Source organism: Pleurodeles waltl, chromosome 4_2 (assembly GCF_031143425.1).
Source record: "Pleurodeles waltl isolate 20211129_DDA chromosome 4_2, aPleWal1.hap1.20221129, whole genome shotgun sequence".
In the NCBI taxonomy this organism is placed as follows: Eukaryota; Metazoa; Chordata; class Amphibia; order Caudata; family Salamandridae; genus Pleurodeles; species Pleurodeles waltl.
In genome coordinates, this window is record NC_090443.1 from 863,288,472 (window position 1) to 863,576,829 (window position 288,358).

The 288,358-nt window shown below is 45.3% G+C and overlaps 1 protein-coding gene across 1 annotated transcript; it reads right to left on the bottom strand.

Annotated features, from left to right (window-relative positions):
• Positions 1-52,823: 52,823 nt before the first annotated feature.
• Positions 52,824-207,317, bottom strand: BSND (barttin CLCNK type accessory subunit beta). The gene is made up of 4 exons (XM_069232607.1): positions 206,966-207,317; positions 179,963-180,054; positions 175,477-175,740; positions 52,824-53,470 (listed from the first exon to the last, which is right to left on the bottom strand). Exons 1-4 carry the CDS (start codon positions 207,140-207,142, stop codon positions 53,053-53,055), a joined length of 951 nt encoding a protein of 316 aa, XP_069088708.1. The 5' UTR covers positions 207,143-207,317; the 3' UTR covers positions 52,824-53,052.
• Between the last annotated feature and the right edge of the window lie 81,041 nt (positions 207,318-288,358).

Genomic DNA, 288,358 nt, shown 5'->3' on the forward strand with positions numbered 1-288,358 from the left:
GAACTTGTAAATGCTCAGATTTTTGCATGAGCAAATCTACACATGCATATTTGCTGGTGCTAAAATACAGTTCACAAATAATTTCCAGAAGTACAATTTGCTGGTCTACTTGTGTAAATTCTTGTAAAGTAATGAAATACATACATCTGCACTCATTGAAAGACATCTACTCTGGTTGCAACTTTTGTGACTTTCTTTTAGAACTGGGCCTCTAATTAGTTCTGGTGTTAACCAAGACCTTTTGTTTTTAGTAAAATTCTGTCTCTCTCTAGTAATCTGTTGGCTGGCTTTTCTGTGAGTGACACCATTCTGCCCTTTCACAAGGACCATATAGGGACAGAAAGTAGTTTTGTTCAGTGGCAGGAATTACTGTGGCAATGTGTACTTTTTGAGACAAAAAAATATTTTTGCTTTTTGCCACTGTTTGTGACAATGGTGAGGGCCTGGCAGGTCCCACAGCAATAAAGTTTTACAAAAACTATCTCACAACAAGAGATGCACTGACAAAACCAAAAGGCTGACTACCGATGTCAGACCTATTTGCTTTGTCAATGCTAGTTTATTTTTATGTTTTCTATATTGTGTTGCAACTGGTTACTCCGATTTTCCATTATGAATATTTTTGGGAAACACTAGCATGCATCAACCATTTTACTAAATGATGCTTTAAAGAAATGGCATCTAAAAAGTCACAGTAATTTAGCAAAAACATTTTCCTGGTTGCATTTTTTGTGAACATTTTATTTTGAAAGCAAAGAATCGTCAATCTTGTTTTCAAGCTCCTGCAAATATTTGCATCTAATCAGAGAGCACTCTGGGAACATTATACATAGCCTCATAGTGTTAGACTTTGCAAATGTGTGTACACTTTTTTTTAAAACTAAAACCACTATTAGTAGCGCACTCTGAGCTTACATTTATTTAGAGCACTCACCCTAATATTAAAGGCTTGGCATTAATGAACCTTTAATACAAGTTTAAACAGTGTTAACAAATGGATAGAACTATTACCCCAACTGCCTTCCCTGTTTCATTATGTGGTACTATAAACTGACAGCCAAAGAGTTTGTGTCCGAGGGAGTTTGGCCTACCTGTTGCAAATACAAAATAATTGTGAACACTTGTTGTCCTTGATCCCAAACAATATGTCCTGTGTATAAGGCTATAGGAATTCCACACCTCTGCCCCATAGAACAACAGACACATCCCAAGGCAGATTTTTCTTTCTGAATAGAAGGTCTTTGCAACCTGAAACTCTTGAGTAACCTGAATACCAGGGGGGGGAGGGTGGAGCAGTCATCTAAAAAGATACAAAAAGCCTTTATTGCAGCCCACTGAATGGAAAGAGTACTAGGTCCCTTAAAGAAATCTACACTTTAAAGGAATCAATCACAGTTGGATCCCTGCTGATAGAGGAGCACCATTTGGAAAAGAGTTCTAGTGTTTCTGATATGATCTCAAAGTAGATTGTTTACGAGAAGATGTCAGACACAACTAACAACTCAGGGAGACAACACTGAAGAATGAGGACGAGATTGACCGTGAAGGAGATGAAAAACCTGATCCCTGGACACAGTGAGGGGAGGAAACCAATGACATCTGGGCCAATAAAGCACAATCAGGATCACATGGGCCTGCCCGTTCTGATTTTCTGGAGAACATTTGGAAGGAGATGAATTGGGGGAAAGCATACAGCAACCCTAGAGGGCAAGGTATGTCACTGCATCTGCCACCCACACCTGAGGAAAATGTTGCCTCTATGTAAAAAAGAGACACAGTACATTGTCCAGGGAGACAAACAGATCCAATCAAAGGATCCGAAATGTCTGACAGACAAGGTGAAACTGAGGAAGGGACAAGCGGTACCTCACTGAAGCAGCATGTTCCTGTTGAGACTGTCTGTCCATATGTTAAACTCCTCCATGAATGTAAATGGCTCTGAGTCCTACGACATGAACCTCTGCCCAGACACAAATCAGGGATGCAATCTGATTAAGGGATAAGCTCCTTCTATCCCCCTGCCTGTTTAAATATGTCCTCGCCACCTGGTTGTCCATCCTTACCAACACATTCTTCCCTTTCAAGTGTTGCTGAAATGCCACCAAAGCCAGCCTGATTGTCATCAACTCCCTCTAGCTCAAGGGGTGGAGACTCTCCTAACTGGTTTAATATGCCCTCCTCTATTGGTAATTCAACACTGATCCCCAGCCCCACAACCTGGCATTCATAGCCAGAAGCACTGGAGATGGTAGCTGGATTGGGACTCCCTTCAAGAGATGTTCCTGTTCCAATCACCATGATAGATTCTGTGTGAACTGAGATGTAAGAGGTATCATCAGGTCGTAATTCTGTGAAGTTTTATAGGGTCTTTTGGAGAAGGAGTAACTCGGAAGTGAGGGTTGGCTGGCTTATTTTGAATTTTATCTGTTAGCCATGATCCACTATTGAAAGGGCCCATGAGTCTGTAACCTCCTTCTTCCAATGGTGGAGAAAAAACGTTCTTCTGTTGCCCTATAGTCATTTGGACTGCTGTACGTCATGAGTGCAGGAGGATGTGGGTTGGGATTTGTTATAGAAGGCAGTCTACTGACCACGGCACCCCCCTTCGAAAGGGACACTTACCTGTGGTTTGAAAAACATCCTTCCTGTAGCCAAATTGCTTCTTGTCAGGTACATGTTTGAATGGCTTCAGATCTAATTTCTATTCTTCTGCTTCTTTTTCCACCATTTCATTCAATTCAGGACCAAACAATTTTGGACCTAAGAAGGGCAGTTTATAAATCAGGGACCTCTGGCTACCCTCTAATTTCCATAAATTTAATCACAGAGTTTTATGTCCTGCAATAGGGGCACCTGCTGCAGCAGTAGAAGTCCATAAACTGTCACACACTGAATCTGGCAAGAATTGAGACCCCGGTGCCATATTGGCTGAAAAAGCAGTAGGATACTCTTTAGCCTGGAGACAATCAAACAGGGCATTAGAATGCTTAAGAAGAGTCTGAGTAGCATATGCTGCCTAGGTGTTTGCCCGTATACAATAGTTTGAAGCTGCATATCCTTTTTAAGGCTGTTTCCCCTTATTATCCAAAGGATCACTCAATAACTCATCCTCTAATACCCAAGAGGGCGAAGATGACACAGAAGCCAATATAGTGTTAATCTTAGGATTCTGTGGAAACTGAACCTCAAACCCTTCAAGTCCATAATGTTTGTTGAAGGAGTGGGGTATAGCAGTCTTACCAATGTCCTTCGATTCTTTTGGATCAGCGATTGGATGACATCATGCAAAGGTAAGGTGTCTCTGTTCATAGAATTAAGTTGTGCCAGGAACTCTTCCTTGTAAAAAAAATTGAGTTGCAAAGCCTAATACGTTTTTTTATATGAGTCAGAGCCTCTTTTGGATGATATTAGGGTGACCACCCGTCCGTAAATTTCACGGACTGTCCGTAATTTCGCCCTGCTGTCCGTTGTCCGTGATGAAAGCTTTAACGGACGGCATTTGTCCGTAATTTTAGCCTTTCACCTAAAGGGCAACGGAGGGCAGGGCGAAATTAGGGGCAGATCAGTTTCCCCAGCTGGGCTGGAAGGCAGGGGGTCTCCTGTGCTCTGAGGGAGGGAGGGGCAGACAGATAAGAAAAGGCCTTCTTGCCAGGGGTCTCCTTCCCTAAAGACATGCAAATGTGTGTAACTGGTAAATCTGCAAATACAAAGCGGCTTGAAAACCTGCATTGACTTTACTAAAAGGAGCCACTTGAAGTTTTCTGGTGGCAAAGATATTTCTTTCAGAGAGGTAGTGTAATGGTGTTCCAAGGTGAGCTGTGGAGTGTGTGGTTTTAATGGAGTGTTATAACATTTTTTTAGCACTAGGTATAAACTGTATATTATTCAAATCTGTATTTGAGAAGCGTTTATTTTTTATTTTTATTTAACCGAAATGTATTTGCGCATTTTGTAGCAGCCTTTATTATGATGTCATTGTATTTTTTACAGTTCTTTCAGGTACTTCGGTACCTCATAGTACTAACAAACATTGGCAAAGCAATAGGTCTCATCTACGAAAGAGTTATTGGCTTTGCTAGTGTGTTTTAGCCATTAGCCATGTTATACACCAGAGTAGCTGCTGTTCAGCATGGCTTAAAGCTAGTGGCATAGTGGTGTGGAGTAGAGTAGAGTAGCATAGGAGCAGTGGCGTAGAGCCCAGTCGTGCAAAGTACAGTGTAGTGGGGTACAGTGCAGTTGTTTAGAGTGCGTTAGCGTAGAGTGCAGTGGTTTAGAGTGGAGTGGCGTGGGACAGAGTAGAGTGGCATAGAGTGCAGTGAAGTAGAGTGGCATACAATAGAGTGGCAGAGAGAGCAGTAGTGTAGAGTGGTGCAGTGGCATAGATTGCAGAGTAGACTCACGTTGCAGGGAGTGCAGTGGTGTAGTGTAGAGTGGTGCAGAGTAGGGCAAAGTGCTGTAGAGTGGAGTGATGCAGAGTAGAGTGGCATAGAGTGCAGTGGCATAGAATGCAGTAGTACATAGTACATTGGTGTATAGTACGGTGGTGGAGAGTGCAACACTGCAGAGTAGAGTGTCAGTGCAGTGATGTTTTGTGGAGTAGAGTGGCACAGAGCAGTGGCGTAGAGTACAGTGGTACAGAGTAGAGGGCAGTGGCGTGCAGTTGTTTAGAGTGCATTGGCGCAGAGTGCAGTGGAGTAGAGTGGCATACAATAGAGTAGCAGAGAGTGCAGTAATGCAGAGGGGATCAGTGTCATAGAGTGCAGAGTAGACTCATGTGGCATAGAGTGTAGTGGTGTAGAGTGGTGCAGAGTGAAGTATTGTAGAGTGGTGTAGAGTATAGTGCCTAGAGTGCAGTGGCATAGAGTAGAGTGGTGTAGAGTGCAGAGTAGAGTGTCAGTGAAGTGGTGTAGAGTGGTACAGAGAACAGTGGCATAGAGTACAGTGGTGCAGAGTAAAGGGCAGTGCAGTTGTTTAGAGTACACTGGTGTAGAGTGCAGTTGCATAGAGTGGCATTGGGCAGATTAGAGTGGCATAGAATGCAGTGGAATAGAGTATATTGGTGCAAAATGCAGTAGTACAGAGCAGAGTGGTGTAGAGTATAGTGGCGGCCAGAGCAGTGTTGCAGAGTGTCAGCTTGCAGTGGTGTAGAGTGCATTGAACTACAGTGCAGTGGTCAGAGTGGTATAGAGTACAGTGGCGTAGAATAGATTGTTTCAGAGTAGAGTGCAGTTGCATAGAGTGGAGAGGTGCAGGGTAGGGTGCAGTGGCATAGAATGCAGTGGCACAGAGTGCAGTGGCATAAAGTAGATTATTTCACAGTAGAGTGAGGTGGCTTAGAGTGGAGAAGTGCAGGTTAGAGTGGAGTTGCATAAAGTGGCATAGAGTGTGATGGCATAGAGTAAAGTAGTGTAGAGTGCCGTGGCATAGAGTGCAGAGGTGCAGAGTAGATTAGAATGATGTACAGTGTATTGATGTAGAGTGCAGGGGCATAGAGTTGAGTGTTAAAGAGTAAAGTGCATTAGCATAGAATGTATTAGCTTAGAGTGCAGTGGCGTACAGTGCAGCGTTGCAGAGTGGCAGAGAGTGGAGTTGTGCAGATTAGATTTGTGTTGCCTAGACTGCAGTGGTATGGCGTGCAGACGAGCAGAGCGCATTGGTGTAGAGAGGCGTAAAGTGCAGTGGCTTAGAGTAGAGTAGTACAGAGTAGAGTAGAGAGGCATTGTGTGAAGTAGCATAGAGAGCAGTGGCATAATGTGGAGTGGTTCCGAATGGAGAAGAGTGCAGTGGCATGGAGTGGCGTAAAGTGGAGTGATACAGAGTAGGGTGCAGTGGTGTGGAGTGGTGCAGAGCAGAGTGGAGTGGAGCATGCATGGTGTGGTAACACACTGCCATTACAGACAAAACATTTTTGATTGAAATGACCATTACATTTGCACAGATATACAGTTTTTCAAATCAAACTACATTGTGCAGAGACAATGATGTGTGGAAATTGCATCACCTAATTCAATGATTTGTTTTAAGCATGTAAAGGTATTTGTTTCCAGCACAGTTCAGAATTAACAAAAATGTGCTTGATTTGTACTTCTAATTCTGATATATTCTGAAGTCTATTTAAATGTTGTCATGTGATAGAAAAAACTCTTTCCTAACCCCAGTATCCAGCAAGATTGTCGCATAAATCCTCTCACTTTGAAGTCAGAGAAAGGAAAATAAACACTAAGGGCCTCATTCCGACCCTGGCGGTCTATGACCGCCAGGGTGGAGGCCGGCTGAAGCACCGCCAACAGGCTGGCGGTGCTTCATTCAGTATTCCGACCGCGGCTTTGAAGCCGCGGTCACCCAGCCGGGTCCGGCGGTTTTTCGCCGGATTTCCCCCGGCTGGGGGAATCCTCCATGGCGGCGCTGCTTGCAGCGCCGCCATGGGGATTCTGACCCCCCTTCCCGCCGGCCTGTTTCTGGCGGTTTTCACCGCCAGAAACAGGATGGCGGGAACGGGTGTCGTGGGGCCCCTGGGGGCCCCTGCACTGCCCATGCCACTGGCATGGGCAGTGCAGGGGCCCCCTAACAGGGCCCCACAAGGATTTTCACTGTCTGCATTGTAGACAGTGAAAATCGTGACGGGTGCAACTGCACCCGTCCGTCGCACCCCTGAAACTCCGCCGGCTCCATTCGGAGCCGGCTTCATTGTTGCAGGGCCTTTCCCGCTGGGCCGGCGGGCGATCTTTTGGCGGTCGCCTGCCGGCCCAGCGGGAAAGCCAGAATGGCCTCCGCGGTCTTTTGACCGCGGAGCGGCCAAGTGGCGGTTCCCGTTTGGCTGGCGGCGCCCGCCGCCAGCCAAACTTGGAATGAGGCCCTAAGTTCCCCACGAAGACAGAGCCTGACATTTGACTTTGTTCTTTGAATGCACAGCAAATATGATAAGATAAGAACAAGATTTACAGGCCTGTTTACAGAAAGGGAGCACTCTGCAGGATACTGTAAATAAGGTTTTGGCAAGGGAAGGGAGGAATTCAAGCTGCATAGCCTAAAACAAATAAAGCCAGCAAATTGAAAGCAACAAATTGTGAGTTACAAACCACAAGGCCAATGGCAAGCAACGGGCAGAATGCATTCACAAGGAAGCACTATGAATTTACTTAAAGTGACAGCTGTGGGATACTTTGTGGGGAAAGTCCAGTATTTTAGTCCATATCTTGCAGAGGTTTGGTACATCAATCACCCAGGTAGTATGACAAGAAGACCTGGAGTGGTTTCCATGTTGCAGGATAGGTCTGTACACCCATTCCATCAGTTTGCCACCATTTCCTATGGTGCAGAGCTTCTGGCACACCTCTTGTAGGGTTAGTGCTAGGTAGCAGACATGAAATAGGGCATTTAATGATTATTTAAGGTGGTTGTAAGTAAGGAGTTGACCGGGGTGAAGATGGTAGTCTGCCACAAGGGTTTGGAAATTTAGTAGCTCACTGTTCAGAAACAAAGTCCCCAATTTTAAGACACCTGCAACATGCCACTGATGGAGTTGCTCTGAGCACAGCCATCCTGTGCGAGTGGGAAGGCTTAGCAAAGGTAGTGCAAGAGCATAGGGTTTCTTTGTGTCAGTGAGTTTACAGGTTCTGACAAGGCAAGAGAAAGCCATGCATGATAACCCCGGATGGTGATCCATAGAATAGTCAGTAGGAAACGATGAGCAATTCATTAAGCCTTCCTTAAAAGTCTTTACTGGTAAACCCCATCTCATGCAGGGAGGTGGGCAGAAAGCCAGTGAGCCACCCATTGGACATCTGCAGCTGAATAAAAGCATTCTAAGTCCAGAAGATCTAATCCACCCGCAGTCACAGTTAGCTTTAGAGTGGAAAGAGCTCCCGATGGCGCCGCAGCGACCAAATCAGATGTGTGGCCTGTCTGAAGAAGGAATAAAGGACGAGCAGGGGAAGGTTTGCAAAATAATACTATCATTGGGGTAGCACACCATCTTCGCTAGTGCCACATGGCCTCTACAGAAAGCAGAAGAGAAGACCAAAAAGCAAACTGGGCTTGGAGGGAACGTTCGCTCTGCCGAGATTTTCATCCTGGAAATCAGTGTAAGAATGGTAGATATTAATCATTAGGTATTGAAAGGTAACTGGTTCCCAGTTCAATCTGAGATCTAATTGTGTATGAAGGCGAAAACAGTGCCATATGTTAAAGAAACACTAATTAAATTTTAAAATTTGTAAATTTTGTTTGTGCAATTTACATCCCAAATATTTTGAAGGTTCTATGTGTTCTTGACACTTAGGGATAACCCAGATCTCTAGTTTGGCTTTTGCTCAATTTCAAAACCATATAAAGACATGGACTAAGCGGGCAATTGCCTTGCACAACCTTGCAAGGGGTCTGGCCCCTGCTCACCCTTCACAAGCACTAACAGCGAACCATTGCACCAGAAGAGTTTGCCAAGGTGGATGGGTGTTGATTGTTCAACCACTTGACAGTGCCCCTTCTGTTTCGCTCCTGTGTGCAGACAACTCTCCAGGTACCCAATACCTTCAAATAGTCTTGTCTGATTTTAGGAATTGTCCCACCTTGTTCTTCTCTTCTTTATTTATCCAGTTGTTAGCAACAACCCTTTGAATTACTTGCTGTGGATCTCCCATTTGATCTCGATTTCATCCTACTCTTTTATTATCTTTGATTGGTAGTCCGGGCTCCCATTTCTGAGATAAATGTAGAGTCCCAAACATACACTCTAGTGCAGTGAGACTACAGACAAGTTATGGCTACATCACATCCTGTCATTAGGTGTGAGACTGTCACCCACACCATCTGCCCTGCCTCTTTAAAAGAAATTAGGTTGAAAGTCCATGGGCGGTTGGGGTAAGCCAGATGTTTTTGTTCAATTTGTTTAAACTAGCATAAGGTTAATTACCTTAATGTTTCCCAAACTGTTTGCCAGGGATTTTGAAATGTTCAGAAACATAATCAAAATGTTGCTGTTACTTTCTCTTCAGGAAAGATCGGGTAGATTTGGGTAGGGGTGATGGCCTTGCCGTGAAGGGCATTATTTACTACTGAACAAGGACGTAATCTGACACCTGTATGTAGCACACCAGGAGGCAATCACAAAAGGTCCACTGTGAATAAATAGTGCTATGTTAAAAAAGAGTAAATAAATGCACTGACAACATAGTGAGGCTTGGCCTCTCTTGCGTGTGTCTGTAAAACTGACGTTTGTTCTTGAATTTTTGTCCTGAATTTTGACCCTTTGTCCTGAATTTTTGTCCTGATTTTTGACCCTTTGTCCTGAATTTTTTACAGTCCTGTCCAGAATTTGCCTCAGTGCCAGGTGGTCACCCTAGATGATATGGGTGAATATATCTGCCTCTAGGCTCTTCCTGTTCCGCAGAATCCTCATCTAATCTTATCCTCTTGGCAGGGAGCCCCTTCTCCCTCATGGTTGTATCCACAACCTCCTTAATAAGGGATTGCAGGTCCCCTCTATATATATGCAACATCTTATCAGACTCCCCTTGTTCAGGGGTCCGAAGATTCTTCTGTTATTCCACATGCTTTGCTATTACTCCATACATGAAAAGCACAATGTGCTAGATGCATTTCTTGTTTAAATGATAATACCAGGCAACCAGATCACATTCCGCAAAATCTGGTCACCCAATAACACCTGCTACCATCCTCTGTCCGACGTGCCCATTATCCACACCAGAAGGAGTGCTGGCTACCGTTTACTTGGCTCTCGAGCGGCCTGGCCAAAGAGGCTGCGTGCCTCTCTGTTCCAGCTCCACAAATGACCAGGGAGCACAACAGAGGCCAGTTGCATCACTGCAAGATCCGCCTGCTCTGCAAAGTGGTTCTTCTACAAAGCCAACGCGAAGCGTCGCGATAAAAGAAAGAGTATTTATAATTAGCATTTAAAAAAAGAGAGAAATGTGCTTAGCGCTACTCTCTCAGGACAGGAACAAAAACAGGGGGAGGTGACGAGGGAAGAGATATTTATGAACAAATAGTAGAAATAAAAGAAATACGTATGTGCTGCAACTGTCAGGGGAGGGACAACCCTCAAGTGAAAGGACTGGGACGAGGAGCACCCCAGGAGGGGTAATGTTCCTCTGAGGCTGAGTTGAGTCAGTGGCTTTTCCTGTGTGATTCCCTCCTGAGATCTATGCCTTTTTCAGTTCTAATTCTTATCCTTATTCATAAATACAATGTTGGCCTTCAGTTTTACGTTAGATTAATAATCTAAGGTTACATGACATGCTGCAGGGTTTGGTCTTTTAGAGACATTTGTAAGGCTTCAATGCAAAAACATTTGACAATTTGATTTTGATCTTTCAGTGAACTTTGAGTCGCTCTTCAGTTTGTGGGTGCTTCCAGATGTAAGATCAACACACATTGGTCTGAACTTCTCTTGCACCTATGTGCTTAGCTGTCATATACCCTGTGAATGGGAAGCAATAAGAAAGCCAGGTTACATCGGTTTAGGCTCGTTCTGAGGACAGCGTGGAGGACAGAGGTACTGTAACATTTCCCCTTTACTTCAAACGTCGGTTCTTCTTGGCCTGCTTCCGGTTTTGGATGAGTGACAGAGGGTTGATGAACATCACTGCCTTAAGGCTGCTGGCCATTGCGAAACTGTTAAGCCTCAAGGCTAATTATTGCCTGCTTCCCACTCATCCTGCACTGAGCCAACAACTATTACTGCTGCTGTTTCCCTGCTTTTTCCATGTGGGCTACTCAGTCCACCATCTCCTTTATACACTACAAGGTAGTACTAATATGCAATGCTTATTCACTGGGGAACCTCTTCCTCAGGCAGCATTTGCAACAAAGTACAATTTATTCACGCAACAGAGCCCTGACATTGGGCAGGAATGCTCTTCTGGCTGGAGAAGGTAAAGGGCTGCTGTTTGGAATGTGCACATGTTTAGGCCAGGGTTGGGACTTGGAAGCTGTTTATATATGTCTTATTAGCATAGTTCACATTGTTGTTCCGTGTACGCGGAATACACCTGTGCTTGTGTAGTATAACCTTTCAGAATTGCTTTATTGGAACAATGCTTACCTTGATTGTTGTCAGTGTACTGTGAAAGGGCCAGATGTTATGTTCCCTTCAAGCAGGTGTCCTGCCAGGTTAAGCTGTTGCTGTCTACTTACTTTCCCCTGAATCATTCAAAACACAGGTGATGCTTACTCACTGACATTTACATGCACCAAGCTTTGATGCCTGTAACAAAATCCCAGAAAGGCACAATCCCCTGACAGAAACAAAGGGGTTCTCTAGGGGTAATGTGCCTACATCACCCCTCTTGAAGATAGCTAAGAGGACTCCTTTTCACAAAAACTACTAATAGAACGACAACCACCTGCTACAAATATGATTTATGTTTTAATGTGAAATGTTAGTGGGGATGGGAGAGATTAGTTATTCCAAATGTATATGCAGATTTTACAACCGTTTAGCTCCGCATATTGTATTTGAGTGGCCAAAAAGAACCAGAGGCAAGTATAATGGTTCAATATGAGGCCAGGCAAGAAAATTGGGAATCAAGGTAAAGGAGAATGATCTTAAGGATAGCTGTGTATTTGCTGAAGATAGAGCTAAGCGAGTGCAGGAGAGAATGTTTAACAGTTGTTCTTTTTGGTTAAAACATAATTTGACCATTGGTCTACATCTGACCATTTGTCAAGGTGACCATCAGCTTTGAGATTCTTTAGACTTATATAACATCCACTTGAATTCTCATGCCTAGTGACACTCTATTAAGCTTATTCTTCAGAAAGAATACAACTGGATTAATGCAGAAAATGGAAACCGTCTATGACAAAGGGCCTCATTATGAGTTTGGCGGTCTGATGGTAAGACCGCTGCGGTAGCGGCCACCAAAAGCCAAGCCTGCCAAAAGCCAGCCAGAATCCCGACACCACCAGGACTCTGGAGGGCGGGAAAGAGGTGGTCCCACCGCCAGCCAGCCCAAAAATCGCTGAACCTATTACAACCCACAAATCACAATAGTGGTTCTTCCTGGATGAAGACCATGGGCGGTGTAAACCACGGCAGTCACCACGGTAATACACCACACCACATTGGATAGTTTGAAAACCCCACACCAGTCACACATCCAACACACCTACACCCTGCACTATAAAACACACCCCTTTACACCCCACAATCCTTTGCAACCAGAACACCATACACAGCTCACAAAGGCCACACACGAATATCAGTATCCTCTTCACATAGCAAACATTACACACCTGCACAACACACCCAACACAACAATAAGTACCCTACACCTTAGACACCACCGGTCATCCACTCACATCATAGCACCCATACTTCATCACCAAATCAATTTCCGTTTATTTTTACATCCTTACCGTCTCGTCCACCACTACCATGTTCCCACAAAAACACCCCTGTTTCACAGATGATGAATTGAGGGTCATGGAGGATGAAATCATCAGAGTAGAACCACACCTGTTTGGAGCACAAGTCCAGCAAACATCCATTACCAGGAAAATAGAGATGTGTCAAAGAATAGTCAACAGGGTCATTTCTGTAGGCAACTATCCACTCACAAGGGAGGACCTCAGGAAGAGGTGGAATGGCCATAGGGGGAAGGCGCGTTTCATGGCTGCCAGGCACCGGCTGGCGGTCAGCAAGACTGGCGGTGGGCTCCCACCTCCTTCCACACAGTTCACATCATGGGAAGAAAAGGTCTTGGACATCCTGCATCCTGAGGGCTTGACGGATACCTGGGAAATTGGAGTCTGGTAAGTCACAAAACCCATGATGTCACCCTAAACTTTTGTCTTGTATGATCACTGATCATCTTTTGACATCTCAACTGCCAAACCACTTACCACCCCTGTGTCCAATTGTCCAAATACCCCTCTCTGTCATCCCACATATCAACTAAACTCACCTGGGGTCCCAGTGTCTGTGGATGGCATGAGTAGTACAGGTACTGATAGCACTACAACTCCCAGCAGCCACTGTTCCATCATAAAGAAAATCAGAACTGTGTACAACAAATAAAATTGTCTTCCATGTTAAACTAACAAACAGTTCAAAACACCTGAAAGCTCCACAATTGCACAGTCTAGGGCAATGACAGCAATGCTGTAAGCAGCTGCCAGTACAATACCATCCAACACACAGCTGTGTTTCATGCTAAACTGGCCTTTACATCTCCATTCAAACAATGTAATGTACTCATCAGGGGGGCCTACACAAATAGGAAGCTAGATGTACTTGGAGTATAAGCAGAGGCCGAGGTATAATGCGTACTCCTATACTGTTGGCCAGCTCTGTTTCCATTGTACATTGTGCAGCTGTTAGTTGACTCAGTGATGCTATACACCTAACTTGGAGACAACTTTAAAATGTAACTTCATTTAGCAGGCAAGATATGAGTCTATGAACAGACATCTAACCACCAAGATACTCCAGCATCTTGTAGCAAGGTGTATGATATATTAAACCTTTGTTTCCTATATAGCTTGAACCCAGATTTGGAAGCAGGTGTCAATGTCATATGAAGGAATCAAGTAAAGGATTTGTGTGCATGTCTACCGGTCAAAGTTTGGTGTCACTTGTTGCATAATTTTAATTAACTGTGTGTTCCACTTCTCCTACAGGTAACCTAGTCATTGTGACAATGGAAAAGACCCCAGAGACAGCCACTTCCCCTCTGGATGAAGCCCTCAGTGAGGAAATCACCCCTGGATGTGTGGACATTGAGGACGACTCTGGCCTATCGGGGACACCTAGTCAGTCAACAACTGTTAGCCTCACCCTGCCTTCATCAACACTTCCCAGCCCTGTTGCTACAATATCTCAGGCAACCATTCACCCCTAATCCAGTGTTCTAAGGACAGTGTCAACCATCATGTGCCCCTCAGTACAGATACCTGAGTCACCAGTGGTTAACCAGACAATGATGGACCTGACACCAGTGGGAGTGGGCAAGCAATACCAGGGGCACAGGCACGTGGGGGTAGGGTGCGTGGGAGGAATGGTATTGGGCCGAGGATAGAGGCTGCTAGGAATACAACTGGCCAGGACACCATCTCCCAAGTCTTGGGAGCTTACCAATAATCCCAAGGTGTGAAGGGCCAGGTACTTACCATGATGGGGGAGATCAAGCAGCCGCAGAGGGTCAACCACCAGGAAGTGATGCAGCAGTGAGAGGCACAAAATGTCCATCTGACTGCCATTGCAGGGGTGCTGAGAGAGATTAATACAACCCTGTGTAGGTTATGTCCACAACAGCTGGCCCCTTCCACTAGCAATGTGACATCTGCCCCTACAACATCTGTGGCAGCCAGTGGGATGGAGGCCCTGCAAGGGGTAGGACATGCCTCAGACACTCCTGCCTCTGTAGCTGACGACACCCCCTCCTCACAAACGTGAACGTCCACCTAAACATCCAGGAGGAGCAGGTGCCAAGACTTCAACCACTGCCAGGAAGTGAACCTCTACAGAGTGGTTCCGCTTGTTTGCCACTGATAGACCCTGTTGACTGTCCTACAACCAATCTCCATTTTCCAATTGTACAAGAACACTGGACCTGGGACTCCAAATGTTGTTGCTACTACCCTGGTGATTTCATCCACCATGACTGAGCCCTTCACTGCTTATAAGCATTTGATTTGATCCAATTCCCACATATGAATGTGCACCACTTATTAAACATGTGTGAGAGTCATTTCTCAGCTATATATAACTGTTAACTGTAATACCTCTTGCACACACAAGATATGCACAAATGTACCAACTTTTTAAAGTCCCATCTCACATGTACTGTTTAATCAGGGTACATTTTACATTTGATGATACTGATGGACAAACGTGTCATCACTTTCAGCGCACTTTCATACATATAGGTTGGGAAAATGCAAATGATCACACTGTAAAGTACTGTTGCTCACTTTAATGACTCAGCATACGTGTGAATAACTATTACCCCACAGACCACAGAAGTTAGAGACATGCCAGTCTTTCCCTACCTGAATGGGCAAACTGATTGGTTCACTGTATCATCAGCTAAAGCCTTATCAAATACCCATACCATACCTCCCCAATTACCATATCCCATAAATACAGAGATCAGTACAAATACCCCCAGTCATGGACCCTTCCACATACCATGGAAGGGTAGGCATGCTACTCACCTATGTCAGTCCTGATACGCATGCACAGTGGCCTGAAATGAGGAAACACAGTGACAGCTACATACAAATAAGGTATTACCAAAATCAAGCCATTACAATGGTTGGGGTATGGACTGCACTGGATGACATGTATCAGAGACACAACACCACACACAATGCGCCATTGGGCCTATCTACTATGGCAAACATGTCCATAGTGTGGAATAGGACACTACCATCCCACTGTCCTGACAGTCTGGACATAGAACTCACACACCACAAATCTCATGCCTGACAGTACCTGGTTCAATCCATTTTCACTTCACATGTCAGTCTGCAAAACCCACCTGCCTGTGACACTGTCAGAAATTGCAAAATGAGGATGACCGTGTGATGTAATCTGCAAAATAAAAAAGTAATACATAAGGTATAGGCAGGAATTGATTGTAAAACATCATACAGCTATGTCCTATATATGATGGTAACTCTGATTGTGCATTGTGACAAACGTTGACTATGGAGATCAAAAAGCTGCACACTACTCAATCTAGTATTCTGCATGCACATCTGAGTAATGTGCTTTGAAGAATCCCTAACCCCCTCAATATCCCACTGAGTTAGTAAAATTACTGGACACGACATACCTACAGTCAGGTGAAGTACTGATTGATGAGATCTGCCCGGATGTCTCCAGCTTCATCCTCATCATAGTCATCCTCACTTGGCACATCTGCATTCTCACCCGCAGGAACTGCTGGCTCCCCCTCATCTGGTATACATGAGATTTGACATATCAGGACGATGTTTTGGAGCACGCAGCAGGCAACACTAATTTGACATAGTTTGGTGAGTGAGTAGAGGAGGGCTCCACCAGATTTATCAATGCCACAGAATCTTGCCTTCAGGAGCCCAAAAGTCCGCTCCACTACACACCTTGTCCTTCCGTGGGCTTCATTGAAGCAGACTTCCCCTAGTGAAGTTGGGTACCTCACAGGTGTCAGCAACCAAAGACGATTTGGGTATCCAGAGTCCCCTGTAAGAAATAGTTAAAAAGAGACCAACTTAAATCTTGGGCATACACACATTTGGTAGCAGATAAAAGCTGCAGACACACATGACATATATGACTTACCAACCAACCAGGCCCTCTCTGTATACTGTTGTGTCATCAGCAGTGGGATATTGCTGTTCTGCATGATGAAGGCATCATGGACTGACCCCGGGTACCTTGCACAAAGTTGTGAAATGTAAAGGTCAGCCAAACAGACTACATGAACATTAATGGAATGGAAGTTTTTCCTGTTCCTATACATATGTTCATTGGCTTTTGGGGGAACCAGAGCTACATGGGTGCCATTAATGATATCCAGATATCCAACCCAGTCACCACACCCCCAGGCACCACAACCACAGACATTCCTACATGCAGCATAGCCACCATACCTGCAGTCACCACCCCAACAGACAGCCATCCACCCACCCACCACATCATCCCCAGCTCCTCCACCCCCCTCAGCCCAAGAAACACAAACACCCTCACTCACCCACCCACCATACACCCACCACCCTCAAGCATACCTCCCACAAACACGCACACAAGACATCCACACCAACACTTCTTAAAACCACTCCTTCTACTCCATACCCAAACCTTTTTGTTATGACTGTCCCTGTGTGTCTAAGAAAGCTTTCCTCTCAGGTTTTAACCTTTCCCCTACTGTTCTCCCCCCATGACAACCCTAAAACATCTGTCTCCCTCCCCAAGGACATCCCTTCCACCTCGAAAGCTTTCCCTACCGCCCCTGCCAGTACCCATGCCCCTCCCCCACCAAGAAGTCAACCCCTCCCAGGAAGACCCAACCCTCCCCAAGTCAAAATCAAACACCCACCTCCCCAGCCTAAGCCCAAACCCCCCTCTCCACTACCCCCTAAACGTCCCTGAGGTGCTTGCCTGCCCCCCTGATGCCCCTACCTGTGGAGGTTAGATGGCTGTCAGGAGTCAAGTTGGGGCACTACTTTGTGCCTTTGGAGCAATAGACATTTGTTTATATCGACTGGCCAATGGCTTGCACTTTTATCTGTTTGAAAAAATATATATATATTCTGACCAACCAGTGGTTGTTTTTCTGGTTAGATCTTTGTCCTGCATTTCCTTTCGTAGGTTTGAGTTGTTCCTGGCTGACATTGGTTGTGTCCCAGTGTTTGGGTGTGTGTGGTGCTCGTGCCTCCTGTGTTGTTTGAGCAGTATGTGAGGGTGTGTGCAATGCTTTTGTCTCCCAGGGATAGGGTGTGTGCTGTGTGATGGGCATGTGTATGTTGCTGACATGTTGTTGTCATGGTGTTATGTCGTGTTTGTGTTGACATGTATTTGTTGTTGTAGTGTGTGGCTTTGTGTGCTTTGATTGTGTGAGTGTGCATGTATTGTGCATGTTATGATAGGTACGATGTGATGTGTGTGTCAATTGCTAAGTTGCACGAGGGTGTAATTGTGTGTGTTTGTTCCCAGCTGGATTTTCATTGTGTTGTATGTGTGATGAGTCCCTGGCCAGTGTCAGTTGTGATTGCTTGACAATGTGATTATGATTGTGTAGCTGTAGTGTAGTTGTGATGTGTTGGTATGTTGTATGGGATTGTGTGAGACTAGACCTGTGCTGTGTTGCTGGGTGTAACTGTGTGTTCTTGACGTGTATGTGTGTGTGCTGGCTGCAGTGTGTGTGCTGTGTATGCTTGGGTGTATCTGTTGCTGTAGGTGAGTGTGCATGTCACTGTACTGTTACGTCTGAGCATAGCCCTCGCACTCCTCTCCCTATGGTACGTTATGTGTCTATAAGAAATTTGCCAATACACAAATGTAACAGGTGAGTGTGTGTGCTTACGGTTGCTGTTGTCCGCGTCTGCGATGATTCTGTTGTCTTTCAGCAAACAGGAATAGCAGTATGAGGTCTAGTTGTGGTTCCACAGTGGCTCCTGATGAGTATGGCTTCCGGAGGTGAGTGTCTTCTTTTATCCAGTTCGTTTCTGCCTGGGTTTCCGTGGTGGTACAACTGCAGCGTAAGTGTTGACAGTGTGCAACGTCGTAATGAGTCGGATTGAAACATGGTCTCTGCTGGACTGTTAGTCACTCCAATCGTCCGCTGTGGTCTGACTGCACAGACGGTGCTGGCGGTGCTTTGGCTGTATTCTGTTGGCATCAGCGCCCAATTCATAATTTGGCGGTCCTCTCCATTAGCCTGTTGGCGGTCTGACTGCCACCACCAACATGGCAATCCTCGGAACGCCAAACTTGCAATGAGGCCCAAAGTGTGTTAGACGTGGATGATAGTGCTTGAAACTGTAGACTAGTGAAACAATCGGCCAAGAACATGACAGGAGTGGACAGATCACCAGCACCTAACATGAAGGACTTTTTTTGTGTTAAAATGTAGGAAGGGGATGTGTACTTTTAGGTATTGATAGCAGAGCAGGAAAGAAAACAAGCATTGGCAAAGCCAATAGGTCTCTCTTGTTCAAGAGCTATTGGCTTTGGAAATGTGTTTTAGCCATGTTGTGCACCAGTGTGGCTGCTTTTCAACATGGCTAAAAAATAGTGGCATAGAGTGTCGTAGAGAAGAGTAGAGTGAAGTAGAATAGAGTGTCATAGAGTGGTGTAGAGTGTTGTACAGTAGAGTGGCACAGAGTTGCATAGAGTTTTGAAAAGTTGAGTGTCAGAGTGAAGAAGAGTGTTGTGGAGTGGTGTTTGTACCTCATCTCCATGAAACCTGACTTTTGTTTCGGTGTGTACATATACTTACAGTAGACACTGTTTATACTTCCCCTTATGTTGCAGGGATACTCACATTTCAGTATTTCAGCCCAGTCACAACACAAAAGTGAGTCTCTGGAAAACTTTACGAAATGGCTACAAGCCTACCTAAATTGTGAGGTTAAGGCAACTGCAACAAAATCCAAGGATGTCCAGAACCTTGATCTTACTTTCCCATAAGGTGCTAAGACAAAAAGCATCTACAAAAGGGCTACTAAATAGGGACAGGGATGGTTTCACCTACATCAATTGCAGATCTGTTTGAAATTGTGATCTCAAATAACCACACTTATCTAAAATGGGAATTGATTGACCTACAATCTAAGGTGCCAGAGATCTGTACTTGCATTCTTTTTTACTGAGAAAATTTAGTCTGTTCAGCTTCACTTTATGATGTGTGAAATGGTGTTTTTTGTATAAATTAATTCACTCTACTGACAAAGGAGAATCATAATCCGGCATAGAGTTTCTACTGTGCGCGGGGGATCTCTTTATAGTACTAAAAAATAAGGATTTGCTGAACTCTGAGGGCGATGTTGCCCTGATTAGAAATTACTTTAGGGCTCTGATCTTGAGAAAGAGTGAAGACTGCCAGGATTTACTATACTCTATGACACTAGGGACTGTCAGAAACAATGATCACCTGTTCTTCTGGATAACTATAACCAACTCCCTTTGGGCTGTGTCCATAAAGTTCATCTTCCCAAGGGCTAACAAAAGTTTAGCACGCTATGAGGATCCAGTTACCATTTTTATTGAGTCTTTAATAAAAGTGGTTCTCAAGTAATTGGAGTAAGACCTGAACCAATAATATTTACACTGGAGGAAGTAAAGGAGGCTTTCATGAACCACAAATTGGGTAAAGTTGCAGGTTTAGATAAATTTCCCTTGGATGTTAATAACAATACTGTAGAAATATGGGGCTCTTTTCTCTTACCGTCAATGCCACAGCAAGGGTTGAACCTTTCCTGCCTTGTTGGTTGGCTGCAGAGATAGTGATGGTTAAAAAAAAGTTCACTATAAGCTGGTGAATTGCAGGCCTATTACCCTTATTCATTCTGCACAAACCCATTCTGGAAAATTACTGAAATCCAAGCTTTCTCACACCACCAAGATGACTTATGCAAAAAGTTAGGCAGTACTGATTAAACATTCAGGAAAGAGTTCCCTTACATGTTGTGTTCATATAGCCGGTAAGAGCATTTTACAGAAGGCACCCCATCCCCAAGCTTCCGTTCAGTACTTTTGAGTTCTCTTAGCCCGATGAGGCTCGAGGTTGAAAATTACAAAAGTATTTTCAGTTATTTTGGGGCATATGTATGACTTGGTTTGTGTTGCATATGCACCACGCAACATGGTTTACGCACCATGTAAACCTTAAGTGAGATGTATGAAGCCACGCAAGGCCACACTGCATGACCGTGAGTGGCTCTATAAATTTGGAGTAAGGAAATGCAGCACAAATCACTTCTTTGTCTTACTGTGCCCTGGGAAGGCATTCCATGGGCGTTGTGTGGATATTCCCACACAACTCCCTTAGATTTTGAGGCGTTCTCAGATTTATCAAAACTGGTAGATTGCATGTAAATGCAAATGTGTCAAATAGATACTCCTTCTGAGGGGAGGCGTAATGAGGAGAATATCTTCATTTCTCTTTATTACTTCCTCTTTCTCACTTACTTCCTCTTTCTATGTGTGCTGCATCCTGCACTACACATATAAAGAGGAACATGCCACTCAGAATAGTTTTTTATGCAGGAAGATGTCCCATCTTGCAAAAACACAATCCTGCATTCAATGAAGGTGCCCTTGCACCATGATGCAAGGGTTCCTGCTTTGGTGCTAGGCTGCCAAAATGGTGCCGGGCCAGAGGAAAAGGCAGAAATGCACGGTATTGCCTCAAATACGGCACATTTTTGCCCTTTCCCTGTCACACAGTGCGGTGCAGCAAGGTAACTTATTGCAGTGCCCTGCGCCACAAAGATCATACATATGCCCCCTAGTTCTCTATTGTATGGGGGCCTTATTGTTACTAGATGCTTTAAGGGTTTTCTTCACTGGCAGTGTACACACACCATAAACGATTTTCAAAGAAGCTTAACCCTTCCTATTATCAGGTTTTAATTATATATTTTGAACAAAATATATTTATGAAATGCTAATTACATTGTTTTTCTGTGCTAAGTATGACAGCCCTTCGGACCCAAAATAATCTTCAGAGTCTGATGTTCTGCATCAGTGGTTCTTTATTATAGTAAACTACTGAAATTAATTCAGACATCCCCGCAGCGGCCGCCATTAAGAGGGGGAGGAGAGAGGGAGGAGCATCTGGGAGGCGGGAGGGAAGCGCAAATGGGTGCAGGAGGGGGGCGGGGACGCAGGGGACGCAGCGGCGGGAAACCACGGGGGAGAGGCTGAAACAGGCAGGAGAACACAGCGAACAGAGAAAAAGCTGACAAAAAGGCACAAAAATGCACAGAGAACAACAGAGAACAGAAAAAGAAAACACTAAAAACAGACACAAAGGCATACAGACAGACAATACTTACAGCTCACCACTGACCACCAGGGATGAGGCGCAGGTGGGAGCCTGTGGGTGGAGGAGGGCCTCGAACTCGCAGCAGGAGCTGCGAGGGCGGGGAGAAGGACACGGGCACAATAGGTGGAGCTGTGTGGCATGGGGAGCTTCTCCTGACCTCAATAGCAGGTCAAGGGTTGCCGAATGCGTTTCACTCTTGTACTTCATGATGTCTTGCACATTCGCCACAACCTCTTCTATCTCAAATACATCCTCTTGCATAGAATCAACACTGACATCTTAGAAAGGCATTTGGTTATGTTGTTTTTCCACCAAGGAATATATTCAACTAAATAGTAATAAACCTGTAACTTGGCAGCCTACCTTGCTAATCTAGTTTAATCATTCATTACCCCTCCTGGAATCAATACTCTCATTAGAGGTTTCTGAGCCATCCTCAGAATCACTTTTGCACCCCAAATGTACGTTCAAAGGTATTCTATACCAATTGTGTCCATAATGCCTCCTACTCGATGACCGAACCATTAATTTTAGATTGGGTCAAAGATTGCTACATGAAAGCCACTGTCTTCTCTTTATCACATTGGTCATGCGACAGACTGGCACTAGTATCTACTGTAACTGCAATGGTTTTCCTAATATGGAAGGAGGCTTAGTTTCAGCATTAACAATGGCTCCTTAATGTCTTTGAAAGCCCTCTCTTGAACCCTCAATCAAACAATTCAGCTTTTCGAAACTTGCTGCACAAAACTTTGGTCTTGTCTGCAAAGTCCTCAACAAATTTAGTGCATATTCAACAACAGATCATTGTATGCTGGTGTTTGGACTTCCATGATGATACTGTAGGAAGCTGGCCTGATGTGTGGTGGGTACCTATGGTAATTACACCCTATACCAGGTCAAGGTATCCCCTCTCAGTGAAGTGTAGGAAGTGTCTAGAAGCCAGGCTCTCTAGAGGTAGCTGTGGATGAGAAGCCAAGGCCTATCTAGGAGACATGCAAAGCTCATGCAATACACTACAGCCACACAGTACTTACACACAAGAAAGAAAACACTTGGTTGTACAAAAATAAAGGTACTTTATTTTTGGAACACAGTATGAGAAAATACTAGGGAGGCAACCCTCCAATAGGAGGTAAGTAAATACAATATATATATATATATATAGTTATAGATATATAAATATATATATATGCATATATGTATATATATATATATATATATATATATATATATGTATATATATATATATATATATATATATATATATATATATATATATATATATATATATATATATATATACGGATACACAGTAAGAGCCATTAAAAGGTTAGAAAACAGTGTAAAATAGCAATAAGCAATAGTAGCCATATACTAAGAGATGACCCCCACCTAGGTAAGTAAATCGTGTAGAGGGGAGTTGGAAATGCTAGGAAACCTCACAAGTAAGTAATGTACTCCCCCCAAGCAACCAGGAAAACATTGGATTTCCCCAAAACCACCCCAAAGAATGAAAAAAGAACAAGGAGTCACCCAGAACAGCCTGCAAGGAACCAGCAGTGGAATACTGAAGATAGGGACCTGTGGAGAGAGGGGACCAAGTCCAGAAGTGTCTGTGGAGTCCAGGGGGAGTAGAAGATACTACCCACCAGAGGTACCTTTGGAGTTGGTCGACGAAGAAGGAAGACAGGTCAGCACCCACGGTGTCCCACAGGACAGGACACTGAAGTCACTGAAGCAGCCCATGCAGCACCAAAGAAGTTGTTCCCATGTCGCCGGAGGATGACGCAGGGACCCAGGAGTTGCAGAAGGGAGTGCTGGGGGCTGGAGCTGCACGTTGCCTGAAGTTCCCCTTGGAGATGAAGCAAACAAGCCTTGGCAGCTGCAAAAGATGCTGTGCATGGGGGTACTGCTGTGCGTGGAGTGGAAAGGGCTTCCCTTCACCAAAGTACGACAGCTGTTAGAGAGGACCAAGGGCAATTCTCCGGACCACCACCTGTGATGCAGGACCCACCCCACTCAGGATGATGGGAGAGCCATGCAGCCGGTCTTTGTTGCAGCCAGGTACCTGTAGTTACAGGGGAGTGATGCCTTCACCCCAAGGGAGATTCCTTCTCCTTCTTGTCCAGGCTGAAGAGTTGCAGTCTTCTGAGGATGCACAGCTGGGGAAATGCTGCAAAGCTGGCAGGAATTCTGGACATAATGTTGCAGAAGAGTCTTCCTCGTGGATCTGCAGCTTGTAGGTTCTTGGAGGGTACAGTTGCGGTTCCGGAGGCCAGAAGTCAAAGCAGAGGTTGCAGAGGAATCCTGCTGGAGTCTTGCAAGCCAAATCTGAAGACTCACCCCCAGAGGAGGACCCTATATAGCTCAAAGTGGGGGTTTAGTCACCTAACCAGGTAACTACCTATGAGAGGGTGCTTCTGACGTCACCTTCCTGGCCTGACCACTCAGATGCTCGCAGGGTTCCCTGCCAACCTTGGAATCAAGATTGCAGAACCCAGGGAACCTCTGGGTGAGCTCTGGGCACCACCCCTGGGGTGGTGATGGGGAGGGAAGTGGTCACTCCCCTTTCCACTGTCCAGTTTCACGCCAGAGCAGGGGCTGGGTGTCCCTAAACCGGTGTGGACTGGTTTATGCACGGAGGGCACCAAATGTGCCCTTCAAAGCAAAACCAGTGGCGTGGGGAGGCTACCCTCCCAAGCTAGTCACACCTTTTACCAAAGGGAGAGGGTGTTACCTCCCTCTCCCAATGGAAATCCCTTGTTCTGCCTTCCTGGGCTTGATCAGACCAAGCAGCAGGAGGGCAGAAGCTTGTCTGAGGGGTGGCTGCAGCGGGGCTGCCCGAAGAACCCTGTAAGACTGGTGGTAGCAATGCTGGGGGTCCTCTAAGGAGCCCCCAGAGTGCATGGAATCATACTTCCAATACTTGCAGCAGTATTGGTGTATGATTCCGACATGTTTGATACCAAACATGCCCAGGTTACCATTATGTAGCTGGACATAGGTAGTGACCTATGTCCGGTACACATATAAAATGGCGTCCCCGCACTTACAAAGTCCAGTAAAATGGGGCTGGAGTTCGTAGGGGCACCTCTGCTAGTGCAGGGGTGCCTTCACACACAGGTAACTGCACCCTGCACTCTGGGGCCTACCATAGGGGTGACTTATAGTGACCTGGTGCAGTGACCTGTAGTGAAACCGGGTATGTGCACCCAGTTCACGCAGACTGCAATGGCAGGCCTGCAGAACCCTTTACACGGGTTCCTTCTGGGTGGCCGAATAACTGTTGTAGCCCATAGGGATCCCCTGGAATCCAAATGCCCTGGGTACCTAGATACCATATACTAGCATCTTACATGGGGGCACCAGTATGCCAATTGTAGGGAGAAGAGGTTAGTAACAACCAAATTTGAAGGACAGAGCATAATCACTGGGTCCTGGTAAGCAGGATCCTAGTGAACACAGTAAAACACACTGACAACAGGCAGAAAATGGGGGTAACCATGCCAAGAAAGAGGGCACTTTCCTACACCCTCCCACCCCCAAACTTAGGACAAGAAGGCTAACCTTGCCCAGATGAATATTCATTGTCTAAGTGGAAATATCTGGAGAGTCCATCTGCATTGGAGTGGTTTCTCCCAGGTCTATGTTCCACTGTACAGTCGATTCACTGTAGGGATATGGGCCACCTCAACATTTTGGGGATTTCTCCTTTCATCTGTTTGAGCCATAGAAGGGGCTTGTGGTCTGCCTGAACAGTGACGTGAGTGCCAAACAGGTATGGCCTCAGCTTCTTCAAGGCCCAGATCACAGCAAAGGCCTCCATTTCTATAGCTGACCAACGCTTCTCTCCAGGGGTCAACCTTCTGCTGATAAAAACTGGTTGATCCTGGCCCTCAGTGTTGAGCTGAGAAAGAACTGCCCCCACCCCTGCTTCCGAAGCAGCAGTTTGGACAATGAATGTCTTGGAGTAATCAGGGCTTTTTAACACTGGTGCAGAGCATATGGCCTGTTCCAGTTCCTCAAAGGCTTTTTGGCAGCTAGTGGTCCATAAAATGTTCTTGGTCATTGTTTTGGATGTGAGGTCATTAAGAGGGGCTAAGATAGAGCCATAATTCTCAATGAACCTCCTGTAGTACCCAGTGAGGCCGAAGAAGGCTCTTACCTAGGTTTGTGTTGTAGGGGGAGCCCAGTCTAAGACAGTCTAGATCTTCCCCTGCGATGGTTGAATCTGGCCTCCTCCTACCAGGTGGCCCAGATATACAACCTTCCCCTGCCCTATCTGGCACTTAGAGGCCTTGATAGTGAGGTCTGCCTTTTGCAGGGCCTCTAAAACACTCCACAGGTGGACCAGGTGGTCATCCCAGGTGGAGATAAAAACAGCTATGCGGTCAAGATAAGCTGCACGATAGGCTTCTAAACCTTAGAGGACTGTATTCTCCAGCCTCTGGAAAGTGGCAGGTACATTCTTTAAACCAAAGGGCATAACAGTAAATTGGTAATGCCCTCCAATGGTTGGGAATGCTGTTTTTGGTTTTGCATCCTGTGACAATCTGATCTTCCAATATCCTGCAGTCAAGTCAAAGGTGCTTAGATACTTGGCAGATGCCAGTGTATCTATCAGCTCATCTGCCCTAGAGATAGGATGAACATTAGTCTTTGTGACTGTGTTGAGCCCTCTGTAATCTACACAGAATCTCATCTCTTTTTTACCATTTTGTGAGTGAGGTTTTGGCTCCGGCACTACTGGGCTAGCCCTGGGGCTGTCAGAGTGCTCAGACACTCCTAGATCAAGCATCCTTTGCATTTCATCTTTGATGCAATCCCTAACATGATCAGGTTGCCTGTCAATCTTACTTTTAACAGGCAAACCTTCCCATGGTGTGTTCATACCATGTAGTCTGACCAGCTGTAAGGGAAAACAGTTCAGAGAACTGGCCTGAGAGGTTCCTACAGTACTCCTCCTGAGATTCAGACAGGCAATCTGCTAAGACCTCTCCATCCACTGAGCCATCATCTGCAGTGGCGAAGAAGAGATCAGGGAGAGGGTCAGTCTTTTCTTCCTGTCCGTCATCAGTTGCCATGAGTAGGGTCAAATCAGCCCTGTCATAGTTTGGCTTAAGGCGATTCACATGAAGCACCCTGAGTGGGCTTCTGGGAGTGTCAAGGTCCGCCAAATAGGTGACCCTTTTTCTCCACTATAGTTTGGGGACCACTCCATTTGTCTTAGAGTGCTCTGGGAGCCACAGGCTCCCGGACCAACACTTTCTGTCCTGGCTGGTACACAGTTAGGACAGCCTTCTGATCATGCCATTGCTTTTGCAGTTCTTGGCTGGCCTGAAGGTTTTAGTGGCCTTTTTCATGTACTCAGCCATCTGGGATCTGAGACCAAGTACAAAGTTAACAATGTGTTGTTTAGGTGGCTTAAGAAGATGCTCCCATCCTTCCCTTACAAGTGCAAGTGGATCCCTAACAGGGTGACCAATCAGAAGTTCCAAGGGACTGTAGCCCACTCCCTTCTGAGGAACCTCCCTGTAGGCAAACAGGAGGCATGGTAATAGGACATCCCATCTCCTCTAAAGCTTTTCAGAGAGTCCTATAATCATACCTTTGAGAGTTTTATCAAATCTCTCAACCAAACCATTAGTTTGGGGGTGGTAAGTGGTGCTGAACTTGTAAGTAACACCACATTCCTTCCACATGGCTTTGAGGTATGCAGATATGAAGTCTGATACCACCTCCTTTGGAAGGCCCACCCTGGAGAAGATTCCTTGGAGTGCTTTTGCTACTGCAGGAGCTGCAGTGGTCCTTAGAAGTATGGCCTCTCGATACCTGGTGGCATGGTTCACCACCACCAGTATAAATCTGTTTCCAGAGGCAATGGGCAGGCCTGGGGGGGCAACAATATCCACCCCAACATTCACAAAGGGAATACCAACCACTGGTAGTGGAATTAGGGGGGGCCTTTGGACTACCACCTGTTTTGCCACTGGCTTGACTGGTGACACAGGTGCGACAAAACTCCTTTGTATCTTCAGAGATGTGGGGCCAGAGAAAGTGTGGAACATGCCTGTCCCAGTCTTACTTTGCACCAGGTGACCTGCCAGAAGTATGTCATGTGCCATTGTCATCAAAAACTCTCTATCCTGCAGAGGTACTACCAACCTCCTGGTGGCACCAGTTTTAGGTTCCCTTGCTTCTGAGTATAGGAGATTGTCCTCTCAGTACACCTTGTGTGTGCCACTGACATCCCCTACTTCCTGAAGGACAGCCTTTTGTCTTAACCCTTCCAGTGTGGGACAGGTATGCTGTGCCCTACTGAATTCCTCCCTGGCAGGCCCCCTGCACCTTTAAGTTCAGCTGTATCAGCTTTCAACTCTTCAGATGTAGGCTCTAACAAAGGAGTGGATTCCTCCTCCTGAGAGGTGGAATCCTCATAGGAGGGTGGGTTAGGGGGCAACATTTTGCCTTTCCTACCCTTGGCTTTGAGAGCCTCTTGGGCCATTGTTCCAGACTCCAAGATTCATTTTTCTTTTTGCTTTTTGGGGGCTGAGCCCTTGACAAAGCAAAAATATGCCCTGTGATGCCCAGCATTGATGCATGGGCCTCCAACTCCACTTCAGCCCAATCTGAAGTCTCCAAGTCGTTCCTCAAGAGACACTCTACAGGTAAGTCTGTTGACACTACAACCTTGTTTGGACCTGTAACTGCCCCAAGCTGAAATAAACAACTTCCTTTGGGTGGCATACAGTGTTGCTGTGGGTGTCAGTCACTTGGTACTGTTGACCAATTAGATGTTGCTCTAGGACAGCAGTTTTTCAGTCACCGTGGTGACACTGGCACCTGTGTCCCTGTAGGCTTCTGCCTGAACACCATTTATCAAAGGCAGCTGCCTGTACTTAACCATATTCAGGGGACAGGCAGCAAGGGTGGCACAATCAATGTCCCATCTGAGACTAAAACAGCCTCAGTAGTTTTCCTAATAAAGCCAGCCCCCATCACACTTCCAAAAGTGAGCTCAGCTACACCCTTGGAAATGCTATTGCTGCCTGACCTACCACTACTGTTGTTACTAGGGGCACTAGTGGTAGAGGTGGGGGCTGTAGTGGTGAGTGTTGTGGTGCTTTTCTTGGGGCAGAAGCTGTCTCCTGGCTCATGGCCCTTGTTCCTATAGACATAGCTCCAAGGCTTTTTGTTGTGGGAAGAGGAAGGTGATTTGGACCCACCCCCAGAGGAATTTTGTGGGCCTGATGAAGACTCTTTAGTTATAGTTGTGTCCCCACCCTTGTCCTGAGACTTACCTGTTTCCTTGTTCTTGTCCTTGTCACCCCCAGTGTGAGCTTTTCTGCTCACCCTTGTTCTGACCCATTTGTATGCCTTCTTTCCCAGTTCTTAGGGAGAGGTCAGATCTGAGTCCACCAAGTACTGGTGCAACAAATCAGACACACAGTTGTTCAGTATATGCTCTATCAAATTAGATTATACAAGCCCTCAAAGTCACTGACTAAACTACCATGTAACCTGCCTTCCAAAGCTTTTACAGAGCAGTCTACGAAATCAATCCAATCTTGGGAGGACTCTTTCCTGGTCTCCCTGAACTTAATCCTCTACTGTTCAGTGGTAAGACCAAATCCTTGTAACAGAGCAGACATTAAAACTGTGTAGTTATCAGCATTCTCCTCTCTGACAGTAAGAAGCCTATCTCTACCCTTGTCAGAGAAGTAGAGCCAAAAGAAAGCAGCCCACTGTCTCTGGGGGACCTTCAGAACTTTTCAGGCCCTCTCCAGAGCAGTAAACCACTTCTGGATGTCATCCCCCACCTTGTATGGGGGAAAAAGCTTACTAAGATTTCTGGAATAAAAAGAGTCCTCCTTGACCCTAGGTTCCCTGAAGCCAAAGTTACTGCTGCCATCACGGGGTGCTAGCCCAATCCCTGCCTCTTTTTCTCCACTGCCAAGGCCAACCTGTCTAGGGCTATAGCCTAAAAAGGGTGCTTGGTCACCTAACCAGGTAACTACCTATCATGTAATGTCACCTGACTGGCCTGGCCACAAAGATGCTCCCAGAGTTCCCTGCCAACCTTGGACTCTCTGGAGGAGCTCTTGTCACCACCCATGGGTTGGCGATGGGCAGAGGAGTGGTCACTTCCCTTTTCCTTGTCCAGTTTTGCACCAGAGCAGGGACTGGGGGTCCCTGAACCAATGTGGACTGGTTTATACATGGAGGGCACCAAATGTGCCCTTCAAAGAACAGCCAGTGGCTTGGGGAGGCTACCTCTCCCAAGCCAGTCACACCTACCTCCCTCTCCCAAAGGAAATCCTTTGTTCTGCCTTCCTGGGCTTGATCAGATCAAGCAGCACAAGAGCAGAAACCTATCTGAGGGGTGGCAGCAGCTGGGCTGCCTGGAAAACCCTGAAGGACTGGTGGTAGCAATGCTAGGGGTCCTTTAAGGAGCCCCCAGAGTGCATTGAATCATACTTCCAATATTTGCAACAGTATTGGGGTATGATCTTGACATGTTTGATATGAAACATGCCCAGGTTCGGAGCTACTGTTATGGAGCTGGACATAGGTACACATGTATAAAATGACGTCCCCACACTCACGAAGTCCAGTAAAATGGGCTGGAGTTCATGGGGGCACCTCTGCTAGTGCCGGGGTGCCTTTGCACACAGGTACCTTCACCCTGCCTTCTGGGCTGAGAAGGCCTACCATAGGGGGGACTTACAGTGACCTGGTGCAGTGACCTGTAGTAAAACTGGGTGCGTGCACCCGGTTCACACAGACTGCAATGACAGGCCTGCAGAACCCTTTGCATTGGCTCCCTATGGGTGGCAGAATAACTGCTGCAGCCCATAGGGATCCCCTGGGACCCCAATACCCCATGTGACTTACATAGGGGCACCTGTATGGCAATTGTGGGGAGAAGAGGTTAGTAGCAACCACATTTGTAGGAGAGAGCATAATCACTGGGGTCCTGGTTAGCAGGATCCCAATGAACACAGCCAAACACACTGACAACAGGCAGAAAATGGGGTAACCATGCAAAGAAAAAGGGCACTTTCTACAGCTATCCATCAAATTAGACTTTGGCCATACTCTCTTAGGTGTGACAGTGTATCTAAGATACTATACTACACCTCTTCCACCAAGAATCTGCATTTCTCTTTGTTTAAAAGTAATGCCTGCTTTCCCACTCTGTCTAGCGCCTTCTTTAAAGTCATATTGACTTCCTCTACGGTCTTCCATAAAACTAAAATGTCCAGAAGAAATATAACCCTATCCAGGCTGCAAAATATTTGGGACATCAAATGTTGGAAGGCACTGGCTGTGGAGGCAAGACCAAAAGGCAGACAAGTGAATTGGGTTAACCTTTCCATGGTAATAGAGGCCACTGAAACCCTTGAGTCTTGATGCAACTTATTTTGGTGGTATGTACTCAACAAATCTAACTTTGAGAAGTATCTGACATCTTTTAATACCTGTGATGTTGGAAGAACACATAAACTGCAACTCTATTCCAAAGAAAACTAACCCAAGGCAAGAAACACGACCGGTAAGTCTAAGAGCAGTTCAGCAACTGAAGAGATCAGAATGAGAACATGCTTCACAATCCCCAGCTGCATTCTAAGAATAACATTCTTATAAAGGTAAGTAAAATGGTTAACAGTAAAGCATGAATATATTGTGAAAGATTCTGTGCATTTACATTTCAACCTGCCACATAACTAGATGTGTTCATGCTATCTTGTTTTAGTGTTTCCTAGAGTTTATATGAGTGGAGAGAATGATGCTGAATGATGTTGTTGATTTGAAAAGAGCGAGACGTGGACAGATAGTATTAGTCATATGAATGATGTAAAGATCAGGGGGCAATATACCTTGCTGTGCTGGGTGTAAGGAAGAGGGCAGGAGTGCACTATATTCAACATTCTAACATTATATGGCGCATTCCTGTCCGCTCCTTGCACTCTTTTAGCTGTCTAGCGCCAGCGCAGGCACCCATGCGTCATGACACAAAGGGGCCTGTGTTACAGGCAGGATTATGGTTGTGCAGGAAGGGAAACCTTATTGCACAACAACAATCATCTGAGGCGTTTTCCTCTTTCTGTGGGTCCTGCAGAATTCAGCACTTGTAGAAAGATATTTCTCCCGGTTAAGCCTCCCCTGGGAAGGTATAGCATTTTGATGCATTCCCAGGTCTACCACTCATGGTGAATCTGGGAATGCACCAAAATCAATAGGGGATGTGTCGGAACACCCACGCTCCACCCATGGAATGCCTTACTGGGGCAGAACAAGGCAACAACTTGCGTTGACTTGCGAAACGCCAGATTTACCAAGCACCGCAGGGCCATGCAAGGTGGCATTGTGCAGCTTGATAAATCTGACTTTAGTGTTTCGTTGCCTTTGCATTTCCTTGCGTAATACAGCCCTAGATGTTTGTATTTGCTTGTGGACTGGCTTACTTCAAACACTGCTGATATCTAGCACAAATTAATTGTGAGTTAATTGCTACAAGTGCAATGACATTTGAAAACTGCTTAATGCCAGACATCCTTCTTGCAAAGTGAAGTTGTGTTTGCAGGTTAAAGAAGGTAAGGAAATGCTTCACCTTCATACCAGATAACAGCAGGGATTATTAATATATATGTCTAAGACATAACTTACATTTATCATTAAGTCTGAGCTCTAGAAGAGCAAGGCTTGTGGGAAGTTGTGGGTTCCTGTGCTGGTGAGATAGGAAACAGTTTTAGCAAGGTTGGTGAATGGTTCAATAGTTTGGGAGGCATTATGTTTAGGTTAATCTCAAACCTGGTAATAATTGCATTGAAATTTGCAATTGTCCTGTTTCTCTTTTTTAGTTTTTCTGCACAATTTTTCTAAAATGTAGTGTAAGTATAATCATTAAAGAAAAAGAGAGAAGAATTCAAAATGGAGCATGCCAAGATTAACATTTACAATCAGCTTAAATTGAGGGAAGAAATCACTGATAGAGGCAAAAGTGATGCAGACTATGTTACAACTTTTGACTGATTTGATTGTGTTTTTTAGTGATTAAAGAATATTCAGGGGGAAGGTGTGAAAGATTTTGTGCATTTTATTTTTGTGCATCATTAACAACATGGAAAATACAATTTCAGACTCAATTACACATATATATAATGATTTCGTACTGTTGCCTTTGTAACTAAGGGGCCTATTTATGAGGATTGTTATGCAGTGCAGTGGGCCAACTTGGTCCTGTACCCAGCCTATCCTATATCGTGGTCGGCTTGAACCTGTGATTTTGTCCCGTCTGGCATGACCAGATAACTACTTTGGGTGCTTTGTGTTTTTGGGCGCTATTTTTATCTAGAACTATCTCCAGTTCTGCTGATTACATTTTTGTTCTTGTGGTATCATTTTATTAATCAAAGATTATGCAATTTTTCTAGATTGCTGTTAGAGTTTACTGCTTTTGTGCTAAGCTACCAGAGGGTTAAGCACTGGTTTAAATTAATGACTCTTTGTGGGACACCCTGACCAATCAATCAATCAATCAAGGAATTTATATCGCGCACTGCTCACCCGGAAGGGTCTCAAGGCGCTTGGGGGAGGGGGTCTGCTACTGCTCGAACAGCCAGGTCTTGAGCTGTTTCCTGAAGGCGAGGTGGTCCTGGGTCAGCCGTAGGTGGGCGGGCAGGGAGTTCCATGTCTTAGCCACCAGGTAGGAGAAGGATCTTCCTCCGGCGGTGGCTCTTTTGATGCGAGGGACGACGGCGAGGGCGAGGTTCGCGGAATGTAGCTGGCGGGTGGGCGAGTAGAAGGTCAGGCGGTCGTTGAGGTACCTTGGGCCCAGGTCGTGGAGGGATTTGTGTGCGTGGGTGAGGAGTCTGAACGTGATCCTCTTGTTGACAGGGAGCCAGTGCAGGTCTCTCAGGTGGCTTGAGATGTGGCTGCGTCGGGGGACGTCCAGGACGAGTCGGGCGGAGGCGTTCTGGATACGCTGAAGTCTTTTCTGAAGCTTGGCTGTTGTACCGGCGTAGAGGGTGTTTCCGTAGTCTAGTCTGCTGGTGACGAGGGCCTGGGTGACCGTCTTCCTGGTCTCGGTCGGGATCCATCGGAAGATCTTACGGAGCATGCGGAGGATGTGGAAGCAAGCTGAGGAGACGGCGTTGACTTGTCTGGTCATCAAGAGGGAGGAGTCCAGGATGACGCCCAAGTTGCGTGCGTGGTCCGTTGGCTTGGGAGCGGTGCCTAGGGCCGGGGGGCACCAAGAGTCGTCCCATGCGGAGGGCGACGGTCCCAGGATGAGAACTTCTGTCTTGTCCGTGTTCAATTTCAGGCGGCTGATGTCCATCCATTTGGCGACGTCTTTCATCCCTTCGTGTAGGCTGGTTTTGGCGGTGTCGGGGTCTCTGGTGAGGGAGAGGATCAGCTGGGTGTCATCGGCGTAGGAGATGATGTTGAGGTTGTGTTGGCGTGCGATGGCAGCGAGGGGTTTCATGTAGATGTTGAAGAGAGTGGGGCTGAGCGATGATCCTTGCGGGACGCCGCAGATGACTTCGGTGGCCTCCGAGAGGAATGGAGGGAGGCGTACTCTCTGTGTTCTGCCGGAGAGGTATGAGATGATCCATTCCAGGGCCTTCCCTTGGATGCCGGTGTCGTTGAGGCGTTGGACTAGGGTGCGGTGGCAGACAGTGTCAAATGCTGCGGAGAGGTCTAGGAGGATGAGTGCCGCTGTTTCACCGTTGTCGAGCAGGGCTCGGATGTCGTCGGTGGCTGCGATGAGGGCGGTCTCGGTGCTGTGGTTGGCTCTGAATCCGGACTGCGATGGGTCGAGGGATCCGTTCGTCTCGAGGAAGGCGGACAGTTGCTTGTTGACGACCTTCTCGATGACTTTGGCAGGGAAGGGAAGGAGCGAGATGGGGCAGAAGTTCTTGAGGTCGGTCGGGTCCGCTGTTGGTTTCTTCAGCAGTGCGCTGAGCTCGGCGTGCTTCCAGCTCTTCGGGAAGGTGGCTGTGTCGAAGGAGGTGTTGATGATGTCTCGGAGGTGGGGTGCGATGGTAGAGGCGGCCTTGTTGAAGACATGGTGGGGGCACGGGTCTGTCGGCGATCCGGAGTGGATGGTGTTCATCATGCGTGTTGTGTCTTCGGGGGTCACCTCGGTCCATGTCTGGAGGATGGTGGCGAGGTGCGTGGGTTCGACCGATGGGTGCGGGGATGGAACGCCGAAGCTGTTGTGGATGTTGGCGATCTTGCAGTGGAAGTACGAGGCGAGGGAGTCGCAGAGGTCCTGTGAGGGAGTGATGTCGTTGTTGCCGGTGCTGGGGTTGGAGAACTCCTTGACGATGTTGAAGAGCTCCTTGCTGTCATGGGCGTTCTTGTCCAGTCGTTCCTTCAGAGATTTCTTCTTGGTTGTGCGGATGAGCTGATGATGTCTGCTGGTGGCGAGTTTGAGGGCGGTCATGTTGTCGGCGGTCTTGTCAAGGAGCCAGGCCTTCTCGAGGGTGCGGCAGGCCTTCTTGGAGTTTTTGAGTTCGTCGGTGAACCAGGGGGCCTTCTTGCTTCTGGGCCTGGTGAGTGGGTTCTTCAGTGGGGCGTGGTCGTCGGCACAGGAGGTCAGCCACTGCGTGAGGTCGAGGGCTGCTGTGTTAGGGTCCGTTGTCCTGACAGGTGGGTTCTGGCTGAGGGAGGTGGCGAGCTGGTCGACGGTGATCTTGCTCCAGTTTCTGTGGGGAACCTGCTTCGGGTGGTGGTGGACCGTGTTCTTTTTGAAGCTGAAGTGGACGCAGCTGTGGTCAGTCCAGTGAAGTCCGGTGGAGTGGCTGAAGGTGACGTGCTTGCTGGATGAGAAGAGGGGGTCGAGCGTGTGGCCGGCGTAGTGGGTGGGGGTGTTGACCAGTTGCTTTAGTCCGAGGTTGGCGAGGTTGTCCAACAGGGCGGTGGTGTTGCGGTCGTTGTTGTTCTCCAGGTGGAAGTTGAGGTCCCCGATGAGGATGTAGTCGGCGGAGGGGAGGGCGTGGGGGCTGATGAAGTCCGTGATGTCTTCGCAGAACTGTGCCCGTGGTCCCGGGGGTCTGTAGATGAGGGTGCCTCTGAGGGTGGTCTTGGGGTCGGTGTGGATCTGGAAGTGCAGGTATTCGGCGGCGTTGAAAGCGTCGATGGAGTCAGTCGAGATGCGAATGGTGCTTTTGTGAACGATGGCGATGCCCCCTCCGGTCTGGTTGACGCGATCTTTCCTGATGATCTTGTAGCCGTCCGGGATGGCTATGGCGATGTCGGGGGCTGAGGAGGCGTTCATCCAGGTTTCCGTGAGGAAGGCGACGTCTGGAGATGTGGTGTCGAGGAAGTTCCAGAGTTCCACGGCGTGTCTGTGGACGGAGCGGGTGTTGATCAGGATGCACTTGAGGTGGTTGCTGTTGCCCGTCTTGATGGGTGCGGTGCCGCTTCGGAGGCAGGAGAAGTTGCAGGATCGGCAGGCGAAGGGTCCATGGGTGCGTCGCGGGGATGCTCGGTAGCACCTGGGGGCTCGGGTGGTGTTGAGTGCGATGAGTGTGGCGCCATCGTAGGTCCTGCGGGGGGGTTGGCGGACGCGGGGGCCAGGGGTTCTGGCGCTGGGCGCGGTCCAGGCGCGGACGGGCGCAGACGGGCTTACCTTTGGCGCACCTTCGGCACTCAATCGGTGCTCCTGCTGCGCGCGTCCGCTGCGCGGTCGCTGGGTGGGCGTCATAAGTAAGGAGCCGGGAGGGAGGGTCAGCTGGGAGGCGGGAGGCTGGGTGGCCAATGGGCAGGGGGGAGAGGCGGGACTGCGGGGTCAGCGGCGGGAAACCAGGAAGGAGAGTGACCGGGGCAGCGGCGGCGGAGAGAAGGCGAGGAGAGTGGACAGCAGCAGCAGGTAGAGAGCAGCGAGCGGAGGGCGGTACTTCCGAGATGCAGAGGTCAGCGCTGGTGAGGAGGAAGCGGCGTCAGCGGGATCAGCAGCGGCAGGCAGGCGTCAGGCAGCAGCAGTGAGAGAGGAGCGACCGCCTGTGGGGGCACTGGGGGTCACACTGACCAGCCCGCCGCGGTCCCCTTATGTAAGGAGCCGGGAGGGAGGGTCAGCTGGGAGGCGGGAGGCTGGGTGGCCAATGGGCAGGGGGGAGAGGCGGGACTGCGGGGTCAGCGGCGGGAAACCAGGAAGGAGAGTGACCGGGGCAGCGGCGGTGGAGAGAAGGCGAGGAGAGTGGACAGCAGCAGCAGGTAGAGAGCAGCGAGTGGAGGGCGGTACCTCCGAGATGCAGAGGTCAGCGCTGGTGAGGAGGAAGCGGCATCAGCGGGATCAGCAGCGTCAGGCAGGCGTCAGGCAGCAGCAGTGAGAGAGGAGCGACCGCCTGTGGGCGAGGATTGTGGTTGTTGCTTGAAAAAAGTTTCACTCTTCTCAAATAATAACCCAGTATCTCAAAATGTTGATGTAGGAACTTCTTTAGATATTAAACTATTTTGAGAATTATTGGATCATGAACACTTCAACTATATACTGCTGAACACTTGTCTGCAAAGTTTGGTTTTCATATTAGTAAACAGATCTGTAGCTAACAAATATTCCACTACTGTTTTTTTTTTTTGATAAAGAGTTTTATTGATTTTGCAAGAAACAGTGATACATACAATTAACACGATGCCAACGGGCACCGAACAATGATCGAACCCATTGTCCCCAGCAACACATTATAAGTGAAGGTTATACACATTCTAGAAGCCTGCTGCAGCCTCCCACTTCCCTTATATCTTATTATATTTATTCGGGCATCCTCTAGCCTCATATACAAGTTTTTCACGCTGTGCGCACCAGTCCACCCCCGTCTCCATTTAGTCAGTGTCAGGGCATCCCTGGCCTTCCAGTCCGCCATTATATCCCTCTTGGCCACCAGACATGCCACCCCTAGGAAAATTCAATCTGCTCTCCGCAACCCAGTGTCTCCCATAATTCCCAGAAGGAGGGGCAAAGGCGTCCTTTCTATATCTTCCTGTAGGACCCCGGAAACTTCATGCAAGACAGCTTCCCAATAAGTCACCATGGCTGGGCAGGCACATACCATGTGGAAGAAGTCAGCTACGGGGTTCCTACAACGGGGGCACTCCGCTGTGGGGCGGAGGCCCGCTCTGTGTAGGTTGGTGGGTGTGAGATAGGCTGTATGAAGATAGTAGGTTTGTATTAATCGGAAGCGAGTAGCCATCGTAAGGGCACGTGGGGCCATCAGTGCTTCTGCCCAATCCATGTCTTCCATGGGGCCCACCCATCCCTCCCATCTTTGGCGGAGCCCCCCCAGGGAACCAGCAGTGCTGGTGATTAGGGTGCAGTATATCTGGGAAACACCTCCCCTGCCCAGGTCTCCCATCAATGCCTTTGCCTCCATGGGGCTATACTCGGGTATGATATCTCCTGTCTGGGCATGGACTAGCAGAGCGTGGCAGAGCTGAAGATACTGGTGGAACTGTATCTTGTTTAATGAAAAGTGTTTTTGAAGGTCTTCGAAGGACCGCATGTGTGACCCTCCCCAGACGTCGCCTAGTGTGGAAATACCTATGTTATCCCAGTTCTGAAAACCCTCCAAGCCCACCACCTCCACCAACTGCCTCCCGTGCCATAGCGGGGTCTGCCGGGCAAGACACCCCCACCACCCCGTTGACCTCTGAGCTGTCCGCCATCCCTCCAAAACTACCTTGGTCACATCTGGGACATCTCAGGAGATCAGGCTCCGTAAAGGGTGCCAAAGATCCGTGAGTAGCCCATTGTCTGTAATTCCAATCGATATGCGGGGTCTGACCACCCACCCAATCATTAATCACGAGCAGGTGCATCGCAAGGTGGTAGTATTGGATGTTGGACATGCCCAAGCCACCGTCGTATATATCTCTCTGGCAAGTTTTGAGCACCAGCCGCGGACGGGTGCCGCTCCACATAAATTGGCGCGCTAGAGAGTCCATCTCCCCGAACCATTTCTTGGGGATAGGAAGTGGAACGTTTTTCAAAAGATAGAGGAGCCTGGGGAGGATCATCATCTTATAAAGCGCTATAGCGCTATTCTGCCAAGCAAGTTCAGGGGGAGAGTCCTCCAGCGCAGGAGATCAGTCCTGATTCTTCTAGTTAGCGGTGTAATGTTGAGTTCCCATGTCAACTCAGGAAGAAGTGAGATATGTATTCCTAGATATTTAAAACAGTTTCTTCGCACTGGAATGCTTCGTTGCCAGTCCATACAGTCTCGGAGCGATGTAGGGGAACTAGCAGAGACTTGGTGGGATTTAGAGTCAGTCCTGAGGCTTCCGTGAAGAGGCCCAGGATTTCCAGAACGCGGGGGCTGCTTTTGGCCGGGTTAGAAATATACAGGAGGACATCATCTGCGTATAGCGCCACGGTCTACGGTCCTCTGAGCCGGAGGGCCAGGACCAGCCCTCGATCAGTGGATCACCTCTCAGCAGTGTCGCCAAGGGTTCTATTATTAGGGCAAAGAGCAGGGGGGATAGTGGGCACCCCTGTCGAGTTCCACGGCCAATGGGGAACGGGTCAGAGACCACTCCATTCACCTGGACTCGGGCAGTCGGGTTGGAGTATAGGAGTCTCACTAGTCCTCAAAATTTGGGCCCGAGTCCGTTTTTTTGCAGAACCTGTTTGAGGTAGGACCAATCCACCGTGTCAAAGGCTTTTTCAAAGTCGAGTAGGAGAAGCGCCAAAGGTGTGTGCGACAGAATTTTGTGGTTCGCCAGGGCCAGGTGTAATCGCCTGATGCAGTGCCTAGTACTACGAGTGGGCATGAAGCCACATTGGTCAGGGTGTACCAGCGTGGGCATTACCTCCTTCAATCTGGAGGCAAGAATCGAGGAGAGCACTTTGATCTCAATATTTAGAAGTGAGATGGGCCGGTATGCCGAGCAATGTCGCGACGGGGTTGGGTTTTGGGGATCACTACAATTGTCGCTTGGTCGATCTCAGTGGGGTAGTGGCCCAGTCTTTCAGCTTCCTCATACATGTTAAGCAGGTGGGGACCCAGAATATCACTGCATTTGCTATATAACTCTGCCGGGAATCCATCAGGTCCTGGGGTTTTGCCCGATGCCTCCAACCTGTCCCTTGTCCCCGGGGAGACCTTGGGAAGAGTATTGTCATTTGAGAGGGGAGTTTCTCTCTCGACAGCGGGGCGGGGGTGCATTGCATACAGACAGGTGTAGTAGGAGGCGAAACTTTGTGCGATTTCAACAGGTGTTTTGGCGAGGGAGCCCGAGTCCTCTACAATCTCAGGTATAATCCTATTGGCTAGAGGGCGGGTGGCCAACCAATGCAGAAGCTTTCCATTTTTGTCCCCCCAGCCATATATTCGGGCTGCTGAGGCTCTCCACATGTGTTTTGCCGAATCTAGCATTATGTGCTTAATTTCATCTCTAACCCTAGTCAGCTGCCTCATGGTAGAGGCCGACGTAGAGTTTACTAGTTGGCATTCCAGTCTTAAGGCCTTGGTCTCCAACTCGGAGATCTGAGAGTTCCGGTCTCGCTCGCGAGAGCGGAGAAGGTGCTTGGCATGTCCTCTGAGGGTAGCCTTACAGGCGGCCCATATTGTTCCTGGGGATCGAACCGATCCCAGGTTCAGTTCAAAATATTGAGTGAGGTGATTCCTGACCTCATGGGTGTAGTCATTATCTTGGAAATGCCATGCGTTCAGGCGCCACACTGGGCGCCTGGTGGGATCTGATCCACCCAATCAGACACATATTGGTGCGTGATCCGAGACTCCCCGAGGGAGTATCTCCACCCCGTGACGCTCGATAAGTCCAAGGCGGGCATGAATACAAGATCTATTCTGGATTGCGTCTGGTGGGTGGCCGATGTGTGTATTATGGCGTTCCCTGGGATGCCAGGTACGCCACACCTCACATAGGCCGAGGCTCTCCGCCCAGCTGCTGAGGGCTGAAGCCCGGTTGGATCTACCTGTGGTAACCCCGCCAGACACGTCCAGGCTGGGGTCAAGAACAGCATTAAAGTCTCCTCCCAGCAGGGTGGCCCCCTGGGGAAGTCCCGTTGCCACCCGGTGGAGCGAGAGTAAGAAGGCATCAAGGGCCAGATGTAGGAAGCACTTTGCGAGTCGCAAACGGCAAAATTTGCCGTTTGCGACTCGCAAATGCGTGATTCCTATGCAGAAATGCATTTTGCGAGTCGGGACCGACTCGCAAAATGCATTTCCGAATCGCAAATAGGAAGGGGTGTTCCCTTCCTATTTGCGATTCGCAATGGTATGCAATTCCATTTGCGACCGCGTATGCGGTCGCAAATGGAGTCGCAGTTACCATCCACTTGAAGTGGATGGTAACCCATTCGCAAACGGGAAGGGGTCCCCATGGGACCCCTTCCCCTTTGTGAATGGACCCCATATTATTTTTTCAGGGCAGGGAGTGGTCCAAGGGACCACTCCCTGCCCTGAAAATTCCGAAACTAAAGGTTTCGGAATTTTTTTAAATGCAGCTCGTTTTCCTGTGAGGAAAACGGGGTGCATTTAAAAAAAAAAAAACCTTTATTTAAAAGGCAGGTCGCTAACATGGAGGCCTGCTGACGTCAGCAGGCCTCCATGTTAGCGAGTGCCTATACTCGCAATGGGGTCGCAAACTGCGACCCACCTCATAAAAATTTATGAGGTGGGTCTTTGCGACCCCATTGCGAGTTGCAGAAGGTGTCTGAGACACCTTTCTGCATGTCAAATTGCGACTTGCAATTTGCGAGTCGCACAGACTCGCAAATTGCAAGTCGCAATTTGATTTTTTCCTACATCTGGCCCCAAGTCCCGACGGAGGAGCGTAGGCACATATAAGGTTTATCAGTGACCCATGGAGAATCCCGGTGACTACTACAAATCTGCCCTGTGGGTCGGACTGCGTGGTTGTGATCACAATAGGTAGAGACCGATGGAGTAGGATGGCCACTCCTCTAGAGCCTCTGGAAAATCCTGCGTGATATACTCTGTTGCATCCTCCTCGTGCAAGCATGGGGCACCTAGACCTGAGGAGGTGGGTTTCTTGTAGGAGGATCACTGAGGGGTAATATCTACGGAGAGTGCTAAATACTGCTGATCTCTTGATCTTATCTAACAGGCCGTTTACATTCCAGGAAAGGACCTGAGTCAGTGAGGGCCAGGCGTGGGTTGCGTAGGTGTTATAGAACGCTGAGTGTGTGGCTGTGGACCTAGGGACGACCATTTCAAACATATCAGTGAAATATTAAAACAACAAACGAGGCTAGCTAAATCGTTACCATCTAAACCTGCGTCAAACTCCCCCCCCAAACAGCCCCCTCCCCATACTCCCACCCCGGAAGCATCTGTCACCCAAGTACCCAACCAGAACCAGACAGCCAGTGGGACTGTCTTTGGGGTGGAGTGGTGGACCCCTCCTTTCAATCGGATCAATTGCAATTAACGGTCACAAGCCAAGCTCAGGGTGCCATGTAGTAGAGAGGTTCGATGTCACCAGCGGCAGCCCCCCGGGGGCCCGCGCAAGCAAGTCGGTCAGTTTGGGTCCCCTTCGCATCCATCGACGGGGCAATGCACTTTATGTCAGCCGAGTACCGGGGACTGGCTCAGGCGATTGTCTTCCATCGTTTGGGGTGAGATCTGAGGCCCAAGAGGATCAGTGGGGATTTTCTCTGTCTGTGAACCAGAGTCTCAGGCCGCCTCACTGTCCGCAGGGGTGTCAGGGTCTTTTTGCCTACCCCTCCGGGATCTGGTACGCCTCCGGCTCCTCCGGGGCCCTCCCGAGGGGGAGGGTCTGACATGTGGGGTCTTCCCTGCAGGTCCCAGGGGACCCCTCCGGGCTCAGACGCCCTCCTCTGTTAGCCAGTCCCATGCCTCATCTGGTGTTTCAAAAAAATACGCTTTTCCGGCCATAAGGACTTTGTGCCGCGCGGGGAAGAGGAGCATGTATGAAAGTTGCATTGCTCTAAGTTTTTGTTTGACGTGTTCATACGACCGGCGGCGGGTTTGGACCTCACAGGTGTAGTCCGTAAAAATTAGGATTTTATGGTTTTCCCATTGAAGATCTTCCGACCGCCTAGCTTTCTTAAGGATATTGTCTCTGTCTTTGAAGTTAAAGAAACGTGCAATCATTGGGCGTTTTGGGCCGCCCGGATGGGGACGCGGAGCAAGTGCCCTGTGAGTCCGTTCAACCGCAAACCAGGACGAAAGGGACTGGTCCGGCATCCAGGTTTTGATCCATCTCTCCAGAAACTCAGAGGCCCTGTCATCCTCTATGCCCTCCGGGAATCCGATGAAACGTAGGTTGTTGCGTCTTGACCGGTTTTCAGCGTCCTCCGCGCGGCAGTGAAGCTTGCTGGCTCGGGTCTGGAGCTGGGCCACTTTGGTTCTAAGGTCGGATAGATCATTTTCATTCTGGGAGACTCGGGATTCAACCTCGGTGATTCGGTTCACTGCATTTCTGAGGTCTTGCCTAATAAGGCCCATATCCTCCCGCACTTCTCAGATTTTGGTCTCTACGGCCGACTGCGATGATTGAATAGCCTGAAGGATGGCACTCACCCCGTCCGGTGCCGGGCCCCCAGTAGCCGCATCCCCCCCTCCTTGCTGGCCCGTCAGCGTCGTGAACTGGTCGATCTTTTGCTGGGAGGGTGGGGGTTGTTTGTTCGCCTTGTCCCTCCCCATCTTAGCACAGGGGACGGGGGTCGGATATGCTGTTCCCACCGTGTTTCAGTTCAAGTCTAGGTCTCCAGTGCTCTTTCGGCTACCATGGATCTAAGGAGGGCACATACCGGTGGGGACTCGCCGCTGCGGGCAGATCCAGGAGGTCTCGTGTTCTGTATAGGAAAGCCAGGAGGTCACAAACTCAGGAGTTCCCTCCAATTCCATCTGTGTTCCTCCGGGCTTCACGAGGACACCCCCTCCGCCGGCTCTATGGGGGGTCCAACCCGCTGGTCCTCCCCCGACAGCCCCCCCTAACCCCAGGGTCCAGCAATTTCGTGACCGGTCCGGCCTCACCTCAGGCAGGTCGCTGACTTCCGCTGTCAAGTTCGGCAGGCGCGGATTATCTGCACTGTGGGGTCATGGTTGCAAGGCGATTCTGGGAAGCCACCCTCCATCCGTCTAGATCACGGCCCGTTCCTGGCCGCTGTTAAGGGCTGCGGCAAGTCCCATCAGGGCAGGGGCCCGAAGGGGGCGGAGTCGAGCCACCGGCTCTCTTTTCTTTTGTTTTAGGGGGGGAAAGGGGAGCCCGTCTCATCCTTGGCTCCTCTCCTTCCCTTCCCCTCTCCCCCCTTCCTCAGGTTGCGACCGTATCTTCTGCGGGCCGCGTCGGCTCTCCAGCTCGGCCCCGGCTCACCGCGCATCCCCAACACGCTCCCCGTGCCAATCAGGGCCCCGGGGGAACAGGCGCGGGCGGGCGCCCCCCTCACCGTCGTCCGGTCGCCTCAGCCCAGACCAGCAGGCTCACGTCTCAAAGCAGACGGGCGCCGCGGTTCCTCCCGGCCGGCACCCTCGGGCAGGCGCACAAGGTCGGCTCCGCTCACCTGGAGCTTTCTTCTTTGGCCGGGGCCGCGCTAATTCTCCAGCTCATGGGGCTTGCACCCAGAGCACGGGTCTGGTTTCCTCGGGGTCCCTCGCTGCTTCTCCAGCCCGGCGCGGCCGTGCTAGGAGGAGTCGCCAGACCAGCCTCCGCGCGGCTGAGTCAGCCGAGCCGCGGCCGCCATTTTGTCATTCGGGCCGGTCGGGCCGTAGCGAGGGCACAGGGCCAGAAATCTTTAGTCGCTCACCGCGACAGGTCCCACAGGTATCCGAGGGCCATGAGGATGTTTGACACGGTGTCCTTTGCTCAGTTAGACCGCATTAACTACGGGCGGATGACGGAGGGGTCCAGAGCACTCTCAGAGTGCGACCGCCATTTTGACGCCCGAAGCCACGCCCCCCTCCACTACTTTTTATATTTGACTTCAAAATATCTGCTTGTTTACCTAGTATTGGAGCCATGCTGCTTCTGCTCCCTTGTGAGATAACAGAGGCTTTTGTGACTTTTATCATTTGTGCTGGTGAAGAAAATTTGGATTCCTCCACTGCTACTTTGCAGGGATTTATTAATGAGAATCCAATTGACACTATTCTTTGCACCTTTCTTCAGGTCGAAATACATTTTTCTCTTTTTCTTGCTTATCATGAACTCTGACTGTAGGAAGCTGGCCCTTTATGTGTCATATGAATACTCTGTAAAGTGCCCAGGGGCTCCCCAGTGAGAGGACAGGGCTTGCTATGCAATCCCAAAGTACTCTAGTTAGAGGTAATGTGGTTGAGCAGCCTTAAGCTTAACACAGAGGAGTGCAAGACATCTACAAATACACTCAATACTCAATAAATGGGACAGACGACTCAAGAAGGAGATCCTCACCAATTTATAAAAATAGCAAGTATCTTTAAATATGTTTAGGCATCAGAGAAAAATCGTAAGCACGTTTTTAAAAATGAATTATTTTCACTTCAAAAAGCGGACACTGTAATTTCTGAGTTCTGCAATGTTATTCTATAGGAGGAAAAACACATTCTGCATCCAGGTACTGTTTGATGACTTACGGGACCAATGTCTGAGTCTTAAGGTGAGTACTGGGCAAAGGTCAGGACCACACCAGCAGGTCACTACAGGTGGCAGTGGGATGGCCAGGTGCAGAGGTGTAGTACGGCGTCGGCTGCCCAACGTATTTCAATGGGGATCAGTCTCTGTGGAAAAAGTATGCTGGCTCTAGCCAGGAGGCCAGGGGAGGTCAACCAACAGGTAGGTTACAAATGTTGGGTGTTCAGGGACATAGGTGTACCTTCCTTTAGCCCTCTTCTCCATGGGTCAGGAGCAACAGGTGCAGAGGTGTCCTTTGGTGTCAGATTTTGGTGTCTGAGAGCACTTGCGATTAAGGGGTCCTGTAGTCTGAGGCTGCAGGTGTCGTCAGGGAGTCCAGGAGGGGTGAAACCACAGAAGACTCAAGCTCTCATGTGCTGGGGAACTTTGTTGACACTGAGGCCCACTTCCACTCCGGCCAGAGGTTATAGGTGCAGTGGTTGTTACAGACATTGGGTTTCTTTCCCCACACAAGCCGTGGGAGAGGGAGCCTTCATGCAGAGGCTGCAGATGACTTTGGGGAGCCCATGAGGGGTAAAACCACTATGGACTCATACTTTCGGGAGCTAGGGAACCTTGTTGGCACTGGTGGTCCACTTCACCTCAGGTCGGGAATGGCTGGTGCAGTGGTGACTTCGGTGTCAGCTTTTGGAGGTTCCAGAGGCTTCAGCAGTTTGGAGGTTTTTGGAGAACAGGTCTGCTGTTCACTGGAGGTCTTGAGTCCTTATTGAAGGCAGGCAGAGTTCGGGGTTTCTAGAGTCAGAGCTGCAGGACGAGTGGACTTTTGGTGCAGATTTCATCAAGGGATGCAGACAGGCCGGCAGGGTTGGTACCAGGTCAGCTGCCTCTTTTCTCCTCTTTTGCTGTCACAACTCTTTGGTGTCTTTTGTCTTCCTAGGTTGTCAGGATCTGCTTATCTGGTGCCCCCCTTGGGGTCACTATACCCCTATATGACCACTTCCTGTGGGAAGTGGGGATAACCCTGGGCTAGATTTCCTAAGTATGCAATCACCAAGATGGCTACTTCTGAAAAATTGTGTCCACCTCATAGTAGCCTGCCAGAGGGGTGGTACTAGTCTGGGGGTGGCACGCCTACCTGACTAACTAATTTACCCTCCTGCCCAGTTGCCATATGTGCTCTGGACAGGGGGGTGGCTTCCTCTCCTGTGAGGGTAGCCAGATTCACATTTCAAAGGCGGTAGCCCTTTGAGGCTTGCCACCTTAGAAAGGCTAATCAGCAGGTCATCCTGTGGGAGGGGGTGTTACACCCTTTTCTTGGATAGGCTTTTGTTCTGGACCTCCTAAGAGCACAGGGCTCTCGCCAGAGGGCTCCAAAACGGTGCTCGGGTGGCAGGCTGGCAGAAACTGGTGAGCAAGCACACCAGAGGCTGGTAGGGCTTCAGGTGCACCTCTAAGGTGTCCACTAGGTGCCTGTATCAGTCCATCCAACACTGGCATCAGTGTGGGTTCACCAATATGAGATGTTTGATACTAAACATCCCTACCTTCAGTGAAGCCATCATGTAGGTGGGGAACTTGTAGTGACCAGTGTCCACTACATGCTTTTAAAATGGCTTCCTTGGACACTTACTATGTCTGAGAATTAACAAAGACATAGCAGAGGCATATCTGCTTGTGCAGATATGCTCTCAAATGTAATATTATGCACCCCACCTTAAGGCTGTAAGACCTGCTAGAGGTGTGACATATATATTACCTGCAGTGTTAGGGGACATAGCACACAGGCTCTGTGCCATGTTGTGTTTTCACTTTTGTTGGCACCAAGACACACAACTTACAATGCCAGTCTGTCATGTGCTTGGTGAGGGTCCCTTAGGGTGGCACAATTTGTGCTGAATCCAATAGGGACCCTCTTTAGTACCTCAGGTTGTAGGTACCGGGGTACCATTTACTAGGGACTTACAGAGCGGGCTAAAGTATTTGCCAATTGGACAGTTTTGGGGGAAAGAACACTGGCATTGGGGACCTGGTTGGTAGGGACCTAGTGCACAACCGAAGTAGCAGGCAAAAATTGTGTGGGTGGGGGTACTACAACAAAAAAAATGGTTCCCTACACTGACCAACAACTCATCCTTATATTTTTTTAATTACATTTCATATAGGAAGCACAGAACGTTCTTAGCCTGTCTGGCAATAATCCGTTTTTTTGGGATCCCTCCCTCTTAGAAATTTCAAGGTGAAACACCTGTGACAGAATGTGCAGAGGTGACATAACTCCAGGTGTCTTTTTGATGTCATTTTCAACTCCTAATCCAGTTGACTCGGCTGTCTGGGTGCTGTTTAAGAATATGATTCACTCTTTCTACTAGACCTTTTGAGGCCGGTCTATATAATGCAGCCTGAATATGTTTAAGGTCATGCCAATTCAAGAATTTCTGTATCTCATTTGAGGTAAAATAAGCGTCATTGTCTTTGACCCTCCACATTAAATGCATAGACTAAAAATCCGACTACATTTTTTGTATTTGCTGAATCTACCGAAGAGACGTGCATCTGCTTGGAAAAATATTCAACAAGGACATTCAAGTACAGTTTATCCATGGGAAGAAAGAGAAAGGGTTTGAAAAATCTAAAGTGATTTGTCCAAGGGATTATCAGGAAATGGCACAATAAATAAGGGTTTTTAGTTGGGTTTCCCATGTTTGACAGATGGCCAAGAAACAATTATATTTCATAATTGGGAATCTAATGACAGCTGCCAACAGTACTGTCTACATTTCCTACACGTGGTTGAAACCGTTACCCTTAACTGTGAGCTTTACTAAGCCATTTTGTAAGGCAACAGGTGGTACCAATATGCCATGTCTCATGCAAATTTCATCAATAACAGAAAGCTCAGAATTATGCCTGCTGCACAAGGCACTTTGTCAGTCCGGCTCTGGACACCTGAGGTCCGCCTTTGTCTGGTATACCCCCAGCAGACTTTTGAGATCTGAGTGCAATAAGAAGGTTAATGTACCCAGATTTCAGAAGGCTAGATGGGCGGAAAGAGCCTTCTCTGTGGCTGCGGCCAGGCTCTGGAAGAAGCTGCCGGATGATATCAGAACGGTAGATTCGTATATGGCATTTCGCAGGGCAGTTAAGTCTTCGTTGTTCCAGGCAGATTAGTATGCTTTTGGTCCACTTTCTGTTGGGATTTTTCTCTATAAGGTTCCCTTACAGTTGCGTTTGTCACTGCGCCTAGCGCTTACATACCCGTACACTGTATAAATGCAAAATACAAATACAACACAGAAGTTATGTGTGCAAAAGGTTTCAGTTCACCCAAAAGGCACCTATGTTTTGTTCAACCCTCTTTTAGGTACTTCACCACCTTTTTCAGTAAATACTCTACTTTACAAGAATTGACCAAATCAGACAGTGAATCTACATTATTACATTTTGAACTCCATCAATTTGTGACATAATGCATTTTTGACCATCCACTTCATCTAAATCCAAGCATTCTAATGGCCTTCTGATGGACAATCAGTCCTATAGTTTTCCCCCTTGAATATACTTACCAGTAAAATTATACTCCTGCAATTTGGAAAATGATGCTTTATCTAAATCATTTCCATTCAAAAGGTTAAACAAGGGTGTGGGATCCTTACAAAACTCAAAAGTTGAACCATCTAACAATTATTTAGATTGTTTTACTTCCCACACACAAGCTAAGGCCTCTCATTCAATGGTACTATAGTTCACCTCTGGTTCCTTCAAGGTCCTGGATTCAAAAGCCACTTTGTGTTCACATCTTTTGACCTACTGTCCTAAAACAGCTCCCGAGCCATGTAGGTTAATCAACTGAAACAAATCATTTTTTTCATAAAAGGTTTTTCAGGCAAGAGGTTTAATTACACATTTCTAAACCTCCTAAAATACTTCATTTATTTTAAAAGACCTAGTGTAGAACAAAAGAAAAAATACTACAGCACTCTTAACTTACTTTTGAGTTAAACCTATAATTAATTTAATTAGATTAAATTAAAAGTATTTTTCAGAAGTTTAAATGAAAAAATGAATTCCCACCTAAAGTATTGTTTTTATGTTTCATTAATAATTTTTGGAACTGATGTATAGAATTATTTAAAATTTGATTCATTACATTTTAATAAAAACAAATCTTTTATAACTGAATAATAAATGTGTTTGATATTTATATTTTTAACAGTAAATTATATTTAGTTATATGTAAAAGTATTTTAAATAACGTAATCTATTTTGAAATTATTTCCTATGCCGTTTTATTTTAAGTCCCAGTCACCATTATTTTTTATGGGAGGGTGTTGGAGTATCAGTGATGACCATGTGGAGTGTTAAACCGATTTCGGTTTCTTTCTGGCAATGGTAATTTACACTCGAAATGTTGCTCCATTCCATTTTTCAATGTAAGAGTAAGTCTACATTTTGAGAAATTTCACACTCAGATTTTGTGAATGACCAAATGCAATAAAGGTATTTCAAAGTGTAGTAAATTATACATGTGAATTACTCACAAGTACAAGTTACCTTTGTGAGCAGCTCCAGCAATCTCTTTTTGCTAGGCAAAGCTTTAATATGGTGGGCATCCCTTAATCATTGCATAAAGTAGAAATACTGACATGCAGAAAACATACAAACAAATAACAATTTGTATCATCCATCGTGAGCATACTTTCTTCAAGAGCCAATCCTTTTTCAGACCGTTTATCAATTACATGATGGGCCCCTAAGAGGTAATAAAAAATGAAAATGTTCATTTGACAATCTCCTGCCATCACAGATTATGTGTTAATACTGAGCCACTGAGAATTTGTTGGACTTTGCAACAAATTATGAAGTGAGAGATGCTAAGAAAGACCCAACAAATGGGAAGATCTAGATCTGAAATCCAGGTGATATAACCAAGGACAATACCCAGAAACAAAGAATGAAGCTCAATATAAAGATTCCTGCAATGAAAGTCTAGGAATGTACCACTAGAGGTGTGCATTTTTAACATATTTTATTCATTTGCACACAAAAATCCATTGTAAAAAATAACTTACACTCATAAATATATTTCAGTAGGATTATTTGTATACATTTCTGATTTTATAAATATATTTCTTTCAAGATAGAAAACAAAAACATAAGTAGAATGGAAGAAAATGGGACCTATGGGAAGAAATCTATTCAATATTTAAAGGTTACATAATTTTGTTCCCTTTCAAGTCCAATCATAGTGTTATAAAAATGATAAAAAGGTGGCATTCTAAACCTATGTTTCACTTCTCAATATTTATGACATTTTTATTACAAAAAAGGGACAATAGGTGTTCTAAGTGGCATTCTTGTGTTACACTCCCTTTTTGGCACCTCTAGGAATAAATAATTTCTAGCTATTTCCATTTGATATTGATATTCTAGAAGACAATTCAATGACTTCTTAGACGTACATTTGCTATGAAAAAATAATATAAAGAGTTTGAAATGCATTTACAGAAGTATTTATATGTTTATTATTGGCTTACATGTGAACAAACTCATTTGCAGAATTAGGGGTCAATTGTTATATGTATATTATGTGCTAAGCATTTCATATGGTAGTACACTCCTTGCTTCTTGTGAGTACTCTGAAACCATGTTCACTGATATCTCGCAAGCATTGTGTACCTTGATTAGTTCACACTTTTTTTGTAGTTTATAGATATCTACATGTACTTCACAAGAAAAAAAAAAACATGGATTCACACCTTCCTAGAGATAATATGGTTTGGCCTGTTTGAATACTTAACTGGAATAGGATTAGTATATTTTCTCAGGATTCTGTTCTAGAAAAAAGGCACTGTCCAGTCTAAAGCTAACAATGTAACTGTCTGACTTGTGCAACGTGAATCCACCTACTTACTTCTGCCTGAAGTGCATGTTAATATGTGCTTTTAAAGTTTAACCCAAATTCTGCGGCAGTGTTCCAAGGCCCTTCACAAAGACCTTCGGCCATGCCCACTTAAAAAGAGCTCTGCCACTTTTAGGCCGATGTGTTATGTTATCATAAATGAAAGAAAGCCACTGTGGCCGACTTCACATTTTAGACAACTGATCTGTGTTCCAGTTGTTTCTGGGAACATGTAGGTTTTCTGTAGGCATCTGCTTTACTGATTTAGCCATAGTGGAAAAGCCAGACGATTACTAGAAAATAGTTTCTACTTCATCCAGGTGTTCAAACATTACATTTTGAAAATGTAGTAACTGCTACTCTGGAAAAATTCAGATGACTCCAGCTGCATTTTACAACTGGTTGACTGTGTATGATGGTGTATTTGTATTGAACCAGATGCCCAGGAACTCAAATCCCACAAGTGGATCCAGAATCAATTTCCACAGGAGAACAGAAATAAAAACCTTAAAAGCAGTAACCTTAAGTATGTTCAAATGGCCGAGTAACACAACTATCATTAGTGTGTCTGTGTCAGAGAATGTATTCTGTCATATATGAAATGGCAGAGCTCTTGCCAAGATAATCATTTACATCATGTACGTCATCTCAATCTTATCATAAATGCAAGCACTCAGGTGTCCTTGGCTCAGGTCCTTACGCTCACTGGTTTTGGTGTGTTTATGCTCGACTATCTCTGCTGTGTGTTCCTGTACTGGGTACTTCACCTTCACCAAATGAATTGAATTCCTTACTTCTGGGTCAGCATCAATGTCCTCTACAATACCCTGAGGTCCCATGACAGGGACAATGGAGTGGTGTCAGTTGGCATCCACACCAGACAAGGATGTCCCCTTTTATCCATGTTATTTGACTTAGCAATGGAACTGCTTGTAACCTTGATCAGGCTGGATGCATTGGTTCAGGGCTTCCAATGGGGCCGGAGGGCAATTTTTGACAGACTACGAGCAAGAGAACAGAACTTCCTTTGGGCTGGCATTCGACCTCAAATTTATTTTGGTAAATACAGTCAATAGGTCTATGAAGGAGAACTGGGAATGGCAGACATTCACTTATATTTTGGCCCACCTAATTGGCTAAGATAAACAACTGTCTCCATGGGTATAGGAATTCTCCAGCTAATCGCCTTGAAATAGTTCTATTTGAAAGGAACCAATTTTATGGGTTGATCTCCAGCTCTCTCATACCAAAATCAACTCCTCCCATGAGAAAACTAATTGTAGACTGCTGGTACAGGGCCCTCCTATGGAAAGGGTGGTGGATCAAATTAAGCAAGAGACTTAACTACAATGAGGGATGTGGCTGTTACATTTTTTCATTAACTAATTGGCTTTGAGAAATGAGACCCAATGGGGATCTCTAGCTTGGGAGACATTTGGGGGTTTCTCTACCTAAAAAGTTTGAGTTCCTGGAGTTCCCAGCTTTATAAATACTTGCAACTTTGACATACACTAGAGTTCCATCGGCCAGACACGAGTACAATCCTAGAGTATAACCCCTTTAAGGTAAAAGTGACAATAAACAGAATGAGCAAGGAAGAAATTTCTACCAGGCTCTGGTGAACCTGCGATGAAGATGGAAGACAGGAGGGATGCATGAATGGCACTCTGAGAACTTGCCAAAACAGCCAGGCTTGTTTGATTTAAGTTAACTATTTACATACAGTGTTTTATACTCTTGACAGGCCATGCAGGCTGGCATTCTGACGTTGGCACATTTTACAATTCGGTGTTGAGCTGTCAGATGATACAAGAATATTGCAAATCATATGTCATTGACAACATGATACTTCGTTACAAAACCAAGAAAAATAGTTTTATTAAAAAGTATGAATGCAAGCATCGAAATGGAAGCACCTGAGTAATTCTTTTTGAGTTTTTTAATTGCTATCCCAATTAATTTCCTTACTCTGATGGAATTTTCGTTGTTTGTTAGAGGTTTTTTTTCATTTAATAATATTTTTACAGCGTTAAATGTCTGTTTTACAAAAAAATTCCAAGTACTGGCTTCTAACATGTAATTTTATTGATCAAAGTCAGATTCATCAGCTAGTAAGTTATCAGACTCTTCCTTTAACCCATAATAGAAATCCTCATCATTGTCCACAATGTGCTGATTTGTACCGAACTCTAATTGGCTGCAGTCTGGCACCTTAACTGATGTAAAATCTATCTGATTGGCCACAGACGGTGTGATGTGGCTTCCATCATCTTTGCTAGGAAGTTGCTCCTCACATGGTAAACAATCAATAAGTGCAATATCTTCATAGCAAGGCGGTCCCCCGATCAGCTGTCCCACTACTCTCTGATTCAAAAACAAATTTTTCAGCTTCTCGTGGACAGACAGATCTGGGCTGCTTCCATTTGATTGGTCTGAAGACGACGTATTTGCGTCCTCCTGGAAGGATGCCAGCGGTGCCTCTCTATGCCACTCTGGTTGGCTGGAAAAAAGCAGAGGACATAAAAACTCAGAGTGAACAACTGACATTAAAAGTACAATAAATCTCTTGTTTTCACATTTTGACTTTCGGAAATTCAGTTTACTGTAAACGGAGAGTTGCTCAGATCCTGCCGTTAGCAATATGTTTATGGTTTTGCAATGTCCTTTTCGCATAGCAATAATTTGTGGCTCCACCTTGAGCCTTGGCATGCTGAGCAGCTGGCATGCTGAGCTGAGCACTCAGGGTGGACAGACGATAAAAACACATCAGACGTTTTAAGGACTTACCTGTACTTCTATCTTTATATATAATTACTGGAAAAACAAAGGTTAATTAAGGCCTTAACAAACATAAAAAGTAACCTAGAAATTAATTGAAAGAAACTAAGGTTAAAGTGGCATTAGAGTTAGGTATAGTAAAAGTACCTTATCTTATAGAAAACCCCACAAAAATTCATCAAAAAGCGAAAGGTTAGAGTGATGTTTTAGGTAGGTAATAAAGTCACACAAGGCATAACGTTTTAAAACCAAAACACTGAAAAAATCCTAGTTGTAGTTTAGAGCAGTAACCAAAGCTTGCCCCCATCATGCACTTTTTATGAGCTCACATGTTAGAACACTCATGACATGTTAAATGATATCACTGATGACATATTAAATAACATCATGGATTAAATTGCGGATGACGATATTCATCGATTGAGAGTGTGCAATGGGCTTTAGGGTATGGTAGTAGTTCAACAACCTATAAGAGTGACCAAAATTCGAAAAGCAAAAAACGGATATTGGGAATTACCTAAAGAAACGTGCAGGGCAGACTGCATATCTCCCACATCACCTACATTTGGCGGATGTACTCTCTTTTTACTGGAATTCACTCACTAACAACCAAAATGTATCAATAGACTTTACAGAGATCACCCATGTTTTAAAACTTAAACACCTTCAAAAAAGTGTTTATTCTATATGCAGCTTAATAGGTTCTACCCCTTAGTCACCTCACAACACCCAGAGTTTTGAGGCAAAAGGTTGACAGGTATGTTTTGACCACTGATAAGGCATCTTCAGGTAGATCATAAGGACAGCCCTCTAGTGTTTAGTAAAATACACTAAACATACTGCTGATCTAAGCAAAATGGCATCCAAACTTAGCACCATGCTTATAACCCCTACATGTCATCCTTCAAGTATGTGTCATACGTGTCACGTCTCAAAATGTTCTACAGAATATGGCCAGCCATCCACAGGTGAATAATCTATTGCGAACAGACACTTTGTAATTACAGCTTTTACCCTGTTTAAGAAGAAGATATTGCTTACATTCACATTTTTACTAACAAGTATTCTGTGTACGATATAACTTTTGGAATGCAGGGCTACACTATGCTCCAGGATGCACCCATTGTTTATTCTGTCCACTTATATGTGTACATAAGTTACCTTTAAGCACTAGATCACTTTAGGCCCTTTAGTACAAGTTAAAAAAAAAGCTGTAAGGATTTATGAAGTAATTTTATAACAGTATCATGGATGATGTCAACAGTTATGTCAGCAATGATGTCATTTGAGATGTCAACAATGACATCATCCTTGATGCCATTAAACATGTCATGAGGGATAAAACACATAAGGTCACAGAGCATGAGGGGGGAGCAGGTTATAGGTAGCTCACTGAAACATAACTGGAGAATTTCAAGTTTTTTTTGTTTTTTAAACACTAGGGGCCAGATGTAGCAAATAAAAAATTTGTGAGTTGCAAAGTGCGAGTCCATGCGACTCGCAATTTGCAACTCGCAAATTGGTATGCAGTACGGTGTCTCAGACACCGACTGCGACTCGCTATGGGGTCGCAATGACCCACCTCATCAATATTCATGAGGTGGGTCGCAAATTGCGGCCCCATAGCGAGTATAGGCACTCGCAAACATGGAGGCCTGCTGTCGTCAGCAGACCTCCATGTTCGTGACTGCTTTCAATAAAGCAGTTTTTTTTTTTTTAAGTGTAGCCCGTTTTCCTTAAAGGAAAACGAGCTGCACTTAAAAAAAAAAACTAAACCTTTAGTTTCGGTCTTTTTTCAGGGCAGGTAGTGGTCCCTTGGACCACTACCTACCCTGAAAAAATTGTTTTGGGTCCATTCACAAAGTGGAAGGGGTCCCATGGGGACCCCTTCCAATTTGGGAGTGGGTTACCATCCACTTGAAGTGGATGGTAACTGCGACACCATTTGCGACCGCGTAGGCGGTCGCAAATGGTATTGCATACCACTCAGAATCGCAAATAGGAAGGGAACACCCCTTCCTATTTGCGATTCTGAAATGCATATTGCGAGTCGGTCCCGACTCGCAATATGCATTTCTGCATAGCAAAGAGGCTTTTGCGCCTCGCAAACGGCGATTTTCGCCGTTTGCGAGGCGCAAATCCTTTGCTACATCTGGCCCTAGGTCTTGTGTAACTTTGCGACCCAACTATAATATTACTTTCATCTTTGTTTAAAAAAAAAAATCTATACACTTAAGATAAGATCTTTTTACCATACCTAATCGTAACATCACTTTAACCTTGGGTTTTTTAGTGAATTTATGTTTTTTTAACATAAGTTAATGCCTTATTTCCATTCTTAACTATAAAATCACTTTAACCTTACCCTGTTCATTGAATTGTCTGTTTTGCACAAGTTAAGGTTGTATTACCATAACTAATATAGGTTGTTCATTTCTTCTGCTTTTTCCAGGAGTCTTTGTGTTCTGTGTGGACGTGATCTTCCATGGCCTTTGAATATCATTTTTTTAGTGTCCCTAGAGACCAATGCCACTACTTTGAGGCACTGCCTGCAGGATATAGCAAAATATTTCATTTTCTCATCACTTTCTTTCAGTTGTTGACACAGCACTGTGGAGCAGTCTGTTGTCCTTCAGCTGCTCGACTCAAACTTCAGCATTAGGTTTGCTGTTGGGATGTATAGCACTCAGGTGTTTTCACTTCCCACTGATTCCCATGGAATATTTTCCAGATTGTCCTCTATGTAGCACCTCGTTGCACAAAGTGTACATAACTTCCTGCACACTTTTTTTCTTTTGTCAGTTGAAAGATGAAAAACTGCTGCATTACTGTTTCTTTCTCAGGCCTCAGTTGTTGTGGTGCTGGCTGCAGAAGTAGATGGAATGCCAATGAACAATGGACTTACTTTTGATAACGGTATTTCGGATGGATATTCTATCTAACCGCGGATTACTTGCCTTGTAAATATTCCCCAGGTGTTAGATTGGATCCAGAAACTGCATGCCAGCAGGTGGTGGGTGCAGCTCTATGCTAAACAAAATAAACAACAAAACGTCAGACAAATTGGCTTGCATTGGATCAGTTTGGTGGATGCTGCACCAAGTCACAAATGTGTCCCAACGACTGACCAATTCTGTGCAGGGAAGGATCACCACCAAGATTACATAAATGACCTCAGAAAGAAGGTCAAATGAGGTCAACTGCCAGCCCTCTATCTCGAAACATGGATATGCAAATTGCTGCTGAGACAGAAATCCCCCCAAAGGGGCAGCTGGATTGGAGGACAGATGCTCATGCCCAGGAGTTCCAGGTACCGTGATCTTCTGGCCGAATCCAATGCACCTAGGATGATTTGGGACCAGTGTTCCTGAGCTTCTTCAGAACTCAGGAGAGGCAGTGATAGGAAGGCATACAGGAGTCCAAAGCTCCACTCTTTGAGGAAGCTTTTTTGGGAACTTCAATGCAAAAAAGCGCTTACCTTATCCATTCTTGGCAGTGGTGAAAAGATCGAGCAAGGGTACTCCCTACTGATTCAAAACACTCTGCGCCACATCCAGATATAACTGCCATTTGTCAGTGGCTGAGTTTGTCTAACCTGGTGTTTAGGGGTCGCACCAGGTGGTTTACCATCACAGACATTTCTTGGTGGTCCATGGGGCATGGGAGAAGTAGCCTAGAAGACAGCTGGTGTTTACTGATTGCAGAGCAAGTCTTGTGGCGGAAAATATGTGCTTGCCAAATGTATATATTCACTTAGACTCAGGTGAGGTGGTGGGGAAGGCTGAGGATTCACCTTCCTATTGGACTCCTGTATCACCAAGCTCTCAGGCATAGGATGTTGTGTGAGAAAGTAGCTTGGTGTGGCGGATTAGGTGAGTGAACTGCCTATTAACTGACTTGAGCCTGGTTTCGCCCAATTGCTCAAGAGAGTATCCATGTGGGCTTCATTAAATGGTAATAGAGGTTCTGTAGGGGCTTGACCAGGCTGGAGTACCTCTGCCACCACATTAGTTTTCACATCCATTTTAGGGAGTTGTTGGTGTAGTACTTTTACTGCCCTTTGCATAACTACAGCGGAGGTGCTTTCTTTGGTAGCAGGGCTGGAAGGAGAAACAAGGCCAGTGTCTGGAGAAGTAGCTATTCCAATTCATACCAATTTTCATGATCATACTGGCAAATTGATCCCCTTCCTCAAAATTGTCAATATCCAAGTCAGTGCCGAAAAGACTGTGCAAAGCTTGGACCCTACCGCACGGTCAGGGCAAATTATCAGAATCAGAATGGTTGTCGGTTGGCTGCACGCCAGTGGGATCGGGGCATGGTCTCAGTGTTGGTTATTGTGGCTTCTGCTTGGAGTCAGAGAGTATAATGTGTTGCAAATACTTCTCTGGCATTGGCAGCGTTGACACAGGCATTGATAGGAGGGAAGCACTGCAGAATGTGGTTCCAGAAACATAGTGAGCATTATAGTTGGTGCTGAACCCCGAGCCAGTTTGAGGGGCACAGATGGCACTAAGGGCAGAACAACCAGTGGAATTCCAACTAGAGGTCCCTGAAGATCTTTGGAGTCCAAAGGCATGCCAGAGGGAAGAAGTAAAGTGCAGAAAATGCACAGAATGGTCTCCTTAAAGGCATGCATTTGCTGCGATGTTGCAGACCGACCTGGCTATTCGGGATGCATCGAGATGAGAATTGGGATTGGCTCCAAAAGAGGTGAAGAGCGAGACTTGGTGGCACGTTTATGCCCTTGTGTCCACTCTGGAGTACAAAAGTGGTGGAAGATTGACGATTCCCACTTTGATTTCTTATTGTTGTTCTTGGACTAGCCTGGAGACTTCAACCGTGGTGATGATCTGCCACGAGAACGACCTTGGGAACAGAAACAGGAACGCCTTTTCAACTTTGAATGATCATAGCATAGAGTCTTCCTGTGTTTGGCGAGATACAGCTTCACCTCGCTGTCCTATATGGTGTTCAGATTCATCTGGGTGCAGTCCTCACAGGCCCTAGAATTGTTTTTCGACCCGAGGCACCGGAGACATGCTTTATAAGGGTCTGTCACAGATATTTGTTTTCAACGCTCCCTACATGACTTGAGCCCTGTTGTCTTAGGAGGTGACATTTCCCCTTGCACACTGGAAAAGTCAAGCAAAAGCAGTTTAAAAAAGCCCAAGAAGTAGTTCTGGATCTGCATCTGAAGGCATGGAAAGAAAAAATCTGACATCAGTGTACATGGGTGGCGCTTACATGCTGCTCCGCTCATCACTTCTGAAGTGGCGCAATGTCAGCGCAGAGCCAAGTGGTACTACCTGATAGTTCTCTGAGGTACTGCTTCAAAGCTTCCAGATCCAGTCTGGAATCTGAGGAATATCCACAAGGTGAGGAATTGGCTGTTAGATGTATCCATGAGAAAATGTAATCTTCGGATGCTGCAATGTGACAGGCCTGGCTGATGGTGTGCTTGGTGTCTGTATGCCTCCCGTTTTGTCAGAGGCCATGATGGATTGTGATTCCATGCTTATCTTAAATACCAAATTTATAATGGTGTTCATGGAAATCATTTAAGGCTATGGATTTAATGTTTGAGTATTGTTCCCTCAATGGCCAAACAAACTTCTGCGGGATCTATAGAGCCAATGACTCTGTGCAGGGCCTGTACTACCTTTTATGGGTTCTTGCAGGAGCCCCACAGGGCACCGATTTTTGTTTTTTTAATTATGTTTACTATGAAAGGATCATTTTGTTTTAACTTTGACCTTGCGGGATTCCTCACAGGAACAAATAATCAATATCTATTTTAATTTTTGTAACATTTGTGCGTTTTTAAGTCTCTCTGTACCGCAGGATCGTAAAATGGTACCATGGTACCTGTGGCTTACAGTGAAACTACATCTCATTGGCTGGTGTCATTGTACTGAGGTAATTTGAAGGTGATCCCACCCAATTACTGTTATTAAGGAGTTGCAACTGAGTATACTGACGTCCTCTGCATTCTCTGCTCAGTTTTTGTCTGTAGTCTTGCATGTGTGGTGCATTCTGCATCACACACGCAAAGTAGGAAAACACAAATGCATTATTTTTTACTGGAAGTATTCCCTTACAGTACAAAACCTTTGAGTGATAGAACGCACACACCTTTACGTTATAGTGCAAGGCTGTGTGTTTTTGCACATGGGAGCTTGAAGTACACAACCATAGCAAAAGAAGGAAGGGGTCCTCAAGTAACCACCAACCCCAGCAATCTGTGGCTGTGGGGGTTGGCTGCAGGGCCTGGCATATGATCAAATCCTGTGTTCAACTCCTGAGTGGCTGCCAACTCCAGCCGCTCGCCGTTGAGGGAGCTGGCCAAAGGGCCTGGTCACAGGTCAAATCCCCTGCCGCTGGCCAGCTCCCTGCTGTGCAGATGGCTGCAGGGCCTGGCCTCGAGGTTTTGCAATACTCCTGTGGTACCGTGTGCTTAAGCCTTACCTCTAAGGTACCACAATATTGAATATTGATCCCCAGAATATTGATGAGACACATTATCGATGACACAAAAGATCAGAAAACAATATTGACAGATGAATCTAAATGTTCTATATCTAACTCCGTATATATTACCTACATGGTACATATGTCTTCAAGGTACACAGATGGAGAGTTAGGAATAGTAAATGTATACATCCATATATGCACATATCTTTTGATATTTTGTCCCTTAATGTCCTGTCTTCGATGTTCTTGTACCACAATACATTAGTGGTTGATATTCGGTCTCACAAGGTTCCTTGGTGACGCTTGCACAGTACGGCCCTACCAAGGTAATGAAACTTGTACAGCTCCCAGAAGAGTACTGCGGAACCTGCAGCTATCTGGGTCCACTAATTCTATGTATACACCCAACTTTCTAACCCCTTCATGCCCAACCACAGACCCTCTTTAAGCTGTAATTTGCTCAAAAATGTCAGGATGGATTCACACCAAATCACAAAATAAGCTTCCTTTCTGAGTAAAGTTTTCACTTTCTGGCAAGTTTGGTGTAATTCCAAATGAGTAAACTATGCAAAATTTGTGATTTCTTATTTGGAATCTACTAAAATCGATTTAGTAAAAGTGGTCTACCTCTATTGAGCGCATTAGCACTTTGTGAACCACACTATGTAATAATAGTTTGATTCTCAAAACACAGAATTGTAGTGGGTCATAATTCAACCTAGCTCATTAACATGCATGAGGAAGGTCACAAACTGCAACCCACTACAATTGACCACAATCACAGTCATGGTGGCCTCCTGGGATGAGCAGACCACCATGTCTGTGTTTGCTAGTAAATAAAGCATTTTTTCAAAACGCATTCCGTTTTCCCCAAGGGAAGACACAAAGGGCCTCATTTATTAAGAAATGGTGCAGTTTGCTGACTCAAGCAATATTGCTGCTCCGAGATGTGTCATTTCCAAAACGCAGGAATGCGCCATATTTTCAAGACTATGGCACAACCCTGTGTTTCTCTCTGCACTGGCGCTAAATCAGCTGTTTAGTGCCAATGCAGGCACCCTTGTGCCATGGTGCAAGGATGCCTGTGCTGCAGGGTGATTGTTTATGTGCAGGAAGAGACACCTTCCTGCACATAAAAAAACATTAATGGTGATTTGCTCCTTCTGTGTGTGTTGCAGAATGCAGCACACACGAGGAGAAATAAAAGTATTTCACCTCGTTGAGCCACTTTTAAGCCACCCCTGGATTTCTTGTAAATCTGGGGGAGCGTCATAAAGCAGTGAGTGTTACATGGGTATGCCCCCAGCATCACGCATTGCACGCCACTTTGCCACAGAAAACTGCACGGTGCAGCCCATATTTACAAGGCAGCGTTAAGCCTCGAAAAGTGGCTTAACGCCGCTTCGTAAATATGGAGCAGGGCATAGTGCCACTGGAGCGTCGCTAAAAGTGATACTCCATTGGCTCAAGGGCCTCCAAAATGAGGCCCTAAGTGTTAAAAAAAAGAAAACTTACGCAAACCTTTTGTAAGAGTAGGCAATAATCCTCTGCAAAGGGTTTACCACCTCCTTTGAGTTGGTGGTAAAGTATTAATGTTTTGCAACTGGATTTTGGCCGCAAATCATTAATACATACCATAAGAAATCGGAATTTGGTAGGGACACCCTTAATACACTCCATCAAAATACCAATTTGGTATGGTTTCATAAACCTGTTTAATGATTCGAAAAAACTTTTCCTAATCTTTAAGTGGGTTTAGTACAGCACAGTCCAAAAGGTGTTTGAGCGGTCTAGGCCCTCAGATTTACTGAAATCTGATGGTTTGCAACAGGTGAAAGACTTTGGGCCTGATTTATGAAAAGTTAGCTCTGCCTTTACATCATTTTTTGACCAAAAGCGGCGCAAACTTACAAAATATAGGGGCCTACTTATCGGTCCCTAGCGCCACCTTGTGCCACATTAACTTCATTTATTGTGACATTAATGTGGTCCAACAAGGCCAAAATCCCTGCGCCGTACTTACAGAGTGGCGCAATGCATGCATTACACCACTCTGTAACCCTTGCGCTACATTATGCCTGTGCCAGGCATAATGTATGCCAAGGGGGCATTCCCCCCTTAGGGGAGCCGGGAAAATTTCCTTCCGCCATTCTTTAGAATGGGCCTCTATGTACTCTGCAGGAGTAGCACCAATATTTTGGCGCTACTCCTGCAGAGTACATCAATAGCATCATAAAGAATGACATTATTGCCCCCTACCCTGCGCCATGGTGCGCCGTATTTTAAATACAGTGCACACATGGTGGTGGTAGGGGTGTGCTAAGGGGGCGCAGGGAAAAGTTTGCGCCGCTTTTCCGTCAAAAAATGACTAAAAGGCGGTGCTAACTTTTCATAAATCAGGCCCTTTGTACATAAGGCCTATACTTTCTGAGGAAACTTACATAGGAAATCAACGTTTTTTGGATCCCCCCTTTTTCTTGGTTCCTGTTTAACGGATCAACGTGATGAAATTCGTTTGGGAAATTTCGTGTAGATTTGTCACACGATGAGGAAATAAAAAAAAGACAAATACGGTCTTCCTATGAAATCTCTGACCAAGCTATACAGCGAGCGACTTGGTTCTGAGGCATTTGGCGAGTATCTGGTTTGGATACTGTCCTTCACCTCTAGTGCCTTGGGCCTCGGGATTATTGAAGTGCCAGTGAATAGTCAAGAAACTCCCTTCTTACAACTGGCTATCCAAAAACCGTGAGATTGAGCAGTCAAGCCTTATTTTAGGAAGTAGTTGTAGGTTTGGAACTATTTTACATATAAATGTCCATTCAGAACCAAATTTTTTCTGTTTCATTAATTCGTTCTTCCCCTCTTACTTTCTGTCCTTTGATTCATTTCTTTCTTCTTTCCATTGTTCTTACTTTCGTCTTTCCTTCCTTCTTTGTTTTATAATAAATTCCTTGTTTCATATTGTGTATTTTTCTTTCTTTTTCTCTTTCACTTCTTCTTCCTCTCTTTCTCTGATTCTTTCGACTGTATGTTCATTTTTTATCCTCTTTCTTTCTTTTCTTTCGCGTCTTCACTCCTTTTTTCTTTTTATTTCCTTTGCTCCTTCCTTCTATATTTTGCCTCTTTCATTCTTCATTCTTTATTTTTCTGCTTTGAACCTATCTTATTTCTTTTCTTTTTCATTTTTCCCAGGATTTATTTCTCATGTTTTCATGTTTCTTTTTTGTTTCTTTCTCCCCCGTGTTCCTTTATAATCTTCTTTCCTTTCTCACTTCTTGTTTCTATCTTTCATTATTTCTTGCCATCTCATATTTTACTTATGGAATTTATATTCCTTCTTACTCTCATTCTCTTTTTCTTTCTCCCCTTTAAGTGTTCTTTATTTTCTTCTTTCCTTCTTACCTTTCTTATATTTTTGTTCTTTGCTCTCTTGAGTCTTTTTCTTCCTCTGTTTCTTCCTGCACTTTGATCCTTCCCCCTTTATTTACGTTATTCTTTCTCTCACTGTCTCCTTGTCGTCTTTCTTTTCGTTTTTCTGGTCCTCAGTTTTCCTTCTTAGTCCCCTTAGTTCCCTAGTTTATTTCTTCTTTATTTATTTATTTCTTCACTCCGTATTTCTCCTCTACTTTCTTTATTGTCCCTCCTTTGCTTTTTTTGTTTTGCATTTCCTTCCTTCATTATTTCCTCCTTATAGAATTAATATAGGATGAGGGCCGCAATAAGTTAAATTACTGACTCTTCTACTTGTAGTCACTAGTTGCCACCTCTAGACCCCTGTGACATTTATTGAGGGATGTACTAAGTTTTCAGTACACAATGCCACTTCAGATCTGATCGATTGAGTGGTAAATGTACTTGATGGTGTGTCTGCTGATGATAGTGGGTACATGAAGCTGTGGCCTACTGACTACGTCAATGTGTTTTTCCTGGGCTTTCACAAAGGAGGGGGGTTTCAAGTACAAACTGTTCAAGACTAAATGGGCTCCGAGGGAGGCAGGGCAGACTCCCGGAGTTGGGTTCTCTATGAATTCCACACATTTGCTGGAGGTGCACCAAAGGGGTGTTCACAGATGGTCAGAGACTGTGAATTACGCTTCTACTGAATTTGACATCCTCAGTTGTGGTCAGAATACCTAAGGGCAAAGCTGTGAAATGGCAGAGTTGGTTTTGATGACTCTGTTGTTGGGTCCACTTTGAGTGCACCTCCTCCCCTGGGGCCGACAGAGCTTGGTGCACTGTAGGAGAGCTGCAAATAACACGTGGAACACACTAATTGGGCTCACAGATTGTTAACTTTATCTGAGGATCATACAACAGGCCAGGAAAAGGGGGAAAAGTGAAAAAAGGCCGGATAGATCAGCTGCTATTTTCACCCTATGGAAAGGGACACAAGATATCCTTTATGCCACTGTGTACAAAATTGTTTCACCGTTTAAGTTAACAAGTACAATAAATTATCCTTGTTCAATTTGTGCTGTTTTTTTACTCTAAAGTAATTTTCAGTTTGCTTGTGTTTCATTAAAATGATCTTTCCTTTAAATTGGTTCCTTTCATTTTTAATTCATTTGTTTTTCCTTAAAACTGTCTTTCCTTAAAACTGTTTTTTTATGAGGTAGTTTCTTCCAATAGTGGTATCTCATTTTTCGAATAATTCACATACTTTAGTCTGCACATTGGCGGAATTTTCACTCTGACACAGATGTTCAGACAAGTGCATTCCCGAAAATAGCTTGTATCACTAAAGGTTGTGGAATGCTGCTGGCTGTGGAAATCAGGAGTGGTGTCAAAATCGTGCTTAGAATGCCTCTGAGGATTCATAATTGTTACCTCTGTATGCTAACCCTGTGAATTGTTTGCAATCGTCTGTGCTTCAATCAGTCCAGTCTTGGTAAAGGTAATGACAGCTCACATTATCCATATTGTTAAAGAGTTCACAGTGGCCCATCATCTGAGAAAATAGTTTTAAAAAAAAATTAATTCTTGTGATGTCATCAGAGTCAAACTGTATCTCACTTTCGCCTTTGCATAAATATACCCAACCAGAATGGCTCACTCTTCCCAAAAAACTGCGCAAATTATAGTTCAATATGCAAAACTATGGGTGTATAAATATCAGTAGGAGGATATTTTTTAACTTGGGTTCCAAGTGACATCATGGTCAATCGGATCTTTGCTCTCACTGCCATAATAACAAACCTATGTTGATGCTTAACTGCATGCTCTAAATGCCCTCCCCATATCCTCTCCACACCTTACCTTCCTTAGTAAGGAATGAGAAAAGATTCTTGTGAGATAGACATGAATAGGTTGCCAACTCTCCTGCCTCCTGTACTACAGGAACACATTATGGCCCAGATTTACTATTAGTTTGCGTCACTTTTGTGGTACAATCCCAGCTCAAAACCCCTTTTGGCATTTACTAAGCTACGCAAAGCTGTTTTTGTTTATTTGTGTGGTTTAATAAATACAAAGTAAACCAATGAAGCACATATCGCTACTGTAGGAAGCTGGCAGTCTATATAGTGCACTAAAATTAAGTACACTGTACAGAGAGTCTAGTGTATCCCCAATTTGTTTTGCAGAGGCAAAAGTAGATCAGGGTAATGCTCTATTTGTGGCTGTGTGGGCGAGCAGTTAGGCTTATCAGAGGGTAGTACTAAGCATATGTTGTAGTCACAGAGGCAGTAAATGAGACACACACTCAATGAATAAATCAGAGACCAACTTAGAAAAATAACAATTCTTTTTATATATGTTTCAAACCCAAGAACTTCATAATCAGGTAAGTAGACTTTTAAGCATAAATACATTCAGTTTCAAAAATAGCCACTGCAATTTTCAGAGTTCTCTCAATATTATCCTATGGAGGAAAACAATGTTCAGCAAACACAGGGTTAACAACAACTTACAAAGCCAATCTCAGGGAGTTAAGGTAAGTACTGGACCCTGAGCAGAACCACACAAACAGGTCAAACTGCGTGGCACTGTGACGGCCGGGTGCAGTAAAGCGTCGAGTGCCCAATGGTTTCCTATAGGAGTTTGATCCCCGTGACAAACAGGCTGCAGGCTCTGGCTGAGAAGGCAGTCAGGGACAATAAACAGGTAGGTAGTAGACTTGGAGTGCTTGGGGACATAGATGCATCTCTGGTCCTCTTCTCCTGTGGCCAAGGGTGACGGATGCAGGCATGGACATCCGCAGAATTTTTTTCAGCCCCACCCGCCGTGGCCCATCCACCATGGTCCGCTTCGTCAAAGACTGTTTTGATGGGGCCACGGCCGTACTACTGCAGGCAGCGTAACACTACGGTGACTGTAGTGTTATGCTTCATTGTGAGCCTGCACCCAGGCTGTACCTAAGTCTGGGGGGGCAAGCACCCCCTGTGGATGCCAATGGTGGCAGGGGTGTCTTTAGGCATTGTGTTTTCATGTCCAGGAGCACTCGCGGTCAGGGTGTTGAGGCTGTGTGTTGACACTGCAGGCGTCGTGGGGGAGTTCGGCAGGGGTGGACCCAGGGTGAACTCAAGCTCTTAGAAGCTGGGGGATGTCATTGGCACCAGTGACCCACTTCAGCTGTGGTCAGGGGTTATGGGTGCAGTGGTAGCTGTAGTTGTCGGATTTTCTCCCTCCACAAGTCTGTGGTAGAGGTGGGCCTGCAGGTGTCTCGGGAGAGTCCAAGATGGGTGAGACCACACTAGACTCGGTCTCTAGGCAGCTGGGGACCCGTGTTGACACCGTTGGTAGGCTTCAACTCGATTTGTGGATGTTGGATGCAATGGTCCCTTCCAGGGTCAGGTTTCTGGAGCTCAAGATGCAGCAGCCATTTCTTTGGAGTTTCTTGATCCAGGGCAAGTCCGGTGCCCACGAGAGACTTGAGTCTTATTTGAAGGATGGACTAGTTGGCTTATTGTGCAAGATCCTTTAAAGTCAGCAGGCAGGCCAGAGGGGCTGGATCCAGGTCAGCTAATTCTTCTTTTCCTCTTCTGCTGGTGCAACTCTTCTTAATCCGGGTCTTCTTAGGTTGTCGAAATCAGAGTTCTAGAGCTCAGGGGTGCCACCTAAATACTCAATTTGGGGGGCATTACAGGAAGTGCCAGGTGGTAGCCAATGGGCTGACTGACTTTAAGGTGACTACACCCTTCTTATGACCACTTCTGCTGGGAAGTGGGCATAACCTTAACCCTAGTGGCTAATTCCTTCCAAACAAGATGGAGGAATTTAAAAAGTATTGTCCACTTCAGCTTGTCCATCTTAGGGGTGGGACTGGCATGAAGTGGGCACTCCTCTAAATTTTCCCACCTGTGCTGCCGCCAAAAGTAGGGTCAGGACAGGGGGCTTTGGTCATCTCCACCATCTAGAGAGACCTGGGTCTCATTACAAAGGCAGCAAGGCCTTTGAAGCTCCCCTTCCTGGAATGTCCATCCTGTCTGGAAGAGGAGGTCTTTGTTTCAGGCTCTCAAGTGCGCTGGCTCTCACTTTGTGGGGCCAGAAACACGTCTGTGGTGGCTGAACATGTCAGGGTCAGTCAGTCAGCACACCAGTAGCTGGCAGGTTTTCTGAGACACCTCTAAGATGCCTTCTGTGTGCATTTTTTAATAAATCCATCACTGGGGTCAGTGAGGATTTATTATTATGATATGTTTGATACCAAACATCCCAGGATTCAGAGAAGCCAGGCAAAAAGTGGGGGCTAACCATGTCAAAAAGGGTGCTTTCCTGCAGCTACCTTTCATTGATTTGTGTCAGGTAGGAGTAACATGGGTGAAGCATGTGCGATCCCATGCATCCACCTGTGTATTTTGACACAAGCCCATATTTACAAAGACGTGTAAACCTGGGTTCACGCCAAAATAGTGTGTCTACCCAACAAAGTGGTAATGAGGAGAAATAAAGCTATTTCTCCTCATTACATCTTCTTTCCATATGAGTTGCATTTTGCAATACAGATGGAAGGAGCAATATGCCTTACACCTTTCTGTACAAAAACAATCCTGCCCCAGTACTTGGGGGAGAGCACTCGAGGTTCTACATCTAGTACAGGCTCCACACAAGATACTGCTGACTCGCATTTGTGCTGTAATACAATGCTCAGTATCATGCTAAACCGCCATTTTTTTATTGAGTGCCATTGATGACATCATTGACGCACAATTCTTTATAGATTAAACACTACCCCAATTATTCAGCCACAACTTCATTACATGAATTATAGGAAATCTGGACCTTTGCAATGCTAGTTAGTACAATTGCTGTATTATTTCACAGACATTATTTAATAAAATCTATATGAACTGCTTGATGATTGTGTGGATCACTGTACTCATATAGGGTCAACATGTTAGCATATATTGATCAATTGTGGCACTTTATATCAACCAAGTGCAATTGTGCATTATCTATATTGCAAACACTAAGAGCAATATCTAGTATTGTTTAATTTGTTTTCTTTATTTTTATAAAAGATGTCCCTCACATAAATGTGTATAATGATAACAGACAACAAGGGCCGTATCACGTAAAGCCATTACTGCAAGACATGGTTTCTGCCACAGCTCTAGGCTGACTGGTGTATTAAATAATAGAAGAGCTGGAGCAGTGCTATTTTACCAATTTCTACTTGCCACATGACCTTAGTACAATAGCATTCATACAACAACACAATCAAAACACAACAAAGCACAACTCAATACAATACTCAAATTAGAATACAACACAACAACCACAATACAACACAACATAATTTTGGAATAACACAGCCCAAAAACATAGCACCACAGGAAATAGGAGGCACATCACCACCACCAAAAAATGCCACACCACAAATATGTAGAAACATTTTTGGCATACATTACCACCTCTATAAATCTGCTTTCCTAATACGATACTGAACGGTGTTTTATCCAGCCCTGACTTAACTTATTACCCAGGGCATGAGATAGCACTAGTCTAAAATGTTTCGTGATCTGGCTTCATGTGTTTCATCCGCAGGGCTTTTCAAGGCTCCAAACAGATTAGAGCAGTGATTCTCAAACTGGTTGGTCAAGAGTCAAATCATGGTTAGCCGTGAAATTTCTGGCCTATATGTAAATACTATTTAAAATGATTAGCCCTGTTTGTGCACCAGTGCAAAGGTGCTGAACAGTGTCCCAAAGTCCAATTTTCAAACAAACCCTTGCAAGTATTTTCAATCAAGACTCTGGGTGAACCTTCAAGTATTTGTTGCTGCTCATTTTTTATTTCACAAAGCCATTTCAATGGAGAATATGCTCACTGTAAGTGATCATACGCAATCATACCACTTGTGTATGGCTTTCACATATAAATTGATCAATATGAATGTGGCGTAATTGCTCGAGCTGCTAACTTTGGACCCAGGTTCAAGTCATTGCACTGGCTTACATCCTTCTGGACATATCACTTAACCCCTTTCCTTAAAATAAAACGAATCCTACCTTGTGTACTGTAATCTGGTGCTCATGCAAAGAGCGCCAAAGCCCTTGGGCCGTGTTCGCAATATATACAATTTAAAAATATATATGGAGTCCTAAATTCACCACTGGGCCTCGTTTAAACACCTAAATGGATATGACACTCTACCACATATTTTGCTGCAGAAGGGGCTTCTCACATTTGCTAAAATCACTTATATCAACACAAATATTTTTCAGAAGCCTTGTGATTTTAGTGAATAGATGCCATAGGCCACCACCACACTTTGAAACATGTTCCAGCTCCAGACTCCAGTACAGCACCATCTGCCACTTTTATGGGTAGGTCAATATCTTGGCCACAATCCGATATCGAAGTGTGTTGTCAAGGTCATGGCGTTTACTTACAGTTGCTGTTATTACATTAAAAAATTGTCTCACTTCATGTCCATTAATGCTAGGTGGGTTGCAAAGGCTTGTTGTTCTAAAAATTTAGTTGTAGTTCTAAAAACGTTGGGAACCTCTGGTTTAGAGACTTCTTATGCTCTTGTTTTACATTTTATGTTTTTCATTTTATGAGTAAACTAGTTGTCATAATTTTGACAGATATTAGCTTGATTATTGGAGCATGATGCACAGTTAACCAGTATTTTCATTATTCATGGAAAGATCAGGCAAGGTTTGGATATTTTGCGAACAAGGACATAGGAGATCGGCAGAGAGAGAAAACTAATAGTGTTCATGTGATAGTGTGGAGACAGTTCATGTGAGGCTGGGGCTTACAGACAGGAGCTGTGTCTTTCAGGTGAGATACGGAATGACAGTCAATCAGGTTTCTGAGTACTTTAAGCAGCCTGGTGGCAGTAGCAAGTTGCCTTGCATCTACTTAGTTGTATGGTTCCTGCTTGCTTAGTTCGATCACCGTTTTGGCATTTTCCCTTACGTTTGTTTTAATATATGCTTTTCCCCACGTTTCACCTTTTTGTGACTTTGTGTGGCTCTGAAGACCTACATTCTGATTGACTTAAACTTGCTGTGATGTATTCAGTGCTGCCAACGCTTCTCAGCAGGCCCGGCTTTAGCAGTTGGTGGTACCCTGTGCAACAGTCTTTTTTTGGCACCCCTCGCACCATGACCACCTCCTCATATTCACTCTACCACCCAAAATGTGCCCCTCATGTCTTTATAGCCCCACTTTTACATACATTCATTTGTTTTAAAGTGCTGGTAAAGGCTGGCTTTTCTAATCCACTCAGCTAGCCAAATAAAATATAGTTCTGTTCTTTGCAGCAAGAACATTAACCATCTAAGCTACTTTATAGTAAGTCAAAGCTGCCCTAGACAAAACAGGTGCATTTAAATCACAAGTTTCTAAATTATTGCTAAACACAGCACCCACCTGAGGTCAGCATCCCCTAATTCAGGTCAGCACCCGGTGCGGCCGCACTGCTCACACCGCCATAAAGACGGCCCTGCTTCTCAGCATCTCTTAGTGCTCCCAAGCTTGGGGAAGGCTGTTAGGTACTTCCTGGTTTCATTATTGGCATTCCCTTATAGAACATCAGGTAAGATCAAAAGGGATAGAGATTGTTATGTAATTGGTATGCTTGCACCCCTTGTATTACTTACCATCTAACATTGTCGTTATAGTCAAAATCGGTGTCTCAGTGATGTGTGAGATCCCTTTAACACTTCTCTAGAAAATAGTGCAAGCATGAGCTACAAACGCCTGTGAGATGAGCCACCTACTCTTGTGTGTTTTCTTACGTGGTATTGAGTGGTCGACTAGCATCAGAACACCCTCCTCCCACACAGCTCCAAACTGTGTTATGAGAGGTATGTATCATCTAGGGGACGTGAGCTGAAATTCCACAGCAACATCTTGATCCCCAAACCCTAAGATAGTTCAATAGATGAAGCAAAACAAAACCCTGAAAAGGGGTACCATCATAAGACAGGTTTCAATCTGCAAACCAATGTCATGGTTCTAATTTTGGTTTAAACAGAATCCCCAGGCACTGTACACCATAGAAAGGATATGGCATACAGGTCCTTATAAACTGACCCCCCTAACCCTGGAGAAGAGGTGTCCAGGAAGAGAAGGGAATGCCGGGACTGATAAATACCCAGATGGCGCAACACAGCTATAGAAGCTTCAGGACCTGCGTCACAGCAAGCATTCTGAAAAAGTGCCAAGGCCTAGATGTTGGAAAAAAGAGGTGAAATACAGATATTTCTCCTTGTTGAGCCTCAACTGGGGAGAGGTAGCATTTTGACGTTTTCCCAGGCCAGGTCAGCCACTAATTGTAAATCTGAGACTCTGTTAAAATCCATGGGTGGATGCATGGGAAAACCCATGCTCCAGCCTCCTCCCATGGAACGCCTCCCTGGCTCACAGTAACGCAAAGGCAACTACAACAGATACGATTTCCTCCGAATCCCCCTTTTAATACCCACTCTCTTTCCCCATTTACCTTCCCAGTTATAATTTACAGCCATTACACTATTTTACACTATTTTAAGCTCTTATTGGACATCACATCTGCATCCCCCTCCTTCATGAGAGGCTCTTTGGAAATCACTGTGCCACCACTTTGACTGATTACGTGCACACGCACGTGCCACACTCATACAACCCCACATTAAAGTTTGCCACTGGTTAGCCTATCTTTGAGGGAGAGGGTGAACTGTGACCTGAAGATGGAATGTCGTTGGACTGCTGATGAGCTTAGTTAACCGCTTAGTAGTACCAGGTATTCTGTTGTAACCTGATGTTTATCCTCTTTAGGAAATGCCACCTATGTTATACTTTATTATGTTTTATGATCGGTTTAAGGATATGCTAGTACCGTCTTCCAGTGTCTTCTCCTAGTCCTGGTTGTCGCATATGTGATGTGACCGAGGAGTGCAGGTAATATTCGGGGGTAAACAGCGTACTGTCATTGCTCATCTATGTGGGTGCACGATATAGATATTTAGAACTGTATCCAGGTGTTTGTATGTTAGAATGTCGTTATCGAAATCTCAATAAAGAATAATTGTAAACAAGCATTGGCAAAAGTATCCCTTTAGAAAAGAGGTAGCTGACCTTTTGGCTTTGCATATGCTTGATGCCGATGCTGAAAATTAACTGCAAAAAGGGGGAAAAAAACATAAATTGGCAAAGCCAGATGTTGTATCTCGGCCAATTCTTATTTTCGTGGGCAGTGACCATAAACAAGCAAATCTAAAATGGATCTTAGAGAGAATGAGGGCTTGCAAATCCAAAAGTTAGGGGTTCTTCTAGATGAGCATGCTGTAATGCCTGTTGCTTCGAGTCAACACCTATTAGCAATGTTTATACACATTCGTTTTGCATTCTGATTTGCTTTTCAAAAGATACTGTATCAGCAAAAAGTTGCATTTCTTGTAATCCCACCTAAGGTGTTACTTGAGCCCAGGGTATTCCTTTGAAAGAGAAGCTCGTTATGGCCCTCTGCGGAAACATATGTAGCCAGTGGCGGATCAAAAAACATCAGCCGCAGGAGGGTGGCATCAGAGCCCGCCTTTTATGGGCGGAGAGACAGAGCAGGTCAGTTCTGGAGGCAACACTGAAAACGCAGACTGGCCTGGATGGATAGCAGTCAGTGGTGGGAGTGGAGGAAGGTGAGATTCCTGCTGGGCTGCGTGGAGTCCTAAAGAAGAGTGTGGTGCATGATGTGGGCTACCAGGGGGCAGAGCAGGTTACAGAAAGGGGCATATTTGTGAGTGATGCATCTTTGGGCATTCTTGCCTAGACACATCATGGGCGGGAGCGTGCCAGGAAAATAGAGGAAGAACCAAAAAAGTAAGACTTAGGGGCAGGGAGAGTCCACTATAATCTAATTGTTAAAGAGCTTACAGACACAGAGGAAGTAAATAAAAGAGACAGCCAGGTGAGCAGCAGTGTTACAGAAGCTTGTATGTAATTTTATTGAAAAACAATTTAATGGAATACCATTACAGAGGAACCATTTCACCTAAACTGTTTAATATAAATTTGCAGGATGAATGGAATTTAACATTGTATAGAAACCAATTCATAGAGGGTCTTTTTTTGGGAAATTGGCTTTTGCATGTTTATTTAAAGTGTGAATGAAATGGTTGCAGGTCTTACTTACATTATTGTTGGAGATATTTATTTTAGAGGTTTACTTTAGGGTAAGTTACTTCGTATTTATATCTTTTACATTGTCAAATAATTATTTTGGATGCTTTTATTTTAATTCACTGACCCATCATATCCCTGCCTACATTACAACCCCTCAACACTTACATCCCTGCACCCTAGAAACCCCTATCCACGCCAAACCTACACCCATCCCTGACCCCAAAACCCCACCCTTCCCTAAACTCAAACACTCTCTCACCACACCTCCACTCCACTCATCCCTGGGCCCTAAAAAAATCCTCACCATTCCCAAACATCACCCATCCCTGACCATCTAAAAAACCCTCACCACACTTAAACGCTTCCATCCCAGACCACCAAAAACCCTCCTTCACTCCTAACCTCCAATCATCCGTGATTCCCAAAAACCTTTTCTACTTCTAACCTCCACCAATCTCGGAACCCTTAAAGTCCCACACCATCCTACCCTCCACCAATTCCTAAACCCCTCAACATCCCTAAAGTCCACCCATCCCTGAACCTCTACTGACCCCTAAAACATAATTACCCTCTAAACATCACGGTTCTCTGAACCCAAAAAAACCATCACTACCCCAAAAGCCCACCCAATTTTTATGTCATTTTGGATTTTCCCTCAAAATTATCTTTCCTTTAAAATGTTTCCTTTAGTTTTCAACTATTTTGTATTTCATTTGTTTTGCATTTCCTTAGAATGATCTTTCCTTAAAATTGGTCTTCCATGATTTGGTTTACTACAATGTGGTTTCCCAGTTTTCATTTTTCTATTAATTCACATACATCAGTTACATAAGGGGGAGGGACTGCAAGCATCCCCTTACTGCTTGAAGTTTTGCCAGCAAGGAGGGAGGGCTCACTAGGAGATGTGGGGGCAAGGTGGAGGTGCTTAAGGGAGCTGAGGGTGTCGGCAGGAGACTGTGAAGGGCAAGTGAGTTAGGAGGAAGCAATTGCAGGAAGGGGGCATTAGACGTGGTGGGTGGTGAGGAGGTATCAGATAAGGCTCAAGTGAGCAACGGTGGGAAAGATAGATGAGTGCTGGTGAATGGTCAGGATAGTGAGGCAGACAAGAGGAGTTTTGGACAGTTCAGCAGGGAAACGAGACAAAATAGAGGCTACTGAAAGCCTGAGGCGGAGTTGGTGCTGGGAGCACACCAGGGCTGTATTAGCCTTAGCAGGCCGTCGCTGTCATCGGGCATTTCCCTGGGTGGCTGGAAGGGTGGGGGCCAGTTTTGCAGTGGTGGGGGCCGGTTTTGTTACTGGGGTCGGGTTTTGCAGCAGTGCTGCAATATTGGCCTCCAGTAACAAAAGCAGCAGTGCTTCATAGCCATGCCACCACACTTTTGCGATATGGCCTAGGCTACACAGTGTGTGAGGTAATTTCCTGTAAATGTCATGTTCAAGTTAAGTGTCACATGATTCCATTTCCTGCAGTGTTATCATTATGCAAAGTAGCATGCTTAAAACCTGAAAAATTCTACTTATTTGCAATCTTAGAATCTTAGCAGGTATGCAATATGGGTTTTCTCCAAAGACCAGAGGATTGATAGCTCCCTCCAAACTCTAAATGAGGCCCTTGGTATCTATTTATGGAAATTAAAATGTAATTTGGAAAAAAGAACTAGTGGTTACTGTTGTCAATCCCTTTCAGTGCAGTTTTATAGTTTATAAATGTACTTTATCTTTAAACATGTGACTTTCCATTGCTGTAAACCATGGTTGACTGGCTGTGGTGAAATCAGTTGGTCTTTGATTCTATCTAAACTAGCTGCCTCTGTGTAAAGCAGCTTTGCTTGCAGCTGAACAGAGAATGAATAGAAACAATAACAATATTACCAATACATACATCACTTCATAGGTAAATATGTAGCCAGCGTGGTATTGGTACAGAAGAGCTGTGCATTGTGATTAAACTATTGTATCGTTTATCTTTTGAAAACAAGAGCTTTTCAAACCAGAAAGATCCATGACTAATCCAGACACACATTAGCTTGCACCATACTTATTGGATATATATATATTTTATAAACAGGTTTGGGTCCATTTCGCTGCTGTCAAGCATAAGAAACCATGGCACTCCCAGTTCTCCATTGCTGGCTAGATAGGTATGGCGAGTTTCAGCACGTCCAGTGAGAGGGCGCAACTAGTCCTAAATCTAGCAATTTTGTATTTTATTTTAATTTTATTTGATCTCTTTTAGAATGCGCCAAGACGGAATAGTGAAACAGTGCTGACAAACAGCAACATTGGCCTGAGGACCGCATAAAGGTTGAACCGTGAGATTAACAGTATATCTAAACAATGGTGTGGGCTCTCCAATGCTCCAGAAATGTAGGTTGCCATTCAGGCCATCACCAGCTTACAAACCTTCATAAATGATGGACCTTGAGGGGTTTCAGGGAAATGAAGGGTCGAGTTTATTGTCTTTCATCAGATGGAGGAGAGTTCCAAGCTAAGGGTGCTGCCTATGCGAAGGGTTGCTTGCTTGCATGTCGTGGTTTTGAATGTGGAGACCTCTAGGTGCAATGCGACGCTACTTTTCAGTCCTCTCATTCCACCAGAAAGGACAAGTAGACCTGCTAGGCAAGGTCGGCTATTATTGCAAAAGGCTTTATGAACTAGACAACATATCTTGAATTGAAATCTGACTTAGACTGGGAACCAGTGTAGGTAGCAGAGCATGGAAGTGATGCACAAATCTGGACCGAGAGAAAAATACATTTTAATGGGGCTACGGAAAAAAGGGGTGCGTCTGGTAGAATGGTGTTTCCAAAGTTCGGCCCAGAGATGATTAGTGAGTGTACAGCTATTTGGGGATTTTTAGGAGAGATGAGGTGGAGAATTTTCTTCAGCTCATGAAAGTTCGCCGTGTTTGCCATTTAGTTTCTATGTGATATAGGAATAACAACAGAGCAGTGCTTTATTTGTAAATAAAAACGTGCCGGTGCCCAAAGCTCTCCTTTGAAACACGCGGCTGCTGCAATTAAATGAGCACAGAAGGCAGGTAATCCTGAAGCTATGTCAAGTCTCTCTAATCAATTAAAGCCTCTAAATAGCCCCTTCAGCTCACTTTTGCAGCTTTCTCCCTTAGAAACGCTTTTTCTTTTTTCTCTTCCTCCATCTTTCCCCTATGTATCTTTTGCTCACAGTAAATTCCTAATGCAGAAAAATAAGTGCCGGCTCTAAAAAATAAGTGCTAGTGCCCCCCACTGGAAACCACCAGCTCAAATTAAACACTGCAACAGAGTCTAGATTGAACCTCAAGGATTGGGTGCAACAGGTACTTCGTGGTACTGCAAATGTGAGCAGAATGGATTTGAGTTTTTATTGGCCTGGCTAGGCAAAATCAGTTCCGTAGATATTTATGCAAATAGAAAAGATTGTCCAATTTCAATAGATTTGAACAGCACATTCTTCAACTTGTTGGCCCAGATGAACAACACATAGGCCCTGATTTACAAGGTGCACGTTTTTCACGCTGAGCACCCTGTACATGAAGGTGAGGTCATGTGCTAGGCTTACACTGTCAGCCATTTTTAATTGGGAGTTTGTAATGTTGAGAAATATTTAGAGGGCAGTGCATTAAATATCAGGAAAGTGTAATATTTGTTAAAGAAAATGCTGTAATCAGTGTTTATTAAAGATGTACTAACATTAGGAATACCGATTTCTCTCTGAACTGCAATTAGAAAATCAGTACTCCTAATGTATGAAACTCTTTTGAGTTTCATTAGCAATCCCTAGTGGGTCCCTAGTGGGTCGCAAATAGACCTACTGCAAGCATACTAATGATGTATAACGCAATTTAAGACACATTAGGAATGGCAGCCATCACAGGGATGGTGGCCTGCTGGTGTCAGTAGACCACCATGTTTGTGATTGCTTTTTAAGAAAACAATCTTTTTTTTTAATGTAGCCCGTTTTCTTTCAAGGAAAACAGGATGTGTTTAAAAAGAAAAAATGAAACTTTGCAATTTCATTTTTTAAGAATAGATAGTTGTCTGTGGGACCACTGCCTGCTCTTAAAAATGTTATTAACATTCTCAAAGGGAAAGGAGTCCCTTGAGGACCCTTTCCCATTTACGAATGGGTTATGACCAGTTTTAAACTGGTAGTAAAGTATTAGGGTTTTGCGACCGGAATTCGGTCTGAAAACAGTAATGCATACCATACCAATTCGGTATTTGGAAGGGACTCCCTAAACATGCCCCTTCCAAATACAGAACCGCAAATGCAAAATGTGATTCTGTACTAAATAGCATTTTGCCTTTTGTACATCAGAAAAAGCCAGTTTCTGCAAATGAGGCCGCTTGCGACCTGAAAAATGCTTTGTACATCTGGCCCTAAGATACAACAGTGTTAGGTGGTCCTCTATTTTGGGGTGTTCAGTTAATGGCTTGCAATCTTGGCACTTTTAGCATCTTATGATCAGCAATTAGTTGGATTGGAAATAGTCCTTTAGGATCTTGTGCTTTATTAGCATTATCTTGATTGCCTCCAAAGCACTGACTGGATTTTTAGACTTCATTTTTTTATTATTTTGTAGTGCTATCTACTAGAGGACAGAGGTTTACTTGGTCATTTAATTTATAACTTAGTACAACGTGTCTAGTGTTCAACTAACACCACCACCATATTTATTGGATCCTGGGAGCCACGTTTAGAATGAAACATTTAACTGAACATGTATGAAGCACATGTTGTAGGATAACTGATGTTCACCTCACAGGAAATTATCATTGTTAGTAGCTTTGTAGGTTTCAGGAAAGACAAACATTTACCACCATTACTAAATCCAGGAGAAATGGATCCATTTCAAATTGCTGTCAAGAATATGCAAGGAATATATAGAAACAATAAGCATTGTAGGTGACAAAAGCCTGTGTGGTAAAGGCATGCAAGTTTCAGCTGTTGTTATAAAGGCTGTTTACCTAGTTACAGGTCACTTGATGTGGAATTGACCAATGAATGTTAAATATGAGCTTTGAAATTTTGCTTGATTCGGGTATCACATATGACAGAAGGGAGTTTCTCCTGTACACAAATGTGAGAAATATCTATTCATTCATATAGACAATTTAAAAGAAATGTCGATGGATTAATGTAAAAAGGACATAATTGAACCTATTGAATCCTCAAATTGGTTGCCATCATTGAAGATTTCCTTGAAGGTCTCAGACAAATTGAGATATGTACACTGCTTGAACTACGCGATTTGGATCTGTCATACATTGCCAAACTTGCATGATTTGTTTATTTCTCTTTTAGGTTCTACAGCTTTTACCCCCCTGGATCTTGTAGCAGCAGAGATAATTTGACGAGCAGTCCAAACCCCTTAAAGTTTTCATCAAACTTATAGTTACTTTGCAGTCTAAAAAGATGGCAGTTGTGTTGGCTAGTATGTCATGGGTTTTCCAAAGAAACCTGGATATCATTCTGCAAAGGATGCAAGAAGCAATGATGTTCCAGGATTACATTTTTGTCTTAAGGAAGAATGGCGAAAACATGATGTCAATATAGGAGGTGTTGGAAATTTTTGAAAAACATGGATTCATTTTTAAATGTAATAAGTGCAAGTCTGGCCAGAGTGAAATAGAATGTTTCAGTAATCGCACACCTAATGACGTTATTAAGCCAAAAACAAACCATGTCTAGGCTGCAACAGATGCCTTAAGTTGTACCACAAAATTGTTATAGCTTTTGAGTTTAACAGGCTTTCAAATTGCTTGTGGGCAATGCCAGGAAGACTGGACTTCTAAAGAGATTGCTTAAAAGGAACGTGATATGTTTATAGGGATGAACAGAAGATTATTTCAAAAGCCACAAACTAGATATTGGAAAAGCACCATGCCTCAAATCGTTGCAGTGTGTAAAGAGTGAGTACTTGTAGTTTTCTTCACCACATTTGCTACCTCGGGTAGCTCCTGGCATGAAGGCAACAATGTCAGGGTACTTACAAATTCAGTTAAGGAAAGATAATCTATATTTCCTTATATATACTTACTTTGACTATATTGTGGTAGTTGGCGTTTTGTATTTGATATTTGTTAGACCTGACAGCCTTAGGGTGGTCACCCCTAACCTTTTGCCTGCCTCCCTCAACTTTTTGGACACTGTCTTTGCTGGGTTTTAGACTATGCGCACTTTATCACTGCTAACCAGTGCTAAAGTGCATCTGCTCTCTCCCTTTAAACATGGTAACCTTGGATTATACCTGATTGGACTATTTAATTTACTTATAAGTCCCTAGTAATGTGCACTAGATGTGCCTAGGGCCTGTAGATTAAATGCTACTAGTGGGCCTGCTGCACTGGTTGTGCCACCCACTTAAGTGGCCCCTTTACCTTGTCTCAGGCCTGCCATTGCAAGGCCTGTGGGTGCAGTTTCACTGTCACCTCGACTTGGCATTTAAAAGTACTTGCCAAGCCTAAACCTCCCCTTTCTCCACATTTAAGTCACCGCTAATGTGTGCACTAGGTAACCCCTAGAGCAGGGCGCTGTGTGGGTGAAAGGCAGGACATGTACCTGTGTAGTTTACATGTCCTGGTATTGTAAAACTCCTAAATTCGTTTTTGCAGTACTGTGAGGCCTGCTCCCTTCATAGGCTAACATTGGGGCTGCCCTCATACAGTATTGGAGTGGTAGCTGCTGATCTGAAAGGAGTAGGAAGGTCATATTTAGTATGGCCAGAATGGTAATACCAAATCCTGCTGACTGGTGAAGTTGGATTTGATATTACTATTCTAGAAATGCCACTTTTAGAAAGTGAGTATTTCTTTGCACTTAAATCTTTCTGTGCCTTACAATCCACGTCTGGCTGGGCTTGGTTGACAGCTCCTTGTGCATTCACTCAGACACACCCCAAACACAGGGTACTCAGCCTCACTTGCATACATCTGCATTTTGTATGGGTCTTCCTGAGCTGGGAGGGTGGAGGGCCTGCTCTCACACAAAGGACTGCCACACCCCCTACTGGGACCCTGGCAGACAGGATTGAACTGAAAGGGGACATAGTGCACTTCTTAGCCACTCTTTAAAGTCTCCCCCACTTCAAAGGCACATTTGGGTATAAAACAGGGCCTCTGCCCTACCTCATCAGACACTTGTTGGAGAAGAAACCTGAACCAGAAACTACATCCTGCCAAGAAGAACTGCCTGGCTGCTCAAAGGACTCACCTGTCTGCTTTCTACAAAGGACTGCTGCCTTGCTGTTGGCCTGCTGCCTTGCTGAACTCTTGTCTGGCTGTGAAAGTGCTCTCCAAGGGCTTGGATAGAGCTTGCCTCCTCTTCCCTGAAGTCTCAGGACCAAAAAGACTTCTCTTTTTCACTTGGACGCTCCGTGCGCCGAAATTTTCGACGCACAGCTTGTTCCGCGGCGAGAAAAACGCCGCACACCGACGCTGATCAACGCGACGCCTTCAGGACGACCGGAACTTTGACGCACGGCCTCGCAAGGACAACGCCGCTCGACCTCCAGAGGAGAAATCGTCGCGACGCCTGCCGTGAAAGCGAAACTTCGACGCGCAGCCCCGAAGAACGACGCGCAGCCGGAAAACAAGCAGGAAAATCCACGCACAGACCCGGGACATCTGGTAATCCCCGCGATCCACAGAAAGAGATTGTCCGCGCGCCGGAAAATGACGCACGACTTCCCCGCGTGGAAAATAACGACGCAAGTCCGTGTGTGCTGGGGAGAAATCGACGCACACACCATTTTTCCACGTATCTCTTTTTCTGTGGCCCTCTGAGGAGATTTTCCACTCCAAACCAGGTACTTTGTGCTTGAAAGAGACCTTGTTTGCTTTTTAAAGACTTAAGACACTTTATATCACTTTTCAGTGATATCTCTACAAATTCACATTGCAACTTTATTCGTTTTGACCTACAATTATCCTGATAAATATTATATATTTTTCTAAACACTGTGTGGTGTATTTTTGTGGTGCTATATGGTGGTATTGTATGATTTATTGCACAAATACTTTACACATTGCCTTCTAAGTTAAACCTGACTGCTCGTGCCAAGCTACCAGAGGGTGGGCACAGGATAATCTGGGATTGTGTGTGACTTACCCTAACTAGAGTGAGGGTTTTTGCTTGGACAGGGGGTAACCTGACTGCCAACCAAAAACCCAATTTCTAACAATATTCTTGTAGGTCGAAGTGAAAAACTCAGTAATGTGGCAGAGCACCCTCAGAAGTAATATGCTTTAATATTGATTATTAATCTAGATTGCCAGAGGTCTGTATGGTGGGTAAAATTACTAATTATATTCTCATAGAGTTTTTTAGAGAATGTTTTCTGGACAGAGTGACTACCGGAGGAACTAATGACGTGAAGTTTACATCTCTGAAGATGCAGGAATGTATAGTTAGAAGTGGTGCTAAGCACTATATCATCCCTAGGCAACGGGCCAAGTTGAAAGGATTGTTAGGATTGTGAATGATTCTTTTTGTCTTGCAGGATTACCCCCAACGTTGTTACAGGGAAATTCCAATTTGAGTTGCTAAGGGGGCACTAACCTGCAGCAAAGTTAGTTCTATGGTGGTTGCTGAAAAATGTTGGAAGGTTTGCACACTTGGTATTGGGAAGTTGAGAAAGCAAAGTGGTAGAATAGCAGGGAAAAATTAAGCTTAACCAGTGCTTAATTTGTAAATAAAGAGGTGCCGGTGCTCAAAGCCCTTCTCTTAAACACGAGACTGCTGTAATTAAATCTGCCAGCACTGAATACTGAGGCAGCGTAATCCTGAAGCCATCTCGGGCCTCTTCAATCCATTTACGGCCACCCCTGCCCCTTCAGCTCATCCTGCAAGTTTCTGCTTTCTCCCTTTATGACGCTTTTTACTTTTTCCTTCTTCCGTCTTTCTCACATGTGTCTTTTGCTCGCAGCAATTGCTTGAGGCATAAGAATAAGCCCCGTCCCTCACAAATAAGTGCTGGTGCTCAGCACCTTAAACAACAAGCACAATTTAAGCACTGGGCCTAATGTTACTAAAGGGAGGGATGCTAAGGATTCTAAAAGTCTAGAGATTAGAATTGGACAATGGGTCAGGAGTATGGGGGAAGAAACCGGGTGGTGGTGAGAAAGGAACAGCATGTTGGAATCTCACTGTGGGGTGCGGGCTTTTCATCTGTCAGCTGAATGTGGTACAGTTTGGAATTTAGGTAGGGCCTCATTGTTTCGGAATAAAAGGATTGTGGAAGGTTTATGAGATAATAACGTTTATTTGGATTTAGAACAAAAGGGTGTACACTTAGCACAATACCCTTCCAATTCGTGTTCGATTTGGGGATAAAGTGAGTGCTGGGAATGATGTTGGGGGATGGGAAAGAATTAGGGGGAGTGTTGGACAAGGCAGAAGTAGTGAAGGAGATTCCTCTGGATGCCATTATGGAGGTAATGTAGTGGTAAATAAGATAGTGAAAGAAAATGTGTTACCATCTTCATTGTAGGCTTATTGTTGCTTTTATTATTAGATTTGGTTGGATTAAATTTATATGTGATTGGTGTGCTAGTTAGTTGTTGGAGTTACTTATATATTTAGTTCATATGTTTATATAGTGTGACTACGTTAGGTGTCAGTGCGCTTTAAAGAAGAAAAAAAATAACGGTCTGCATATTTTTGCATAAATCTAGAGATCTAGACCTCTTTACAAAAATAGCGAAACAGAGAAGGGGTTCAAACGCAAAGTAAGGAGGAGTACAGGAGCAGAGGGAGAGGGATAGAGGGGGCTAGGGCCGGTGGTGAGAGGTAACAGATAACCTAGTTGTTGGATGTGTGAACATGAGTGTATTCAGTTACAGGGTATAAAGGGGAGGAGTGTGGAAAGTGTTTGTAGGTGAGTGGGGATGGAATGTGTGAGGGATGATGATGCTGTAGGATGTGTGTGTGTGTGCGTTTTGTGGGTTGAGTATAGGCAGTTGCAGAGGCTACATTTTCGTGAGCAACTAATTTAGCACACTGTTTTTTACACGTGTGTATTCTTCTAATAAATGTACCTATAGAAGACCATGCTGATCTTGGTGCCTTTCAAAGAACCCGAAGTATCATCCTCAGACACACTGCAACCTTTAATTCTTACCAACTCTTTACGATGGGCTAGCCTCGAATTCCTTTAGGCTCTTCCTTTCACACCACAATACAAATAGGCGTCTCTCCATTCTGCCGCCCACCCTATCAAATGAGGTAGCTAGATCTTCCTAGGTTTAAGATAAGACTCACAATTCCTGTATTTCCTTCCTAGTTCTGTGTTGAACCAAGAAGTACAGGGGGAAGTAATACAGACAGATATATTGGTGATTTAATGAAAGTGAGAAGGTGGTATTCTCAAGAAACTTAAGAAAAGGATGAAAAGTAAATTCCTAATTTAATTTGCATTCAATATCTAAGAGTCTAAAAGTGATGATATTTACACCAAGGTTTAAATAAAATCTGAGATATGTTTTCCTGTTTAAGATATCAAATCGATGTTATCTGAAAACATCTACTAGATGGATTGATAATTACCTGTTCTGATGAAGAATCGATGCCATCTAAACAATCCCACTTCGAGTTATGCAAACAAGTATATAACAAATGTTGATTTTATCTCACATGAAAAGAAATGTACTTTTGAACAATGCAACTTTCTCGGGATTCTGTATTCAAGCAAAATGTAGCATTTTATATGAGGTCTGCTAAACTAAGCTAAGTCAGGACAGCTCTTCCAACTGTTTTTTTCTGTTTTCGTCAATGCCAGATCCCTTGCTACGCGTTCTCTTTTGATTGGCACTTCTGCCACCTTGGTCCAGTGTGGCAAATTAGCTTTCTTCTGGACTCCAATTTCATCCTCTGAAGCAAATTAGATTCTCCCTCTTCTCAGTTGAACTACCGAGATTTTCCTCCTATCTTATCCTGACAGGCAGTGCTCTGTGAGTCAGCATGATGTTTCATAACAGACACCATCAATGTAGTTGCATTACAGTGCTTTTCAACTCGCCACACTGGCTGCCTTTTTAGGTTTATGATAATTTTAAAACATGGTCTGTCGCACATAAAGAACTTCTTCCAAAATCATATTGGATTAAAAACTCAGTTTTCAGCAGTAGGTTACCCACTAGCAATACTGCTTATATGTATGTGGTATTTCTATAGCGCAAACCTAGCAAGAAGTCAGCGGAGCGCTGTACATGGTTGAAATTCAACCCAAATTCAACCAGTGATAGGCGGTAGCTGGTTTGTAGACTGGTAATGCATTGTGCTGTAGTGTTCTTTAAAGAGAAGCATCTTCAACTCTTTCCTATATTGGAGCACTGCGGGGCGGTCCTGATGATTAGAGGAATGTTGTTCCTGATTCTGGGTGCACAAATGGAAAGGGCCTGTTGCCTTGTTTTTCCTTTTTCACATTTGTTAGTCTGCAGTCAGATACTGTTCTGGCTATGGGTGGGCTGAGGACCACCAGAGATGGTGAGCTTGTCTGCAAGCTAAGCTGAGTGCTGGCCGTGATAGCTTTGTAAATGTTGCAGCTGCTTTTCAAGATAGAGTGAGCCAGATGAGGGAGTCAATAGATGGGGTGATGTGATCATATTTCTTGAGAAACTAGATGAGACTGCTTTGAGCTATACAAAATGTGCACTTTTTTAGTTGATAGTCATCACCTTGCCTGTTGCCAAGCAGCATCAAAACCTGAATAGTGTAGAAAATAGGTGATTGGCTGGGATGATATACTCAAAGTTCATACGTGAGCCAGCTGTTGGAAGTGAAAACAACAAACATTGGTAAAGCCATAGATCTGGCATTAATGTGTTAGTGCAAGTAAACACAGGCAGTCACCAAAACTGTTCACATGCATTGCATACACAGATGCTGTTTGTAACAATAAGGTGTGCGTTGTATGCTTTGTAAATGTTAGGGGAAAAAAGTACAGAAAACATTGCTTTTTGTACAGAATCAAAATAGGGAATAAAGAATTAAACATGGCAAACTGAGTTATGCTTGCATGTATTTTCAGATATAATTAGGCCCTCTTGATTTCCAGTTGATGAATGTCCTGGAAGGCAGAATAGTGAATAGCATGAGGTGAAAAAGATTATACTGATCTGGGTGGAGGCGGGGGTTCAAGCCCACTATATGTATATTTAATCAAATTGGTAACAACACGTATGCAAGCAGGTGCGCTGTCACACCAGACCTAAAAATTGTGCCATGAGGCCAGGGGATGCACACATCCACGGCAGTATTTTAAACTAACTTCTCTATCCCTCAGAGAATGTGGTCTTTAGACGGCTCATTGTTCAAATCCTCATTGTTGGACTCAACAATATTGAAATTGCTTGCTAGCTTTTTTATGAGAACAACGGCTGGGCTTAAACCAAGTGAGGCTTCCAATTTAGTGGTTTGTTTCTTTTCCAAGTAACTCTGATTTTAAACTTTAAACCCCTTGCATCTATTGCTGAATAATTGTCTCAGTGACAAGATGTAGTGCTTAAGTTAAGCTACATGGTTTTCTAATCACCTACGCAACAGCATCTAAAGCTACATGGTTTTCTAATCACCTACGCAACAGCATCTAAAGCTACATGGTTTTCTAATCACCTACGCAACAGCATCTTCCAGCTTCACAGAAGGATCCACTGGCTGATCTTGTGGTTTGTGGTGATATGTGTAACTATCCATATTCTTTTAGAAGTCACTAACTTTCAAAGCCTAAAATCAAGGGTCAGTCAGAAGTGGATCAGCACAAAGCAGGAGAGCAGACACTAGGATTCAATTCAATGTATAAAGATGCAAAGATGTACTCCGCTCACATTAACAGTTGTAACATGAACGGACACCTGAACAAAAATAAAATATCTGCTTTCCCATTCATTACTCTGAGTATATATAAATCCAGCAACTCCTGGTCTCAAGTACTACACCAAACATCTACTCAAGGAATTGCCTCTTTTATAGATATTAATGTTCTATTGTTGTTATGCGGCAGATTGTCCAGATCACATGACTCCATTAAGGCTTCACAATGATGGCCACACTTTAGGTGGTTTTAGCGCATTAAGGTCTCAATGCTGAAATTTAGATGTTACCTTTAGGTCACTATGGGGGTCATTCTGACCCTGGCGGTCATCGACCGCCAGGGCCAACGACCACGGAAGCACCGCCAACAGGCTGGTGGTGCTTCCTGGGCTATTCTGACTGCGGCGGTAAAGCCGCGGTCAGAAAAGGGGAACCAGCGGTTTCCCGCCGGTTTACCCCTGGTCCAGGGAATCCTCCATGGCATGGAGATTCCGACCCCCTTCCCGCCAGCCTGTTCAGGCTGGCGGGAACGGGTGTCGTGGGGCCACTGGCATGGGCAGTGCAGGGGCCCCCTAACAGGGCCCCATGAAGATTTTCAGTGCATGCTTTGCAGACACTGAAAATCGCGATGGGTGCCACTGCACCCGTTGCACCCCTGCAAATCCGCCGGCTCCATTCGGAGCCGGCTTCCTCTTTGCAGGGGCTTTCCCGCTGGGCCGGCGGGCGATCTTTTGGAGATCGCCCGCCAGCCCAGCGGGAAAGTTGTAATGACCCCCGCGGTCATTTGACCGCGGTGCGGTCTTTTGGCGGCTTCCGGCCGGCGGGCAGCGCCCGCCGCCCGCCGGGGTCGGAATGACCCCCTATGTTTGTAATCACCTACTGTATACACAGGCCTTCATCCTTCTAACATTGATAAATTGAGTACCATTATATTGGGGTCCTGTTATATAAATTGCTGTAAAACAGGAAAACTGTAGAAGCAAGCGTGACATATACACAAGTTATTGTTATGTACTATTAGTTAAAGCACCCACCATCTCTGGCTATTGTCTTTCTAATTTCCTCTGCGAAACCACAGTCCTCAGCCTGAACACGTTATCAGCATACAGATCAACATCCAGACACTGCTGCTGTAAATAGGACTCCACAAATAGTGCATACTTGATTCAGCTGCAGAGGAGCTCTCTAAATGCTCTTACTCCTCAGAAGCAAGTAAGAAGACATGGTAGTGATGTGAGCCATTTCCTCAAGTACTGTCTCTCATGGAAGAAGCCTGTTACTGCCCTTGTGTCAGGACCATTCAGCCTCTTTACAAGCAAGTTCACCCTGACACACAAAAGTTCTTAATGTACAGCTTCCACTTCCTTTAAAAAAGATGCACAGATTGGCCAGTTATCCAGTTACTGGAAGACCAACAGTCCTTTAGCATGAAGTATTCCCACCAGAAGAACTAGAACCTTGGTGAACATTTGGAGAGAACCTAGTCTGAATAGAAGGACTCAGGAATGGTAGTATTCACTGATTGCACAAAAGTAGTGATACTTCTGGAAGTATGGTTGGATGGAAATGTTTAAACACGCTTCAAGCTGGTTTACAGAGGCGCATAAATCTCCTGGAAATAAAAAAGGTGGAATTCTCATAAGTATCACCATTTTGAAAGGATAATGAGGTAAGAAGGGTTTACCTTCATTATGGCTAGAACTTACTGAAACTCCCCTGAAGGCTTTTGGAGAAGAAACGTTATCAAATAGTAATCTGTACCTTTTTTTTCCTTTTGGTGGTTGGAATGATTCTGCCTCTGAAGATGAACTGGGCAACGTGGAGCAACAGTTGACTCTGGAGTGTTCGGAGTATACTTTGGTAGCTGGACAATCTAGAGGACCCAGGAGTCTGAAGCAGAAGCTTGCCAGGGGCTGTAATTGTTCAGAAGCCTCTCTTCCACTCTCTCAGCTCAATATGATTTTGGAGGAGAAAGATTTGAAGGTGAGATGACGGGATGGTGAGAGGACCAGCTATCATCCCTTCCTCGAAAGAACTGGGTAGAACTCTTTGAAGTAGGAGGCGGAGGAGAGCCAAATGATTTGTGAAAATCAAACCCACGAAATCTAGCAGGAGGGTGACAACAAAATATGCAATTTGCTACTGATTTCTTTACTAATTATTCAAGCTGCGAGCCAATCAATATGGGACTATTTAAGGAAAGATGGTTTAGAACGGCTTTCTGAGAATTATCCACCCAACCCCTCATCCAACTATGCCGTCTTGCTGCACAGGCCTTCAAATAAATGTCAGATAAAAATGCGTCCTGCTGCTCCATGATTAATACAAGAAGTACAATCCATGCCCGAGGAATGGAAATCTGGTGGTAGCAACTGGACTGTGAAGGTGGCTGACCCCGAATGCAAAGATAGCAGCCAGCATCTTCTCTTTATAACTCCTTCAACTTCCTTCTCCAAAGCATAAGCAACGTCATCAGGTGTGATGGTTCACTGCATTGCTAAACCTGCCATTAAAGAGCCACCTTTAACCACAGACAAGAACTTGTCTTGGAAGTTTGTTAGTAGGTATCCGGGGGATAGGACGTTTGGCTTTTCTACATTGCTGAGACCTTTCTTACAGCATTACGTATGAGCAGGGAATTTGGTTCCTAGATTTAATACTGTAGAACAAATTAATCTCCATACTCCGAGGTAGAATAAGCAGGAAAAGCCAATCTGCTGAACAGGAGTTGGATTACTTCAGTAAAGGCCCTGCATGAATCTCTCTCTTTGCTCAACATTTTCCTCAGATATATCCATAGCCTGATAATAGGTGGTATCAGGTCTACCCTTCTTTGATGGAGGACAACCCTCAATGGCCTGTAAAGAAGCCTTTACAATCTGATTAACTAAGAATTTCAACATATTCAAAGAAGGAAGTCCCTCCTAATTAGCCTTGAATGATGAGGGAACTCTTCTGCTGAAGAAGCAAGTTCCACATTGAGTTGCTTTCAGGAGCTTACTGGTTTGATTTCCGGGCTCCATAGAAGAGCACTGCGAACTCAGTATATTTTCCTGTAAGAGGAGAAAGCTTCCAGTGGCATCTGTTACCTAGCAACAAGAAAGTCTAGACTACCGTCCCCATGCCAGAAAAAGGTGGACGCAGCCCTGCAAAAAGGCAGACTTCAACGGCACATCCTAATCGCTTGGCAGATGAGGGAGGGGCACATTCCAAAAGAGTGGCAATGTACCATAGCCGAAAATAGCATGGAGCTGCACACCATTCATACTGCGGCTGAGAAATAAACACCAGGGGCCCTATTTCAAATAGGGTGCACTTTCTTTGTTTGCACTCAGGTGCGCTGAAGTGCAAACAGGGAAAGTGCACCCTATTACACTGAATGCATTGCCCCAAGGGCAGCCATGAACTTGTGCATTCAAGTGAAAAATGGAGCAGCTTTAAGGCAACCACTCCTTGTTTCACTGTGCAGGGGGCAACCCATCTGCACTTTTAAGAGGGATTAGAGATCCCACTGAAGGCTAGTGCAGTAAGTGACTTCACCGCCTGCAAGGTGATGTCTGGGGGGTCCTTCAAGTGGCGCACTGTCAGTGCACCTCCTGACAGCTTCTGTGCCACTGCGCCTGCGTCTATAATACAGTGCGGGCATGGAGACAAAGGGATTCCCTCTTTTGCATGGGGTCATGACCCCATGCAAATGAGGGATTACCCTCTGGTGATAGTGCTGAGGCTACATGTGCACCTGTGATATATGTATTACAGAAAGAGCCACACAAGCGTCTGCAGCCCTTTCTGTAAGACTACAGTGCCCGGGAAGTGCAAAGTGGGTGCACATGCCACGTTGCACCCTGGGACACTTTGTATAATACGGGTGAAGGCATGCAAAATAACTAGGCATTTCGGCAGTGCACACGTGGGAGGGGAGGAAACTTTCTATTTTTTCATGCCACACAGCACAGCAACCAAAATTTCTGGGCCGTGTTGTGATAAGCGGAGCAAGCAAGAAAGCACCACATCTGTTAACATTTGGGTCCAGATGTAGGAAAGTCTGAGTTTGCGACTTGCAAATTGCGAGTCTGAGCGACTCGCAATTTGCAAGTCGCAAACCCGGATGCAGGATGGTGTCCCTGACACCATCTGTGAATCGAAAGGGGGTCACAAAGGCCCACCTCATTAATATTAATGAGGTGGGTCGCAATTTGTGACCCCTTTCCAATTCGCAGCACACACAGGGATGGTGGCCTGCTGGAGACAGCAGACCACCATGTCTGTGACTGCTTTTGAATAAAGCAGGTTTTTTTTGTATTGCAGCCCGTTTTCCTTAAGGAAAAACGAGTTGCAATACCAACGAAAAAATGAAAAAAAATTGTTTCATTTTTTCAGAGCAGGCAGTGGTCCATATGACCACTGCCTGCTCTGAAAAAATGTTTACAGGGCCATTCACAAAGAGGAAGGGGTCCCATGGGGACCCCTTCCCTTTTGCGAATGGGTTACTGCCAGTGTGACACTGGTGGTAACTGCGAATTGCTTTGCGACCGCGTTCGCGGTCACAAAGCAATTCTACATTGCGATGCGAATCGCAAATAGGAAGGGGAACGCCCCTTCCTATTTGCGAGTCGCATTCCCATTTTGCGAGTCGGTAACCAGGTTACTGAGTCGCAAAATGGGAATGAGCATTGCGATGTGCTTTTTGCATGGCACAAACAGCAAATTTAGCTGTTTGCACCATGCAAAAAGCTTCGTACATCTGGCACTAAGGGCCATATTTATACTTTTTGACGCAAAACTGCGCTAACGCAGTTTTGCGGCAATACAATTAGCGCCGGCTAACGCCATTCTGAAGCGCCATGCGGGCGCCGTATTTATTGAATGGCGTTAGCCGGCGTTAGCCGACCGGCGCTGCCAGGTGTGCGTGAAAAAAAACGACGTACACCAGGCAGCGCCGGCGTAGGGAAAAATGGCGTTTGGGCGTCCCAAAATGGGGCAAGTCTGGCTGAGGCAAAAAAATCGTCTTAACCCGATTTGCGCCATTTTTTTGGGGCGCCCAGATGCCATTAACATGACTCCTGTCTTAGCAAAGACAGGAGTCATGCCCCCTTGCCCAATGGCCATGCCCAGGTGACTTCTGTCCCCTGGGCATGGTCATTGGGCATAGTGGCATGTAGGGGGGCACAAATCAGGCCCCCCTATGCCACAAAAAAAAAAAAAAATACTTACCACAACTTACCTTTTCTTCCCTGGGATGGGTCCCTCCATCCTTGGGTGTCCTCCTGGGGTGGGCAAGGGTGGCAGGGGGTGTCCCTGGGGGCAGGGGAGGGCACCTCTGGGCTCATTCTGAGCCCACAGGTCCCTTAAAGCCTGCCCTGACCCAGGTGTTAAAAAGAGGCGCAAATGCGGGGTTTTTTGCCCCGCCCACTCCCGGGCGTGATTTTTGCCCGGGAGTATAAATACCACGCACATGCCTGGGAGTCATTTTTTAAGACGGGAACGCCTACCTTGCATCTCATTAACGCAAGGAAGGTGTTCACGCAAAAAAATTACGCTAACTCCATGAACTTTGGCGCTAGACGCGTCTAACGCCAAAGTATAAATATGGAGTTAGTTTTGCGTCTAATTTGCGTCGAAAAAAACGACGCAAATTCGGCGCAAACGGAGTATAAATATGCCCCTAAGTGCTTATCCTGTCAACCCCTGCGGTGGCGCAATTTCTTGCTGCCTAGTGCACAGGTGTGTGTGATGTTCAGCATAGGTTTTGTACTTGAAGGGTACCATTCCAGAACAAACTCCTATATTAATCCATAGGGTTAAATTAACATTTATATGTGTTCCTGACAGTACAGCACACATGCAAAGTTAGAAAAGTTTGCAAAAAAGAAAACTTCTCCAACTTTGTGTCTACCTCGAGGAGGTGTAAACTTTTGGTGCGAAGTTCAGGCTACAAATGTCAGGAGACAGGGCTGTGTATTAAAAAGAAACATATAAATAAGTGAATTTTGTACATGTAAGGAGACAAAGCGTGTGACTCGATGTCTGGGATGAGGAAGCCCTAGAATGAGAAGTGCGGGTAATTAATACTTGCAGGACCACTGCACCACAGTACATAAACTTTTCGGCAATATTTGCAATGATCTGCTGAAGCTAAATGACGATTTTGAACTGTTTGGTGAGTGAAAATGTTTCCCCAACGGTCAGCGGTTGCAAATAAAATATTTTACACTTTGCCAAGTACAACTTAACACCTCTGGCACACTTCCTTATCAGGAGTAAACACTGTCTGCTATTTGTGGTATGCCACGGGTGGGATTAACCGAAAGCTCTTCTCACTAAAGTCGCTGCCCTGCGTTGCGCTAGGTGGAGAGAGCATCACAGAGCCATATCTACTACAATATGATGCTGCTACTCTCTGCGTAGTGCTACCCACACACCTTTGCACTAGGGTGACCACCTCTCCCCATTTTCATGGACTGTCCTGAATGTTTGTGCCTGGTCTGTGAAGACATGAATTGTTACGGATTCCTTTTGTTCGTAATTGTAAAGACTACGCTGAAATCTGATTAGCCAACTGGAAAAGACATTTCTTGCATCCCACTGTAAAAGCTATTTCAAGCGAGGTGATTGCTGCCTGACAGTGGTGTAACAAAGGCCCCCGCAACCCATGTGGTGTTGGGAGGCCCCCGAGCTCCATCCCTCCAGCCCGCCCCGAAGCTCAGTCCTTGGTCTGAGTGCTCTGGAGTGAATTTGGAGGGGTTCCCTCAAGTTTCATTACCCACTGCTGCCCGACATCTTACATGGATGCAGACCACTGAAGAGAGAACGGGAGGGAGGGGAGAAGCCTGCCTGTTCCTCCCTCTGACCATACCCCCCACATAGGCAACTAGACCAAGTCATGGTACCCGGTCTTCAGAGAAGTGCACACACATATCTCCCGCAGACGCCCTATTAACACCTGAAAACAGAGAAGGCTCCTTCGAAATGTATGTCCATCAGTAAATGTACTACTGACCATGGCAGAAGTGCGTTAAAAGGTCCTGGGCGACCTCAAACTTTCACAAAATGAAAGGAGCATTTCTACCACATCTCAGTGTGTTTCACTTTTCCAGTAAAGCATACATTCTTCGCTTCAGCCTGTTTTATTTCATTGTGCTAACATCGTCCAACTAGTTATTCATTTTATATATGTGTGCCCAGTTTTGAGCTGATTTACTTTAGGCTTCTGATGTCTGGCTTTGACTTGAATCACGTGATACACTATGTTTTGCGTGGTAATTGAACTAAAGACAGATATTTCTGTATTAAGGTGTCCCATTTATTATTGCATAGATCTATTTCACATTGCTCAATGTCCTTCAATCCTCAAATTGGCTGTGAAAAAATAATAGATCCTTAAACATTTTAGTGTGGACAAAAACTATGTTGATGAGTGAAAGGATGAATGGATGGCTGTATTATTCTGGAAGATGGATGGATGGACACTGGACAGTGTGGGGTTGAATGAAGAGGGTGTAGTTGAATAGAGGAATAGTGTTTGGGATGAATTAAGAGGGTGTAGATGGGTGGATGGAGAGTGTGGGGTGAATGAAGGTATAAATGGTTGATGGTTGCACAGTGTCGAGATGAATAAAGAGTGTGGATGGGTGGAGTGGTAAACAAGGCACATATGAACAAAGGTATAGACAGATGGGGGATGCATGGATGAAGAAGGTGTGGACAGGTGGATGGGCGGTGGATGGATTGGGCATCTGAGTGTATGGAAAGATAGATGGCTCTTGGTAGGTGCAAGTATCGATAGACACATGGGCACTTGGATGAATAAATTGCTCCTAATGGATGCATGGATGAATCAATGGATGGACGGATGGGTGTTAAGTTGGATGAATATTAATAATCGCTTTATGTGTACTGTCCATATTCTGAACAATGTTGTGGTACTCTCTTTACTGAGCATCAGTATAACAGGAGCTCTAACTTGCTCTATTGAGGTGAAGGAGTTCTAGCGTGGACTTTGATCTGAAGAAACTGCTGCTACCCATATAAATTAAAGAAAAACATACAATAAAATGGCTGAGATATGCACTGCTGCACTCGATGTTGTTCCAATTTTCAAATAGCCTTCTCTCTGGGTTAACTATCCTAACTCACCAAATAATTAGACAATTTCTGTGCACTATGAGAGACGTACACCAGAAAAAGTACTCATCCCTTGATAAATTCAAGATTCAGAATGGCTTCACAATTCAAGTTCCAAAATCACACGTCCAAACATGTCCATTAATGCCGGTTTGTGACTTGGCCCCGAGTTGTCTACTGGCCAAAGTGCCAGTGCTCTTTCCTCAATAACGAGGCAAATTACATCTGTAACCCAACTGCCAGGACTTTAGCACCCATGTAAGTCTGTAGTAAATGGCACTCCTGGTACATACTCCATGGGTACTAAAGAGGGTCCCTAAGGGCTGCAGCATGTATTATGCCACCTTAAGGGACCCACACCCAAAGTGCATGCAGATTGCCATCACAGGATGCGTGAAATGGTGCAAACCATTATGAAATCACAACATTGCACACTCCTGTGTGCTATTCCCACTAACACTGCATGGGTAAGATGCAAGTCACAGCTACAGCAGGCCTTGGAGCCCTAAGACAGGGTGTGGTATAGCACACGTGAGGGCACAACTGCATGACCAGATATACCCCTGTGATGCCTAGTACCATTGCTAAGCATTGCAAGTGTTAAGCAAGCCATATTGAGACCATGTACGGGGCACTGGTCATTACGAGTTACCCCGCTACATGACGGCTTTACTGAAGAGACTGGTGTTTGGTATTAAACACCTCATCTTGATAAATCTGTACTGATGCCAATATCAGATTTATCTTGACATGCACCCAGAGGACACCTTAAAGGTGCCCTCTAAAACCAAACCAGCCATGTAGGGTGCTAGCTGAGTAGCATAGCCCAGCCTGCCACCACAGATGTGTTTGTGACTGTAGGAAAGTACCATCTTGCCTGGCATGTTAACCCCATATTTCACTGTATGTATGTTATTTTAGTCCTTGTGTCACTGGGACCCTGCCAGGCAGGGCCCCAGTGCTCGTAGTATGTGCCCTGTATGTGTTCCCTGTGTGATGCCTAACTGTCTCACTGAGGCTCTGCTAACCAGAACCTCAGTGGTTATGCTCTCTCTGCTTTCCAAATTTGTCACTAACAGGCTAGTGACTAAATTTACCAATTCACATTGGCATACTGGTACACCCATATAATTCCCTTGTATATGGTACTGAGGTGCCCAGGGTATTGGGGTTCCAGGAGATCCCTATGGGCTGCAGCATTTCTTTTGCCACCCATAGGGAGCTCTGACAATTCTTACACAGTCCACGTTATTTCACAGCCATTTCCCACTGCACCTAAGTAACTTATAAGTCACCTATATGTCTAACCTTCACCTGGTGAAGGTTGGGTGCAAAGTTACTTAGTGTGTGGGCACCCTGGCACTAGCCAAGGTGCCCCCACATCGTTCAGGGCAAATTGCCTGGACTTTGTGAGTGCGGAGACACCATTACACACGTGCACTATACATAGGTCACTACCTATGTATACCGTCACAATGGTAACTCCGAACATGGCCGTATAACATGTCTAAGATCATGGAATTGTCACCCCCATACCATCCTGGTATTGGGGGCACAATTCCATGATTCCACGGGTCTCTAGCACAGAACCTGGGTACTGACAAACTGCCTTTCCGGGGTCTCCAATGCAGCTGCTGCCAACCCCTCAGACATGTTTCTGCCCTCCTGGGGTCCAGGCAGCCCTGGCCCAGGAAGGCAGAACAAAGGATTTCCTCTGAGAGAGGGTGTTACACCCTCTCCCTTTGGAAATAGGTGTGAATGGCTGGGGAGGAGTAGTCTCCCCCAGCCTCTGGAAATGCTTTGATGGGCACAGATGGTGCCCATCTCTGCATAAGCCAGTCTACACCAGTTCAGGGATCCCCCAGCCCTGCTCTGGTGCGAAACTGGACAAAGGAAAGGGGAGTGACCACTCCCCTGACCAGCACCTCCCAGGGTAGGTGCCCAGAGCTCCTCCAGTGTGTCCCAGACCTCTGCCATCTTGGAAACAGAGATGTTGGGGGCACACTGGACTGCTCTGAGTGGCCAGTGCCAGCAGGTGATGTCAGAGACTCCTTCTGATAGGCTCTTACCTCTCTTGGTAGCCAATCCTCCTAACTTGGTAGCCAAACCTCCTTTTCTGGCTATTTAGGGTCTCTGCTTTGGGGAATTCTTCAGATAACGAATGCAAGAGCTCACCAGAGTTCCTCTGCATCTCCCTCTTCACCTTCTACCAAGGATCAACCGCTAACTGCTCCAGGATGCCTGCAAAACTGCAATAAAATAGCAAGACGACTACCAGCAACATTGTAGCGCCTAATACTGCCGGCTTTCTCAACTGTTTCCAGGTGGTGCATGCTCTGGGGGTAGCCTGCCTTCACCCTGCACCAGAAGCTCCGAAGAAATCTCCAGTGGATCGACGGAATCTTCCCCCTCCTAACGCAGGCACCAAACTGGTCCTCTGGGTCCCCTCTCATCCTGACGAGCGTGGTCCCTGGAACACAGCAACTCTGTCCAAGTGACTCCCACAGTCCAGTGACTCTTCAGTCCAAGTTTGGTGGAGGTAAGTCCTTGCCTCCTCACACTAGACTGCAACGCTGTGTGCTACGTGATTTGCAGCTGCTCTGGCTCCTGTGCACTCTTCCAGGATTTCTTTCGTGCACAGCCTAGCCTGGGTCCCCAGCACTCCGTCCTGCAGTGCACAACCTTCTGAGTTGTCCTACCCGTTGTGGGACCCCCTTTTGTAACTTAACATGGACTCTGGTTCACTCTTCTTCTAAGAGCCTGTTGGGGTACTTCTGCGGGTGCTGCCTGCTTCTGTGAGGACTCTCTGAATTGCTGAGCGCCCCCTCTGTCTCCTCCTCCAAAAGGTGACATCCTGGTCCTTCCTGGTCCTCAGCAGCACCCAAAAACCTCTACCACGACCCTTGCAGCTAGCAAGGCTTGTTTGCGATATTTCTGCATGGGAACACCTCTGCAAGCTTCATCGCAACGTGGGACATCTGTCTTCCAAAGGAGAAGTTCCTAGTCCTCTTCTTTCTTGCAGAACTCCAAGCTTCTTCCATCCAGAGGCAGCTTCCTTGCACCTTCATCCGGGGTTTCCTGGGCTCCTGCCCCCCTGGACACTGTCACAACTATTGGACTTGGTCCCCTTGCCTTGCAGGTCCTCAGGTCCGGTAATCCGTTGTCAGTGCACTGCTGGTGTTTGTTCTTCCTGCAGAATCCCCCTATCACAACTATTGTGCTCTCTGGGGGTAGTAGGTGCACTTTACTCCTACTTTTCAGGGTCTTGGGGTGGGGTATTTTGGTAACCCTCACTGTTTTCTAACAGTCCCAGTGACCCTCTACAAGCTCACATAGGTCTGGGGTCCAATCGTGATTCGCATTCCACTTTTGAAGTATATGGTTTGTGTTGCCCCCTATACCTATGCTTGCGTATTGCAACCTATTGTAATTCTACACTGTTTGCATTACTTTTATTGCTCTTACTTACCTAATTTTGGTTTGTGTACATATAACTTGTGTATATATCTTACCTTCTTACTGAGGGTACTCACTGAGATACTTTTGGCATATTGTCATAAAAATAAAGTACCTTTATTTTTAGTAACTCTGTGTATTGTGTTTTCTTATGATATTGTGCATATGATATAAGTGGTATAGTAGGAGCATTGCATGTCTCCTAGTTCAGCCTAAGCTGCTTTGCCATAGCTACCTTCTATCAGCCTAAGCTGCTGGAAACACCTCTTCTACTCTAATAAGGGATAACTGGACCTGGCACAAGGTGTAAGTACCTCTGGTAACCACTACAAGCCAGGCCAGACTCCTACATTGGTTGTGCAGCGGTGGGATAAGTACTTGTAACTACTTACCACTTTGTCATTTGTACTTTTCATAAGAGAATCATATACCAAACAGTTCAGTGTATGTACACTTAACCAAAAAAGTTTGCTTTTCTTCTCTAAAACGTTTTACAAAGTTCTGAAAAGTTTCCTAAAACTTCTAAACGTTTTCTAAAATTTAGAAAAAGTTTTTTTCTCTGTGCTTTAAAAGGTTCTGAAACTTTTTCTTTCCTCTCCCTGTCTCTAAACCTTTTGCTATCATGTCTGTGGTAGAGCTGCTCTCAAAGCTTTCAGTGCTGCTTATGACATTTTGAATTAAAAGAGCTTAAGAACTCTCTGCTTAGATAGAGGTTTAGTTATAGGAAAGAACCCTACAAAAGAGTTTCTGTTTAACATGCTTATGGTGGATGACCAGAACCAGTCTGGCCCATCCAATGAGAGGTTAGTAGAAGCTTCCCAGTCTGATTCAGAGGAACCTCTTGAGGAAGCTGGGGAGGGTTCTGATAAGGGTCTGCCCCCTAGCAGGACACCTGGTAAGGTTGGTAATAATGGAGGGTCCCATCACAGTAGGGCATCCTTTATTCATAGAGGCCAAGTTCCCAGGGTCCAGACAGATAGGGACAGGTCCCCCTCTGAAGTTTCCAATTTGTCATCTGTGTCAAAGCATTTCCAACCCACCCACCCTGAGGATAACTTGTTAGAAAGGGAACTCAAAATGTTGAGAGTTGAAGAGACCAGGTTGAAGCTTAAACAGCAACAGCTGGCCTTAGATAGGGAATCCCTAGACATTGAGAAGGAAAGAAAGAGGTTGGGGTTAGGACCCCATGGTGGCAGCAGCAGTATTCCTGATAGTAATCCTGTTAGAGAGCATGATTCCAGGAATCTGCACAAGATAGTCCCCCCTTACAAGGAGGGGGATGACATCAACAAGTGGTTTGCTGCACTTGAGAGGGCCTGTATGGTACAGTTGGTCCCTCAAAGGCAGTGGGCTGCTATTTTGTGGCTATCTTTCACTGGAAAGGATAGGCTCCTTACTGTTAGAGAAAGTGAAGCTAACAACTACACTGTATTGAAGGATGCACTCTTGGATGGATTTGTCTTAACCACTCAACAATACAGGATTAAGTTCAGAGACACCAGAAAAGAGTCCTCTCAAGACTGGACAGATTTTGTGGACTGTTCAGTGAAGGCCTTGGAAGGGTGGTTACATGGCAGTAAGGTATCTGACTATGAAAGCCTGTATAATCTTATTCTGAGGGAGCATATTCTGAATAACTGTGTGTCTGACTTGTTACACCAATACCTAGTGGACCAATACCTAGTGGACTCGGATCTGACCTCTCCCCAAGAATTGGGAAAGAAGACAGACAAATGGGTCAGAACAAGGGTGAACAGAAAAGTTCATACAGGGGGTGACAAGGATGGCAAGACGAAGGATGGTAAGTCTTCTGACAAAGGTGGGGACAAAGGTAAAAATACTGAGTCTTCATCAGGCCCACAAAAATCCTCTGGGGGTGGTGGGTCCAAATCCTCTTCCAATAATCAACCTAAAAAGCCTTGGTGTTATTTGTGTAAAGTCAAAGGCCATAGGGCAACTGATTTCAGTTGTCCAAAGAAAAACACCAAACCTCCCACTACCACAACCCCTGCTGCAAATTCTAGTGCCCCTAGTAATAGCAGTGGTGGTGGGAAACCTACAAATAGCCAATCCAAGGGTGTAGCTGGGCTCACTATTGGCAATGTAGTTGGGGCTGGTCTTGTTAGGGAGACCACAGAGGCTGTTTTAGTCTCTGAAGGTGCCATTGATTTGGCCACCTTGGTTGCTTGTCCCCTTAATATGGATAAGTACAAGCAACTTCCCCTAATAAATGGTGTTGAGGCCTACAGGGACACAGGAGCCAGTGTAACTATGGTGATAAAGGAACTGGTCCACCCTGAACAACACCTACTTGGTCAGCAGTACCAAGTGACAGACGCTCATAACAACACTCTTAGCCACCCCATGGCTGTTGTGAATCTCAACTGGGGGGGGGGTTACTTGTCCAAAGAAAGTTGTGGTTGCCTCAGATTTACCTGTAGACTGTTTACTAGGGAATGACTTAGAGACATCAGCTTGGGCAGAAGTAGAGTTGAAGGCTCATGCAGCAATGCTGGGCATTCCTGGGCATATTTCTGCTTTAACCAGGGCACAGGCCAAAAAGCAAAAAGGACAGGGTAACTTGGATCCTGGAACAATGGACCAAGTGCTCCCTAGATCTAGGGGTAGCAACGGTAAATCCCTACCCACTATCCCTCCCTCTACAGATGATTCCCCTTCTGAGGAAGAGGAATTTCCTCCCTGTGCAGAACCTTCACCAGATGAGCTGACAGCAGACACTGCTGAGCTTTAGGGTGGAGGGGGGCCTGCCAGGAAAGAGCTGACTGTGGCACAGCAAACCTGTTCCACATTAGAGGGTCTCAGACAGCAAGCTGTCAAGCAGCAAAATGGGGATGTCAGTGACAGCCATAGAGTTTACTGGGAGTACAACCTCTTGTACACAGAGGCAAGGGACCCAAAACCTGGAGCAGCCAGGAGATTGGTCATTCCCCTGCAGTACAGAGAGTTCCTCTTAACTCTTGCACATGACATTCCTTTGGCTGGGCATTTGGGCCAGATCAAAATATGGGAAAGACTTGTCCCCTTGTTTCATTGGCCTAGGATGTCAGAGAACACTAAAGATTTTTGCAAGTCTTGTGTGACCTGCCAAGCCAGTGGCAAGACTGGTGGCACTCCAAAGGCCCCTCTAATTCCACTTCCAGTGGTTGGGGTGCCCTTTGAAAGGGTAGGGATTGACATAGTTGGCCCCCTTGACCCTCCTACTGCTTCAGGCAATAGGTTTATCTTGGTGGTTGAGGACCACTACAGCTCCTGCAGTTGCAAAAGCCCTCCTGGGAATCTTTTCCAGGGTGGGTTTTCCTAAAGAGGTAGTATCAGACAGGGGTAGCAACTTCATGTCTGCATACTTTTTATTTTTTTTATTGAATTTTGCACATAATAACATACAATAACATAAACAGGTCCCCTCGTCTTAACAATAGCAGGATAATATAATGATCCTTCTCATCTCATCACTGCCCCAAATAGCAAAGGATAAATTCAATAATATGTCTCGCAGTAGGCATCAATATCTAGGGGGGCATCTACTAATTTCCTCATCAGTCACCAAATAACAAGGTCATCAATGTCAGCCTAAAAAAGGTTCATAAGCAACAGAGAGACTTAGCGGATTATAGCAGAGGGGAAAAAACAACAAAAAACATACCACACAAATAGGCAGGTGGAGCACTGAACAGATCACGCAAATCCGTCTCAGCAGCATAATATCATACCAAATCCATGGGAAGGGGGTTGAGTCTCTCCTGTGGGCAACTCCAACCGCATCACTTACACACTGCAAGTAGCCAGGTAGCTATTGAAGGGGGCCCAAATATCTCTGGGGCGAGACCCCCCAGGCATAAGATCCCAGAAGGCCACCAGCTGGTCGTGGCAGTAGGCAGCATCTCGTAACCATTCAGACTTACGCGGAGCCCTCTTCCTACCCCAACACATGGCAACCCTTCTCTTAGCCAGCAGCAAAAGCAGACCCACCAAACGCCTGTGCGGCCCCGGGATCTCGTCCACGCATCCAAGTAACCCAACCCTGGGGGAGAGAGAAAGCTCCAGATCAGCCATAATAGAGATAGCTTGCCAGATCTCTACCAAGAAATCATGTACTTCCGTACATTCCCATGCCAGATGCAAAAAGCCTGCATCCGGAGCTCGACATCGGGCACAGCGTGCGTTCGAACGCAGGCCCATAGAGTGAAGCTCCCTAGGTGTATAGTAGAGGCGATGCAGGAACTTAAAGTGCAGCAGTCGCAGCCTGTAGTTCGGGGACAACATTCTCATATGCGCACAGCACCCACGCCACACAGCCACAGTAATGGGTTCGCCCAATTCTTCCTCCCAAGCAATTCTGGAGCGCTCCCCAGGACCATCTCTCTGCTCTTGCATGCAATTATACAGCTTGGTCACCAACTTGTCGGGGGACCGTGCACTGCAGAGCACGTCCAAAGCACGAAATTCTGACTGGGCTCCGGGCAAGTTAAGAAATCGGTCTTGCAACATAGCTCGAACTCGAAGAGCGCACAGGCGCTGCAGTGCCGTACCCTCGCAGCCAGCCAGAGCATCCGAGACGTCAAGGAGACGTCCGTCCTCCAGCCAATCTCCTAACTCAGTCAGGCCAGCAGCACGGAGAAAACTACGCACCCCGCCATCTCGAAACATCCTAGCATCTGCAACCACCATGACAGGCAGCGAGAGGGCAAATGGAGCAGTAACCCCAGAGCGTCATCTCAGCGCCTCCCACGCTCTCACAGTACATGCCACTGTATCAATACCTGTGACCCGAGACTGCACCTGGCTTCCAAGCATACGCACCAAGCCATCTGGCCATACGGAGTCACTCTCAGGTGCCAAATGCGGCATATAACGGATTGGATTCAGCCAATAGTACGCAAAGTGAGCCTGCGCACAGTAGTAATAAAGCTCTAGGTCCAGAGCAGCAAGCCCACCTAGTTCAAATGGCAGTGTCAATCTCTTCCAGGAGATACGCGGCTGCCGCCCCGCCCACGCCAAGCAGATTAGCGCGGATCGCAACTTCCGTAGGTAGCCGCCAGCGAGTGGGAGCGGAAGATTCACAAACAAGTACAAAAACTTAGGGAGCACTACCATCTTAGCTATGGCAATGCGTCCAATTAGCGAGAGAGGCAGAGCGTGCCAGATATCAACCTTTTCCTCCAACTATGCCAATGCAGCGCCGTAATTAGCCCATCGCAATATGTCAACATCTCGGCACAACTGGATACCCAAATAGACCACCGGCCCCTCTGCCCATACCAGAGGGTATTGAGAATCAAATTGCGTCACATTGGGGGTTATAGGCAATATTATCGATTTCGACCAATTGATAGTGATTCCAGAGAAGCCACCAAAGCGCACAACTTCATCTAATAAGATATCCAAGTTCTGACCAGGGTTCTGCACATACAACGCAATATCATCAGTGTATAACGAGATCAAAACTGGTCGTTGCCGAAACTGCAAGCCTCTGTCGTTGTGCTTCTGTCGCAACCTCGCCGCCAAAGCCTCCATAGCTATCGCGAAAAGGAGGGGCGACAGCGGGCACCCCTGACGCGTACCACGTGCAACCGGGAACGCAGCCGACACGCCTCCATTGAGACGCAACCTGGCGGTGGGGAGAGTTTATAACAGACAGATCCACTTCACAAAACAAGCGCTGAGTCCCACCCGGCCCAACAGCGTGAACATATAATCCAAGGCCAAAGAGTCGAAGGCCTTGGCGGCGTCAAGAAATACCGCAGCCACATTATCTCCAATCCCCAAAGATCCTGTCACCGCAAAAAAGGAGCGCAAATTGTGACTCGTAGACCTTCCAGGAACAAAACCAGACTGGTCCGGTAACACCAGCCGAGAGAGAAGGGGCTGCAGGCGTGCCGCAATCATCTTTGCCAGAAATGTATTATCAATGTTTATCATAGAAAGAGGACGATACGAGTCGCAATGAGTCGGGCCTTTCCCAGGTTTCAGAATTGTTACCAACAAAGCCTCCCGGAGGGAGGCCGGAAGCGACCCCGCCTCCAGAGATTCCATATACACCTCCAACAAGCACGGGCGAGAATATCCACATATTCTTTATAAAACGCCAGAGTAAGGCCATCCACCCCCGGAGATTTATCCCCTGGCAACCCACGGATCGCCGCAGACACCTCCTCCACAGTGAACGGTTCATCTAAATACGCCCTGTGCGCCTCCTCAAACCAGACAAGAACAATATCCTCAAAGTAGGTCCGTACAGCCTCCCCACTTGGGCCCGCCGGGGCAGCGCAAAGTATTCAGTGAACACCTGCATAATATCATTCGAGCCAGTCACACTTCCACCATCGTCGTCAACGACCTCTGTGACATAATTACTGGCCCAGGCCTACGAAGCATGCCCGCAAGTGTTCGCCCCGCTCTCTCACCTTCTCCATACCGGCGAGCTTGGGCATGTTTCCCAGCAAAGCATAGCTCTCTCATAGAGGCTTCCTCATACAGGGACACCTCACGTCGAATTTCAGCAAGCACCTCACTCGACCAACTGGTTGCCAGCTGCCTCTCCAACTCTACAAGCCTACTCTCAATATCTGCCATCTCCCGCCGCATGGCCTTCACAATCCCATGCTGTTTGGAAAGACACACTCCGCGAATAACAACCTTGAATGTCTCCCATATGGTACCCACTGAGTTCACAGATCCGCGGTTTTCAGAGAAAAACAACTGTATCGCCTCCCTAACCTCCTCCCGAAAAACCTCATCACGTAACGCACCGCTAGGCAACCGCCATAAAGTCATCTGGCGCAGCTCACTGGGTATCAGTAGCTCCAACCTCACCGGCGGGTGGTCCGACAAGGTGCGGGGGAGATGATCTACCCCTCTCGTCCAGACCTCCATGTCTCTAGTGCTCAGCCAACGGTCTATACGGGACCAGCTGCTATGAACATAGTTCAGACACGTTCCTTCTCTCACATCTGCGTGCTTCCGTCTCCACAGATCCACCAACTCGCCACTCCGCATTACTGCCGCTGAGACGTGCTGTATTCTGGCCACACTCTCGCGATCCATCCGAGCATCCAAAACCACATAAAAATCACCACCCCAGATCACTGCACCGGCCCCCAAAGACTCCACAAGTCGCCACAGCTCCAAGAAGAACTCTGGGCCATCTACATTCGGTCCATACACTGCCACAAGCCGGCAGGCTCTATCGAGCAATGTACCGCTCAACAAGACGTATCTACCATTTGGATCTACAATAACTTCGCGCGTGCGTCACTGTAACCCCTTTCGGATCAGAATAGCAACTCCTCGAGCATACCCAGAGTAGGTGGAGCAGTGTACCTCGCCAACCCACCCAGCTTTCAGTCTACCCATCGTGGTCGCCACCAGGTGCGTCTCCTGCAACATACAAATGTCAATGTTGTGTCGCTTAACGTATGCAGCTACCAATCGAGCCTTCCTCCACTCATTAAGCCCACGTACATTCCACGTCAGACAACGAATCAACGTCTCATCGTCACCTCTCATCCCATACCACAGACACCCATAACATCACAAGCAAGCACACCTCCACCTGCCATAAACAATAATAAAAAACAACCATGACATCTGTAGAACTCAACATGTTACGGTCAACAACAGTCTGAGCCCTCCCCCACCCACACAGGCCCCCCAATCGGACCCTTACAGTTACCCGCCCATTCAACCCTGAGACCCACCCCAAAAAAGCAGAAAGTAATAGGACTCATCCCAGGGGCAGTAGCCGGCCATCAGCTCTCCACCCAGAATACACCAGGGGGAGAGGGGCCCATGGGCCTAGTAGCAGACCACACTACGGACATAGCCGCACAGGATGCCGCCCGCGCACTCCCCGGCAACCCCAATCAATGCACTTGAATCAATCACAGCCGGTTAATCATTGTCATTTAGATCAGCATCTACGGCCCCCGGCACCCCGGTCCCCGCAGCCCCGCGCCCACCGGCCAAACGCCTAGCAACTTAATCGCCTGCTTTGGGTCTGTGAAGTACAGTGCCTTTTCCTCGTGCCGCACCCGCAATCTGGCTGGATATAGTAGAGCAAACCCGACTCCAGCCTGGCTCAGCAGCCGTTTGATCGGCAGAAATGCGCGCCTCTGAGTCTGCACACCAGGGGTGTAGTCCGGATAAAAGTTACGTTCGGAGTTCTTGTAAACTAGTGGCCTTCTCTCCCTCGCCAGGCGAAGGACAGCGTCACGGTCTCTATAGTTCAACAGGCGTGCGATAATTGGTCGTGGAGGCGCTCCCGGTGGAGGACGGGGTCCCAAGGACCGGTGTGCCCTCTCCACCACCAGCATCCGGGAGAGTTCGCCAGCAAACAATTCCAACAACATGCTCTCGACAAAGTCTTCCATACGACCCATGTCCGTTGCCTCCGGAAGTCCTACAATATGGATATTATTGCGCCGAGAACGCGCCTCCAAGTCCTCGTTCTTATTCCGTATTACCTCCAGGATACGCTCCATTTGTGAGACTTGGTCTCTGTCTCCCCGGTGTGTATCCTCTATCTCTGATGTGCGTGACTCCAATGCCTCAAACCGGGAATCGTGATCATCAACCCGGGCTCTTATGCGGTCTAGCCGCTCCGTCACATGGTCCAGCTTGGCGTCAATGCCAGCTAGACTGGTCTTGAGTTCTAGAAGCATGGACCGCACAGAGATCTCCGGGCTCTCTTCTCCAATATCAACTTCACTGGACTGGAAAGCAGAGGCAACACTTCTCTTTTTTCCACCTTCAAAGGTAAGTTTCGCCTGACGGTGGTCGGACTTGCCCATAGTTCAGCACGGCGTGCACGGCCTCCCGACCACACCAAAGCGTCTATAATTGACCCGGACAGTGGGCGTTTACTGCAAAAAACGTTCTCCCGGCTGCCCCACTCGCCTTACCAAGCCCCGTCGAAGTTCGGCTCACTAGGCCCACAGCGAGTCTCACCACAGATCAAATCACGTTGGCATTCACAAGCGACTCACCGGTCCTTAATCTCAGCCACGAGACTCCACATCACAGTAGGTATTCAATTCACCCATCGAGCCCAGACTTCGCGATATAAGGGCCCAGTGCAGCCTCAGGCCCTCAGCAGGTCTCCGCACGCTGGGGCAGCTCGCCTCCACCAGGCCGCCCCAAGCATGTTCAGTAGGCAGCCTAAGGGAATTCCAAACTGGCCTTCCAAGTGCAATAAAGTAGAGGCTCCTCAGTGGTCAGGTAGCCCCTCCCGGGAATCCGAGGGGAACGTCCTCAAACTAGGCCACAGCCTTCCCCAGCCGTCCACTCTCCTGCGCTGAAGGCTCCCAGGCGCCACAGTTCTCGGGTCCGTCCCGTCTCTTAGGACCCACCAGCGTTCACGTAGGCTCGCTCCAGTCGCTCCCCTGGCCTATCCCAGGCCAGGCACCATCTTCCTCAGCCGGCAGCCGGTGCAACCGAAGGGCCACAAGGCCCAGAAAGGAACGCACTCACAGGTGCGGGGCACCGAAGCTGCGAGGGCCGCGGCTCGACAGCCACCCGCCCGGCCCTCGCGTACACTCTCGCTCCCAGCTGTGCACAATTGCCGGGAGCGGCCGCAGCTCCTCTCCTCCCCCCGCCGCAAAAGCGCACGAGGGGTAGAGGACAGCACCAGGCGCGCCCGCGCGGAGCTCGACCGCGGCGCCGTACTCGGCTGCCCCCGCAATGCTCCGCTTGTCTCCGGGGTCCCCGGGGAGGCACCGCCAGGCCCGCCCCTGCCGCAGCCGTCCACAGGATAAGCAATAAACGAAGTTTTAGCCCGAGGCCCGGCGGCGCCTCACTTGGTGTCGGCCATCTTGCCCGGCGGCCAGGCCACACACCCCCATGCCTGCATACTTGAAAACAATGTCGAAAGAGTGCGGTGTTACCTACAAGTTCACCACTCCTTACCATCCACAGACTAATGGACTGGTAGAGAGGTTTAATAAAACTCTCAAAGGTATGATAATGGGACTCCCTGAAAAACTCAAGGGGAGATGGGATGTCCTGTTACCTTGCCTCCTTTTTGCTTACAGGTAGGTACCCCAGAAAGGAGTGGGCTTCAGCCCCTTTGAACTCCACTTTGGACACCCTGTAAGAGGACCACTCTCTCTTGTGAAGGAGGGTTGGGAACAACCTTTAAAAGCTCCTAAACTGGACATAGTGGATTTTGTACTTGGCCTAAGATCCAGAATGGCTGAGTACATGAAAAAGGCCAGTAAAAATCTTCAGGCCAGCCAGGAGCTGCAAAAGCAATGGCATGACCAGAAGGCTGTTCTGATCTAGTACCAACCAGGACAGAAGGTGTGGGTACTGGAGCCTGTGGCCCCAAAAGCACTCCAGGACAAATAGAGTGGACTCCATTTAATTGTTGAGAAAAAGGGTGAGGTTACCTATTTGGTAGACCTGGGCACTGCCAGGAGTCCCCTTAGGGTGATTCATGTCAACCGCCTGAAACCCTACTATGACAGGGCTGATCTCACCCTGCTCATGTCAACAGATGAGGGATAGGAAGAAGAGAGTGACCCTCTCCCTGATCTCTTTTCCACCACTGAAGCAGATGCTTTAGTGGAGGGAGTAGTTTTGGCAGATTGTCTGACTGCAGAACAGAAAGACAACTGCATCAATCTCCTTGGACAATTTTCAGACCTCTTTTCAATTGTGTCAGGTACAACATCCTGGTGTGAACACACAATTGATACTGGGGACAGCCTGCCTGTCGAAAGTAAGATTTATAGGCAGCCTGACCATGTCAGAGACTACATTAAACAAGAGGTGCAGAAAATGTTGGATCTCGGAGTGACTGAGCCTTCTGAAAGCCCATGGGCTAGCCCAGTGGTGCTTGTACCTAAACCTCACACCAAAGATGGAAAGAGGGAGATGAGGTTTTGTGTGGACTACAGAGGTCTCAATCAGGTAACAAAACCTGATGCTCACCCTATACCCAGGGCAGATGGGCTCATTTATACACTTGTATCTGCCAAGTATCTTAGCACTTTTGATTTGACTGCAGGGTGTTGGCAGATCAAATTGACAGAAGATGCTAAACCTAAGACTGCATTTTCAACTATAGGAGGGCACTACCAATTTACAGTGATGCCCTTTGGTTTGAAAAATGCACCTGCCACTTTTCAGAGGTTGGTGAACACAGTCCTGCAAGGGTTGGAGGCTTTCAGTGCAGCATACCTTGATGATATTGCTGTCTTTAGCTCCACCTGGGATGAGCACCTAGTCCACTTCTGGAAATTTCTGGAGGCCCTGCAAAAGGCAGGCCTCACTATCAAGGCCTCAAAGTGCCATATAGGGCAGGGAAAAGTGGTTTATCTTGGCCACCTGGTAGGTGGAGAACAGATTGCACCACTACAGGGGAAAATCCAGACAATCATGGATTGGGTTCCCCCTACAACTCAGACCCAGGTGAGAGCCTTTTTAGGAGATTCATTAAAAACTATGGCTCCGTAGCAGCCCCTCTTAATGATCTCAGAAGTAAGAAAATGCCTAAAAAGGTATTATGGACAGCTAGCTGTCAGAAAGATTTTGAGGAGCTCAAACAGGCCATGTGCTCTGCACCTGTCCTAAAAAGCCCATGTTACTCCAAGAAATTCATTGTTCAAACTGATGCATCTGAATTAGGGGTAGGGGCAGTCTTATCACAACTGAATTCTGAGGGCCAGGATCAACCAGTTGCTTTTATCAGCAGAAGTTTGACCCCTAGAGAAAAGCATTGGTCTGCCATAGAGAGGGAGGCCTTTGTTGTGGTCTGGGCACTTAAAAAGTTGAGGCCATACCTGTTTGGCACCCACTTTATTGTTCAGTCAGACCACAAACCTCTACTTTGGCTAAAACAAATGAAAGGTGAAAACCCTAAATTGTTGAGGTGGTCCATATCTCTACAGGGAATGGACTATACAGTGGAACATAGACCTGGGAGGACCCACTCCAATGCAGATGGACTCTCCAGACATTTCCACTTAGATAATGAAGACTCATAAGGTCATGGCTAGTATTATTGTCCTTCGTTTGGGGGGGGGTTGTGTAGGAAAGTACCATCTTGCCTGGCATGTTACCCCCATATTTCACTGTATGTATGTTGTTTTAGTCCTTGTGTCACTGGGACCCTGCCACGCAGGGCCCCAGTGCTCATAGTATGTGCCCTGTATGTGTTCCCTGTGTGATGCCTAACTGTCTCACTGAGGCTCTACTAACCAGAACCTCAGTGGTTATGCTCTCTCTGCTTTCCAAATTTGTCACTAACAGGCTAGTGACTAAATTTACCAATTCACATTGGCATACTGGTACACCCATATAATTCCCTTGTATATGGTACTGAGGTACCCAGGGTATTGGGGTTCCAGGAGATCCCTATGGGCTGCAGCATTTCTTTTGCCACCCATAGGGAGCTCTGACAATTCTTACACAGGCCTGCCACTGCAGCCTGCGTGAAATAACGTCCACGTTATTTCACAGCCATTTACCACCGTACATAAGTAACTTATAAGTCACCTATATGTCTAACCTTAACCTGGTGAAGGTTGGGTGCAAAGTTACTTAGTGTGTGGGAACCCTGGCACTAGCCAAGGTTCCCCCACATCGTTCAGGGCAAATTCCCCAGACTTTGTGAGTGCGGGGACACCATTACACGCGTGCACTATACATAGGTCACTACCTATGTATAGCATCACAATGGTAACTCCGAACATGCCCATAAAATGTCTAAGATCATGGAATTGTCACCCCAATACCATTCTGGTATTGGAGTGGCAATTCCATGATCCCCCGGGTCTCTAGCACAGAACCCGGGTACTGCCAAACTGCCTTTCCGGAGTCTCCACTGCAGCTGCTGCCAACCCCTCAGACAGTTTTCTGCCCTCCTGGGGTCCAGGCAGCCCTGGCCCAGGAAGGCAGAACAAAGGATTTCCTCTGAGAGAGGGTGTTACACCCTCTCCCTTCGAAATAGGTGTGAATGGCTGGAGAGGAGTAGCCTCCCCCAGCCTCTGGAAATGCTTTGATGGGCACAGATGGTGCCCATCTCTACATAAGCCAGTCTACACCAGTTCAGGGATCCCCCAGCCCTGCTCTGGTGCGAAACTGGACAAAGGAAAGGGGAGTGACCACTCCCCTGACCAGTACCTCCCAGGGGAGGTGCCCAGAGCTCCTCCAGTGTGTCCCAGACCTCTGCCATCTTTAAAAAAGAGATGTTGGGGGCACACTGGACTGCTCTGAGTGGCCCGTGCCAGCAGGTTTCGTCAGAGGCTCCATCTGATAGGCTCTTACCTCTCTTGGTAGCCAATCCTCCTAACTTGGTAGCCAAACCTCCTTTTCTGGCTATTTAGGGTCTCTGCTTTGGGGAATTCTTCAGATAACAAATGCAAGAGCTCACCAGAGTTCCTCTGCATCTCCCTCTTCACCTTCTACCAAGGATCGACCGCTGACTGCTCCAGGACGCCTGCAAAACCGCAACAAAGTAGCAAGATGACTACCAGCAACATTTTAGCACCTAATCCTGCCAGCTTTCTCAACTGTTTCCAGGTGGTGCATGCTCTGGGGGTAGCCTGCCTTCACCTTGCACCAGAAGCTCTGAAGAAATCTCCTGTGGGTCGATGGAATCTTCCCCCTGCTAACGCAGGCACCAAAAGACTGCATCACTGGTCCTCTGGGTCCCCTCTCATCCTGACCAGCATGGTCCCTGGAACACAGCAACTCTGTCCAAGTGACTCCCACAGTCCAGTGACTCTTCAGTTCAAGTTTGGTAGAGGTAAGTCCTTGCCTCCCCACGCTAGACTGCAAAGCTGTGTACCGTGGGATTTGCAACTGCTCCGGCTCCTGTGCACTCTTCCAGGATTTCCTTCGTGCACAGCCTAGCCTGGGTCCCCAGCACTCCGACCTGCAGTGCACAACCTTCTGAATTGTCGTGGGACCCCCTTTTGTAACTTTGCATGGACTCCGGTTCACTCTTCTTCTAAGTGCCTGTTAGGATACTTTTGCGGGTGCTGCCTGCTTCTATGAGGGCTCTCTGAGTTGTTGAGCGCCTCCTCTGTCTCCTCCTCCAAAAGGCGACATCCTGGTCTTTCCTGGTCCTCAGCAGCACCCAAAAACCTCTACCTCAACCCTTGCAGCTAGCAAGGTTTGTTTGCGGTATTTCTGTGTGGTAACACCTCTGCAAGCTTCATCGCGACGTGGGACATCTGTCTTCCAAAGGAGAAGTTCCTAGTCCTCTTCTTTCTTGCAGAACTCCAAGCTTCTTCCATCTGGAGGCAGCATTCTTGCACCTTCATCTGGGGTTTCCTGTGCTCCTGCCCCCCCGGACACTGTCGCAACTATTGGACTTGGTCCCCTTGCCTTGCTGGTCCTCAGGCCCTGAAATCCATTGTCAGTGCACTGCTGGTGTTTGTTCTTCCTGCAGAATCCCCCTATCACGACTGTTGTGCTCTCTGGGGGTATAAGGTGCACTTTACTCCCACTTTTCAGGGTCTTGGGGTGGGGTATTTTGGTAACCCTCACTGTTTTCTTACAGTCCCAGCGACCCTCTACAAGCTCACATAGGTCTGGGGTCCAATCGTGATTCGTATTCCACTTTTGGAGTATATGGTTTGTGTTGCCCCTATACCTATGCTTGCCTATTGCAACCTACTGTAATTCTACACTGTTTGCATTACTTTTCTTGCTCTACCTAATTTTGGTTTGTGTACATATAACTTGTGTATATATCTTACCTTCTTACTGATGGTACTCACTGAGATACTTTTGGCATATTGTCATAAAAATAAAGTACCTTTATTTTTAGTAACTCTGTGTATTGTGTTTTCTTATGATATTGTACATATAAGTGGTATAGTAGGAGCTTTGCATGTCTCCTAGTTCAGCCTAAGCTGCTTTGCCATAGCTACCTTCTATCAGCCTAAGCTGCTAGAAACACCTCTTCTACACTAATAAGGGATAACTGGACCTAGCACAAGGTGTAAGTACCTCTGGTACCTACTACAAGCCAGGCCAGCCTCCTACAGTGACCCAGTGCGTGGGAGAAGGAAAGCCTCTGCTGCCCTTTGATCTGTGACACTGGCTTCCCCCAGACCTGGTGAATGCCACCCCTCTGCCCTTTTGGCACCAGAGCAGGAGGGAAATTAGATATTAAGGAGGTGTGTTGCACTCCTGGGCTAGTCACACCCCTAAGGGTGGCTACCTGAAGGGCACAGGCAAGGAAGGGTTTCATCATCTTGTTTTTGGGCAAACTAGGAACTCTGGGTCAGGAATATGCTGACTTTCCACAGGAAGTGGTCATATAGGTGGTGCAGTCACACAGGGTTAAGTTCCCCATTGGCTACCACCCTAAACTCCCCTTAATGCCCCTAAATTCAGTATTTAGCCCCCCCTGACACCAGGGATTCTGATTTGTCTACTGGGAACTGAAGAAAGGACAAAGAAGAGCTGAAGTCATGAGAACAGAGGTCCTGCACTGAAATTGCCGCCAATCCCTGCCTGGCTGCTTGCACTGCGACAATCATGAAGACTTGCCCAGAAGCTGAGCAGCCCCCCCCAAACCCTTGCAGGACTGTTACAACTTTCAACAACCAAGCAGCATCTCCTGTAGGGTGGAGGAGAAATCCCCCTGTTACACCCTTCAACAACCAAGCAGCATCTCCCGTTAGGTGGAGGAATCATCTGCAGGCACCAACCACATCTATCTGGTACTTTGTTTTGCTGGCCACTGGGTCCACCGAGGGATCATCTCGTCAGGGAGAGGTTGTTGTGAGTCCAGGAGGTTAACCCCTTCACTTCACTAAGTCTCAAAATGCTGATCCCTCCAGGAGCCTCTCAGCACCAATACCCTGGGTACTGGAGCCCTTGCAACTACCAAGACTTGTTGTGTGTCCACTCCAGACACCACTGACGCTGCCATCGACCTGCCATCGAGGGACTTCAGGACCATAGGACCATCATCAATAGTGCCCTCCTGCCCTGTTTTCTCTCCCTCTCCAGGTCACCAAAAACAAGTGAGAGCCTCTAACTGCAGCAACCCGCCAGACCAAACACCTCTGCACCTTTGCACCCGAGCCCCCTCGCCCGGGTTCACTGAAATCAACTCTGTCCCTGTGCTCCAGAGACACTCCACAGTGGAGCCCCCCTTTGGGTTCTGCAGACTTTTCCCCAAGTCCCTCCTTGCAGCCTTTCTTTGCAAGTCCCTCTTCCATAGATTTCAATGTGTAGCACTCAAAGGTACCAACACAACCAGCATCCCTGGACACACCAGGGCAGGTAAAACTGAACTGTTGGTGGTTGCCAGGACCTTGGCCCCTGAGCACATTAAGTCCTGGAAGACATCCCTCAAAAGCGGTTGCAAGTATACTTGTGTAGTGTATGTTTCTCCCTTAGGATAACATTACCACTTTCGAGATTCATGCCCTAAATCTGACAGCTCTGTTGTTCATTCTATTTTTCTTGAAAAGTCTATAAAGTCTAAAGTACTTACCCAATATCGATAATCTTGGTGTCTAAATGTTTCTAAAAATCTGTGTTATTTTTTATAAATTGATCTCAGATTCTTTTCATGAGTGTGTGTATCATTAATTGAATGTGTGTGTAGAACAAATGCTCAGCACTCCAAATCTTAACTCATCAAAGAGGAAGTGAAAGACTTCAACAGACTCCATTGTGTAAAAAGATGACTTATTACACTGGATGCCAGAATTGCATTCTGGCTGCCAGTGTACTTGAATGTTTTCCTGAGCAGCTGTGGCCTGTCCTTTCACCCCTCAAGAAGAGTGTCTGTCAGGCTGAGCAAAGGTCAGCCTGACAGACACTCTTCTTTTTCAGGTCAGACAGCCAGAAGCTAGACATGCTCTATTTGTGCAGGCTTCTGGCTGCATGAGCTCAACTTTGTGGGCTGAGTAAGTCACAGCTCCTGTGGGCGTGACCTCCTCAGCTCACCAAAGGTCCTCAAGGCCCTCCCCATCAGTGACGAAGGGTAGTGTCACACTTTGCCTCCGACATGGGTGCTTCAGCTTTAAGTCCTGAAACGCCCATGGCTGAGTGTCAATCAGTGACACATCATTACAAAGTGGGGTGTGGTCAGCAGTCTTACTGACCCCATTCCACTCTGTGATGAGGTTGGGACTGCTGCCTTCCTTCATTGACTGACCATGAAGGAAGGCAGCAGTCCGAACCCTCCTGGGAACTCTGAGGCTTAGGACTGCTGTCTTCCCTCACTGGCTGACCTAAGGTCAGCCAGTGAGGGAAGACAGCAGTCCCAACCCTCTTGGGACTTCCAAGGGTGAGCTGCAGGTAAGCATGTGTGTGTTTTTTAATTAATATTTAGTTTGTGCGAATGTTGTCAATGGATGCGTGTGAGTGTGTATGTGTGAGTGAATCAGTGTGAGTTAGTGGGTGTGTGTCCCGTCCACCCCACTCCCTTCTTAAATTACTGGCTGCCACTGTTCCTGAGGTAGGATGGCTACTTCTCTGTTAATTACATAGACTGTCTTTAAACTGAGCCTAGTGTCCAATGGTTCATGGTATTATGCACTGTGATGTGTGTACTGGTGCACTATGCCATTTGTAGGGCACATTACACAGTGGGTAAAGGTGCACTATGCCACAGGTGGTGGTACAGAGTTTGGAGGGCAGTGCTACAGTGTGCCTTTGGTTGTACTTGAATGTTCTGTGAGTGATTGTACCATAGGTCTGTGCTCTATGAGGTGGTGACAGTGCTGTTGGTGGAGGTACACTATGCAGTGGCTAATAGTGCACTGTACCAAGCATATAATGATGTGCTGTTTGGCACATCACTGGTACGATGATGATAGAGGATTGTAAGTGTGGGAATTTTCAAATAGTTGTCTGTGCTCCCTTTGTATCTCTTATTCATGTTTTTAGGTTTGACGGTATAAAAAGCCTTGCATCATTCTTGGCAAATGTATTTATTCTGAGCTTACTCAAAGAGATTTTCGTAGAGCCTCCTTCAGGTATTAGCTTCTTTGCCTCAAGAACCTTTCACCATTTGCTAGCTTCGGACATTGTCAATCCTGTCTTTGAACTGTCCACATGAATTTCACCTCATGTCTTTTTTACTGGCTGTTTGGAACTAACAATTTCCATTGTAATGCATAAGGAACTAGTTTACATCAGAAAAGAATATACTGTCATCAGGCATTTAGGGCCTGATTTAGAGTTTGGCGAAGAGGTTACTTCAACACAATGGTGACAGATATCCCGTCTGCCAAAATATAAATAGCATAGGACATAGAGCGATTTATATTTCGGCGGACAGGATATCCGTCACCGTTGTGATGGAGTAACCCCTCTGCCCAACTCTAAATTAGACCCTTATGGCCTGATTTAGATCTTGGCAGAAGGGAATACTTCATCACAAAAGTGACGGATATCCTGTCCACCGTATTACAGTCCCATATCCTATGGAGCAGACAGGATATCCGTCACATTTGTGACAGAGTATTCCATCCATCGAGATCTAAATCAGGCCCTTAATTCTTTAACTCATCACTGCATTGCACACACAAAGCAATCCTATTTTAATTTATTTAATTATTTCTATTTTAAATAATACCATTAGCTGGCATTTTCAATTGCTTTTGTCAGCACTCAAGGTTGAGAGACGATCTGTTGTCCTTACCAATGCTTGTTTATGTTTTATCATGCTGCACTGATATTTCTTCTAGTGCAAGATATTGATGCTACCCCCTGTGACTGATGGCCAGATGTATGACCCTTTGGTACTGCGACTTGCAATTTGCAAATCTTTGCGATTTGCAAATTGAGAGTCACAATAACAAATGCACAGCAGTGTAACTCACGCTGTTTGCAATTCCCAGTGGGGTCGCAAATGACCCACCTCATTAATATTCATGAGGAAGGTCTAATTTTATCTGTATTTAAACACCAACTCCATTTTGACCACTGACTCCATTTTGTGCTTTGCTTCAAATGCCATTACATCAGTGGCTTAGGTATTTTTCAACACACAGCTTGTTTTCTACACTGAATGTGTTTTCGCTCTTCTCACTAGAGCAGGGAACATATCGTGGGGGATGCACAGGTGATAAAAGTGTATCAGGATGAGAATGTTTACAGCAGAGAAAGGTACGGCTCTGTCTTGGGAATGCGCATTAGGGCCTGGCCAGGTCTTTTGTGTGTTTTTGACACAGACCAAGTACAGCCAGCGCTTGAATTTCACAACTTACTCGAAGGGAGGGGGAATGTTACCAGAACCTTCCTTTTAGGTTTGTTTAAGGTATATAAGGTGGGAAATATTGCTGCTGAGGCGAAAGGAACTCATTTTTTAGGGTGGACCCACTGCTCATAAACCAAATCCCATTGAGGAGTGTTTCTCCTGTCTCAGCTGTCCAGGGTTCCACAGCTTGATGTTGGCAAGGATGATGTTGGATTTGATCCCCATGGTGATGCATTTTAATTCTTAATTATCTATCTTTGCTGTGCGCATACATAAATGTGTATATAGTCACTGCATACATATTCATTGTTGATGTATTGCATTTTTTCTGCCTATCATTGTTCAGCTGCTGTGATTATTTTAGTATCTGCATGTGTTTTGCTGCATTCAAGTTAAATGCTCACATTAATATTTTTGTGTGTCCTTGTTTGAGATCTGGGAAGTGCCTTAATAAATTAATTACTCAGACTAAGAGTGCTGCATTCTTTGCATTCTTTAGCTTCATTCCCTCTTAGTTTGAAGCTAAGTAGAACAGTAGGTCGCAATTTGCAACCCCATTAGGAATGGACGCACTCACAGGGATTGTGGCCTGCTGGGGACCGCAGACCACCATGTCGGTGACTGCTTTTAAATAAAGTAGTACTTTTTTTTAATGCAGCCTATTTTCCTTATATGAAAACCGAATGCATTTCAAAAACAAAAATGAAAAGTTTTCTTTTCATTTTTTCAGAGCAGGAAGTGGTCCGTGGGACCACTGCCTGCTCTGAAAAACTATTTTTGCAGGCATTCACAAAGGGGAAGGGGTCCCCTAGGTACCCCTTCCAGTTTTCGAATGGGTTAGCACCAATTTGAAATTAGTGCTAACTGCGATTATTTTGTGACCGCATTCATGGTCACAAATCAATTATACATCGCATTGAGATTCGCAATTAGGAAGGGAAAGCCCCTTCCTAGTTGCAACTTGCAAATCCTTTTTGCGATTTGGTAAAGAGATTACCGGATAGCAAAATTGGGTTTGTGCATCACAAAATGCTTTTTCCTCATCACAAACAGTGCAATTCTGCAAACTGGGATGTTTGTGATGAGAAAAAAGCTTTGTGCATATGGCCCTGAGCAATTCTAGGCTAGTAGAGGCAGTGGTTAGGCAATTTAACACTGAGGAGGGCTGACTGAAAAACACACGCTTACAGACACTTGCACTGTCTCCCAACCCCAAGTGTGCTGTCACCACTTACTCTACATATATCTCCCCCTCTTTCTTTAGTAGTTGTACTACTACACTATCTTTGGTATTGTCATTCAGGGTAAGGGGGCATGAGTGTGTCATCACCGTCCCTTATGTCAGCTGTCACATTTTGTAAATGCTTGCTAGTTTTTAATTTGTAGATAAGTCCTGCTACCTTTAGATATTTGCACAATACTGCTGTGCATTATTCAAACCAAAGAACACAAACGTATACCTGTGTCTGCTCTATTTTTACTTACTGTTATATTTTTGCTTGACTTACACAGAGGTGTTCATAGAAGAGGCATTTTGTCCTGAATTTTTACAGTCACTACCCAATATTTGCCTCTATGGCAGGTGGTCATCCTACTTTGCACCATAGTGCAAAGGTGTATTTGTGATGTCTAGCATAGTTGTTGTACTGGAAGGAGATATCTCTAGTATCAACCGCTATGCTTAGACTGCCTTTAAATCTTTTTACACATTGGATGTATCCTATCAAGTGCAGAATTTATGCAATTTTGTGAAACTTATGAGAAAATAAAACATTTCTCCTTGCAAAAACCTTCCTCAAAGAGACATACGTTTTTAATGTAAAGCCATGTCTGCCAATTTCTATAAATAAAGCATTGTGTCAAAGACCATGGGTGGTATCCTGAGAACGCCCATGCACTACTCACGGGACAGGCTTTTGATGCAAAGTAATGCAAAGCAGTGCTTTAGTAGGCTGGCTCTCTATGAAGTGTGCAAAACCAGGCATGCTGTGCACAGAGTCTGGGCAACCACATGTTGCTTTGCAGAGGTAAAAACTAGTCTATCTAATGCTCTAATTTTTATGGTTGCTTGGTAGATCAGTTAGGCCAATCCTGGAGAAGTGCAAAGCATTTGTTGTACTTCAGATTTTTATAACATTTTTAATACCAAGAACATCAAAATTGGGTTATAACTTTTTAAGTTATGATTTTTCAAAGTTTAGAAACTCAATGGGAGAAAACTTGAAAAATACATATAAAATCAGGCAATGCATTTACCAGTGTCTCCTTTTGCTTTTAGGTCGAGGTCATCTGTAAGTCCTTTGGGCCAGCCAGTAAAGTTTGGGCGGTTCCTGTTTTGGCGGAAAGAGCTGCTGAAAAGTACTTGGAGCTGGTGCAGGACCACTGCCGGGGACCACTTGGAAAAGCAATGTACAGGTAGTCTTCAAGGTGAGTCTGGTGGGTCCTCTTGGAATGTAGAGGTCACAAGGAGTGGGGGACCCTTAAAGCACAGCTGGCTCTCTGGTGCAGGGCCCAGGGAGGCCAGGTCTAGAGCCAAGAGTTGTGCACAAAGGTGCCCTTCGAAGCAGGAGGCATGTCACTTTGAAGGCAGAGTTTGGTGCCTTTTTCTTTGTGCAGCAGGAATCCTTGGGTCTTCTTTGTTGCACTCCTTGTTGTGTCCCTGGAATCTGATCTGCTGGTCTAGGGGTGCCCACTAATTATTGCATTTACTGGGCATTTAGAGGAGTACCTGGTAGTGACCAATGGGTCATCTACCTTGGGATGGCTATACCCACTATGTGACCACTACTTGTGGGCAGAGGCCACTTTCCTATTCCTGATAGACTATTTTCCTACCATGCAAGATGGAGAAAATTTAAATGGAGGGAACACCTTCCATGCAACACCTTAAGGGTGGTGCAGACTGGGGGTGGCCGTGTCCTTTGTACATTTTCCCACAGTCGTTCCCGCCAAAAGTGGGGGTTTGCAATGGGGGCTGCCATCTGCAGCTAGCAGCAGGGCTGGGTTGAGTTTCAAGAGCGGTAAGCCCCTTGAAGCTCATAGGCTTAGGGCTGAGACCATTCTTGGTGGGAATAGGTGTAACACCTCTTCCCAGGAAGGATTTTTTTCTCTGGACCCAAACAGCACAGGCTCTCACCCCAAAAGCACAGGCTCTCACCCCGTGTTCTAGAATCTTGTCTGGTGGTGGCAGGCTGGTTGTGACTGACCAGCAACCAAGTCAGGGTAGGTGGCCCATTGATACATTTTGCAATAAATCCAATACTGGTACCAGTTTGGTTTTAGCATTCTGTGTTGTTTGATACCAAACAACCCAGGATGCAGACGACTGGCCATCATGTATCTGTGAAACTTATACTGACCAGTGTCCAGCACATGCATATAACATGGCTGTTCTTTTCAGTTACTATGCCTTACGTTTGCAGGAACACAGTAGGGGCATATTGCTCTTGCATCTATGCCCACACATGTAGTATAGTGCATCCTGCCTGAGGGCTGGAAGGCTTGCCAGAGGGGTGACTTACCTATATTGCATGCAGTGTGTAGTGGACAGGGCACAGGCTGTGTGCCATGTCAGTTTTGCATTTTAGGACAGCACCAGGGCACTCAGTCTGCAATGGCAGTCCTGGGTGCACTTGAATGCGTGGTCCCTAAGGTGGCACAATCTGTGCTGCTGCCCTCAGGGGCCCTCAGGGGCCTGCCCTTAGTACCTCATGCCCTGGGTACCTAAGTACCATTTACTAGGGACTTATAGTGGCAGCTAGAGGTATAACCAATTGTGCCAATGCATCACAACAGTTTTGGAAAAGAGATTTGGCCCAGGGAACCTGGTTGCCAGTGGCCCTGGGTACTAACAACTTTGAAAACACATCAAATACCAGACAAAAGTGGGAGCTATCCATGTCAAAAGAGTCCCTTTCTCACAACTGCAAAGCAGTATTTGGGTTACTTTTATGGCAACTTTGCAGCGCAAAAATAATTTCCCTGCAAAGTAAATAATTTATCAAGACTTAGGGCCTGATTTATACTTTTTAGCGCCGCTTTTGTGCCATTTTTTGACGCAAAAGCAGCTCAAACTTACAAAATATAATTGAATTTTGTAAGTTTGCGCTGCTTTTGCATAAAAAAATGACACAAATGCGGTGCTAAAAAAGATTAAATCAGGCCCTTTGTGCTGTGTTGTGCCACTTTGTGCACTTTTGCACTGGCACAAAGTTTTGATAAATCTGCCTCGTAGTGTCTGATAGCGATGAGAATAAGTGCACACAAGTACTGAATTAGGTTAAATGAAAGTTAAGGTCTGAGATGCACCAACTGGTGGCAATTTTATGTCGATCATTTTCACTGCTTGAACATTCTTCTTGGGAAAATCGTTTACAGAGGCAGTGTTTACAATTCTTCATTTGCGATGCTAAAAATAAAACCTTTCTAGTTATTATGAGTTTAGGAAATCTCAGAAATACAGTGATGTCCTTGGCCCGCATCACTTAATCACTTCTAAGGAGAATACACAATATTTACTTTTACCAGAAGAAGGCTGTAAAATCTTTAAATAAAGCAAACCAAGTCACTTTTATTATCTCATAAATAGAAAGTTTGAAAACGTCCCTCGGCTCGAAGCACCTCTAAGGACCATCTTCACATTAATACAGGAGTTGTTTTTAACAGCTTCAGAATTTACCATAAATTTTGCATTTCTATTCTCATCCTGGGGCATCAAACATTGCAATGGAAACATTTTGGAGCTATTTATACAGTGCAATTCGTTGAAACTGCGAGTTTTGTAAAATATTTAGCATGGTACGAAAGGGGTCCTCTATTTTATTTTTATTGCATTTATATGATGTGTCAAAGTCCCTAACGAGGAGCCAAGCCAGGCGCTAATTCACAAAGACAGTCCTGAACCTCATGATGGAGGTGTAATCGGATGCCTCATAGAGATTTACCACTGCTTCCCTCGCCTGCAGAGCACACAGGAGTATGTGTAAACTTCCCCCCAGTTTCAGAACTTAAGCAGCGATATGCAGTGGAGTACTAAAGTTGTCAAGGACACTAAGCTAAGCAAAGAATGGCGGCCCCGCCAACTCGTCCGGCCACTGATCAGCCCTCCCAGCTCCTCTCCATTTTGCTTTCTGGAGGTTGTAGTTTTGGATGTCCCATTATAGTTAGAGGTGGGCAAACCAACAAATTAACAGGGAGACTTCAGCCAGAGAGGAGCCAAGGGTCGACTCAGGCTCTTAGGCAGTACACAAGCAGAACATATCTGGCATGCCAATCATGCAACAAAAACATCCTGTGAGAATATTTAAAGGTGTCTTCAAAATTCAAAAATTGTATTTCTTTAACATGGGAGAGCATTTCTCCTTAGTACATCAGATTATATCTCTGCATTGAGAAGTATTTATTAAAAGTGAGAGTTTGTGAACATGCTCTTAGAAAGATTATTGACTCTACCCTGATGACAATACTATTAGTGAACAAAGAGGCAGGTGAATTGTAATGGGAACACTATGGCCCTGATTCTAACCCCGGCGGTCTTTGACCGCCGGGGCGAGGGTCGGCGGGAGCACCGCCGACAGGCCGGCGGTGCCCCGCAGGGCATTCTGACCGCGGCGCTTTGGCCACGGTCAGAAAGGGTAAACCGGCGGTCTCCCGCCGGTTTACCGCTGCCCTCAGAATCCCCCATGGCGGCGCAGCTTGCTGCGCCGCCATGGGGGATTCTGACCCCCCCTACCGCCATCCTGTTCATGGCGGGAAAGCCGCCATGAACAGGATGGCGGTAGGGGGGGTCGCGGGGCCCCTGGGGGCCCCTGCCGTGCCCGTGCCCATGCCAATGGCATGGGCACGCAGGGGCCCCCGTAAGAGGGCCCCGCAAGGTATTTCAGTGTCTGCCTTGCAGACACTGAAATACGCGACGGGTGCTACTGCACCCGTCGCACCTTCCCACTCCGCCGGCTCGATTACGAGCTGGCATCCTCGTGGGAAGGGAGTTTTTCCCTGGGCTGGCGGGCGGTCTTTTGGAGACCGCCCGCCAGCCCAGGGAAAAACTCATAATACCCTCCGCGGTCTTCTGACCGCGGAGCGGTATTATGGGGGCGGAATTCTGGCGGGCGGCCTCCGCCGCCCGCCAGGATTAGAATCACCCCCTATATGTGGCATAGATTCTTCTTATCGATGGGGCAACATTATAGTTCATTATAGGTTTTGGTAATACGTACATCCTGAATTCAACTATTGGAAGATGCTGTCATATGTGATAATGAAACAAAAGGAGGCTGGGTGAAGTAAAATACTTGCCTAGGATCACCCATTCTGGTCCAGGAGAAAAGCAGTCCCTGTTTTATTTTTTAGTTTAACACTGTACAATTTAGCCTCGCAATGAGTATCTCTTTTCGATATTAAAGCTTAATCCCTTGCTCTTAATTCTTGGAGTAGGAGTTTAGAGTTTGGGTAACAGGAAGAATCAACATTCAATCTTTGGCAGTTTTACTTAGCACAAACCCTTCCCAAGGACATAGTAACACTTGCCAGCAAACACAAACTATATCACACCTTTTTTCTCTGCAGAGGGAGATTTGTTGAGATACACAGTATGCGGAGACAAGGCCGGTATTCAAACCTAGCACCCTATGTTGCATCTTTGGCATCTGCAGTCACTAAGCCACATTGCGTCTTGTGAAAGCTCAGCTCGTTTTGGGCTGAAGGTTCTAAGAGAACTTCGAGCTGAGCTAGAGTCAGGTATCTGGGTTGAGCCTGTCTTGTGCTAAAAGGACAGTGTAGGAGGCTGGACTGGCTTGTAGTGAGTACCAAGGGGTACTTGCACCTTGCACCAGGCCCAGTTATCCCTTATTAGTGTATAGGGTGTCTAGCAGCTTAGGCTGATAGATAATGGTAGCTTAGCAGAGCAGCTTAGGCTGAACTAGGAGACGTGTGAAGCTACTACAGTACCACTCAGTGTCATATGCACAATATCATAAGAAAACACAATACACAGTTATACTAAAAATAAAGGTACTTTATTTTTATGACAATATGCCAAAGTATCTTAGAGTGTACCCTCAGTGAGAGGACAGGAAATATACACAAGATATATATACACAATAGCAAAAATATGCAGTATAGTCTTAGAAAACAGTGCAAACAATGTATAGTTACAATAGGATGCAATGGGGAAACATAGGGATAGGGGCAACACAAACCATATACTCCAGAAGTGGAATGCGAACCACGAATGGACCCCAAACCTATGTGACCTTGTAGAGGGTCGCTGGGACTGTTAGAAAATAGTGAGAGTTAGAAAAATAACACTCCCCAAGACCCTGAAAAGTGAGTGCAAAGTGCACTAAAGTTCCCCTAAGGACAAAGAAGTTATGTTAGAGGAATAATGCAGGAAAGACACAAACCAGCAATGCAACAACTGTGGATTTCCAATCTAGGGTACCTGTGGAACAAGGGGACCAAGTCCAAAAGTCACAAGCAAGTCGGAGATGGGCAGATGCCCAGGAAATGCCAGCTGCGGGTGCAAAGAAGCTTCTACTGGACAGAAGAAGCTGAGGTTTCTGCAGGAACGAAAAGGGCTAGAGACTTTCCCTTTAGTGGACTGATCCCTCTCGCCTTGGAGAGTCGTGCAGAAGTGTTTTCCCGCCGAAAGGACACCAACAAGCCTTGCTAGTCGCAAATCGTGCGTTTGGCGTTTTTGGACGCTGCTGGGGCCCAGGAGGGACCAGGAGGTCGCAAATTGGACCTGAAGAGAGAGGGGACATCGAGCAAGACAAAGAGCCCTCACTGAAGCAGGTAGCACCCGGAGAAGTGCCAGAAACAGGCACTACAAGGATGCGTGAAACGGTGCTCGCCGAAGTTGCACAAAGGAGTCCCACGTCGCCGGAGACCAACTTAGAAAGTCGTGCAATGCAGGTTAGAGTGCCGTGGACCCAGGCTTGGCTGTGCACAAAGGATTTCCGCCGGAAGTGCACAGGGGCCGGAGTAGCTGCAAAGTCGCGGTTCCCAGCAATGCAGCCCAGCGAGGTGAGGCAAGGACTTACCTCCACCAAACTTGGGCTGAAGAGTCACTGGACTGTGGGGGTCACTTGGACAGAGTTGCTGGATTCGAGGGACCTCGCTCGTCGTGCTGAGAGGAGACCCAAGGGACCGGTAATGCAGCTTTTTGGTGCCTGCGGTTGCAGGGGGAAGATTCCGTCGACCCACGGGAGATTTCTTCGGAGCTTCTGGTGCAGAGAGGAGGCAGACTACCCCCACAGCATGCACAAGCAGGAAAACAGTCGAGAAGGCGGCAGGATCAGCGTTACAGAGTTGCAGTAGTCGTCTTTGCTACTATGTTGCAGGTTTGCAGGCTTCCAGCGCGGTCAGCGGTCGATTCCTTATCAGAAGGTGAAGAGAGAGATGCAGAGGAACTCGGCTGAGCTCATGCATTCGTTATCTGAAGTTTCCCCAGAGACAGAGACCCTAAATAGCCAGAAAAGAGGGTTTGGCTACCTAGGAGAGAGGATAGGCTACTAACACCTGAAGGAGCCTATCAGCAGGAGTCTCTGACGTCACCTGGTGGCACTGGCCACTCAGAGCAGTCCAGTGTGCCAGCAGCACCTCTGTTTCCAAGATGGCAGAGGTCTGGAGCACACTGGAGGAGCTCTGGACACCTCCCAGGGGAGGTGCAGGTCAGGGGAGTGGTCACTCCCCTTTCCTTTGTCCAGTTTCGCGCCAGAGCAGGGGCTAAGGGGTCCCTGAACCGGTGTAGACTGGCTTATGCAGAATTGGGCACCTCTGTGCCCAACAAAGCATTTCCAGAGGCTGGGGGAGGCTACTCCTCCCCTGCCTTCACCATTTTCCAAAGGGAGAGGGTGTCACACCCTCTCTCAGAGGAAGTTCTTTGTTCTGCCATCCTGGGCCAGGCCTGGCTGGACCCCAGGAGGGCAGATGCCTGTCTGAGGGGTTGGCAGCAGCAGCAGCTGCAGTGAAACCCCAGGAAGGGCAGTTTGGCAGTACCAGGGTCTGTGCTACAGACCACTGGGACCATGGGATTGTGCCAACTATGCCAGGATGGCATAGAGGGGGCAATTCCATGATCATAGACATGTTACATGGCCATATTCGGAGTTACCATTGTGAAGCTACATATAGGTAGTGACCTATATGTAGTGCACACGTGTAATGGTGTCCCCGCACTCACAAAGTTCAGGGAATTGGCTCTGAACAATGTGGGGGCACCTTGGCTAGTGCCAGGGTGCCCTCACACTAAGTAACTTTGCACCTAACCTTTACCAGGTAAAGGTTAGACATATAGGTGACTTATAAGTTACTTAAGTGCAGTGTAAAATGGCTGTGAAATAACGTGGACGTTATTTCACTCAGGCTGCAGTGGCAGGCCTGTGTAAGAATTGTCAGAGCTCCCTATGGGTGGCAAAAGAAATGCTGCAGCCCATAGGGATCTCCTGGAACCCCAATACCCTGGGTACCTCAGTACCATATACTAGGGAATTATAAGGGTGTTCCAGTAAGCCAATGTAAATTGGTAAAAATGGTCACTAGCCTGTTAGTGACAATTTGAAATAAATGAGAGAGCATAACCACTGAGGTTCTGGTTAGCAGAGCCTCAGTGAGACAGTTAGGCACCACACAGGGAACACATACATGCACACCTATGAGCACTGGAGCCCTGTGTGACAGGGTCCCTAGTGACACATACATATAGGCCACAACCTTATGAGCACTGGGGTCCTGACTAGCAGGGTCCCAGTGACACATAACAAACATACTGAAAACATAGTGTTTTCACTATGAGCACTGGGGCCTAGCCATCAGGATCTCAGTGAGACAGTGAAAACAGTGACAAACATCCTGACATACACTCACAAACAGGCCAAAAGTGGGGGTAACAAGGCTAGAAAGAGGCTACTTTCTCACAGACAGGACTGGAGACACACTTGACATATGACCATCTTGCAGTTATGAGTGCTATGGAACACTGTTTTTATTCCCACCTTCCTGCTCCACCTTTGATTCAAGAGGCATTGTCCCGCTTCAGTGTAGAGCAACAGCGTGCACCAGTGTGATCCAAGCAATGCTTTAATTTATCCCAGCCACTGGCAATCGTTCAGGCCGCATTCCAGTCCATTTGTTTCTCATTGGACTACTCTACACCAAGATAATCCAATGCAAATCAGTCTTAGTCCTGTTCCAAGGGGAGCTGTCCAGCCTGCACTGCAAGGCTAGATAGGAACACAAGTAGTCCAGAATGGTTTAGGCCTACTTGGGCCTCTTCAATAAGGTGTAGCTCAAGTCTTATGGAACAGTGAGCATGCAACACATGTTTGGTAATACCCGTCACAATTATTTCCCTACAATGAACAACAATGTGATGGAAGGAATGCTTGAAGTAATCTCAGCCAAACTTTATGCGAAATGCACATTTGACATAAGTAGGGCCTCTATTCTACTGTTAGAGAACCTGTGACTGTGAATGCTGGAGCCTGTGTATGCCCGGCCACTCTTCAATTCAGTCAATCACTCTTACATTCAATCGTCCACTTCACATTCATTCTTTCCCACCACCCATTTTCATTGTACCATTCTCCCACTCAGTCACTCTTCTAAACACCTGTTCTTTCTCCCATTTACCACCCAATCACAAGCTTAATTTAATTCAAGTAGTCAGCCACTAACCTCTCACTCACCCAGTCACTTGATCTCTCCACCTCATTCACTCACCTGCCTTAAACAACTCTACGATTCACTGTGTCCCATTTACCATCTGATCACTCAATTGCATTCAACTTCCAATCTGTGTACTCATCTTGCTTGCATAACTCCCATGAAAACACTCAGAGGCATATTTACAAGCCCCGTGGTGCAGGGCAGCGCAGGAAATGACCTTGCTGCGCTATCCTGCGCAGAAGGGAAATGGCTGAAATGCACCTTGTTTACAGTGCATGGTTCATTTCTGTTCTTCCCCCCGTGCTGGCACACACATTACTCTCTAGTGCCAATGCAGGCACCCTTGCAAGGGTGTCTGTGTTGTCATCAGGATTGTTTATGTGCAGAAAGGTAAACCACCCTGTCCCTAAAAATAATACAGGGAGGCATTTTCTTCTTTCCATGTGTCTTCAAAATACAGTACACATGGAGATAGGAAACAACGAGGAGAAATAAAGATATTTTTCCTCGTTGCCCCGGCCCTGGGGAGGCGAACAGTTTTGACACATTCCCAGGTTTACAGATTCTTGGAAATCTCAGAATGGGTCAAAACCCATGGGTGTTGGGTGGGAACACCCACCGCAACGCCCATGGTACGCCTTCTAAACGCAGTGTAAGGCCATGAAAAGCCACGCAAAGAGCCTTTGCTTGCCCTTGTAGATATGAGTCTGCACTATGTGCCGCCGGTGATGCTTCAGCGGTGCACTGGACTTGTAAATATTCCCTTCGATTCATTAGTGTATTAATGACCTCAGTAAGAATTTACATTCACTTAGCTAAATGCAAATGAGCTTTTTGTCGAACGTTTGGGGAAGCTGAGCATGCGGCTGGAAGTTCACTGACTTTCATAAGCGAGTGAAAAATCTAAGTGCAGGGCTCCCATTTCCGTGTTGGGGCAGCTCATCCTGTTTGCACTCTGGAATTTGTAGCCCTGTTCACTCATCTATAAAAGAGGACTACAAGTCCCAAAATGCAAATTAAAAATAAACTGGACTGTATGTGCTACTCACGCATGGAACTATGCTGTAAGTGGATTGCACCCGCCCATTCTTTGCTATGAGAAGGAACTCTGCTACCGGGCTAGAACTTCTGATAAATCAGATCTGGATTTTCCAAGACGCTTAAAACATATCGGCAGGTGATGTTTTATTTGAGAACATGCCGATTATGGTGTTTGTGAAATAACTGAATGTTTTTCAAGTAGTCTTTCTATGATTGCCTCAAATAATTACTGTAAAGCAAATGTCGCCAGGTTATCTGACAACTAATAGCATTGAGACCAGAATTTTATTTAAAACGCTTTTTTGTTTTAATATGTAGGATCAACGCTTGCTAGGTTGAGAACGAGTGTTTTTACTTTCAGAGTTAGTCATGTGGGGCAGTATTTGCTATTCCAGTGGCTCAAACACGAACTACTGGGTCAGTCAGTGGTGTAGTGAAACCTTAGGCCTCCCTGCAGGATACTGTAATGGCCCCCCAAATATAATGACCATGCCTTCTGTGTATATAGTTTGCTCATCCTCCCACCCACACTTGCAGCAAGAGTTTTAAGGCCAGATGTATGAAAAAAGTCTTTTGCGAATCAGAAATAGCGATTTTTAAGAAATCGCTATTTCTGATTCGCAAAATGCAATGTATCATATTTGCGATTCGGTAATAGCGATTTCTTTAAAATAGCAAATGCTATTACCGAATCGCAAATTGCGATACCGGCCCCCATTCGCATCTATGGGTCTGTCGGCCCATATTTGCGAATATTTTGCATGTCCCAAATTGCGAATTCCTAATTGGAATTCGCAATTTTGGGAAATGCAAAGTCCAGGGTGCTGGGTGCCTAAGGCCCCCTCTGCTGCACCCCCAAATTTTTTTTAACAACATGTAAGGTGCACACATGCCAAAAGGGCATGTGTGCTTTACATGTAAATTTTAAAAATGCATTTTAAAAATTTGCACATGGTTACTACCAAGTTCAACTTGGTAATAGCGATTCCTTAATGCCCAATTCGCATTAAGGAATTGCTTCATACATGTGCTTTAGAAATCGCAAATAAGGATTCCTTATTTGCGATTTCTTATTTAGAGAGTCGCAATTTGCGACTCTCTAAACAGGGTCGCAATTTTAAGGAATCGCTATTTTAGCGATTCCTTAATTGGATTCAGAATGCCTTTGATACATTCTGAAAGGGCTTTTTGCATTCACAAACGGGCATTCGCACCGTTTGCGAATGCAAAAAGCTTTGATACATCCGGCCCTTAGTGACAGACACAGTAAACTTCAAAAATATGGAGATGCTCAGCTGGCATGGTGACTGCAGGATATTCGGACATTTGATTTAAAAAATGGTGGGAGAGGAGCTGACTCTGCCTGTCACTGGCCTCACTAAAACTTAGATCAATACAGCCTATGAAAAAGGGTGTTCAGGTGGTTTCTGTGAGGGATATGCAAATGGAAATGAAATTAATTCAAAGCATAATAATGACCATACTGTCACCATCACTACCCTCGCCCCTCAAATTAAAAACTATGGCCCATAGTTATGGGTTTTCGGCACAGGGCAGCACAGCATGTCATCTTGCTGAACTGCCTGCATCAAAAAGAAAAGGCAGGAATGCGACGTATTTAAGCGATACCGTGCATTCCTGTCCTTTGCCACTGCGCTGGTGCCGTTTTGGCAGCCTCGCACCAACGCAAGCACCCTTGCACCATGGTGGAAGGGTGTCTACATTATATATATATTATAGGCAGGATTGTCTTGTGCAGGAAGGGGCACTGACAATATTAATGCATTTGTGTATATCAGTAAAAACAGCCCCAGAGGCGTACGCAAATACATTTACATTGCCAGTGCCTATAGCTCTTGGATTATCAAGACCTATTGACTTTGCCATTGCTTAGTAAAATGATGCACTGGGTACAATAGACTGGGACAAGGACATGCATTACGGAACTACTTTTAGTGCAGGTCCCTGTACTGGCTTGTGTGCTTTTCCTTGCCGTCTAGAGCCGAGACCCAAACAACAAGATGCTCTGACAAAGCCCTGCTGGTTACAGGATTGCAGACTGACCAGGCAAACACATTTTCCTCACAAAAACATTAGTTTTGCACAATACACAACCCTCTCCTTTTCAGAATACAGACCTCCAATCAATTGCAGCGTATCCAGGGGTTTCTTAAATTTGGGTGTTGTAATATCCAGTCATTCATCTACAGCGAGTAATAGCGGAACTTCACTGTTTCTAAGCCCTGTAATGTTTTCAAATATGTGATTTGCTCAGGATCACACCGTATGTTAAAGCTTGGACATCAGGATCATAATTCGGCTTGTCAATTATAAATGTAACCACAAAGTTACACCGTAAAGGTGGCTGAAGATGTCTCATTGATTGTGGACCCCGGGTTGGTTTGGTCTGAGCCATTACAACAATTGATGGCTGTTTGGTCCTCACATTAAAATAGTAAAATCAGTAATAGTTACTTAAATCATAAATACTAGCACTTTGGGTTAAGAAAGGTTTTAACTTCACCTATGAAACGATTAGCCAACGTGGCCTTTTAAGACACAGAAAAAGGTATACAATTCCCTTTCCTGTGAGTCACACACACCCCCAGACGCGCACACAACACTCCCCACCTCCCTCTCCTGCCGGAGGACCCCCTGCAAGCAGGTAAGTTGGGTTCTCCGACAGGAGAAGGGACGCAGTGCTGTTGCCAGCAGCAGCGTCCGCCAGCAAAACACCACCAGGCCGTATCATGGAACATGATACGATAGGCGGTATTTTGCTGGCATGGCGCTGCTGCTGGCAGCAGCACAACCTTACCGCCGTCCGCAGCCATGAACGTAGAAGGAATTCCGCCAGCCTTCTGGCAGAATTCCACCTACGGTCATAATGCCATGGACGGTCAGTTGCCACAGCGACAATATGTTTATAATGAGGGCCTATATGACCTTAAGCAAGTCACTAAACATACTACACCTTGTTTACCTCTTATGTCAGAACTGGGAATGCAAAGAAGCAATTTAGTTTGCCGGTCAGGCATAAACACCACCCATATATTACAAAGAGAAGGCAAGACACAGTCTCTCCAAGAGGTGTCGGAAGGAGGTAGCTTCCACCTCATGACAATTTGAATAAATGCAGTCCTAAACTGTGGGGCAGATTTACAAATATATCAGACAATACATTGCATTAACTGAAGTTTCTGAGCTGTGTTGAGTGAAAAGGAGAGAGCAGAACAGCGTCATCCCTACAAAGATATGGAGCCGATTCTCTCTCCCTCTGCTCTGATGCTCTTTGACCCTGTCTTGCGCCATGCAAACTGCCTTGTACCACAGTACAAAGGTGTAAGCATTATGTCTAGCATATGTTTTCTACTACAAAGATAGCCTCCAGCACAAAATTCTGTCCTTAGACTAGTTTAAAACCTTTCCACATTGAGTGTGTTTTGGACAGTACAGCGGTGGAAAGGTTAGGAGAAATAAAAACATTTCTCCTTTTTAAAGCCTCTCCGAAGAGGCATTATTTTTTGCCACAAATCCTTGTCTACCATAGTTAGGAGATCGTCCTAGGTTCCAAAAACCCATTGGTGGCTACAAGGGAACGCCCATGTACCACCCATGGAATGCCCCCTGATGCAAAGTACTATTTGAATTAATTTTTTACAACTTTCCAGTGCAAAAAATATTTTGCACTGGAAAGTAAATAGTTTAACAAGAATAAGTGTGGGGTTGTATAATTTTATGTGACGTTGTTGTGATGAAAAGCCTTGATACATCTGTTCCTATGTTACAACATGGTTTAAAAAAGAAAGTTGCTGGTAATCATGTCTTACTAGTTGAGCTAATGGGGAGCTTAACGAACATTCCAGTCCTTGAGGTTCTGCCAGAAGCATTATTTCTCTATACAAGCAAATCATGTACGTGCCTTTCAGAAAAATGTGTGCTTAATGAAAACACTTGATGTACTGAAGACAAATACTTGTGCCATAGTAAACTAAGGGCCTCATTTACAATGCTTTGGTGCAGGGCAGTGCTGCAAGTCTTCTTGCGGCATTGCCCTGCGTCAAAACAAAAGGGCAGGAATGCGCTGTATCTACATGTCCTTGTTCCCTGCACTGGCACACAAATTGCTGCCATGAGCCAATGCTGGCACTTTGCACCATGGTGGAAGGGTGTCTGCATTGCGGGGAAGATAGTTATTGCGCAGGAAGGGGTACCTTTCTGCAAAAAAATAATCATGAGAGGTGTTTTCCTCTATGTGTGCTACAAAATTCAGAACACAGAAAAAGAGGAAAAACAGGGAGAAATAATGTTATTTCTCCCAGTTGTGCCACCTTCACGGCTTTTGACGCATTCCCAGGTTTACAAAACATTGTAAATCTGGGAATGCATCAAAACCCATGGGTCTTGTGTGGGAATACCCACAGCAATACCCATGGAATGCCTCCCTGATGCAAAGTAAGGCAACACAGATACTTGCGTTGCATTGCCTTACTCCATATCTACATGACCATGTAAAGCCGCACAAAGTGGCTTTGCATGGCCTTGTACATATGCCCTTGCAGCCTGCGCCGCCAGTGCATCACAAAAGGTGATGCATCGTTGGTGCAGGCCACATGTAAATATGGGCCTAAGTGCCTAATACTATGTGCCTACTAACTCAGTCTGCCTTGCTGGAATTTAAACTCTTAAGCCTCAAATCACTGCATTGGTCTGTGCAGGTGTTCTATTCTTTAAACCACTCTACCTAGTATAATAATAACATACCAAATTGGGTTATTGGCTGAGGGGGGTGAAAGCCACACTCTGGCAACAACCACAATTCTTTTCCATATATGTCACTAAGTTAACCTGTGCCTAAATCTTTAGTTGCTTGGCACAAAGCAGTCAGACTTAACTTAGAGGCAATGTGTAAATTATTTATGCAGCACACAAACAGTAATAAAGTAAAAACACATCAGAAGAAAACTCACAAACCAATATAAAAAACAGAGTAAATGTTAATAGATAAAATGATATTAGAATGACAAAAATCAGTAGAACTAGAGATATCCAATTTGACAGTTTTAAGTGAAAATAGTGCCTTAAAGCACAAAGCGCCCCCTGTGGTCACCTTGTCATTCTAAACCGGGGGAAAGGTAAAATATTCAACCCAACCACAATACAGCATGGGAAGGACACAGGGACCAGGTTAGTCACACTGAAAGAGTTATCTTTTCAAAGTCTGGTGCAAGGAGTTCTGTTCATGGTGGAAGAGGCAGTGAGAAGTAGGGAGCGTGTTATGGATAGTCATCGCTGTAGCACGAAGTGGAGGATGGGCGGTGCAGACAAACACCGTAGTGCAAAGAGCCGACCGGCGTTGCGATCGGTCATTGCTGAGGTTCGTGTTGGTGGTCACCACAGCTGTTGTTGCTGTAACACAAAGTGCAGATCTCACGTTGCTGGTGGTTTTCATCAGAACTTCGCATTGGTGATTGTTGCGAGCAGTAAAGTTTTAGTGCGAAGGGGTTTGTTCACTCTCTTGTAAAGGACCCAAACTTGAGCTCAAACTGGTGCCAGCCAAGGGTCCAGGACCTGGAGGGCACTTTTTGGTGATCAGAAAGTCACTCCAGCAGAAGCCAGCAGGGCTCAGGCAGGCCCTGTTGTAGGTTCAGGTAGATTCAGTTGCAGCACGTTAGCTGAACAGTAACAGGGAGGTCTCAGGAGCTTGTTAATTCCCTGTAGCTCAAACATGAGGTCAGCCAATCGATGATTGGAGTCACTCTGGATAGCCCGGTCTGGAGGCAAACAGCTCCAGCAGCATGGCAGTATTCTGGCAGCAGAACAGACATCTTATGTCATGTCCACAGATCCAGGATTGTTCTGAAGAGATGCTCTGGGGGTTGAATATTTATACCTGGTGCCAGCCTTTGTGTGTGGGGGACACCCTGTTGGACCCCTGCATCTGGTTCTGGAAAGTTCTTCCTTTCCCTTGTTATTTTAAATTGCAGTTCAGTTGCGTGTAAAAAGAAAAATTCTATCTGCTCTATCTGCTCCCAGTAAAAAGTAATTACTTATTAAATGTTATAAGGTAATCCATTGCTAGTCAATGGGAGAAAAAGGCCTTACAACAGTGAAACACGACTTTAGGATTTTTTTACTGCCAGGGCATTGAAAACTTGCACCCTCATGTCCTACTTTTTTAAATACAATTCACCCTGCCCTATGAGCTTTTAGGGGTGACATATGTATTAAAAAGATTTATTTTGCCAGGTCAAAATGGTAGTTTAAACCTGCACTGTAGGCTGTAGTGGCACGCTAGATATATATTGTAAAGGGCTTTGTTAGAGGGTGGCACAATGAGTGGTGGAGGCCCACTAGTAGCATTTAATTTACAAGCCCTGGGTACATGTAATACCCTTTACTAGAGACTTAATAGTAAATTAAATGTACCATCTAAGTAGATGCCATTTGTTCCATGTTTTAGAAGGACAGCACAAGCACTTTAGCAATGGTTAGCAGTGCTAAAGTGCACAGAGTCCTAATGCCAACAAAAACGGGTTCAGCTACAGAAGGCAACAATCTGGGGCAGAACCTGCAAAAAGGGCTAGGTCAAACAATTAGCACAACTATTTTTATTTTTTTGCAGACAAAATAATACTTAAGTGTGTGTCCATCGTATGCTAAACTACTTTCAATACACATGTATGGTGCTTGAAAATTCACTGTGCTGCTCAATGTGCAAAACAGCTTGCCAGCAGTGCTGAACCTTTAAGAAACAGATACTCAAATACTTTTGACCTGCTTTAATACCCAGGTCTGTTCTGGATTCCAATACTAATGTACAAATCTTGTGAGGTCAGGCATCACTTGTGTCCCTCAGTTACAGCTCTTTCCGTAATGCGAATTTGTATATTACCCCTGTACATCACATATTACGTGGAAGCTACAATAATGCCACAGTAAGCTTAACCTGAATTAAAGAAGCAGCAGAGATGCATATTTGAAAGGCTAACAGCCAGACACAAAACAGAGCTGCAATATACAAACATCCCAATTCCATAAACCTGCACTCTTCACAAAACATGTCCCTTTGGAGAGGTCAGGTGATTACTATGTACCCACATAGTGTTTGTGTTTCTAAGATCCATGACCAACTTTTCAAACTAACTTTAATAGATGTAGAGCCAGATCCATATTTTGGTGCTTATTGGAGTAAATACTTTTAAATGTTTGAGGCGAGCAGTCATTGGTGAAATGTAAGTAGATCAGGACAGAGACAGCGCTTCTCTGGACAGAAGCTGTCTCGATCATAATATTATCCACATCCTATTCCTGAGCATATATACCTATAACACACAACACACACTCCTCCTCATGCTTATCAATATGCATTTCATAGTGCTCCATTCCCCTGGCATCAGAGACATCACTACACAAAACCTTAGATGCACTCTTCATTATTCACAGAAATGAGGCTAGTGCCCAAAGCCACATAAGCATTTGATGCCCCCATCTCCACAGGCTAAAGTGGGCCGATCTCATATTGAACACAGTTAGTGGAATTACTGTCATTCACAAGTTCAGCTTGCCTTGCAGCCTTAGTGAACCAGCAACAGTCAAACATTATGGACTCCTTAACTTCAATTTACTTCTCTCTATATCTTAGACTGAGACATTCACTGTTATCTACAGATCTACCAGCAAGGACTTCACCAAAGAAATCTTAGACCTCACCACCTCTACCTCTATTAATCATACCTAACCGACACTCCTTACAAGCAGCACATCTCTGAACCTGCCACTCCAAAGCAAATGCCCTCAACCACATGATGAGCTCATATTCAATCTAATGCATACCCCTGACACGTGGACTGCACAGACCACCTCACCACCTCCTTCTCCCTCTTCATGTCAACAATGTGGGCTAAACAATTATCACTCCTTCATTACTTTCCACAAAGACTCCTCTCCAAGAATAATTCATCAGGTTGTCCAGTTCACATAAGCCGTTACAAGATGTCAACATACTCTTAAAAGAATACACCACCACCCAGAAAAAACATGTATACTTCAACACTCCATTGAAATCATGATACTCAAAGGCCAAACTTTCAGAACCATGGTACTTCCCAGTGCACTCAGAGAACAAGTGCACCATACAAAGAAATTACATTGGGACTGACCAAAGGGCCTCAATGCTGTCACCCAACATAAAGCACTGTGTACTGTATACAGACTTCTCGTCACTGGGCCCAAATCAAATGGGGCTACCATCCTAAAACTGTCTTCAGTTCAGTCATGCACTCTGCCAGTCCCCTACCAGACCCATCAATCGGTCAAACAGTAGGCAAGTGCAGTGCCATCAACCACTTCTTCACTGAGAAGATAAACAACCTTAACCCACATCAGCAACACCAAACAGCTACCTTGTTACAGTACCCTTAGTTCCACTATTAAATGGACAGCCTTCAATCTGCTCTCTCTCATTGACATTCATAGTTCTCCCAAAGTAACTGCCAAGAAGATGACATTATACCATCAAACATCGTGAAATCCCTCCATGGAGGTGCCCTCAAACCCTGTCAAAAATTCCCTCTGGACAAAATCCCACCATTGGAAAAGCCCATCTGTAAGGAAATGCCTTCCTTGGCATGGTTACCCCCTGACTTTTTGCCTTTTGATGATGCCAGTTATGATTTAAAGTGTGCTGGGACCCTGCTAACCAGGGTCCAGCACCAGTGTTCTTTCCCTAAACTGTACCTTTATTCCCACAATTGGCACAGCCCTGGCACACAGATAAGTCTTGTAAATGGTACCCCTGGTACCAAGGGCCCTGATGCCAGGGAAGGTCTCTAAGGGCTGCAGCATGTCTTATGCCTACCTGGGGACTCCTCTCTCAGCACATGCAACACTGCTTCACAGCTTGTGTGTGCTGGTCGGGAGAAAATTACTAAGTCGACATGGCACTCCCCTCAGAATGCCATGCCCACCTCACACTGCCTGTGGCATAGGTAAGTCACCCCTCTAGCAGGCCTTACAACCCTAAGGCAGGGTGCATAATACTACAGGTGAGGTCATATGTGCATGAGCACTATGCCCCTACAGTATCTAAGCAAAACCTTAGAAATTGTAAGTGCAGGGTAGCCATAAAGAGTATCTGGTCTGGGAGTTTGTCAAACATGAACTCCACAGTTCCATAATGGCTACACTGAAATCTGGGAAGTTTGGTATCAAACTTCTCAACACAATAAATGCACACTGATGTCAGTGTGGGATTTATTGTAAAATACACCCAGAGGGCATCTTAGAGGTGCCCCCTGAATACTAGTCCGACTCCTAGTGCTAGGCTGACTAGTTTCTGCCATCCTGCCACAACCAGATGAGTTTCTGGCCACATGGGGTGAGTGCCTTTGTCACTCTGTGGCCAGTAACAAAGCCTGTACTGGGTGGAGGTGCTTCTCACCTCCCCCTGCAGGAACTGTAACACCTGGCGGTGAGCCTCAAAGGCTCATGCCTTTTGTTACAGCACCCCAGGGCATCCCAGCTAGTGGAGATGCTCGCCCCTCCGTCCACTGCCCCCACTTTTGGCGGCAAGGTAGGAGAGGATAATGAGAAAAACAAGGAGGAGTCACCCACCAGTCAGGACAGCCCCTAAAGCGTCCTGAGCTGAGGTGACCCCTGCCTTTAGAAATCCTCCATCTTTAGTTTGGAGGATTCCCCCAATAGGATTAGGGATATGCCTCCCTCCCTCAGGGAGGAGGCACAAAGAGGGTGTAGCCACCCTTCAGGACAGTAGCCTTTGTCTACTGCCCCCCAGACCTAAACACACCCCTTAATTTAGTATTTAGGGGTGACCCAGAACCTAGGAAATTAGATTCCTGCAACCTACACAAAGAAAAAAGACTGCTGACCTGAAAGTCCGGCAGAGACGACGGAGGCGACAACTGACTTGGCCCCAGCCATACCGGCCTGTCTCACAACTCAAAGAACCTGCACAGCGACGCATCTGACAGGGACCAGCGACCTCTGAGGACTCAGAGGACTGCCCTGAACCCGAAGGACCAAGAAATTCCAGAGAACAGCAGCACTGTTCACCAATAGCAACATCTTTGCAACAAAGAAGCAACTTTTAAAGAACTCACTCTTCCCGCCGGAAGCGTGAGACTTCACACTCTGCACCTGACGCCCCCAGCTCGAGCTCCAGAGAACCAACACTGCAGAGAGGACTCCCAGGTGACTGCGACTACGTGACCCAGAGGCTCCTCCTGACCGCGACTGCCTGGTAACGAGGAACCCGACGCCTGGACCAAGCACTGCACCCGCAGCCCCCAGGATCGAGAGGAACCAACCTCCAGTGCAGGAATGACCATCAGGCGGCCCTCTGCCTAGCTCAGTCGGTGGCTGGCCTGAGAAGCCCCCCTGTGCCCTGCCTACATCGCCTAAGTGACCCCAGGGTCCCTCCATTGCTTTCTATAGCAAACCTGATGCCAACTTTGCACACTGCACCCGGCCGACCCTGTGCCGCTGTGGGTGTGTTTTGTGTGCCTGTTTGTGTCCCCCCCCAGTGCTCTACAAAATCCCCCTGGTCTGCTCCCTGAGGATGCAGGTACTTACCTGCCAGCAGACCGGAACCAGAGCACCCCTGTTCTCCGTAGGCGCCTATGTGCTGTGGGCCCTCCTTTGACCTCTGCACCTGACCGGCTCTGTGCTGCTGGTGTGGTGACTTTGGGGTTACCTTGAACCCCCAACGGTGGGCTGCCTATGCCCAGGAGACTTACTGTGTAAGTGCTTTACTTACCTGCAAAAACTAACTAAACTTACTTCCCTAAGGAACAGTTGATTTTTGCACTGGGTTCACTTTTAAAATAGCTTATTGCGGTTTGGCGCCATAGAAGATGGCCACCTTCATTGGAGCTCCGTGACCGCGACGGAGGCACGGGGAGCTGGCTCATATATCCTGCAGGAATTTTCTATTACTGAAGAGAGGAAAAGTTAGGGGAATATGCCTGGGCATCATTATTCCCCTTGAAATTAAGTAAAAGGTATTTTTAAGCCTTTTTCAATTACATATCATCTGAGGAATTTACTGTGACGGCCATTTTGTTTTTTACTTTTCACCTCATAATTTCGTTTTTTGCTCCATTTATCAGGGTCAAAGAGTTTCTTTTTGCAATTTATGGTTTAAAGGTGTATATCTATGTTCTTTATTCAGCGTATTTTCTTTTTTAGGAGATTTGATCCAGCTTATGGAGAATTTTCGACTACTCTCTTTTCTGAGATGAACCTCACTTCATAAAGTATCATAAAATATATGTTTTTTTTACTATAAATTGGGCAGAATTATTAATATTTGCCTATGGGCAGATCTAGGAACCTTCAATTGACTAGCAACAAAGTACAGAGCAATAAAAGTACTGAAAATATTTCTTTGTCAAACTCATTTGCTCCTTTATCAAATATGGAGAATGCCGGGGCTGCTACTCTGGATGCTACATTCTTGGTGCCTGTTTCTCCCCCTACTGTTACTAATAAAGTATTGTCCAAGCTTCCAGTGACGGTTTCGATGTCCATGAATAAAAGAGCTAAAAAGGGTCCTCCATCTCCTCTTAAAGTTGTTGATACCATATCTATGGAGTTACTCCTTGAGGAAATAAGAGCACTTAAACCCTATATGGAAGATACAAATAAACAATTACAAATATTGGACGACAAATGGTCTCTTGTGGAGAACAGAGTCTCTGGTGTGGAACGAAGAGTGGGGGTGCTTGAGAATTCAGTGGCGGTTATTCAATCTTTGCAAACTGAAGTTACTATGTTAAAAAAGCATGCAGAAGATATAGAAAATCAGAATCATAGGAATAATCTACGTATCTATGGTCTACCTGAAGGAATTGAAGGCTCAGATTCTCTATCTTTTTTTTCAAGCATTTCTGCCCAAGATTCTGGACCTGCCAACTTCTCCTGTTTTGAATATACAAAGAGCGCACAGACTTGGTCATCCCTCATATTTGGCTTCGAGGTCAAAGAAACCAAGAGGAATGATACTTTATTTTTTGGAGTATGTAGACTTGCTAAAGGTTCTCAGAGCAGCAAAAGCTAAAGGTCAGATCACGTGGTCAGGTTCTAATCTCTTGTTTGCTCTAGATTATGATAAATCGACAGCGGGCAAACGAAAGAAATTCCTGGATATGCGTCCGGCATTGAAGTCACTTAATACTCGGTACGGTCTCTTTCATCCATGTTTGTTCAAGGTGACCTACAATAATAAGACCACAACATATGAAGATCCAGTATCACTTCAGCGATTTATTGAATCTTGTAGAGGTGAAACAATGGACACTTCCAAAACATCAGGGACTTGAATTTTGTATTGTTTTTTGTTTTTTTTCTATTATGCTCTTATTTACTGGATATGCCCATTTTTGCTTTCTGTAATCTTAAATGTGTTCAATTGTCCAAGGTTTTCACTGTTTCCTATGTTCCTCTCTTTTTAGATCTTCATGCATTTACGTACCCGTTTTTATTATGTGGTAACAACCTGTGTGGTCGGGTCCCTCTTCCCTTCGTATCTGCGGTCGTGGAGTGAAGGTTGGTTCATCTTCCCTTTGTGGTTTCACCACCCTCACATTGTTTTTGTCTTATAGGTATGTTTTTATTACTCGTTATGTGTTTTTTCTGTAGTTTTCATGTTTTCTTTTTTATTTTGTCCGGTTTATGTTCTTTCACTTTCTCTCTTCTGCTCTTACTATTTTTTCCTCCTTTTTATTCCTTCCTTCTATTTTCCCATGCTCATCGTTCTATTTTTCTTTGTTTGTATACCAAATGTTTTCTTTTGGTTCAATTTCTTCATATTAATAAGTTGTTTATATGCATTAATTTCATGGTTATATTACATTTTATATATATTAAATGACAGTTAGATTTCTTTCCTGGAATGTTAAAGGTTTGGGATCCCCAATAAAGCGTCAAATAGTTTTAACACATATTTTAAAATTGAAAGTTGATATTCCTCTGTTGCAAGAGACTCACTTAACAGGTGATTAGGTAGCTTAACTTGAAAGACAATGGGTAGGTCATGTTTTTGCATCTCCAGGTACGGGGAAAAGAAATGGAGTTACTATACTGTCTCATAAGGCTTTGACCATTACTGATTTTTCGCAAGATTTTGATGAGCAGAGTAGATGGGTTATCGTTTCATTGAATATTAATAAAGTACCTCTTACTATATTTAATGTTTATGCACCAACCCAATCTGATAAATCCTTTTGGACTGAAATATTAGCTATGTTGATGACTCTTTCAGATGAATATTTGATTTTTGGAGGTGACTGTAACATGGTTATGGATTCCTTTCTTGACCGCAAATCCAATTCTAGATTTGGTCCATCTACCATATTTTCACAGTTTACCTCCATGATTCAACAAAGAGCATTAACGGATGTTTGGAGATTGTGCAACCCCACATTACAGGAACTTTCCTTTTTTCCCCAGTACATTCTTCCCACTTGAGTATTGATTATCTGTTTTCTCACAACCTCTTGTACAACATGTTTTGGGTTCAGTGATTGGTTCCAGATTAATCTCGGATCATGCTCCTGTGAGCATGGACCTGGATCTTATCGCACATAATCGGCCAAGTAATAGATGGAGATTTAATAATTCATTACTTCTCAATAGTAATTTTACTCAGCTTTTTGAGAAGTTTGTCACAAAGTTCTTTGTAGAAAATGATACCCCTCAGATATCGGTTTAAATTATCTGGGATACATTCAAAGCGGCCTTTAGGGATTTTATTATATCTTATGTTGCCAACAAAAAGAAAACGGCTAATAAAAAATTACTTCGTTTACTGAATCGCATTAAACAATTAGAAAATCTTTACTACTCTTCCAAATCTACAAGTTGTCTTAATGACTTACTTCAAGCTAAATTTGCCTTCAATAAAAATTCGACTGATATTACGATTCTTACCTTCTTAAGTCTACTGGTAAGTATTATGGAGGCCAAAATAAATCAGGGAAATTGTTGGCAAATTATCTTAAAATCAGAAAAGACAGAACAATCCATTTATAACTCCTCCAATCTTTTATTACATGAGGACGAGGAAATTCTGGAGGAATTTGTTCAATTCTTCACACAATTATATACTCCTGATTCTGTCCCACTCAAGATCTTATTGATGTTATGTTATGTTATTGAGACTTATATAGCGCCAGCTACCCGGAGGCCTCGTAGCGCTGATCAATACTTGTCTACCATTAATCCACCTGTACTTCTTTCTTCTGATTTTTCTGTACTTGACCATGATATTTCTACTGATGACATTCTTAGTGCACTAAAACTTATTAAAAAAGGTAAAGCCCAAGGCCCGATGGCTTTATTATTGAATTCTATTTACGTTTTTCTAAATCATTGGTTCCAAGATTATTTAAGCTTTTTACCCTTTTGTTGAAGCAAAATCCTCTGGCGGGTCTTTTCAAGAAGCTTTAATAGTTCTTATACCAAAGGATAATAAAGATCCTACGTTTTGTAAGAATTATAGACCTATATCTCTAGTAAATTTGGAATATAAAATATTTGCTAAAATTATAGCTATGCGTTTGGAATTGATTCTACCTAAGTTAATTGGTAAAGAGCAGTCTGGTTTTATTAAAGGACACTTATTATCGGACAACACACGCCTATTTTTTAATATTTTAAGTAAGTCTGTGGCGTACAAAGATTCTCTATCTGCAGTAGCTCTAGATGCTGAAAAAGCTTTTGATTGGGTTAATTGGTCTTTTATTTTTTCAACACTTTCATGATTTGGCTTTGGAGCTAAATTCATAAACTTAATTTTGTTTGTACTCTTCTCCTACAGCAGCAATTTTTCTAAATGGTCTTATTTCTCCCTCGTTCTTACTTCATAGAGGAGTTCGCCAGGGTTGATCGTTGTTGCCGCTTTTGTTTGTTCTTGCCTTGGAACCCTTTTTATTGAAACTTAGAGCTAATTCAAATTTGCATGGTTTCCAATATGGGGAAAGACAGATACAATATTCAGCTATGCAGACGACATCTTATTTTTTATATCAAACCCAAAATCTTCAATTCCTTCTTTTCTATCCTAAGTACAGAATTTTGCTTCTATTTCAGGGTATAAGTTAAACGGAGACAATTGTGGAATACTTCCCCTAAATAAATTCTTTTTTCCTGAGAATTTTAAATCCTCAAATGTTCATTGGAATAATGATAAAATTAAATATCTCGGTATGTGGTTTAAACCCTCTTTTAAAGATAGAATTGCTTGTAATTTTTTACAATTATTTTTTGCTCTTGATTCTCTTATTTCTAAATGGAACCCTTTATTTTTATCCTGGTGGGGCAGATTACATTCTCCCAAAATTATGTTACTCCCTGTCATACTCTTATTTTTATCAAATATTCCAATTAATATTCCAAATTTTTACTTTAAGAAGCTGAATTCTATTTTCATTATTTTTTATGGACTAATAAGAAGCCCAGAATGTATCTTCAAAAGTTAATGAGACCTAAAGGCAGCGGAGGGGTTAATTTTCCGAATCTCTACTCTTATCATATGGCATTTTCTCTTAAGCAAGCTTCTTGTTAATTGAAAGATAATAATTCTATTTTTTTTAAGGAAAGCAAAACACAAACGCTGTGGGATAGCGTAACTGGATGGACGGAATGCGGAACCAATCAAACATTCACCCCCAGTCACAGATCTGGGTTTAATCCATCCATTATTTTGCTCAGCATGCCACCCCAGTTTGAACCAAGCCATTTGCAAATCAGTCTTGACCCTGTTCCTAATGGGAACAGTCCAGCCCGAACGGCCAGGCCAGGTTCTCCCTGGACCGGAAACAAGCATCCTGGGACTGGTTTCGGGGTTTCACTCCTCATCAGCCAGGCTAGTTTGAATCCAGTGGCACAGTGAGCCCGGGACCCACGTCTGGGCATACCAGGCGCACTTAGGGCACCAAAAGCAAAGCAAAACACAAACGCTGTGGGATAGCGTAACTGGATGGACGGAATGTGGAACCAATCAAAAATTCACCCCCAGTCACAGATCTGGGTTTAATCCATACATTATTTTGCTCACCATGCCACCCCAGTTTGAACCCAGCCATATGCAAATCAGTCTTGACCCTGTTCCTCATGGGAACAGTCCAGCCCGAACTGCCAGGCCAGGTTCTCCCTGGACCGGAAACAAGCATCCTGGGACTGGTTTCGGGGTATCACCCCTCATCAGCCAGGCTAGCTTGAATCCAGTGGCACAGTGAGCCCGGGACCCACGTTTGGGCATACCTGGCGCACTTAGGGCAGCAAAAGCAAAGCAAAACACAAACGCTGTGGGATAGCGTAACTGGATGGACGGAATGCGGAACCAATCAAACATTCACCCCCAGTCACAGATCTGGGTTTAATCCATCCATTATTTTGCTCACCATGCCACCCCAGTTTGAACCTAGCCATATGCAAATCAGTCTTGACCCTGTTCCTCATGGGACCAGTCCAGCCCGAACTGCCAGGCCAGGTTCTCCCTGGACCGGAAACAAGCATCCTGGGACCGGTTTCGGGGTTTCACCCCTCATCAAGCAGGCTAGCTTGAATCCAGTGGAACAGTGAGCCCGGGACCCACGTCTGGGCATACCCGGCGCACTTAGGGCAGCAAAAGCAAAGCAAAACACAAACGCTGTGGGATAGCATAACTGGATGGACGGAATGCGGAACCAATCATACATTCACCCCCAGTCACAGATCTGGTTTTAATCCATTCATTATTTTGCTTACCATGCCAACCCAGTTTGAACCCAGCCATATGCAAATCAGTCTTGACCCTGTTCCTCATGGGAACAGTCCAGCCCGAACTTCCAGGCCAGGTTCTCCCTGGACCGGAAACAAGCATCCTGGGACCGGTTTCGGGGTTTCACCCCTCATCAGCCAGGCTAGCTTGAATCCAGTGGAACAGTGAGGCCGGGACCCACGTCTGGGCATACCCGGCGCACTTAGGGCGGCAAAAGCAAAGCAAAACACAAATGCTGTGGGATAGCGTAACTGGATGGACGGAATGCGGAACCAATCAAACATTCACCCCCAGTCACAGATCTGGGTTTAATACATCCATTATTTTGCTCACCATGTCACCCCAGTTTGAACCCAGCCATATGCAAATCAGACTTGACCCTGCTCCTCATGGGAACAGTCCAGCCCGAACTGCCAGCCCAGGTTCTCCCTGGACCGGAAACAAGCATCCTAGGACCAGTTTCGGGGTTTCATCCCTCATCAGCCAGGCTAGCTTGAATCCAGTGGCACAGTGAGCCCGGGACCCACGTCTGGGCATACCCGGCGCACTTAGGGCGGCAAAAGCAAAGCAAAACACAAACGCTGTGGGATAGCGTAACTGGATGGACAGAATGCGGAACCAATCAAACATTTACCCTCAGTCACAGATCTGGGTTTAATCCATCCATTATTTTGCTCACCATGCCACCCCAGTTTGAACCCAGCCATATGCAAATCAGTCTTGACCCTGTTCCTCATGGGAACAGTCCAGCCCGAACTGCCAGGCCAGGTTCTCCCTGGACCGGAAACAAGCATCCTGGGACCGGTTTCGGGGTTTCACTCCTCATCAGCCAGGCTAGCTTGAATCCAGTGGCACAGTGAGCCCGGGACCCACGTCTGGGCATACCAGGCGCACTTAGGGCGGCAAAAGCAAAGCAAAACACAAACGCTGTGGGATAGCGTAACTGGATGGACGGAATGCGGAACCAATCAAAGATTTACCCCCAGTCACAGATCTGGGTTTAATCCATCCATTATTTTGCTCACCATGCCACCCCAGTTTGAACCCAGCCATATGCAAATCAGTCTTGACCCTGTTCCTCATGGGAACAGTCCAGCCCGAACTGCCAGGCCAGGTTCTCCCTGGACCGGAAACAAGCATCCTGGGACCGGTTTCGGGGTTTCACTCCTCATCAGCCAGGCTAGCTTGAATCCAGTGGCACAGTGAGCCCGGGACCCACGTCTGGGCATACCAGGCGCACTTAGGGCGGCAAAAGCAAAGCAAAACACAAACGCTGTGGGATAGCGTAACTGGATGGACGGAATGCGGAACCAATCAAACATTCACCCCCAGTCACAGATCTGGGTTTAATCCATCCATTATTTTGCTCACCATGCCACCCCAGTTTGAACCCAGCCATATGCAAATCAGTCTTGGCCCTGTTCCTCATGGGAACAGTCCAGCCCGAACGGCCAGGCCACATTTTCCCTGGACCGGAAACAAGCATCCTGGGACTGGTTTCGGGGTTTCACTCCTCATCAGCCAGGCTAGCTTGAATCCAGTGGCACAGTGAGCCCGGGACCCACGTCTGGGCATACCAGGCGCACTTAGGGCGGCAAAAGCAAAGCAAAACAGAAACGCTGTGGGATAGCGTAACTGGATGGACGGAATGCAGAACCAATCAAACATTCACCCCCAGTCACAGATCTGGGTTTAATCCATCCATTACTTTGCTCACCATGCCACCCCAGTTTGAACCTAGCCATATGCAAATCAGTCTTGACCCTGTTCCTCATGGGACCAGTCCAGCCCGAACTGCCAGGCCCGGTTCTCCCTGGACCAGAAACAAGCATCCTTGGACCGGTTTTAGGGTTTCACCCCTCATCAGCCAGGCTAGCTTGAATCCAGTGGAATAGTGAGCCCGGGACCCACGTCTGGGCATACCCGGCGCACTTAGGGCGGCAAAAGCAAAGCAAAACACAAACGCCATGGGATAGCGTAACTGAATGGATGGAATGCGGAACCAATCAAACATTCACCCCCAGTCACAGATCTGGGTTTAATCCATCCATTATTTTGCTCACCATGCCACCCCAGTTTGAACCAAGCCATATGCAAATCAGTCTTGACCCTGTTCCTCATAGGAACAGTCCAGCCCGAACTGCCAGGCCAGGTTCTCCCTGGACCGGAAACAAGCATCCTGGGACCGGTTTCGGGGTTTCACCCTTCATCAGCCAGGCTAGCTTGAATCCAGTGGAACAGTGAGCCCGGGACCCACGTCTGGGCATACCCGGCGCACTTAGGGCGGCAAAAGCAAAGCAAAACACAAATGCTGTGGGATAGCGTAACTGGATGGACGGAATGCGGAACCAATCAAACATTCACCCCCAGTCACAGATCTGGGTTTAATACATCCATTATTTTGCTCACCATGCCACCCCAGTTTGAACCAAGCCATATGCAAATCAGTCTTGACCCTGTTCCTCATAGGAACAGTCCAGCCCGAACTGCCAGGCCAGGTTCTCCCTGGACCGGAAACAAGCATCCTGGGACCGGTTTCGGGGTTTCACCCTTCATCAGCCAGGCTAGCTTGAATCCAGTGGAACAGTGAGCCCGGGACCCACGTCTGGGCATACCCGGCGCACTTAGGGCGGCAAAAGCAAAGCAAAACACAAATGCTGTGGGATAGCGTAACTGGATGGACGGAATGCGGAACCAATCAAACATTCACCCCCAGTCACAGATCTGGGTTTAATACATCCATTAGTTTGCTCACCATGTCACCCCAGTTTGAACCCAGGCATATGCAAATCTGACTTGACCCTGTACCTCATGGGAACAGTCCAGCCCGAACTGCCAGCCCAGGTTTTCCCTGGACCGGAAACAAGCATCCTTGGACCAGTTTCGGGGTTTCACCCCTCATCAGCCAGGCTAGCTTGAATCCAGTGGCACAGTGAGCCCGGGACCCACGTCTGGGCATACCCGGTGCACTTAGGGCTGCAAAAGCAAAGCAAAACACAAACGCTGTGGGATAGCGTAACTGGATGGACGGAATGCAGAACCAATCAAACATTCAACCCCAGTCACATATCTGGGTTTAATCCATCCATTATTTTGCTCACCATGCCAAAACAACGATGGATTTAGGCCCAGATCACTGTACTTGGTGTGAATGTTTGACAACGTACAGCATTCCGTCCATCACTTGTTGTTTTTGCTTTGTCGCCCTAAGTGGGAAGGGTATGCCCAGACGTGGGTCCCGTGCTTCCCATGCCACTGGATTTAAGCTTGCCTGGCTGATGAGGGGTGACACCCCAAAACCGGTCCCAGGATGTTTGTCTCAAGTCCAGGGAAGACCTGGCCTAGCAGTTCGGACTGGACTGTTCCCATAGGGAACAGGGTCAAGACTGATTTGCATATGGCTGGGTCCAAACTGGAATGGCATGGGCAGCAAAAAAACGATGGATTTAGGCCCAGATCACTGTACTGGGGGTGAATGTTTGACAATGTTCAGCATTCCGTCCATCACTTGTTGTTTTTGCTTTGTTGCCCTAAGTGGGAAGGGTATGCCCAGACGTGGGTCCCGTGCTTCCCATGCCACTGGATTCAAGCTAGCCTGGCTGATGAGGGGTGAAACCCCGAAACCAGTCCCAGGATGCTTGTTTCCAGTCCAGGGAAGACCTGGCCTAGCAGTTCGTGCTGGACTGTTCCCATGGGGAACAGGATCAAGACTGATTTGCATATGGCTGGGTCCAAACTGGAATGGCATGGACAGCAAAAAAGCGATGGATTTAGGCCCAGATCACTGTACTGGGGGTGAATGTTTGACAATGTTCAGCATTCCGTCCATCACTTGTTGTTTTTGCTTTGTCGCCCTAAGTGGGAAGGGCATGCCCAGACGTGGGTCCCGTGCTTCCCATGCCACTGGATTCAAGCTAGCCTGGCTGATGAGGGGTGGCACCCCAAAACCGGTCCCAGGATGTTTGTCTCTGGTCCAGGGAAGACCTGGCCTAGCAGTTCGGACTGGACTGTTCCCATAGGGAACAGGGTCAAGACTGATTTGCATATGGCTGGGTCCAAACTGGAATGGCATGGGCAGCAAAAAAACGATGGATTTAGGCCCAGATCACTGTACTGGGGGTGAATGTTTGACAATGTTCAGCATTCCGTCCATCACTTGTTGTTTTTGCTTTGTTGCCCTAAGTGGGAAGGGTATGCCCAGACGTGGGTCCCGTGCTTCCCATGCCACTGGATTCAAGCTAGCCTGGCTGATGAGGGGTGAAACCCCGAAACCAGTCCCAGGATGCTTGTTTCCAGTCCAGGGAAGACCTGGCCTAGCAGTTCGTGCTGGACTGTTCCCATGGGGAACAGGGTCAAGACTGATTTGCATATGGCTGGGTCCAAACTGGAATGGCATGGGCAGCAAAAAAGCGATGGATTTAGGCCCAGATCACTGTACTGGGGGTGAATGTTTGACAATGTTCAGCATTCCGTCCATCACTTGTTGTTTTTGCTTTGTCGCCCTAAGTGGGAAGGGTATGCCCAGACGTGGGTCCCGTGCTTCCCATGCCACTGGATTCAAGCTAGCCTGGCTGATGAGGGGTGGAACCCCGAAACCAGTCCCAGGATGCTTGTTTCCAGTCCAGGGAAGACCTGGCCTAGCAGTTCGTGCTGGACTGTTCCCATGGGGAACAGGGTCAAGACTGATTTGCATATGGCTGGGTCCAAACTGGAATGGCATGGGCAGCAAAAAAACGATGGATTTAGGCCCAGATCACTGTACTGGGGGTGAATGTTTGACAATGTTCAGCATTCCGTCCATCACTTGTTGTTTTTGCTTTGTCGCCCTAAGTGGGAAGGGTATGCCCAGACGTGGGTCCCGTGCTTCCCATGCCACTGGATTCAAGCTAGCCTGGCTGATGAGGGGTGACACCCCAAAACCGGTCCCAGGATGTTTGTCTCCAGTCCAGGGAAGACCTGGCCTAGCAGTTCGGACTGGACTGTTCCCATAGGGAACAGGGTCAAGACTGATTTGCATATGGCTGGGTCCAAACTGGAATGGCATGGGCAGCAAAAAAACGATGGATTTAGGCCCAGATCACTGTACTGGGGGTGAATGTTTGACAATGTTCAGCATTCCGTCCATCACTTGTTGTTTTTGCTTTGTTGCCCTAAGTGGGAAGGGTATGCCCAGACGTGGGTCCCATGCTTCCCATGCCACTGGATTCAAGCTAACCTGGCTGATGAGGGGTGAAACCCCGAAACCCTGGCCTAGCAGTTCGTGCTGGACTGTTCCCATGGGGAACAGGGTCAAGACTGATTTGCATATGGCTGGGTCCAAACTGGAATGGCATGGGCAGCAAAAAAGCGATGGATTTAGGCCCAGATCACTGTACTGGGGGTGAATGTTTGACAATGTTCAGCATTCCATCCATCACTTGTTGTTTTTGCTTTGTCGCCCTAAGTGGCAAGGGTATGCCCAGACGTGGGTCCCGTGCTTCCCATGCCACTGGATTCAACCTAGCCTGGCTGATGAGGGGTGAAACCCCGAAACCGGTCCCAGGATGCTTGTTTCCAGTCCAGGGAAGACCTGGCCTAGCAGTTCGGGCTGGACTGTTCCCATTGGGAACAGGGTCAAGACTGATTTGCATATGGCTGGGTCCAAGCGATGGATTTAGGCCCAGATCACTGTACTGGGGGTGAATGTTTGACAATGTTCAGCATTCCGTCCATCACTTGTTGTTTTTGCTTTGTCGCCCTAAGTGGGAAGGGTATGCCCAGACGTGGGTCCCGTGCTTCCCATGCCACTGGATTCAAGCTAGCCTGGCTGATGAGGGGTGACACCCCAAAACCGGTCCCAGGATGTTTGTCTCCAGTCCAGGGAAGACCTGGCCTAGCAGTTCGGACTGGACTGTTCCCATAGGGAACAGGGTCAAGACTGATTTGCATATGGCTGGGTCCAAACTGGAATGGCATGGGCAGCAAAAAAACGATGGATTTAGGCCCAGATCACTGTACTGGGGGTGAATGTTTGACAATGTTCAGCATTCCGTCCATCACTTGTTGTTTTTGCTTTGTTGCCCTAAGTGGGAAGGGTATGCCCAGACGTGGGTCCCGTGCTTCCCATGCCACTGGATTCAAGCTAACCTGGCTGATGAGGGGTGAAACCCCGAAACCAGTCCCAGGATGCTTGTTTCCAGTCTAGGGAAGACCTGGCCTAGCAGTTCGTGCTGGACTGTTTCCATGGGGAACAGGGTCAAGACTGATTTGCATATGGCTGGGTCCAAACTGGAATGGCATGGGCAGCAAAAAAGCGATGGATTTAGGCCCAGATCACTGTACTGGGGGTGAATGTTTGACAATGTTCAGCATTCCGTCCATCACTTGTTGTTTTTGCTTTGTCGCCCTAAGTGGGAAGGGTATGCCCAGACGTGGGTCCCGTGCTTCCCATGCCACTGGATTCAAGCTAGCCTGGCTGATGAGGGGTGGAACCCCAAAACCGGTCCCAGGATGTTTGTCTCCGGTCCAGGGAAGACCTGGCCTAGCAGTTCGGGCTGGACTGTTCCCATTGGGAACAGGGTCAAGACTGATTTGCATATGGCTGGGTCCAAGCGATGGATTTAGGCCCAGATCACTGTACTGGGGGTGAATGTTTGACAATGTTCAGCATTCCGTCCATCACTTGTTGTTTTTGCTTTGTCGCCCTAAGTGGGAAGGGTATGCCCAGACGTGGGTCCCGTGCTTCCCATGCCACTGGATTCAAGCTAGCCTGGCTGATGAGGGGTGAAACCCCGAAACCAGTCCCAGGATGCTTGTTTCCAGTCCAGGGAAGACCTGGCCTAGCAGTTCGGGCTGGACTGTTCCCATTGGGAACAGGGTCAAGACTGATTTGCATATGGCTGGGTCCAAACTGGAATGGCATGGGCAGCAACAAAACAATGGATTTAGGCCCAGATCACTGTACTGGGGGTGAATGTTTGACAATGTTCAGCATTCCGTCCATCACTTGTTGTTTTTGCTTTGTCTTCCTAAGTGGGAAGGGTATGCCCAGACGTGGGTCCCGTGCTTCCCATGTCACTGGATTCAAGCTAGCCTGGCTGATAAGGGGCGAAACCCCGAAACTGGTCCCAGGATGCTTGTTTCCAGTCCAGGTAAGACCTGGCCTAGCAGTTCGGGCTGGACTGTTCCCATGGGGAACTGGGTCAAGACTGATTTGCATATGGCTGGGTCCAAACTGGAATGGCATGGGCAGCAAAAAAATGATGGATTTAGGCCCAGATCACTGTACTGGGGGTGAATGTTTGACAATGTTCAGCATTCCATCCATCACTTGTTGTTTTTGCTTTGTCGCTCTAAGTGGGAAGGGTATGCCCAGACGTGGGTCCCGTGCTTCCCATGCCACTGGATTCAAGCTAGCCTGGCTGATGAGGGGTGGAACCCCGAAACTGGTCCCAGGATGCTTGTTTCCAGTCAAGGGAAGAACTGGTCTAGCAGTTCGCGCTAGACTGTTCCCATGGGGAACAGGGTGAAAACTGATTTGCATATGGCTGGGTCCAAACTGGAATGGCATGGGCAGCAAAAAAATGATGGATTTAGGCCCAGATCACTGTACTGGGGGTGAATGTTTGACAATGTTCAGCATTGCGTCCATCACTTGTTGTTTTTGCTTTGTCGCCCTAAGTGGGAAGGGTATGCCCAGACGTGGGTCCCGTGCTTCCCATGCCACTGGATTCAAGCTAGCCTGGCTGATGAGGGGTGAAACCCCGAAACCGGTCCCAGGATGCTTGTTTCCAGTCCAGGGAAGACCTGGCCTAGCAGTTCGGGCTGGACTGTTCCCATGGGGAACAGGGTCAAGACTGATTTGTATATGGCTGGGTCCAAACTGGAATGGCATGGGCAGCAAAAAAACAATGGATTTAGGCCCAGATCACTGTACTGGGGGTGAATGTTTGACAATGTTCAGCATTCCGTCCATCACTTGTTTTTGATTCTATTTTTTTTACCTTTATGGGTTGACGTTGATAAGTCTTTCATTGTTCCCTTTACATTTCCAGAGATATTGACTCTGTTAAATAAACCAACTTCTATATCCCTTCTGATTTTGAACAATTCCTGTAAAATTTTACAAGCTGTTTTTGCTTCATATAACAGTGATAAGGTGCAGTTTCTAAATTCGTCAATTTGGTACAATAAGCTCATTAAGGTGAATAATAGAACCATGTATTGGAAATCGTGGCATTTGAAAGGGTTAAGATGGGTACATCAATTATTTAAAATGATTCCCCTCTTTCTTTTGAACAGGCACAACCTCTTTTTTTCATTTCCATCCTCTTATCATAAAAAATATGAAGCTCTAATGCAAGCTATAAATACTTTATCTCAATTTTTTTCACCTCAGCAAACACCTTCAGTCCGTCTTTTGCCTATTAAGAATTTGTTATTAAAATCTGCATCAGCTTCTTGTCTTTATCAAACTATCACAGCTCTTCCTGAAGATAGACCTAAGTCGCTAATAGAATTGCAGCGGGAGAAGGATCTGAATATTTCACTTTCACCTTCTTTGTGGAATAGAGTGTGGATTAAAATACGGAGATCCTCTAGAGCAGTTAATGCAATTCAAACTTTATTTTTTATATACAATAGGTTGTTAATTACACCTTCTTTTTTACATAAAATGAACTCTAACCTCCTGTCCTCCTGTTGGTCCTGTAGTACGCCAGTCTCCGGACTTAAACACATGCTTTTTGAGTGTTCATATACTTTTCAATTTTGGGTTAAAGTATAAAGTCAAATTAATACTATTTTTAAAACTCAAATTCCAATGAGCTTTGCCAACATATTTCTAGGTAGCCTGGCAGCTGTCTGGTCTCATTTTCCAAAAAATTCTATTGTAATTTTGGATTTATTGTTGGCTGTTGCATTTCAACAAATTACAAAAAATTAGATGGATTCGTCTCAGTTATCCTTTTAAGCTTGGTGGTATGGTGTGTGCTATAATCATAGGCTGGATAGAGCTTATGTCTCCCCTGTATCCCTTGCTATTAAAAGAAACATGCTATGGTTACCTAATACAAATTATTTAAACTCTTTGGCTTATTTTTCGTGTAATCATTTTCCTAGAAATGAGGAGGTCTCTAAACCACCATGAATTGTGTTTTTCTCCCTACCTTATTGTACCTACTTATATTTAACTAGCTCTTATAGTATTTTTATTTTATGCATATATGTTTCGGTTTTAAAGTATTAATATATGTAAAGTGTTTTTCTTTTTAATGCGTGTTTTCTCAGATAATTGAAGTGTTGTCATACTGATTTATTCCTATTATTAATTGTGTTTATATTTTTTGTATATTGTATGATCTTTCAATAAACTTTCTCCTTAAAACTTAAAAAAACAATTGCTTATTGCCATTTTAACCTATACTGTGTGTACTACTGCTTTTATTCAAAGTTCCTTACTTACATATGTGGAGTACCTTGCATTGTATTTATTTACTACAAATCTTGAATCTTGTAGTTCTAAAATAAATTAAGAAAATATTTTTTTCTATATAAAAACTTTTGGCCTGGTGTTAAGTGTTTGAGTGTGTGTTACTCATTTATTGCCTGTGTGTGTACAACAAATACTTAGCACTACCGTCTGATAAGCCTACTGCTGGACCACACTACCACAAAATAGAGCATTAGAATTATCAAATTTTGTCATTATCAACCTCTAACGGGAACCCTTGGACTCTGTGCACACTATCTCTCACTTTGAGATAGTATATACAGAGCCAACTTCCTACACCACCACAAGGTCCCAAATGATTTCTCCAACTACTGCCGAATCAGACAGCTATATTTTATTGTAACAGTCTTTGAGAACACAATCTCTGTTCAGCTACAAGATTATATCAGTAAGAATAATCTCTCATAGGGATACCAACCCAGCTTCAGACAATGCTGCAGCAGTGAGACTGCCACCCTTCTGGTAGTTGGATGATGGCCTCTTAAACACCGAAAGCAATGACCTCTGTCTCCTAATGTCACCCATTCTCATTACAGCCTTTTATACTGTCAACTACCACCAATTCATAACCTGGAAATTCAGTTGGCCTACTCCAACACAAGGACATTTTGGGGCAGAGGGAAGGGCAGTGACACAGGTATATATGTAAAGAAAAAAAAAGAAAAAGTGAAATAATAATAATTATAAATATGTTATGGATTGATATGATAGATGGTAGGTCATTGCCCCAAAGCCATCTGTAGATCCTGTGCTCACTCTTTGTGTCACAGGATCTGCACTATCAATCACACTGCTAATCACCATGAACTCCAGTCAAATGACGATTGGCCATATTTCAGGCCCTGAGCTGTCAATCACACTGTTAGTGTGTTAGCAAGGCCTGCCTTGCTCTGAGCAGCAAAACTCAAAGCAGAGGCGCTAGGTGAGAGAGAGGGGTTCAGATCAGAATGCAGTTAGTGAAAAAAATCACAAAAGCTGTGGTGACTGGGCTGTGCTTGCTTGCATGCCTAAAACTGTGTGTGAATGTGTGCATGCCTGTTATCTCACAGTTTGACTAGTCTCAAGTATTACACATGGGGGCTACCACGAAGCAGTGCTTAATTTGTGCTTGTTGTTTCCGGTAATGAGCACTGGCACTGATTTTTGAGGGCCGGGGCTTATTCTTCTGCCTCAAGCATTTGCTGCGAGCAAAAGACACAAATGGGATAGATGGAGGAAGGGAAAAACGGAAAAGCGTCACAATGGGAGAAAGCAGAAAGCTGCAAGAGTGAGCTGAAGGAGCAGGTAGTGGCTTTAAATGTATTGAAGAGGCCCAAGATGGGTTCAGGATTACGCCGCCTCAGTATTCCGTGTTCACACATTTAATTGCAGCAGCCCCATGTTTAAGAGGGGGGCTTTGGGTACTGGCACCTTTTTATTTACAATTTAAGCACTGCCACAAAGAGAGATATAACGGCGGCTGATAAACAGTGTTGGGCAGCCAGGCGCAAACTCTGCCTGAAACACTGACATCACACCTCGCCCGCTCCCACGAGCCTCCATTTGTTGCCACCACACTTGAATTTAGAGCTCTTCTCAGATTTCTGGGAACAGGGTCTTATGGCCCCCTCCTAATTCAAACACATGGTCAAAAGGAAAGTTATATCATGTTTATCCATGTCTGCCGGTGTATAAACGGTTTACAATTCTCGTATGTCCTTCAGCAAACAGACTACAAATTCACAATTTTCCCTATGCATAGAAATATTTTCATCTGCCTCACGCGCAAACTCATTATGGATGCTGCACATTTCCGTTTCAGGGGCCCTAGTGTTTGACTGCTTTTCTCGCCCCTCAGGTCTCATGAGACCGTGTGTTGCGGACCTTTCACAGAAAAAGTTATGAGATCTCTTTTTAAAAAGGTGTTTCACTAAACTGTACACAAGTTAATGCTTCCTGGACAAAAGCTTTGTAACTCAACAAATCATGCTCCCAGCCTGCTGTCATTTGCCAACCAATAAACAAATACACAGACAACTGCAGCCCCACACATCCATGGAAGTGATTTCAGTTCTTTGACAAAAAGTACTTGGCTCTTCAAAAACCTACAATCAGGTCAAAAAAGCACCAATTATTGTTACCCTCCCCCATCTCGTTCATGGTAGGCGTAGTTTCTGTGGGTTTGGCAGAATATGTTTGAGTGATCTGTCTGCTCACATAGGTGGTCATTACAACCCTGGCGGTCGGTGTTAAAGCGGCGGTAAAACCGCCAACAGGCCGGCAAAAAACAAAAATGGAATCACGACCGTGGTGGAAACCACCAATATAGACAGCCATTTTAACACTCCGACCGCCAAGGCGGTACAAACAAACACCGCGGCGGTAACCACCAACAGACAGGCGAAAGACAATGTACCGCCCACATTATTACAAGCCACTAATCCGCCACCTTTTCCTGGGCGGATACACCGCGAACAAAAACACGGCGGAAACAGGACTTGGAAGGGAAAACGCTCACCTCTACACATCCCACGAGGAACCAGGATGCCATGGAACCGGAACTTCAGATACTGCCAGCCCTTATCTTCCTGCTCCTCTACCAGGAGCACGAACGCCGGTGCAGAAGTCCACGGTGACTACTGCACCTACGACACAGGGGAGGGGGGAGGGAAAAACAGTGACACACACATGCAACACTCCCACCGCCACCCTCACCCACGACAACACACACACTAATACATCATGATGCATCACAGTTACACCCCCCAACCCCCTCTGGAAGAATGCATAGACAAAAGGAATGATTGTAATATATACGAAGACAGTAATCAAAAATATATACATATATTAAGATATTCACACTATAAACAAATATATACACCAAGAATACAAGTCCAAGGTATTCCACTATCATAGTCCGTGGACCACTGGGCCCAAAAGGCATGGGCGAGGCCCACACTCAATACCCGAACAAGACGGAGAGAACACTGCAGGGGCATCAGATAGAAATAAAACAAGCACCTCAGGGGGAAGGGAAGGGGGGACACCTCAGCCAGATGAGTGCACGACAGCAGATCCACGAGGGGGGCTCAATGCCCATTGTTCAATCCTGGCGAGTGCAAAGCCACAGTCTCTCAAGTCTCTCCAGTGGGTGGTTTGCCCACTGCTTTATCCTGGGGAGTGCAAAGCCACAGTCTCTCAAGTGGATAACAGTCTCCACTGGTTCTGGAGGGGGCTTTGTGCCCAGAGTGCTTCATTCTGCCAAGGACTGAGGTAGTGGATGTATCTCTCCACTGGTTCTGGAGGGGTCTTTGTGCCCAGAGTGCTTCATCCTGCCAAAGACTGAGATAGTGGATATATCTCTCCACTGGTTCTGGAGGGGGCTTTGTGCCCAGAGTGCTTCATCCTGCCCGTGGCGGCCTCAGTAGCGTCGGAAGCTATGGCGCTCATTGGCCTGCGGTGCTGCTGGCGGTGGTGTCCTGGGCATCAGTGCTGCTGGTGGCGGTGTCCTGGGCAGCGGTGCTGCTGGGGTCCTGGGCAGCGGGGATGGTGGCGGTGGTGTCCTGGGCAGCGGTGCTGCTGGCGGCAGTGTCCTGGGCAGCGGGGATGGTGGCGGCAGTGTCCTGGCCAGCGGTGCTGCTGGTGGCGGTGTCTTGGGCAGCGGTGCTGGTGGCGGTGGTGTCCTGGGCAGCGGTGCTGCTGGCGGTCTTTTCCGCCGTGCAGATCTTCCTAGACTTGCTGGTTTTACTGTGCCCCTTCCCCTCCTTGGATGGTGGCGCAGCTGTCTCCACACCCCCAACTGTACCCCTGGGAGCGGCTTTGGTGGCTGGTTTCTTTCCCCTCTCCCGCCGGGCACTGGGCAACTTTTTATGCTTTACCGGTGGGGGACTGTCCGTGCTCTGGCTCCTTGCCACACTGGCTGCCCTGCTGCCTGGTGCACTCCAGAAGCCGGTTACTACTGGCACCACTGGTCCAGCAGATGTTGTGGCTGGGGTGCTGGGTTGGGACTTGGAGAGTCGGGCCCTAGGAGACTGAAGGGGTGGGGAGGTGATGGAAAGAGGTCAAGGTTGGACAGGGAAAAGTTTCTTAGGAACACTGGGACGGGTAGATGAAGGGTGTTTGGGAGTGGAGGAAGAGGTAGTGGTTGTAGGAGGTGTACGTTTGGTGACTTTGGGTGAAGGTGCATGGGCTGGAGGCTGTCGTGAGGTGGATGGCTGTTGGGTGGGTGTGTGGCTGCGTTTGTGTACTTTGGGAGGTAGCCTCACAGACACACTGGGAGAGGACACAGGGGACGTGTGAATGGTAGTGGGGGTGGTGAGTGCACGTGAGCGGGGTGTGGTGGTGGGTGTGCTGGTGATGGAGGTAGTGGCTGAGGATGTAGTGCATGCAGGTGTGAGTGGAGACGAGACAGGGAGGGAGGAGGGAGACGAGGAGGAGGGCGACACAGTGGAGGCAGTGGATGTTGGTGTTTCTGCGTGTGTTTGATGCTTGCGTGAGTGCCTGTGGGATGTTTGGTACTTATGTTTGCCTGAGCTTCCCTTGTGTGTTGAGGTGTGTGCCTGTTGGCCTGATGGTGTGCTTGGGATAGGCTGAGGTACAGGGGTTTAGGTCTGGGTGGAGGAAGTTGGAGGGGGAGGCTAGAGACAGGGACAATGGCTGCCATCAGTGCTGAGGCCAGAGTCTGAAAAGCTTCCTGATGGGCTGCGTGACCAGAGTGAATGCCCTCCAGGTATGCATTGGTTTGTTGCAACTGCCTATCTACACCCTGGATGGCATTCAAAATGGTAGACTGCCCAACAGTGAGGGACCTGAGGAGGTCAATGGCCTCCTCACTGAGGGCAGCAGGGGTGACAGGGGCAGGGGCTAAGGTGCCTGGGGCGAAGGTGATGCCCACCCTCCTGGGTGAGCGGGCACGGGGCAAACGCTGAGGGGCTGCTGGAAGGGGCGGTGCTGGTATGGGAGATGGTGGCTGTACCTGTAGATGCGGTGGGCACAGAGGGGCCTGCCACCGCAAGGGAGCTCCCATCAGAGGAGGAGTCCGTATCGCTGGCGTCAGCTCCTGTCCCTGCCGTGGAGCTCCCCTCGCCCTCCGTCCCACTGGTAAATTCTGACTCCGTAGTGTCGCCCTCCAGGGCCATGTGGGATGCAGCTCCTTCCTGCTCTGGTGCCACTGCTCCTATGCCTGATGATGCTAATGCACACAAGAACAGGGAGACCACAAAAAGGGGGGGAAGACAGAAGAAAGACATGTTGAGTGCATGCAATACTGCTACCGTTGGTGGACACTACAGACACAGAAGCCCCCTGCACTACGCCGCACACTTGGAGTTCCCTATTCAATCCCAGGGACATGGGTTACAAGGCTATGCCCGATTGCTGGCCACATGGATGTCATAGGAGCCTGACTAGGTGTAGTTGGCACTGTACACAGGTGGGGTGGGGTGCCACAGGGCCTGCCTTAAGAAGGGTCCTTGCCTACTAAACTCGCCCTGGCCTAGGGGAACCCACAGCCCACCTCCCCCACCCAGACACCTACAATGCACGCTGAATCAGCAGAATGAGAGTGTACTCACCCCCTTGTGTCTGCTGTGATGCCCTCAAGCGCCCACCCAAGTCCGGATACGCCACCGCCAGGATCCTGAACATCAGGGGGGTCATGGTGCGACGGGCACCCCTCCCACGTTGGGAGGCCATACCCAGCTGGGCCTCCGCCATCTTCTTGCTCCAGCGGCGAATGTCCTCCCATCTTTTCCGGCAGTCGGTGCTCCATCTATGGTAGACCCCTAGGGTCCGGACTTCCTTGGCAATGGCACGCCAAATGTCCTTCTTCTGGTGGGCGCTGACCTACAGGAATAGTACAGGGGGAAAAGATAAGTTATTACCATCCGCACCGTCACAGTCATTGGCCCGCATCCCTAACCCTGTCATGACGCACATGCACTCACCGTCGTTTCATGCACGCCTTATTCTCACCCCCCCATCTTTCATCCACACCACTCCACACAGGCATTGCCCATACAGCATGCTCACAGTGTACTTACCTGTTTGTCTGGAGGATCGTAGAGTAGCGTGTACTGGGGGAGGACCCCATCCACGAGTTTCTCCAACTCCTCCATGCTGAAGGTAGGGGCCCTTTCCCCAGACACACGAGCCATTGTCTCTTCCAGACTGAGGTCACAGCAGCACTTGCAGTGTAGGTCCTCTCCTGTCGAAGATCAGGTATCAAGTGATTGAACAAATAGAAAATGGCGGTCACGTCCACGGCGGTGCGTACCGTCACCGCCGGCGTACATCGTCATTGGCTCCTGGGACCCATAGGGTCCAATGTTAACCAATGCAGGATTGTGCCGCCTACCTGCCTTACCAGAGTCCATTCCTCCAGCTACTCCTGCGAGGCCCTCAGGATGCAGCATAGCCAAGACCTGCTCCTCCCATGTTGTTAGTTGTGCGGGAGGAGGTGGGGATCCGCTGCCAGTCCTCTGTACTGCGATGTGGTGTCTTGAGACCACGGAACGCACCTTTCCCCGTAGGTTGTTCCACCTCTTCCTGATGTCATCCCTAGTTCTTGGGTGCTGTCCCACTGCATTGACCCTGTCCATGATTCTGCGCCATAGCTCCATCTTCCTAGCTATGGTAGTGTGCTGCACCTGTGAACCGAATAGCTGTGGTTCTACCTGGATGATTTCCTCCACCATGATCCTGAGCTCCTCCTCAGAGAACCTGGGGTGTTTTTGCAGTGCCATGGGGTGGTGTGGGTGATGTGTGGGGTGGTGTGTGTTGTGATGTGTGGGGTGATATTTAGAGGTGTGTGGTGTTTTGTGCATGGATGTTGTGTGAGTGATGGTGTTGAGTGCCTGTGGATGCTAGTTTGTAGATGGTGGTGTCTCTCTCCGGCCCTCAGTCGCAATTGTTGTCGTGAGGGTTTGTTGGTGATGTGGGTGTGTGGTTTATATCGTATTGGATGTGTGGGAGTGGTGTGTATTTGGAATTGTCCAATGTGGACGTGTTTTGTAAATGTGTGTGTATTTTGAGCGCGGCGGTGTGTACCGCCAATGGAATACCGCGGTTGAAAGACCACTGCGTGGATTCGTGGGTCGTGATAGTGTGGGCGTATTCCTGTTGTAGTGACGGTGGAGGTTTTGTTATCGTCAGTTTATCACTGACCTTTGGTGTGGCGGACTTGTGTGGGTGTCTGGATTTTGGCGGATTCCGAGCTGTGGGTCATAATGACTGTGACAGAATTCCGCACCCACGGCGGTGTGTTGGCGGTCTTCTGCACAGCGGTAAGCAGCTTTTGCCGCCAATGTTGTAATGACCCCCATAATCTTTTCCTGTTAATTAATTTTGTGAATTTTGCCTTTTAACACTTACAAGAATAAATTATATGGCCAAAGTGCGGCTGTTGGATGTAACATCTGTGTAAACCTGTTGTATCACAGGCCTTGACTACAGGCAGTGTTGTTCTACAACAGGATACCACTCTCGAACTGCGCAGCTACCCTCTTGCCCTGCAATAATCTAAATTGCAAGAGGTCACATTTCCAGTATAGTGTTACTTGGGGGGGAGGGGTGCGGGGGGAGGAGGAACTGAAAGCTCAAGCCAGGCTCTGGCCGGCTCGAGGTCCTCTACGACCCTCAAGCCCAAAACAGCTGAGCCTTCATGTGGCTTCTACCTGCTACCCACGTTCCAGCCTCAAGAGCCAAACATTAAAGATGAAGCATTAACCTTGGATATACAACAGGTGAAGGAAGAAATGCATCTGGTGGCTAATTGCACAATGTATAACCAGAACATACGGGATGAAACCCAGCTTTGCCATAAGAACAAATAATGATTCTAGGCAAATATTTTATTCCAGGGAGGCTTCGTATCCTAATTTACCACATATCAGAGCACCTTCAAATATGTGAGTCCAGGATGTGTATTGTCCAAAACCATACCTTATTTTGATTTAATGGACTATGTTGTTGTTTCATGTACAACAATAATCTGGTCCACATATAGGATACACATTACAGCTGATTCATGATAGTTGATTTGACTCTTAGTTCAATAGTGGCCCTGTCGTCAGGACGAGGAATGTTACTAAATTCATGTTTAAACACTAGCACCCATATTTATACTTTTTTAGCGTCGCATTTGCGTCGTTTTTTGACGCACAATCGGCGCTAACTTGCAAAATACAATTGTTTTTTGTAAGTTTGCGCCGTTTTTGCGTCAAAAAGCGGCGCAAATGCGGCGCTAAAAAAGTATAAATACGTAGGACTTTTAAGAAATGCACCAATCCAGTGATATAATGTGATGTTTTAAAGTGAAATGCTTCCACATGTTAAGGACGCACTTTTTAGAATTATAAAGACATTTTATCACATTTTTGTATGGTGTTGGTTGCATGGTTTACATGCTACTACTTTCATGGCTCAGCTCATGCTTGGGCTCTTACAGCCAGGTCAGACCTTCGACTCGACTCTCCATGTTAATTTGTTGCCTCACCCACTTCTAGAGGTGACAGAACTATTTTTGTAGGCACCTTCTTTCCAAGCACCTACTGGACAATTAAACACTTTGTCAAATGAAACATTTTTTTTAAAACGTACAATTTGCTTCAGCTACCAGTGGCATCGAGTTAGGCAACCTGTGATCGGACTATCTGGAAACCCCGTTCCTTGTTTTGACGCAGGCCCCACCGAGTCCTTTTCTCTGTTTTGTTTGTAGTCTTGGAGCCAGAAGCTCTGCGTGTGCCATTGCGACGCCCAATAATGCAGAGAAAGAGAAACTAAAACATGAACGTCAATAAGGGGCGGCTCTGTGGAATTTCATGGAGGAACATAAAAACTCAGCGAGATTGCATTAATTATGAGTTAAATCTCTCTTTCTTCGATGCACTACGTGCAGGGGTGTAAATTGGTCAGTATGTTCAGAGGGATATGAGTTTCAGATTTCCTAATAATCACACTCGGATATCTTGTTAAAACACACTGTATGAGGAGCAGGACATGAAGGGGCTTAAATGGCAGCGGAAAGAGAGAGGGATGTGGATTGTTAAGGGTACTTAAATCACAATATTTTTCAAACTAATGAATGTTTTTAAGGCTTTCAAAACAGATGAGAGAGAGTATGTGTGTTTTTGTCAGTGTGGGCATGTAAAAGTCCCTGGTGAAATCCGAAAGACACTTTACACTACCCAACTGAAAGCACATGTACCCAACCATTTACTACAGATTTTTTTTTTTACAGGGGTGTAGCACCCCAACACCCCCTGGAGCTATGCACCTGGCTACATGGCGTTTGCGCTGCCGACTGGCAGCCTGCTGCATCAATGTAGTTCCTAGCTCCAGTGATGACGATGACAATCTGCAATTAATAAGACATACTTTTGCAAAGGATATTTAAGACACAATATTTATGTCAGACAATATTTCTATAGATGATATTCTTAAATACAACAAAGTAACAGCTCATCCGGTCAGAAAAGCAAGAGCACAAACACTCACACAGTTGTCTCATCACTCTATATTCCATGTCAAAATAGTGCATAATAGTGCACATTCCACAGCTACTGCACCTCTTACACTTGGATCATTGTGGAATTGGATGTAAAAGTGAGAACCACACTGCAGGGTAGGACTGTTAGGGTGTTCACCCCATTTGCTTTACTGTTCCCTCTTCCACTACAATTTCTCTAGCACTCTCCTGGGAACACCCATCTACGCACCTCTGTGTGTCACTTATGCTTGCGGAAGGCCAGCATTCACTGCACTGCATAACTTCTGGACAGGGTCATCCTCATCTTATTTTTACTGAATTCATTTTTGTTGGCATTAGGACTCTGTGTACTTTACCCCTGCTAACCAATTCTGAAGTACTTGTGCTATCTCCTTAAAACATGGTAACATTGGCTAAACCCAATTGGCATAATTCATTTACTTATAAATCCCTGGTAAAGTGGCACTACATGTGGCCAGGGCCTGTAAATTAAATGCTACTATTGGGTCTGCAGTGCTGATTGTGCCACCCACTTAAATATCCCCTTAAGCATATCCCAGGCCTCTCATTGCAGCCTGTGTGAGCAGTTTAAACTGCCATTTCGACCTGGCAAAGTACACCTTTTGCCAGGCCCAAACCTTCCTTTTTATTACATATAGGTCACCCCTCGGGTAGGCCCTGGAGTGCCCAAAGGGCAGGGTGCAATGTATTTCACTAAAAAGTAGGACATGTACTTTTAAGTTTTACTTGTTGTGGTAATGAAAAACTCTTACATTTGTTTTTCACTACTGCAAGGCCTCTCTCTCCCATAGAATAACATTGGAGTTGCCTTATTATATTTTATACGTATAATTTCCAAATGGGAAAAGATAACCAGCTCATGTTTGGTGTCTCTGTAATCACAATTTAAAATCCTAACTTTTGGTGAAGTTGAATATTAAATTGCAATTCTGAAAATGCCACTTTTAGAAAGTTGGTGTTTTCTTGCCTTAGCCATTGGTGCCTGTAGCCTCTCTCTGAGCGCCACATGACTGGGTGTGGGTTACAGTTGGGATTTGTGTATTCCTCCTAGACAGCAACATACAATGGAGACATTGAGTGTGATTGAGTGGGCCATCACTGGCATGATTGGAGGGAAGAGCTGGGAACAGCCATACTTACATTTCAATAGGCTGTGTCCTGCCCGCACACAAAGGGCTGCATACCCCCTGTTAGTCTGGAGACAGGAAGGCAGGGCAGCTGTCCACTTCAAAGATCTGCCTCTAGAAGCTTCTCCCTACTTCAAAGGCACAACTGTTTATATAAACTGGACCTCAGACACCACCACTTGACTACACTTCCGGACCTGGGGTTAATCTGCCAGGAAGAAGGACTGCTCTGCTGCTACAAGGACGGCCATTATACTGGACTGCTGCTCTAAAAGAGCTGCTGCCCTGTTATGCTGACCTGCTCCCTGCTGCCATCTTGCCTGTGGAGGAAGAACTGGACCTACAACCTCATATGAAATCAAGCCCCCCAGAGTAACTCAGGGTGAGTCTGCTGGCCTCCTGATATGAGCCTCAGGGACACAAAAGGCTCCCTAACCAGCTCCTGGACTGGCTGCAGTGAGTTAATGACCCCCAAGTGGAGACCCTTGGTGTGGCTCACAGACTGTTAAGATCAGGCTTTTGGGCTTTTCGTGACTGCGAACAGGCCCGATTGGAGAGAGACTGTGTTGCTTAGACTGAAAATCAGCATGAGCCACCGCCACCCCGTCTCTTTGCACAGTACAGATTGATTACCCAGAGGGGACCACCAAAGCAAAGCTCCAGCCTGGCCATCTGTGACGCCCAGCCTACCCTTTGTGCCATGCCGACCACTGCCCATGACACTCTCCTTGCTCCCCACGACCCTCTCCAATGTGAACGGGACTCTTGGCAGAAAACTTGAGAAGGTAAATATTCAGCTGGACTAATTGGGACTGTATTGGATCTGTACTCCATTGAGGTTGGCCTTAGCTTTTGACTCGGCCTAGCGCATCTAGATAGCCTTGGTTGGTTCTTTATGCTTTTAGGTGATTTTTACTGATTGGAATTTCGTCATTTTGGTCTTGTTTTATTTTTTAAACTTTGCTCTATTTTTCTAACCCAGTGTGGGATCTTTTTGTATTGTGTTTTCTCTGTTTTACTGGTTGAAGTTTTGCACCAACACTTTAAATGCTGCCTCCAAGTTAACTATGACTGCTCTGTGCCAAGCTGCCAGGGGGTTAAGCACAGGCTAATTTGGGGTTTACTTGTGTCTTACCCTGACAAAGATTGTGGTTGCTGCTTGACCTGAGCTCATAACCCAATCAACCAAGAACCCAATTTCTAACAATTGTTTTTTAATGTATTCTTTTTTACAGTTTTATATAGCATAGACCAGGTCAAAGAAAGTACCAGAGGACTGAGCAGGAGGTAAGTTAAGGGGCTATGCATGGTCAGTTTAGAAAACAGGAGACGTTAACAATAGAATTCATATCAAATAAATACACAAGGTAAGAAGAAGACAAGTGTAACTTTTACAAATATTCACTTTTACAGAATGTAGGCTCAAGGGCCTATTTTCACCATTCCAAAACAAGATTACAGCTGCCATTTTGCAGATTGTGGTCAGTAGAATCAAGACCAGTACCAGACCCGAAAAGGGGCAGTAGAATTATGTATTATGTGCTGCAGAGCCAGACATGGGCTTGTAGAAGTGTGTGGCAGAGGTAAGGTAGGATGAGATGGAAAACAAATAGGGCCATATCAGAAATCTGCCATAGCAAGGGTGTCTGGGCCTTAATTCAAGCACAGACAATTAGATCACCTAGCCAATGTTTAGCAATAAAATACATGTCTAATTTGGGTGAAGTGGGCTCCTCCTGAGCTTGGTGTCACTGCATCAGCTGCACCATTTATAGCGATACCCCTGGATATAGGAGGAGGAGAGGGGAGAGATCGGAAAAGTAAGTAGGAGAATTAGGCTGTGAATTCATCAGCAGGTAGAACAAGCATTGGAAAAGCCAATAGGTCACTCCATTGGGACCTATTGACTTTCCCAATGGTATTTAGCAATGTTGTGCAGCATGGCTTAAGAGGTAACCAGAAAAAAGATGCTATGACATGGCCCCTGCAGCTGTGTCACTTTGTAGGCATGAGCACCACGCATGCACATGCCGACAAATTAGGCAGGTACTTTTCTTTCTAATTTACTGATCCAAGTTGGATTGGTAAATAAAAAAAGGTAGTGCAAAATGGGTGGGGAAACAACAAGGAGACCAGGGTTGGAACTAACATAGTGGGTACGGTGAATGGAAGCAACATGGAGGACGGTGTGAGAAGTACATAACAAAGGCAAGAGACAGTAAACATGAGGCGTGGGACAACTGAAGCACAGGGGCAAGAAAGAGTGCAATGTGGAAGGGGGAGAAGCACACGGGTGAGAAAGCAATGGTGGACAAGAAGCACACAAGGGCAGGCACAACACAGAAGGGGGTGGGGGAGAAGCAAATGGGGGAGAGCAACATGGAGCACAGTGGAGGAGCAAAGAGAAATACACAATGTAAAACATATGCCCTCTCATGGAGTACTTAATAAAAAGAAAAAAGGGGTGCCTGAAAAGTAAGCAGTTGAAAGACACAAGTAATGAGGCCATGCTCAAGGGGAGGGACAAACACAAGAAGTGGAAGAAAAGGCCACACAACCAGTCTTCAAAGCAGGACTGACTGAGTATGTAGGATGATTTATTCAAAACATGCCACGCAATGCGATAAACGCTAATGGGCATATTTACACGAAAGTGACGCATCAGCTCTGATGCGCCACTTTTCTTGAATTGCCCTGCGCCCCTTAATGTCACCATGGTAGTGCTTTATTTACCATACAGCGTACCATGGCGCATGTTAGGACAATAGCGTCACCATTTTTTACACTATTGTGGCGCTTTGCTGGACCAGCAAAGGTCAGGGAGGCCCACTGGGTATAATGGCAGCGTCACCTGAGCAGATGTTAAAAATGATGGAAAAAAATAGTGCAGCAAAATTTTGTACATTTCACTGTACCATTGTTTGGGGTCTCCCTGTGGGGGCACGCCCCCTCGCATACATTATACCTGACACAGGTAGAATGTGGTGCTCAGGATTACAAAGTGGTGCAATGCAAGCATTGCATCACTTTGTAAATTAGGCACACAGTGGGGGCCTCCTTAACGCCACCTGTGCATCAAAAAAATGACACCAAGGCAGTGCAAGGGGCATGTAAATATGCCCTTCAGTTTTCTTATTCCCACTGCACAGCAACTAAACTGACAAGACCATCAAATATAAAGTATATGCAAATGTGAATCTGCCCAATGAGCACTTGCCCTAGGGTTCACAGCAACATTCTATCATAAAATTCATTCTCAGTGATCGCATATTGATTTCCATAGAGTAGGCCAAGAGATCAATAGATCGATACAGATGATGTGTGAATGTTTCTTAGTTTGTGATGTGACTTAGCTTTGTTAGAAACCTAGATGCATAGTTTCAAGCGAAAACAAGTTACTCAAGGGTAGACAATGCAAATACAAACATAGGCCACAGCTTTCCATACAAACAACATTCAAGTAATGAGTTGAAAATAGTTGTTAAAGAATGATTATGGGAATTGAGAACCATTTTGAATGAGAGAGAGTAGTGGTGGTTAGAGTGGGCTGGTGGATAGGGTTGTGGTGGGTGTGGTTAGGGTAGTGGTGGTGAGGGGGATGAGGGTGGTGGTAGTCTTGAAGGTAGTGGTGGTTAGGATGGAGGTGTTGGTTAGAGCAGTAGTAGTGGTGGTGAGGGTGGTGGTGGTGGTAGTAGTGGTGGTGAGGGTGATGGTGGTGGTTAGGAATGTGGTTAGGGTGTTGGTTAAGATAGTAGTGTTGGTTAGGTTGGTGATGTTTAGTGTGTTTAGGGTGGTGATGGTAGTTAGTGTTTGATGGTGGTGGTGGTGATGGGTATGGTAGTGTGGCGGTGGGTAGGGTGGTGATGGCTGGTGGTAGTTGTGGTGGTTATGGGGTAGTAGGGTGGTGGTAGGATGATGTTTGTAGGGAGGTGGTGGTAGGGTGGTGATGGTAGTGGTAGTGTGTGGTGATTGTATGTCAGTGTGATGGTGGTGGTGGAAAAGGTAGGGTGGTGTGGTGGTGGTAGGGTGTTGGAATGTGGTGCTGGCAGGGTGTTGGTTGTAGAGTATTGGTGGTAGGGTGATGTTGGTAGGGTTGTAATACAGTGGTAGGCTGGAAGTGGTAGAGTCGAGGTATGGTGGTGCTGATAGGGTGGTGCTGGTAAAAGGTTAGGGGAATATGGTGGTGATAGGGTAATGTTGTTAAGATTGTGGTAGGGTGGTGTTTATAGGGTAGTGGTGGGAGAACTGATTACTTCCAGATGTTTCAGGCAGCACCTATTTGTTTTTAAATGTTACATTTCCAATATAGATATCAAAGGTGTACAGTAAATTATCGATAATTATTAAAAGGGAGCTATAAAGCATATTATCAGTATTTTCCTGGATGAAATTATAAAATTAAACATTGAATTAAAACGAGACCTCTCCATAAAAAATGAGACTTTACCTATACATTGACAACAACATTTTGCATCTATTCCCTGGAGGGACATATTTTTCTTTAGATCAGGCATGTTCCACTTCTATACATTTAAGCACCTAATCCTGTGGGGTATAGGACAGGTTTATTTTTTAATTATCTAATGTATAAATGTGCCCTGTGATGTTGCAGTATTTACCATGACCTTGCTGGATAGCTAAATAAATAAATTTAGTCTAGTCAATTATAGTTTATATTTTACGGACAGAGCACACTCACTGTGAAACTGAGTAGCATTATTGCTGTGCATTGAGTCAGAGTTCCAGCAAAAGGCAATCTTAAAACGCGGGAGGGCCAGCTGAAAAGATGTTCTGCCCCTGACAGATCTTCCAAGTAATAGGTCCATTTTCGAGAGTGAGCAATAGGTGAATGGTCAGGCAAGGTTTATCCTTGTCGCCCCAAATGTTTTGACATGGAAACTATAGCTATTTGAGTAGGAAAATTATATACAAGCAATGTACAGCTTATAGGCGAATAACAGGAATCACTCGAGGGCCTGTTTTCTGCTGATTACATACATTTGTACATATGTAGCCCAGAACTGGAGAGCCCTAAAAAAGTAGAGCAGATGGTGAATGTTGGTTTGTTTTGTTTCAGATCGTGTTATTACTGGTCCAAATCATGCAAAATAACTGCAAGTTGACTGATGTTCAGGACTTAAGCCTTCCACTATTTATGAAGATACAACATATCATATTTATGAAAAGATTTTCTAACACAACAGTCTTGGAATGCTGACCTTTAGCTAGACACGTGAATATTGATCTAAAACGCAGTTGACAGGAAAGTGATTTCAGGCTTGGAGTCCGGTAAGCAACTCCTGAAAACGTTGAATTTGAAAGTAGTATTCACGCCCTTAATTTTCACTGAATATACCTATTTTGCTAACATTTCAAATGCAGTATCTGAAATGTACCTGTTTGTTAATGTAAGAGTTTGTCCTTGAAGCCTTATTCCTACATTATTTTTTTATTTTTTAAATATTGCTTTTAGCAATTAAAGTTTAGCAATTAAAGTAGACTGTGAAAACTGAATGGCTGATACTCCAAGCTGTTATAACGAAATGAACACAAAAATAATATTGTGCTAAAAGTAAATTTCCTTCAACTCTAAATGTGCTAATGCTGTTCTACGAGGTGTGAAATTTGAGATGTTTAAAGAACATGTACGCCCCACCAAATCATTATATTGAAATGCAATTCCAGTGTGAGCAGCTGGAACAAACCTGATAACTTCCTTCTGAAATAATACTCACAGTCAAAGTACCAATGTTTTATGAAGATGGCCCACTATCCCTAACATTAACATCTGCTTGTGTTTCCCCACACAAGAGCGATGAGTTATTTCCTGAACAACGGATTTTGATCAGCGAATGTTACATTTTATATTCTTTTATTTAACACTGTTCCTCCAAACACCATAAAGGAATTACAATCTGCTTTATGCTGCCCTGTCATCTCACAAGGAAATCATGTAGGAAAGTAGCCTCTTGTTCGCATGGTTACCCCCACTTTTTGCCTGTTTGTCAATGTGTTTGACTGTGTTCACTGGGATCCTGCTAACCAGGACCCCAGTGACTCTGCTCTCTCCCTTTAAATGTGGTTGCTTGAACAACACAAACCCCACATTTGGCATACTGGTATCCCCTTGTAAGTTCCTAGTATATGTTTCTCAGGTACCCAGGTCATTGGGTTACCAGGGGATCCTCATGGGCTGCAGAATGTATTATGCCACCCCTAGAGAGCCCATGTAAAATGTGACTGCAGGCCTGCCATTGCAGCCTGCATGAAAAGGTGCATGAACCTTTTCACTACAGGTCACTGTAAGTCACCCTTATGGTAGGCCCTCTTAGCCCACAGAGCAGGGTACAAATACCTGTGTGTGATGGCACCCCTGCACTAGCAGATGTGCCACCACGAACTCCAGTTCCATTTTCGTGGACTTCGTGAGTGCAGGAATGCAATTTTATGAGTGTACTGGACATAGGTCACTACCTATGTCCAGCTACATAATGGTAACTCCGAACCTAGGCATGTTTGGTGTCAAACATGTCAGCATCATACCCCAATACTGTTGCCAGTATTGGAAGTATGATTCCATGCACTTTGGGGGCTCCTTAGAGGACCCCCAGCATTGTTCCTTCCAGCCTTCTGGGGTTTTCCGGGCAGCCCAAGCTGCTGCTACCCCTCATGCAGGTTTCTGCCCTCCTGCTGCTTGATCAGCTCAAGCCCAGGAAGGCAGAACAAAGGATTTCCTTTGGGAGAGGGAGGTAACACCCACTCCCTTTGAAAATAGGTGTTACATGGCTTGGGAGGGGTAGCCTCCCCAAGCCACTGGCATGCTTTGAAGGGCACATTTGGTGCCCTCCATGCATAAACCAGTCTACATCGGTTTAGGGACCCCCAGTCCCTGCTCTGAAACTGGACAATGGAAAGGGGAGTGACCACTCCCTTGTCCATCACCACCCCAGGGGTGGTGCCCAGAACTCCTCTAGAAGGTCCCTTGATTCTGCCATCTTGAATCAAAGGTGGGAGGAGGCCTCTGGGAGCATCTGAGTGTCCAGGTCAGGCAGGTGATGTCAGAGCCCCCTCCTGATAGGTTGTCACCTGGCTAGGTGACCAATCCCCCATTTCAGGGCTATTTAGGGTCTTCCTCTGGGGTGGGACATCAGATACAGCTCGCAAGATTCCAGCAGGACCCCTCTGCAACTTCTAATTCGACTTCTAGCCACTGGAACTGTGACTGGACCCTCCAGGAACCAACAATCTGTATCCACAACAAGACTCTGCTTGCAACGTTGCTTCCATGGCTCCTTCCAACTTCTGCAATGTTTCCCCGGCTGTGCATCCTCTGAGGGTGGCAAATCTTCAGTCTGCATAAGGAGGAAGAAGGAATCTCTCTTAGAGTGAAGGAGTTACTTCCCTGCATCCGCAGGCACTGACTGAAACAACGACCATCTGCGTGGATCTCCTCTCATCCTGAGCTGCATGGATCATGCATCACTGGTGGTGGTCTGGAGTAGTCCCCTTGGTCCTTTCTGCCAGCTGTCCAACTTTGGTGGAGGTGAGCCCTTGCCTTCCCATGCAGGCCAGTACCGCAGTGCACCGTATCTTTTGCAGCTACCAAGGCTTGTTGACATCTTCCCCAAGGGATCTTCAGGCTCTATGTAGCCCCAGCCTCCAGCACTCCTTCTTGCGATGCACAGCCCTAAGTTGACCTCCTGTGGAGAGGGACCCTTCCCCAGTCATGCTGCCTGGGCTCCTGTGTGACTCCTGGTTCCTCTTCCAGTTGGTCTCCTGTGGGGACTGCCTTTTCTTCTCTGGACTCCCTGCCTTGCTGAGGGTCTCCTTAGGACTCCACCCATGGGTTGATTCCTCCTGGACCTTGCTGGTCCCTGGCAGCTCCACTTTTGCTTCACCGCATCTTCTACCTTTGCCAAGGCTTGTTGGTGGCATTTCCGCACCACTAATTGACTGCAATCTTCCATCTGGCATGGGACATCAACGGCAGCCTCCATGAACCCTTCTCCAGCTCCAAGACTGCATTGCTAACTGCCTTTGTACTACCATTGACCAACTCCTGCAACCACAGATGGTTGGGTAATAGCTCCTGCCCCCACTGGACACTTCTGTGACTTCTGGGCTTGGTCTCCTTCTTCCACAGGTCTTCATCTTCAGGAATCCACCACTGGCTTCTTGCAGTCTAGTCCGGGTGTTGCATTTTCTTCTTTTTCGTCCTTTTGAGTGGTTTGGGGAAATTCCAGTAACTTACTCCTTTCTTCCTGGTTGCTGGGGTTTCCTAGTTCCCCCAGCTCCCCTCTACACATTTCATTCACCTAGGTGGGGGTCCTGCATTCGCATTCCATTTTCTTTGTATATGGTTTGGGCTCTCCCTAGGGTCACTATTGCCTATTTGCTATTGCACTGTTTTCTATCACTTTTTATTCCTATGACTTATTACTAATGTACATATTTGGTGTGTTTACTTACCTCCTTTTGGAGTACTGCCTATCTAATGTTTTGGTATCGTGTTACTGTAATAAAGAGCCTTTATTTTTGTAACACTGACTGTTTTCTTTTATGTGTGTATGTGCTGTGTGAGTACAGTGGTATTGCATGAGCTTTGCATGTCTCCTAGATAAGCCTTGGCAGCTCATCCACAGCTACCTCTAGAAAGCCTGGCTTCTAGACACTGCCTACACTACACTAATATAGGACACCTGGACCTGGTATAAGGTATAAGTACCTTAGGTACCCACCACACCAGGCCAGCTTTCTACACTGCAACTTTTGGAGAGTTCAGGAGAAAGATGACCTATGAGTATTTAATCCAATTGGATGTTGCAGCACAAGTATAACTTAACAAAATACCACATATATTCATATTGGGCTTTGCAGAACGTTGGACACAGTTTGTAGACTCATCAACCAAAAAACATTCTTATCATTTTCCCATCATAATTGTCATCATCTATTTCGACTTAAAAAGTCATGCAAGGACAGATTCAAAATAAAATACAATCATAATTTTAAAAAATATTTGACGGACTGTATGCAAATAAGTTGAAAATGATTCAACATTTTCACTAGAAAGCTTGGAACAGGGACTTGGGTTACAATATAATTTATCATGTCGCCAGTGGTCTGTTTCACCATAAAACATCCGTGCCTGCAAAGCACTTTGAATAACACTATTTGCAGCTAAACAGCACTTTTCTGTTTTAAGCCTTCTCATATTTATCCACACTTGTCATATAATCTGCTCTGTGTTGGATTTAAGTCTTTCAAACCCTTCCTAGGTTTGAAAGACGTTAATGTCCCAACCAGCTCAGGAGGCTCCATAGACATGATCAGGTTCACCTTCTGACAGAAATTGACAAATGTAAAATATTGTGCATCTTCAAATGTCGGATAGCATTTTATATCGAAATACCAAATTATCTTTTGTGTCCTAAAATCACATCTGCAGAAGACTGTCAGGCAAGGCAAATACATGTGAATACGTATATTCTTTTAAAAAATTACAGTATTACCAACCTCTCTGGTTCTCCAGTTGTGCCTTTCTGCAGTAGGCTCTTGGTGGTGTCTTCGTCGCTCTCCGAGTTTCTGTGGACAACCACCTTCGCCTGTGCTGGTGGCTGGGCATACCTGGCCTCTGCCTCAGGGCGTAGAGATGTGGGGGCAGACTGAAGTCCCTGGCTCTCTGCTGAGCCCACCACTTTTATCTCAATCTGATCGTAGGGCGGGAGGCTGGTTTCGTATCGACGAGCTTCTTCAGCACTGGTGTAAGGGGTCTGTGAACTGGGGACCGGACACTATTAAATCTTTGCAATAGTGGTACCACAAGGAAGTTTCTTATTAGATGCCACATTTGAAAACTAGATGATTGTGCATGTCTTTAATAACTGCATTTATCAATGTTTTTCAAAATAACAACAAAACAAGCCTTGTTGTGTAAAATGCCTCAGGAGATTGTTTTGGTGCAACGAGGTGTCCCTTTCTGCACAAAAGCAATCCTGCTTACAACACAGACAGCCTTGCACCATGGCCCCCAAAATGCACATGATGGGCACAAATCGAAAGCTTCCCTACATACAAAGAGGCATGATTAGATCAAAGATGTTATCACTGATGTTCATTCAATATCAGCCAAATAAAGAACTTCTCCTACTCTTTCCTTCACACCCCTTTTCCCCGGCAAGCTCTCTCTCTGCATTAGCCACTTACACCCTTTTCTCCAAACATATTTCTGAGGTTCCTCAATCTGCATGTCTTACTCTTTTTGTCCTTCCTCTACTTTGATCTTTCCACTCTCCCCTTTTGCATCTATTTCCTTGCTTATCCCCATCACCACCCCCCTCATTCTCTTTCACACACACAAAAACTCCACTTTATTTTCCTTAAGTGCTGTCAATATTTTGACAGCTGCATACCTCATTCACATACATTGCCATAATTACAACTGCCACATATATGATCATAGTTCTGTGAAGAGGCCATCTAATGGAAGAGCATGTAATCTAAACATTTTTATGACAGTCATGGGCACTGTGAAAACTCACAGTGCATTCACCCTGATCTCCACATATCTCATGTGTGCACCTTAGTGAACAATATTACACATGCTGAACTCACCCAGAGGCTTAGCGGCCACTCAATTTAAAATATATGCTATACAACAGTGGTTCCCAACCTGTGGTCCAGGGACCCTTTGGGGTCCGCAAAGCCTCCTCAGGGGGTCCGTAACTGCATAGAAAATTAAATAATATAAACAGATTGGGTCCCCAGCTTTCAGTAATGACTCCGTTAGGGGGGTCCCCGGATTCCAATAATGATTCACTTGGGGTCCCCGGGCTCAAGTAATGATAAAGTAGGGGTCCACAGAAGTCAAAAGGTTGGGAGCCACTGCTATACAAGACTCAACATTGAATGAAAAACAAAACTGCAGAAACTAATCTGAGAAAATAAAATACTTCTAGAAAACAGAGACAATGGGGGTCATTACAACCCTGGCGGACGGTGTTAAAGCGGCGGTAAGACCGCCAACAGGCTGGCGGTCTTTTTTTTAGTATCATGACCATGGTGGTTACCGCCATGCTCATCAGCCGCTTCACCGTTCCGCCCGCCGGGGTGGAGACGACTGCCGGGCTGGAGACCTGGGTCTTCAGCCCGGCGGCCGTCACAATACCGCCGCCGGTATTTCGACCCGGCTTACTGCTGTGGATTTCCAGCAGTAGGAACCGCCATGAAATCCATGGCGGTAAGCCCTATCAGTGCCAGGAAATTCCTTCCCTGGCACTGATAGGGGTCTCCTACCACCCCCCATCCCCCTGGACTCCCTCCCCTACACCCCCCACCACCCCCCAAAGGTGGCAGGGCCCCCCTCCCCACCACGACCCCCAACATAACAACACTCATACACACACGACACGCACGCAGGCACCACCAACACACATACACGCACACACACCAACATACATGTCTACATCCACACACTCAGTCAGACACGCACACCCATATACAGACATACACGCACACATCCATACAGACATACATACAGACATACACGCACTCATTCCCAACACACGCAACACACACGCAAGCATACACGCACTCACACCCCCCTCTACATACACAGACGCATACCCCCATGCACCCACACAACACACAACACCCCTCCACCCCCCTCCCCTAACGGACGATCGACTTACCTTGTCTGTCGATCCTCCGGGAGGGGACGGGAGCCATGGGGGCTGCTCCGCCGACACCACACCGCCAACAGAACACCGCCGCGCTGAATCACAGGACGTGATTCGGTGGGCGGTGTTCTGTTGCCGTGGCGGTGGAGGTGGAGCAACCTCCACTTCCCCGCAGCCCGCCAGTATGGCTGTTGGCGGCTCTCCGTCGTAAAAAGGACGGAGAGCAGCCAAGAGTCATAATACGCCGAGCGGCAAACCGCCACTACTGGCGGTCTTCCGCACGGCGGTCCCTCGGCGGTCTTGTTAAAAGACCACTGAGGTTGTAATGACCCCCTATATGCCATGCAACATGAAATAAAAAGTGTGAAATATCTCAGGGACTGCATCACTGACCTTTATTAACTTAAGGGTTCTTGCAGACATCGTTGAGAAAGAGGTGTGTTTTTATTTAGAATGTTAAGGGCATGAATATAACACCCAGTAGGGACCTATTTCAATGTCTGTTTTTAGGTATCACCTAGACAGTGTATGTGCTCTCTCTTTGAGACCTTTTATTTTCTAACAGTTGGGTAAGAGACTGCCAATTGCTTACCATTGGTTGGCTTGATTTCCACTCTAATTTGATTGCTTCTTATTGGTCAGTTGCCATAGGCTTCCTTCCTCTTTGTGTGTTTGTCCCTCTCCCAGCGCATAGACAAATTACTTGTATCCTTCCTCTGCTCATTTTTTTGCTAGCAATTTTTTCTTTTGATTTATTCACTTTACCAGAGTGTGTCTTTTTCAGCTGGCTCCCTTGCGTGCTTCTTCCCTCTCTGTGTTCCTCTGCTGTCCAGCCTCACCTGTCATCCCTCTATTCATTGTCCATGTTAGCTTGCACCGTCTTCCCTCCCACCCTCCATTTGTTGTCTGTGTTGGCTTGCCTCTACCCTCCCTCCCTCTGTTGGTCGTCTATGTTGGCTTGTACCACATCCCTCCCCCGTTGTGCTTGTTAGACCCTCCCTCCCAATCTCCATTAGTTGTCCATGTTGGCTTACCCCTACTCTTCTCCATTCGTTGTTCATGTTTGCATGCCCCCACCCTTATACCCTCCGTTTGTTATCAGTGTTGGCTTGCCCTGTCCCCACTCACTGTCCCTCCTTCCATTGACAGTGTTGCCGTGGCCGATCCCTCCCTCTATTAGCTGTGGTGGCCCCATCTGTCCATAACAAAAAAAAAGCACTATGATTTGGACACTGCTGGCCGCATCATAGTGCTTTTTACTTTTACCCACATCCTTCACCCTCCACGTTCCTCCCTCCTTGTTGCCTCTTCACAGCAATTAAGAAAAAGCCATATGACATGGCCAGCACATTTTGGGCCTGATTTATATTTTTTAGCGCTGCATTTGCATCATTTTTTTATGCAAAAGCAGTGCAGACTTACAAAATTCAATTATATCTTGTAAGTTTGCGACGCTTTTCTGTAAAAAAATTACGCAAATGCAGTGCTAAAAAAGTATAAATCAGGCCCTGTGTTTTTAGGTCGAGAGTGCAAGTGCTTTGACCTGTTGTAATCTATCTGTGGGCTTTTAACCACATCCATCACTATCAGTGGTTCATGTGCTTGCCTTTCAAAAGACATCGGTAAATGCTTTAAGTTTGTCCCTCCTTGGAGCGGTGTTGTTACCACCTTGGACACTGATTCCCGATACGTTTGACTGTGAGCAAGCTTCTTTTTCCTTTTGTGTCTGTTCTTCGTGGCCATGTCACTTTGAATCGGCTTGCTTATGTCAACTGTTTTACTTTTCACTTTCAATTTAAGTGGCAAGAAAAGTCCTGTTAGAAACATACAACACTAATAGCTCTAACTGGAGCAAACGCAAGACCCACTGCATTGCAAATGCTTGTTTTAAACTTGCATCTGTGTTGCACAGCAGCCCCACTACTGCACAACATGGCTAAAATGCAAGGACAACACCAATTCTTCGAATAAATGAGACCTATCGGTTTTGCCAATGCTTGTTAATTGCTGCCGCTACTGAGCAGTAGCGAGACCGCTCCCACCTAAAGCCCTGGTTCTGTTGTGCGTACAACAGAGAAAGAAGGAAACGTGTTTTACTCTGGACACACTTTCTATGAACTCTTACCGGTAGCAGCCATTGAAAGAGCTTTTACATTTCACGTGATTCGCCTCATTCTCAGACAGAGGCCTTCAGTGCAATCTCCACACAAAGGCCTTGTCCGCCAAATCTCAGATAACCTTGCGCCAGCTAACAGAGTGTCCTTATTAAAACATATTAAACGTTGTTGAGTAGAAACATAGAGGGTTATCTCTATAGTACATACCACTTCTTTTCAGAAATTCCATTGTCCGAGGACACGGGCGACTTCTCTGAAAACAAAGACTGAGCCTCAGTTTCCACAGGGACAAACGTGATCTAAAACAAAAAAACACAAGTGAAGACGTGCTTCATTTTTCATAGGAACATTCGGACAGCTTTGAAAGCCGGTCCTTGATCACTTTTGTAATCAGGTTATATTACAATATGCCCACCCACACAATCTTTCACATACACATGCATTTTCTCTCTCGTACTCGTTTCAACCTGCCCTTTACGAATCCCACATGACCAGTTACAAATGTTTCTACAGGAACCAAATGCAATTTATGGGTTTTTGGACAGGGCACCATACATATCAAGAGGAACAAACAATGTTACATTTTATTATTAGTTTTTATTTTATGAATCTGACACAAAAATAAAAAAAAAGGAAGCCATGTCGTCTGAATGTGATAGCTATATCCTTGCAATATAAATTATTAATTGAAAAAAAACTTTCTCATATAATTATACTAGAACACTATGAGTTCTTCAGACCAAGTAGATGTACTTATATATAGTATAGAAACCCCTTTTCGGGTTAATTCAGGGGAAATTATAAAAATATTATTCCTATTGGCGCAAAGAAAAGGTACTATTGGTTTTGAATTACAGTAACCTGACAACTTAGTGTAAACATGCATACAAGACTACAAAAATGAAAAAAGATAAAACATGGAAACAAAAAGGCATTGGCAAAGTAAAATGTTGTCCACAAGCTCTGGCACGAGTCATGCTATGTTATGTGTATTTGCAAAGTGCAATGTCACCTGCAAGCATATCCTGGCACTGAGCAGGTGTGTGTGCCTAGTCCTGCTTATGGTAGGCTGGTTAATTGAAAAGCCAGGTCTTCTGCTTCTTGTGGAATTCAAGAAGCAAAGAGGAGGCTCTGATGTGGAGTGGTAGGTTGTTCCATGCTTTAGGAGTGATGTAAGATAAAGCCTGTCCTCCTGATCTGGTTCTGTGTATTTGTGAGATGGGAACAAGTAGGAGTTTTGCAGAGCGGTGGTGTCTGGGTGGTTGGTGGTCGAAGAGGGTGTTCCTGTAATCCAACTTGCTGGTGATTAGGGCATGGGTGACATTTTTTCTGGTGTTGCTTGGTAGACAGTTGAAGATCTTCCTCAGCATCTCCAGGGCGTGGGAGCAATATGCAATAATGGGATTGACTTGTGTGGTCATGTCCAGTTTGCTGATGATGATGATTCCGAGATTCCTGGTGTGGGTGATAGGTATAGTTGTAGGTCAGAGTTCATCCAGTCACCAGTTGGAGTCCTATGTCGAGGTGTTCTTGCCGAAGATGACTACTTCTGTCCTGTCAGTGTTGAGGTTGAGATAGCTGGCTTTCATCCACTTAGCAACTTCAGTCATGGTGGCAGTGAACTTGTTTCTTGCGATGGGCATCTTGTCTTAGAGGAGTATGACTTGCATGGGTGATGTTGCTGGAGGTGGTACGAGGCATAGTGAAATCTTTGGTGATGATGAAGATCTCCTTGCGCTGTTTGTTCTGGCATAAATGTAGTTTGTAAGAGCTGTGCGCTTGGTGTTCTGTATCTGCTGGTGAAAAGATCTTAGGACAGATTTGAAGATGTCTTTATCTGTGGAGTCTTGTCGTGTTCCTCATTTGCACTCCAGTTGCCTGCAGTGGTGTTTTGCCAGCCTGAGTTCCTCTGTGTACCCGCTGGCCTGTGCCTCTTGCAGTTGGGTTATGCCTTAGGGGATCCAGGCTGTTAGCACATGCAGTGAGCCAGCTGCTGAGGTTCTTGATGGCTTTGAACAAGTGGCCATTGTACTTGGGCCAGGATGCAGAGAGAACGAAAGCCCAGTCTTCTTCGGTGATGCTTTTCCAGCTGCGGTGGGCGGGTCTAGTGGTGGTAGGTCTGTAGTGGTGTTGGATGGGTATGATGAAACTGTTGAGGATGTGGTCTGTCCAGGTCTAGTTGCTTGCTTGTTGGCTGTGATGTTGATGACTGACGAGAAATTAGGGTCCACAAGGCGTCCAGTAGTGTGGGGGGGGGGGGGTTCGGTAACATGCTGGGTGAAACTGAGGTTTCTGAGGATTTCTACAAGGGCCACGGAGTTCGGGTTGCTGTGGCCTTCTAGGTGAAAATTAAGGTCTCTGAGAAGGTTGAAAGTGCTGACATTGATGATGAGGGGTGAAATAAGATCTGTAGTGTCGCTAGTGAGATTGGTGCGGGGTCCTGATGTTCTGTATATGAGCGTTCTGCCGAGGGAGAAGTTGGCTTTAATGCATATCTTCAGCATTATGAGTTCCATGTAGGGGATGTGGGGTGTTCAGGTTGGTGGTGGAGCGGATGATGTCTTTGAATATAATGGTGACTCTGCCTCTGGGCTTCTGCTGATGGTCTTGCATTGTCTTGTAGCTGGTGGGGATGGCTGCAGCAATGTCTGGTGCAAATGTTGGGTTTAGCTATCTTTCAGTGAAGAAGAGCAAGTTCGGAGAGTTATCCTTCAGTAGGTCCCATATATCTGTGGAGTGTTTGGTGAGTGAGTGGGTGATAGGACCATGCATATGAGTGTGGTGTTTTACGTGGTTGGTGGTTGATCTCTGTGAGCATGAGTGGGTGGCTGGTTTGTGTGAGTGAGTGGGGTGCTGGGTGCTGTTGGTGTGGGAGTGGTAGGTGTAGGACGAAGGAAAGTGCATGTGTAGTTATAGGAGGCACATATGAAGGCTCCATTTGTGTTGTGTGGTGAGTGTGGCAGCAAGCGGCAGCCAGGGTTGAAATCACAGAGGAGCGTGGCAAGGTAGAAGTGAGTAGAGGAAGGACCAGAGTTCCTGGCGCTGGGTGCAGTCCAGGGCTAAACAGGTACAGATGGCTTGCCTTTGACATACCAGTGACGTATTCGCACTGAAATGTCCTTTAAAGGGGGTGGGGGATGGAGCGCAGGTGTGCAAATGTATAATGGGAAAAAGAGTCTACTTTGCTGGATGTGCACGTGATAAGGTAAAACACGGTAACTAACAGTGAAAGGAAGCCAGTGGCTGAAGTAGTCTGCCCCATGTTGTATGCCGTGGTGGGTGGTAGCAAAATGTGAATTGCAATTGAACATACTAATTTATGAAGAGGGCTGACCCAAAAGCCCATATAAGTTTATATCTTTTATTTTTTATTGAATTGGAAGACAACTTCACAAGCTTGCAGAGGAAGATCTTCGCAACTCCACACATGGAATTTCCCTCAAAACAATCATCTTGTATCCACATATCCACATGCCACAACCTATAGTGAGATTCACTTACAAATAATCAACTAGACTTTTAACCAAACCAAAATAATGACACTAGAGAGTATCTCTTGAGTTCCATACAATGTGAAACTATTTTGATTGTTTCTAAATGCGTAATCATAGAGCTAGTGGCAGCCCTATTGCCTATCTAGCACGTGCATCTGATAGAATAGTAATAAAGAAATTCATTATACAGCACCTTAACACAACCGCTTTGCCATTTTTATTAGGTACTGTAAAAAACAGGTGTTTCAGTTACCCAATTTAATAGTACTCAATTATTGATGTTTCAGATAGCACCAGTTTGTCACATATTGTATGTAGTGGTATTTAGGTAACACAGCCCCAGCTGTGGAGCAGTAGATCAATGTACATTGGCGGGATTTACACATTTTTTGAAAAGCTAAGCAACTGCATTTTTGAACATATAAAGTTGCATTACATTTTGCCATAACTGATTAAAATTTTAGGCAACTGGGGATTAAATGCTTTGATTAAATTAAACTGAATTCCTTCAAGCATTGGAGCGAGGATTGTAACTCAGGTTCCCACAATATAAACGCTATAAAATATGCAGAATTCCATGTTTGGGGATCACCTGTGAATCTTCAGGGCAGTTGAGATAGAAATATTGCAAGGTGCCTAGGAGGCCTGAAAACATGGATTTTGAAAACATCACTTTTCAGAGCTGCTTTAATTAGACAGGTTGGATCGATTCTGTACATGTAGGTTTAAGGTATTCCAGGACAAGGATAATAATTTTCACTGTTCCACCTAATTCTTTACTTCTGAATCCAGTTTGCATAACCTGACTCAATGAGCTACTGAGTATGAAGTCAGAATGCAATCATGTGCCTTATTTTCTTCAGGTTGTCAGGCTGCTTTGTCCATTGTGTTTGTAGACGAACGTACATGCCATGTGCATGCTACTTTTTAGATGATCGTTTGCTTGAATAGGAGCAAGTAGACAGCGTTCCGAACTGTGGTAATCCAATATGATTTATTTTGGTTCAAGCAAAGCTTAGACATTTGTTTTTGTTAATTCCTGTAGTTCTTCAATTTCTTCCTTCGGAAGTCAGGCATAGATTGAATTACACCAGTCAAGCTATGGGCAAGCCAATGCCTGGCAAGCTTGATTCTCATTATCATGAGCTGGCAACTGATACTCTGAATTACTGTTGTAATGTGCTCTGTGAAGGACTTCTGTGATCCTTGACTGGTCTTTTGACTTTCAGTGCAGTTGTGTTATTTCTATTCCAGGGAATGGATGACACACTGAGCAGTACACATTGACATTACATTGTTCTGTAGTATTGTATCTAAGTATAAGTCACTAGAGAGAGCGTGAAGACTGTAGTTACTCTTCAGGGTCAAGCTTTTGAATGTTTTGTTAGGAAGACCTTACTGAATGCAAATAATTGTTTGGGATTTATTGTTTGGGAGGGCTGAGTAAGGTTCACTTATTCACTTAATTGAGTTGCTGATTAAGGTAATCCACTGAAGAACTTTGGGGGTCATTACGAGTTTGGCGGTCGGAAGCACCATGGTGTAAGGGTGCCTGCATTGGCGCTAAGCAGCCCATTGTGCACCAGTGCAGGAGGAAAGGACAGGAATGTGCTGTATTCCTTAAATGTGGCACATTCCTGCCCTCTCCAAGTGATTCAGTGCAGCATAGCAAGGTGACTTGTTGCACTGTGCTATTTTTTTATAAATCTGGCCCTAAGCCTAAAACTCAGGTTTGGGTATAACTAGTTGAACAAGAATGTTCAGATTTTGAGAGAGAGTTCCCAGAAATATTTACATCAGTTTTGAGATGTTTGAAAAGATATTTGCACAATATAAAGCTAAGCAACAAACAATACAATTTGTTTCTAAAGAGAGACAACTGCCCAGAAGTGTGCAAGAAGTAGTAAGGAAGGAGGTGAACTAGTTTTGCAAGTTGAAAGTGATTGAGTCGGTGGAAGCAATGGAATGATTTGCACTGATATTTGTGGCCAAAAAAACTAATGGAGACATCTGATAATGTATCGACCTGAGGGCATTAAATAAGCCAGTCATAGTTGACAAGAACCCTTTACCCAATATATGGGAAATGGTGACAGTGCTGATAGTGGCAAAGCTTTTAAACTTTTTAGACTTTTAAACTTAGAATTGGCATATCATCAGGACCACTTGCATGAGGATTCTCAAGAACTTACAGTACCCATTACTCCAACAGGTGCAAGTTCAAGAGGATACCTTTTGATTTTATGTCAGTGATCTTTACTTATCAAAGAACTATGACAAGGAACATTACAGGGGTAAAATGGTAGCAAGACGATTTGTTAATTTATGGTAATACTTGGTAAAAACACAGTAAAAGGGCCTGGTGAGTGATGGACAGGTTCAGAGAATATGAGCTCAATTTAAAGGGCACAATAAATGATATTTCAGAAGTGGAGTGAAGAGATCACTACATTGGTTATCAAATTTCTTCTATGTATGCTAGACCACAAAAGGAGTTGGTGAAAACTGTGACAAATGTAAAACTACCAAAACATATACAGGATTTACAATCCTTTATGGCTATGGTACCTGTTTACGGTAGAGTTACAGAAAGGAAACTACTGATGTACAAAGCTTTTTACAAATGCAGAGACCAAATAGGATGAAAAGTGTGATGGATGTTTATGTAAAAAAAGACTTGGAGAAAGCTTTTGATTTGCAGATATGTATACCAGGAAGGGAAAAAAGAATGGCCAACGATGTAGGTTGAAAAGGCTTAGGACTTGTGTAGTTACAAACATCTAATATGCATGCAATTGTACGCTTAAGGGGAACTGAACTAAATTATTCAGTAATTGAAAAAGAAGTCTCCATGGTGCACTGGCTATGCCAAAATGTGGACATTTTGTATGGTGGGAGGTATTCAATGTGAGAACAGATCACAAGCTCCTACAAGAAATATTTGCAAAAAGAAGGTATGTGTTTTTGGCCAGAATTAGTAATGAGGGTAATAGGCTTGCAAGAACACACTCTTGATGTGAAATAGATACAAGGAGTAAAATATAAGGTGACAGACTGTGTGTATAAAGAAAAGAAAAGAACAAAAGGAATTGGAAGATGATGACTGGGCAATGGACAATGTGTGTACCATAACAAAATGTAAACACTATCCGCAACCCTTTTTTGTGTTTCTTTTAAAAGTGCTACAGAAGCATACCATGCACATAGGTACCCAAGCAGGAGTCTCTCTTCATGGAGGGGTGCTGCAGAAGCCCTCTTTAGTCGCATATTCATCAAGAGGGTCTCCTGATTGGGTATATATAGGTGTAGTATGCCTCCATAGAACTTTTAAAAGAAACAGAAAACTGCTTGTGTAAAGTGTTTACATTCTGTAAGGCAGCATTCAGTTATTTGTCATCATCTACCTCTATTCACATTGGATTCCTCCAAGGCTCACTAGCTTCCCTTCTTGTGGATACCCTGCTAATGGGGCCAATCAAAGACTTTGCAATTATTTTGTTATAGAGATAGGCTTGGCTTAGAAACAAGTGGTGTGGTCTAATTTTGGAACAGCTCTGCTCTGCCTAGAGAGCTTCCACAATTTTGGGTGGTACTAAAAAGAGCTATGAGAGATTTACTTTCCCATAAGACAAGTCTCACAATAGCAGGAAATATGTCACACTGCTGAAAAAGTGTGAATAAGTATCCTTGGAAAACTAAGGATTAGTTTAAGAGGACCTTCCAGCGACAAACTTGCTCATCCATTTAAAAACCGATGCAGAGCCCACTTCTTCTCAGAACAACACAGGAAAACAGAAATTCTCCATTCTTTGCTGAAGAATAAACCATACTTTGCTTACTGGTATTAAAAGGCAAGCATTGTTACAGCTTCTAGCCTGAACGTCTGCTTCCGAGGACTTGCTCCATGGTTTTCAAAGATGACTCCTGTTGGAGTTAACTTCATTAAAGACTGCAATGAAAATGGTGGCAGATTTGCAGGACACTGTTTGTAAAGTGTCACAGCATATCCTTCAGCTTGTTTAGAAGACTACAGCATGAGTGCTAACAATGTACCCTGCTTTGTGAAACATTTCCAGTCTCCATCTTTGCTTGCAGAATTTCCACTAGCATTCATGGTCATTGGCGATTTTCCCTTAAAAGGGTCTTCAGAATAACTCCTCCCACACCAAATTGTATTGATGTTTGGTTTGTTTGATACATGCAACATCTGTGACAGATTCCTCGAGGGATAACCAAGATGCTCAGGCCTAGCTACCAAGGGTGAGTCAAACTGTATTGGTGTTTGGTTTATTTGATACACACAACATCTCTGGCATATTTCTCTGGGGATAGCTAGGATGCTCAGACCAGGCTACCAAGTGTGAGTCAAACTGTATTCATGTTTGATTTGTTTGTTACACGCAACATCTCTAGCATATTTCTCTGAGGATTACCTTGATGCTCAAGCCAAGCTACCAAGGGTGAGTCAAACATTTATTTTACTTTGTGGTTCTATTTGACTAGGCCTTGCTTTCAGGAAAAAGCTTCACCAGGTCTGTCACATAATACACCAAGGACACCACAAGCCCTCTTTAATCACACTCTGGATCCAAAGTCTTCTTGCTCCCAGAACAACTTATAGAATTCTCAGTGAAAAGATGAGAATAACTGTCTGCTACAACCCATAGCCCTTGGGCCCTACCTTTTCAAATTTGTCTTGTCAGTATTAGAAATGAACATGCAATTAGCACTAATTATGCATCAGGATACATTAGAATAATGCAAATGTCAGATGACTGGTTGTTGAGAAGTTAGACAGTTAAGAAGTTAAAGCAGAAACACATTCCTTACCATAGTGAGTCAGCTAGACTATCCCTTTATGGCATCATTCTGAGTGCTGCAGTAAGCATAAATGGTGTTTGTGTTCAATTTTAAATTGCAGATGTCAACCACATATTTTCCTCTACGATATAGACATCACTGCACCTCCGTTTTCACTGGTGGATTCTTCTTCAGATTTTGCACTTCTTCCAGAAATCAGAGAATGTTTCATTACCATCCAAATGTCTGTCCTGCCAATGGTCTCTCCACTAGTCACTTTTTCATTTCAGAAGGGTGTGAGCTGTCAGCATAAATGTCATTCAAGTACGTGCTAAGTTTATATTGATTGCATGTGTAGACTTCTATTGACTGTAAATAATGACGACATTGCTATCATTGCACAAATTCTAGTGTGCAATAAAGCTGGTGTTTGCATGAAAACACTCTGAACTGCTGTACAAACCAACGTAAACCACTATACTAATACTACATTTGCCATGTGAAAGTTCAGCTAACTACCAGCATACACTTGTAAGCAGAAAAGAAGTAAGGTCTACAACTACACATTCACGAGACGTTTTTATAATTAGACTATGGGCAAATTTAAGAGCCCCTAGAGCCACTGGAGCGTCCCTTTTAGTGATGCTCCGGTGGCGCTACGCCCTGCACCGCATTTACAAGGTGGCGTTAAACCACTTTTTGTGGCTTAACGCTACCTTGTAAATACGTCCCCTTCACACTCACCCTTTGCGTGGAAGAGCCGTGCAATCGGTGTTGCTGTGGGCGTGCCACAGCAACACCCATTGCATTTTGACGCTGCCTCAGATTTATGAGATTTCATAATCCATGAGGCAGGGCCAAAATCTAATGCCACCCATGGGCACAATGAGGAGGAATACTTTCAATCCTCCTTGTTTTTTACTTTTTCTATGCATGCTACATTCTTCAGCACGCATAGAAAGAGCAAAATGCTAGTCATGATTGTTTATGTGCAGGAAGGTGCCCCTCATTCCAAAATGACACTTTGGCACTTGTGTGTGTGCTGCATTCTTCAGAAGTGCCAAATCACCATTAGTGATTGTTTATGCGCAGGAAGGGACACCTTTCCTCACATAAAGAATCAAACCCCTCCACGCAGACATCCTTGCACGATGGTGTAAGGATGCCTGCGTTAGTGCTAGGCAGCTCAATTTAGAGCCAGTGCAGGGGACAACACAGGGGTGCGTCATATTAAATTAAATACGGCGCATCCCTGCATTGTGCAAATGACTGAGCACGGCGCTGCCAATTGTGGTGCAGCGTCGCGCTCTGTCATTTTTTTTTAAATATGGGTTTATGTTGTCTGTCTCTTCTGAGAATTATGAGATAATGAATTGATTTATTTGTACTTGGGTTGTACATAGTACTGATTATACTGCCAAAGCCACTTAAGAGCGCATAGAAAGAACAGAGAGACAGAGAGAGAAAAATAGGTCATTGTAATAGGGGCTCTGTCAGTAGTTGGAACACCTAAGGTGTGTAGGTGGTTCCTACTCAGCACTCTCCAAAACTTTATGTGGTCAAGTTCCATGCAGAGGTATAATGTGATACTCTGGATCTAAAGCCTCTAAAGTGAAGGACTCAGCCGCCAACAACTTATGTGAAAATATTGTGGACATGTAAGATGAGCGAAGGATGTAATAGGCTTTGTGTGCTAGATTTAGAGAAGAACAATAATTCAGAATCAAGCAATAATATATGAGATTACTGGCCCTTGCTTCATTTGGTGTAACTGTCCTCGATGGTGGATGTGCCTCAAAATGGCTCAGAGATATGTGTGTAATTTGGTGACACAACACCTACCTAAACTTATGATCACTGATTCACCACCCGCAAACTCAAAGACAGTGGGGGATGTGGTGGTTGAACGTCTTCTGAAGGGCTTAAGAAAGCTGTTGCTATGCCCTTGTAGCCCTTCCGAACAGCCTTGTGTTCTTCTCCCAGTGACATTGACAATAACACAAGCCCACCTGAGGTACTCCTTGTAGTTTTTGACTCTGCTGAAATCTGAGCTGTACTCAGATACCAAGGGAAAACCTAACATTACCCCCTTTTGATGTGTGGGTGGCTGCCGCTTTACGAAAGGCTATATGGTCACTGAGTGTGGTGAAAGTGTGATTCTAGCCAAGAAACACAAGCCTTTTTTATCATTACCCCGTGGAGAGAATGTCTGCAAGATCTCCTGTGCTTAATTTGGGCAGTTTGATTATTTAAATATAAATGAAACATGCCTAATACCTGCCGCCGGATTGTGACACTTGAAGCAGTGTGATGGTCGTAGTTGTGTTGGTATGACATTGGCAGCGCTGGCAGGGGCAATGGGTGGTGCATGCTGCAGTGGGCTCCTGACGAGGGCAGAGGCACATTTGTTTTTTAAATCAGGCACTGTAGCTCTCCCTAAAAAAGGTTGATTTAGTACGCACAGCTTGGGTCTTTTGCTTTCATCATAATCAGACATCATTAAAGAATTCATGTTGCTTGTGTGTGATGTGTGTGATGAGGTCCATTGTGATTCTCTCTGTGTGCTACACAAAATGGCATTTCCCTGGAGGGCTGGAGCCCTTGGAGACCAGTTTCTAAAGCCTAGGGTTGCTGCTGTGATATTTGTTTTTTTCCCAGACCCAAAGGTTAATTGCAGCAGGCACAAGAAGGTTTCAAGAGAGAGAAAGAGAGGGAAGGAGGGGGCAGTAGGGAGAACGTGATCATCAGAGAGAGATGAGAGAAGGAGAATGGATGGATGGAAAGAGAGATTGTGTGAGGAGACAAAAAGAGCAGGGCTCCTTTGAGCATTTTTGCCAGGGATGATTTTGGTTTCCCAGTCCAGCTCTGATGTTTACGTCACTTGGATGCAGTTAGATAGAAGAGGATGACATACTTGTAGGTAAACATATCTTTTTTGTACATGAGTTCAGTTCATGTTACTGGTGCCAAGTTACCTACGGTGAGTAGAACCAGGCCTAGTCTTAGGCTACACCTTACCGGGAGCATGGTGATACTAGCTCAGCCCATTCTGAAATTAACTCCCCCAAGTGACAAATATGGAACACACACAAAATACATTCTATAAGCATCACACATTCTCAAAAACTCTGACATTACTTATGCAGGAACAGAAAAAGGGCTAGAGACACAGGAGATAATATCAAGACCCTTGCCGGGTGTTAGATGGGTTTAACATTTTGTAAGTGGACAGCCTCACACCAAGGCACTATGATGTGTTTACCACTTTAGGATATGATGGGAGTGAGAGGTTCGGTTAGCATAGTCAGCGTAGTCAGGCTCATCTTCATTATTGAGGCTCCAGTGGCAACAAGATTGGAAAGAGGAATGTATTTAGTACATGTGTTAATATGGTTTATGGTGCACATGCCACAAAATGGTATCAAAACAAGTAGGCTGTATTGAGGTAAGTAGCTCAACCAGGACAGAAGAGTAAATAAATACGAGCAATTTCATTAAATACCAATGGCAGCAGGTCCACTGCCAAAAATATGCCAGAGAAATGCTGTCAGTGGCAAGGTTGGTGTGGTCAGGAACATCCATGGCCTTATTGCCATGTTGGCCATATTGCAGAAGGATATGGCCAACCCATGCACAAAGAACCACAAATCCAATTAATTTTTAAATAATTGACTACACCATCTCAGGATGGTATAGCAAGAATGAGGCTTGGGCCCAATATCGACAGTTCATGGGTTGAATGAATTGGTGACAGAAACATTAAAGAGCCGGTGGTTCCCAAAGTAAATTTGTTTGAATATTGAATATTAGAAATGGAAATGGAATAGTGTGAAACCTAGTGTAAACCTAATCCACCATATAATTACTTTCAAGCGTGGTCTGTTCATCACCCAAATAATAGAAAGAAAACAGAATAACCCCTCCTTCAGGACAAGAAAAAAAAAAAACTCCTATCCCTTCACAAACTAACAGAGTGAAACCGCACTTAGGTCAACATAAAACCCACCAACCAGCATCTTAAATGGCCAAGCAGGAGAAACAAAACACCACCTATGGTTCTCAGACTCTCTAAAGCAACTCAAAAGCAATGGCATAACTTACATTCTGCCAGGTTTAGGGTCCCATTCGAGGCCTTCTTATTGCCATAAACCACACCACATCCTCCTACAACCTACACCAAAAAGACTTGATCACTACTCCAATTTGGAGATCAGGCTGAGATACCCCAAGAGTACCAAGATTCCTGACCAAGATTTTGATTTGAACAGCGTCTCTTGAGAATGTTGGAGGAGGCAGAAGCCTTACATTTTCTTTGGGTGAAATTAGAACCAAGGCTTTTTAGGCTGTTTTGACACATGTAGATTTTTGTTGTTTTTAGTTCATTTGATACACTTGAAATATTGCCCTCTTCGCTTGTGACTACCAGTAATGTTGGGGGTATCATCTGCATATGAAAAAACTGGACATTTTAGGTAGGATTAACACAGAGGTGCTTGAAGTACGACATATTTATTAAAGCACGAAGAACATCATAAATTCGCCTCATCTGACAACTTGCGAGTGGTGCTCAAGAAAGGATTTAAAGTATTTCAGTGACCGATTGCTGACAAGGACCACTGGTTACAGACAGTGCAAAATGAGACAACCCACCGGATTAAAGACAAAAGACAAGTCAAGTATGATCAGCATACAGTGTGTTGCTTGGTCATCCTGCTCTAGAATGTCATTCTGCAGATTGAGAAATGATTATTTTTTTGCCATTTTTGGAGAAAAGGTTTTTAAGATGTTGATTTTTAAATTAAAGAGATGCTGGGAAGTTACAGCTTCATGGCGCAATGGGGACGTAATGTTTTGGGTTTGATGGATCTTGAATAGCTTTTTAAAATGGTGTAACTCATAGAAAAGCTTAGATGAGGGGGACTTTCACTTTTTAAGGTGTTTGTTTATGAACATTTTAATACTCAACATCACAAAACAAAATAGAATGAAGGACGGAGTGTTGAAACTTTTCAAACACTCACCCCCAGTCACAGATCTGGGTTTAATCCATTGTTATTTTGCTCGCCACGTCACCCCAGTTTGAACCCAACCATATGCAACCCAGTCTTGACCCTGTTCCCAATGGGAACAGTCCAGCTCGAACTGCCATGCCAGGCCCTCCCTGGACAGGAAACAAGCATCCTAGGACTGGTTTCAGGGTATCACCCTTCATCAGCCAGACTAGCTTGAATCCAATGGTGCAACGAGCAAGGGACCCACATCTGGGCATACCCTAGCTACTTTTGTGTTGCTAAAGTTGCCCTAAGTGTTAAGGGTATGCTCAGATGTGGGTCTGAGAGGGACCAGCACCAAGAGACAGTTCACCCCCATAGTGCACACTATAGAAATGTTCAAATTTACTCACTCCTGCTATCAAATCATATTGTTCAGAAAAGTTACTGTTCACCCACTCCATAGCAGATTTACTGTCACATCATCAACGGCACCTCCCTCTATAATGAAGAATATTGTTATACCAAATCAACAGATTCCAAAAAGCACAAAATATGGCATTTCTCCTAATTTCTGGGCTTAGAAAAACCCAAACCATCACCGAGCACTGCAGCATCCTCTAGTAGCTGCTGGGAAAATATAGAATCACTATCAAAAAACCTGCATCACATCTATATGTTCAGATGGGTCTGCACCAACATGCCGGCTGAACATAACCAAGGCACACACCAGCCAGGCATCCTCTCTGCTCAAACTACTTCACCCTCCTTAAAGTAACCAGAGCATCTACAAGACCCTCGGAAAAAGGAGTTATCAAGAGTTGCACCACACCTTTTGAACATCCTCCCTCAGCACAGACACATCTCCAACAACTCCTTGTCTTTAGAGAAAAGCTGAAAACCCAGGAATCTTGCTGCTCTTATGAACCTCGATTCTCATCCAAAGGTTCCAAAATTCTCTTGAGAGTCTACTCTAAAGTGCCTTTAAGCAATTTGGTTATGCAGAACATGATACATAACATGTTTAAATAAATAAACAATATATGATCTCAATAGCAGAAAATCTTAGAGTCTAGAAATTGATTCTGTATTTGTCAGCCAGAATCCTGGTTTCAAGGCCAGGGAGAATTCACACAATCACTTAGTCCCAAAGATAAGATGGACAGCATGAGTTTGGACTGTGAGTGACATTAGGAGGCTTAGTTGATTGTTGATTACCCTAGACCAGGTCAGATGTTAATGCTACAAGGGCCACTGCAGTACGAGGTAACATAATTCAAAGCAGCTCACATGAGCAACTGGTGGATGAAACACATACTGCATTAACATGTGCCATAAATGAAAAAGGTCTGGGTTGGTGGCTACACCGGGAGTGTGAACATTTGATGGTTGCATTATTTGCATTGCATTGATTGCATTAATATTATTATTATTGTTTGCATTGTTATATTTGGTTGGAATCTAGTTCTCACTGCAATGCTTATGTGAAGAAGGAGTGGTCCACCTTATCGAGATCAAGACCTCGGTCTTTGAAGCATTAAATCTAGTATCACCCAGCACTATGAAATACGTCACTTCAAGGTGCATGGAATTAACAGGGGGTGAGTGCAGAGTTTTTAAAAGTTATTCTCGTAGAGCACAGTGGTTATTCTGAGTCAGAATGTTCACATGGTGCATGGCCCACAGCCTGGGCTTTTGGATTTTGAGACATCTACTTCTTTTCAACAGTACTGTGACCTGTGGGATCATATGTAGGCTTTGATTGGATGAGATCAGGGAGCATTCTGGGGTGTATTTATGCTTTCTTTAACTGTGCAATGGAATGTTTGTGCATGAGACAGAGAGGATGTGAAAATGACACAGTCATCAATGGGAGTAATTTCAAGGTTGTGAGATGAGTGGCAGGACTATCAGTCAATCTGTAGTACTCTATTCCACCTGGAGGTAGGGCATTTGATGTTCATGCAGTACGAGACAGAGCTGGGGCCATATCAGGAACATTTTAGCGTCAGATTTACAAGACACTTGCGCCTCCTTGTGCCACACTAGAGTCATTTTTTAATGCTAATGTGACGTTAAGGAGGCCAATTCCCCAAGCCATAGTTACAAAGTGGTGCAATGCTAGCATTGCGCCACTTTGGAACCTCTTGTGCCACATTATACCTGCACCAGGTATAATGTATGCGGGGGGTGTCCCACGCATGAAGGCCACAAAAAATGTTGCAGTGAAATCTACAAGATTTTACTGCAACATTTGTTCTGCCATTTTAATGGCTGTTTGGGGCAGGCGTTAAATGGACGGGCCCATAGTTACCTATGCGCCTCCCTACTGCCTTGCTGTACTAGGAAGGCTGAACATGTCCTGCGGCATGCCCTAACTCAAATGCATGATGCTCCATGAAAAAGATGGGAAATTAACAAACTCATCCTTATTCAAAAGCAATAACTAAGCAATTTATTTATCACTTTTGTGTAGTATCAACCAACCAGTGCTCAACACCCAAGCTTGCTATTCCTTGAACCACTAAACCAGGGTTCAAGTCCCAGAAAAAGTAGATGAGGAAAAAGTACTGTAGGCAATGTGTATCTACGTCACTTCATCATTCGAAGGGTTCTGACACCCTTATCATCCCGCTCCCCTTTGCAGTCATAGGTGGGGTAAAAACTTGTTTTTTATATATACAAATAATATATACAGTTACTGTGCATATTTTCATGTATAGATCACAATCAGGTATCTTAGAGGTTTAAGATCACGTTCTGTTTTTATGGGTTCCTTAACCTCTTCACTGCTAGGCCTTTTCCCCCTCAGGTGCCAGGCCTTTTTTGGCTAATAGGGGCAGTTCGAACTTAGGCCCTCATAGATTTTGTCCACATAAGCTACCCATGCCAAATTTGTGTCCTTTTCTTCCAACATCCTAGGTATTCTAGAGGTAACCAGAGTTTGTAGATTGCCCTGGAGGAGACCAAGAAATTAGGCAAAATAGAGATTTTTTTTTTAAATGGGAAAAAAGGGCTGTAGAATAAAGTTTCTGTTTTTTTGCCTGAAAATTGCATCAAAGGGTTTGCAGTGCTACATCTTCCCAGCTTACAGGAACTGGCCTACTAGAATCAGAAAACCACATTTTTCAACACAAGTTTGGCATTTTACTGGGAAATACCCCATTTTTACTATGTTTTCTTTCAGCCTCCTTCCAGTTAGTGACAGAAATGGGTGCGAAACCAATGCTGGATCCCGGACAGCTAAACATTTCTAAAAAGTAAACACAATTCTGAATTCAGCAAGGGGTCATTTGTGTAGATCGTACAAGGTTTTCCTACAGAAATTAACAGCTGAAATAAAAATAAATATTGAAATTGAAAAAAAAAACAGCCATTTTTCTCCACATTTTACTTTGTAACTTTTTCCTGCGATGTCAGATTTTCAAAAGCAATATACCGTTACGTCTGCTGGACTCTCCTGGTTGCGGGGATATATAGGGCCTGAAAGTTCATCAAGAACCCTAAATACCCAGAGCCAATAAAGGAGCTGCACCTTGCAATGGGTTTTCATTGTATACCGGGTATACAGCAATTCATTTGGTGAAATATAAAGAGTGAAAAATAGGTATCAAGGAAACCTTTGTATTTCCAAAATGGGCACAAGATAAGGTGTTGAGAAGGAGTGGTTATTTGCACATCTCTGAATTCCGAGGTCCCCATACTAGCATGTGAATTACAGGGCATTTCTCAAATAGACGTCTTTTTTACACATTATCTTACATTTGGAAGGAAAAAATGTAGCGAAAGACAAGAGGCAATAATACTTGTTCTGCTATTCCTTGGTCCCCAAAGTCTCCTGATAAAAATGGTACCTTACTTGTATGGGTAGGCCTAATGTCCGCAACAGGAAGCGCAACATGGACACACCACATTTTTACATTGAAATCTGACGTGTTTTTTGCAAAGTGCCTAGCTGTGGATTTTGGCCTCTAGCTCGGCCTGCACCTAGGGAAACGTACCACACCTGTGCATTTTTCAAAACTAGACACCCAGGGGAACCGAGGATGGGGTAACTTGTGGCACTCTCACCAAGTTCTGTTACCCAGAATCCTTTGCAAACCTCAAAGTTTGGCAAAAGAAATGCTTTTTCCTCACATTTCGGTGCTGCAAAGTTCTGGAATCTGAGGGGAGCCACAAACTTCCTTCTACCCAGCCTTCCCCCAGGTATCCCAATAAAAATGGTACCTCACTTGTGTGGATAGGCCTAGTGCCCGCGACAGGAAATGCCCCAAAACACTACGCGGACAAATCAAAATTATCAAATACAAAACGACCTGTTTTTGCGGGGGGTTTTGGGCCTGGGCTCAGTAGCTATCTAGGGAAACCTACCAAACCTAGACATTTCTGAAAACTAGACACTCAAGGGAGTCCAGGGAGCTGTAAAGTGGGTCTCCAAAATTTAGCTAAAAAAAAAAATCACATTTTTCCCACATTTTTTTGTGGGATCACCGCACCGGGACAAATTTCCTACCACCCAGTGTTCCCCTCTGTCTCCCGAAAAAAATGATACCTCACTTGTGTAGGTGGGCCAAGTGCCTGTGACAGGGAAGAGCCAAAACATATCGAATTGAGGGGGGAACCAAAGCAGATCCAAAAGGGCAGTTTGGAAAAAAAAAAAAATTGTCCGACAAGTGGGGCAGAATTTATATCGGTATAGATGCGACAATGCTGGGTGGAAGGATTTTTGTGCATTCCTGCAGTTTCCGGAAGGTTCCACCACAAAAATGTGGGGAAAATGTGTGATTTCAAGCAAAGTTGGAGGTTTGCAGGGCATTGTGGGTAGGAAAATGGTGTAAGGTGCATGTGAAGCACACCACTCTGGACTTAACCAGATGTTTAGTTTTCAGATGGGTCTATGTCTCGTAGATTTTTCTAAATGGCAGTGTCCCAAAGTCCAAAAGTGCAGCCCTCACCATTCCAAGTGGGACGATTTTGAGAGTTAGACAAGCTCTCATGGCCCAAATGTAAAACCAAAACCCAAAATAATCAAATGTCCTCTTGCTTGCCGTTGGGATAAGATCTTTCATTGTGCGGGGGGAGAGCTGAGTGACTGTTACCCCCTTTAGTTGGGGTGGGGGCCTAACCATCCCCATACTGGTTGGTAGCCATCACCCCACTATTTTTTTTTTTATTCCCTGGCATCTAGTAGGCTTTCTGCCGCCACCCCCCCCCCCCGGGAGTGGATCGAGGGTGATTGCCCCATCTGCCCACTGGTGGGCAGAACAACTTTGTCCCCATTTATTTGAGGTGGGGGAATGGCCATATCCCCACACTCTTTTTTTGAAAAAAATCTTCCCTGGTCCCTGGTAGGCTTCTTGTCCCCCATGGCGGCAGATGGGCCTTAAAAAATAGGCCGATCTGCCCTCAAGGGGGGCAGAAATGGCCAACAGTAATGTGCCCCCATGGGGAGCGACCCTTGCTCAAGGGGCTGCCCCCTCCAAACAACACACACACACACCAATCCCTGGTGTCTAGGTGGTTTCTGCCACCCTGGGGGGCAGATTGCCTTATAGAAATAGGCTAATTTGCCCCCAAGGGGGACAGAATTGGCCTAAAAAACCCTCCCCCCCGGGGAGAGACCCTTGCCTAAGGGCTCACGCCCCATCGGGAAAAAAAAAAAACCAATTTTAATTTCTGGTGCCTAGTGGTTTCTGCCCCTAAGGGGGGCACATTGGCCTAATTAAAAAAGGCTGATCTGCCTCCAAGGGGGGCAGAAATGGCCAAAAATAAATTTGCCCCTCAGGGAAGCGACCCTTGCCTAAGGGGTCGCTCTCCTTGTGTAAAATTGGTGCAAAAAGAAATCCCCAGTGTCTAGTGGTTTCTGCCCTCTTGGGGGCAGATTGGCCTAAGAAAAATAGGCTGATCTGCCCCCACAAGGGGCAGAAATGACCTAAAATAAAATTGCCCCCAGGGGAGCGACCCTTGCCTAAAAATTGATGAGGTAGATCATGTGCGACCCCATCGGGAATCGCTAAATTTGTCTGAGACACATTAGTACATTTCATTTTGTGAGTCTCTAATTGTGATTCACAAAAAATCACAATTAGAGACTTGCAAAATGAAGTGGTCGTAGCTGGCACTCAGTTACCTTACAGAAACATGGCTTTCCCTTCATATCAGGTCTAGGCATACCTTCAATTATTAGGGATTACTCCTGTACGGCTTAAAATATACCCAACCAGAATGAGCCAGTTGGGGCTTTGGAACGCTTCATGTGGACTGAAAACATTGTGGCTCAGATTTAAAAATAAATACATACATACAGCAAGTGAACTTGGTGCACTGCATTGCATGAGCAGGAAAGAACAGAGCAGTGCCTTATCTTGAAAGATGTGGCGCTGTCCTGAGCTCCCTGCACTGGCGCACTTTATGCTGCCATGTGCCAATGAAGATACCCTTGCACCGTAGATCAGGGGTGACTGCATTGTGGTCAGTATAATTTTTATGCAAGAAGCAATCCTAACTATGCTGAAAGGCAATGTACTCTTTGTATGTGTGTTGTAGAATACAGCACACATAAAAAAAGAAAAAACAAAGAGAAATAAAAATATTTCTTCTTGTTACACCAGCCTTAGGGAGACGTAGGATTTTGGTGTAATTCAATATCTCCAAGTCATCGTAGATATGGATTTGCATCAACATCCATGGATGGATGCAAAGGAACCCCCATGCACCACCCACGGAACACCCCCTTGGTGCAAACTAACACAGGGCACCATGTTGCACAGAGTTACATTACTTTGGGTTACAATCCAACTCAAATGGTGATTTGCGTTGGATTGTAAATACCAACACTACACTTTGAGTTGGATCTGCATTAAAAAAGCAATACAAACCCAATGGAAGTTGTTTGTAAATCTCGGCCTCTGTATTTAACAGGCTCACTCCTTTATGCCCCTTAAGCAGAACATGCTTCAGGTTGGTGAGTTAGTCACTAAAAGACGAAGTAATAAAGAAAAAAGTTTGCACCCATGATGCATTTCTATAACATACAGTGTAACTGCTTCTCCTAACACGGGTAAATGTTTTCTTTGAAGAGAAACAAACACAAAGGTACATTTCGTATATTTGTCTAATGGATTTGTTATTAAAATGTATTTTCCCGTAGGAGAAAACAGGGATACCACCAAAATGTTACTGCCCTGGGGGTATCTTTACATCCTCCATTATTATTAGTATTAGTAACTGTTGCAGTATTTGGGATATTATTGTTATATTAAAATTATTATTATTGTTAGTTGCAGTACTAGTAGTAGCAGTCGTACTATTGCTGTTGTAGTCATTGTTAGGTCGAGCACAGCAGCGCACAAGCGCTTCTCTTCTCAACATGTTGTAATCTGTGCTCAGGGCTTTAACCACACCCATCTCCTGCCTATCACTTTCATTTGTTCCTGGGCCTGCCTTTCAAAAATCCCTTGGTGTCGTTGATAAATGTTTTACGTTTGTCCCGCCTTGAGGCTGTTTTGTTACTGCCTTGGAGACTGATCCTGTGACATGGAATATTGGATGATCGTCCAGATAGCTTTGCGTCAGCTAACTATTTTCGCTCATGGCGGTATGTTGTTTCTTCATCTTCCTTGGTTTTCGGCATCGTGCTGTTCCTTTGCGATGTCTGCGGTGGCTTTTTTATTTGTTCATTTTTTTGTAGTTTTATGTAGCGTGAACTTGACATGAAGGTATTTAAGTGCTTTATTTTTCGGGCAGTTTTATATAGTGCGAACTCGATACAAAGGTATTACAGTGCTTTACATTATACAAAAACACATTAATTTATTAGTAGCAAAGGTAGATTCATTGATTTGCCCAGAATCACCGGATGTTGAGCTGGCACCGATAATCGAACCATGTTCCCCAGCTCTAAAGTAGGCAGCTCTGGCCCTTACGCCACATCCTTTCCCCTAGTGTTCTTTGTCTGGTGCATGTTGGGGCAGTCTGAGAATAACTCATTATTTTATATAGCACTTGGTAATACAGGTTCTTCCATTTCATAGCACTGCAAAGCAGGTGCCATTCTTAACAAAAGTGTTGTAATTAATTTGCATTACACCTTACAGAGATGATAAAGCTATGTCAGGATTATTTATTTTTTGCAATTTTCTGTAGCACAAACTCAACATGAAGGTATTGAAGCACTTTATTTATTTTTTTGCAGTTTTATATAGTGCAAACTTGATACATAGATATTGCAGTGCTTTACATGAACACCGGTTACATTACACAAGAACACATTCATTTTTGGTAGCAAGGGGAGATTACGAGATTTCCCCAGAACCAGAGGATGTTAAGCCAGCGCCAAGAAACGAACCGTGTTCCTGAGCTCCAGAGTCAGCAGCTCTGGCCCTTACGTCACATCCTCTCCCCTAGAGTTCTTTGTCTGGTGCGTGTTGGGGAAGTCTGGAAATATTTTGTTTTTTTATGTAGCGCTTGGTAATACAGATTCTGCCAATTCATAGTGCTGCAAAGCAGGTGGCATTCTTTACAAAATCGCTATAATTCATTTGCATCGACCTTGCAGAGATGAAGAAATGAAAAGGCTATGTCAGGATTGGAATCTGTGACATACTCATTCTGTCAAGACCTCTGCAATAGGTGCATGACATGAGTAGAGCTTAACACTAGGCAACAGTACGTGGCCTTGGGCCTTGATAAACTCTAGAGGGTCACCAACCTAGCACATAGGTTAGTTCTAGGCAAGAATATGGTGAAATATATTGTTTCCAAAACCAGACCCAAGCACTTCATGGCCTCAAGTTTGATAGCAAAAGACATCTTGCTTTTGGATATAAATTGGACCTCTTTAAATAGAGTTCAGTTAGCGTGAACTCAATACAAAGGTATTACAGCACTTTACATGAGCACCAGTTACATCACACATTCATATTTGGTAGCAAGGGGAGATAAGGTAATTTGCCTAGAAACACAGGATGTTGAGCTGGTGCCAAGATTCGAACCACGTTCCCCAACTCTGGGGTCGGCAGCTCTGGACCTTATGCCACATCCTCTCCCCTAAAGTTCTTTGCCTGGTGTGTGTTGGGGCAGTCTGGGAATAACGTGTTTTTATGTTTTTTTAACATAGCGCTCGGTAATACAGGTTCTGTCATTTCTTGTTGCTGTAAAGCAAGTGCCATTCTTAACAAAATTGCTATAATTCATTTACAGTTAAGCTGCCTCTTCTCTTTGTATACAGCCAATGTTTTTAAAAGTTAGGCTGGTATTGCCAATGTAGAGCAATAATTCCTTTAAAAGTTTAACACGCAGAAATATATGGCTGCCCCCTTTAATTTGCTCCTAACTTATTTGACCCCTCATTCTCTGGGTTAAATGCCACAAAGGTGCCTCATTGTGGCTTGTTTGGTGTTATAAAGGTTTAGGTAAAAACACTAGAAAGGGTTGCATCGCTAGGGTATCACATCCAGTCTGTAGGAAAGAGGTAAAAACACTCCCAAGATGGAGGACTTGTTGTGTCCTCTCTCCTGCAAAGACAAGCCTTCGAGGATTGCTGTGGCACCTGGCATACATCCACTGCACCAAACCAAAACACGTAGGCAAAATACATTGTCATTTACAACGCAATAGCTCCAACTCTCACAAATGCAAGACCTATTGCATTGCAAATGCTTGTGCTCTTAGTGGTAATTGTGTTCTCTGTTCACTTTTCCTGCAGCTCCCCATGACCACCATCTACCCTCATCCTCCTCCCCCAGTGCAACCTCAGGGAGTTTCCTAATAATAGTTAAGCTGCCACTGCCAAGCCGGGAGAACTAATTTGAATCCCGACTCCTGCAATTTACCACATTCCGTGATCCTGGACAAACTGCTAAAGTTCCCTGAGCCCCCTTGACTTAGCTGCCGAAATTCTAAGTGATTCAAAATCGGGTAATAGACAGTACTATACATTACATCAACTGCTGACACTGCAGAAACAATTGAGATGCTGGAATAAATTCCACCATTTTAGCTCTTCTGGGTCAATATCAGTGAGGAGCAGCCACGTGCAGACCGGTCTGCCCCTGCCCCATACGAAGCTAAGAATGGTCGGTACAAGCAACTCCATCACAAGTTGTGTCCTTCAAGTTCATACCTGGACAGTTGAGAGCAGTGTATCTCATGGGCCAAGCACTGTCAAGCTCTGAGGGAGAAGGAATTTCTCAAGAGTAATTCTACACCTTCAGAAGGACAAACTCAGTGTATCTCATATCGACTGCTATTATTCTCTCAATGGGGCAGTACAATTTACATTTTAGCAAGTGTGCTACGATGCCCTCAAGATGACAGTATGTATGAATATCAACTAGATCTGCTGCTAACCCTCAATCTTAAATTGAACAATATATACACATCTCAGCCCGTCTGCAACTATACCCTCAATGTGGCAGTAAAATTACATCTTAGCAAGAGTGCTGCTATACCCTCAAGATGACTGTATATACATATGTCACCTAGGCCTTCCACTATACCTTAACCTTACAGTGGAGTACATTCACAAACCTCTATAAGACTACTACTATACCCTGTATGGGTATGGGACAGTATGTGCACAAAACTACTACTATGCCCTCATTGGAACCCTGCAAACACATCTCAACATCCTGCTACTATACCCTCAGTGGGACAGTACAGACCCATATCAACAAGACTCCTACTATACCTTCAAAGGGACAGTGCATATACAGCTCAGCAAGACTGCTACTATACCCTCAGTGGGACAGAACATACATATTTCAACTAGACATCCACTATACCCTCAACAGAGTAGTCCAATTACATTTGAGCAAGGGGGCCCTACTATGCACTATGCACCCTCAGTGGGACAGAGTGCATAAATCCCAGCAAGACTGCTACTATACCTTAACCTTTAATGGAACCCTATGTAGTTAGCTCAACATGAAAACTGCTACTATAACCACAATGGCACAGTGCATGCATATCCCAACAAGACAGCTACTATATCGTGAAAAGGACAGTTCATAGGCATCTCAACAAGACTGCTACTGTAAGATCAGTGGGACAGTAAATACACTTCTCAACAAAACTGTTACTAAACTGTAACCTCAAATTGAACAGTATATACATATCTCAACAAAACTGGTACTATACCTTCCATGCCAAAGTGCATACACATATCAACCACACTGAAACTATATGTTAACTTCAAATGGAACAGTATATACATATCTCAACAAGACTGCTACTGTACCGTCAAAGGGTCGGTACATACATATCTCAACAAAAGTGTTACTATACCTTAACCTCAAATGGAACAGTACCTTTCTCAACAAAACTGGTACTGTGCCCTCAGTGGCAGAGTGCATACACATATCAACCAGACGGCTACTATGTATTAACCAAAAATAGAACAGTATATACATATCGGAACAAGACAGCAGCTGTACCATCAATGGGGCAGAACATACACATCTCAACAAAACTGTTACTAAACTGTAACCTTAAATTGAACAGTATATACATATCTCAACAAAACTGGTGCCATACCTTCCATGCCAAAGTGCATACACATTTCAACCACACTGAAACTATATGTTAACTTCAAATGGAACAGTATATACATATCTGAACAAGACAGGTACTGTACCGTCAAAGGGTCGGTACATACATATCTCAACAAAAGTGTTACTATACCTTAACCTCAAATGGAACAGTACCTTTCTCAACAAAACTGGTACTGTGCCCTCAGTGGCAGAGTGCATACACATATCAACCAGACGGCTACTATGTATTAACCAAAAATAGAACAGTATATACATATCGGAACAAGACAGCAGCTGTACCATCAATGGGGCAGAACATACACATCTCAACAAAACTGTTACTAAACTGTAACCTCAAACTGAACAGTATATACATATCTCAACAAAACTGGTGCCATACCTTCCATGCCAAAGTGCATACACATTTCAACCACACTGAAACTATATGTTAACTTCAAATGGAACAGTATATACATATCTGAACAAGACAGCTACTGTACCGTCAATGGGACAGGACATACACATCTCAACAAAACTGCTGCTCAACCTTAACCACAAATGGAACAGAATATACAAATCTCAACAAGACTGGTACTGTACCCTCAGTGGGACAGCACCTATGCCTCTCAACAAAACTGTTACTATACCTGAACCTCAAACGGACCCACGTGCACATATCTCAGCAAAATACCTACTATACTCTCAATATCAGATTCAATGCACATTTCAACCAGACTGTTACTATACCTTAACCTCAAATGGAACAGTATATACATATCTCAACAAGACAGGTATTGTACAATCAATGGAACAGAACATATACATCTCAACAAACTGTTACTATACCTTGCCCTTGTATGGAACCACATACACATATCACAGCAAAACTGCTACTATACTCTCAGTGACAGAGTGCATACACATCACAACCAGACTGCTACTATACCTTAACCTCAAATGGAGCAGTGTATGCATATCTCAACCAGACTGCTACTATACCTTAACCTCAAATGGAGCAGTGTATGCATATCTCAACCAGACTGCTACTATACCTTAACCTCAAATGGAGCAGTGTATGCATATCTCAACCAGTCTGCTAATATACCTCAACCTCAAATGGAGCGGTGTATGCATATCTCAACCAGACTGCTACTATACCTCAACCTCAAATGGAGCAGTGTATGCATATCTCAACCAGACTGCTACTATACCATAAACTCAAATGGAGCAGTGTATGCATATCTCAACCAGTCTGCTACTATACCTCAACCTCAAATGGAGCAGTGTATGCATATCACAACCAGACTGACACTGTACCTTAACCTAAAATGGAGCAGTGTATGCATATCACAACCAGTCTGATACAATAGTCACAGTGGAGCAGTACATACACAGCAAAAGAATAGTGTTACTATACCCTAAATGCCATAGTACTTTCACATCTCAACTGGACTTCTACTATACCTTCTGTGGGACAGAGTAGACACATCACAGCATAATTGCTATTAACTTCTAATTGGGACAGTTTACACATCACAGCAAGACTGCTGCTGTACCCTCAGCGGTACAGAACAGTCATAGGCCAGGGGGACAGTAAAGACATTTGTCAACAAGGCAGCTACTGTTCATTTGATGGGATTAAACTACACTGCCTTCTGTGGACAGTGCGGCTGTCACTGGAAGGCTGTGAGTGTACTTTCAATGCGACAGTAAAGGCACTTCGCAGCGAGACCGCTCACATACTGTCGACGTGACAGTACGTGCACTTGTCAGCAAGACTGCTGACATTACGCCGCAGGACACTTGTCTGCAAGGAAGCCACTGCAGACCTATTTGGACACGATACGTCAAATTAAGGTATATCTCGAAGGCAGGCGTGTTCTCATAGGCCCTGAACACCTCACTATGGCATCGTTTAGACTTGGGGCGGTCCTAAAATGGCTGCAAGTAGCATTTAAGCCCGGTTTAGCACGTTCCCATCAACAGCTGCGTGACTAGCTCGGTTATGTACTAAAGTTTTTGCGGACGCTTCCATTGAGCAAAGTGATGCAAACCATTCTGTCGATCTGCGTGCCATTATAAAAGACACGTTCAGCAGAGCAACACAACATGAACGCCGCGCCACCATTATTAAATAACCACCCAGGGACGGTCTTTGCATCTGGTGACCACCGGTGACTTTTGGTGCAAAAAAAGGTGTGAAGAGGTAGTCATGTGAGCAAAAAGACTCCAAAATCCGCTAGCTCACCTTATTTCTCAGTTGCGATTGAGATCATAACAAGGTGCAGATATCAGGTGCCAGTGTTATTCGCTACATGGTTATTTTACACCGGGTTATTCCGTCAGGGGCCTAAACGGCAGGGCCGCTGGCAGGTAAAGATTTGCACTGCCTACCTTAGGGTAGCACTGGCAGATACTCCACACGATGCCAACCAGCACCAGCAGTGCCCCGACGGTGCAGAAGGTGACGAAGACCTGTGGTTTCTCCACACTCATGATAAACATCCCGATCACGATGAGGAAGAAGCCTAGCACGATGAGCCCGTACCGGAAGGTCTTATCCTCGGCCATCTCCCCGCTGAGCCTCTACCTGTGCCCTGTGGAGAGGCCACTGAGCGCGGCAGAAGGGACCTGTCAGAGGCGCGCTCGAGCTGCAGCGCGTGGTAGGCGGGGACCACAGGGCGGGGGCAGCTGTCACTCTCCCGCTGCCTCTATCTCACCTTGCGATCACCTGGACATCACAATAAACTGTGTGCGCGCCTGTTTTTTCCACAGTCTCCCAAGGGCTACGGATCGGCCTCGGAGTCAGAGACCTCCTGCCCAGGGTTGATCGAACCAGTTTTAATGACCTCTCAATGAATGCAAATGGTTCCCTTCTAGCCCCGCTCCAGTGGAGCCGGCCAGTCCACCGAACAGTAACCTTCCCTAAAGGCATGGAATACACAGGCGACATTCCTGGCTCCGCTGCCTGACGCAAGGTGCTGCGGCCTGTGTGCGCAGGAATATTGTTTGGTCATAATCAGGGGGCGGATAGTCTCTCAAATTGCTGGGCTCCGATACCACTGCACCTGCTGCACCGATGAAGGCTAACAGACAGGTAGATGATTCCGGGAAGAAGCATCATGGCTGTTCTGGACTGTCAGTTTGATACCATGAGATTTTCTATAATTAAGTTACAGAGACACGAGCATGTGATTTTTAGATATTTCGCCCATTAATTCTCCATTTCACCTTTCATAGATGGGGAAGACTGAGGAAGTCTGGCCTGGTCGATTGTGCAGAACTGTGCATTCTGTGAGGAGATCAAAGCTGTGTGCCCATTTCGAACTTTGTGGGTTAAAGAAGCGCTTTAAGGCCCCGGAGATCTTTGACCAGCGGCCAGTGCAAAGATAGCTGATTTGTGTTATTTTGTTCACAATGACCTACAATGCGTTGTGTGGAGCGTTTAAGTGATGGCAGGTGAAAAGTAGGCCAGTGATGAGTGGGTAAACACATGCGAATACATGAAAGAAAGTTTGTATGTGTTTGAGGTTTCAGTACAGTGGTGGGTTAATCGTAGTGTTTGGCTCCATACCGAGATAAATACTGCTGTGGTTGGGCCAGGAGAGCACTTGCTAATTAGAGATGATGTGGTTTGTTTGTGTCCATAGAGAACAGGGCATCAAGGTTGGGGTGTGCATCATGCGGACATTCTTCTACTAGTTGGACAAAACCTACACTGCCCCTCTGTGAATGAAATTGACGGGTCATCTTCCCATATGCAAATCATCCCGTTGGTCTCACTTGCTGGTCGCCACAATATTAAAAGTTTATATCACTCTCCTGGCATCAGACATTTGGTCGAATGGCTAGACACATGAATGTGCTACGTCACTGATACACAACTTCTTCGGTTACATACCAACAGTGAGGCAGATAGAGCTGTTTTAAACAATTGCTTTCAGGTTGTGGTGGAATGGATGCAGGAGAACTCCCTTAATCAGAGGGAAAATGGAAGTGATGTTTCCGGAAGTCCACAACCCACCTGGACCTAGACTGGTGGCCGTAGATCTGGGGAAATCTCCCCACCACCTTTAGCGAGGTTAGCACCTACATTTTCTAATTATCAGAGAACTGTGCTTAGCACACTACTCAGATAAAATGGGTAACTTCAACCTGTTTATTTTTGGTTAAGCTATTAAGGAAAATCGTACTCTGCTCCCTTAAGAATATAGCTGGAAAGTTAATTATATCTCCTTTCTACACCTATTTACGCAAATAATTATTCAGTCCTTTTTGGCTGAACCCAATTATGACAATGAACAGCTTAATCTACAGCCAGCCTAAATTTTGTTGCATCTCATATCAGCTTGGTTGCCTTGGTGGAGCAGCAAACAAATGTTAACATCTATGTATTTCCCATGAGGGGGAACTAGTTCATCCTGCACACTAGGTTATAGCAATTGTATCATATCAGAACCTTAAGGTCCTCTAACAATCTTTTTAATTGGCATTTAGGTGAAGCATGGACGAATGACAGCCGTGCATTCTTGGTAGTCACAGCTAAGTAATGGAGAGCTCTTCTCCTCCACTTGAGAACTAATTGTTACCATTCCATTTTCCAATTTCTACATAAGCAAAAGTAAAGAAAGTGTTGGACTTTGAACAGGTCCGAATTACTATTCCTACTCAAATCTAAGCAACAATTTGAAAGCGCTGGAATTTGTAGGAATATGTAGGAATTTGTTCCCACTCCAGTCGCAGTATTGAAAGCGCTGAAATGTGCAGGAATTTGTAAGAATTTGTTCCCACTCCAATCTTAGTAACATGGGGGAAAGACTTGATCTATTCTTGCCACCCCTAGTTTTTAATAAAACATTCAAACATAGCCAAAAAATTACATTTTAAAATACCTTTAAAATAATAAATAATAATTTATTACATGACTACGTTAACATTTAATAGGTGCACATTTTAAACTACAAGTAAAATAAAAATGAATATACAAATTATAAACTATTTTCTATTAAACCAATTCCCACCCTACTACTTGACACAGACAAACAATTAAAACGAATTAAGACAATCAAAAAATAATTATTACATTAAAAATTAAATGAAACAATCACAATTAATAAATACAAAATGAATGAACACAATATAACTTTAAATAAAATAAATACACTGATCAGCCAATAAAATATAATTAGACAACAACAAATAGTTAAAACAATCACTTGATTTACATAATTATCAATTAAATAAACAAATTAGATTAGAATAAATTATACATTAAAATGATTTTTATATCTAAACATTTCTGATCATAGTCCCATACAAACTCAACAACCAACTACTAAACAATTCTTTGTAAATACATGAAAACATATTTCATATATAAATACAGAATATTAAATAAAATCAAATTAAACACAAATATTATTACAATGCTAATAATGTGTAACACTTTTGCAACTTACATTTATCAAGCTTTTATCACTTTAACAATGTTTATTTAGATAATTAATTAACAATTTTTAAAACAAAGTTGCAATCAAATATGATAAACAAGAACACATGCATAAAAATAGAAAATAAAGGACGTTATATAATAAGAAAAAAAGAGACATAGCCAAAGTCCAGAATGAGCAAGAGAAATAAAGGAAGAAGCATAATTGAAAGGAAAAGAAGAGTAAGAATTCTAATGTGGAGAGAGAAAATTAGAAGCAATCAAAATAAATCAGATTAAATTTTTTGTTGAAGGCTATGAAAAGAGAAAAAAGGACAGTATTGCCTTAAAATAATCACAATTAGGAGAACAAATAAAATAGGCATAGTAATAAAGCTATGATTGCCAGGAGATAGAGAACCTAAAATACGTTTGAAAAAGTGAGAGGTAAATTACAATTTGATTCTTTTAAACCTTTAGTGCCTACTAACTCTCAAAATATATAACAGTAACAGTAGTACATGACTAACAAAGTAGAGAAGCACAGTGGTCAAACATATTAACATGAACTAGGGGAAATATAGCTGAGAAGTGACAGAGAAATGTTTACTGCTTTAGAGATTTTAAATAACTTCAACCGTAACTTGTCCCAAAACTGAATGGAGTAACCAACCTTTCGACATAAACATTCCATAGTACTTTTACGTCGGATCAAAACATGAGATAATAAATCTTATGTATATGAGCAGCCTTGGGAAGAGTTGCATAAAAAAAAGACTCAATGAGCACATTCGGTAAGGGTAAAATAGATGTATTGGCTACAGGTGATATGGAAATATGTTGTTGGAGAGATTCAGATTCTAGATTATATTCAGCCCTGAAAGAAGGGGGTAATTTAAGATTTATTTTCTGTAAAATACTGTTCACATTTCAAAATTGATAAATATGTAAAATACAATTTTTTCTCTAATGTTTACAATAAAAAGACTTATGTATTTTTAGAAACTTATATCAAATTAACAAAGTCATTAAACATTGTTGTGGGGAGAACTGACTAAATAACACTATTAATAAAAAACAAGAGTATTTTAAAATAGGGCATTTAGTAACAAAAGTCTAACTAGACATCAGAATAACATCTTCAAAAAATAATAATTAAAAAGAGACCTTTCAAAAGTAATCCAGTGAGGTATAGGGTTATCAGAACAATTAAATATTAAAGCACAAGACTGTCTGATAATGAAAGACAAGTGATACTATTTAAAGTCAGGGAATTGCACACTGCCTTCATTCTTTGGTCTGTTTAATTAAGAGATAGCAATACAGGGACAGCAGAAATGCACCATATCCTAGTGGACCTATGGAGCATTTCTGTTGTCTCCCTTTCACGTAATGCAGGGCAGCAACTCTGCTTGCTGCCCAGCTTTGCATGAATTATAAGTAAATATGCCCCTTAGTGTTGGCCTCATGAGTTACTTTGCATGTGCAAGGGATAAGAATCATATATCTTATGCATAATTTTCTCATTAGAGATCTCATCACAAAGAATTTCTTTCTCCTGGCATTGATTGGATTGGATACGTCTTGGGAAATGAACAAATTATAGTCAGGCCAAACAATTATTTTTTATATCTTTAGCTGTTTTCAGGACATGTAGAAGATCGGTAATTTCCAGGGATAACATGATAATTCCTCTAGGTTTGGAAGAATTATGATTAAGTCTCGCATGGTGATGAGCACATTGTAGGTTAATAGGAGGAGTGTTTGAGATGTTTAGAAGTTCTGGAATTCATTTCTGTAAAAATTGAAGGAGGTTTGATCTTCTAACAATCCAAACATATGCATATTACTGAGACAATTCATTTTTTCCAAGTCTTCTGTGTGAAGTTTTAGTTTGAAAATGTCTTGTTTGCCTAAAGATATATTTGCAGATACCTTTTGAATAGAGCTGGTGTGCTGCTCAATTTCAACCATCCTATTCTCCATAAGGATCCATCTGCCTTCAATCTGATGTAACTTTTCTTTAGTGGTACTTGTAAAAGGTTGATGGATCCTTAACTCATCAAAAGAGGTGACCAAGAATGGGTTACTAGATGAGTCAATAGGTGACAAAAGATTATTCTTGGCGCGCTTAGATTTTGCTCCAGTAGAAAAGCTTTAGCCCCAGTGAATGATTCATTGCCCGTTTTAAAAGTTACATTTTAATTTTGAGAGAGGTTCAAAAACAGACTTTGTTTTGCCCATATACTAATTATGAACAGAGAGGCAAAAGAACAAAAATGGCATAGCTTATAGTACAGTGAAAAACCTGCCAGCCAGGTGATAAAGTCACAGAAAAGAAAAATGTGCTACTGTTAGCGCATCTGACCTTAATAATTAAACTTACAAGGGGACGCGAATAGGTTCATGAACCTTTTGACTGACAATTAAGATGTTCTTACCATAAATCTAGTACATAATCAATGAGCAAATACACAGTGATCAATAATTATTAGTAATCAATAAACAATGGAGTCAGTAATTATCACGCACCATGACCTTTCAGTCATGAATAACCACACCTTTTAGTAAAAGTTTAGAATGTTTATATTTCCCTATATTAACAACAATAAGGTCATGCAGATGAATCTCGCTATGAAATGAAACACATACAGAAATAATACTGGCTGTCCAAAGCGGAGGAAAAAAAACGTAATCTAATCAAAGCTTGAACTACAACACATTCTAAGGTTATGGTGCAAATCAATAACAGAGTCAACTGTGTCAACGTTATAACATACATGTAATAGAAATTCATTGAGCATTAGTCCCTGTTTTCGTAAGTCACTAGTGAGAATCCTTAACTATCATCAAATTAACATCAGCATGTTGGCTTCATGCAAAACAATTTAGTAACACAAATTTGGAAAACATCTAATTATGGCTCTATCAAATCAGAGCAGTTGGTACCTAGAAAGAAAAAGCAAATATGCATGGTAATCACAATTTGGATATACCTATCCTCAGGGTGGATCAGCAAAGCAGAATCAGTCTTCATCCTCTGGACATCAGTCAATCAGCAAAGCATCAGGCTTCAGCATCAGAATTTAAAAAGGGCAAAGTCTCTAAGCATTAAAGTTAGCACGTCTCTCGTCAAGATGCATAAGAAAGTAATAAACTTTCGGTCAGGAAAATGGGCAGTAAGCTGTCTTCTCTCAGAATCAATGAATGTCTTCCCTCCGTGTACTCTTGTTAAGTCAAAACTGTTAAAACTATCCCCAAGTCCGTATTGGTCAGTTAACTGTATGTTCACACTCTGTCCAATAAAACTAAAATCCCAAGTCTATGAATTCTAATATTTCTCCGTTATCATATTGTTGATTGGTTCATCTTGCGATGTCCTCACCATCTGGCTTGCCAGGTAACAATATTGTTGCAGCTTCTACTCTAGTCAGTATCTTCATTGTTCTTGTCCTGGGAAAGTCAGTTTCACACACATTACACATAAAATGTTGCATTAGCAAGAACATAATCTCCTAGCAGTCGGTTCACATGAAAAGCTTCCGTTATGAGCGCATTTAAACAATACAATAGACATCCACAGTTTAACTTCTCTTGGTCAGCAATTTTATTAAATGCTAAGAAATACAGTTTTGACATGTGGCCTGGCAAGTAGGACATGACACTCGCTAATGCCTAAGGCCTACAATTAATAAAGCTAAAGCTAAATTCATAACCCTTATTATGACACATTACTGCATTAGTCTAACATATATTCAACATTTCATATTATTAAAACATTGATTAGTACATTTCGTTAACATTGGTGGCCATTCTTCGTAATCACATTTTTAAAAGCATGCATTATTTTTCTACGTTATTACATTTTCTACATAAACTTTTTATTCAAAATACATAAACACTCATTAATATTTTTAGGGTCGAGCCTGCGTCGCATGCACTTGCACATGCGTTTCGCTAAGCGAGACGCTTTAGTAATTAAAAAGGGCTCGGAGCCCTGTCCACGTCACGTCAGTGTCTGTTATTGGCTTTTGGGTTAGCCTGTTAGAATGTGCTTGATTTCATTAGTGGAAGGCATGCACATGTCATGCCTTTTCCGGTGGATAGCCCTCCTCGAGCGCATCGACCAAGTACAGAAAACATGCGAGGCTCGCTGTTTTCTGTCCAGCTCATGGACTACTTTTTCTCTATTTTTCCAGCGCGATCTCGCTTGGCAGAAGTCGTGCGCTTTACATAATATCGGCCCTGTTACACAGTTAAGTGTACTTTTTCGGGTTACGTCCATAAACGCACTTTTGCCGATAGTTTTCATTACCAGTGAAAAGTCGGGTTAGGAGTTTACAACGCTATCAGCTCTAACACGAGCAAACGCGAGACCCGTTGCATTGCAAATGCTTGTTTATTAAGACACCTGTGCTAGCACTACTAAGGGCTTCATTACGAGTTTGGCGAAGGGGATTACTCCATCACAAATGTGAAGGATATCCCGCCTGTCGTATTACAAGTTCCATAGGATATAATGCTAAACTCGTAATGAGGCCCTTAGTCACTGTCAAGAGTGGTATGAAATTGAAGTAAAAGTGAACAAAAAAAAGTACATCAGTCAAAATTCATGAGATGAAAGCATTGAGGCCAAAGAATGAAGAAAAACATGTGCATGTTAGTAAGAGAAAAGTACCTTCATTTAATCAATAAGTGGATTATCTTATGTGAATGATTGCCATGAGAGTTTTCATCAGTAAAGGAAGGCACCATCAGAGCACTGCAACGAAGAACGATGCACAAAATGGTGACTGGGGACCAAAATCGAAGCATTGGGAAAAAGGCATAAAATAACTATGGGTCAATTTTCCATAAAACACAGAGGCAGAAAAAAATACCGTCCCTGTCCCATAGAAAGGTAGTGTCCCATGAGGAGTTCAATTGAAGCGAACAACAATGTGGAAAATGCATCCTGAAATATCCTTTATGAAAAGAATGAGCAGTGAATCCCACAAAATGGTGGCTCTTTGCTTAATAGGCAAAGGTTTCTGCACCAGTGAGAAAAGCTTGTCAGAAAATATAAAAAAATGAAGACTTGTGGATTCAAGGGCATTTCAGCATCAGGAGGATGTCCAGAAGACAACACTTAACCTCCTACAAGTGGCAAATTGAATAGAAAATGCTCCACATCTCAATGGAGATTACAGGTTACCTGCCATCTTGCAAGGTATGCAAGCCACTCCCCTAAGACTAGGCAAAATAGTTAAATAATATTATTTGTACTTATATTTATATGCAACATTACTTAACAAAAAAAGTGTAAAATACTTATAAACAAGATGGGCCCAATCCACAAAGGTAAACTTACACAGTTATGTAAGTTTACTCTTTTTTCTGTTTTCACTAACAAATGATTTAACCCCTTCGCTGCCAGGCCTTTTCCCCCTCACATGCTAAACCTTTTGTTTGGCTATTTGGAGCAGTTTGTGCTTAGCCCTCATAACTTTTTGTCCACATAAGCTACCTACACCAAATTTGTGTCCTTTTTTTCCCAAACATCGTAGGGATTCTAAAGGTACCCAGAGTTTGTGGGTTCCCCTGGAGGAGACCAAGAAATTTGCCAAAATACAGTGAAAATTTCATTTTTTATAAATAAAATAGGAAAAAAAGGCTGCAGAAGGTGGTTTGTGTTTTTTCCCTGAAAATGGCATCAACAATTAGTTTGTGATGCTAAAATCACCATCTTCCCAGCTTTCAGGAACAGGCAAACTTGAACCAGAAAACCACATTTTTCAACACAATTTTGGCATTTTACTGGGATATACTCAATTTTTAATATGTTTTGTGCTTTTAGCCTCCTTCCACTTAGTGACAGAAATGGTTGTGAAACCAATGCTGGATCCCAGACAGCTAAACATTTCTGGAAAGTAGACAAAATGTTGAATTCAGCAAGGGGTCATTTGTGTAGATCCTACAAGATTTCCCTACAGAACATAACAGCTGAAATAAAAAAGTATTGAAATTGACGTGAAAAAAACGAACCATTTCTCTCCACGTTTTACTCTGTAACTTTTTCTTGCGATGTCAGATTTTCTAAAGCAATATACCGTTAGGTCTGCAGGACTCTTCTGGTTGCTGCGATATATTGGGCTTGTAGGTTCATCAAGACCCCAGGGTGCCCAAAGCCAATAAAGGAGGTGCACCTTCCAATGGGTTTTCATTGAATATGGGGTATACAGCAATTCATTTGGTGAAATATATAGAGTGAAAAATAGGTATCAAGGAAACCTTTGTATTTCCAAAACGGGCACAGGACAAGGTACTGAGAAGCACTGGTTATTTGCTCATCTCTGAATTCCAGGGTCCCCATACTAGCATGTGAATTATAGGGCATTTCTCAAATAGTCGTCTTTTTTACACACTGTCTTACATTTGGAAGGAAAAAATGTAGGGAAAGACAAGGGGCAATAACACTTGTTCTGCTAATCTGTGTTTCCCCAAGTCTCCCGATAAAAATGGTACCTCACTTGCGTGGGTAGGCCTAATGCAACAGGAAACACAACATGGACACATCACATTTTTACATTTAAATCTGATGTGTTTTTTGGAAAGTGCCTAGCTGTGGATTTTGGCCTTTAGCTCAGCTGGCACCTAGAGAAACCTAGCAAACCTATACATTTTTGAAAACTAGACACCTAGAGTAATTCAGAGTAGGTTGACTTCTGGGGCTCTCACCGGGTTATGTTACCCAGAAGCCATTGCAAGCCTCAAAATTTGGCAAAAATACACTTTTTCCTAACATTTTGGTGACAGAAAGTTCTGGCATTTGAGAGGAGCCACAAATTTCCTTTCACTCAGCATTTCCCCAAGTCTCCGATAAAAATGGTACCTCACTTGTGTGGGTAGGCCTAGTGCCCATGACAGGAAAAGCCCCAAAACACAACATGGACACATCAAATTTTCCAAAGAAAACAGACCTGTTTTTTGCAAAGTGCTTAGCTGTGGATTTTGGCCTCTAGCTCAGCTGGCACCTAGGGAAACCTACCAAACCTGTGAATTTTTTAAAACTAGACACCAAGGAGAATCCAAGATGGGGTAACTTGTGGGGCTCTCACCAGGTTCTGTTACCCAGAATCATTTGCAAACCTCAAAATTTGGCAAAAAAAAAAACACATTTTCCTCACATTTCGGTGATAGAAAGTTCTGGAATCTGAAAACAGCCATAAATTTCCTTCCACCCAGCATTCCCTTGAGTCTCCCAGTAAAAATGGTATCTCACTTGTGAGGGTAGGCCTAGTGCCTGCGGCAGGAAATGCCCCAAAACACTATGTGGACACATCAAAATTAGCAAATACAAAACTACCTGTTTTTGCGGGGTTGGGGGGCACCTGTGTTTTTGGTCCAGGGTTCAGCAGCCATCTAGGGAAACCTAGCAAACCTGATCTGTGTGGGATCACTGTACCAGCACACATTTCCTACCACCCAACGTTCCCCTCAGTCTCCCAGTCTTGTGTAAGTGGGCCAAGTGCCTGTGACAGGGAAGAGTCAAAAACATGTAACAAATGAGGGGGAACCAAAGAGGGTCCAACAGGGCAGTTTAAAAAAAAAAATGTTTAGGCTGACAAGTCGGGCAGAATTTTTATCTGTGTAGATGCGACAATGCTGGGTGGTAGGAATTTTGTGGATTCCTCCAGAATTTGGAAGGTTCCATCACAAAAATGTTGGAAAAACATGTGATTTCAAGCAAAGTTGGAGGTTTGCAGGACATTGTAAGTAAGAAATTGGTGTGGGGCGTAAATGAAGCACACCACCCTGGACTCATCCAGATGTTTTGTTTTCAGATGTGTCTAGGTCTCGAAGATTTTTCTACATGGCAGCGTCCCAAAGTCCAAAAAGTGCAGCCCTCACCAGTCCAAGTGGGGCGATTTTGAGAGTTAGACAAGCTGTCATGTCCCAAATGTAAAACCAAAACCCCAAATAATCAAATGTCCTCTTGCTTGCCGGGGGATAAGATGTTTTAGTGTGCGGGGGAGAGCTGAAAGACTGTTACCCCCATACTGGTTGGTAGCCACCACCCCACTATTTTTTTTTAATTCCCTGGCATCTAGTAGGCTTTCTGATCCCCCTAGGGAGTGGATCGGGGGTAATTGCCCTATCTGCCCACCGGTGAGCAGAGCAACGTTGTCCCCATTTATTTGGGGTCTTTTTTTGAAAAAAATATCTTCCCTGGTGTCTGGTGGGCTTTCTGTCCTTCTTGGGGGCAGATGGGCATTACAAAAATAGGCCGATCTGCCCCTAAGGTGGGCAGAAATGGCCTAAAATAAAATTGCCCCCCCAGGGAAGCGACCCTTGCCTAAGGGGTCACTCCCCATCTGTAAATCTTGTTTTTTTTAATCCCTGGTGCCTAGTGGTTTCTGCTCCCCTTGGGGGCAGATCGGCCTAATTAAAATAGGCCAATCTGCCCCCAAGGGAGACAGAAATTGCGTAAAAATATTTGCCCCAACAGGGGAGTCACCCTTGCCCAAGGGGCCACTCCCCTTGCGTGAAATTGTCAAAAGAAATCCCTGGTGTCTAGAGGTTTCTGCCCCGTTTGGGGGAAGATTGGCCTAAGAAAAATAGGCCGATCAGCCCCCAACGTGGGCAGAAATGGCTTAAAATAAAATTGCCCCTGTAAAATTGCAGTCTGTAAAATAATTTTAAAAACAAATCCCTGGTGCCTAGGGGTTTCTGCCCCATTGCCTAAGGGGTCACCCCCCCTCCGTGAAATTGACACAAAAAAGAAAATTCCTGGTGTCTAGTGGTTTCTGCCTCCCTTGGGGTAGATTGGCCTAATAAAAATAGGTCAATCTGCCTCCAAGGGGGGCAGAACTGGCCTAAAGACAATTTGCCCCCCAGGGGAGCGACACTTGCCTAAGGGGTCACTCTCCACGCCCAAAAATTAAAACAAACAAACAAAAAAATTATCCCTGGTGTCTAGTGGTTTCTCCCCCCGAAGGCAGAACAGATTGGCCTAATTACAGTAGGCCGATCTGCGCCCAGAGAGGGGGGGAGGGGGGAGGCAGAAAAGGCCTTAAAAATAATGCACCCAGGGGAGTGACCCTTGCCAAAGGGGTCGCTCCCCTTTATTGTTTATTTGTTATGACACAAAATCCCTGGTATCTAGTGGGCATTTCTGCAGCCCGATTGCTTCACGATCGGGCTTCAGAAATGCTCAGAAAGACATCAAAGGAAAGGAAAGGCCTTTCTTTTTATTTGATGCCTCTTCTGCCCCCAGCATGTGATTGGAAGAGAAATGCTATGAAGCTGAGCTTCCAGCTTGGTGTGGGCAGCCTCTGATGAGGTCAGCACGAGAAGTCATCAGACGTCACTGGGGGGAGGGGTGGGACTGTCAGAGTGGAATCGATTCCCCTTCCAGCCCTGCCCTGGGGAGGGTGGGAGAGACCCTCGGGGGAGTGGTAATGTGTCCCCCGAGGACCTCTACCAGTACGTAGTAGTTATGTCCTTGGCGCCTCAGCGTGGCAGCCAAGAACGTAACCGTTACATCCTTGGCGGCCAAGGAGTTAATAGTAACCTTGGAGACGCTGTTGTGGGGTGGAGAACTCTGCACATAAAAACATAGGCATGCCTATCTTGTTTACTCTTTTTTCTGTATTCAGAAACAATTTAATAGTAACTTTATGATTGGGGAGACTCCGCGTGCTATCTTTTTATGTGCGGAGTTCTCCGCTCAGATTGCGGAGCCTCTGCAGTTATGAAGTTACTGTTAAATCTTTTGTTTGTGAATACCGAAAAACAGTAACCTTACACCAAAGTGTAAGTTTACCTTTGTGAAATTGGCCCGATATTCTTACCTTCTAAATTGGAGGGCCCCTTGGAGAGCAGCGTAGTCTAGTCTCTCCACAGGAGCTTTTAGGAGGGAAGTGACGAAGGGAGGGCAGGATTGGTTCGGTAGTACATTGGGGTGGGACATGTGAGGGGAATATATAGGGGTAAAGGGGGCGGGACCGGCCTCATCTGCGCCAGCCCGTTTGGAAGTTTGGCTGGTCCCCAGAGGTAGGCAGGGCAGGTTGTGCGGTGATATATTTAGGCAGCGCCATGGCTCAGCGCATTGACGCTGCTGCCGTCAGGGCCGCGCTTCGCTTTCTCGGCGAAGCCAGCCGGTCCGACCTCCTCAGGCCTGGCGTATTAGACCAGGCCTGGGTCGGAATGACTTCCAGCACTCGCAGCCTCCAGCGGCATGGAGGCCGGGGTGGCTGTGTGGGGTTCGCCTGACAGGGCGAAAAGGAGGAAGTCTGTTGGGGGGCGGGGACGCAGCGCGTCCTCTTCCCCGGTTACAAAGGAGGCCCGCATGAGTTGCGGCAAGCAAGGCAGGCAGTCGGAGTGGAGGGGCGGAGCCCTCTAGTGATGCTCCCTCAGAGGGGGGCGGGGCAGTGCCCCCCAAGGATGCTTTTTCATTTGGGGGGTGGAGGGCCCCACTGGAGAGGTGCCAGGGACAGGCCCAACAGCAGGAGGCAAGATGCCAAGGGAGGGAGGCCCCATAGTTAGCATGGCAAGCCAGTTGACTGGGTCCTGTAGCCAGGCCAATCCACCTCGGTGGTGCAGGCAGGCAAGGTGGGGGCCAAGAAGGTTGGGGTCAAAAAGGGGCCCCTACTAAGCAGAGGGCCAAGAGTGCAGGTAGGCTGGGCGCGGGGGCCAAGGAACCCCCCAGGAAACAGGGGCAATGGGGAGCTGGTAAGAAGCGGCAAGTGACTTTGAGGGCCCCTCAGGGCCCATACAGGGAGACATTTTCTGGGGGGCCAACTGGGCAGCCTGCGGCACAAGACTGGTCCACGGTGGACATTGAGGCCAGGACCAGGGAACAGAGGGAGGTGGTCAAGGAGATGGAGGAGAGATGGGCCCAGCTATGTAGGGGCAGGGAGGAGGCCCTAGAAAGAGAACGACACCCAAAAAAGGAAGGCAGGCAAGGAGGAGGTGGGGGGACCGAAGGGCTCTGGGTTGGGCAGCTGGGTGTGGGTTCCACAGGAGGATAGTCAAGAGGCTTGTGCACCAAGAGGTCCGGCCGTGTGACGAGCACGAATGGCGCATACGGCCATGGGTGGCACGAAGAATCAATGCCAGTGGAAGAGACTGGCAGAAAGAGGTGGTGCCAACGGGGCGCAACACGCCCCAGGACATTGGTCTGAAGGGCTAGAGGGGTCTTCGGCAGCTTTCTCTACACTGTAGGAACGTACGAGGTGCCAGTATGGCAGACACCATGAGGGACTTTACTCGTGATGAGTGGAGTGAGACGTTGGCTGGTAAGGGTGGGGACGACGAGAGTGAGATGGACGACAAAGTGGAGGTGGATCTGGATTATGAGGATGAGTCGCAAATATGGGATGAGTGGGAGATATGGGAAAGCGAGGTGACAAGCAAAAGTGGGAGGGGGATGGGCGCAAGAGCGGCGCAACGCCCTCTTTGATTTCTGTATTACAGGAGCAGGCAGTCAGAGGAAATGCGAAGACGACAATACGCGAGGAGGAACGGGTTCGCTCAGTTTTGACAACGGCCAAGGGAAGGTTTCCTGTGTTCAAGGTAAGGGAGAACGGTAGTCAGTTTGGGGCGAAGGTCAAGGGAAGATTGTGACCAATACATGTAAGTCAGTAGGCGTGGTCGATCATTCTATACATGACATACCTGGTCTTAGTGCGGCCCAGGTAGGGGATGGTACGTAGGCAGTAAAGGTTGCGACTCCTGCGAGTGATGCAGGGAACATCTCAAAGGGTGACAGTAAGGATGGTGAGGACAAGGTTGGAAAGGGGCTTAGGAAGCGGCTCCCATATGTGGTTCTTGCAATGCCTTTGGGCTCTCGCTTGGCAGAAAAGAAGATATCCAGGATTTGGTAACACAAATACGTAGATGTGTCCAAATTACTCCACAGGGACATACAGGCTAATGAGGGCTCCAAGGAGGAGGAATGGGAGCTAGCACGTAGGCCCAGGGTGCCAATTACAATGGACAACTGGACATCTGCCTTTTTGATTTATGCCAGTATCTATTGTGAAACATTTCCTGACAGAGCCATTGCGCTTTTTAAATACATGGATAATATACGCAAGGCACAAATGCATTTTGGGGGTTCTGCATGGTTGAACTATGATGATGAGGTACGCGTCAGCGTGAACCCAGAGAAACTCTGGGGGGATGTTGACTTGGAATTTTGGGTGCAGTGGATGGCTTCATCACATTCTGCCGCATCAACACATACCGCCAGTGGCCTACCGGTGGTGTACAAGCCCTTTCAGGCGCATCCCACCCAAGGGCGGGCGGGCGCTCTACAGCAACCACAGTTGTCTACTTTTGGGGCATGCTGGAACTTTAAAAAGGGGTTCTGCTCAAGACATCCTTGTAAATTCAAACACAAGTGTTCCAAATGCGGAGGACGGCACCCGGTCATGCAGTGTTTTTCCCTCACAAGTCCAGCAGAACAGTGGAGGTCAGTTAGGGGTAGAAGGATGCAGGGTGCTCCTGCGCCAAATGACACCTACAGCATTTAACCTTGTGTTCTTGTTGCCATGGTTGCGAATGTACCCGGAAAGGAATATAGCATGCAAATTGGAGTGGGGTTTCAAAGAAGGGTTTCGGATTGGTTATCAAGGGCCGAGATAGAGGAGGTGGGCAGACAATTTATGGACTGCTAAGGCAATGCCACGGGTGGTAGCAGACAAATTGGCCTAAAGAAGTCGCAGAGGGCAGAATTGCGGGTCCATTCTTTCACTGGCCTCTGGACACATTGATGATTTCACCTTTCAGTGTGGTGCCTAAGAAAAATAAGGGCGAGTTTCGCCTTATCCATCATTTGTCCTGGCCGGAGGGGGTGTTGGTGAATGATTTAATCGTGCAGGAAAACATGAAGGTGGTGTATGCTTCCCTGGACGATGCCATTTGGCTCATTTGTGGCTATGGCAGGGGGGGCAGAGATGGCTAAATGTGACATTAAGGCAGCCTTTCGGCTATTGCCCATTCATCTTGAGGATTTTTTGTTACTAGACTTGCAGCTTGATGGGGCAATCTATGTGGACAGGGTTCTTCCAACAGGCTGTGCCATTTCCTGTGCACTGTTTGAGGTTTTCAGTATGTTCCTGCAGTGGGTTTTTGTAAACGTGTGTGGGCATAGAGAGGTGATGCATTACTTAGACGATTTCCTTTTTTTGTGGGACGCGCTGGGTCCCAGCCTTGTAGTATGGCCTTTGTGGGGTTCGAAGGACTGGCCAGGGAGATGGGGGTTCCCTTGGCTCCTGAAAAGGTCAAAGGCCCCAGTTGTGCTTTGACATTTCTGGGAATTGATTTGGATACAGAGGCACGGGCGGCACGGTTGCTGGCAGGTAAGGTGACAAAGATATTGGACTTCTTGAGACAGGTGAGGTACTTGCATAAGATTGACTTGCGCACGGCTCAGCAGCTCTTAGGTTTTCGCAACTTTGCATGTATGGTGGTAAAGGAGGGCAGGACACTTTGTAAGCGCCTGGGACTCGCTATGTCCGGTGCCTCCCTCTCTCACCATAGGATCCAGGTGTTGTTGGGGCTGCGGAGGACATCAGAGTATGGGAGACGTTCCTGGCAGGGTTCAATGAGGTTTCCATTACTTTTCAGGAGGAGGACACGATCCGGCAGGTACAAATCTTCTCGGCTGCAGCCGGGGCCTTGAGGTTTGGCCTTTTTTGGGATGGCAGGTGGTGTCCGGAGCAGTGGCCAGCACGTTGGTTGACACAGGCAGGAGTATTTCTTTTTTAGAATTCTTTCCTCTGTTGGTAGCATTGACTGTGTGGGGAGATGAACTTGCCAACCGAATGGTAGTTTTTCACGTGGACAACATGACGGTAGTGGAACTGGTAAGCAGACAAAGGGCCAAGGAACTGAGGGTGTTGCCTTTGTTGAGATGTTTTATGCTTAGATGTTTATCGTTAAATGTTATATTTACGGCAGCTCACATTCCTGGGGCGAACAATGCCATTGCAGATTCCCTGTCTCGTTCACAGTGGCATCGTTTTCGCAGCTTGGCGCCAGGAGCAGAGCAACACAAGACAGCGGTCCCGCCAAACATTTAAAAATGAGGGGCATGATGGTCATTGGGCTGGAGGAGATGTCATTAGCAGGATCAAATCGGAGGAGTTATCGCCTGGCATGGTTGGAATTTCAGAGTTTTGAGTGTTGGGAGGGGGATTTTTTTGGTACAGAATAATGACATGAGGCAGTCTCCCACTTTGTGTTTGGTTTTGTTTCTGATTAGGTTGTCACCTGCAACGATTGGGGGCAAGCTGGCCAGCGTATCTTTTTATGCGAAATTGTTTTTCGGTTGCAACCCAGCAAAGGATGATATCCTGGGTAGGATGTTGAAGGGGTGGGGTAGAGCGAGGGCAGACATGGGCAAGGCGGCAAGGAACCCATTACGTTTGAGTTGTTATTGGAATTGTTGCATGTGTTGCCGGTTTGTTGTATTGACCCTCGTGAGCTGGCGCTGTTTCGATTGTGCATGGTGTGGATGTTTTTTGGAGCATTTCGGGTGTCTGAGCTTTTGGGTGTGGGTAAAGGTGTAGGTGTGAGGAAGGGTGAAATTTGCCTGAGAGGTGGGCGCTTGGGCATATGGCTCAGAAAGTCCACGACGGATCAGCTGGGGAAAGGAAAGTGGGTGTGGCTGAAGACGGGGGGGGAATGCAGCTGCTTGTCCAATTGTCGAGTGGAGCAGTTTTCGGGCTACATGGTTGACTGGTGAGGCCGGCGTTTTTAGCCATGCGAGTGGCAAAAAGCTGACTGCGTTCCAGTTGCTGGCTGTTTTGCAGATGGCCCTACGTCAGATTGGGATGCAGGCACAGTGCTATGGGACTCACTCCTTCAGGATTGGGGTGGCTACTGCTGCAATGCATCTGGGCTGGGATTGGGCGGCAATCAGGTGAATTGGTAGGTGGCGATTGGGGTGCTGCGAGCATTATGTGAGGGCTGGAGTGGGGGTAGGTATTGAAGAGTAGGACGTAACAGGGGGGCTGGGGTATTGGGGGAGCGGTGGATGTTGTACTAAAATTTGTTCTCTTTGCAGGTTGTGTGGCCGGCCTCAGGAGTAGGAAGATGGTCACTTGGATGGTCGGTCATTCATTCATCCATTAGTGTAGGAAAGTACCATCTTGCCTGGCATGTTACCCCCATTTTTCACTGTATATATGTTGTTTTAGTTGTATGTGTCACTGGGACCCTGCCAGACAGGGCCCCAGTGCTCATAAGTGTGCCCTGAATGTGTTACTTGTGTTATGACTAACTGTCTCACTGAGGCTCTGCTATCCAGAACCTAAGTGGTTATGCTCTCTCATTTCTTTCCAAATTGTCACTAACAGGCTAGTGACCAATTTCACCAATTCACACTGGCATACTGGAACACCCTTATAATTCCCTAGTATATGGTACTGAGGTACCCAGGGTATTGGGGTTCCAGGAGATCCCTATGGGCTGCAGCATTTCTTTTGCCACCCATAGGGAGCTCTGACAATTCTTACACAGGCCTGCCACTGCAGCCTGAGTGAAATAATGCACACATTTTTTCACACCCATTGTCACTGCACTTAAGTAACTTAGAAGTCACCTATATGTTGTGCTGGAGCGTGGTCTGTGTCTGACTGGGACGCGCGGTTTCTGTCTTCCTCTGCTGGAGACACAGAGTGGAGGGTTTCTCCCTTTGTGGAGCACCTGTGGGCTCCGCCCGCTGGGCCACGCCCCGTCCACCCTCGAGGTAGGTGGGGGAGTTCCCGCCTTTTTACCAGGATGATGGATGGACGACTAAGTATTTTTTACCCATGTTTCTAATTATGTATTGTATGTGCAGATGTGTGTGTATAGTCATGTGTGTGTGTGTGTATAAATATATATATATATGTGTATATGTTGTTTCTGTGCCTGGCATGTTTCTATGAATTTCTGCTCTCTTTTTATCACACTTATCTACTCATCGCTCTTATGTCATGTCTCTATCAAACTATCCTCCATTCTCACTCGGACTCATCCCAAATCCCTTCGACCACTTCCATCTCCTAAATATCTCTGCCTAAGCTCATCCCTCCACCCCCACATCTAACTCACCAAACCTCACTCTACCTCTGTGACCTCCCACACAACCCTACTAAATTCTCCTGCATTCATCTCACCCTGCTACTATGCTCTCCCTAACCCTTCCACATCCTCTTTCCCCTCCGCCCCCCTTTTATTCATCTCAAGCCTTTGGATTGAGCAAATGAAGGATAAACTCCCAATTAACACTTCTGGATTTCTTTCCTCCTCCACCCCTCCATTACTCCAGTCAATCTAACTAACAAACTCTCATATCCGCAACTCAAATTAACTCATAATAATACTAAAACTGTACTCCTTATTAAATTATACTAATCCATCACTAATTCTTGTTGGGTACCGGAGTAGCGTGCTACTCATCGAAAAGCGCTTCGACGCCTCGTCAGGGGTAGTAAGCGCTATATAAATACGATTACAATTACAATTACAATTACAATATGTCTAACCTTTACTTAGTAAAGGTTGGGTGCTAAGTTACTTAGTGTGTGGGCACCCTGGCACTAGCCAAGGTGCTCCCACATTGTTCAGGGCAAATTCCCCGGACTTTGTGAGTGCGGGGACACCATTACACGCGTGCACTACACATAGGTCACTACCTATGTGTAGCTTCACAATGGTAACTCCGAATATGGCCATGTAACATGTCTAAGATCATCGAATTGCCCTCTCTATGCCATCCTGGCATCGTTGGCACAATCCCATGATCCCACGGGTCTCTAGCACAGACCTGGGTACTGCCAAACTGCCTTTTCAGGGGTTTCACTGCAGCTGCTGCTGCTGCCAACCCCTCAGACAGGTTTCTGCCCTCCTGTGGTCCAGCCAGGCTTGGCCAAGGAAGGCAGAACAAAGGACTTCCTCAGAGAGAGGGTGTTACACCCTCTCCCTTTGGAAAAAGGTGTTAAGCCAGGGGAGGAGTAGCCTCCCCCAGCCTCTGGAAATGCTTTCATGGGCACAGATGGTGCCCATTTCTGCATAAGCCAGTCTACACCGGTTCAGGGACCCCTCAGCCCTGCTCTGGCGCAAAACTGGAAAAAGGAAAGGGGAGTGACCACTCCCCTGACCTGCACCTCCCCTGGGAGGTGCCCAGACCTCCTCCAGTGTGCTCCAGACCTCTGCCATCTTGGAAACAGAGGTGCTGCTGGCACACTGGACTGCTCTGAGTGGCCAGGGCCAGCAGGTGACGTCAGAGACTCCTTCTGATAGGCTCCTTCAGGTGTTGCTAGCCTATCCTCTCTCCTAAGTAGCCAAACCCTCTTTTCTGGCTATTTAGGGTCTCTGCTTTGGGGAATTCCTTAGATGACGAATGCAAGAGCTCATCAGAGTTCCTCTGCATCTCTCTCTTCACCTTCTGCCAAGGAATCGACTGCTGACCGCGCTGGAAGCCTGCAAAACTGCAACAAAGTAGCAAAGACGACTACTGCAACTCTGTAACGCTGATCCTGCCGCCTTCTCGACTGTTTTCCTGGTGGTGCATGCTGTGGGGGTAGTCTGCCTCCTCTCTGCACTAGAAGCTCCGAAGAAATCTCCTGTGGGTCGACGGAATCGTCCCCCTGCAACCGCAGGCACCAAAGAACTGCATCACCGGTCCCCTGGGTCTCCTCTCAGCACGACGAGCGAGGTCCCTTGAATCCAGCAACTCTGTCCAAGTGACTCCCACAGTCCAGTGACTCTTCAGTCCAAGTTTGGTGGAGGTAAGTCCTTGCCTCCCCACGCCAGACTGCATTGCTGGGAACCACGTCTTTTGCAGCTACTCCGGCCTCTGTGCACTTCCGGTGGAAATCCTTTGTGCACAGCCAAGCCTGGGTCCACGGCACTCTAACCTGCATTGCACGACCTCCTGAGTTGTCCTACGGCGGCGTCGGACTCTCTTGTGCAACTTCGGGTGAGCACTGTTTCACTCCACTTTGTAGTGCCTGTTTTGGCACTTCTCTGGGTGCTGCTTGCTTTTGAGAGGGCTCCTTGTCCTGCTGGGTGCCCCCTCTATCCCCTGACGCAATTGGCGACATCCTGGTCCCTCCTGGGCCACAGCAGCATCCAAAAACCCTAACCGCACGATTTGCAGCTAGCAAGGCTTGTTTGCAGTCTTTCTTCAAGAAAACACTTCTGCACGACTCTTCACGACGTGGGACATCCATCCTCCAAAGGGGAAGTTTCTAGCCCTTGTTGTTCTTGCAGAATCCTCAGCTTCTACTGCCTAGTAGCAGCTTCTTTGCACCCACAGCTGGCAATTCCTGGGCATCTGCCCACTCTCGACTTGATCGTGACTTTTGGACTTGGTCCCCTTGTTCCACAGGTACTCTCGTCTGGAAATCCATTGTTGTTGCATTGCTGGTGTTGGTTTTTCCTGCAGAATTCCCCTATCACGACTTCTGTGCTCTTTGGGGAACTTTAGTGCATTTTGCACTCACTTTTCAGGGTCTTGGGGTGGGCTATTTTTCTAACCCTCACTGTTTTCTTACAGTCCCAGCGACCCTCTACAAGGTCACATAGGTTTGGGGTCCATTCGTGGTTCGCATTCCACTTTTGGAGTATATGGTTTGTGTTGCCCCTATCCCTATGTGTCCCCATTGCATCCTGTTGTAACTATACATTGTTTGCACTGTTTTCTAAGACTATACTGCATATTTTTGGTATTGTGTACATATATCTTGTGTATATTTGCTATCCTCATACTGAGGGTACTCACTGAGATACTTTGGCATATTGTCGTAAAAATAAAGTACCTTTATTTTTAGTATATCTGTGTATTGTGTTTTCTTATGATATTGTGCAAGTGACACTAGTGGTACTGTAGGAGCTTCACTCGTCTCCTAGTTCAACCTAAGCTGCTCTGCTAAGCTACCATTATCTATCAGCCTAAGCTGCTAGACACCCTATACACTAATAAGGGATACCTGGGCCTGGTGCAAGGTGTAAGTACCCCTTGGTACTCACTACAAGCCAGTCCAGCCTCCTACATTGGTTGTGCAGCAGTGGGATAAGTACTTTGCAACTACTTACCACTTTTGTCATTGTACTTTTCATAAGAGAAAAATATACAAAACAAGTTCAGTGTATGTACACCTAACCAAAAAGTTTTGCTTTTCTGTTTTCACTTCTTTACTAAGTGCTGAAAAGTACCTCTAAACTTTCTAAAAAGTTCTTAAAAAGTTTTTAAAGTTTTTTTTCTGTTTCTTAAAAAGTTCAGAAAGTTTTTCTTTCTTTTTCTGTCCCTTAAACCTTTTCTATCATGTCTGGTACAGGCCAAACTCTTGATCTGGCCAGCACAACTTATGACAACCTTAGCTGGAAGGAAGCAAGGAGTCTCTGTGTAGATAGAGGTTTAGGGGTAGGGAAGAATCCCTCAAGACAACTGTTAGTTAATATGCTCATTGAACAAGATAAGACCTTAGGTGGCACTTCTGGTGAGAAATTAGCTGATGGTTCCCATTCTGATTCTGGGGCACCCCTAACAAAAGATTTGGGAGGGAATCTTTCCAACCTGCCCCTTAGCAGGCCACCTAGCAGGGCTGGTACTTATGTGAGTTCTCATCACAGTATAGAGATTACTCCCTTAGGCCAAGTTGTTAGGGTGCCATCTGTTAGGGACAGGTCACCCTCTGTTCATTCACACCATTCTTCTGTGTCAAGGCATACCCAACCCACCCACCCTGATGACAGAGTGTTAGAAAGGGAACTCAATAGATTGAGAGTGGAAGAGTCCAGGCTGAAGCTTAAAAAGCAACAGCTGGATCTAGACAGGGAAGCATTTGACTTAGAAAAAGAAAGGCAGAGGTTGGGGTTTGGATCCCATGGTGGCAGCAGCAGTATTCCAAATAGTCATCCTGCAAAAGAGCATGATTCTAGGAATCTGCACAAGATAGTTCCCCCTTATAAGGAGGGGGAGGACATTAACAAGTGGTTTGCTGCACTTGAGAGGGCCTGTGTTGTACAGGATGTCCCTCAAAGGCAGTGGGCTGCTATCCTATGGCTATCATTTAGTGGAAAGGGTAGGGATAGGCTCCTTACTGTGAAAGAAAGTGATGCCAATAATTTTACAGTTCTTAAGAATGCACTCCTGGATGGTTATGGCTTATCCACTGAACAGTACAGGATGAAGTTCAGAGAGACCAAAAAGGAGTCTTCACAAGACTGGGTAGACTTTGTGGACCATTCAGTGAAGGCCTTGGAGGGGTGGTTACATGGCAGTAAAGTTACTGATTATGAAAGCCTGTATAACTTGATCCTGAGATAGCATATTCTTAATAATTGTGTGTCTGATTTGTTGCACCAGTACCTGGTGGACTCTGATCTGACCTCTCCCCAAGAATTGGGAAAGAAGGCAGACAAATGGGTCAGAACAAGGGTGAACAGAAAAGTTCATACAGGGGGTGACAAAGATGGCAAGAAGAAGGATGGTAAGTCTTCTGACAAGGGTGGGGACAAATCTAAAAATGAGTCTTCATCAGGCCCACAAAAACACTCTGGTGGGGGTGGTGGGCCCAAATCCTCTTCAAATCAAAACAAAGAAAAGAAACCATGGTTCTATTTATGTAAAATAAAAGGCCATTGGACAACAGATCCCAGTTGTCCAAAAAAAAGCACCAAGCCTCCTACCACTACAACCCCTACTGCTACACCTAGTGTCCCTACTAATAGCAGTGGTGGTGGGAGCAAACCTACTAATAGCCAATCCAAGGGAGTAGCTGGGCTCACTATTGGTAACTTAGTTGGGGTTGGTCTGATTAGGGAGACCACAGAGGCTGTGTTAGTCTCTGAAGGGGCTATTGATTTGGCCACCTTGGTTGCTTGTCCCCTTAACATGGATAAGTACAAGCAACTACCCCTAATAAATGGTGTTGAGGTTCAGGCCTACAGGGACACTGGTGCCAGTGTTACAATGGTAATAGAGAAACTGGTCCACCCTGAACAACACCTACTTGGTCACCAGTACCAAGTAACCAATGCTCATAACAACACCCTTAGCCACCCCATGGCTGTTGTGAATCTCAACTGAGGGGGGGTTACTGGCCCAAAGAAAGTTGTGGTTGCCTCAGATTTACCTGTAGACTGTCTATTAGGGAATGATTTAGAGACATCAGCTTGGGCAGAAGTGGAGTTGGAGGCTCATGTAGCAATGCTGGGCATTCCAGGGCATATTTTTGCTTTGACCAGGGCTCAGGCCAAAAAGCAAAAAGGACAGGGTGACTTGGATCCTGGAAGAATGGACCAAGTACTCCCTAAAGCTAGGGTTAGCAAAGGTAAATCACTACCTACTATCCCTCCCTCTACAGTGGATTCTACTTCTGAGGAAGAAGAATTTCCACCCTGTGCAGAACCTACACCAGAGGAGCTGGAAGCAGACACTGCTGAGCTTTTGGGTGAAGGGGGGCCTGCCAGGGAGGAGCTGAGTGTGGCACAGCATACCTGTCCCACACTAGAGGGTCTAAGGCAGCAAGCTGTCAAACAAGCAAATGGGGATGTCAGTGACTCTCACAGAGTTTACTGGGAGGACAACCTCTTGTACACTGAAGCAAGGGATCCAAAACCTGGAGCTGCCAGGAGATTGGTGATTCCTCAGGAGTACAGAAAGTTCCTCCTAACTCTAGCTCACGACATTCCCTTAGCTGGACATTTGGGGCAAATGAAAACTTGGGACAGGCTTGTTCCCTTGTTTCATTGGCCTAGAATGTCAGAGGACACAAAGGAATTTTGTAAGTCCTGTGAAACCTGTCAAGCCAGTTGCAAGACAGGTGGCACTCCAAAGGCACCCCTTATTCCACTGCCTGTGGTTGGGGTTCCCTTTGAAAGCGTAGGGGTTGACATAGTTGGCCCCCTTGACCCTCCTACTGCTTCAGGCAATAGGTTTATCTTGGTGGTAGTGGACCATGCCACCAGATATCCTGAAGCAATTCCTCTAAGGACCACTACAGCTCCTGCAGTGGCAAAGGCCCTCCTGGGAATCTTTTCCAGGGTGGGCTTCCCAAAAGAGGTGGTATCAGACAGGGGAAGGAATTTCATGTCTGCTTACTTAAAGGCCATGTGGAAGGAGTGTGGTGTGACATACAAGTTCACCACACCCTATCATCCACAAACAAATGGACTGGTGGAGAGATTTAACAAAACTCTCAAAGGCATGATTATGGGACTCCCTGAAAAACTCCGCAGGAGATGGGATGTCCTTTTACCATGCCTCCTTTTTGCTTACAGGGAGGTACCCCAGAAAGGAGTGGGCTTCAGCCCCTTTGAACTCCTATTTGGTCACCCTATGAGAGGTCCTCTAACACTTGTTAAGGAGGGTTGGGAACAACCTTTAAAAGCTCCAAAGCAAGACATAGTGGACTATGTACTTGGCCTCAGATCAAGGATGGCTGAGTACATGAAAAAGGCCAGTAAAAACCTTCAGGCCAGCCAAGAGCTCCAGAAGCAATGGCATGATCAGAAGGCTGTTTTGGTTCAGTACCAACCAGGGCAGAAAGTATGGGTCTTGGAGCCTATGGCCCCAAGAGCACTCCAAGACAAATGGAGTGGACCCCACATAATTGTTGAGAAAAAGGGTGAAGTCACCTACTTAGTTGACTTAGGCACTGCCAGGAGTCCCCTTAGGGTGCTCCATGTCAATCGCCTGAAACCCTACTATGACAGGGCTGATCTCACCCTGCTCATGGCAACTGATGTGGGACAGGAAGAAGAGAGTGACCCTCTCCCTGATCTCTTCTCTTCCACAGAACAAGATGCTCTAGTGGAAGGGGTAGTACTGGCAGATTGTCTTACTGCTGAGCAGAAAGACCACTGCATAAATCTCCTAGGTCAGTTTTCTGAACTCTTCTCTACTGTGCCAGGTACCAGTTCTTGGTGTGAGCACACTATAGATACTGGAGACAGCTTGCCTGTCAAAAGTAAGATCTATAGGCAGCCTGACCATGTCAGAGACTGCATAAAGCAAGAAGTGAAGAAAATGCTGGAACTGGGAGTGGTTGAGCACTCTGAAAGTCCATGGGCCTCTCCTGTGGTACTTGTACCAAAACCTCATTCCAAAGATGGAAAGAAGGAAATGCGGTTTTGTGTAGACTACAGAGGTCTCAACCAGGTAACCAAAACTGATGCTCACCCTATACCCAGGGCAGATGAGCTAATAGATACACTGGCATCTGCCAAGTATCTAAGCACTTTTGACTTGACTGCAGGGTATTGGCAGATCAAATTATCAGAAGATGTAAAAGCAAAAACTGCATTTTCAACCATTGGAGGCCATTACCAATCCTCAGGAGGCTACCCTAGAGGTTGTGGAGTCTGCTCTTCTATCTACTAGTCAAACACTTACTACCCCTGCACATTTTATCATGCATTGTGCATCCCTTGCCTTAAAAGAAAATTTCTTCCAGTTTGAGGATCTTCTTTTTCATCAAACCCACGGTACATCAATGGGCAGTACCTTTGCCCCTAGTCTCGCCTGCCTATACATGTTTGACTTTGAATCACGGTTCATACTTCCTGACACGAATCCTTTTCAGGCTAACATCAAACTTTGGCGCAGGTATATCGATGACATCTTGATCGTGTGGCATGGCTCCCTTACAGAGGTACAAGCATTTACTACCTGGATTAATACATTGAATCCCTTTTTGAAATTTACATCCTCTGTTTCCGCCACCCAGATACCTTTTCTGGACCTCATGATTTATATAGAGGGTGGGAAATTACATACGCATACTTATCAAAAATCTACAGATCGTAACAGCCTCCTCCTGTATGAGAGTCACCACCCTAAGGCATTGAGAGACAATTTACCCTACGGCCAGTTCCTTCGACTTCGACGAAACTGCAGTACCATGCACATGTTCAATTCTCAAGCTGATGACCTGTCCAATAAACTTGGCAATGGCCACTATCCAGACACGGTGGTTAGGGCAGCCTATAAACGGGCAAAATCTCACAATAGAGACATTTTACTATCCAGCACTCCCCGTAATCCAGACTTCAAACTTACCTGTGTATCGACGTTTACTCCTCTTTCCAATTCCATTAAAAAGATTGTGAACAAGAGATGGTCAATCCTATGTAGCGGTGGCGAGCAGATTCCAAAACCTCTGTTTGCTTTTAAACGCACCACTAATTTTAAGGATCTATTAGTCCATACCAGACCTCGCTCTGCCCTTCCAACCCCTCGACCAAAATCATTATGGGGCATTCCACCTGTGACCGGTCACTTTCCCTGTGGTACCTGCAATGTGTGTGCCCTCACCAAACAGTTAAAATCCATTGAATTTGAATCCATAGGTACATGGCATTTAGTCAAACACACCAACTGCAACACAAAAAACTGTGTGTGTATGACCACCTGCCCTTGCAATCTACAATATATAGGGATGACCACAAGAACAGTAAAACTGAGAATCAATGAACACCGCAGCAATATTAGATGTGGTCGTACCACGACTAAATTGGCCCTACACTGCCTTGAGAGGAGACATAGCCCTGACGACCTGTGGTGGGTTGTCCTTCAAATTGATCCACGTAATACATTAAACTCCCTTTTTGAGTTAGAACAACGCTGGGTGTTTAAACTACGCACTCACGTTATTGGATTGAATGATGATATCCCATGGATGAGTCTAATGAAGTAAACTCTATATTTTATCCAGAGACCTTTCTGGGTTTTATCACTGTCTCCTGAATATGCCATTTCTACATTTTCTTTAAGTCATGACACCACCCTCCATGATCTGGCTACTTATCCGTGGCTCCTCTGACTGAATCTGGTTGGTTTCTGTTGGTTTCCGATCTCCCCCAATTATGGAACAATGTGACATTACTAATGTCCTCTGTTTCTTACCCCCGAGGCTGACTTCTTTTTAACTACATCGGTTAGTTTCTTCTTTTTTATTATATTGCTTTCCACTATTGTAGGCTTCGTTGGACTCGAGTCAGAGTCTTTCTTCACTTTCCATGTCTGTGAGCCCTTTACACGGGCGCTGCCTGGTTGCCTGACTCTCACGTCACCGGAAACACGCATGCGGTGTTTCCGGGACTGTGAGCTTTTTACCGACTCCGACAGCGTTCCTTTCACTATGCAGGGACCACGGACCTGGGTAGGTTCTCCGCCCACCAGCATCGTATTTACCAAGTAAGTGTATCACTGCCCGCACATTAGACAGTCTGGGCCCCCGATTTCGGGACCCACCGCGGAATGCAGGACTGTCTCTGCTGTATTAATAGACGTGATTTACTGTTGATCTTGGGCACCCGTTTTTTGGACCTACCCCGTAATGAAGAATTGACTTCACTTAATACAATCTTACCCTTATCCCCTGCTATTTTGTAGACTTTTGGGTAGAAAACTTAACCATGAACGTACAAATCTGTCAATATAGTGAATCATCGGATACCACCGGGACCTCCAACATACCCTATAGGGGCCCGACGCTCGTGTAATACACCTGTGTTTTTCTCCGGCCCTGTTGTCTTCACTACCTTGTGACCCTCCCTCCTGTACCTTATCCCTTATACTTTCCCTGGTCTGTTACTAACCTTGGGGCAGGATTGGATACACATAACGTTCTTAGCGTGTTCTATTGATTGATTGCCAGCCAAAAATTAGGGAAGTTTTATAGAGTTAACTTCTCCATACCGCATTGTTATCTCTATTTATACACTTGTTGGTATCAACCACGCGATGTACCTCCTTGTGATTATTCGAATAGGGATTTCCAAGAACACCTATATCTCCATGCTACCGTACTCTTTACTAATCTGGATACCTATTTGGTACTCCACCCTCTCTGTTTAATCTTTTTCACGTTTTTTCCATAGACGTTAATTACGCTGGATTATAGGTCTATGTGTTCCTAGGATGCTCGTTCTCTAATGTAGGACGGTAAGCCTGTACTATGTGCATATGCATGCGTGTGCTTCTTTCACGGTCTTTGACACTCTCACTGCATAGCACTTTTTGTCCTCATTTCCCACTATATGCATGTGTGGTCCATTGACCTCTAGTAATTTGGTTATGACTCGCCCTTATCCTTGATTAACCTGTGTCTTTTGATTTACAGGGCGACAATTAGGAATTAGTGGTTCCATGTTTATGTAAGTGACGGTTATTTCTCCCAGATAATCTCTGGCCTTTGTTAAACTGTACACTCGAATTAGGAAACATATGTGGCTCATATAAATTGGAGATTCACGTAGTCATCTAGGTCCTGATGAAGCATCACTGGATCCGTATGGACCACCAGGATGCGAAACATGTTGACCCATGATAGGGTAGGTTTTGGAAAATCCCCAATTCCCCCCTTCACTATCCTATACAGAGTGATTGAGCATTACCTCTGGTTCACTCTTTTGACTATATATATCTTTTAATCTTGGCCCTGGCCGTCCATCTGGTCCAATAAAACTATCGACCCAGTGGCAGTCTTGTGAGCCAATTTTAACCACGATTTTTTTCGATCTCCTTTTTCACTCATTCACTTCTGGGGTCACGGCACCATCATTGAAAAAGATCTCCGGCAAAGAGCCCCCCCATTAGGGGTGGTGCCCGTCAGACATTGCAGCGCCGGTCTGACGAGGAGCAGTACCGATGATGAAGCATGACATCCTATGGATGTGTGAGGTTTCTTGCTCCTAAAATTTAGGACCCCCGCCATTTGTTTTCGTTCTTTTTTGGTTGGAACAGTGTATTACGTATTTCTTGACATTTCCACTGGGAGGATATACACTGGACCATAATCCCTCCTAAATCCCCTCATTTTTTGAACAATTCACAGTAATGCCTTTTGGATTGAAAAATGCATCTGCCACTTTTCAAAGGTTGGTGAACACAGTCCTGCAAGGGCTGGAAGCTTTTAGTGCAGCATATCTGGACGATATAGCTGTCTTTAGCTTCAGCTGGGATGATCACCTGGTCCACCTATGGAAAGTTTTAGAGGCCCTGCAAAAGGCAGGCCTCACTATCAAGGCTTCAAAGTGCCAGATAGGGCAGGGGAAGGTGGTTTATCTGGGACACCTGGTAGGTGGAGAACCGATTGCACCACTTCAGGGGAAAATCCAAACTATTATAGATTGGGTTCCCCCTACTACTCAGACTCAGGTGAGAGCCTTTTTAGGCCTCACTGGGTACTATAGGAGGTTCATAAAGAACTATGGCTCCATTGCAGCCCCTCTTAATGACCTCACATCCAAGAAAATGCCTAAGAAGGTATTATGAACAGCAAACTGTCAGAAAGCTTTTGAGGAGCTGAAGCAGGCCATGTGCTCTGCACCTGTCCTGAAAAGCCCCTGTTACTCCAAGAAAGTCATTGTCCAAACTGATGCATCTGAATTAGGGGTAGGGGCAGTCTTATCACAACTTAATTCTGAGGGCCAGGATCAACCTGTTGCTTTTATTAGCAGGAGGTTGACCCCTAGAGAAAAGCGTTGGTCTGCCATAGAGCGGGAGGCCTTTGCTGTGGTCTGGGCACTGAAGAAGTTGAGGCCATACCTGTTTGGCACTCACTTCATTGTTCAGACAGACCACAAACCTCTACTTTGGCTAAAACAAATGAAAGGTGAAAATCCTAAATTGTTGAGGTGGTCCATATCCCTACAGGGAATGGACTATACAGTGGAACATAGACCTGGGAGTACCCACTCCAATGCAGATGGACTCCAGATATTTCCACTTAGACAATGAAGACCCATCAGGTAATGACTAGTCTTATTGTCCTTCGTTTGGGGGGGGGGGGGGGGGGTTGTGTAGGAAAGTACCATCTTGCCTGGCATGTTACCCCCATTTTTCACTGTATATATGTTGTTTTAGTTGTATGTGTCACTGGGACCCTGCCAGCCAGGGCCCCAGTGCTCATAAGTGTGCCTTGAATGTGTTACCTGTGTTATGACTAACTGTCTCACTGAGGCTCTGCTATCCAGACCCTCAGTGGTTATGCTCTCTCATTTCTTTCCAAATTGTCACTAACAGGCTAGTGACCAATTTCACCAATTCACATTGGCATACTGGAACACCCTTATAATTCCCTAGTATATGGTACTGAGGTACCCAGGGTATTGGGGTTCCAGGAGATCCCTATGGGCTGCAGCATTTCTTTTGCCACCCATAGGGAGCTCTGACAATTCTTACACAGGCCTGCCACTGCAGCCTGAATGAAATAATGCACACATTATTTCACACCCATTGTCACTGCACTTAAGTAACTTATAAGTCACCTATATGTCTAACTTTTACTTAGTAAAGGTTGGGTGCTAAGTTACTTAGTGTGTGGGCACCCTGGCACTAGCCAAGGTGCTCCCACATTGTTCAGGGCAAATTCCCCGGACTTTGTGAGTGCGGGGACACCATTACACACGTGCACTACACATAGGTCACTACCTATGTGTAGCTTCACAATAGTAACTCCGAATATGGTCATGTAACATGTCTAAGATCATGGAATTGCCCCCTCTAGCACAGACCTGGGTACTGCCAAACTGCCTTTTCAGGGGTTTCACTGCAGCTGCTGCTGCTGCCAACCCCTCAGACAGGTTTCTGCCCTCCTGGGGTCCAGCCAGGCTTGGCCCAGGAAGGCAGAACAAAGGACTTCCTCAGAGAGAGGGTGTTACACCCTCTCCCTTTGGAAAAAGGTGTTAAGCCAGGGGAGGAGTATCCTCCCCCAGCCTCTGGAAATGCTTTCATGGGCACAGATGGTGCCCATTTCTGCATAAGCCAGTCTACACCGGTTCAGGGACCCCTCAGCCCTGCTCTGGCGCAAAACTGGACAAAGGAAAGGGGAGTGACCACTCCCCTGACCTGCACCTCCCCTGGGAGGTGCCCAGACCTCCTCCAGTGTGCTCCAGACCTCTGCCATCTTGGAAACAGAGGTGCTGCTGGCACACTGGACTGCTCTGAGTGGCCAGGGCCAGCAGGTGACGTCAGAGACTCCTTCTGATAGGCTCCTTCCGGTGCTGCTAGCCTATCCTCTCTCCTAAGTAGCCAAACCCTCTTTTCTGGCTATTTAGGGTCTCTGCTTTGGGGAATTCCTTAGATAATGAATGCAAGAGCTCATCAGAGTTCCTCTGCATCTCTCTCTTCACCTTCTGCCAAGGAATCGACTGCTGACCGCGCTGGAAGCCTGCAAAACTGCAACAAAGTAGCAAAGACGACTACTGCAACTCTGTAACGCTGATCCTGCCGCCTTCTCGACTGTTTTCCTGGTGGTGCATGCTGTGGGGGTAGCCTGCCTCCTCGCTGCACTAGAAGCTCCGAAGAAATCTCCCGTGGGTCGACGGAATCGTCCCCCTGCAACCGCAGGCACCAAAGAACTGCATCACTGGTCCCCTGGGTCTCCTCTCAGCACGACGAGCGAGGTCCCTTGAATCCAGCAACTCTGTCCAAGTGACTCCCACAGTCCAGTGACTCTTCAGTCCAAGTTTGGTGGAGGTAAGTCCTTGCCTCCCCACGCCAGACTGCATTGCTGGGAACCGCGTCTTTTGCAGCTACTCCGGTCTCTGTGCTCTTCCGGCGGAAATCCTTTGTGCACAGCCAAGCCTGGGTCCACGGCACTCTAACCTGCATTGCACGACCTCCTGAGTTGTCCTACTGCGGCGTGGGACTCTCTTGTGCAACTTCGGGTGAGCACTGTTTCACTCCACTTTGTAGTGCCTGTTTTGGCACTTCTCCGGGTGCTGCTTGCTTCTGAGAGGGCTCCTTGTCCTGCTGGGTGCCCTCTCTATCCCCTGACACAATTGGCGACATCCTGGTCCCTCCTGGGCCACAGCAGCATCCAAAAACCCTAACCGCACGATTTGCAGCTAGCAAGGCTTGTTTGCAGTCTTTCTTCAAGAAAACACTTCTGCACGACTCTTCACGACGTGGGTCATCCATCCTCCAAAAGGGAAGTTTCTAGCCCTTGTCGTTCTTGCAGAATCCTCAGCTTCTACTGCCTAGTAGCAGCTTCTTTGCACCCACAGCTGGCAATTCCTGGGCATCTGCCCACTCTCGACTTGATCGTGACTTTTGGACTTGGTCCCCTTGTTCCACAGGTACTCTCGTCTGGAAATCCATTGTTGTTGCATTGCTGGTGTTGGTCTTTCCTGCAGAATTCCCCTATCACGACTTCTGTGCTCTTTGGGGAACTTTAGTGCATTTTACACTCACTTTTCAGGGTCTTGGGGTGGGCTATTTTTCTAACCCTCACTGTTTTCTTACAGTCCCAGCGACCCTCTACAAGGTCACATAGGTTTGGGGTCCATTCGTGGTTCGCATTCCACTTTTGGAGTATATGGTTTGTGTTGCCCCTATCCCTATGTGTCCCCATTGCATCCTATTGTAACTGTACATTGTTTGCACTGTTTTCTAAGACTATACTGCATATTTTTGGTATTGTGTACATATATCTTGTGTATATTTGCTATCCTCATACTGAGGGTACTCACTGAGATACTTTGGCATATTGTCGTAAAAATAAAGTACCTTTATTTTTAGTATATCTGTGTATTGTGTTTTCTTATGATATTGTGCAAGTGACACTAGTGGTACTGTAGGAGCTTCACTCGTCTCCTAGTTCAGCCTAAGCTGCTCTGCTAAGCTACCATTATCTATCAGCCCAAGCTGCTAGACACCCTATACACTAATAAGGGATACCTGGGCCTGGTGCAAGGTGTAAGTACCCCTTGGTACTCACTACAAGCCAGTCCAGCCTCCTACAATTGGGCAGCGAAATATGCGGAAAGGCAGACATATGGACGCTCATTGGGATTGTCAAGTGGCCGCCATGAGGTGTTGTGGTGGGGGAAGAGCGGAATGAGGTGGGGCAATTTGCTTCCTTTTCTAACATCAATGATGCCCAATTGGGGTTGTCCGGATATGTGCTGTTATTGCATTTAGAGGAAAATGACGTGGTAAAACTTTCAAGGCTCGACCTACTACAACATATGCAGCGAGATCTGGAGTTGCTTTGCCAAAAGATGCATGGTACCTGCATAGTATGGACTGAGTTTGTACCTCGGAGGAAGTGGAGAGGCGCACTGAAACATGGGACTGTGGAGAGGGCTCAGCGGAAGCTAAACAAAGCATTGAGGGTTTTCTGCTGGGCGCATGGTATAAAGGTGTTGAAACACGAAGACATTAAGGAAGAAGAGGCAGGGCTGTTCAGGTCGGATGGTGTGCACCTCTCCGAGCTGGGTAATGCATATTACATCATATAGCTCTGCTTACTGTTGGGGGATTTGCGGGGAGAAAAGATGTGGCTCAAGGAGAGAGCGTAAGTGTGCAATATTGCAGTGGGTTCACTGGTGGGGCAGGAAAACGCCTATTGGGTTTGTGCTGAGTGGCAGTTGATGGGGGGAGGGTGGAGAGACAGATGCAGGCTTGGCCACCCTTCCAGGGGGGAGAAAGAAACAGGTGAAGGATGATAGCGCGGGGATGCCTGAAGCAGGTGATGACGCAGAAATGAAGGTTTTACATTTATTAGTGCATAAAACGTAGTGCTGCAATAATCAAGTGTGACTTTAACCGAACTAATAAAGATTGTACGGGGACAAATGTGCCCTCAGAGTAGTTTGCCAACATTTATAAGCGTGCTTTATATAACGTGATGTATTAGAATTGCACTAATCCGACATAATCGTAAACGTGTGCCATGATTTGCTTGTTTGAAATGTTTTAGCTTAGCATAACTTTAGTGGAGGCTTTGGCCTAGTTGCCTTGTCTCACGGTTTAGATGCTCGTATTTTTCCAATGTGCTAATAAACGTGTATTCTTGCTTGAAGCTGTACTTTTCCAGTGAGATCGGTTCACATGCTTATCTTTAAGGTTTCGTGCCAGCCTGGCATCTTCTTCTTTGCTCCAAGGTCAATCTGCAGGTGCGGACAATGGAAGCTCTGAAAGTGAGTTAATTGGTAAAATATGTTGCAACTTACGTTCCCGACTCCAAGGATAATGTATGCTTAGGTAGAAGCTTGTGAACTGTTGTTTTTGATTGGACAATTTGAAGCCAACCTATGAACCCTCCAATGGAAGACCCTACTGGATTTGAACTGTTGTTTATTTAAACCCGGTGCACAAGGAGAAAGCAGCCATTTTTGCCATTTTTGCGGACATTACAGCCATTAGCCATTTTTGCTATTACGGACATTGGCCGTTGCCCGCCATTTTGCAGGACATTGCAGCCATTATGGCCCATCTTGCAGACATCGTCATTTTGCTATCTTCTAGAGACTTTAAGTAATTCTCGCCCTAGAGACTTTAACTTTGATTTGCCCTTTGCATGAAGTAGTAGTTTTATTTTGCCGCTGTGAGGCAATTGCCCCGTCCACCCTGCCCCTTTGCCCCCGTCCCATGCTGATCGAAACCGGTACCTGTGAGACGAAGACTTCCTTGAATGCTGATCAAACTTGGTAAATATGAAAGGAAAATGTACAATTGCATTGTGTTTTCTTTTTAGGTAACCAACTGCTGATTTTTGATAAGAGCCCTAGTTAGGAGTTTTCCAAATTAATGTTGCTAAATTGTTTTTGCATGAAGACCCACATGCAGATGCTAATCTGAGGTTAGATGAGGATTCATTTGATGCACGATGCAATTTGAGACCTTGTTATGCTGACCAATGTATGCAATTAGCTCATTACAGATTATAGTCTTAGTGGTTTGCGTTGCTATTATCGAATGCATTGTTATTCAAATGCTGCATAGATTGCATCTGTTTCGCCGTTATGGACAGCTATTAATGTTCATTTACATATATCATTTGGTGGTGAGACACATTTATATCGTGCTAGCTTTGTTAATATAGGGAAATAAATTCAATAACTTTGAATAAACTGGTGTGGTTATTCATGGCCGAAAGGTCATGGTTCGCCGAAATGTTTTCTGGATTAATTGTGAAGTGCTATGTTGATCAGGGTATTGCTTATGTTCGTTATTGATTATTGATTTGATTAAATTGATTACTCTCGGGTGAAGAGTGCCCCACTTGGTCAAAAGATTCATCGACCTAAGAGCGTCCAGATACAGGTAAATTATTAGGTTGGAACGCTCTATCAGTAGATGGTAGCAGAGGACGGTTGCGCCCTTTGGGACCCCACTCGAGAGATATATGGTGTTGAATTAAACGGTTTCGCCCTTTGGGACCCCACTCGAGAGATATATGGTGTTGAATTAAAGGTTCCGATTTTTGGGACCCCGCTCAAGAGGTATATGGTGTTGAATTAGATTTTTCTTGGGTAAAACAGATTGAGATAATGATGATGGGCTAAGTCCCCCGCAACTTTCCCGGGATCTCGGAGCTTGCGAATGGAGAGAATGGAGGTGTGAGATCGGCGTTGGCGGTACTAGTGACGGTATGAGTGAAGTTAGGATTTTGCGCTTGCACAGCTTATTGCAGCAGATTGTTTGAAAAGGTTGCGAGGATTTTAGAGAATAGCGGAGGTGCGACTCCGAGTGTAAGAGTAGGGAAGTCGTCGAACTTCATAGAAAATAGCGGAGGTGCGACTCCGAGTGTGAGAGTAGGGAAGTCGTCGAACTTCATGTGTATGTGGCGCTTTGTGCAGAAAAAGGTCCACGTGGTTGTTGTTGTTGAGACGGGCCCTGCGAGGTCAAGAGACTCCGGAGTATGTTGAAAAGTGTATGAGACACTTGTTTTATGTTGTGGTCTGGTCGGTTTAATAGGTTGACCGGGCGTGGTCAACAAGTCGGTACGTGTGTTAAGGGAGTGAAAGAAAACTTCGACTTCGGGCTTTGACAAATTCTAAGTGCACTAGAATAGATCATTGACAAGTTGAGAGCAGAGTCTGCAGGTCAGATTTGCTTGCGAAAGTGGGGACCGAGAAAGATGGAATAACTGCCGAGGCTAGTGAAAAATCCCTAAGGTCCTGAAGCGATTGTGTTACCCTTCCTGTAGTAAACCGACAGATCTGTTTTATTATTATTTGGTTGCTCGCGATATATGCTAGAAGTTGTTACGAGAGAAGCTGAGTGAAGGAGGACAAGCCGCGAGGCTTTGTCAGCTGCAGTGTGTGTGAGTGTGACGTCACTAGGAGCCGCGCTGGGATAGGTTGGTTGCAGAGAAGGGTCGCGCACGGATTGGACGCAGTCCGTGGGGCTCGATTGGAAGGGGAAAGGCAAGCGAAGAGTATTCCGGGAATTAAAGTCACTTATTGATTACAAATTTTGTGAAATAAAAGACGAGAAAATGAAATTCTTTAAAGCATTAAAGAGTGCGATGAAGGGAGAGTCTTACATTAAAGCGAGCGTAGGAGAGGAGACGCCACCTGAAGGTACACCAGCTTACATTGTAATGGAGGAAAAGGGGGTAGCTCCGTGCCTTTGGCTAAAGCAATGGCACAAGCTGACAGAGAAACATGGGAGCGTAGCGTTCCCGATCCATGGGACATTCAATATAAGGATCCTAGAGAATTTGAGATTCGCGATGTACGACATGAAGGTACCTCCAAGGCCAGCACAGTTTGAGGCTCTGGCTATTTGGGAACTAATGGCTAGACAGCAACAGCAAAAGAAGTTCGAGACCAGGATAAGAAAGGTAGAAAAGACACTAGCGGACGCTAGGTGGGATAATGCACAGAAGGTGTGGAGGTCAGATATATTGCAGGGGATAAAATTGTTTCCCGCAATTGCTAAGGAAGAAGAGGCGACAGGCAAGAAAGCCTCCTGTAAGACAAACAGGAGGTGTTCCAAAGATAGAGAAGACGAGTCAGAGGATGAGGAGTTTATCATGCAATTGCTGAACGACCGTCCACCACCTTATGCAGCGAGTGAACAAGGTCCAAGTACAAGTTCTGCCCCTCCGGCACAGGTACAGAATAATGAAACTCCGAATTCAGAAACGCCATCGGGATCTAAGGACCCGAGTTTACTGTTCACCCCACAGATACCGCAGGTTAGGAGAATATATCCAGATGTGCCTATATTGAAACCAGCAGAAAATTATCAGCCGCAGGTCCCAAGGTACTACAGCAATGATAACAGTACGGGAAGGATTCTAGATCCAACCGTAATGGGAGTACAGAATGGTCGCAACCCAACATTGGCACAAGCCGAGTCAACCCAGCTTTTGATGTCTCAAAAGCAGATGCAGGGGGGAACCGCACATGCTCAGATGACGGGGAGTCAGACGGGCATGCCGGCAATGATGACCCATAGTGTGGGAATGAACATGCCTCAGAACCTGGGGAATGGACAGAACCCAGATGCGATAACCCTACCCATTACTGTAGGTCCACCGGTACCTTTGTACACCCAGCCTAACTTAGGTATGAGCGGTCAAGGATCAATGGTGCAGAGTGGGACGGAGAGGAGGTGCATAGAAAACACTTCAGAGACAACTCCGATAGCGGCTCTGCCAACTGGATCTGGGTCCTTGATGGAGTTTAGTCCCATATGTGCTCAGTCAACAGTGGTGAGGTCGAGTCCCCCACTGATGATACCGCTATCATCGAACACTGAGAAGTTGCCGCAACCATCAATGGCAGTCGATGCGAATGCTACACTGATGGGGTTGAATGCGCAACAGCTGACACAGTGGTTCAACAGTCTGAATTCCACACAAAGCTCAGACAGCGGAAAGGGAGAGGACTATCTAAATAGAGTCAGGTTGAACATGGAAGCAGAAGAATTGGTGGAAGTTACTATGGGTTTGAATAGGTTAGAGTCCTACTCGGAAGAAGAGCTGAGGTATCTATGTCCCAGGATTACGAGAGACGTGAACAAGGTACATAGAAGGTTGCAAGAAATAGCCGACAAAAACGGGGTTGAGATAGACAAGACAAAACACTTGAGCAGGAGCTATAGATTGGATTTCGGGACCACAGACTTTGAACACATGAGGTCAGCAGGCATGAAAATGCACCTTAGAGAATTGCTGCAGAGTGCACAAGTGTGGGGGTGCTTAGACAAGTGGGAAAGCAGATGGGCAAAGAAAAAGGAAAAGAAGAAAGACAGTGTCCCAGAGCATAAGGAGAAAAGACCACAGAGTAGTGATGCAATAACCATGTTACCAATGAGGGAGACAGCAGGGGGAAAATTAATACATGTACCGTGGCACAGAAGCGACATTCAGTCTTTTACGGATGATTTTCCCAAACTGAGAGAGAAACCGATTGAATGGTATCAACAGACTGATAGGTTTGTGAAGCTTGCAAAATGTCTTTGGGAAGACCTGAACACCCTCTTTGAGATTGTGGTTCCGGCAGATTTGTGGGAAGACTGCAAAAGGGCTGTAGGTTGGCCGACAAGTGAACCAGAGAGAGACAGGGATACGGGTGCACCATCACCTATGGTGATGAGCTTGTACTATAAGGTGATTGAGCATTTGAAGACGAAGGTTGCCGCGAAAAATGTGGATTGGCAGAAGATTGATCGAACTGCCCAAGAGGCTAAAGAGTCGATTCATGGTAACTATGAGAGGTTGTTGAAGGCGTTCAAGAACTACAGTGGCACGGAAACAATAGAGGCGAAGGACATGCTTCATTTTGTGTTTAGATTTGTGGAAGGGCTGAGACCAGAGATAAGCCAGATGATAAAGACGCATTTGATTTGTTGGCAGTCGAAACCGATTGATGAGGTGTTGAATTATGCGAAATACTGTAGTGACGAAATTGAAGTGAAACAGAAAAGGTTGAAAGAGAAAGTGATGATGATGCAGCTTAAAGCAGCTCAGACAGGTTTGCATGGGTTGCAAGGGTTCCAACAGCAGGTACCGCAGCCGCAGCCGCAGCCGCAGGGAAATATGGTGTCTCAGCCACAGGCGAGAGGCAGAGGCAGAGGAGGTTTTGGGAGTAATGGTCCGGATTTGAACACTGTTGCGACTCCGAATGGTGTGCAGGCAATGAAAAGGGTGATGCCGTGTCACGTGTGCGGAATCGTCGGACATTGGAAACGCGAGTGCCCGATGGTGGTGCAGGAAGGTGCAAGTGTTGGTCAGCAAAACAATGATGTCAATGCATTCCAGACAATGAGGGGACCGAAAATGAGAGGTCCAAACCCAAATTTTCAGACCATAAATCAGCTGCAGGGATTACAGCCCATGCAGCCGCAGCAGATGCAGATGCCCCGTATGCAGATGACGCAAATGCAGCCAATGCAACAGCAGTTCCCCATGGTACCTAATCAGCAAATGCAAATACCTTTGGCACCAGTGAGTCAGCAGCAAGTGATGGTTCCTCCACAGGTCTCGAGTCAGGTGATGAATACAAATGGCACAGTACAACAGTTCCCATTACACAGTGAGAATGGAATAAACAATGAATGGGAGAGTGAAAGTTCAGGAGAGGAGGGAGATTGTGTGCTTGCAGCATCCTTGGAAGTTGATCAAAAGGGTCCATATGTAGAGGGAAGAGTCTTGGGTCATCGTGTTTCATTCTTAGTTGACACAGGAGCCACACGTTCAACTGTTAGGAGCATTGAAGTACCAAATTTGCCACTCTCAGGGAGAACAGTTCAAGTAGTGGGAGTAGCAAACAGGCACCTGACGAACCCAATCACAGATCCAGTACCAGTCAGTATTGGTAACTATCAAGGGTTACATAATTTTGTGGTATGTGACTCAAGCCCGGTAGCACTGTTAGGGAGAGACCTATTGTGCAAATTGGGATGTTCGATTATGTGTTCGGACGATGGAATTAGAATTCAGACGAACAGTGATGGGGAAGAAGAGGAAAGTGTAGAAGGGGATGAGATGGAAACTGTCGACGAAGAATATCCTCTGATTAACCTTTTCCCGATGATAACTGAAGAAGAGATTCCAGCTGAATTACGGGAAACAGTCGGAAAGGAAGTGTGGGATATGACAGGAAAAGAGGTGGGATTGGTGAAAGGAGTGGAACCAGTGAAAGTGACTGTAAAACCCAATGTAACCTTTCCCCAGACCCCACAATACCACATGGCACAAGACACCCTCATGAAAGTCGCCCAACTCATTGACGAGTTTGTAAAACAAGGAGTGCTGAAAGAAGTGTTAAGCAGTCCATGTAATTCACCAATCATGGGACTAATAAAGCCGAGTGGAAAGGTCCGACTAGTGCAGGACTTGAGGAAAATAAATGACATCATAGTTAAATGCTGCCCTGTAGTACCGAATCCAGCTGTGATAATGTTTCAAATCCCTTGCGATGCCGAGTGGTTCTCAGTCATCGACTTGTCACAAGCATTCTTTTCGGTGCCTCTTCATGAGGACAGCCAATTTCTCTTTTGTTTCAAATTCTTAGACAGAGTTTACAGTTGGTGTCGAATTCCTCAAGGGTTTTCTGAGTCACCGTCAATTTTCAGATTCTAAAGAAAGACTTGGAAGCGTTAGAATTGCCGTTCGAGTCAACCCTAGTGCAGTACATTGATGACTTACTGATTGCATCTAAGACAGAAAGTGGCTGCACAGCCGACACCATTGCTCTACTGAACCATTTGGGAAGGAATGGACACAAGGTGTCTCCTTCAAAGTTGCAGTTCTGTCAGAAGAAAGTGAAATACTTGGGTCATCAAATAGAGAAAGGGTCACGGAGAATAATGAAGGAAAGAATAACAAGTGTACTTCAAATGAGTCCACCAAAGACAAGGAGGGAGGTGAGGAAGTTTTTGGGGATGGTGAGCTACTGTCGCCAGTGGATTCCCAACTTCTCAACTCTAGCAAAGCCTTTACTGAAACTGACCCAGAAGGATGCCTTGGATGAAATTGAGCTGAAAGGAGATGAGATGGATGCTTTTATTGAATTGAAAGAATGCATGTGCAGGGCTCCAGCTTTAGGTTTGCCTGATTACACAAAGCCTTTCACATTGTTTTGTCATGAACGTGATGCATGTTCTTTGTCTGTCTTGACCCAAGCCCATGGTGGCATAAACAGACCAGTAGCGTATTTTTCAGCTACTTTGGATCCGGTCGCAGCAGCACTGCCAGGGTGTTTGCGCGCCGTAGCAGCAGTTGGTATCAGCCTCACTCAGAGTGAAGGAATAGTGATGGGACACCCATTAACAGTCATGGTCCCTCACTCAGTTGAGATACTTTTGACCCGCTCCCGAACACAACACATGACTGGAGCAAGACTCACAAGGTATGAAACAATAATTCTGGGCTCACCGAATGTGCAGCTGAAAAGGTGCACTACGTTGAATCCAGCAACCATGCTTCCCGGTGAAAATGCTGAAATTGAGAACGCTGAAGACGTCGAGCATGACTGCCTTCAGGTGACTGAATTTTGCACAAAACCCCAACCTGACATTAAGGATACTAAGCTTGATGAAAATGACCAAATTGTTTTTGTTGATGGGTCATGTTTAAGAGATGCATTGGGAATATTGAAAGCAGGATATGCTGTATGTACTGTAACAGGTGTCTTGGAAGCGTCCTGGCTTCAAGGAGTCTATTCTGCACAAGTAGCAGAGCTTGTAGCCCTTACAAGAGCATGCCAACTGTCTACATTGATGAAGGTTACCATTTACACTGATAGTCAGTACGGGTTTGGAATTGTGCACGACTTTGGGCAACTATGGTCACAGAGAGGTTTCCTGACCTCTTCAGGGTCCCCAGTGAAAAACGGGGAGAGAATAAGGGAATTGTTACACGCCATTCAAATGCCAGCCGAAATTGCAGTGGTAAAGTGTAGTGCTCATACAAAAGGACAGGACTATGTTTCCTTGGGAAATGCATATGCGGATCAGGTCGCAAGATGTTGTGCCTTGAACTGTATATTGCTCAGGGATGAATGGAATTCGATAAGTGAGCCAGAGCTTGAACCAGCTGAAGCATTTGCCTTAAAGGTCGTGGATACAATGGATGAACTAAAAGCATTACAGAATAGCGTCAGGGAGGATGAAAGAGTTTCCTGGATTAAGTCACAATGCACCAAGAGACCAGATGAGTTATGGGTTTCAAATGAGGGAAAATATGTTTTACATTATTGTCTCTTATCGCAGCTAGCGCGGTTCTATCATGGGCAGACTCACCTAGGGAGAGATGCCATGATAAGATTGTTCAAAACTGATTGGTTTAACCCCAGATTCCGTCAAGCTGCAGAAGCAGTTTGCCATCGTTGTGTCATTTGCCAGCAGATGAACCCAGGAAAGGGAACAGTTGTGAACATGAGCCACATTGGCAGGGCGAGTGGCCCGTTCAGCAGAATGCAGATGGACTTTATTGAGATGCCTGTGCATGGAGGTCTGAAATATGTGTTGGTGATTGTGTGCATTTTTAGTCACTGGATTGAAGCATACCCTACACGTAGAAATGACAGCCTTACAGTTGCAAAACTATTGTTGAGGGAGTTGATACCACGTTTCGGATTCCCGATCTCTTTAGAATCAGATAGAGGAAGTCACTTCAATAACGAGGTGATAAAGTTACTTTGCGCAGCGCTGAACATTGAGCAAAAACTGCATTGTAGCTATCGCCCTGAAGCCTCAGGACTGGTGGAGCAGATGAATGGTACACTGAAATCGAGAATGGCGAAAATATGTGCATCGACAAATTTGAAATGGCCTGACGCATTGCCCTTGGTGTTAATGTCAATGAGAAACACCCCTGACAGAAAGACTGGATTGTCCCCGCACGAAATTCTCATGGGCAGGGCCATGAGACTTCCTGCAGTTCCCGCAAACGCGCTTTTGAATATTACAGATGATATGGTGTTAGACTACTGCAAAGGTCTGGCTGACGTGGTTCGCTCTTTCTCTCACCAGGTGGAAGCAACCACCTTGCCACCGATCCAAGGTCCAGGACACACACTGAAAGCAGGTGACTGGGTCGTGATAAAGAAGCATGTGAGGAAGTCGTGTCTGGAACCCCGTTGGAAAGGCCCTTTCCAAGTGATCCTGACGACGACTACCGCAGTGAAGTGTGCGGGAGTTCCCAACTGGATTCACGCCAGTCACACAAAGAAAGTGTTGTGTCCCACAGATGAGGAAGTTGAAGCGCTGAAACTGCCAGTAACTGATAACAAAGTGCCGAGCGCTGAGACAGAGCAAAACAGAACTAGAAGCGAACAGACAGAAATAGAGGAGAGAGAAATATTCTCTGAGGACGAAACAACCGACTCACTTGGGGAAGACCAAGGAGAAACCTCAGACAGCGACGAAGCAGCTGAAGGTAACAAAGAGCCTGAAGCAGCTGAAAGTGACAAAGAGCCTGAGGAAAGTAACGGTGACAAAGGGCTCGAAAGAGGTGAAGAAGCAGGAGAGCCTGATCAGAGGAGGGCTTTCCCAGAAGCAGACGGTACAGAAAAAGAAAAGGAAAACGTGATTGACTCCCCAGAACAAGGGGACAAGGCAGAACAGAACGAAACTGTTCAAACTTCTTCAGAAGAGATCGCAGGTCCATCAAGTGGACACAGTGCAAAGAAAAGACAAAGTATATCGCCAGTAAAACTAAGAACTAGAGAAAAGTTGAATGACAGTGAAGGGCCAAGAGTGAAAGAGAAAAGAAAGGAAGTGTCTGTCGTGGTACCAACCTCAAGTGAAGAAAAAGACTTGGCCAAAGAGGAAAGTACCAGTGAGACAGAATCAAAGAGAGATGCAAAATTGAAAAGGAAAAGGATACCAAACAGGAGATATTCCGGTCCAGAATGGGCATATGCAGTAAATGACGATTGGACTGACGAATTTGTATCTCTCAGCCTCGAGAACGAAGAAGAAGAGATACCAATAGAAAAGAAAAGCTTTATGGACGCTATTGATTGAAAAAAAAAAAAAAAAAAAAAGAGAAACTGATAAATGACATTGCTTGCCATAATCTAACGTGATACAACCAGCTGAGACATTGCTAAACCGGATGAGACATTTGCTAACTTGATAAGACTTTGATAACCTGATTGACTCTTAAACTCGATTTGAGACAACGTTGCTAACTGAAAGAAAAAAAAAAAAAAAAAAAGACTGAGTTATTGTATTGCCGAATTGAGACGAATGCTGCTAACCGATAAGTGACTGGGCTCCTGAAGAGAACTGTGTGAACATTGCGCTCGTTAAGCTTTGTAACTAATTGCTAAATCGTTTCTTTTATAAGTGCTTCTAGATCTCTGATTCTATACAGATCATGACACAAAACAGTAGAATGAAATATTGTAAATATGTGTGTATAGGCTTGATAAATGCATGTGTATTAATAATAATGGCAATAGTGCTTGCAATGCATGGTAAGGGTGAGAATGAGAAAATTGATGCTTCTACCTATGCTCCTATTACTGTCACTGAACTAACAGCATTGAAAAGACTAGAATTAGATGAGAGACACTTGCACGACATGAAGGAACTTTCGTATAATGTTTTCTATCGCTTACTAACAGAATATGTTGAGACTATGGATGCGAAAGATTGTTATGTGTGTACACAGATACCGACATCGGTAACGGAAGGGGTGACTTATCACCACATGCCTCTTACATATGGGATTACATGTAGTATAGTGACTTCTAGATTTTATGGTCAAACTAACATACAGTATTTTTATTCAAATTATGATGTTACCTTTGCATATGTTCCTATAATCACGCAACTAAGCCAGATTGCTAAAGATTGGGATGCTAAAATAATGAGGGAATTTTTCGAGCCAATGCAACCTTTTGAAACAGCTCACGCTCATAGGGAAAACCTTACCTGCTCGCTCTCTGCAGTAGAAATAAGCTTTTTAGATCGCACAGATGATAGAAGGGCACAAATGAATGCGAAATTAGAAAAAGAGCTAAGTAAGAGGACTTCAGTAGATAATTATGCTTTTGCCGCAATAAGAACACAAGGGAGAATAGCTTTAGATGCTTGGCATGTAGGGAAATTTTGTATATATCGTGGTGAATCTTATTATGATAACATTTTCGTGGGAGCGAGTGAATGTAAACATACGTTTATCTTTAAGGCCAAATGGACATTCATGCTGAACGGACTTGATCCTGTCATACCAGGTGTATATTACATTTGTGGGCATAATGCCTATTATCGTCTTCCAAAAGGATGGTGGGGGAGATGTTATTTGGGTATAGTGTTCCCAAAGGTTTATCAACTGGATGACCTATCGATGATTCCGAAGACATCTGGATCCCATCGTATCCAGAAAAGAGAGACCGCAGCTGCTGTGGTAGGAGATATATTTGGAGCCATGATTCCTTCATTGGGAGTTGTGTTGAATTCCATCAAAATAAGAAAGTTGTCTACTATAGTGGATAACATGTTGACAAAGTTTTCAGGTGCTATAATCCTGATGGATGCTGAACTTGCAGCGGAAAGAGCTATGACTCTTCAAAACAGGCTTGCCCTAGACATTCTTTTAGCAAAGGATGGCGGCGTTTGCAAAATGCTTGGTGCGCGTCACTGTTGCACGTATATTCCAGACAACAGTGTGAAGATTAAAACAATGCTTGCTAATTTAACAAAAGAGAGTGCAGACTTGAAGGAATTGAAAGAACCAGGAGTTTGGGAGAAGGTTGGAAAGGGACTTGCTTCAGTGGGAAATTGGCTTGGTGGCATTTGGAATGGAATATTACTAAAAATAATACAGGGAATACTAATTGTACTAATTTGCATCTTTGGAATTTGGGGAATAAAAAAGGGAATACTAATGATCATGGCAAGAATTAAGAGAAGGAAGGAAGAGAAAATGATGAAAAGAATGGCAGAGGAGTACAAGGCAAGAACGAGGGGAACTAAAAGGCAAAGAGAACTGACAGAATTTTAATGGAATAAAATTTGTGGGATTAGTTTTGTGTGATGACAAGTAGTCATCAGAGGAGGGATTGATGACGCAGAAATGAAGGTTTTACATTTATTAGTGCATAAAACGTAGTGCTGCAATAATCAAGTGTGACTTTAACCGAACTAATAAAGATTGTACGGGGACAAATGTGCCCTCTGAGTAGTTTGCCAACATTTATAAGCGTGCTTTATATAACGTGATGTATTAGAATTGCACTAATCCGACATAATCGTAAACGTGTGCTATGATTTGCTTGTTTGAAATGTTTTAACTTAGCATAACTTTAGTGGAGGCTTCGGCCTAGTTGCCTTGTCTCACGATTTAGATGCTCGTGTTTTTCTAACGTGCTAATAAACGTGTATTTCTGCTTGAAGCAGTACTTTTCCAGTGAGATCGGTTCACATGCTTATCTTTAAGGTTTCGTGCCAGCCTGGCATCTTCTTCTTTGCTCCAAGGTCAATCTGCAGGTGCGGACAATGGAAGCTCTGAAAGTGAGTTAATTGGTAAAATATGTTGCAACTTACGTTCCCGACTCCAAGGATAATGTATGCTTAGGTAGAAGCTTGTGAACTGTTGTTTTTGATTGGACAATTTGAAGCCAACCTATGAACCCTCCAATAGAAGACCCTACTGGATTTGAACTGTTGTTTATTTAAACCCGGTGCACAAGGAGAAAGCAGCCATTTTTGCCATTTTTGCGGACATTACAGCCATTAGCCATTTTTGCTATTACGGACATTGGCCGTTGCCCGCCATTTTGCAGGACATTGCAGCCATTATGGCCCATCTTGCAGACATCGTCATTTTGCTATCTTCTAGAGACTTTAAGTAATTCTCGCCCTAGAGACTTTAACTTTGATTTGCCCTTTGCATGAAGTAGTAGTTTTATTTTGCCGCTGTGAGGCAATTGCCCCGTCCACCCTGCCCCTTTGCCCCCGTCCCATGCTGATCGAAACCGGTACCTGTGAGACGAAGACTTCCTTGAATGCTGATCAAACTTGGTAAATATGAAAGGAAAATGTACAATTGCATTGTGTTTTCTTTTTAGGTAACCAACTGCTGATTTTTGATAAGAGCCCTAGTTAGGAGTTTTCCAAATTAATGTTGCTAAATTGTTTTTGCATGAAGACCCACATGCAGATGCTAATCTGAGGTTAGATGAGGATTCATTTGATGCACTATGCAATTTGAGACCTTGTTATGCTGACCAATGTATGCAATTAGCTCATTACAGATTATAGTCTTAGTGGTTTGCGTTGCTATTATCGAATGCATTGTTATTCAAATGCTGCATAGATTGCATCTGTTTCGCCGTTATGGACAGCTATTAATGTTCATTTACATATATCATTTGGTGGTGAGACACATTTATATCGTGCTAGCTTTGTTAATATAGGGAAATAAATTCATTAACTTTGAATAAACTGGTGTGGTTATTCATGGCCGAAAGGTCATGGTTCGCCGAAATGTTTTCTGGATTAATTGTGAAGTGCTATGTTGATCAGGGTATTGCTTATGTTCGTTATTGATTATTGATTTGATTAAATTGATTACTCTCGGGTGAAGAGTGCCCCACTTGGTCAAAAGATTCATCGACCTAAGAGCGTCCAGATACAGGTAAATTATTAGGTTGGAACGCTCTATCACAGGCAGGGGATGAAAGGAAAAGGGGGATGTATGGGTGAATTGAAGTGGAAGATGGGTTAACGGAGGCAAATGGAGGGGATGAGTGAAAGGAGGACTGGGGAGAGGTTTCAAAGGGGTGGGTTTTTTCGAAGTTGGTTTAAAGTTTAGTATGTACAATGGTATGTATATGAGGCAATCCTGTCCTAAATAAATGGCCTATTACACTTCATGAACACTGTGTCACTGACTGTGTCCCAATGTGGGCCATAATTTTCTTGACAACATGATACTTTTGACTCAGAATTTGTGTCGCACAATAATTTTTATGCAATATTTTGTCAGAATACATCTCTAAAATATCTCCTAACTGTGTATTGGCTACGAGGGCAAAGGAGCGATCAGTGGCGATATCAAAAACCTATCAGGTGCAATTAGAGTTTGATTTTGATCCGAACATGGTAAGACGGTCATGCAAGTGTCACAGTGGTCTGGGGTGAGTGATGCATGTTCTTGGTAGCAAGAATGCTGGCTGGCTGTAACTCACCTGAAAGTAGTCATTGTGGGCCTGCAGGGAGCCCTGTTGGGATTGCTTGCTTTTGCACTGCTAGAAGGTGTCCCTCAGGCACACATTCTGTGTGCTATAACACAGGCTTGCCTTTGCACCATGGCGCAAACTGTGCTAAACATCATTTTTTGTGCATGCACCACCAATGACATCATCAGCAAGCGACTCCGTTCCCATCTGGTGCCACGCAGTAGTCTATTGTTAGCCGATGTCAGCGCTGCTATTTTTCAAGCAGCACTCCGTTATGTGATGAATAGTAAATTTGTGCTTTGGTTCTTTTCCCAAACAGGATCTTCGAATCCCCAAGCACCAGTTTTCAAACCTCAGCATGTACTCCAGAACATATGTCTTCACATACCTTATGACAGAAGAAGGCTATGACTACGTGGCATCTTTTATTTATAGCGCTGAGACTGTACCAGACTCTAAATAGGGTATTTACGGAAAAACATCCCCTCAAATCTACAATAGTGGTAGGCTCTAGAGTGAGGCATGAGGCTATCTAGTGGGTGGGGAGTTTCTCGTCTGTGTTGTGTCCGTGGTGTATACAGCCTGCTGGTATTAGCGGATGCGGCAATATTTAATAATCATATACGACACTCCACGGTGGTTAATGGCCACGATGGACGCTCACCGGGGCTTTTTTAATACCGGTTAACGTCACCAGTCACACCATTTTACAACCACACAGCGGCGGAGACCAATCTGTCTCCCTCCACTATTATGCGTCATGAACTGGCCCATGACGAACATAATAGCCTGCAAGTGCGTTCCAATCACCTAATGTGAGAGTTTGTGCGTAAATCTGTACGGCCTACTCACCTAGTAATAACGCATTACGAATAAGGCGAATGAGGGCATTTTAGAAATGAATTAGAGCAAGCGGAAACCGAGCACTGCCGGTGTTAAGACTGCGGACATTTTAAAACTTGTTTACAAAGCATGAGCAGACAGGTGTGATTTATCTGGTCGAAGCAACAAGGTCACAAATAATGTCACCTGGTGTACATTAATGTTTCTTATTAGTACTAGATTTTTCAGAATGGATTCAGACAAGTTATCAACAAGGTGTTTAGAATTTGCAAAAGTTCAGGGTTATTGGGTGAAATAATTATTTACCAGAACGACCACGCACGTGTTTCTAATTTTGAAACTCCAACGCGGTAGTTATACATTCCTGTCTTTGACCTTTTAATGCCTGTTCCTTTCCGAACGCTGCAGTTCAAGAATAGCAGCACCACCCTGAGGGAACAGGAGGTTACTGCAGAAAAAAACCCACTGCTGAGACACCATATTCACATGCCTTATAGTTTTTGCCTCGCTACACAAGACAGATGACATCCACTCAGCTCTTTTTGTCATGGCAACACGGAGGAGGTATTTAGTCCTCGCCTACATTTTAACAAATGGCTATTTTGCTAAGTGGCAACATATGAAGCAAACTGATTAACATAACTTTTGCTGTTCACATAAGAAACACAGAACAATTATTTTGCTCCTGTTTTGAAATGTGAAATACAGGTGTACGTTTGAGACAAAATCAGTTCCAAACACCTCTTATCAGAGAGACATCAAGAATAGTGCATGTGATGCCATAACCGGCACAAATAAGTCTATGATAATGTGCTGTAGCTTAAGGCAGTTTACATGGTTGTGGGGTTTGTGTAGCCTTTCTATTTGTACATATGTGTCCTGGTTAATTGTTCGATGGCAGTGCTGGACTGGGAACCCAAAGCAGCCCTGGCCAATCTTGTCAGACCAGTCCCCATAGCGTGCATAGTTAGCGAGCCTGACCACTATACTGGGGTTTGTGGGGTTCTCACCCCCTAAGAAAATTTGAGAAAAATTGTAAAAAATGGTGCATCGTACAACACATTTTTTAATTATATATTCAATTGTATTAATTGTGAAAGCATAGCAAATGATGACCTTACATCCATGAGGATTCAGCAATCTTTATTAGGCTCGTCAACAATTCCCTCACCATCACCTTCTAACAGTGTCTAGCATCTCTCCATAGCCCCCCTCTCATATGTATTTCATTTGTTTTAGGGTAATACACAGCACAGTGCATGCAGCTGAAAGCCTCTTCCCTCAGCTATCCCTCATCCCATTCACCTCTATTTTCTCTCTCCAAGTTTGCCTTCTCTTCTCTCTGTTTTTTTCTCCTTTCTTTACACCACTTTCTTTTCTAAAGAATTTTCTTTCCCTAGTCTACATACCTCCCTCGCCTCACTCAGTACCGACTGTGCTTCTCTGGAGAGCTAATGAAGAGTAAAACACATGCGTCTGCGGCTAAAAAAATGAAACTTTAAAATAAATGAAGTAATCAAGCTATGCGTCACTGGACGAACTGCAACATTGCTAAAGATGAACCACATTGACCAGAATGCACCACAAGTGCTACGGAGTCTTTTTTTCATTTGAAATCCCCAGCTGAAAGCTATTGGTGAGTGCCTGTCATTAGCCAAATGAAGGTTTTTAGTTTTTACAGTCTGGAGATATATTTCAAAGTTACAAGAAGTGACCCAAAAAGAACGCAACAATTTTAGATGCTGGTAGTCACACCGCACGCCGTGGTTGTCGTTCATTTGATGGGAAGTGTCTGCTCACTCACAAGTAGTACCAGAAAAATGACATCTCTGCACACAGGAGCTCTTCATGGCAGATGATTTCACTCACTTAATCATCAGGTTTTAGATTCGTTCCTTTTATGGTTTATTGACAGTTGCATGCTACATGTAGGTTATATTGAGAAAGGGGGGAAACTTTTGTCGGGGGTGTGTGCAAAGGGTGGAGGGGGTAGTGGCAGCCTGACCCATTGGTGTCTAGTGGCTATGGACATTGTGTAACAGGCTGAAGGGGTGGGGAGAGGGTGAGATGCAAGTGCTGGGGACCCTGGAGGGAGGGGTGGTGAGCAGGGGAGGGAACAGGAGAGGTGCAAGGGCTGCTGTTTGAGGCTGGAAACGCCCAGACCCTAATCAGATAAGTTAGCACTCCTGGCTGCAGCGAAGCTTTGATTGTATGGACCTCATTCTAGATAAGATCTTGTCACGTAATAAAAAGGACCTTCCGTTTAGTCGGTTGTTGTCAAAAGGGCTTTGTTTCCTGTCTGTTTCAAATAAAATTCAAGCGCAATGTGCTCACCTCCAGGTCTTGTTTAAATAGAATCTCCAATTTATTATCAGGACAGAGAGAGAAGGGAAAGACAGTGTTTGTAATTGCTTTACAAGCATGCTATACATACACTGCTATTCCTCCTGATTGGTTTGAAACATATCTGTGAGTCTGCCACCCGTGACCAATGGACTCACTGTTTCATACTTCTAAGTAATTTGACATACACAATGTCGATAAAAATGATTTGGAAAAAAACAACAGTGGTCATTTATATGCTGTACACATGTAGTGCACCAAAGTAATGTTCCCGGCCTTAAAGGGATCCCACACCTCCCGGTTCACCCCATTTCTTGCAATGTTGATAGTTCCTGCTTTCAAGCACTCCATGACCTCTTCTGGGAAGCGGAGGTGTCTAGGAAAACTCTGCCCTTGCTCACTTACCCTGTATTACTCTCACATCTCTCTTTACCATCTTCAATAGCTCTAATTCTGTTAGTTGCAGAATGCCATTTTCATCCATGTGACTCAATATCACATCCAGCCTCACCTGCTTTTCGCTCAATTCCCCCAACATAGGAAACAACTGGCCTCAGCACCAGCGGTGGCTGCCGCAAATCTCAAGGGGAGGGGTTGGAGGGGCACGGGGTTGAGAGGACGAGACAGAGGGAGGAAAATTAATTAAAAATAAGATACCTTACCTCCGTCTCCGTCTCCTGCTGCCTCTCGCTCCTCTTCCTTCCATGTGGTGTCCCAGCATTCAGTGACACACCAGCACAGGCTCACCAGCAATCCTGGAGCTGCTCACATGCTAAACATAACATGTAAGCAATGTCAGGATTGGTCTGAGCGGCAGTGACTGCCGCTCAGACACAAACCTGGGGTCTGTGCTGTTTCTCCAGCCTGGCTGTGTATACAGCTGGGTTGGAGAAACCTAAGTGTGCATGTGTGTTTGGCCAGCCTCAGATGGCTGGCCAAACACACATGTGCACTTAGTGCACTCTCCCCCCCTCCCACCTCCTGTGGCCCAGGCCTGCCCCTCCCCTGCACTGCTGGCTGAGCCAGCAGATGAAAAATGAAACAATAGAAAACTATTGTTTCATTTTTCATCTCCTGGCTCTTGGCCAGGGGGGCAACACTCCTTCACCATAACGAAGGAGCCACCCCTGCTCACAATGTACCATAAGCTCTACCAGTAAACAGCCACTATCTAGATGCCTTAACATTGTCAAGTTGCATGTTCCCCAGACTGCTTTACTATCGAGTGGCTGCAATTGCAAATCATTTTTGAAACGTCTCCAAAACACGAAGCCCTGGTGACAGAATTGTTTTTTTTTTCACTCACAGGCCTCCACCCTTTGAACAGGACCAGGCATAGCCCTGCATACATTTTGACCTCCACCTGCCCAACTCCTAGAGCCTACTCTCCTCCCAGTCAAACCTCTGCCCCACAGTCACTTGTCTCTAGGAAAGAATACATACCAAAGCAGCTTGGGCACCACCCACCCCTGGTGGCATAACGGCCACCGGCCAGAGCTGCTGAATGCTGACTTTGGAGCTAGGGAACCAGGTCAGGTTCAAGTGAGTCTTGGCATCGGTTCAACATCCTGTGATTCTGGGCAAAAATTACTTAATTTCTCCATGCGCAGCTATCAAAAAATGAATGTGTCCTTGTGTAACGTAACTGGTACTCATAAAGCGCTCCAATATCAGGGGTTGAATTTGCGCTATAAAACTGCACAAAAAAAAAAAATGTTCCCAAAGACTCGTGCTTGATTCACACAGACATGGTCCATCATCTGGATTCACTCAGGGAGCGCAGCGCACTAGTGCAATATATAATTGTAGCGGAGCTACAGCAATTGTTTCATAAGCTAATTAATTTGAATTGTATATTGTGACAATTTATACAGTACTCACCAAACACTGCTTCGGCAATCAGCAGGAGCAGTTTAAGTCAATTGCTTGCTAGTAGTTGTGACTGAGTCTGACTTCTGTGAGAGCGAGGCCCAGTGTTGGCAAGGCCTTGCTTGAATCAGGCTCGGAGTGGAGGATCAGTCCATGAAGTGATGAGGTGTGGTCTTTGTCGATGCACATCTCCTCGTGTCTCTCTCCACGCTCCCTTGTGTGCGATGCCTTTACTGCCAAGGTGCACGAGGAGGGGAGGGAGAGAGAGAGGCTGAGCATCAGGGGCAGAATGGCCAATCACTGCATGGCTTCACAATAAAGCCATACAGGGACTGATCATTAATGCTCCCATTGCTCCGACCGTACCACAACCTGAGCATCCCATCCCCACACTGCCTCTGCAGTCTGCACCAAAGGCCTAGTAAACAAACTTTGAGGCAATCCAGGTGCTGCTCTCTTGCTGTCAACACAACATGGGAGCAGCTCTAGGACTGGCCTGAGTAGGCCAACCCACCACTCATTTGGAGACCCGGGAGCCGTGCCTGATATTTCCCAGGCTCCAGTAATTGTGTAGGTGAGACTCGCTGAGAGTGCGCATGTCGGGCTGTCCAGGGAAAGGTACCTGGTCAGCCCAACATGTGCACTTGGCTGTAGTGGACTTGTTGCTGAGCAGAGCCCAGTCTGCTCGGTGCCACCCCCTCCAAGGCCTGCCGCATGCACTGAGTCTCGGAAGGAGGAACTGGCCCATAGACAGCAGGCTAAACAAACATTGAAATCACATCTAATTAAATTTTATATAGGGCCGGGGGGCAGAAATATAAGAGGGGTGACGCCCTAATACCCCAAGGAAGAAACCATTCCTGGTGGGACGTTGGATCACTTTATATTGTATTGTATTGTAATAGTATTTATCTAACGCTTACTATCCCTGACGAGGTGTCGAAGCACTTTTCAGCGAGTAGCACGCTACTCCAGAACCCAAAAGGAATTAGTGGTGGATTAGTATAGGGAAATATGAGAACAGTTTTAGTATTATTATGAGTTAATTTGAGCTGCGGATATGTGAGTTTGTTAGTTGGATTGACTGTAGTAATGGAGGGTTGGAGGAGGGAAGAATCCATAAGTGTTAATTGGGAGTTTATAGTAATAGGATTTAGGCTTGGGATGAGTAAAGGACGGATGGAGGAGGAAAGAGTCTGTGGAAAGGGTTAGAGAGATCATAGTGGCAGGAGGGGTTTTGGATGAGTTAAAGGTGAGATAAATGAGGGATAATTTAGTAGGGATGTTTGTGAGATCATGGTAGTAAACTGAGGATTGGGTGAGTTAGATGTGGAACAGGAGGGAAGAACGTAGGCAGGGTTATGATTTGTAATATTTGAAGTTAATTAATAAGTGTTCTTTTCTAACATTTATTTATCTTTACCCAATTTATGAATGGCCAAATACCTATGATGATAAACATTTGATCAGTGTGATATAAAATGAGAGCAGGAATTCATAAGCATCTAATATGTAACAACTTATCTAGGAGCTATGCAATGACCTAGGAACATGTTAAGCATAGAATAACATACACATTATATATACATTCACGCACACACACACATGAATACACACACATATATACACATATATGTACATACATATACATATTTAAACCGTGAGTAAATATACATTAGTTCAACAGGTTTCAAGAGTATGTGTGTAGTTTATTATTATGACAGAGTAACGATACATATTTTCTAAAGAACTAAATATAACTAGAATATAGACATAATCAGATAAAAAATATTTATCAACACAGGCATATGCAGTCCCTAGCTGTTTGAATATGGTGGTTATGAAGGAACAAGCCAACTCTTGAGTAGTCTTCTGAATACAAGATAGTTATCTGTGGATCTTATAGTTGGGGGTAATGAATTCCACAGTTTGGCTGCTTGAACGGAGAAGGATGTACCACTTATAGTCTTTTTGTTGTATGGTGGTGTTCTAAGGCCGGGTGCCAATCTTGAGCGGAGGTTTCTTTGTTGAATGTATTTGGTTATTTTGTTTCTGCTAAAAAGCAGTCCTGTTCCATGTATAGCTTTGTGGGTGATACAAAGCAGCTTGAACGTGAATCTTCTGGCAATGGGTAACCAGTGTAGTGCTCTCAAGGCAGGGGAGATGTGGGCTTGTGGCTTTACATGCAATAGTAGCCTGGCTGCAGAGTTCTGAATACGTTGTAGTTTTTTCATAATAGATAGAGATGATCCATGCTAGAGGCCGTTGGCATAATCCATTTTGGGTAGTAGCCTGCACCTTGTGTGGAAATCCGAGGTGGGGGAAGATGCGTCATAGAGTCTTCAAGGTGATGAAGCTTGTTCGTGTTCATTTGTCCACTTGGGGATTCATTGTTAACTTGGAGTCCATGGTGATTCCAAGGTTTTTAACTTCCTTGGATAATTGAGGAGGTGGTCCGAGATCATCAGGCCAGGTGCACAGTGGGTCATAATTTTTCCAGTCACCACATATGAGTATTTCTGTTTTGGAGGCATTTAGTTTGAGATTGCTCCAAGTCATCCACTGATCAACAGTTCTGAGGTGACAGAAGATTAATGAGTTGTCAATGTTTTTGGGGCATTCTAATTTAAGTAGTATTTGTGTGTCATCTGCATAGTTGTAGCATGTGAGATGAAAATCATTGATCAATTTAATGATATCATGTAGACGTTGAAAAGCAAAGGTGAGATGATTGATCCTTGGGGGACCCGTGCTTTTGTGAGGTAGGGTCACATAAAGAGACAATGAATCATATGTGTGTACATCAGTGTAGAGAAAATGTTACATGAGACAAAGAAGGTGTAGGATTCACATGTCATTCATACTGGTAGTCATTTTTTAAGAGTGCTTGGCCTGGGAGCATAAGCTCAGGGGTCAGAACGTAACGCAGAGGATAGGGTTGACTTTACTATTAACAATTCATGTCTACCCACACACATAATTTGTAGCAAAATTAGGATAATCAAAGACTGAGAAAAAACATGATTTTCTAACCTGTACCATGCAGTTTGCATGCAGCCCTGTGATGGCACTTCATAGCTCACTGTGCTAGATTATGGCTGTAACTTATGAACTGCCCAGTAACAAAAGGATCTCTGAGACAAAAGCTGTATTCCACTGAGTTTTGCACATAAAGCATGGGTCTATGATTTGCATAGTGCAATCCTTTGCAGCGTTAGATGAGTCAAAATGGCCACTACACTCTAATCTCTCTCCAGCAGGTACATTAATCACCAGAGTTATTTTGGCACTTTTATTATTGCCTGAAAACAGTTGGCTGTACAAGGAACTCTGCAGTGTTTTTAAAACCGACCCCAACAGGTGTCCACAGCGAAACCAGCAAGTGACATGAGGCCGAGGTGGGGTCTCACAACACCCGTTCCCCCCTCCCTCCATCATCCCTCCCCAGCGTACAGCATGAAAGGTATCGGAGAGTGAGCGAGAGGGCTAACATTATTTATATTAGAAACCTACGCCATGAAGGGCTCATCCATCACCCACAGCTGAATGAGTGAGTTAAAGCGCTGCTTTCCCACCAAAAGAGGTTACAACCTCTATCTGGCGGAAGTTACAACATTCCTTCGAAACCATGTGGTCCAGGCATTCCATTCTTGTTGTATGAGCTAGATGGTTGTCTGTTCTCCTGAGAGGAGTTTCACACATGCCTGGTAAGTAGGGGGCATGACTGTGCCAAAATCGTGAATAACTTCTATATGTCCCTTACATCCATGATCCTGGACAGCCCTGGCAAGTGTCACAGTCTCATCAGAGATCAGAGTAAAATAAATTTGGCAATGTAACCGCATCACTACACATAAATCAGTTGCCAGGCAGATTGGATCCCCACATCTCATCATACCTGGGGATATTAACATCTGGTTCAATCACCTTAATATGCCTGACATGCAACTAGTAGAAAATATGGATGTAGAGGATCTGTCACAGTTAGCTAAATTCCCCATTTAGGAAGCAGCGCACATAACAGATGCCGTCTTTTGTCCTGAACTGCTGAAGATAAGCTCTGCGTTGCTCATACCATGGGTAGACTACCGCACACTTGACTACTGATAAAGCAAAAAAATGTAGTACTGTTCCTCATGTCACAGTGATCATCTATAAGTGACAGTTTAAGCATTATGTTAAACAAAGTACTAATAGTTTGATTGTAAAGTGATGCTCTGAGAAGCCATGTTAGTGTGCATCTACCTTAGAAAAGTCACTGAAAACTTGGTAGTATTGTGATTAAATTATGTTAAAAAAATTAATCTGTCATTATGCTATATTTAGGAGTCTAAAGTAATGGTATGCGTTGAAACGATATTAGATTTTTAATGATGAGTGTATTAAATATGTATGCAAAAATAGAGAAATGCAGTTCTGCGCCACACTAATGGAAATGTAGTGACAGTCATTTTGTTTTGAAGTTATTATACCATCAATCAATCAGTAATTTGTTAAGCGCGCTACTCACCCAGAAGGGTCCCAAGGCGCTGGGGGGATCGGGTGCTATTGCTTGAAGAGCCAGGTCTTGAGGTGCTTCCTGAAGGTTAGGAGGTCCTGGATCAGCCGTATGTTGACGGGGAGGGAGTTCTAGGTTTTGGCGGCAAGGTGGGAGAAGGATCTGCCGCCGGTTGTGGTACGGTGTATGCGAGGGACGGTTGCAAGGGCGAGGATAGCGGAGTGGAGCTGGCGTGGTGGAATGTGGAAGTTGAGACGCTCGTTGAAGTAGGCCGGTCCGGCATCGTGGAGAGCTTTGTGAACGTGGATCAGGAGTTTGAAGATGATCCTTTTTGTTGACGGGAAGCCAGTAGAGGTCTCTGAGGTGGGCTGAGATGTGTTAGTGGAGAGGGAGGTTGAGGATGAGTCATGCTGAGGTGTTCTGGATGCGCTGGAGTTTCTTCTGGAGCTTGGCCGTTGTTCCCGCGGAGAGGGCGTTACCGTAATCCAGTCTGCTGCTGGCAAGGGCATGGGTGACCGTTCTTCTGGTTTCCACGGAGATCCATCTGAAGGTCTTGCGGAGCATGCAAAGGGTGTTGAAGCATGAGGATGAGATGGCGTTGACTTGCTAGGTCATAGAGAGCGAAGAGTCCAGTATGAAGCTGAGGTTGCGTGCGTGAGTGGTGGGCGTTGGGGCTGACCCCAGAACGGCAGGCCACCAGGAGTCGTCCCATGCTGATCTGTTGGGGCCGAAGATGATGATCTCGGTCTTCTCCGAGTTCAGCTTGAGGTGGCTTGCTTTCATCCAGTTGGCGATGGCGTGAAGTCTGGTGTGGAGGATGTTCTTAGCAGTTGCGGTGTTCTTCATGAGAGAGAGGATGAGCTGAGTGTCGTCTGCGTAGGAGACGATGTTGAGGCTGTGGGATCGGACGATGTTGGCGAGTGGAGCCATGTAGACATTGAAGAGGGTGGGGCTGAGTGAGGCTCCCTGGGGAACTCCGCAAATGGTCTTGGTGGCTTTAGACAGGAACAGGGGGAGGCGGACTCTTTGGGTTCTTCCAGAGAGGAAGGAAGTGAGCCAGCCCAGGGCTCTGTGGTGGATTCCGGCATCGAAGAGGCGTGTGCGCAGGGTCTGGTGACAGACGGTGTCGAAGGCTGTGGAAAGGTCAAGGAGGAGGAAGGCAATGGTTTCACCTTTGTCGAACCTGCTCCTTATGTCGTCGGTGCAGGCGATAAGGGTGGTCTCGGTGCTGTGGTTCTTGCGGAATCCAGACTGGTAGACGTCGAGTAGGCTGTTGTCCTCCAAGAAGCCGGATAGTTGGTTGTTGACTATCTTCTCGATGACCTTCGCAGGGAAGGGGAGTAGGGAGATAGGTCGGTAGTTTTTGAGGTCTTCGGGGTCGGCTTTGGGCTTTTTAAGCAGGGCGTTGACTTCGGCGTGTTTCCAGCTCTCTGGGAAGATGGAGCTGTTGATGATGGTCCGGAGCTGGGGAGCGATGATTTGGCTGGCTTTATTGAAGACGTGGTGAGGGCAGGGGCCAGCGGGAGAGCCTGAGTGGATGGTGCTCATGGTCTTGGTGGTTTCCTTATCGTTGGTGGGTTCCAGGCGATGAGGATGTTGATGTGGCAGGGTGCGTTGGGGTCGACCTTGGCAGTGGTGGTGGTGGGGGACAGCGGTGCGAAGCTTCCATGGATGTCTATGATCTTGCGGTGAAAGAAGGTGGTGAGGGAGTCGTAGAGGTCTTGCAAGGGTGGGTCGGCAGAGCAGGACTTGGGGTTGGTGAGTTCCTTGATGATGCTGAAGAGCTCCTTTCTGTTGTGTGCGTTGTTGTCAATTCGTTCTTTGTAGAAAGATCTTTTGGTGGTCCGGATGAGCTGGTGATGTTTGCAGGTGGTGGATTTGAGGGCGGCGTGGTTGCTTTCTGATTGTTCTTGGCGCCAGATTTTCTCAGCTTTCCGGCATTCTCGTTTGGAGGCCTGAAGGTCTGCGGTGAACCAGGGAGCTTTCTTGTTGGCGCGGGTGTTGGTGGTTTTCTTGAGTGGAGCGAGGGTGTTGGCGCAGTCGCCGAGCTATTGTTTGAGGTTGAGGGCGGCGGTGTTGGGGTCGTTGGTTTTGGGTGGTAGGGCGTGGGCGAGGTTGAAGATCAATTGGTCCTTGGAGATTTTGTTGCACTTGCGGTTAGGGATCCAATGCTGTTGGTGGTGAATGGTGGGTTTCTGGAAGGAAAAATGAACACAACGGTGGTCGGTCCAATGGAGTTCAGTGGTGTGAGTGAAGTGACATGGCTGCTGGAGGAGAAGATGGCGTCGAATGTGTGACTGGCTGAGTTGGTGGGCGAGGTGACCAGTTGCTTGAGGCCGAGGTTGGCAAGGTTGTCCTGTAGGGCTGAGGAGTTGCTGTCGCCGGTGTTCTCCAGGTGGAAATTCAAGTAGCCGAGGAGCATGTAGTCCGTGGAGGCGAGGGCGTGGGTGCTGATAGTGTCGGCGATGGTGATGACGCAGAAAAAGAAGGTCTGACATATATTCATGCATATCGTGTAATCAAAACATATAATGAAGTGTGATTTTAGTAAAGAAAATAATGTACGAGGGAAATTGTGCCCTCGGGGTAGTTCGCCATCATTGTAAACGAGCTTTATTAATCATGAAGTATTGAAAATGTAGTAATCCGTCATAATTGCAAATGTATGCCATGATTTCTTGTTTGAAAACTGTTTTGCTTAGCTTAAATTTAGTACAGGCTTTGGCCTAGTTGCCTGGTTTCAAATTTTAACTGCGTGGTTTTTCCTTGAACTAATGAAACATATATTCTTGCTTGAAGTTGTATTTTTCCAGTAGAGCTGACTGATACACTTATCTCCAAGGTTTCGTACTAGGCCGGTTTCATCCCCTTTGATACAAGGTCAGTCTGCAGGTGCGGACAATGAAGGTACAGATAGTAAAATAATTGGCAACCCATGTTACAACTTGTGTTCCAAGACTCCAAGGACAGTGTACGCATAAATGAGCGCTAGTAAAAGACAATTTTCATTGGACAATTTGAAGCCAACCTATGACACCTCCAATGGAAGACCCTGCAGAATTTGGAATGTTTCTTACTTAAACCCAATGGACAAAGAGAAGTCAGCCATTTTCCTCAATGCCAGTTTGAAGCCAGATGCCAGACTCCATTTTGGACGACATCCTGATGCCCTTTTCTCTATCTGAGAGAAAGAGACTTTAAGAATTCTCACCCTAGAGACTTTAACTTTGATTTGCCCCGTCTTGCCCATGCAGTAACTTTGCCCCATTCTCCTTGCCGCTGCAAGGAAGCTTGCCCTTAACTTTGCCCCTTTGAAACTTGCCCCATGCTGATCAACCTGTACTTGAAGGACGAAGACTTTTCTTGAATGCTGATTGTATTTGGTAAATATGAAAGGATATCGAGGGTCTTTTTGACGCTACTAACTTGCATTGAGGAATTACTGACCCGGATGCACGGAGTGAACTTCCGGTGCTCCCATTTGTCCCATTTGTTCCTGGTTCTGGGCTAGTGGAGGCTCTGCGGCTCTGCGGCGGCTGGCTGCATGCGGCTGAGGGGTGGGCTCGGACCTGTTCTCGGCCCGTGACGCGGAGGACGCGCCCCTGCGTTGATGCTGGCTGGTTGCCGGCCAAGTCTCCGGAGGAGGAGCTGCCGCCGGCCGGGGTGAGGTAAACATTTGCGGGCCGGCTCGGCGGTTATTTCGGACCGCGGCCCTGCAGCCTCGTGCCTTCGCGGTATTTGGCCTTTGCTGTCCTGTGGCTCCGCGGGAGTGGCGCTTTCCCGCACTTGGTGCCTGTGGGCTGCACGGCTCTGAGACCCGCCTGACCCGCCTGACCCTCGAGGATCTTATCTGGGGTGGCCGCCCTGAAGTTATGTGACAGGTTGGGCCCCTTCTGTTTCGCAGGGGACCTGGACTGGGCCCTGCTCTTGGACTGGGGCTTTCTTTGGCCTCGCTGGCGAAGGCGCTTGGTGAAGGGCCTCTGGGCAGTTCCATCGCCGGTCAGATCGGACCGGAGGGTCGTTTGGCCCTTTTGAGGCAGGAGGAGTAGGCTTGCGCCCTGAGGGGGCCTGATCTGGGGCTGGTCTTGGCCCCACTGAAGGACTGGTGGTAGACTCCCTATCATAGTGGTGGACAGAGAACGGCAGTATCAGAGGGGAGGCGTGAAGGGCCTTCCTGCCAATTAATCGCTCGTTAAGATTGACGTTAAGATTGACTGATGCCAGATTGACTGATGCCAGATCCTCTTTTACTTACCCTGCGAAGCTCTGAATACAACATTGGGGCGTTCATCTTGGAGTCCTTGTTTTCAAGCAGCCCTTATTATCTTATTATTTGTGTGTAATTAGGAAAATCCTTATTCGATTTTAAAGTGATAATTTGTGACTGTTAAGCATGTCAAAACAAAAAGTCCCCTCTATACCCCAGACATTGGATAATTATTTAGTGAAGATTGTTAGTAAAATTAATTGCGAGAGGAGACAATCCCTAGGGCTCAGCAGCCCTCCCCCATTATCTAGTGTGCAACTTTCACCTGCTCCATTGGCTCTGGATGACAGTAGTAGTGTCTGCACTAATTCCGGTTTTCCTGATAGGGAAATGATTGTGCAGAATATGCAGAATACTTCTACTTTAGCCGATCTAGAGGTTTCTACTGATCCTATAGTGCAACATCCACCCACTCCACTACCTAGAGTGGTTAGAGCATGTAGAAAGACCCAGATTAAACGTGGGGGTGCTCGGCCCGCAAAAAAAAGATTAGTTAGCCCCCTCAAGAATCCAGATAAGGATGAGGATAATACGGCAAATATCGACGACATTAAACTAGATGCAGAAAAAACAAAAAACTTAGTAAGTATTATTGACTTAAAGATTAAGGGTATTGTCAAACCTCTTATGGTAAAAATTGATCAGCTAACCGCGGAGGTTAATAGATTAGGCGATCTCCTCAAAAAAACACTGGTGGAAGCGGATAGTGTGTCAGCCCCAATAACAATAAGCAATCGTGATACTCAGGTTGCTCCTCCCGGTGATGTTACAGGTTTAGATATTAGTAGGAGTGTTGTACAGAACTACCCGACAGCACAGTCCTTAGCCTGTAATGATAGCCAGGTTGTTTTAATACCTGATAGAAAAGAGGATTGGACTGAGGTAAGGCGAAGGCGCACCATTAATCTCCCTCCTGACTGCGCACCATATGTGGTAGTTTTAGCTAATGTTCCCCCTGTTGCAAAGGGGAATCATCAGGAAACCCACGAGTCTTTAAAAAATAAAACCGTTTCCTGGATGCACAGGCATTGTGGATTCCCAACTGAACTCTCAGATCAAGTTCTGACTACCAGAAGGGTAAATTGGATAGGGAGCTCTAAGAAAAGTTTTAGTGGTGACTGTGTCATTATAAACTTTAAACACCCTCAACATGCTGCCACTGTATTATTAAGAGCTGCCTCATTGCCAATTACTGATAATAATGTGTGTGCCCGCTCGCTTGCTTTCTTTTACAGCCATCATAATAATGCCCCTTATGGGAGTAGAAGAAGTAGATTATGCCCTGCTACACACAGGCTATACCCTGATATTTCAATGCAAAACCGGTTTCAACCCCTAAGTTCTCTGGATGCAAATGATTGACTTAATGAGGGAGGGCAGTTTTTACCCCAGGTGAACATTATTCCCTGTGTGGATATCGGTATAGACAATACCATGGCCCAAGAGATGCCCAACAACACAGAAATTGAATTGGTGGTGGATATAAGGGCACCGCCCGATTGTGGGGACATAAGCAATTCAAACCAGAATGCGAATTGGGGACGAAACAATGGTATGGTGCCTGATAGTAATTGTGTTAGGGGTAAGGATACTATTACTATTGTTTGTTGGAATGTGGCAGGGTTGAAATCGAAGGAGAGGGATCCGGGATGGTTAACGTTTGTTAATGCCCATGACATTTTATGTCTTCAAGAAACATGGTGTAAAGATGAAGTTAACTATGAGGGATTCGTTTCTTACAATTTACCGGCATTGGGAGGTGGTATAGGTAGAGCGAAAGGCGGTCTCCTTATACTTGTAACGATCTGTCGTCCTATTGTGGTTAAAAAGTATATACCTGTAGGGGACCTTGTGCAGATCCTCTGGCTTGTGGATGACAAAGACCATAATGTTTTACTGATTAACTATTATAATAACATTTTTGATGTTACCCGGGTCAAAGTAGTAACAGACTTAGCCGGCGCTGTCGAAAATCTATGTCTGGAACAGAATGTTGTATTTGACTTCATCTGGATAGGGGACTTCAATACTACTTTGTGCGATTTGTCTACACAAAGGGTTTGTGGGGTTACTAACAGTGCCGGCTGGGATGTCCCGCATTTTGGACATAACAGTTATGGGGAAGCACTGCATAAGTTCATGGGCTGCTATGACCTGGAAATAGTGGAGTGCTGTAAAGATGTTAATGGTTTACCCATTCCCACTTTTAAAAATTGGCACACCAGCTCGGTCATTGACCATGTGATCACATCTTCTAATATTAGTTCTTACTGTGATCCACCAAGAATTGAAGTAACTACCCTAAGTGACCACAACCGTATTATTCTGGACACTACCCTTTGGGCCGGTAGTTCGGTGGATGTGGGAATTATTATTTCTAATGTAGAACCACATAGGACTAACGGTGTAAGGCTAAGATGGATTGGTGAAAGAGCCGATGATTTAACTAGCTCCATAATTAATGAGAGCCTGCTGGACATTGCTTCTATTTTAAAAAATAGTTCTGACTCTGAGAGGGTTTTATATTGTTTTAACCAAATTAATAAAGCTATTGATGCCAAGTTTACCAGCCGCAATAGTAGGCAAAGTAGGAACGGACCGAGATGGTTTAATCACCTTTGCACTTCCGCACTAACTGGCCTCAAGCAGGCTTTAGCAGCGAGGCCCAGGGACAAAAAACTGGTAAATAAATTAAGAATGGAATATAAATGTGCGCTCAAACAGAGGAAGGGTGAACTGCAGCAACAGGCTTGGGATTCCCTCAACCAAGCTGCTGAATTATCAAATTGTACATTATTTTGGGCCACGGTCAACTTGCCTTTTCTAAGGGATGAAAAAACACCACAGTTGACTTCTAATGTTTCTAGCGAGGGTTGGATTGCACATTTCTCCAGCATTTTTGACTCTGATAAAGTCAATGATCCTAGTCCCAATAAGTGGCCTACTCTGCCTTTGGATATATCCGTTAGTGAGGTCAAATATGGTATACGGGCTAGCAAAGGAGGGAAAGCTCAGGGCCCGGACGGGGTACCTATAGATGTTTATAAAGCTGCGCCAGATGTCTGGGGCCCCCTTTTAACCATTGTTTTTAATGTTGCCGTGTGTGCCGAGGCCCCTGTAACTTGGGGTGAATCAATTATTGTGCCAATTCATAAAAAGGGAAGTAGATCTGACGCTAAGAATTACCGCCCGATCTCTCTCCTTGACTCTTCAGTCAAGGTTATGAGTAGGGTGATGTTAGTAAGATTAGAGGAATGGGCTGAGCAGGATAGCATACTGGCTGATAGCCAGTATGGTTTTAGGAAGGGACGAGGTACGCTCGACCAGTGCATCAATCTTGATCTACTGATCGGGAAGTATACTGAAGCGCCTGTATCTTTGTTTTGCTGACCTGAGCAGCGCATTTGATATGGTAGATCATTCCATTTTATGGCCAACTGTTAAATTTAGGAGCCCCAGAAGGCATAATCTTTTTCCTCGCTAGGTTATACGAGAAATTGAAAACCAACGTACGTTTTGGAACCAGAGGAGAATGTACTCCAAAAATCTGTGTTACACGAGGAATTAGACAGGGTTGTGTTTTGGCACCTCTTTTATTTATTTTATTTATTAATGGAATTGATGATATTTTAAAAAAGGTTAATGCTGATGCTCCTCAGATCAACGGTGTTCCGGTGCCGGTGTTACTATATGCCGACGACGCTGTTTTACTCTCTCGAACACCTGTCGGATTACAACGACTAATGGATAGTTTTTCCTCCTTTATTAAAGATAGAAAACTAGTAATTAATAAGGGAAAAACACATACCATGACCTGCGGAGCTAAAGCCAAAACGTCAAATGCCTTTTTTATAGATGGCGAAAAGGTGCAACAGGTGGATAAATTTTGTTACCTAGGTATTACCTTCTCTAACGACAGGAAATGGAACAATGAATTTAATAACATCCGGAATAAAATGGCAAAAAATGCTTATGGTATTTATAGATTTGCTGCAAAAGTTGGGGATCGTCGAACCAGGGATATGCTCAAGATTTACCAAGCTAGATGTGTGACTATTGCTCTGTATGGGGCAGGAGTATGGGGTTATAGCTGTACCTACAACTTACAGTTGGAGGAAAATATGTTTTTAAAAAAGCTCCTGTTTTTGCCCATCTCTGCCTCATCTGAATTAAGCCATCGCGAATTAGCCATTAATTATTTAACTGATCCGATATCACTTAGATCATTGATGGTCTGGCGGTCTTTTTGGCTTGGCGATGAGAAGCTACTTAACAGAACTATTGTTGAGGATTGCTTACGTTTGGATAAATATCGAGATATTCCCTGGGTTAAATATGTTGTTGTCTGTTTTTCAGACATTTTTAATCTGAATATTTTAAATAATCCTAGTGCAGCAACCACGATCTCCAAATCAGAAATGAAAAGTATATTTCTAACTTATGCAGAAAGGAAACGAGCAACCATAGCCAGATCATTGTCCTCCGTCATTTTTTATAATAGATACAATCTAATGGAGGGTTTTCCATCTTACCTAACTATGGTGACTAGGAATTCACATACATTTGTGCTAACCAGACTAAGATTTGGGATGGCACATTGTTTAGTAGCCCATCCAAACATTAAGAAACACCCGATTGGGCCATGTAGGTGCGATAATGTATCTACACAGAGCACTGTGCACCTTCTGCTGTTCTGTAAACTGTATACATGTTTTCGTATAGTATTTTTGAAACCTCTGTTTGTTAAATACGGAACACGTACAGTTAAACATGCCATGGCTTTAATTTTTAATCTGCAATCGGCAGATATTTGTTTTTATACTGCCACCTTTTTAAATCAGTGCATCAATTCCAGGAAAAGTATGAGTTTTTAATGTATTTTATTATTCATTTTATATATTTATGAATGACCATATGTATTACTCAATGAGCCATTAACTATAATTAATAACTGTAAGTTTTAATTGCAATGTCTTTGTAAATATGTACTGTTGTCTTTTTTTTTTTCTTCTTTGTTCATGCTTTCATGGTCATTTATATGTGCCGAATAAAGCTTTATGAATTGAATTGAAAGGATAAATGTATTATGCATTGTGTTTTTCCTTTTAGGTACCAACTGCTATTTTTATAGGGTCCTAGTTAGAAGTTTTCCAAATTTGTGTTGACTAAATTCGTTTTGCATGAAGTCCCACATGCCAATGCTAATTAGAGGTTAGTCAAGGTATTCATTCGATGTATCATGCTAATTTGAAATCTTGTTATGCTGACCAATGTATGAAATTAGTCAAATACAGTTAGTCATATTAGTGATTTGCATTGCGATAACAGAGTGTATCATCATACAGATTTTGCGTAGATTGCGTTTCTTCCGCCGTTATGGACAGCTAGTAATGTTCATATACATATATCAATTGGTTTTGAGACATACATACATCGTGTTAGCTTTGTTAATATAGGGAAATAAATTCACTAACTTTTAATAAACTGGTGTGGTTATTCATGACTGAAAGGTCATGGTGCGCCGAAATACCAACTGTTATTGATTTCTAATGTGCTATATTGATCTATTAATTGAGTATTGATTACCGATTGTACTAGTTATTGATTATTGATCTGAGTGACTCGACTATTTTAGGATGAGGAGAGCCCGACTCGGTTAAAAGATTCACCGACCTCCAACGTGTCCAGGTACAGGAAATTTATAAGGGCTGGACGCGTTACCAGTAGATGGTAGCAGAGATTGATGGTTTAGCCCTTTGGGACCCCATCCGAACAATAGACAGAGTCAAGTTAGAATTTTCTTTGATAAAACGAGTTGGAGAGATGATGATGCCCTAAGTCCCCAATGACTTTCCCGGAATCTCGGAGCTTGAGAATGAGGAACATGGAGGTATGAGAATGGTCTCAGCGTTTCTAGTGACGGTATGAGTGAAGTTAGAGTTTCGCGCTTCCACAGCTTATCGCCGCAGATTAATTGAGAAGTTTGTGAGGATTTTAGGGGGGGTTAAAAGATATTAGAAGAGTGTTACTCTAAAAGTGTGAGAGTAGGGAAGTCGTCAAACTTCACGTGTGTGTAGCGCTTTGAGCAGAAAAATTGTCCACGTGGTTGTTGATGTTGAGACGGGCCCTGCGAGGTCAAGAGACTCCGTAGTATGTTGAAAAGTGTATGTGACACTTGTTTGATGTTGTGATCTGGTCAGGTTTAATAGGTTGATCGGGCGTGGTCAACAAGTCGGTATGAATGTTGCGGAGTGAAAGAAAACTTCGACTTTGAGATTTGACGAATTCTAAAGTGCAATAGAATAGTTCATTGATCAGTTGAGAGTAAAGTTTGCGGGTTAAATTTTGCTTGCGAAAGTGGGAAACCGAGAAAGATGGAATAACTGCCGAGGCTAGTGAAAAATCCCTAAGGTTTCTGAAGCGATTGTATTACCTTTTCCTGTAGTAAACCGACAGATCTGTTTTATTCTTTTGGTTAAGTGCTCACGTTATATTGCAGAAATTAGTTTCTGAGTGAAGCCGAATGAAAAGAGGAGAAGCCGCGGGACTTTGTCAGCCGCAGTGTGTGAGTGTGACGTCACTAGGAGCTGCGCTGGCATAGGTCGGTTGGTGAGAAGGGTCGCGCACGGATTGGACGCAGTCCGTGAAGCGCAATTGGAAGGGGAAAGGCAAGCGAAGAGTATTCCGGGAATTAAAGTCGCTTATTGATTACATATTTTAGAAAAACAATAGACGGAAAGATGAAATTTTTCAAAGCATTTAAGAGTGCCATGAGGGGATATGTTTATATTAAAGCAAATGTAGGAGAAGAAACACCGCCTGAGGGTACACCAGCTTACATTGTCATTGAAGAAAAGGGTGTAGCGCCATGTCTATGGTTAAAACAATGGTGCAAATTAACAGAGAAACATGGAAGTGTAGCGTTCCCTATCCGCGGGTCGTTTAATCTAAGAGTTTTAGAAAATCTGAGATTTGTGCTATACGACATGAAAGTACCTCCAAGACCAGCACAGTTTGAGGCACTAGTAATTTGGGAGCTAATAGCTAGAAACCAACAACAAAAGAAATTTGAGACAAGAATAAGAAAAGTAGAAAAGACACTAGCGGATGCTAGATGGGACAGCACACAAAAGGTTTGGACATCAGATGTATTGCAGGGGATTAAATTGTTTCCAGCGATTACTGATGAAGTGTAGACGGAAGGAAGGAAAGCCACCTATAAGACAAACAGGAGTCAGTCCAGAGAGAGAGAGAGCAATAGAAACTCGAAAAGGGGAGACGAGTCAGATGATGAAGAGTTCATTATACAATTGCTGAATGATCGCCCGCCACCATACGTGGAAAGCGAAAAAGGCTCAAGCATCAGTACTGCCCCTCCAGAACCAATACAGGGTAATGTAACATCAAATTTGAGAATATCTCAGAGGCCGAGCAGCTCCGACATGCCTTTCTCACCACAAATACCACAGATTCAGAGAATATACCCAGACGTGCCGACATTGAAACCTGCTGATAACTATCAGCCACAGGTTCAAAGGCACTGTTGTGATGAGCATAACATGGGAATGACTTCTGATTCAATGGCGCAGGGAGGACAAAACTATCAGAGACCGACATTGATTCAAGCTGAATCAACACAGTTCTCGATGCCCCAAAAGCAGACACAAGAAGTGCGAGTAATAGAAAGCCAGTTAGGTATGCCAAAATGATGAACCACAATGTGGGGATTAACATGCCACAGAATTCGGGGAACAGACAGAATCCAGACGCAATATCTCTACCTATCACTGTAGGTCCACCAGTACCACTGTACATACAGGCAAATTCAAGCACAAGCGACCAAGGGTTCATGATACAGAATGGGACAGGGAGAAGATGCATAGAAACTACTCCAGAGACAACTCCGATAGCGGCACTGCCAAATGGATCTGGGTCCTTGTCGGAATTTAGTCCAATTCCAATTTGTGCTCCGTCAACCGTGGTAAGGTCACATCCACCACTATTAGTACCGTTAACCTCACAGACTGAAACATTACAGAAACCGTCAGTGGCAGTTGATGTAACTTCTACACTGATGGGACTGAATGCGCAACAGTTAACGCAATGGTTCAACAGCCTGAATTCCCCACAGAGTGCATCCAGTGGGAAGGGAGAAGAATACCTGAATAAAATAAGGTTGGGTATGGAGGCAGATGAACTGGTAGAGGGAACAATGGGTTTAAACAGATTAGAATCATACATAGAGGAAGAACTAAGATACATGTGCCCTAGGATTACAAGAGAAGTGAGCAGCATACATAAGAAGTTACAAGAAATTGCAGACAGAAACGCGATCGATATAGGTAAGACTAAACACCTGAGCAGAAGTTACAGGTTAGACTTTGAGACAAAAGATTTTGAACACATGAGATCCGCAGGGATGAAAACACACCTTAAGGAGATACTGCAGAGTGCACAGGTCTGGAGATGTTTAGACAAGTGGGAAAGTAGATGGGTTAAGAAAAAGGACAAAAAGAAAGAAAATACTCCAGAACGGAATGAGAAAAAACAACAGAATGACGATCTGATAACTATGTTACCAATGAGAGAGACAGCAGGGGGAAAACTTGTACATGTGCCGTGGCACAGGTGCGATATTCAATCCTTTACGGATGACTTTCCCAAATTGAGAGAGAAGCCGATTGAGTGGTATCAACAAACAGATAGATTTGTGAAACTCGCGAAGTGTTTTTGGGAAGACTTGAATACTTTGTTTGAAATTGTGGTTCCGGCGGATTTGTGGGAAGATTGTAAAAGGGCTGTAGGTTGGCCGACGAGTGAACCAGAGAGAGACAGGGACACAGGTGCGCCATCACCCACGGTAATGAGATTGTACCACAAAGTGATCGAGCACTTGAAAACCAAGGTTGCGTCGAAAAATGTGGATTGGCAGAGGATTGACAGAACACCCCAAGAGGTTAAAGAGTCTATACATGCGTATTATGAGAGGTTGTTGAAAGCGTTTAAAAATTACAGTGGCACGGAAACGATTGAGGCAAAGGACATGCTCCATTTTGTGTTCAGGTATGTGGAAGGGTTGAGACCCGAAATCAGCCAGATGATTAAAACGCATTTGATTTGTTGGCAGTCGAAGTCGATCGATGAAGTGTTGAATTATGCGAAATACTGCAGTGATGAGATTGAGACCAAACAGAATAGATTGAAAGAAAAGGTGATGGTGATGCAGCTCAGAGCAGCTCAGACAGGTTTACAAGGTTTGCAAGGTTTTCAACAACAGATGCCGCAGCAGCAGCAGCAGGGAAATGCTATGTTTCAGCCGCAGATGAGAGGCAGAGGCCGAGGAGGTTTTGTGAATAATGGTCCTGATTTGAATACCGTTATGATTCCAAATGGTATACAGGCAATGAAGAAAGTGATGCCATGTCACACGTGCGGAATTGTCGGGCATTGGAAACGGGAGTGCCCAATGATGGTGCAGGAAGGTGTAGGTCAGCAAAACAATGATGTCAATGCATTCCAGACTATGAGAGGACCGAAACTGAGAGGTCCAAACCCAAATTTCCAAAACAATATGAACCAGCTGCAGGGTTTACAACCCATGCAACCGCAACAGGTGCAAATGCCCTGTGTGCAAATGACACAATTGCAGCCAATGCAACAGCAGTTTCCTATGGTACCTAATCAGCAAATGCAAATACCCTTAGCACCAATGAATCAGCAGGTCACAGGTTAAGGGAATGAGTCAAAATGACACAGTACACCAATTCCCACTACACAGCGAGAATGGAATAAACGATGTATGGGAGAGTGAAAGTTCAGATGAGGAGGGAAATTGTGTGCTTGCAGCATCCTTGGAAGTTGATCAAAAGGGTCCGTATGTGGAGGGAAGAGTTATGGGTCATCGCGTTTCATTCTTGGTTGACACAGGAGCTACACGTTCCACTGTCAGGAGCATTGAAGTACCGAATTTGCCACTTTCAGGGAGAACAGTTCAAGTAGTGGGAGTAGCAAACAGGTACCTGACGAACCCAATCACAGATCCAGTACAAGTCAGAATTGGTAACTATCAAGGGACACATAATTTTGTGGTATGTGACTCAAGCCCGATATCACTGTTAGGGACAGACCTATTGTGTAAATTGGGATGTTCGATTATGTGTTCGAACGATGGAATTAGAATTCAGACAAGCAGTGATGGGGAAGAAGATGACAGTGTAGAAGGGGATGAGATGGAGACTGTCGATGAAGAGTATCCCCTGATTACCCTTTATCCGATGATCACTGAAGCAGATATTCCTGCTGAGTTACAGGAAACAGTCGGAAAAGAAGTGTGGGATATGACAGGAAAAGAGGTGGGATTGGTGAAAGGAGTGGAACCAGTGAAAGTGACTGTAAAACCCAATGTAACCTTTCCCCAGACCCCACAGTACCATATGGCACAAGACACCCTCATGAAAGTCGCCCAACTCATTGATGAGTTTGTAAAGCAGGGGGTACTGAAAGAAGTGTTAAGCAGTCCATATAATTCACCAATCATGGGACTAATAAAACCGAGTGGAAAGGTCCGAATTGTTCAGGATTTGAGGAAAATAAATGACATAATAATCAAATGTTGTCCTGTAGTACCAAATCCAGCTGTGATAATGTTTCAAGTCCCTTGTGATGCTGAGTGGTTCTCAGTCATCGACTTGTCACAAGCATTCTTTTTGGTGCCTCTTCATGAGGACAGCCAATTTCTCTTTTGTTTCAAATTCTTGGACAGAGTTTACAGTTGGTGTCGAATTCCTCAAGGGTTTTCGGAGTCACCGTCAATTTTCAATCAGATTCTAAAGAAAGATTTGGAAGCGTTGGAATTGCCATTCGAGTCAACCCTAGTACAGTACATTGACGATTTACTGATTGCATCTAAGACAGAAAGTGACTGCACAGCCGACACCATTGCCCTATTGAACCATTTGGGAAGGAATGGACACAAGGTGTCTCCTTCGAAATTACAATTCTGCCAGAAGAAAGTGAAATATTTGGGTCACCAAATAGAGAAAGGGTCACGGAGAATAATGAAGGAAAGAATAACAAGTGTACTCCAAATGAGTCCCCCAAAGACGAGGAGGGAGGTGAGGAAGTTTTTGGGAATGGTGAGCTACTGTCGCCAATGGATTCCCAACTTCTCAACCCTAGCAAAACCTTTGCTGAAACTGACCCAGAAGGATGCATTGGATAAAATTGAGCTGAAAGGAGATGAGATGGATGCTTTTATTGAATTGAAAGAATGCATGTGCAGGGCTCCAGCTTTAGGTATGCCTGACTACACAAAGCCTTTCACATTGTTTTGTCATGAACGTGATGCATGTTCCTTGTCTGTCTTGACCCAAGCCCAAGGTGGCGTAAACAGACCAGTAGCATATTTTTCAGCTACTTTGGATCCGGTCGCAGCAGCACTGCCAGGGTGCTTGCGTGCCCTAGCCGCAGTTGGTATCAGCCTCACTCAGAGTGAAGGAATAGTGATGGGACACCCTTTAACAGTCATGGTCCCTCACTCAGTCGAGATACTTTTGACACGTTCCCGAACACAGCACATGACTGGTGCTAGACTCACAAGGTACGAAACAATAATTCTGGGATCACCTAATGTGCAGCTGAAAAGGTGCACTACGTTGAACCCAGCAACCTTGTTTCCCAGTGAAAATGCCGAAATTGAGAACGCCGAAGACATCGAGCACGACTGTCTTCAGGTGACTGAATTTTGCACCCTACCAAGACCTGATATCAAAGATACCCGATTGGAAGAAAATGATCAAATTATTTTTGTTGATGGTTCATGTTTAAGAGATGCACTGGGTATATTGAAAGCAGGGTACGCTGTATGTACAGTAACAGGTGTTTTGGAAGCATCTTGGCTTCAAGGAGTTTACTCTGCACAGGTGGCAGAATTGGTAGCCCTTACTAGAGCTTGCCAACTCTCTGCATTAATGAAAGTTACCATTTACACTGACAGCCAGTACGGGTTTGGAATAGTGCATGATTTCGGACAATTGTGGTCACAGAGAGGCTTCATGACCTCTTCAGGATCACCAGTGAAAAATGGTGAAAGAATAAGAGAATTGTTACATGCCATCCAACTACCAGGAGAAGTAGCAGTGGTAAAATGCAGTGCACACTCGAAGGGACAAGACTATGGGGGTCATTCTGACCCTGGCGGCCGGTGGCCGCCAGGGCCACCGACCACGGGAGCACCGCCAACAGGCTGGCGGTGCTCCAACGAGCATTCTGACCGCGGCGGTTCAGCCGCGATCAGAAGCGGAAAGTCAGCGGTCTCCCGCCGACTTTCCGCTGCTCGTTTGAATCCTCCATGGCTGCGCATGAGGATTCTGACCCCCCCTACCGCCATCCTGTTCATGGCGGGAAAGCCGCCATGAACAGGATGGCGGTAGGGGGGGTCGCGGGGCCCCTGGGGGCCCCTGCCGTGCCCATGCCAATGGCATGGGCACGGCAGGGGCCCCCGTAAGAGGGCCCGCAAGGTATTTCAGTGTCTGCCTTGCAGACACTGAAATACGCGACGGGTGCTACTGCACCCGTCGCACCTTCCCACTCCGCCGGCTCGATTACGAGCCGGCATCCTCGTGGGAAGGGAGTTTTTCCCTGGGCTGGCGGGCGGTCTTTTGGAGACCGCCCGCCAGCCCAGGGAAAAACTCATAATACCCTCCGCGGTCTTCTGACCGCGGAGCGGTATTATGGGGGCGGAATTCTGGCGGGCGGCCTCCGCCGCCCGCCAGAATTAGAATCACCCCCTATGTTTCTCTGGGAAATGGATATGCGGATCAAGTTGCAAGGTTTTGCGCATTGAACTGTATATTGCTTAGGGATGAATGGAATTTGATAAGTGAACCAGAACTCGAACCAAGCGAAATATTTGCTCTAAAGGTGGTAGATACGATGGACGAATTGAAATCCTTACAGAATGATGTCAGTGAGGATGAGAAACTCTCGTGGACCAAATCACAATGTGTAAAGAAACTAGATGAATTATGGGTTTCAAGTGAAGGGAAATTAGTTCTTCCAAACAGCCTTTTGACACAGATAGCCAGATTTTACCATGGACAAGCTCATCTTGGGAGGGATGCCATGATTAGATTGTTTAAAACTGATTGGTTTAACCCCAAATTCCGTCAAGTTGCTGAAGCAGTTTGCCACCGTTGCGTCATTTGCCAACAGATGAACGCAGGGAAGGGAACCGTAGTAAATTTGAGCCACATAGGAAGAGCAGGGGGTCCATTCAGCAGGATGCAAATGGACTTCATTGAGATGCCTGTGCATGGAGGCTTGAAGTATATGTTGGTGGTTGTGTGCATTTTTAGTCACTGGATCGAAGCATACCCTACACGCAGGAATGACAGTCTCACAGTTGCAAAACTACTCTTGAGAGAGCTAATACCACGTTTTGGATCCCCGATCTCTTTAGAATCAGATAGGGGAAGTCACTTCAATAACGAAGTAATAAAATTACTTTGTGCAGCACTGAACATTGAGCAAAAGCTGCATTGTAGCTACCGCCCTGAAGCATCAGGTCTAGTGGAGCAAATGAATGGCACATTGAAGTCAAGAATGGCGAAAATATGCGCATCAACAAACTTGAAATGGCCTGACGCATTGCCTTTGGTACTAATGTCAATGAGAAACACCCCTGACAGAAAGACTGGACTGTCCCCACACGAGATTCTCATGGGCAGAGCTATGAGACTTCCAGCAGTTCCTGCAAATGCACTTTTGAATATTACAGATGATATGGTGTTAGACTACTGCAAAGGTCTAGCTGATGTGGTTCGCTCTTTCTCTCCCCAGGTGGAGGCAACCACCTTGCCACCGATCCAAGGTCCAGGACACGCCCTGAAAGCAGGTGACTGGGTCGTGATAAAGAAGCACGTGAGGAAGTCGTGTTTGGAACCCCGTTGGAAAGGACCTTTTCAAGTGATTCTGACGACTTCCACCGCTGTGAAGTGTGCGGGAGTTCCCAACTGGATTCACGCCAGTCACACAAAGAGGGTATTGTGTCCTACAGACGAGGAAGTTGAAGCGCTGAAGTTGCCAGTACCTGATAACAAAGTACCAAGCGCTGAGACAGAGCGAAAAAGAACTGGAAGCGAACAGGCAGTAATAGAGGAGGGAGAAATATTCTCTGAGGACGAACCAACTGATTCACTTGGGGAAGACCAAGGAGGAGCCTCAGAAAGCGACGAAGCAGCTGAAGGTAACAAAGAGCCTGAAGCAGCTGAAAGTGACAAAGAGCCTGAAGAAAGTAACGGTGACAAAGGGCTCGAAACAGGTGAAGAAGCAGGAGAGCCTGGTCAGAGGAGGGCTTTCCCAGAAGCAGACGATACAGGAAAAGAAAAGGGAAATCTGATTGACTCCCCAGAAGGAGGGGACAAGGCAGAACAGAACGAAACTGCTCAAACTCCTTCAGAAGAGACTGCAGGTCCATCAAGTGGACACAGTGCAAAAAGAAGACCAAGCATATCGCCAGTAAAATTAAGAACTAGAGAAACGTTGAACAACAGTGAAGGGCCGAGAGTGAAAGAGAAAAGAAAGGAAGTGTCTGTCGTAGTACCAACACCAAGTGAAGAAAAGGACTTGGCCAAAGAGGAAAGTACCAGTGAGAAAGAATCAAAGAGAGATGCAAAATTGAAAAGAAAAAGGATACCGAGCAGGAGGTATTCCGGTCCGGAGTGGGCATACGTAGCCAATAACGATTGGTCAGACGAATTTGTATCCCTCAGTCTTGAGAACGAAGAGGCAGAACTTCATTTTGGAAATAAAAACTTTATGGACTCTGTTGATTGAAGACATTGATCACCTGATTGACTTTTCAACCGGCTAAGACATTGCTAACTTGATTGACTTTGAAACCGATTTTGAGACAACGCTGCTAACCGATAGGAGACTAAGCTGCTAAAGAAAACTGTGTGAACATTGAACTCGTTCAGCTTTGTAAATACCTGCAAATACGCTTTGATAAAGTGTCTTCAACTAATCATTGTAGCAATAGTTCTTGGAATGCATGGTAAAAATGAGAGTGAGACGAATGATGCTTCTACTTCTAAACCTACTATCGTTACTGAACTAACAGCTCTAAAGAGACTCGAACAAGACGAGAGACATTTGCATGAGAAAAAGGAACTTTCATCTAACATTTTCTATCGCTTGCTGAGTGAGTATGTTGAGACCATGGATGCGAAAGATTGTTATGTGTGTACACAAATACCTACCTCAGTAGTGGAAGGGGTAACGTATCACAGCATGCCTCTTACGTATGGAATTACATGTAGTATAATAGCTTCCAGATTTTATCGTCAAACGTATATTCATTATTTTTACACTAATTATGATGTTACTTTTGCATATGTCCCCATAATAGGGCACCTGAGTAAAATAGCTAGAGATTATTATGCCAAATTAATGAGGGAATTATTCGAACCAATGTCACCTTTTCACACAGCTCACGCACATAGAGAGAACCTTACATGCTTGCTTTCACCAGTAGAAATACATTTCTTAGACCGCACTGATGATAGGAGGAAAGAAATGAAGGAGGAATTAGAAAGGGAATTACACAAAAGAACATCTGTAGATAATTATGCTTTTGCCGCAATAAAGACACAAGGGAAAATAGCTTTAGATACATTGCACGTAGGAAAATTTTGTATATATAGAGCTGAATCATATTATGACACAGTTTTTGTGGGAACGAGTGAATGTAAACATACGTATGCATTTAAACCTAAGTGGACGTTCATGCTGAATGGACAAGACCCAGTTATTCCTGGAATATTTTAAATTTGTTGACTCAACGCCTATTATCGTCTTCCTAAAGGATGGTATGGGAGGTGTTATTTGGGAATAGTGTTCCCAAAGATTTACCAACTAGACGACTTAAAGAAATTTCCAAGGCTGTCTGAATCACATCATGTTCAGAAAAGAGAGACAGCTTCTGGTGTGGTAGGAGATATATTTGGAGCATTGATTCCTTCAGTGGGAGTCATATTGAATTCAATCAAAATACGAAAGTTGTCTACTATTGTGGATAACATGCTGACAAAGTTTTCAGGAGCTATAATCCTGATGGATGCTGAACTTGCTGCAGAAAGAGCTATGACTCTTCAAAATCGGCTTGCCTTAGACATTCTTTTAGCAAAGGATGGCGGCATTTGCAAAATGCTTGGTACACGTCACTGTTGTACATATATACCAGACAGCAGTGGAAAAATTAGAACGATGCTTACAAATTTAACTAAAGAAAGTGTAGATTTAAAGGAATTGAAAGAACCAGGAGTTTGGGAGAAAGTTGGAAAAGGATTTGCTTCTGTGGGAAATTGGCTCAGCAACGTTTGGAACGGATTGTTACTAAAAATAGTAAAGGGAATATTAATAATATTCCTTTGTCTATTAGGTTCTTGGGGAACATGGAAAGCTTTCAAAATGTTAAAAGCAAGGAACAAAAGAAAAAGAGAAGAGAAAATAGAGAACAAAATGGTGGAAATATATAGAGAAAAATCAAAAGGGACTAAAAGAAAAAGGGAATTGACTGAAGTGCCAAATTACTATACAGAATTTTTATGGAATAACATTTGTGGGTAGATTTGATGTGATGACATAATTAGTCATCAGAGGAGGGATTGATGACGCAGAAAAAGAAGGTCCGACATATATTCATGCATATCGTGTAATCAAAACATATAATGAAGTGTGATTTTAGTAAAGAAAATAATGTACGAGGGAAATTGTACCCTCGGGGTAGTTCGCCATCATTGTAAACGAGCTTTATTAATCATGAAGTATTGAAAATGTAATAATCTGTCATAATTGCAAATGTATGCCATGATTTCTTATTTGAAAACTGTTTTGCTTAGCTTAAATTTAGTACAGGCTTTGGCCTAGTTGCCTGGTTTCAAATTTTAACTGCGTGGTTTTTCCTTGAACTAATGAAACATATATTCTTGCTTGAAGTTGTATTTTTCCAGTAGAGCTGACTGATACACTTATCTCCAAGGTTTCGTACTAGGCCGGTTTCATCCCCTTTGATACAAGGTCAGTCTGGAGGTGCGGACAATGAAGGTACAGATAGTAAAATAATTGGCAACCCATGTTACAACTTGTGTTCCAAGGCTCCAAGGCTCCAAGGACAGTGTATGCATAAATGAGCGCTAGTAAAAGACAATTTTCATTGGACAATTTGAAGCCAGCCTATGAACCCTCCAATGGAAGACCCTGCAGAATTTGGAATGTTTCTTACATAAACCCAATGGACAAAGAGAAGTCAGCCATTTTCCTCGATGCCAGTTTGAAGCCAGATGCCAGACTCCATTTTCGACGACACCCTGATGCCCTTTTCTCTATCTGAGAGAAAGAGACTTTAAGAATTCTCACCCTAGAGACTTTAACTTTGATTTGCCCCGTCTTGCCCATGCAGTAACTTTGCCCCATTCTCCTTGCCGCTGCAAGGAAGCTTGCCCTTAACTTTGCCCCTTTGAAACTTGCCCCATGCTGATCAACCGGTACTTGAAGGACGAAGGATTTTCTTGAATGCTGATTGTATTTGGTAAATATGAAAGGATAAATGTATTATGCATTGTGTTTTTCCTTTTAGGTACCAACTGCTATTTTTATAGGGTCCTAGTTAGAAGTTTTCCAAATTTGTGTTGACTAAATTAGTTTTGCATGAAGTCCCACATGCCAATGCTAATTAGAGGTTAGTCGAGGTATTCATTCGATGTATCATGCTAATTTGAAATCTTGTTATGCTGACCAATGTATGAAATTAGTCAAATACAGTTAGTCATATTAGTGATTTGCATTGCGATAACAGAGTGTATCATTATTCAGATTTTGGGTAGATTGCGTTTCTTCCGCCGTTATGGACAGCTAGTAATGTTCATATACATATATCAATTGGTTTTGAGACATATATACATCGTGCTAGCTTTGTTAATATAGGGAAATAAATTCACTAACTTTTAATAAACTGGTGTGGTTATTCATGACTGAAAGGTCATGGTGCGCCGAAATACCAACTGTTATTGATTTCTAATGAGCTATATTGATCTATTAATTGAGTATTGATTACCGATTGTAATAGTTATTGATTATTGATCTGAGTGACTCGACTATTTTAGGATGAGGAGAGCCCGACTCGGTTAAAAGATTCACCGACCTCCAACGTGTCCAGGTACAGGAAATTTATAAGGGCTGGACGCGTTACCAATGGCGTCGCAGAATTGAGGGTGGGGGCCCGGGGATCTGTAGACGAGGGTTCCTCTCAGAGTGGTGTTGGCGTTGACGTATACCTGGAAGTGCAGGTGTTCTGCGGCATCCAGGGCGTTGTGTGTGTCGGTTGAGATCCTGATGGAGCTTCTGTGGACTATGGCGATTCCTCCTCCTGGTTTGCTGGTACGGTCTCTTCGGGGGATCTAGTAGCTCTCAGAGATGGCTATGGCGATGTTTGATGAGGGGTTTATCGAGGTTTCGGTGAGGAAGGTGATGTCTGGGGAGGTTGATGGAGCAGGTCCCAGAGTTCGATGGCGTGCTTGCGGACGGAGCGGGTGTTGAGGAGGATGCAGCTGAGGTGGTTGAGGTGGGTGGTATTGTTGTGGTGCTTGGTGGCTTGAGCGCAGGTGAAGT

Coding starts and splice junctions, on each gene's coding strand:
- BSND (XM_069232607.1), bottom strand. CDS start 207,142: ATGGCCGAGGATAAGACCTTCCGGTACGGGCTCATCGTGCTAGGCTTC. Junction 175,741..179,962: donor GGAATTTCTGAAAAGAAGTG/GTATGTACTATA, acceptor TCCGGTCCCCAG/TTCACAGACCCCTTACACCA. Junction 53,471..175,476: donor ACAACTGGAGAACCAGAGAG/GTTGGTAATACT, acceptor GCTTTTTTCCAG/CCAACCAGAGTGGCATAGAG.